The sequence below is a fragment of the Eurosta solidaginis genome, chromosome 1 (genome assembly GCF_040869045.1).
Source record: "Eurosta solidaginis isolate ZX-2024a chromosome 1, ASM4086904v1, whole genome shotgun sequence".
Lineage (NCBI taxonomy): Eukaryota > Metazoa > Arthropoda > Insecta > Diptera > Tephritidae > Eurosta > Eurosta solidaginis.
Window position 1 is genome coordinate 203,776,607 of NC_090319.1, and position 288,358 is coordinate 204,064,964.

General features: G+C 38.8%; 1 protein-coding gene, 2 long non-coding RNA genes and 1 pseudogene across 4 annotated transcripts; 2 read left to right on the plus strand and 2 right to left on the minus strand.

Annotated features, from left to right (window-relative positions):
* Window positions 1-4,973: 4,973 nt before the first annotated feature.
* Tim17b (Translocase of the inner mitochondrial membrane 17b) lies at window positions 4,974-211,792 on the minus strand. 2 transcript variants are annotated; one of them, XM_067760105.1, is made up of 3 exons: window positions 211,485-211,792; window positions 36,831-36,897; window positions 4,974-5,232 (listed from the first exon to the last, which is right to left on the minus strand). In XM_067760105.1, the coding sequence occupies exons 1-3, from the start codon at window positions 211,626-211,628 to the stop codon at window positions 5,030-5,032; spliced, it is 414 nt and encodes a 137-aa protein (XP_067616206.1). In that variant the 5' UTR covers window positions 211,629-211,792; the 3' UTR covers window positions 4,974-5,029. The 2 variants fall into 2 exon arrangements, with proteins under 2 accessions (XP_067616206.1, XP_067616205.1); XM_067760104.1 differs by having other exon boundaries at window positions 36,720-36,897; window positions 211,485-211,786.
* On the plus strand, window positions 5,287-12,010 carry LOC137238769 (congested-like trachea protein; annotated as a pseudogene).
* A 7,906-nt stretch (window positions 211,793-219,698) lies between the features above and the next one.
* On the plus strand, window positions 219,699-220,201 carry LOC137240670 (uncharacterized). Its single transcript, XR_010949800.1, has 3 exons — window positions 219,699-219,822; window positions 219,888-219,989; window positions 220,059-220,201. It is a non-coding gene; the product is annotated as an uncharacterized lncRNA (long non-coding RNA).
* A 3,303-nt stretch (window positions 220,202-223,504) lies between these two features.
* Window positions 223,505-229,334, minus strand: LOC137240674 (uncharacterized). The gene is made up of 2 exons (XR_010949801.1): window positions 228,272-229,334; window positions 223,505-224,919 (listed from the first exon to the last, which is right to left on the minus strand). It is a non-coding gene; the product is annotated as an uncharacterized lncRNA (long non-coding RNA).
* Between the last annotated feature and the right edge of the window lie 59,024 nt (window positions 229,335-288,358).

Here is a 288,358-nt window from a genome sequence, read left to right on the forward strand (position 1 = left end):
TAAAGTTTATGAAAGTACGTTTTTCTGTGACGATGAAGTCGGCGGTACGCTCGAGCGAAATAAGTATAGGCAGGTTGTTGTTATTGTTGTGCTTCGCCCCACCTAACAGCCGCGGCCGATCACAAATTGTCATCAATATCCTCTAACGGGAGTCCAAGGAAACTTGCTGTTTCAACAGGGGTGGACCATAAGGAAAGTGGTGTTAGAGGCGTTGGTTCCACATTGCAATTAAAGAGATGGTTGGTGTCATGAGGGGACACATTGCAAGCGGGGCATACATTTTGTATGTCGGGGTTGATTCTGGATAGGTAAGAGTTTAACCTGTTACAGTATCCAGAACGAAGTTGAGCAAGAGTGACACGCATTTCCCTGGGGAGCATGCGTTCCTCTTCCGCGAGTTTTGGATACTTTTCTTTGGGTACTGGATTCACCGGGCAATTCCCGGCATAACGGTCCGACGTCTGTTTGTGGAATTCACCAAGGACCTTCTTGTGTTTTTTCGCTTCATACGGCTGGGTTCTCAGGTGCCGTATTTCCTCCAAATGCTTACGGAGATGGCTCCTTAAGCCCCTAGGCGGTGCTGGCTCATCAATCAGATGTCTGTTGGGATGCTCAGGTTTCTGGGTATTCAACAGGAACTGTTTGGTCAGCATCTCATTTCTCTCCCTGATGGGGAGTATTCTCGCCTCATTATGCAGATGGTGTTCTGGGGACATAAGACAGCCCGTGGCGATTCTGAGAGCAGTATTTTGGCAGGCCTGTAGCTTCTTCCAGTGGGTAATTTTTAGGCTTGGCGACCATATGGATGACGCGTAGCACGTAATCGGCTGGATAATTGCTTTGTATGTAGTTATGAGCGTTTCTTTATCTTTTCCCCAAGTACTGTCAGCGAGGGATTTGAGGATTTTGTTACGGCTCTGAATTCTCGGAACAATTGCGGCTGCGTGCTCACCAAAATGTAGATCCTGATCAAACGTTACACCCAAGATTTTGGGGTGTAGGACAGTCGGTAGCGTAGTGCCATCGACGTGGATGTTCAAAACTGTCGACATTTGGGACGTCCATGTTGTAAATAAGGTCGCGGAAGATTTAGTCGGTGATAATGCCAGGTTTTGCTAGGCGGAAAAAGTGGAGAGATCAGGGAGGTAGCCGTTTATTCTGTTGCAGAGGTCATCGATCTGTGGGCCTGGGCCTGTGGCCATTATTGTGCAGTCATCGGCGTGTGAAACGATAGTGACTCCTTCTGGTGGTGAAGGTAGCTTAGATATGTAGAAATTAAACAAAAGTGGGGATATGACACCACCCTGTGGCACCGCTTGTTTAATTCTTCTTGGTTTTGATGTTTCGTTTCTAAATTGCACCGATGCCTGCCGACCACCGAGATAATTTGCGGTTCACCTTTTAAGACATGGGGAAGGGTAGACCCTTCCAGGTCTTGCAGTAACGAGCCATGGTTGACCGTACCAAAAGCTTTTGATAGGTCTATCGCTACGAGTACTGTTCTATGGTGGGGGTTTTGATTTAAACCGCAATTTATCTGGGTGCTAATGGCATTTAGCGCGGTGGTGGTGCTATGGAGTTTTCTGAAGCCATGCTGATGACAGGCTAGCTGCAAATTTGCTTGGAAATAGGGGAGCAAAATTGCTTCAAGCGTCTTTGCTACTGGCGACAGGAGAGATATCGGACGATACGACTCTCCTATGTTAGCTGGTTTCCCAGGCTTTAGTAGCGGTACCACCTTGGCCATTTTCCATTTTTCGGGTATGACAAAGGTGGAAAGAGATAGGTTGAAGACATGCGCTAAATATTTGAAACCCTCTTTCCCCAGGCCTTTAAGCATCGGCATGGCTATGCCGTCTGGGCCCACTGCTTTGGATGGTTTAGCGTGACCAATGGCGTCCTCAACCTCTTTAGCGGTGATTGGTGACGCGCTGAATTTGTGTTTATGTGCGTGTCTGTTGGCCCTCCGTCTAACTTTGTCGACCGTAGAATGCATTATATATTGTCGGCAGAAAGCGCTCGCGCATTTTTTCGCATCCGACAGCACTTTATCGCCAAAGGCGATGGAAACTTTGTCTTTGTGCTTAGACGGATTCGATAGGGACTTTACGGTGGAACAAAGTTTACCCACACCGGTAGAGAGGTTACAACCTCTTAGGTGCTCCTCCCATTTCGCCCGCTTGTGTTCATCCACAAGCAATCTAATGCGTTGGTTTATATCCCTTATTTGGGGTCGCCTGGATCAAGCTGTCTTATAAGGTCACGTTCTCTCGCTAAATTTGCGGCCTCCGCCGGGAAGTGGGCCGGATTTCGGGAATTCTCCCGGCGGGAATGAAACGTGCGGAGGCGGATTCAATGACCTTACGGAAGGCACGCTCCTCTTGGCGGACATCAGTCGGGATATGGAGGGCAGCAAAGCGGTTGTCTGTAAAAGATTTATATTCTTCCCACTTTCCTTTTTTGAAGTTTATGAAAGTGCGTTTTTCTGTGAATGAATGAAGTCGGCGGTACGCTCGAGCGAAATAAGTATAGGCAGGTGGTCGGATGCCAATGTTACCATCGGCTGCCAGTTGAGTTCTGCGCTCACGATTCAGATATCTGGCGAACTGTGACAGCTTCATACCATACGTGCGGGGCGTCTCCGTTTATTGTGCAGAACGTCGTTTCTTCTATTTGATACGCTAACATCTCACCCCTACTGTCCGCCCGCAAATTTGGAATGCCATAGATCGTGATAGCCTTGACGTTCTAAGACACTGTCCCTGCGGCCGATGTCGGGTTCAAATATATGATATTGCACAGAGTGGTGTTTGATAAACGCGAGGCCACCTCCATTTATATATATATATATTCTGTGCTGGCAAACGGTGCAAAAGGAGGTAGGGCTAAGAGTCTGTTTCCCTGACCTACACGATTGCTGCCGGAAAAGAGGTCGGAAGAAGACGGGGGCAGGGGCTGATTCTCGCCATTGCTCCCGACTCTACTACGGAGGTTGTAGGTATGAGTGGGAGCGGCCATATGAGTTGGTGGTGCCGTGGGGCGCGAGCAGCAGTTTGCTGAGCAGCGGGGCTGCTGGAAGGTAGTGGGGGCGCTAAAGCGTAGACTACGGGACGCCCTTGGGCGTGAACAGCAAGGAGCCACAAAAAATGTATACAAATTACGTGGACGTCGGGTTTTGGGATCTAGCTCAGAACAACCCCTCCGAAGCAACCATCCCTTGCACGAGACACACTGATAAGAATATCGCCGTCCTAAAAAGATTCTTTTCCGGCAGACGCAGCAAAACCATTTCTCAGGACCAGGGTCAGGAGACGGACCCGAATTGGGTTCGATACCTTCCCGGAGCAAGAGAATATGGAGCAGTCCCGCTGAAAGGAGCTGCTGGGGATGACAATTTGTGGGAGGGACGCATCAAATTAAGTGGCGTTACACTGAAATGACAGTCCTTGGTCGGGAAAAATCCCCGTCGCTCCGGTACATAGAACCGACTGCCTTGGGAAGCGACGTCGTATTGCCTATTTGCTCTGCTAACTGCCTGCCTCTTCTGTCGACTGGCAAGCTGGAACGCCAAGTCGTAGTGAGCGTTGGATCGCCAAGGATAAGGCGATTTTCGCCACAGAGTAGGGTACTTATATCAGGGTGATAGCAACTTAGAGAGCAATTTGTAGGTCAACATCGCCTGACTGGATGGTTATGCCTTGACTTTCTAAGGTTTTATCCCTGCGACTGATGTTGGGTTGAAATAGACTATATTGCACAGTGTGATGGGTAATAAAGGCAAGGCGACCACCATTGCCCCATGCCCCATGTGCGATCTTTCCTATGGATGTTGTGGCCATCGCAATTTGGGCGGTCCGATCTGGTAGTTAGCTTTGTTTCTTGAATTGCGGCTATACGGCAGGGAAGATTTTGTAGACATTTCGGGGGCGACGAACTGGGTTCTAACCCAGAACAGCCCGAACGATGCAACCATCTTTTACACGTGACATACTGGGAAGAGTATGAGCGTCTCCCCCCAGCGGGTTAGGGGATCAGAATATACCCGCGGTAGGTATGCCTGTCGTAAGAGGCGACTAAAATACCAGATTGAAGGGGCTGTGTAGCGCAACCCTTCAGGTTGCCAGCGCAATATATAGCTTCTCCAAACCCAATTGTCAACCTCACCTATCCGCGGCGAATCCTGTTTCACTAACAGACGAGGCTCTGGCGACCCCAAGCTCCTCATGGAACTTGGGGGTGAGGAGGGAGGGAATGGCATGAAGGTTTAATGTGGCCACATAAATCGTTCCCGAGATGGTCGGGCTAGCACCTTAATGGTGCTATGGTACCGGAGCGTACCGGATCTGTATCCGGAAAAGGACCATCACATCGATAACACTCCCCAAAGCCTTCGGGGAGCAACCTTATCGCTACAACAACAACAAAAACAGTATGAGCGTCTGGGGTAAATACTTTCCCGACATATGCAGCAGAACCACAGCCTGGGACCGGTATTAGGTTCAATACCTTCCCGGAGCAGGTGGTATGGACCAGCCCAGCTGCAAGGAGCTGCTCCGAGTATGACAACTTTTGGGAAGGACAAAAAAAATTAAATGGAGTTACACTAAAATGACAGTCCTTGGTCGAGAAAAAAGTTCCGATTTCCTCCAGTACATAAAACCGTCTGCGGTGGGAAGCGTCAATACATCTAGATAAGGTTATTGCAATGATTTTCCTAAAAGTTTGACTACCTCTTAAAATCTGCAAAAAATAAAAAATAAATATACACCATCAGTATTTTTGAGTAAAGAATGATTTTACGGGGTGCCCCCTTAATTTTTTAAAAGTTGAAAAATAAGGACCACCGTAGTACACACTAATAAATTTATTGCCGGGGAAGCAGGATTAAGGAAATCTAGAAAAGCTCTTGGTTTCTCACTGAACCGTCGAAATGTAGAATACTTTTTTAACTTGGAAAAAGATACTCAAAGATAGCTGATTTGGCATTTTATTTGTCAAAGCATTGATTTTGCTCTACGTATGCACATTTTTACTGGTAATATGTTTGGTGATGGCTTGTATGGTCAACCCCGAAAGACTTGCTGGTACCTTCTAGTGCCATTGGATCCTCAGTTGGTGGCGTAGGGTTCCGGAATTGCTCTGCTGAAAGACGAGTAAATAGGATTCCAACACCTTCAATTAACGTCAACAAAACTCCTCCTATTATAGCACTACCCGCCATTGCTGGTATTCCTAAAATTAAATGTAAGAGGAAATATATTTGAAGTCATAAACTGAGCTAGAACAATGTTTATAAAACTATGTAGTGGTGTGTACTACATATTGTCGGCTTATATTCAATATCCTCCGTCACTTTTAATGAAAATAGGAAATATGGTTAAATTATCTATGTGACATTAGTGACAGCTTTACAACTCAGCTTAAATCGTGTTCACCTTCATTTTAAAAATTTCTCTATCAGTAGTTTATTAAGTGAAGAAAAGAAAAGAAGAGAAAAGAGAAGATAAGAATAGAAAAGAAGAGATGAAGAGAAAAGAAAGTAAAGGAAAGAAAAGAATATAAAAGAAAAGAAAAGAAAAGAAAAGAAAAGAAAAGAAAGGAAAAGAAAATAAAAGAAAAGAAAATAAAAGAAAAGAAGGAAAACGAAAGGATTAAGACAGGAAGGAAAAGGAGAAAGAGAAAACAAAAGAAAGTAAAGAAAAAACAGATTGAGAAAAAAAGAAGAAAAAGAAGACAAGGGAATAAAAAAAGCAAGTGAGCGGAATTAAAAGACTGGCAAGTTCAGAAACTTAAACCTCAATGAAAATTGAAACTGAATCTTTTTACAGTTTCGGCTGGAAACTTAATTCAAAATTGTATTAGTAAGTATGCTTCTTATTCTAGATTATATTTAAAAAACGTATACTTTTTACTTATTATTAAGAATTCATGAGCTTAACACCGGCTTATAATAATTGAATATTCAATTATTATGTTTTTCTAAGAGAAACTGAATAGAAAGAAACATTTACTGGCATATTGCGAGGGTACCATTTCGAAAACCACCACGAATTCATCGTCAGGCAATTTCGTAATGTTATCAAAGGTTTCACCGAGATTCGAACCACGAATCACACGGTGAAACTGCAGTTGCCTTAACCACTAGGCTATCCTGCTTGTATTTCTCTCTTTGCTTAATTCAGTTTATCATATTTCTACACTAACAACACAACTGAAATGGTACCATTGCAATATGCCAGTAAATGTTTCTTTCTTTCTTTTCAGTTTCTCTTAGAAAAACATAATAATTCAATATTCAATTATTATAAGCAGGTGTTAAGCTCATGAATTCTTAATAATAAGTATAAATTGAACACACCATTAAAACAAACAAACATAAATATGTAAAACTGAGCTCGAATTTACAAAGCTTCTCATTCGCAACGAAAAAGAAACTTTACAAAAACAAATCTACATACACACAAATTAATAGAGGCAGAATGTCTCATGTGACTGGCAAAGTGTAAGTCCCTTTTACATTAAACAATCATCGAATTCAAATCTGTCTCGACATAGACTAAGGAGGTGATAAAAAGGGGAGCAGTACAACAGCGTCCGTACCAAGATTTTTTTATGTTGCTATTTCTTGTTGTATGCCGTTTTTTTAAGTCACGCCTTCTTTCAAGAAATATTGGCAAAAGTAAAGCGGAATAGACACAAAAGAAAAGCCAGCAAAATTGAATCCAGGAATTCTAAAATTTAATTCAATCAAAAGTCGGAAATAGGAAATAGTCAGCTGATTCTATTTACCGGAGCGACTCGGGATTTTTCCCGACCGGCTGTCATTTCAGTGTAACCCATTTTAATTTGTTGCGTCCCTCCCACAAATTGTCAACCTCCCAGGAGGTTCTTGCAGCGGGACTGCGCCATATTCTCCTGCTCCGGAAAGGTATCGAATCCAATCCGAGGCCTTTACCTGATCCCGGTCCAGAGGAATGGTTTGCTGCATTTTCCAGAAAATAATATTTTGAGGACGGTCACACTCCTGTCAGTGTGGCACGTGTAAGGAATGGTTGCACCGGACGAGATGTTCTGGGCTAGGCCCCAAAACCCGACGTCCCCGTAACTGTTACAAATCTTCTGTGGCTCCTTGCTATTCACGCCCAAGGGCGTCCTGTAGTCTGCGCCTTAGCGCCCACCTACTACCCTCCAGCAGTACCGCTGCTCCGCAAGCCACAAGTACACGCTGCTGCTCGCGCCCCACGGCGCCACCAGTCATGCGACCGCTCCTACGCATAACTAGAATCTCAGTCGGTAGCAATGCCAGGCATCAGCTCCTGCCCCCGTATTCTTCTCCCCCTCTTTCCGGCACTACCATTGGAGTAGGTCAGAGAAACAGATTCTTAGTCCCTACCACCTTTTCCAGCACAGAATATATATGTTTGCGACATCCGCCCAATGCAGCTGCGTATGATAGGAGGCTGTCACAGTTCGACAGATTTATCAATCTTGAGCGCAGGACTAGTAACTGTATCAACTGGCAACCGATGGTAACATTGGCATCCGACCACCTACCCATACTCCTTTCGCCCGAGCGATCTGCCGACTTCATCACCACTGAAATAAATTTTAAGAAAGAAAAGTGGGATGATTAGAAAGCTTATACTACAAACGTTTTGCTGCCGTCCCTGATTCCCGTCAAGGGGAGCGTGCTTTCCACAAGGTCAATAAATCCGCTTCGGCTCGTTTTATTCCCGCGGGAAGAATCTCGGAAATCCGGCTACATTTTCCAACGGAAGCCACAACTCTAGCGAGAGAACGTGACCTTATAGGACAGCACGATCCCGGCGACCCCCAAATAAGGGATATAAACCAAAGGATCAGGTTGCTAGTGGATGAACGCAAGCAGGCGAAATGGGAGGAGCACTTAAAGAACTGTAACCTCTCTGCCGGCGTGGGTAAGCTTTGGTTCACCATAAAGTTCCTATTGAATCCATCTAAGCACAGAGACAAAATCTCCATTGCCTTTGATTCTTTGTTCTGAAAGCTGTTCCACAGATGAAATAACAAACCAAGAGTTACAGATGTCAACATATAAACCTTTACGGTGTAATTCACATAGCAGGCATACAGGGGGTGTTTTAGTATATATACATGACTCAATTGAGTATAAAATAGTTTACAATAACACTATTAAAAAAAATATTTGGTGTATAATAATAAAAATCAAAAACACCTTTCCTCAGTACCAAATAGGATTGGTTTATCATTCGCCTAGTGCGAGTTATGCTGACTTTATTGCATACCTGAGCGAAATTCTAAACAACAACAGTCTTACATACGAAAGGTCATCTTCATTGGGGATTACAACATAAATCTTAATAGAAGCATGACATATAGCAAGCAGTTAGTTGACCTATTTAGGTCGTTTGCTATGGTACAAAAAATAGATTTTTATACCCGAAGACCGATAATACCGAAACAATGATAGATCCGCTCTTTACGAACAGTGAATCCATCTCATGTGAAAAATTGGAAGAGCATCAGATTTCTGATCACGAAACTATACAGTTCTAAATCAAGTTAGATAGAGAATTTCAAATGAGAGCTAAAAAACCATAATTTCTTGTCAACCAATTACGACAGGTTAACTACGCTGGATTTGAGAATCTCAGTGTCGAAAACAAGGTCTCATTCCTGAACAATACATTATCGAATAATGACTACATTAAGGCCCGTATTATGTATGTCACCGTGAATGTATGCGTCGCATTCACTCACATTCACATTCACCCAGAATTCGTATTTTATAACTTCTTACGTATTCGCGTTTGTCCTTTTACGTAGACACTACGTATTCACTGAGACTGTCAAACACAATACGTAGCCACTATAGCCACTTATTACTTTTTTTATTTCGGAAAGCTTTGCAGTGCAATTTTTTCGTAATAACATCGTTTTAACGAGATGGCAATATTGCAGGGAAACACCTGATAATTATAAATAAATGAAAAGAGCGTAAACCAATATTATTCATTGTACCAGCGCAAGAACGTAAGACAAATCCTTTTAAGGCTTTTTTGAGTGGCAGATTTGGTGGCATATACAATGTACTCTCGAGACATCCATTGGACACCATTAAGGTTCGCCTCCAAACAATGCCCAACCCCGCTCCTGGTCGACCGCCCTTGTACAGTACAAGGGCACTTTTGATTGTGCTGCCAAAACTATACAGAATGAGGGCGTCACAGGCCTATAGAAAGGTATGACTGCACCACTCACAGGTTTAGCGCCCATATTTGCGTTATGATTTGCTGGTTATGCACTGGGTAAACGCGTGCAAGAAACAGGTGAAAATGCAAAGCTAACATACCCCAAATTGGAATTGCTTGCTCTTTTTCCGGGTTGATGCCAACCGTTATTACATCGCCTGGTGAACGTATTAAATGCTTATTACAAGTGCAGCAAGTGTCAGGTGGCGAACGTAAATACAAACGTATGTAAGATACAGCCTCGAAATTGTACAAGGAAGGCGGTATACGTCTTATACAAATGGAGCTGTGCGACGCTGTTCCGTGATTTACCCGCAAATGTTTTCTGTTTTCTCGCTAACGAGTATATTCAAGATAAGGTCAAAGAGCAAACTGGCAGCGAAAAGATAAGCATTGGCTCAACAATTTTTGCTGGTGGTGCAGCGGGTATAACATATTGGATGGTGAGTATGCCAGCTGATATACTCAAGAGCGACAACAACGTTTGACAACCTTTAAAAAGTTTTAATAACTGTCTCAAAAATGTTCGCTCTGAAGCAAACAACTGCTGAGTGATCTACTCAAATTTGTTGAACAAAACGACTTACGTAATTTAAGCATGCTAACCTTTAGACCGGTAATAAATTTAAAAAACGCAATATGTAAGCTAACGAGGACAGAGCCGTCGAGTAACCAAAACAAATGGGTTAAAAAATTGGTATGCGGTATTTATCAAATTTAACTCTTGAATTAAAGGATATAGAATGAGAAAAAACGTTTGACAACCTTTAAAAAGTTTTAATAACTATCTCAAAAATTGTCGCTCTGAAGCAAACAACTGCTGAGTGATCTACTCATATTTGTTGAACAAAACGAGTTACGTATTTTAAGCATGTTAACGTTTAGCCCGGTAAGCAAATTAAAAAAAAAAACGCAATATGTAAGCTAACGAGGACGGAGCCGTCGAGTAACCAAAACAAATGGGTTGGAAAAATTTGTACGCGGTTTTTATCATATTTAACTCAAGAATTAAAGGATATAAAACGAGAAACAACGTTTGACAATCTTTAAAAAGTTTTAATAACTATCTCAAAAATTGTCGCTCTGAAGCAAACAACTGCTGAGTTATCTACTCAAATTTGTTGAACAAAACGACTTACGTATGCCGGTAAGCTTATTTAGAAAAACGCAATATGTAGGCGGCTATACGAGGACGGAGCCGTCGAGTAACCAAACGAATGTGTTACAATAATTCGCCCACGGTTTTTATCATATTTAACTCTAGAATTAAAGAATATAAAACGAGAAACAACGTTTGACAAACTTTAAAAAGTTTTAATAACTATCTCAAAAGTTGTCGCTCTGAAGCAAACAACTGCTGAGGGATCTACTCAAATTTGTTGAACAAAACGAATTACGTATTTTAACCATGCTTAACCTTTAGGGCGGTAAGCTTATTTGGAAAAACGCAATGTCGGCTATACGAGGACGGAGCCGTCGAGTAACCAAAACGAATGGCTTACAATAATTCGTAAGCGGTATTTATCATATTTAACTCTAGAATTAAATGATATAAAACGAGAAACAACGTTTGACAGCCTTTAAAAACTTTTAATAACTATATCAAAAATTGTCGCTCTGAAGCAAACAACTGCTGAGTGATCTACTCAAATTTGTTGAACAAAACGACTTACGTATTTTAACCATGCTTAACCTATAGGCCGGTAAGCTTATTTAGAAAAACGCAATATGTAGGCTTTACGAGGACGGAGCGGTCGAGTAACCGAAACGAATGGGTTAAAAAAATTCGTACGCGGATTTTATCATATTTAACTCTAGAATTAAATGATATAAAACGAGAAACAACGTTTGACAGCCTTTAAAAACTTTTAATAACTATATCAAAAATTGTCGCTCTGAAGCAAACAACTGCTGAGTGATCTACTCAAATTTGTTGAACAAAACGACTTACGTATTTTAACCATGCTTAACCTATAGGCCGGTAAGCTTATTTAGAAAAACGCAATATGTAGGCTTTACGAGGACGGAGCGGTCGAGTAACCGAAACGAATGGGTTAAAAAAATTCGTACGCGGATTCTATCATATTTAACTCTAGAATTAAATGATATAAAACGAGAAACAACGTTTGACAGCCTTTAAAAACTTTTAATAACTATATCAAAAATTGTCGCTCTGAAGCAAACAACTGGTACGCGGTATTTATCAAATTTAACTCTAGAATTAAAGGATATAGAATGAGAAAAAACGTTTGACAACCTTTAAAAAGTTTTAATAACTATCTCAAAAATTGTCGCTCTGAAGCAAACAACTGCTGAGTGATCTACTCAAATTTTTTGAACAAAACGAGTTACGTATTTTAAGCATGCTAACGTTTAGCCCGGTAAGCAAATTAAAAAAAAAACGCAATATGTAAGCTAACGAGGACGGAGCCGTCGAGTAACCAAAACAAATGGGTTGGAAAAATTTGTACGCGGTTTTTATCATATTTAAGTCTAGAATTAAAGGATTAAAACGAGAAACAACGTTTGACAACATTTAAAAAGTTTTAATACCTATTTCAAAAATAGCTCCCGCAGGCAAGTATCCGCGTGGTGTGCGCAGCGTCTTCGTGGATCTAATGCGAGCCGATGATCCTTTGGCTTTATATCATGGTCTCACACCAGTTATGTTACGTGCCTTTTCAATTAATCCTGCTTGCTTCTTTGGCATCCAGATAGCAAATGATGCTTTTGACGCTATTGTCGCTTTAATAAACTAAAGAATTTATACTAAAAGACTAAAAATAATATTTTTTAAACAACATAGTCTATATAGTGGACTTATAATCTATGCAATTTTCACTATTTTAATTTGAATAAAAAAAAAAAATTATTTTACGTATGTGAATTGTTGTAAAAATATTAGTGTATACAACCTATAAAGTATTAAAATGGTGAGATAGCTGAGCAGCTATTTGGAGAATTACAACCAAAAACGGCCAAATCATATGCAGCGCTTATAAGAGGCATGGCTAAGTTCTTACAGGAAAAAGCAAATTTTGATATTTATTATATTGTTTTGTTGTAGTTGTTCTTGTTAAAATAATAGTGCTTCGCTTCATCCAAAAGGCGGTATTACTCAAGAGTTGTTATTGTAATTGCAGAAACAGTCTCCAGGTCCAAGCGGATTTTATGGTTATGGGCAAAACCAGTTTCCACCGAAAGTAGCATTTTGGATATATTATGAACTCCGTTGAAGTTTTTTACTCCAAACCTACAAGTCTGCGGTGTCTTTGTTGTTGTACTAACGATAAAGACACTGTTGTTGTTGTTGTTGTTGTAGCAGTGCTTCGCCCTATCCAATAGGTGCGACCGATCATCAATATCCTCTAACGGGAGACCAAGCAAACCTAGTGTTTGAACAGGGCTTGACCAAGTGAGAGGGGTGTTAGAGGCGTTGGTTCCAAATTATAATTGAACAGATGGTTGGTGTCATGTGGGGACACATTCCAAATACGACATACATTTTGTAGGTCCTGTTGATTCTGGATAGGTAAGAGTTTAATCTGTTACAGTACCTAGATGAAGCTAGAGTGACGCCCGTTTCCGTAGGGAGAGTGCGTTCCTCTTCTGCTCGCTCTGAGTATTTTTCTTTAAGTACCGGATTCGCCAGGCAATTCCCGGCATAAAGGACCAACGCCTGTTTGTTTATATCACTGAGGACCTGATTGTGCTTGTTTGCTTCATACGGCTGTGTTCTGAGGTGCCGTATTTCCTCATATTGCTTACGGGCATGACCCCTTAAACCCCTGGGGGGTGTAGACTCATCAATCAGATGTCTACTGGGATGCCCAGCTTCCTGGGTATTCAACAGAAACTGTTTATATCCAAAATTTACACAAGAACAAAAGATCCAATAGACAAGCTACAACAAAACAATGTGATATACAAAATAGAATGCAAAGGAAACGAGAACGAAAACTGTGATAAGATTTATATCGGAACTACGAAACGGGAGCTTGGTATACGAATAGCCGAACACAAAGCAGACGTGAAAAAACAAAAGCCAAGCACTGCGCTCTCCCAACACATAATAAGCAGTGGCCATACAGCTGATTTTAACAACACCAAAATTATTGATAAGGAAAAACGAGAATTGACCAGATACAGATTGAAAAGCTTGCACATATTGAGAAATAGTGAAAAGACGATCATTAAGAAAGAAGACTACGACTGCATAGGCGCTGCATACATGTTATGTTTAAGTAATAATTTTAGTAATGACAAAACTACCACGCAAGGTGGTACGGATGATTAATCTTTAAGTGTTCGTACTGTTTATTGTTATTGTAAGTGAAATTGGTTGTTCTACATGTTAAATGTCATGAATGTTTATACATATACAATAATGTTTTTTTATGAAAAATAAATAGTGTAGCCCCTAATGATGGTGGAATATTCAGCGAAACGTTGGGCAAGAAGGTGAAATAAAGCGTTTATTTGCACCAAACATAATTAGGTCTAACTAGCCTACGATCCTTACTAATATTCAATTAAAACTGACCGCAAAACACAACAAAATGTTTGTTCAGCATTTCATTTTTCTCCCTAATGTGGAATACTCGCGCCTTATTGTGTAGGTGGTGTTCTGGGGACATAAGAGGACAGCCATAGCGGTTCTGAGGGCAGTATTTTGGCAAGCCTGCATTTTCTTCCAGTGAGTAACCTTTAGGCTTGGCGACCATATCGGGGACGCGTAGCCTGTAATCGGCTGTCCAATTACTTTGCAAGTGGTAACGAGTGTTCCTCTATCTTTACCCCAAGTGATCCTGGCAAGTGATTTGAGGATTTTATTGCGGATATGGATTTTAGGAATAATTGCCGTTGCATGCTCTCCAAAATTTAGATGCTGATCGAACGCCACACCCAGGATTTTTGGGTGTAAGACACAAGGTAGCGTGACGCCATCGAGGTGGATGTTTAATATGGTCGACATTTGGCGCATCCATGTTGTAAATAAGGTCGCCGATGATTTGGTCGGTGACAATATCAGGTTTCGCGACGCGAAAAAGCAGGAGAGATCATGAGATAGTTGTTTATTTTATTATCTAGCTCATGGATGGGTTTCCCGGGACCTGTAGCGCTATTTTCGTGCACTCAGCGGCTTCTATATCTACAAGTTAAACAGAAGCGAGGATAGGACACCACCCTGTGGTACCCCTTGCCTAATTCTTCTGGGCTTAGATGTTGCGTTCCTGAATTGTACCGATGCTTGTCGCTGAGACATATTATGTGCGATACACCTTTGGGGCTCGAAAAACTTCACTACGTTCTTCGAGAATCAGCCGAATTAACGATTTATAAGAAAATTTTAAAAAAGTAGCACGGAGGTATAATTATTATAGTTATTAAAAATCCACAATAAAATTATTATTTTTATTTTCCTATTAGTCAGAATTAGTTTTTGACATAAAACTAAAAATAAGGATCGTGACGAAAGATAGGGACAAAACTATAGTATAACTTTAGTTATAATCAGTGACTAATTTTAATAGGTATTTTTTTTTTCTTGACTCGAAAAAGTCCGGTTAAGAACTATTCCTTGGTGAAGTGTATGGGATTCCGGGGATACCCATAGCATTTTCACGACGATCCATGCATCCTTTTTCAAAATAATCCACACAAAAAAAAAAAAAATTTAAATCCGGATATTTATTTTAAAAGTCCGAAAAAAAATCTAAATCCAGACTTATATTTTTTAATAACAGAATAAAAGTACGACCCCATAACTAAGATACGGTTCATCCAAATGAAACGAATTTTTTACCAATCCATTCTCGTAAATATCTGGATTTGAAACCTGTAGGGACACTTTATAATGTGTGCTTCTAACACTAGAAACTTGTTATCGAAAAACCATAACCAACTGTTGTTGTTGTTGTTGTAGCGATAAAGAAACTGTCCCCGAAGGTTTCAGGGAGTGTTATCGATGTTAATTATCCTTTACCGGATATATATCCGGTATGTTCCGGTAACAAGCACCATTAAAATACAAGATGTATCATCTCGGGAACGATTTAATATGACCACATTGAACGTTCTAGGCCATACCAACAATAATTTTTTCTGAAGGACTTTTATTACAAAAGGTGATGAAAAACGATTTGTTTAAACGCAGTGAATGAATTTTTATTGACTGAAAAAATCTTATTAATTTTGTACAAAAGTCATTCAGGAAAAACATTGCTTACTAAGATGTAATTATAGTATTGTAACTCAAGTACGAAAGTGCAAAGTATATAGGTACATTTTTTAACACCCTTCCTCAATACAATAATTATTTTAAATTCAATGATTGTACAAATTGTAAATGTTTTCCTTTTGACATATTTTTTGTGAAAATATCTGCTAACATAGAATCAGTCGAAAGATAGTTCAAACAAACATCGCCTTTCTTTATGATTTCTCTAATGAAATGATATCTGATATCTATGTGCTTGCTACGTGCGTGATGTACTGGATTCTTTGCTAGTTGCTGAGCGCTAAGATTATCATTCAAAATTGTTGTTGGTGTACTTTCTTCGCCACATCCCATTTCTATGATTAATCTCCTCAAATGAATCGCTTCTTTGACTGCTGATGATAGCGCCATATACTCCGCTTCCGTGCTACTAAGAGCTACGCTGTGCTGCTTTTCTGACTTCCATGAAATTGGGCCATTTGCTAAACAAAAAACATAACCCGTATATGACTTGCGATCAGACTGATCACCACCCCAGTCAGCATCCACATAACCTATCAAAGCCTTTCCAGTAGCTTCATAGGTTAACTTTTTGTCGATTGTTGTGGCCAAATATCTCAAAACATGTTTCACTCCTGCCATATGCTCAATATGTGGATTTGTACAACGCTGTGCAAGTTTCGCAACTGAATGCAAAATATCAGGTCTTGTTGTAAGTCCTAGCCACATCAACGCACCCACCGAAGATTGATAAGTCTTTAAATCTACCTTCTTACATGTATCGTTATTACACACAACTTGATATCCAGCGTCAAGCGGTGTCGCTGCAGGTCTACAGCTCTCAATACCATGCTCTTTTAACAGTTCTTTTATATAATACGTCTGGCTTACCATTATATTACCACGCTCACCTTCACGTTGAATGTCCATTCCCAAAAACGAATTTAGAGGACCACCGTCTACGCTTTTGAATCTCTCGGTAATATTTTTTTTAATATGTAATAAGTCTTTTTTCGTTTGACTTGCGATGATAATGTCATCTACATAAACCAAAATTAGATTCAAATTTTGATTTCCGTGTTGTCGATATAAACACGGCTCATTGTTGCAAGGAATAAAGCCGATCTCACGCAGAGTGGTGTCCAGTTTCGCATTCCACTCCCTTCCTGACTGTTTCAAACCGTATATGGCCTTATTCAGTTTCAACACATTACGAGGATTATCGCCGCAAACAAAACCTTCCGGTTGTTTGATAAAAACAGTATCTCGTAAGTCGCTATTAAGATACGCCGTGGTCACGTCAATTTGATGCATATTTAATTTTAGCTCTACAGCGAGAGCAAAAATCAATCGAATTGTTTCAAATCTACATACAGGCGCAAATGTTTCATTATAATTTACACCCCATTTTTGAGAACATCCTTTGGCTACCAATCGCGCCTTATATCTTACAATATTCCCGTCCTTATCTCGCTTAATGGTGTAAACCCATTTAGAACCAATTACTGACTCACCTGGTGGCAATTCAACTTGTGTCCATGTTCCATTTTTTTCAAGTGCCGTTAATTCAACTTGCATTGCTTGCTTCCATTCTTCACATTTTGTGCTCGAAATAGCCTCTGCATAGGTCTGTGGAATATCTTCATTTACTGCACTACTCAGAATATTATACTGTTTCTTAGGACGACCTCTATTACCACGAATAAGTCTTGGTCTACCTGGACCAATTTTTGGAGTACCACTACCTTCGTCACTTTCTTCGTCTTCTTCCGCTGTGTCAAAATTTTCTTCTTGGAGATTTTCACAATCACTTTCAACACCATCAGAAATACCTTCACCTTGGCTCTCTTCTTTTTGATTCGGACTTTGAAATTCGGCGGTCTCAATATAAAATTGGAAACTGTCATTAGCTGCCTCTTTTTGCATATTCTCATTAAATAGAACATCTCGACTCTCAATTACCTTCTGCGTTTTAGCATTATACAGTCGATACGCTTTAGATACCATGGAATAACCCACCATTAACAAATTCTCACCTTTAGCATCAAATTTTCCCTTACGGACTTTGTTCAAAGCAACAGCCTTTGAGCCAAATATGCGCAAATGACCAACATAAGGTTTTCTTCCGTTCCAAATTTCATACGGGGTTTTGTTACCAATAGCTTTTGATGGACACCTGTTTCTAATATATGCTGCAGTCGCAACTGCTTCCGCCCACAACTTCGAGCTGAGGCCAGCATGAACCAGCATTGAACGCGCCATTTCAACCAATGTGCGATTTGCACGTTCGGCGACACCATTTTGTTGCGGTGTATATGGAACCGACAACTCCCGACAAATACCGTGTTGCTGCAAATAATCTGTAAACTCTCCATTCACATATTCGCGGCCATTATCACTGCGTAACACCTTAATGTTACGTCCAGTTTGTCGTTCCACCTGTTTCTTGAAAACCTTGAACTTGTCAAAAACTTCTGACTTAGCCTTCAAAAAATATACAAATATCTGCCTTGAATTATCATCGATAAAAGTAAGGAAATATCTGGAGCCACCTAGTGAGCTTACATTGATAGGGCCGCATACGTCGCTATGAATCAGCTCCAACAACTCTGTAGCACGACTCTCAGAACTTGAGAATGGCAAAGTATGTATTTTGCTTACCATGCATGTGTCGCAATGAACTTTTTCGCTGCTTTTAATTGATGGCATTCCACGAACCATATCATGCTGAACTAACTGACTTAAACTTTGATAGTTTAAATGACCATATCTGTTATGCCATATTTCTCGCTCACCCGTAATGGTGAACAAACGCTCTGTTTCACTTGAGATCACAAACAAATTTTCTTGTCTCATAGCTTTGAGTATAACCGCATTTGCTGCATTCTTCAGAACTGCATGATCGGACGAAAAAATTGCTATCAAACCATGCTGAACCGCCTTACTCACCGATATGAAATTCGCCTTGAGCTTTGGTGAATAAAGAACATTTTTCAAAACTATCTCTCTTTGCTTGTAAAACAATTTCACTTCGCCTTTGCCCTGAGACTCTATATACGTATCCCCTGCTAGCATTATTTTCTCCTTATGATCTGTTAACTTAGAAAATAAGGTTTTGTTATTGCACATATGAGATGTAGCACCACTATCAAGATACCAGGATGTCTTATCAAGAGCTTTTGTTTCTGCAACACCAACCATAGAAAATGAGGATTGTTCCCCTTTCTTACCTTTCTCACATTTACTCGCATAGTGGCCTTTTTTGCCACACTTAAAGCATTTACCAGTAAATTGGGACTTTTCTTTCGCCGATTTCTGATGTTTCTTTGCTGCATTGCTAGCACCAAACGCCTGCTGACTATTTTCAGCTTGAATATCAGTATGTTGACCTCTTCTTTCCGCTTCTTCCAAAAGTTTAACCTTAAGCACGTTATACTTAGGAAGTTCATCGCGCGTTTCGATGGCAATTACAAAATTTTCGAACTCTCTTGGTAGACTAGCTAGCAAAATGATCGTTTGAAGCTCTTCTTGTAAGTCAATACCAGTTCCGGACAATTTCCCTGTAACCTCCGCAAAAGAATTCAAATAACTTGACATACCTTCGGCTTCCCGCATACGTAGGTTCAGCAACTTCTTATATAATGCCACCTTTTGTACTGGCCCTCTAGGTTTATACACATTCTGAAGCTGTTCCCACGCCTGTGCCGATGTCTTCGCTTCCTTTAAATGTAGCAACTGATTAGATTTCACGCTTAAAACAATTGTTGCCAATGCTTTCTCGTCCAGCAACTCCCACGCCGTTTTCTCATCAGCCGTCATTGAATCTTCTAATTTGGTCTGTCCATTGACCACTCTCCAAAAACCGCCATGTACCAAAACGCTGCGCATTTGAACGCACCAGGAGTCATAATTCGAGTCATCCAATTTGTCGATCGAATAAAGTGACGAAGCCATTATAAAAATTCGCGATTTTATTTGCAACCGTACATATAGAAAAACTAGCACAATTCAGTTTGCGGGTCTGGGCCCATAACCTGATGAAAAACGATTTGTTTAAACGCAGTGAATGAATTTTTATTGACTGAAAAAATCTTATTAATTTTGTACAAAAGTCATTCAGGAAAAACATTGCTTACTAAGATGTAATTATAGTATTGTAACTCAAGTACGAAAGTGCAAAGTATATAGGTACATTTTTTAACAAAAGGAATAACAGTTTTGGTCCCTGGCTATAATTTTTATAGGTTTTGTTTATGTTTTTTTTATTCCTGTAAAATTTGGTGAAATATACATCCACATTGGACGAAGCTGTAAATAGAACATTTATGTCTATGGAAATTTTCAATATTTTCTCACGAAATGTTAAGATTCTTCAATTTTTATTCAAAATTGATAAAAAAAAGACAGTGAAAAAACGAAGTGAAAGAAGCAAACGCGACCCAGAAGCAAGTGAATATTTTGACAGGAAAAATGAGTGTCCGTGGCGCTTTGCGTCGCTATATAATACGAAAAAACGTAAGGCAATCACCTACAGTCACCGATAGTCACTGAGAGGCACCGAGGTGATGATACGAATTTGGTTTCACTTGGGTGAAAGTGACTCTTTGCATCGCGTTGCGTTATACATAATAACGCCGTAACATACTCTAAAGAAATCATTGTGAAACTTATGAACAAGTAGTACGACTCTGAACTAGCGAATATGCACAAATATAAATTCAATCTATACAAAATATCTCGAAGAACAGGTGAATGGAATGAATACAACCTTACAAAGCTCAGGTATAAACGTCTTATAAAGATTAATGTTGGGGATAGTAAGGCAATATGGAAGCATTTGAAGAAAAGTATATGTATGCCCAAAGAAAATAATGGAATAAATGAGAATGAATGAAATAGCCGGTTCGCTCAATAACTATTTCATTGACAGTATAGTAAGTACGAAGTTAGAATAGCAATAACCAGATTGAAAAACAACAAGGCCGTGGGCGCTGATGGATTGCCTGCGGAGCTATTCAAGTTCGGCGGCGAGGAGTTGGTAAGGCGCATGCAGCAGCTTCTTAGCAAAATATGGGCGGACGAAAGCATGCCCGACGGTTGGAATCTAAGTGTTCTTTGCCCAGTCCACAAGAAGGGGGATACTGCAAAATGCACCAACTATCGTGGAATCAGCCTTCTTAATATCGCATATAAGGTCCTTTCAAGTGTATTGTGCGAAAGATTGAAGCCCACCGTGAACCGGCTGATTGGACCTTATCAGTGCGGCTTCAGACCTGGTAAATCTACCATCGACCAGATTTTCACAATGCGCCAAATCTTGGAAAAAACCCGTGAAAAGAGAATCGACACACATCACCTCTTCGTCGATTTTAAAGCCGCCTTCGACAGCACGAAAAGGAGCTGCCTATATGCCGCTATGTCTGAATTTGGTTTCCCCGCAAAACTTATACGGCTGTGCAAAATGACGTTGAGCAACACCATCAGCTCAGTCAGAATTGGGAAGGACCTCTCCGAGCCGTTCGAAACTAAACGAGGTTTCAGACAGGGTGACCCCCTATCGTGCGATTTCTTTAATTTGATGCTGGAGAAAATTATACTAGCTGCAGAACTTAACCGCACTGGAACAATATACTATAAAAGCGTGCAATTACTGGCATATGCTGATGACATTGATATCATCGGCCTAAACACCCGCGCTGTTAGTTCTGCTTACTCCAAGCTGGAAAAAGAAGCGGTAAAGATGGGTTTGATGGTGAATGAGGACAAAACGAAGTACCTGCTGTCATCGAGCAAAGAGTCAGCGCATATGCGCCTTGGCAACCACGCTACTGTTGGCAGCCATAATTTCGAAATAGTAAAAGACTTCGTTTATTTGGGAACCAGCATCAACATTAGCAACAACATCAGCACTGAAATCCAGCGAAGAATCAATCTTGCCAATAAATGCTACTTTGGACTAGGTAGGCAATTGAAAAGTAAAGTCCTCTCTCGGCGAACGAAAATCATACTCTACAAGTCACTTATCGTACCCGTCCTGCTATATGGGGCAGAAGCATGGACCATGACAACAGCAGATGAAGCGGCTTTGGGAGTGTTCGAGAGAAAAGTTCTTCGAAAGATTTATGGACCTCTACGCGTTGGCGATGGCGAGTACCGAAGAAGATTTAATGATGAGCTGTACGAGCTATACGCAGACATCAACATAGTCCAGCGAATTAAAACGCAGCGGCTGCGCTGGCTAGGCCATGTTATGCGAATGAAAGATGATGCTCCGGCCAGGAAAGTGTTTCTATCGGAACCCGCCTATGGAAGCAGAGGTAGAGGGCGGCCCCCACTCCGTTGGAAGGACCAGGTGGAAAACGATTTAAACTCCCTTGGTGTGACCAATTGGCGCCGGTTGGCGGAGCGAAGGAGCGACTGGCGCGCCTTGTTGGACGGCCATAACCGTTTAGACGGTTAAGCGCCAATTAAGTAAGTAAGTAAGACAGTATAGTCAAAATCAGCTCAAATATTCCAGTTAATAACAATAACGTAGCATTTTCGGCAGTTCAAAGTGGCACTCTTACTTTCGAATTTCAGAAGGTATCTGCAAGCGATATGTAGAAATAGTTAGTAAATTCAAAAATAAAATTGAAGGGAAAAAACTTATAACTGAAGGAGTCATAAGGGTATAGAGTCGGGATACTTTTATACTCAAATTGTAAATGAAAGTCTAAACAAAGGGGTAGTCCCCAACCTATGGAAAACTTCAATGGTGATACCAATAGTCAAGAATACTATAAGAGCTGATGACGTTAGCGTGTGATGAAAAGATACTGGTAGTTAAAAAGCAGCTAGTGAAGTACCTAGATGAGAACAAAGTTATTATACAATCAGGTTTTCGGAAAAAACATTCTTGTGAAAGTGCCCTGAACCTTGTTTTAGCTAACTGGAAAGAAGATCTAAGTAGAAATAAACATATACATAATAGCTGTTTTCCTAGACTTAAAACGTGCTTTTGAGACTATCGATCAAAATTTATTGTTAAAAAAACTTTATAGCATAGGAGTTACTGAAACGGAGCTAAAATGGTTCCAATACTTTATCGTGAAGAGAAGTCAAAGAACTGTAATTGGATCTTCCCTGTCAGAAAAAAAGAGAGGTGCCTGTTGGACTTCCGCAAGGGTCTGCCCTGGCACCTATACTGTTTAATATATATGTTAATAATATAACCAATTCTCTAAAGTACTGTGATATTAAACTCTTTGCTGACGATACATTGTTGATGCTTAGTGGAGATAATATCACTGAAATATATATAAAATTACAAGAAGACTTAAACAGAGTATATGCTCGAATAGATTGAAACTGAATATAAGCAAAACAAAATATATGGTTATATCAAGAAGGAATTTTCAAAACAATGAATTACCACTTCTAAATATAAACAGCGAAGCAATTGACAAAGTCAGTACTTTCAAGTATTTAGGAATCAAAATCGATGATAAATTCAACTTTAGTGAGCACATCGATGACACCGTTGGGAAAATAGCAAAAAAAATATATTGCATGCAAAGAACCTGCAAGTATTTAAGTAGACGGTACAAGGTAATGGTTTACAGATCGATAATCGAACCTCACTTCATATATTATCCAACATTATTCTTCATTTTGAGAGATATCCAAATTTACAAACTGCAAAAGCAACAGAGCCGAGCTATGCGACTTATTCTTAGGAAACGCTATGACACACCTATCAGAGATATGCTTGCCGCTCTAATTGGCTAAGCAGTAAACAAATGTATACTGTTTTATCATACGATGAAGTTTATTAGAAACATAATAGAAGGCAACTTTCCTGATTATTTGAAAATTAACATAAGAAATATTCATTCCATAAACACAAGAAGAAGGAATGATTTTAATTTACCAGCTTATAGAACAGAAGCAGACAAATGTAATTTGTACTATAAAGGACTAAAATTCTACAATGAATTACCAAATGAAGTAAAATCTAGTAAAACAATGGAATTTAAATACAAATTGTACAATTACTGTAAAACACTGCCATTCTAGTGCAAGGTGGGCAAACTTTCGAATCACCAATAGCATTGCATACATCCCGAGTACCCTACGTTGGCACTAGGAAGCTTTCCCACGTATGCAAAAAAGAAGCCGAAGCTCATACTGTAACGCATCACTCAACCTAATAAGTGTATCGCCGTTCAGATGTTGCCTTCGCACTCTAAATACGTTAACGGCGTCAGATACAACTGGTACAATCCTCGCGTTGGTGTGATTCGTCTGCTACCTATCTCTCACTCCATTTGGGCAGTCAATAGACTCATACAAATAACCTAATTTAGATTATTTATTATTTACTATATATAGATATAAGCTAGGCTTAGTACAAGCTGTAAGAAGAAATAAATAAATAAATAAATAAAGTGCTGTTGGATGCGAAAAAATGCGCGAGGGATGTTTGCGGACATTATATGATGCATTCTACGGTTGACAAAGTCAGACGGCGGGCCAACAGAGGCGAACACAAGCACAAGCGCGCCTCTAATTACCATCACCGCCAAAGAGGTTGAAGATGCCGTCGTTCATGCTAAACTATCTAAAGCAGTAGGCACAGACGGCATAACCATGCCGATGCTTAAAAAACTAGGCAAAGAGGGATGCCCACCTTCGTCATCCCGAAAAATAGAAAATGGCCCGGGTGGTTCCGCTATTAAAGCCTGGGAAACTAGAAGACTCATATCGTCCGATATCTCTCCTATCGCTAGTAGCCAAGACACTTGAAGCCATTCTGCTTCCCTATATCACTTCAAATTTGCGTCTGGCCAATCATCAGCATGGGTTTCGAAAACTACATAGCGCTGAGCGCCATTAACACATAAATAAATTACGGATTAAATCAACACCCGCCACCATAGGACAGTACTCGTTGCCAAAAGCAACAACAAGGAGTACCACAGGGTGGTGTCCTATCCTCACTTTTGTTTAACTTCAACATATCGAATCTACCTTCGCCACCAGAAGGAGTCACCATTGTATCTTACGCCGAAGACTGAATAATAATGATGGCCACAGGTCCAGGCCCACACATGGATGAGCTATGTAATAAAATGAAGAGTTCTAGGTGTGACGTTTGATCAGGACTTAAAATCCACAGCCGTAATAAAATCCTCAAATCTCGTGCCAGCAGCACTTGGGGAAAGACAGAGAAAGGCTCATTACTACTTACAAAGCAATTGTCCGTCCGATTGCATGCTAAGCGTCCCCGATATGGTCGCCAAACCTAAAGGTTACTCACTGGAAGAAAATACAGGCCGTCAGGGCTATCTTCTTATGTCAGGGCTGTCTTCTTATGTCCCCAGAACGCCACTTACACAATGAGGTGAGAGTTCTCCCCATTAGGGAGAGAAATAAAATGCCAACAGACATCTGATTTATTAGGCTACACCTCCCAGGGGCATAAGGGTAATCTCCGTAAGCATTATAAGGAAATACGGCACCTGAGAACACAGACGTATGAAGCAAAAAGGCACAAGCAGGTCTTCAGTGATATACAAAAACAGTCGTCGGACCTCTATGCCAGGAATTGCCCGGCGAATCCAGTACTTAAAGAAAAATACTCAGAACTAGCAGAAGAGCAACGCACTCTCCCTAAGGAAACGCGCGTCCCTCTAGCTCAACTTCGATCTGGGTACTGTAACAGGTTAAACTCTTACCTATTCAGAATCAACCCTGACATGCAAAATGCTTGCAATGTGTCCCCATCTCTTCAATTGGAATGTGGAACCAACGCCTCTACCAACCCCTCTCACGATGGTCCACCTCTGTTGAAAAAGCAAGTTTTCTTGGACTCCCATTAGAGGACATTGATGAAAACTTGTCATCGGTCGCACCTATTGGATGGGGCGAAGCACTGCTACAACAACAACAAAAACCCCACAAATTACCCCCAAGCCGCTGCGAAACTGGGAGTGGGATCCGTAGTATTTTTGCGCAGAACACCTTTCTGAATTAGCGGTCTTCGCCCGTGCTAATACAAAATGGAGATAAAAATTGTATTAACGCAAAACGCATTCATAGTTAAATCTTTTCTGTGTTAAGGTTCTTGGAAAATTCTCTTGAAAGAGAAAAATATATCTTTGTCGCCCTCGGATTATTGCTTCCGAAGTAAAAATGCGTATTTTGAAACATTCCGACATTTTTAGATATGTATTAGCAATCGACCCCTTGGGTGAATTATTACTTTCATTGAATATTTGTTTCTATATTTAATGCTTAAAAGAATATAGGATGATACTTTTTCCTCAAAAGATACTAAAATATTAAAACATACACAAATATTAAAACATACACATCTTACAAATAACATACAAAACAATGAAATAGAACTCAGTGACTATAAATTAGTGAGATGTGATAGTATATCGAATCATACAGGAGGCGTACTTTTTTATGTAAGCACGCAGTGGCAATTTGAAATGATAGAAGAAATTGCAATCGGAAAAAGTATATGGTGTCTAACTATAAAAGTAACACGTAAAAATACAAATTTGACTTTGGTTGGACTGTATAGATCGCCAGACAGGCAAAACTGTCCAGAAAGGGTATTTTGTGACTTTTTCAACGAAAAAATAGATCAATTGAGTGATGTTGCTAGTGAAACGCTAATAATGGGTGATTTTAATATAGATTGGCTAGTAAACAGCGCATACAAGCAGCAAATTTTTCAAGCAGTCTCAGACAATGCGTTTACGCAAGTTGTTTCAGAACCAACTAGAGTTACGAATACTAGCGCTACATTGATTGATTATGTAGTGACTAATATGCTTGATGTTGAGGCTAGGTTGAACATGAACTATAAAATAAGTGATCACGAACCAATTGAGATAAATCTAAGAAACCGGCAAATTAACCGTGATAAAATAAAAATTACTGTTCAAAAATTCAAATTTGATAAGGATCTTTTGATAAGACAACTGCAAGATACAAATTTTGAAAATATTATGAGGAGCAATAGCGGTCTAAGTGACATGGCTAGTATTTTAAGTAATAAACTAAAAGAGTCCATTGTTAAAATGATCACTACTAAAATGGTTACAAAAAAGAAAAAGTTTGATGGGTGGTTTGGGAAAAATCTACGCAAAATTAAGCATACTAAAATACAATTATACAAGTCAGCCAGGTGGAACAATTCGTTTGCGGATTGGCAAAATTATAAAGATTATAGAAACTACTATACTAAGGAGCTCCAAAGTGCGCGAAACAAATATATATCTAATAAAATTGATACTTCAAAAAACCAAAAAGCAATGTGGAGAACAATAAAGCAACTCGTATTAAACGAAGAAAGAACTGAAATAGGCAAAATAATTGTGAAGGCCATGAACTAAAAAATAAAGTGGAAATAGCTAATGAGCTTAATACATTTTTTATTGAAAGTGTTGAAGAGCTCAACAGAGATATTCCCCAAGTGTCATATACTAACTATGTTAAGCCATGTGGAACGTAATTTAAATTTAAAACATTGGACTTAAACGATCTCTTTAGCGTTATTAAAGTCATGAACAATAAAAAATTATACTGTGCGCCTTCGAAATAATGGGACCAACCCTCCTGAAAATTATTAATAATTCTCTAAAGAGTGGTGAATTTCCCAGCAACTGGAAAATGTCCATGGTGGTACCAGTGGAAAAAGTAAAAAACGCGGTGAGTCCAGAAGAGTTTCGAACAATTAATATGTTAATGGCCGAGAGTAAAATACTTGAGAAAGTAGTACACAAGCAATTGGAAGCCTATATGGAGAAGAATCAACTGATATCCGAAAACCAATCAGGATTCCGGCAGCGACATAGCTGTGAGACAGCGTTAAATTTAGTAATTTCTCACTGGAAATCAGAAATGATTGAGGGTAAATGCATAGCTGCTGTATTTCTCGACTTCAAGCGAGCATTCGAAACAATTGACAGGTGTATTTTGGTAGAGAAAATGAGAAGGTATGGAATTGATGGAGTCGAAAATCAGTGGTTCGAAAGCTACTTGAGTAACAGATGGCAACGCACGAAAGTCGCAGAAGGCATCTCAGAGCCTGCACAAATAACACTAGGCGTACCACAAGGTGCAGTGCTTGGTACTCTTCTGTTCCTAATATATATTAATGATATGGAAAATATACTACAAGGAGCTGAAATCTGTCAATTTGCAGATGATACACTACTATATACTACCGGAAATTCATGTCAGGAGTGTATTGCTAGGTTGAACTATAACTTATCTATAACTATATTAGTATGAACAAGCTAAAACTCAACGTTAAAAAACGAAAGCAATTGTAATTAACGGCGAATCGGAAGATAATATTATAGTTAATGATGAAATAATAGATAAAGTTGACGAAATTAAATATCTAGACATTGTCATCGACAAAAAATTTTATTTCGATAAGCATATAGATTATATCTGCAGTAAAATCTCGAAAAAAATTGGATTTTTCCGAAGAATTCGCAAAAATATACCTATCAACAGCGCAGTAAAGATATTTAATGTTATGATCAAGCCACATTTTGAATACTGTTCGACCATTTTATTCCTGGGATCCACACAGATGAAAAACAGGCTGCAAAAACTACAAAACAAAGGTATGCGGTGCATAATATTATGTAATAGGCTGACACCAATCACACATATGTTAGAAACTCTGAAATGGTTAAATATCAATCAAAGAACAATTATGAACGTACTTCTTTTTGTGTTTAAAATGAAATATCACCTACTACCAAAGTAAGGAACAATAATAATTTTAGAATTAAATTTTATAAATCCAATAAGGCACAAAATGTTTTAATGTATAAAGGCCTAAAACTTTTTAATGAATTGCCAAGCAATATAAAAAACGAAAGAAATGTTAATGTATTTAAAAGACTGATATATCAAATTAGAGAACATTATAGCTCGCAATGAGCCAATTAGCTATTGCTAAGATTACCGATTTTGTATTACTAAACTGTACCTGAAAGTTTTAAATAGCTACGGCTAAATAAAGAAGCTAATAATAATAAAATCTATCAAGATCTTAATTAAAGATTTGATACAGATTTTGCATATGCGGAGCCAAGTATCCATCGCACATTTTAAAATTGTGTATTTTTCGTTAGAAAAATACTTATATGCATTCTTAGGATAGTACATTAGTTTCCGACATATATTTGCTTGTCGGAGAAGCTTTTTTACACCTCTATTCAAGTTTTTTGCGTTTAAATAGCAAATTCTTCAATTTCAGCAGGCCGCCAACTTTAAACCTATTTTAAAGAATTAAAATCTGGATCACGTTATTTTGAATTTTAAATACTTTTTAGAGATAAAATAGTTTTAAAGTTGACTATAACAGCCTTAAAATAATACTTAATTTAAAACCATGTTTAAGCCAATAAAATTCTGTTTTAATTCGACTATGACTACGGGCCAAAGACTTCGCAATTTCCACAAAATTTTGTCGAAGTTCAGATAGAAATATTTTTTTATTTCTTTAGCAATGACAATTGTCATTTTTCTAATGAAAAATGTTCAAAATAATTGTGAATGGAGTTTGTAATTGAAAGAAAAGGCAGTGACAATATATCCTATGCATTGTGAATGCATACAAGTGGCGAATGTTTGATAAAAACGTTCACAATAGCAAACAGCCTCGATCACCTGTTCCATCCCCCAGCGGGTTAGGGGGTCAGAATATACCCGCGGTAGGTATGCCTGTCATAAGAGGCGACTAGAATACCAGATTCAAGGGGCTGTGTAGCGCAACCCTTCAGGTTGCCAGCGCAATATATAGCTTCTCCAAACCCAATTGTCAACCTCAACTATCCGCGGCGAATCCTGTTTCACTAACAGAGGAGGCTAAACAAGCAGTGTCTGTTGAATACCCAGAAACATGGGCATCCCAACAGACATCTGATTGATGAGGCTACACCTCCCAGGGGCTTAAGGGGTCATCTGCATTATGAGGAAACACCGGCACCTGAGAACACAGCCGTATGAAGCAAAAAAGCACAAACAGGTCCTCAGTGATATACACAAACAGGCGTCGGACCTCTACGCCAGGAATTGCCCGGCGAATCCAGTATTTAAAGAAAAATACCCAGAGCTAGCAGAAGAGGAACGCACTCTCCCTAGGGAAACGCGCGTCCCTTTCGCTCAACTTCGATCGGGATACTGTAACAGGTTAAACTCTTACCTATCCAGAATCAACCCCGATATGCAAAATGTATGTCCTGCTTGCAATGTGTCCCCACATGGCACCAACAATCTCTTTAATTGCAATGTGGAACCAACGCCTATAACACCCCTTTCATTATGGTCCACCCCTGTTGAAACAGCAAGTTTCCTTGGACTCCCGTTAGAGGACATTGATGCCAATTTGCGATTGGTCGCACCTATTGGATAGGGCGAAGCACTGCTAAAACAACAACAACAACAAACAGACGCTCATTACCACTTACAAAGCAATTGGCCGGTCGATTGCATGCTACGCGTCCCCGATATGGTGGTGAGTCACTAGAAGAAAATACAGGCCTGCCAAAATACTGCCCTCAGAGCCGAGCTGTCTTCTTATGTCCCCAGAACACTACCAACACAATGAAGAGAGTTCTCCCCATTAGGGAGAGAACACCCAGAAACCTGGACATCCCAACATACATCTGATTGATGAGGCTACACTTCCTAGGGGCTTAAGGGCACTTCCCAAGGCAGTCGGTTCTATGTACCGGAGCGACTCGGGATTTTTCCCGACCAAGGACTGTCATTTCAGTGTGACCCCATTTAATTTGTTGCGTCCCTCCCACAAATTGTCATCCTGCCAGCAGCTCCTTGCAGCAGGACTGCTCCATATTCTCTTACTCCGGGAAGGCATCGAATCCAATCCGGGTCCGTCTCCTGACCCCGGTCCTGAGAAATGGTTTTGCTGCATCTGCCGGAAAAGAATCTTTTTAGGACGGTCATACTCTGTTCAGTGTGTCTCGTGCAAGGGATGGTTGCATCGGACAGGTTGTTCTGGGCTTGATCCCAAAACCCGACGTCCACGTAATTTTTATAAATCTTTTGTGGCTCCTTGCTGTTCACGCCAAAGGCGTCCCGTAGTCTACGCCTAAGCGCCCCCACTACCTTCCAGCAGCCCCGCTGCTCAGCAAGCCACAACAAGTACCCGCTGCTGCTCGCGCCCCACGGCGCCAACAACTCAAATAGCTGCTACCACTCATAACTACTACCTTCGTAGTAGAGTCGGTAGCAATGCTGAGCATCAGCCCCTGCCCCCCCTCTTCTCCCCCCTCTTTTCCGGCAGCAAACGTGCAGGTCAGGGAAACAGACTCTTAGTCCCTACCTCCGTTTGCACCGTTTGCCAGCACAGAATATATAGGTTTGCGACATCCGTCCAATGCAGCTCCTGCCTTGGGTGGTGCCACTTTCCTAGATGTTCTGGTCTCCGCGACGGTAATCCCCCGACGGGTTTCATCGCGCCATGTTGCCAGGTCGCAAACCCAAATCATCCGGGTACCCCAATGCTGGCCCAAGGACGCCCAGTCCCAAGGCCACAACAGCAATTGCGTCCTGGCCTTCCACAACCTAGGCGTAGTCACCCGTCACTTACCCCTAGAGTGGCGGCGTCACCCCTCATGCACTTCAGAATTCTGCAGTTAAACTGTAATGGACTAACTGGGAAGATTACGGAGATAGTCGATTTCATGAAGCGGCACAACATCCGCATTGCTGCGATTCAAGAGACTAAACTCACAGCAAGATCTGCATTGCTGACCTGCTCTGGGTATAATGTCCACAGGAATGACCGCGAGAACGGAAATGGAGGCGGCCTCGCGTTTATTATACACTACTCTGTGCAATATCATATATTTGATCCTGGCATCGACCGCAGGGACAATGTCTTAGAACGTCAAGGCCTATCTGTCCGGTCAGGCGATGCAAATCTAGAAATCATCAACATCTACATCCCTCCTGTCACCTGTTGCCCCAGTGGATACCACCCTAAAATCGAGGCCTTACTCACTGGCAACAATCGCATTATCTTAGGCGATTTCAATGCCCATCACGACCTATGGCATTCAAACTTGCGGGCGGACAGTAGGGGTGAGATGTTGGAAGATCAAATAGAAGAAACGACGTTCTGCACAATAAACGGAGACGCCCCCACACGTATGGTAGGAAGCTGTCATAGCTCGCCAGATATCTCAATCGTGAGCGCAGAACTCGTAAACTGCGTCAACTGGCAGCCGATGGTAACACTGGCATCCGACCACCTGCCCATACTTATTTCGTTCGAGCGTACCGCCGACTTCATCGTCACCGAAAAACGCACTTTCATAAACTTCAAAAAAGGAAAGTGGGAAGAATATAAATCTGCAACAGACAGCAGCTTTGCTGCCCTCCCTATCCCGACTGATGCCCGCCAAGGGGAGCGTGCCTTCCGTAAGGTCATTGAATCCGCCTCGGCACATTTCATTCCCGCCGGGAGAATTCCCGAAATCCGGCCCCACTTCCCGGCGGAGGCCGCGAGCTTAGCGAGGGAACGCGACCTTATAAGACAGCTTGATCCAGGCGACCCCCAAATAAGGGATATAAACCAATGCATCAGATTGCTTGTGGACGAACACAAGCGGGCGAAATGGGAAGAGCACCTAAGAGGTTGTAACCTCTCTACCGGTGTAGGTAAACTTTGGTCCACCGTAAAGTCCCTATCGAATCCGACTAAGCACAAAGACAAAGTTTCCATCGCCTTTGGCGATAAGGTGCTGTCGGATGCGGAAAAATGCGCGAGCGCTTTCTGCCGACAATATATAATGCATCCTACGGTCGACAAAGATAGACGGAGAGCCAATAGACACGCACATAAACACAAATTCAGCGCGTCACCAATCACCATCACCGCTAGAGAGGTTGAGGACGCCATTGGTCGTGCTAAAAAACCTAGGGAAAGAGGGTTTCAAATATTTAGCGCATGTCTTCCACCTGTCTCTCTCCACCTTTGCCATACCCGAGAAATGGAAAATGGCCAAGGTGGTCCCGCTACTAAAGCCTGGGAAACCAGCTAACGTAGGTGAGTCATATCGTCCGATATCTCTCCTATCGCCAGTGGGAAAGACGCTTGAAGCCATTTTGCTCACTTATTTCCAAGCACATTTGCAGCTAGCCCCTCATTAGCATGGCTTCAGAAAACTCTATAGCACTACCTCCGCGCTAAATGTCATTAGCACCCAGATAAATTGCGGTTTGAATCAATACCCCCACCATAGAACAGTACTCGCAGCGCTAGACCTATCAAAAGCCTTTGATACGGTCAACCATGGCTCATTACTGCAAGACCTGGAAGGGTCTACCCTTCCCCCATGTCTTAAAAGGTGGACCGCAAATTATCTGGGTGGTCGGCAGGCATCGGTGCAATTCAGAAATGAAACATCAAAACCAAGGAGAATTAAACAAGGGGTGCCACAGGGTGCTGTCCTATCACCACTTTTATTTAATTTCTACATATCTAAGCTACCTTCACCACCGGAAGGAGTCACAATCGTTTCCTACGCCGATGACTGCACAATAATGGCCACAGGCCCAGAGATCGATGAGCTATGCAATAAAATAAACGGCTATCCCCCTGATCTCTCCAGTTTTTTCGCCTCGCGAAACCTGGCATTGTCACCGACTAAATCTTCCGCGACCTTATTTACAACATGGACGCCCCAAATGTCGACCATATTGAACATCCACGTCGATGGCACTACGCTACCGACTGTCCTACACCCCAAAATCTTGGGTGTGACGTTTGATCAGGATCTGCATTTTGGTGCGCACGCAACCGCAATTGTTCCGAGAATTCAGAGCCGTAATAAAATCCTCAAATCTCTTGCTGGCAGTACCTGGGGAAAAGATAAAGAAACGCTCATGACCACATACAAAGCAATTAGCCAGCCGATTACGTGCTACGCGTCACCCATATGGTCGCCAAGCCTAAAAACTACCCACTGGAAGAAACTACAGGCCTGCCAAAATACTGCTCTCAGAATCGCCACGGGTGTCTTCTTATGTCCCCAGAACACTATCTGCATAATGAGGCGAGAATACTCCCCATCAGGGAGAGAAATTAGATTCTGACCAAACAGTTCCTGTTGAATAACCAGAAACCTGAGCATCCCAACAGACATCTGATTGATGAACCAGCACCGCCCAGAGGCTTAAGGAGTCATCTCCGTAAGCATCTTGAGGAAATACGGCACCTGAGAACCCAGCCGTATGAAGCGAAAAAACACAAGCAGGTCCTTGGGGAACTCCATAAACAGGCGTCGGACCTTTATGCCGGGAATTGCCCGGTGAATCCAGTACTTACAGAAAAGTATCCAAAACTCGCGGAAGAGGAACGCATACTCCCCAGGGAAACGCGTGTCACTCTTGCTCAACTTCGTTCTGGATACTGTAACAGGTTAAACTCTTACCTATCCAGAATCAACCCCGACATACAAAATGTATGCCCCGCTTGCAATGTGTCCCCACATGACACCAATCATCTCTTTAATTGTAATGTGGAACCAACGCCTCTAACACCCCGTTCCTTATGGTCCACCCCTGTTGAAACGGCAAGTTTCCTTGGACTCCCGTTAGAGGATATTGATGACAATTTGTGATCGGTCGCGGCTATTAGGTGGGGCGAAGCATTTCTATAACAACAACAACAACAACAACAGGGGATTAAGGGGTAATCTCCGTAAGCATTATGAGGAAATACGGCACCTGAGAAGACAGCCGTATGAAGCAAAAAAGCACAAGCAGGTCCTCAGTGATATCCACAAAAAGGTGTCGGACCTCTGTCGGGAATTTCCCAGCGAATCCAGTTCTTAAAGAAAAGTACCCAGAACTCCCTAGGCAAACGCGCGTCACTCCGATCTGGGGACTTTAACAGATTAGACTCTTACCTATCCAGAATCAACCCAAACATTCAAAATATATGTCCTGCTTGCAATGTATCCTCAAATGTCACCATCTCTTCAATTGTAATGTGAAACAAAAGCCTCTAGCACCTCTCTCACTATGGTCCACCCCTGTTGAGAGAGCAAGTTTCCTTGGACTCCCGTTAGAGGACAATGATGACAATTTGTGATCGGTTGCACCTATTGGATGGGGCGAAGCACTGCTACAACAACAACAAAAACCCCGAAAAATTACCCCCAAGCCGCTGCGAAACTGGGAGTGGGATCCGTAGTATTTTTGCGCAGAACACCTGAATTAGCGGCCTTCACCCGCGCTAAGACAAAATGGAGATAAAAATTGTATTAGCACAAAACGAATTTATAGATGATTCTTTCCTGTATTTTTTAAGTTTTTTGGAAAAATCTCTTGAAAGGGAAAAATATATCTTTCCCGCCTTCGGATTATTGCTTCCGAAGTAAAAACGCGTATTTTGAAACCTTCCGGCATTTTTGGATATGTATTAGTAATCGACCCCTTTGGGTGAATTATTACTTTCATTGAATATTTGTTTCTATATTTAATGCTTAAACGAATATAGGATGAAACTTTTTGCTCAAAAGATACTAAAATATTAAAACATACACAAATATCTATGAGATCTTAATTAAAGATTTGATACTGATTTTGCATATGCGGGGCCAAGTATACATCGCACATTTTAACATTGTATATTTTTCGTTACATACTAATATGCATTCTTAGGAAACTACATTAGTTTCCGACGTATATTTGCTTGTCGGAGAAGCCTTTTTTGCACTTCAATTCACATTTTTTGCGGTTAAAAAGCTAATTTTTAAATTTCTCGCAACTTTTAATAGCATTTTAATTTTTTCAACGACAAATTTTCAAAATAATTGTCAATGGAGTTTGTAATTGAAAGAAAAGGCAGTGACACTATATCCTATGAAACAGAACATCTTAAAAATTAAATGTTTTATTTTTAAGTGCTAAGGGATTGAGGTTGTATAACAACAACAATTAAGTCACTTACATTTTTTTATTTAATTATTTGTAAAACCAAATACAAAACAATTGTTTCGACACATGCGTGGTGTCTTCTACCACAACATAACTAAGTAAGCCTAACATTGTCACAAACAAAAGCAAAATAAGAACAGAGTAATAATGCTAATGCAATAACAAAGCAGTTACCAATAACACATGAGATTTTCCGTAAGCATTGCACATCCCAACTCCGCCAATTCGCCAGAAAGGTTCATTTTAGATTTCGGCTCAAACAAGTCAAGTCCGAAATTATTTGGTTCAGCCGAGGCTAGCACCGCACGACCACTCAGCCGAAAAGACAAGAACGGAAAACCTCTTTACTTTCAGTTACATCCGTTGATTGCAGCGATATTAATAAGTTTTTCTTTTTCTCTTTTAAATGCATCGCAACTAAGAGAAAAGTTTACTAAACGACGAGCCATCGATTTGAAAGCTGCTAATTTGGGCTTTTGATTCAATAGGAATATATCGATAGAGGGAAGTTTACCAAACGATGAACCATCCAGTTGAAAACTGCTAATTTGGTGGTTTGATTCAATAGGAATGAAACGATCAATTGAAGTTGGTTTACTGTATCTATCGAAATCGATACGTCGGCATTATGTATTAATCTAAGTTGAGGAAAGGTAGCTCGTTATTTTCTTCACATTCATATGTGAACTGGAATGCGTTATTTATTAAATTAAAAGAACCAGCGTTTCATAATTTTGTCCTTATCAATAACCAGAGCACAATCATCCGCCTAGCGAAAGCAAAACCTTGGGAGCGGTGAACTCCGAATTAGCTTTTCTTCTATTGTATTTGCCAATAAATTACATAAAAACGGACTAATACTTAACCCTATTGGTAAGCCATCAGTTTGTTCGAAGAACTCGGCTCTGAATTGAAAAAAACGATTTATTTGCGCATAAAATAGTTAAATCAAATAGGGGCGGATTTATACTTCACCTAACCAGCCAGTTACGCAAGGCGGGAAAGGCGGCCTTCTTCGGTACGTATGAAAAATAATATTTGATATCGAAACATGCAAAGCATTCATCGAGTTTAACCGAACATATTTTATTTTAAAAACAGGTTTCATAGAACTCTTTAGGAAAAAATTGTCATTGTCAATTCTGTGAAACTAGCCCCTGGTATCGATACTTTTTATAATAGTTTTATCACCAAGATATTGACTTGTTACATTTGAGAATTATTTAAAAAGTGTATAACGTATAAAAATATATTACCATTTCTTGCAGCTAATATTCCGCCAGTTGCAAACCCACTTATTATTGAATTCCATGGATCTTCTTTTTCTCTTAAATGCACCAAAGCACAATCTATAGTACTAAACATACCTCCCCAGACAGCAAAATTTCCGGCAATTACAGGGGATCGTATTTTGACAGCGGTCAAACTTCCAACCTAGTGAAATAATAAATAATTATGTTTTTATAAAAAAAAATATTGTTTTAGCTGCATTTATTTTAATAGAGATTAAAATGTATAGGTGCCGATTAAATTTTGTTTGAATTTCAAGAACAAAAAAATTAAAACCAAAAATCTTAGATTAAAACGCTGAGTTTTTGTATGCCGAATATCTTCCCACGTCTCTGGGAATTTTTTGTTCAGCATTTTCTTCTTGATGGGGAGTACCTTCGTCGCATTTGGTAAACGAATTTCGGACGTCATAAGGAGACAACCTGTGGCAGGCCGCCCACAGTGTTTTGCCAAGACTGTAGCTTCCTCCACTTTGTCTTTTAGGTTCGACGACTAAACGGGAAGCGTGTATCGCATGAGCGCCCTGTCGATATTTTTATAAGAAGCTAGCAGCGTCCTTACCCCAAATGCTGCTGTCGAGATACTTAATAGCTTTATTGCGGCTCTGCACATTAGGTGGAATTTCATTTGCAAGTGCATGGATACCTAGGTGTCATAAGCATAATGCCATCAACTTGGATGCTCTTTTAGACCAAAACCTTATAAAATTACGGTTAGTAATTATATTTACAAAATAATATTAATACTAATCTTAATGCTGTCGGGCACATTATATTGAGAAATTGCCAGTTCCAAAGGATGCGTCTTGGAGTCAACTTGTTGGGAGTTTGAAAAGCACGTGTTTCCCAAGTCCTACTCCAAAACTTGTTATAACATAGTTTTAATATACATGCTGTCGAAATGAAATAAATTCCAATCAGCACAGTAACTGGCGTCTCAAAAGAGATCATCCAATTTTTGGAGGTTGGAGGGCAAAAAACCCCCACCCCAGTTCCTATACGAGGCCAAATTAGTTTTTGTATATAAATTGTTCTATTATTGTTGTCAGAAAGGACTTAATTGCGATTAATATTGCGACTGTCAGTACGAGGAGACACTTTTATAGGCTTATGCGACAGTTGGCCCCGGCCTTAGAAAGTTTGCCTGTCGCTGTTTTGGTAAAATTTACGGGCGATATCTAAGAAGTTTGGATGTTTAACCGATTATAGATTTTATTCCATTTTGCGTCATAAATATAATATAGTGAATAGTGTATGGTTCTTATTATTTTTATTTAACTTTGTGTTTAAGTTACTTTGAACTTTGTTATTTTAATATGTTCTATCAATATTTTAATTTTCAATATTGATTTTTTAATTTTCAAAAATTTTCATGATTACTAAATTTTTTACATCGAGAAGATATAATCTACATATGTGAATATTCATATTAAAAAAAAATAAATACATGTAAGGCGCGATAACCTCCGAAGAGATCTAAGGCCGAGCTTCTCTTCCAATTTGCGTCGTGCTCCTCTTGATTTTCCCTACAAATTGGCCGGACGGGACCTACATGTTTTATGCCGACTCCGAACGGCATCTGCAAGGCAGATGAGTTTTCAATGAGAGCTTTTCATGGCAGAAATACACCCGGAGTGCTTGCCAAACACTGCCGAGGGGCGACCCCGCTTAGAAAAATTTTCTTCTAATTGAAAAATCTTATTTCTAAAATTTTGATGTTGCTTTGCCCGGGGTGCGAACCCAGGGCATACGGTGTGGTAGGCGGAGCACGCTACCATCACACCATTAATATTAATAGTAATAAAAATAATAAAAAGCATACTACAACTGGCGATCCTGCCAGGAGGACAATAAGAAAAGAGAAACTAATTAGAAAATATCATAATATTTTTAAATAAGTGTAGATGGTGTGCATTTTTTTTTTTTTAAACAAGCCCAATATAAACAAAATGTAACGTTTGCTAAGCTAAATTATTGCTAAAAGAAGAGTAGCTTATACATCAAAGGAAGACTGAAAACAGCTATATTTGGGCAAGTGACGACAATATCAAAAATTATATAAAAAATCTAAATCTGGGACACTTGAAAATAGCACCAAAAAAAAATTCAACTTTTTGAAGTGCATTAATGAACAAACAAAAAACAAAAAAAAGCAAATGTGCCAATGAACCGGTTAATGTTAATGTATGTATGCATATTTTGTTTAAATATAAGATATGTTGTTTGAGTCTGTCGGAGTAAAAAATTGCTACGCAAAAAGAAAAATAAAAAAACAAGAAGAAACTAAAAAAAAAATAATAATAAGAACCTTACAAATAGAATATGTTATAGGAATTACATTACTGAGACAAAACATCAACTGTCTTCTAACCCAAAATCGTTCGACATTTTCAATATCGTTTATATTGTAACGGATATAGTGCAATTCCTCTTATTTGCAAGTTTCTTCTAACGTTCGAATCACTAAACTGTTGAATAAATAACTCCACTATTCAATAATGAAAAATGGCCTTTATTAAAGTACTTCACAATAACACTTCTATTGCTCGCCAGATAGCGTCTTAAATCAAACTGATTGTCGTACCTCTACTGTTGCTGCCTTTTATACTGTCTGGTTTCCTCGTTGCATATTTCTAGGCTTTTCTATTCTAGAATTTACTAGCTAGTCATCAGCTATCAAATTACCAGCTATAACTACGTTTATAGCTTCTCATATGTGAGTGTATATGTGAGTAATACTTGCACAAATGATTGCCTTCTTTTGTGAGCATCTCAGATAAGATATATGCATTTCTTTGTGCGTCTCTTCTCCGCTGCTCGTATAGACATATGGGTAGACATAATGATTGATTTGTTGATGTGCATATGAGTCACTGCTTAGCATCGGCTTAGAGATGATAGTACCCCTTAGTGTTGCTAGTATTCGTCACAATATCCTCTAATGACATGTCGTTCTAAAAGTTGGCTGAATATATACACATATCAACACTTAAAAGGAAGTAAATCTTGCGTTAAATAAAAAGTAGAGCGGACTTGCGAAACTCAGTGCCAATGCAAAACTTCAATTATTACTAAACATTAAGCATTATTCTGCTGCCGTGGTCTCAACTCCCGGTCAAAGCAAGATTGAAATTTTAGAAAAGAAAAAAGTTTTTCAATTACAAAAAAGTTTTTCTAAGCGGGGTCGCCCCTCGGCAGTAATTTGGCAAACACTCCGAGTGTATTTCTGTCATGAAATCCTTTTGAGTGAATATTCATCTGCCTTGCAGATGCTGTTCGGAGTCGGCATAAAATATGTAGGTCTCGTTCCGTCAATTTGTAGGAAAAATTAAAAGGGGGGAGATCGAATTGGAAGAGAAGCTCGGCCTAAAATCTCGTCGGAGGTTATCGCGCCTTGCATTTATTTATTAATTTATTTCGTTATTCATTTCATCGTATACTCATCCGTTCCAACATAGGCTTTCCGGCTGCAAAAGTTAATCTTTAAGAATAAGTTACCTACTGGTGTGCCCCATGGAAGCCACCTTAGACCCATATTATCGCTTTTTGTTATGACCCAGCATCGTAAGGCATTGTAAGTGTTAACGTACGCCGATGGCGTTAAGTTGTTTATGCCCATTTATACGCCAGAGGATAGATTCAGGCTGACCTTGTCTGGTCCACTGGTGCTCTAAGAATACCATTTTAACATTGTATATTTTTCGTTACATACTAATATGCATTCTTAGGAAACTACATTAGTTTCCGACGTATATTTGCTTGTCGGAGAAGCCTTTTTTGCACTTCAATTCACATTTTTTGCGGTTAAAAAGCTAATTTTTAAATTTCTCGCAACTTTTAATAGCATTTTAATTTTTTCAACGACAAATTTTCAAAATAATTGTCAATGGAGTTTGTAATTGAAAGAAAAGGCAGTGACACTATATCCTATGAAACAGAACATCTTAAATATTAAATGTTTTATTTTTAAGTGCTAAGGGATTGAGGTTGTATAACAACAACAATTAAGTCACTTACATTTTTTTATTTAATTATTTGTAAAACCAAATACAAAACAATTGTTTCGACACATGCGTGGTGTCTTCTACCACAACATAACTAAGTAAGCCTAACATTGTCACAAACAAAAGCAAAATAAGAACAGAGTAATAATGCTAATGCAATAACAAAGCAGTTACCAATAACACATGAGATTTGCCGTAAGCATTGCACATCCCAACTCCGCCAATTCGCCAGAAAGGTTCATTTTAGATTTCGGCTCAACCAAGTCAAGTCCGAAATTATTTGGTTCAGCCGAGGCTAGCACCGCACGACCACTCAGCCGAAAAGACAAGAACGGAAAACCTCTTTACTTTCAGTTACATCCGTTGATTGCAGCGATATTAATAAGTTTTTCTTTTTCTCTTTTAAATGCATCGCAACTAAGAGAAAAGTTTACTAAACGACGAGCCATCGATTTGAAAGCTGCTAATTTGGTCTTTTGATTCAATAGGAATATATCGATAGAGGGAAGTTTACCAAACGATGAACCATCCAGTTGAAAACTGCTAATTTGGTGGTTTGATTCAATAGGAATGAAACGATCAATTGAAGTTGGTTTACTGTATCTATCGAAATCGATAAATCCGTCGGCATTATGTATTAATCTAAGTTGAGGAAAGGTAGCTCGTTATTTTCTTCACATTCATATGTGAACTGGAATGCTATATTTATTAAATTAAAAGAACCAGCGTTTCATAATTTTGTCCTTATCAATAACCAGAGCGCAATCATCCACCTAGCGAAAGCAAAACCTTGGGAGCGGTGAACTCCGAATTAGCTTTTCTTCTATTGGATTTGCCAATAAATTACATAAAAACGGACTAATACTTAACCCTATTGGTAAGCCATCAGTTTGTTCGAAGAACTCGGCTCTGAATTGAAAAAAACGATTTATTTGCGCATAAAATGGTTAAATCAAATAGGGGCGGATTTATACTTCACCTAACCAGCCAGTTACGCAAGGCGGGAAATGCGGCCTTCTTCGGTACGTTTTATACTTTCTGGTTTCCTCGTTGCATATTTCTAGGCTTTTCTATTCTAGAATTTACTAGCTAGTCATCAGCTATCAAATTACCAGCTATAACTACGTTTATAGCTTCTCATATGTGAGTGTATATGTGAGTAATACTTGCACAAATGATTGCCTTCTTTTGTGAGCATCTCAGATAAGATATATGCATTTCTTTGTGCGTCTCTTCTCCGCTGCTCATATAGACATATGGGTAGACATAATGATTGATTTGTTGATGTGCATATGAGTCACTGCTTAGCATCGGCTTAGAGATGATAGTACCCCTTAGTGTTGCTAGTATTCGTCACAATATCCTCTAATGACGTGTCGTTCTAAAAGTTGGCTGAATATATACACATATCAACACTTAAAAGGAAGTAAATCTTGCGTTAAATAAAAAGTAGAGAGGAATTGCGAAACTCAGTGACAATGCAAAACTTCAATTATTACTAAACATTAAGCATTATTCTGCTGCCGTGGTGTCAACTCCCGGTCAAAGCAAGATTGAAATTTTAGAAAAGAAAAAAGTTTTTCAATTACAAAAAAGTTTTTCTAAGCGGGGTCGCCCCTCGGCAGTAATTTGGCAAACACTCCGAGTTATTTATTAATTTATTTCGTTATTCATTTCATCGTATACTCATCCGTTCCAACATAGGCTTTCCTCCTGCAAAAGTTAATCTTTAAGAATAAGTTGCCTACTGGTGTGCCCCATGGAAGCCACCTTAGACCCATATTATCGCTTTTTGTTATGACCCAGCATCGTGAGGCATTGTAAGTGTTAACGTACGCCGATGGCGTTGTTGTTTATGCCCATTTATACGCCAGAGGATAGATTCAGGCTGACCTTGTCTGGTCCACTGGTGCTCTAAGAATACCATGTCACTGAACCTGAAGAAATGCAAATCCTTAAGCTTTACTAGGATATCATGATAGGGCTAAAGAGACTTTTGCATTCGTAAAACGTTGGGCTAAGGAATTCAAGGAAACGCTTTTAACCTTGTTAGTAAGACCTATTTTGGAGTATGCCGCAGTAGTCTGGAACCCACGATATCAGATTAACTGCAGATGTAGATCTAGTTTTGAGTGCATGAAACGTTCCGTTGTTGTCAGGATTTTAATTACTTACTTACTTAATTGGCGCTTAACCGTCTAAACGGTTATGGCCGTCCAACAGGGCACGCCAGTCGCTCCTTCGCTCCGCCAACCGGCGCCAATTGGTCACACCAAGGGAGTTTAAATCGTTTTCCACCTGGTCCTTCCAACGGAGTGGGGGCCGCCCTCTACCTCTGCTTCCATAGGCGGGTTCCGATAGAAACACTTTCTTGGCCGGAGCATAATCTTTCATTCGCATAACATGGCCTAGCCAGCGCAGCCGCTGCGTTTTAATTCGCTGGACTATGTTGATGTCTGCGTATAGCTCGTACAGCTCATCATTAAATCTTTTTCGGTACTCGCCATCGCCAACGCGTAGAGGTCCATAAATCTTTCGAAGAACCTTTCTCTCGAACACTCCCAAAGCCACTTCGTCTGCTGTTGTCATGGTCCATGCTTCTGCCCCATATAGCAGGACGGGTACGATAAGTGACTTGTAGAGTATGATTTTCGTTCGCCGAGAGAGGACTTTACTTTTCAATTGCCTACCTAGTCCAAAGTAGCATTTATTGGCAAGATTGATTCTTCGCTGGATTTCAGTGCTGATGTGTTTGCTAGTGTTGATGCTGGTTCCCAAATAAACGAAGTATTTTACTATTTCGAAATTATGGCTGCCAACAGTAGCGTGGTTGCCAAGGCGCATATGCGCTGACTCTTTGCTCGATGACAGCAGGTACTTCGTTTTGTCCTCATTCACCATCAAACCCATCTTTACCGCTTCTTTTTCCAGTTTGGAGTAAGCGCGGGTGTTTAGGCCGATGATATCAATGTCATCAGCATATGCCAGTAATTTCACGCTTTTATAGTATATTGTTCCAGTGCGGTTAAGTTCTGCAGCTAGTATAATTTTCTCCAGCATCAAATTAAAGAAATCGCACGATAGGGGGTCACCCTGTCTGAAACCTCGTTTAGTTTCGAACGGCTCGGAGAGGTCCTTCCCAATTCTGACTGAGCTGATGGTGTTGCTCAATGTCATTTTGCACAGCCGTATAAGTTTTGCGGGGAAACCAAATTCAGACATAGCGGCATATAGGCAGCTCCTTTTTGTGCTGTCGAAGGCGGCTTTAAAGCCGACGAAGAGGTGATGTGTGTCGATTCTCTTTAATTTAATTAGCTTTGCATTAATTTTAATACCTCTGATTGGATCTTCTTAATTAAAGAGCATGTACATATTGTCTTAAATATTTAAAAACAATAGGGGTCGCTTTGAGTCACGTCCGTTCCAACCTCACAAACAACATAGCCCTATTTATTCTGTTAAAAAAAAATTAAATACAGGTGCTCGAAATTACGTCCAATCTGACAGCACTGGTAATCAATTAAAAACAATTCAGCGATTCCGATAACATATTTGTATACTTTAGAATTTTTAGCCATGAGAAAGGGATGATGGATAACAACGGATCATGTTATAGCTATCAACATCATAATTCCGAATTTATATGAACTACATAAATAAAGGAATTAAAGTATGGTCTAGTGTGGTTCGGAATCATGTCCATACTGACAATATACTCAAAAATTAACTTCTATAAATTATGTTTGCTGTAGCTTATGTCTCACTATCAAACCTACACTATGTTCCGATGTCATTCAACAGCGTCTGCAATGAAATGAACTAATTAGTATGTCAAAACTTGTTTTGCTAATATTGTAAACTCTTTTTCTTTAACATAAATTGCACATGAATACCCGCATTACGAATATTTTTAAGTGTAATTGTATACACATATAGTATGTAGGGTTTTACCAATCTGTAGATTAATAAATATATAAATAAACATAATTAAGGATTAGCAGCTCAAGCTCTTCGAACTCTCCCCTTTCTTCCTCCAATTTTTTCATGCCTTTTCAACTCGCGGTAGCATTCGCACACTCTTCTTGTTGCAGCGCTCCATTTTTCTTCGTACCATTTTTCGTACTCCTCATTCGGGAGAGAAGTGAAATGCTGAACAGTTTCTTTTTAATAAACCATAAAATCCCTATCAAACCCGACTAAGCAAAGCGACAAAATATCCATCGCCTTTGTCGATAAAGTGCTATCGGATGCGAAGCAGTGCGGGGGAGCATTATGTAATGCATTCCACTGTTGCACACACAGATAATATCCCCAAAATGGCAGGTCGCAGTGTTTTGCGTTTGGGATTTACTGCCAGATCCTCCGCATTTTTTATAATCACTTCTTTATTTTTGTAAATATTTGATAAAGTGCTGGAAGGAACTCCGAATTGATTTCAATATCTTTTTTTTTTTGTGTTCCCTTCATTAACTTTGTTAATGATTAACAACTTTTTTTCAAGCGAAATGCTGCATCGATGCGTCATTTAACTTCAATCACTGAATAAATCTGCAATAGCTGAGTTTTTGTTGTTTTAATTTTGGTATTCCCCTTATTACAGTTTATCCATACTATATGTAATTTTTCATTTAATCAAAATTGACCATATGGAGACAAAAACTTACGACGCTTAAATTTCCAACTGTAAAATTTGTTCATTATATAGAAAACTGCACTGTATAGAAATTCATTATAGGGAGACAAAAATACACCGAATGTAGAACCATAAAGCAGTGTATTCGAAACCACTTCATTATATGGAAGTTCGACTGTATTGCCATTTGTATGTATCCATGAAAAAGACAATTTTGTCTCCTAAGCTCTCAGCTGAGTATGTAATGTTCCGTTACAGCCGAACTTAGCCTTCCTTACTTGTTTATATTTGGGTTTACCAACACTCCTGAAGATGGCAAATTAACAAATTAAAAAACCCAATGCAACTTTTAAACATGGTGTTTTATTTTACCCACGGCCTTTAAGCTTATAAAATGAATACAACATAAACGTACAAGGTTATTAAATATTACTAAAGTAGTATGAAAAAGCCGGTTCTAACTCAAGTGGAGAAAGGAAAAATGAGAAAGGAGAAGTATATACACACCGACACCCATATATATACAGCAAAACAATTTCGTTGTCTACTTTTAGGCGCGCAAGTTCTTAAGCTTACAGCTTTTTGTTTCTGTTCTGGCCGATGTATAAGAAAAAGCTTAGAGCTTTTAGCAGAGCTTTGCCGTTCAGAAGAGGATGGTTAAAGGGGGGGGCCTACATTTTTAAAGGGCCGCAATTTTTTAAATGTCCCCTCATATTTCTAATGCGTCCTAGACTTCACCCGAGCCGTTTTAAAGAGTCCCATAGATTTCTAATCGAGCGACTGTTCCCCAATCCCCCCAGCCCCCCTCTTTTTTCTCGTCCACAAAAAGTAGCAGTTGGACACCTGTAGTACCGCCCAACCAACCAACCCCACCCCCCAACCGCCATTTTTCTCGTCTACAAAAAGGAGTCGATGGGCACTTGTAGTACCGCCCCCTTTTTTTCTCGTCTGCAAAACGGGCCTGTCGGGCACCCGATCAGGGGCAGATTAAACATTTTGTTTAGCATTTTATTTGATTGTAAGTTTGTGTGCGTGTGTGTGTATACATGCTGATGCTGGTCCATATATATATGCATGTGCGAATTTCATAATTAACTAAAGGTTATCTTAATATTGAACTCATGATTTTCCATTATTGAACATTTTATTTGTCGTTTTCTTAGGGCATAAGTTAGTATGTACATACTTACACATATGTTTGTACATGGGAATATCAACAAACTACAAAATACATGCCGATGGCCACATCCATCCATGGGAAACTTATTCCAATGTAAATACTTACTTTTTTTTTGTCAAATAAACCTTTTTCAAATAAATAAAAACAATTTTTTTATTTATTTAATGATTTGGGAAACATTTATACAACGTGACGTCATATTAAATAAAGTATAAAATTAAAAATTGCTTGAAATAAATGTTTTCACACATTTAAAGCAATACGGGCAATCCCCGATTAATACATATAAACAGACAACATTTGGTGAATTCGTTGTAGTTCTATAATTAGAACAAAAACAGCAATAATACCACGTTTCTCTGAAACCGCCTTACAAACATGCATAACTTCAACACATTACTACATACGAAGTATGTGATGTGTAGAAGATAATATATGCGAAAGAAGGCAATTGGGAAAAACTTTACAAGAACTAAGGCATGACGTAGCTGAATGCGTTTGTAATGATTTCAACTATCGTAGGAGTGCGGGTTCGACTCCCGCTCCCGGGAGAAAAGGCTTTGAAGAGATTTACAAGGTATAATCGAAACAGCTGTCGCCCTGTCCGTCCTGATGTCACGTTGTTTAAATTTTTCCCAAATTATTAAATAAATTATAAAATTAAAAATTGCTTGAAATAAATGTTTTAACACATTTAAAGCAATACGGGCAATCCCCGATTAATTCATATAAAAAAACAATTTTTATTTAAAATTTTTTATTTATATTTTTCTCCATACTTTGGCGTGATTAGCAATGCGTAATATACTTGTGTGTGTGTGTGTAGTTTCATAAAATTACTACTATTTTTCTAAATAATCTTTTTGACAAGATTTGTAAATGGAATATATTCATACATTTTATCATGGATGAGTATACAATAAGCAGCGGTGTTGGCAGATAGGGCCTTGTGAAATTTTAGCTCAATCCGAATATAGATGGGACCACTTTTTATAGATTCATTCTGATGTGTAACATCTAAAACAATTATTGGAGCATGTTGAACAAATTGATCAGGTGATAAAAGTGGTTGGGGAGTGCGTCCATAGTAACTTTGTTGAAATTTCAAATACATGTCATATAATAGAGCATACCGATTTCGATCAAATTTAATATTAAGATCATCACATGGATATGTAGTGGAGTTGAGGCGAACTTTATCACACAGTCTTGTAGTCTTTGCTTTGTATTTTAATAAAACGTGCTCTCACACTGATTACAACCATCTGGGCTCCTTAAATATGACAGCATAGAAATTATAATTTTTGTTTAATGTTTTATATCGGGAATAATACGAAATACAATTACATATATCTTCTGTTTCCTTATATGAATTATCAGCAAAATTACAATATTTCTTATGTAAACCATTGAATGAATATATAAATGGTTCTGATAGACATGATCTCAATTCATTTAACATAGAATAAAAAAATATTCGATAATCATCATCAATTAAGTCACCATATTTTGATAAAAACTTTTCTAAATATTGCGGGAAAGACATTTCCTTCTTTTTTATTGTGCCACCTGTTTGATACTGAATCACAAATTATCTCGCTCTACTAGTAATGTGAAAATGTACGATATATATCTGCAAACCACAAAATACATACAGATGGATACATCTATCCATAGGAAACTTGTTCCAAGGTATATATATACATATATATATATATATACCGACACAGACACATCCATCCATATACATACATTTAGTAAGATACGAGCTACTTGTCTCAATGTATATAAGTTGGGCATCTTTTCGGTAAAAAATGTAGTAAATTGTTTAAAGCTGCTCAGTACTCATCTATATTTCAAGGATAATCATTTTATAAGGATTTTCAACTGTGTTAAACCAGACTCACTTCTAATAAACAGTAATAAACTATACTACTTATACATCGACACATCTCTAACGCCGCTGCTGATTATAGACATAGTCCACATTATGAATCAAGCTCGTAAGGATTTAAAATCAATTTCAAAGCAAAAATTCCAAAACCCAATACTGAAGGCGATTGATGTACCAATTAATAAAAAATTAAAAATAGTAAAAGCCATAAGAGTGAGGACAAAGTTTGGGGAGAAGCTAATGATAGAACTGGATGATAATGTTCTATTTTTTCCGGATTCCTACAACTCCTTAAAAGATTCAACTATTGAAACAATAAATAAGAATACATTTTATATAGAACTGATTAAACCTGGTGAAAAATTTAATTCACCATTATTTGAATTTCATACAGAATAAAAAAATTTTGAATTATTATATTTAAGAATAAAATAAACAATTTATATTTTATATTCCATATAATTTATTTTTATTTAATAAAAATTTTAAACATAATTGCTCACATATTACTGTTTTGTATTTTTGTTCCTGATCATAATTGTAATGTATTGGTGGCTTCAGATAATTAATCAGTTCAATCGGTGGCTGCAAATTTCAAAAACTATCAAAATATTCTTTATAATTTTTGTTTTTATAGTATGCTACCCAATGATTGCCAGGACCATCAGCATCGTCTAAATTAAGAATTCCACATTCTTGAGCATTCGGTTTATTCGGTAGCGAATTTCGCATAAAAATTCATCTGAAATGTTTAAGATGTTTGCAATATTTCATTAAATATATGCCTGTTAACGGTCTTTTGGGTAGGCTTTTTATTCGTTTTTTGGATAGGGTCGTAAAAATAAACCATATCCCCTTCTATACGGTTTGAGGAATAGTCCCTTCCCCATAGCGATTGATTCCATATATCTATTATGATGGCTAGCCTCAGCCAATTGCTCCTTTCCATTCCTGATATCATTCAAAACTTTTGCTATAGCTGATCCACCAGATGCTATACCACCAAGTGCACCCAACGATGTTAAAATTGGAAGTAGTGGTAAAATTCCACCAATTTTTGGGACTGGAATTATTCTCGGTATATTAGTTTCTTTATTTTTAAAGGTATACTCTATAGCATTCTTAGAAATGTTATAGGCCTCATTAAATGACTGCGGCTTCTTTTTGTTAAGTATGTTGATACCTTTTTTAACTGCCATCAAAAAATTTTTATTAGATGATACTTTACGAGTTTTCATCTTTTTGCGTTTTTTACATTTAGATGTATTTCTTTTCTTATTTTTTAAACCCATTCCCAATTTGAGTTTTGCTTTCATTACATTTGTAACGAACCAAGCGTTTGCTCGTTCTTTGAAATCACTATCCTTAGATGTTACACGTTGCCAGGCTTTCTCAGATAAAACTTTATCAGCTTGGTGTCTGTTATTTATATCTTTCCATTGGGAATATGCAATATCATGTTCTCTACAGGCTTCATCTAAAGGATTTATACTCTTATCTCCTCTTTCTTTCCGTTGTCGGAGTTTCCTTCCAGGACCACAAAATTGATATCCAAGTAAATGAATCTCAATAGGTAAAGAATTAGTCAAACTATTTACAAAACCCTGGCCAGCCTTTTTACGTATTCGTCCCATTAAGTGTTTGTTTTCTTCTTCTTCTTCTTAATAATAATGAGAGTGAGTGTGGGTGAGTTATAATTAAATGGTGATCTTATTATAAAGCGATTGTTTATATTGCTATAAATCTAGTAAACAAAATGAAAGTTGTTAAACAACGTCTCCAACTTAAGGTTAATAATGCCGATAATTGTATAAATGTTAAAAATGTTACCATATTCCATACGAGCGCTGATTATGGGACCGTCAAATTGTGGAAAAACTAATGTTATGCTCAGTTTAATTGAAAGCCCAAACGGGCTTAATTTTCGAAATATATACCTATCTAAAAAGGCTTATTGAGCCGATAAGAGGAATAAATCTTTATACATTTAGTGAAAATGTTGATGTCATCAAACCCGCTGAAGCTAAACCATACTCAATTTTTATATTCGATGATGTAATATGTGGAAAACAAAGTAAAATACGAGATTGTATGGGTCGTCATAAGAACATTGATTCTTTCTATTTATGTCAAAATTATACAAAAATTCCTAAACACTTTATTCGTGATAATGCAAACATGATTATTGTGTTCAAACAAAATGAAATGAATCTTAAGCATATCTATAGTGATCATGTTATCGGAGATATGTCACACACAACATTTTTAAAAATTTGTATAGTCTTGGAGAAATGAATACGGTTTTTTATTTAAGCCATGAGCAGTTCCATAACAGCAACATCCACAAAATAATACAAACACTCAAAAGCAACAACTACCCTGATAGCACAATATCAAGTTTATTACAACAACAAAATATGAAAATAAACCAAAACCAATATCAAACACAAACTGAAAATAAAACAAAGCGATATCACAGCGTAACATACATACCGAAATTCACCGAACACATTCGCAAAAATATTTAAAAAAACAAAGAAAACATTGCTCCCTCATATAAATCGAACCACACTCTATCCAATGTCTTCACACAAACAAAATCCCCATCGAACCCCTACAAAAAACCAACGTCATATATCAAATAACCTGCAAAGGAGAAGAGAAAGAGGAATGTAATAAGATATACATCGGCACGACCCGAAGGTCACTGAAAGTACGACTAGCAGAGCACTAAGCCGACATACAGAAAAACAAAAGCAACACCGCATTATCACAACACACAACAACCAGTGGACACACAGCTAATCTGACAAACACAAAAATATTGGACAAAAACAAACGAGGGAGAGCGAGATACACTTTGGAAAGCTTACGAATATTACAACAAAGGGAATACACAGTCAATAAAAAGGAGGACACAGCTGACATTGCCTCTGCGTACCTACTATGCCTATAAGCACTTTAGTATGACAATGATACCCAATGCGCGCGGTATTAAAAATTAGTTAATTTTTTAGTTAATAATATAAACAAATAATGTAAGTTTTTAGTTTTTGTAATATGTAACTCAATATTTAATTGAGAAAATTCAAAATATAATGCAAAATATGTATAATGTTTTTGTTGTTGAATATAGATCTCGCTCCTGAAGATTCTAGGGTGACTAGCGAAAGGTCGAGCTGCAATAGTGAAGTAAAATTGTTTTATTTGCACTGAAAACCAAATAGGTCAAATAGCCTACTTAACTCCAATAAATTTAAGAAAATTGACCGGAATCACCAATAATGAATACGGTTTTGTTGTTATAAGTAAAGATGATCCTATAAATAAAGGTCGATATCGAAAGGGTTTCGATAATTTTATACAACTATAAAAGATCTATAAAAGACAAATACCACATCAGATTCTTATCAGATACACAGCTGATAGGTAACAGGTTTACCAGATTCTTATCAGATACACAGCTGATAGGTAACAGATTTACCAAAATCATGTCAAATAATCATATGACTGTATTAGCAAATCTTGTTAAGATCAGTAAAGTATTAAAAGAAAAACTTTAAAGAATGAGATTGGGGGAATTGGATAGAATCAACTTGTTGGAGGATACATTTAAACCCATTTCGAAACCATTAAATGAATTAGTTGATAATTTTAAAAACTCTAATAATAAAATTAATGTTACCAATTATAATGGTGATGATGATGATGATGATGATGATGATGAAATTTGGCTGGCGGACAGTGCAAAAGAAAGTAAAGACGTGGAAGTTGATACATTGCCAACCGTTGAAAATTATGTGAATGATAATGATCTTGATAGTAAAACATTTATTCGAACGATGCAGATTTAGAATATTCTACAGATAGTTCTCGGAAAGAAAATGTTGAGAGACAAGCGATGAAGAAACCTACAAAAAAGAAGGGAAAGCCTATTGATATTATTAATGAGCAATGTTTTAATAAAAAACAAAAACCAGATAATTTTGTTAGCGTTAGACGAAAAATAAATTTTATGAATGACTGTGAAGGACCAGCTTGTTATATTCCAAGTAAACCTCATGATGACGAATTAATAAAAAGAGCTGTACAAAGCAATGTAATGAAAACTGAATCAGATATCGATAAAAAACCTGAAAAGTGAAAATCTGGGGATATCATTAATGAGCAATGTTTTGATAAAACCCAAAAATTAGATAGCGTTATTGGCGTCAAAGAAAAAATAAATTATATGAATAATTGTGAACGACCAGCCGCGCATATTCCCAGCAAACTAAATGATGAACAATTACTAAACAATTCTGTAGAACGTCAAAATCAAGCTGATACTTCAAATGATAATACTTCTCTAACTGAACATGATATTTTGAGAAGAATCGAAGAAGATCCTAATAAGCGGGAAAGACATAACCCTGTAAAACGTCAGAGTAAAACTCAACTAAATGAAGATTATAAACGGGTTAAGCTTAAACAAGAAAAGAATAATTAACCTAGCTGCTCTTATAGAAGACGAGGCCATTTCGAAGAGGTAAATAAGATACAAACTAAATTAGAACATCAAATCAGAGAAATAAATACAATCCTGAATAATAGTATTGAAAATGATGTATCGATTCTTGAGGAATTAATAGAACGGTGAATAAAAAGTGAATGCGGGGAGGAATTAAGTAATATAAACAACTATTTATCTATTATTTAGGATTATTTGATGCGTTTCGTTGTGTTGAAACAACATCCTACGGAAAAAGATGTAGAAGTGCTAAAAATAAAGTTCCCTACTATAAAAGCATTAACAAATAAATAAAAAAAAAATAAATGTAAGGCGCGATAACCTCCGAAGAGATCTAAGGCCGAGCTTCTCTTCCAATTTGCGTCGTGCTCCTCTTGATTTTTCCCTACAAATTGGCCGGACGGGACCTACATGTTTTATGCCGACTCCGAACGGCATCTGCAAGGCAGATGAGTTTTCACTGAGAGCTTTTCATGGCAGAAATACAATCGGAGCGCTTGCCAGACACTGCCGAGGGGCGACCCCGCTTAGAAAATTTTTCTTCTAATTGAAAAATCTTATTTCCAAAATTTTGATGTTGCTTTGTCCGGGAGTTGCACCCAGGGCATACGGTGTGATAGGCGGAGCACGCTACCATCACACCACGGTGGCCGCCTTAACAAAATGAACAACAAAAGAGCTATTATTGTAGAAGAATTACATAAACAAGCTAGAAAAAATTTTAAACGAAGACGTGTTATTATTAAAGGAATCGATGATTTATGGCAAGCTGACTTGGTGGTAATGACTCAGTATTCAAATAGTAATAATCATAATCAGTATCTATTAACTGTAATCGATACATTTTCCAAAAAAGCATGGGCTGAAGCAGTTAAAGATACAACTAAAGAAAATGTCACAAATGTCAAGTAACCGAATGCCGAAAAACCTGCAAACAGATGATGGAAAGGAATTTTATAATACTAACTTAAAGAGATTATTACAAACAAAAAATATAAATCATTATTCAACATTTTCATAATTAAAAACATCTATAATAGAGCGATTCAATAGAACATTAAAAGGAATGATGTGGAAAGAATTTAGTTTTCGGGGGAACTTATAAATGGATTGATATCTATAAAAATTTAGTCAATGATTATAATAATACTATTCACAGGACCATCAAAATGACTCCAAATGAGGTAAATTCCTCGAATGAACAACATTTATTGGACACTGCATACAACAATATAAAAGTTTTTCGCAGACCAAAATTTAAAATTAATGATGAGGTTAGAATAAGTAAATATAAACATGTATTTGAAAAAGGGGTATACACCAAAATGGACAACAGAGATTTTTGAAATAAAGTCAATTAAAAACACAAACCCTACAACATATATACTTGAAGACTATCAAGGTGATGCTATTAAGGGAGGATTTTACGAATATGAACTTTTGGAAACTAAACTCCCTCATGTATATTTAATAGAAAATTTGGAGACGTAGAAACAATAGAGTTTATGTTAAATGGTTAGGATTCTCCTCTGAACACAATTCCTGGATGGATGTTAAGATTTAAATTAATAAAATAAATAAATAAACAAATAAATAGAAAAGTGTTTTAATAATTATTTCAGTTAAGTATTTAATGATAGCCTATCAGCATGTCGATTACATTAACAATAAGTGGTAATTCATCTATACTGATTGGAAATTATTTCCCTCCCATAGAACTCAAACAAGATTATGTCTGTGGGTTTTGACTCATATCATAAAATTCCAAATGTGGACAAAGAAAACAATTTGTTTCACATTGGATCGAATGCTATTGAGATACCTATTGGAACACATGAAATGGATGATATAGTTGAGACAATTACTTAAATATATGACCCTTCAAATCAAGGGTATATTGATATAAGCGCTAACCCTAATACATTTCGAACTGAAATTATGAGCTTTAAGGAAGAAGTAAATTTTGATAAAGAATGCTTAATTGGTCCATTACTAGGTTTCAGTAGAAGAGTACTGAAGCCGGGGATTGTTCATTACTCCGACAATCCAGTGGATATAACAAAAATAAACACGATATCTATTGAATGTAATATCATCAACGGATCATATATAAATGAACTATCTGTGCATACAATTCATCAGTTTTCGCTTAGAGTTAGTCCAGGATATAAAGTCTCAGAAACACCTGATAATGTTATATATTTACCGGTTAATACACGTCAAATAAGCACTCTAGTTCTTAGAGTTGTTGACCAAACTGGTAGCTTGGTTAATTTTCGTGGAGAGAGCATATCAATAAGACTGCATTTAAAACCTATCTAAAAAAATTATAATTTTTAATAAAAAGCCACCACATACAGATTTTTTTAATAGTTTTCAATCAGCCTCAAAAGTATTGGCTACAAAAACAAAAAATCTACACTCTAAAGAAGTAAAATCTCCTGTTCAACATAAAATTGATTTAACCCCCGCGAATAAGGAGTTCCTAATAAGTCTAGGATTTAGTTTTGTCCAAACCCATATTTGATAATAGTATAATAAAAAAGGATTACCATATCTGCAATCGTTTCAAAACAATGATGAAATTCGGATCCCTATACAAAATCAAGACCTATATTAGCAGTATATTAGCAATATTATTTTAGGATTTCAAAATGAAAATAAATTTACACATTGTGACTTATTGGATGTTAAAGTTCACCTCAACTCCACTACATATCCATATGATGATCTTAATATTAAATTTGATCGAAATCGGTATGCTCTATTATATGACATGTATTTGAAATTTCATTTTTGGCGGCCACCGTGGTGTGATGGTAGCGTGCTTCGCCTATCACACCGTATGCCCTGGGCGCAACTCCCGGGCAAAGCACCATCAAAATTTTAGAAATAATGTTTTTCAATTAGAAGCAAATTTTTCTAAGCGGGGTCGCCCCTCGGCAGTGACTGGCAAGCGCTCCGAGTGTATTTCTGCCATGAAAACCTCTCAGTGAAAACTCATCTGCCTTGCAGATGCCGTTCGGGGTCGGCATAAAACATGTAGGTCCCGTCCGGCCAATTTGTAGGGAAAATCACGAGGAGCACGACGCAAATTGGAAGAGAAGCTCGGCCTTAAATCTCTTCGGAGGTTATCGCGCCTTACATTTATTTTTATTTTTTATTTACTATGGAGGCACTCCCGAAACACTTTTATCACCTGATCAATTTGTTCAACATGCTCCAATAATTGTTTTAGATGTTACACATCAGAATGAATCTATAAAAAGCGGTCCCATCGATATTCGGATTGAGCTAAAATTTCACAAGGCCGTATCTACCAACACCGCTGCTTATTGTATACTCATTCATGATAAAATGTATGAATATTTTTCATTTACAAATATTGTCAAAAAGATTATTTAGAAACAATTATTTATTTTGCCGGTTTTAGGTAGATGTTAAATAAAACACATATGGTTTTGTTTATCTCCAATATATTTCGGCTACACACTGGTAACCGTCTTCAGGGCAGACATTTTTTTCTAGATCAACTGAAATTTGTTGATTGTTGCCTTACAGTTGTCATAGTTGTTTCTTATTGCTGCATATCCCATTGTTGTTGTTATATGCCTACGGCGTGCCTTCCGTGTTTATAAATTAGTGTATTTAGCGACCTTTTTGATTTAAACAATTATTTATTTTGCCGGCTTAGCTCAATGTTAAATAAAACACATATGGTTTTGTTTATCTCCAATATATTTCGGCTACACACCGGTAACCGTCTTCAGGGCAGACAATTTTTTCGAGATCTATTGAAATTTGTTGATTGTTGCCTTACAGTTGTCATAGTTGTTTTTTATTGTTGCATATCCTATTGTTGTTGTTATATGCCTACGGCGTGCCTTCCGTGTTTATAAATTAGTGTATTTAGCGACCTTTTTGATTTAAACAATTATTTATTTTGCTGGCTTTAGGTCAATGTTAAATAAAACACATATGGTTTTGTTTATCTCCCATATATTTCGGCTACACACCGGTAACCGTCTTCAGGGCAGACAATTTTTTCGAGATCTATTGAAATTTCTTGATTGTTGCCTTACAGTTGTCATAGTTGTTTTTTATTGTTGCATATCCCATTGTTGTTGTTATATGCCTACGGCGTGCCTTCCGTGTTTATAAATTAGTGTATTTAGCGACCTTTTTGATTTAAACAATTATTTATTTTGCTGGCTTTAGGTCAATGTTAAATAAAACACATATGGTTTTGTTTATCTCCCATATATTTCGGCTACACACCGGTAACCGTCTTCAGGGCAGACAATTTTTTCGAGATCTATTGAAATTTCTTGATTGTTGCCTTACAGTTGTCATAGTTGTTTTTTATTGTTGCATATCCCATTGTTGTTGTTATATGCCTACGGCGTGCCTTCCGTGTTTATAAATTAGTGTATTTAGCGACCTTTTTGATTTAAACAATTATTTATTTTGCTGGCTTTAGGTCAATGTTAAATAAAACACATATGGTTTTGTTTATCTCCCATATATTTCGGCTACACACCGGTAACCGTCTTCAGGGCAGACAATTTTTTCGAGATCTATTGAAATTTGGTGATTGTTGCCTTACAGTTGTCATAGTTGTTTCTTTATTGTTGCATATCCCATTGTTGTTGTTATATGCCTACGGCGTGCCTTCCGTGTTTATAAATTAGTGTATTTAGCGACCTTTTTGATTTCAACAATTATTAATTTTGCCGGCTTTAGGTCAATGTTAAATAAAACACATATGGTTTTGTTTATCTCCAATATATTTCGGCTACACACCGGTAACCGTCCTCAGGGCAGACAATTTTTTCGAGATCAATTAAAATTTGTTGATTGTTGCCTTACAGTTGTCACAGTTGTTTTTTTATTGTTGCATATCCCATTGTTGTTGTTATATGCCTACGGCGTGCCTTCCGTGTTTATAAATTAGTGTATTTAGCGACCTTTTTGATTTAAACAATTATTTATTTTGCCGGCTTTAGGTCAATGTTAAAACACATATGGTTTTGTTTATCTCCAATATATTTCGGCTACACACCGGTAACCGTCTTCAGGGCAGACAATTTTTTCGATATCAATTGAAATTTGTTGATTGTTGCCTTAAAGTTGTCATAGTTGTTTTTTATTGTTGCATATCCCATTGTTGTAGTTATATGCCTACGGCGTGCCTTCCGTATTTATAAATTAGTGTATTTAGCGACCTTTTTGATTTAAACAATTATTTATTTTGCCGGCTTTAGGTCAATGTTAAATAAAACGCATATGGTTTTGCTTATCTCCAATATATTTTCTGCCCTGAAGACGGTTACCGGTGTGTAGCCGAAATATATTGGAGATAAACAAAACCATATGTGTTTTATTTAACATTGACCTAAAGCCGGCAAAATAAATAATTGTTTAAATCAAAAAGGTCGCTAAATACACTAATGTATAAACACGGAAGGCACGCCGTAGGCATATAACAACAACAATGGGATATGCAACAATAAAAAACAACTATGACAACTGTAAGGCAACAATCAACAAATTTCAATTGATATCGAAAAAATTGTCTGCCCTGAAGACGGTTACCGGTGTGTAGCCGAAATATATTGGAGATAAACAAAACCATATGTGTTTTAACATTGACCTAAAGCCGGCAAAATAAATAATTGTTTAAATCAAAAAGGTCGCTAAATACACTAATTTATAAACATGGAAAGCACGCCGTAGGCATATAACAACAACAATGGGATATGCAACAATAAAAAAAACTATGACAACTGTAATGCAACAATCAACAAACTTCAATTGATCTCGAAAAAATTGTCTGCCCTGAAGACGGTTACCGGTGTGTAGCCGAAATATATTGGAGATAAACAAAACCATATGTGTTTTATTTAACATTGACCTAAAGCCGGCAAAATAAATAATTGCTTAAATCAAAAAGGTCGCTAAATACACTAGATTATTTAGAAAAATAGTAGTAATTTTATGAAACTACACACACACACACACAAGTATATTACGCATTGCTAACCATGCCAAAGTATGGAGAAAAATATAAATAAAAAATTTAAAAAGTTTAAATAAAAATTGTTTTTATTTATTTGAAAAAGGTTTATTTGAAAAAAAATCAGTATTTACATTGGAACAAGTTTCCCACGGATGGATGTGGCCATGCGCATGTATTTTGTAGTTTGTTGATATTCCCATGTACAAGCATATGTGTAGGTATGTACATACAAATTTATACCCTAAGAAAAAGACAAATAAAATGTTCAATAATGGAAAATCATGAGTTCAATATTAAGATAACCTTTAGATAATTATGAAATTCTCACATGCATATATATATGGACCAGCATCAGCATGTACACACACACACACACACACACAAACTTACAATCAAATAAAATGCTTAACAAAATGTTTAATCTGCCCCTGATCGGGTGCCCGACAGGCCCGTTATGCAGACGAGAAAAAAAGGGGGCGGTACTAAAAGTGCCCATCGACTCCTTTTTGTAGACGAGAAAAATTTTAGGAAATTTTCCTATTTTGTAGGAAAAACTTATGGTTTTAACGAAATTCGTTCTTAAAATGTAAGAATAATCGCACTTAAAACAAGTAAGTAATTTCCGTGACCTGATATTTAATGAAATTTTACTAATTTTTAGTAAATTTCGACGATATCAAGTAACAATTTGCTTAAAACCAGAAATAAGTACATATTTTACTTAAGTTTAAGAGACGTTCCTCAAAATAAGGAAATAAAAACAAAATCTCAGAATAGGGCTAGCAATAAGAATACATGTAAATATGTACATATGTTAATCCACATAAATGTGGATATATATGTATGTACATGCATACCATCGGCTTGCAATAGGCTGGAGTTTTTCGCAAAGTCACGTTAGATTTCATTATTTTTGTCAAAATAAAAGAATTTTGTCAGTTTAAAGTTGGAAGTTGTGAGTGTAATTTTTTAGACTTGTTATTTTCTATGAAAGGTGAAATGTTTTTTGACTTATTTAAAGGTGAGTTAAGAGTGTAAAAGTGTAATAAATGTGATAAATATAGGGGAATATTTTAATTATTTTTGAATTATTTTTGCTGTATTCTAATAAACTTTTATCAAAGAAGCTGCATACATGGTGATAAGTTATATGTGCCGATAACTTTTTGCGTGAATGCACCTAAATTGATAAGAGTGTATAAGTTATTTATCCACATCTTGTGCACAGTTCATCTTAAATCGGACATCCAAAACTTTTTGTTAATATTTACAAATGTTATTATTTGTTATTACTATTTTCTCTAGAGAACAACATAACGTTAGAGGCTTTGAACTATATGAAAGGAAGCCATTTAAGTGAGATAGTGCCAAAATCTCTGTTAGGCAACAGGATCATTTTTGAACATAATTTGCGTCTTTGGCAAATATCACAAGGCTACGACAGCGAGTGCCACAGTGGATCAACATAATCTATCAGCAATAGTTTTTGTGATGCCGTTGATGACGTAAATGAGGTAATTGTTGGAAAAACAGCCAGGAAGCTATCATTAATTTTAATAGATTCCAATTTTAGACGTCTTAAAATCCAGTTCTGGTGGAGCAGCACTATTGAAGTCGTACGAAATATACAAAAAACTTTCAGAACCACAGAGAAAAATTATAACTTCTTCCACTTGCGCATACATTCTCGATAATAAGATAGCAGCTCGGCCGAAATTATTCGAAGATATTTCTAAAAGACTTGTTGTGATTTTTCCTATAGAAACATAGGTAGAGTTTTAATTACAGAACAATAATTGGGCTGCCGTATTCGTTGTAAAGTCTTTAGTTTCTGTCCGTTGCTATGGTTTCCAATATAAAATTTGATAACATAGCACATATGACGAATAGGATACCTTGTGAATACCATAAATAGTACAAAAAACAAAAAATTATTATAAAATATAATAGCCAATTAATTAATCAAAACAAAACTCTTAATAAAAAAAAACCGTTTGTGTCAGGATACTTATTTTTTACATAGAATGGGGAGAAAGCCAGGAAGCTCCCTATATGCGAAATATCAGAACGCATTATATCGGTTGCGCAACGACAGTTTTAAGGAGAATGAAGAACCCCAAATGAATTCACAAACAGTCATCCAAACTACTGTTGAATGTGAGGAAAATAAACTCTGGTTTCCATACAATATTGCCCCTACGACGAGGTTGTACAAAGATGGCAACACTGTTTTATCAGCAGAACCCAATTTTTCAAATCTGCTGCATCCATATCTGATATTTTGGCTGAGTGGCCGATCTTGAAACAAAGCTTTGGCTACTGCTTGGTAAATGTTCTCAATTTATTTTATTTATATTAAATTATACTAAAAAATTTTTTTTATTATAATTTTTTATAGATTGATAGCGATTTTGCGAATATTTATGAGCAGAAGCAAAATCTTTTATTAGAAAATTGGGACTCATTTGTTGAGAAAGAGACTCCCATATTAAAACGTACAATCAAAGATTCTTTCACCTTGGCTTTTCTTCATAAAATAGACTCAGAAAATTTAGAAAAAGGTTAAAGATTAATTTAAAACTTGTTGAATATGTGTAGTTATAAATGTTTATATTCTTTGTTTTTAGATATCCGTGATATTATTATTTGCCTTAGTCTACCAGCTCTTCTAAAGCCGAAAAACAGAATCTGTAAAAAGAAAACAACAATATCTAACTCGAGGGACTCATTTTTATGTTACGCAACAAGCCGACTGGAGTTACAGCAAAAAATCATCACTCACTGATGAAGTTTATGGACAGAATATAAAACTGCAGCCGTTTTTGTGTGCGATCGGTGATGACATCATCGATTTAAAGGAGTTTTTTGTTTATTTCGCAGGTATATATTATAAATTAAGTAACATTTTCAAAAGCATTGATACATGTTTCAAAATATTTCATGTGTTGGATTTGAAATATCCACAAAATTGTGAACAAATATGGAATTTTATAGACCAATTCTTTTTTAAAATTTCTAATACTAAAGACAGTTTTATATCTACAATAATTAATGATTTACAATGATTTGCTTTGTATGTAAAAAACAAATTTTAACTTGCCAACATTTGTTTATTCATTTGAAATAATACCATCAGAAAAAACCAATTGATATTTTTGAATGTGGATTCATTACTTGCCATCAAATTTTTACGGACTTTATGTCGTTTCGCCGACATATGCGCAACACTAATCACAAATTTGAGCATAACGAAACATTAAAAAAAAATTGTTCTTTAAATACACAATTATCGAAAGTTAATACCTGCCTTTCCACCGTGGCGGCCACCGTGGTGTGATGGTAGCGTGCTCCGCCTATCACACCGTATGCCCTGGGTTCAACTCCCGGGCAAAGCAACATCAAAATTTTAGAAATAAGATTTTTCAATTAGAAGAAAATTTTTCTAAGCGGGGTCGCCCCTCGGCAGTGTTTGGCAAGCACTCCGGGTGTATTTCTGCCATGAAAAGCTCTCAGTGAAAACTCATCTGCCTTGCAGATGCCGTTCGGAGCCGGCATAAAACATGTGGGTCCCGTCCGGCCGATTTGTAGGGAAAATCAAGAGGAGCACGACGCAAATTGGAAGAGAAGCTCGGCCTTAGATCTCTTCGGAGGTTATCGCGCCTTACATTTATTTTTATTTTTTTTAATACCTGCCTTTCTTCATGTAAAACTCATGAAACAAAAGAGAAAAAAAATTCTCAGGATTTTGATTTGCAACCATTATACGAAAATTCTCTTAAATTTACAATGAAAAAATATGCTACCAACTTTTATCCCCGAAACGAAGTATGTAATCTACAGCAGGATATCCGTACAATGATAACTCAACCAATTTATGAACACTTAGAAATTATTTGCTCACAACTAGATACCGCGGAAAGTTCACTAAAGCAAAATTTTGAGAAAATCAAACAGTTTTGCGAAAACCCTTTTGACCAAATAGCTTCCGAATATGTTTGTAAAAAAAATTACTTCTCTCGAACTATTTGAAACACCGAAAGTTTTTGAAATTGACCAATCTATTACATATAATTTGTCTAAAAGTTATAAATGCTTAAATGAGTCAGCATCGAAAGGTGTCTTATTTCCTATACAATTTCAAATTAAGAAATGTTTTGAGTTGCCAAACGTTTTAGAAAAATTTGATGAAGAAATGTTCAAATTATCTCGATCAAGCTCGTTGAAAAACTTTGTTAATGGAAAACTTTGGAAAAACAGGCAATGACATTGTGAAAAGTATTACATACCTTTTTTTTTTGTACTTTGATGATATTGAGCTAAACAATGCTCTAGGTACTCGCACATCACCAATATTGGCAGTTTATTATTCATTTCCAACAGCTCCTGCTTCTTTAAAGCATAAATTAAATTCAATTTTTCCGCTGACTTTTCAAATCTGAAGACGTAAAAACATACATACAAAAACCCATTTTGAAGAAAATACTTTTGTAATGCACACGAAGAATAATTATGATGAGGACACTCTCTTTTTAGATGTTAAACAACAGGAATAAATGACAAATCTGTTTTCAATAATATCAATGGCTTTCATGTAATTAATAATTATTCAGTAGATATCCTTCATGATATATTTGAAGGAATACTGAACTACGACGTTAGTCACATACTTTTGTACTTTTTGAAAGCAAAATACTTCTCTTTACATTTTTTTAACATGAGATAACATAATTTTGAATACGACAAATCTGAAATGGGGAATTCGTCGCCACCTATTTCCTTACAAAATTTGAAAAATCTTAATATAAAAATGACAGGCATGGAAATGTTAACATTTGCACACTTTTTCCGCTTCTAATTGGAAATAAAGTACCTGAAAATGACAAAGTGTGGCTTTTTATGCTTAATTTGTTAGAGTTATTGAACTTAATTCTACTACCTGAATGTAGTAGTAGCCTCGACTTTTTATCGATAAAAGAAATGATTAGTATTCACAACATTCGTACTAAAAGGATAGTGATCTCCTCGAACGAGAACTTCTGGGCCCGAATCGTGTTATACGATCCATGATCGAAATCAATTTTTCAAATCAAAATAATTCGTGACTGGTAAATCGAGTTAATGGTATACGTGATATAGTGACCTCGTGATCTAATGAGGATCCACAATCAGCCAAATTCTAAATATTCCCTCGGAATTTTGTTCTCGCGGATTTTTTATTCCCGCGGAAAAAATCCTCCAATTCTTTTCTCCTAGGGAGAACAATGATCGGGGAATAGGAATTTTGAATTTTTGAAGTCAGCTAATTTGCCAATTGAAATTTTATTGCTCATTTCTATTATTGTTTAACAAATTGAAAAGTTAGTTATTGGTGCTAATTTGTTTAAAATTGAGAAATAAAATATAAACAAAGCACAGCATCTATTTCATTTAATATGGCATTGACTGAAAGGTGTAACGAATTGGTGTCATAGCAACAGCAATAGTGTAGCATAAGAAGAAGACTGCGTGATAGCAAATCCGCTGGAGTTGTCTGTTTCCATTCCGCAAAATCATTTTCTGGCGGCCAAGCAGAGTTGAATTCCTCTTTTGTCATACGCCAAAATCGATTGAAGCCTTCTTAAAAAATCCTTGCGTAATTTCTGGATGGCAGCATCAATTATACTAAGAAGGCTTCCGTTGCTTATTTATATACATTTGGACTTAAAACAAAGTTTTGTGGTAGAATGTTAATGTATTTTAGAACAAATTTATACCAATTACTGTTTTTTCCCCAAAGAAACGGCAAACTTAAACTGTTTTGATTCATTCCCTTTAATTCAACATGTGAAAAAACTCCTAAAATATGGCAATCACATTCATAATACCTACTTTTCTCTTTTAGCCGGTTTTACCTTTTTCGAACATTGTTGGAATAAGAAGAAAGGGAGAAGTGAAAAAACTCACAAGGATTTTTTATTTAGAACACGAGGAATATGAGAAAGGAAAAAACTTGCAAGGAATCTTTGTTTAGTGTCAGTTTCATATTTATCGTTTGTAAGAAATTGGATTTCGATTCGTGATCGTGTACTACGGTACGGACCTAGGTTTCCTGCTACTTTCGTAAAGTGAATTTTGAAACTTTTCACGGCCGTTTCTCGTAGACCACCCATGTGTGGAACGTATGGTGGGATTAATCTTCTTAAGAATCCGTGAGGAACAAACTTCTCTGCGACATCCGTGGTAAGATCAGAGCACACTTCTAAATGAACAGCCTTTGTGGAAAAACAAACGAACATACATTCCTTTTTCACGTCATCTTCTGGGGATTTCCTTAATGATAAATATGCAGAAATAATATATGTACATATTAACATTTTGATACTTTTTCCTAACACTTTCTAACAATAAACATGAAACTGACACATCATACAAATTTTTTATTTACTTACATTAATTGTATTATAATTAAAAGAACTATTACACTTTATTTTAACAAATATACATAAACAGTTCGCACTTGCATTTTTGTTTACTTTGAATAAAGTCATTAAAGAAATCTCCAGAAGATGACGTGAAAAAGGAACGTCGAAACGCGTCGGGAAAAAAACAACAACTGTGTTTTAATTTTTGACCATATGTGCTCAACCCAGCAAACACAAATATTATAAATTGGTCCATCTATAAACAACAAACGAACATACATGTTTTGCAGTGGAAAATGAGCATTTTTACCTTTTGCTTCAAACGTGGAATGTAGTACTGTGTTGTACCATTCGGATCATAAACTGTTTTCGGGCTCGCAGCAGGTTCGAATGGAGGGGGTCCAACAGGAGACGAAAACGAGAGTTTTCGGATATGATAATTGGGTGCCGCTCATTGAAGCTGTATGTGGCATAGGCTAACCTTCCGTAAACTCACATGATTCCTGAGTCATTTAACATGGGATTTAATGTCAGAATGGTGCTATTTTTATGTAAGGGTCCTGGCGTTTGAAGCAGCTCCATCGTGTCTCCATAATAATTCCGTTGAGTTTTTAATGATGGTTTTAATTTTGGCATGACTCACTTCGACGTGGGTGAGGTTGGCCGTGACTGGAAATTTTAGTTTCCTTGCTTTTCGGACAAACTGCATATACAGGCAACGACTCTAAACGCTAGAGAAAACGACGAAAAACGGTAGAGTATATCTCTATTTTCTTTTTTTAGGGTATGAAATACCTTCACATTTCATTGTTCGGGGGTAGTTGGATGGTGAAACATAACCTTTGGCCACGTAGATGATGGCCCGCTAAGCCAATTAAATCATTGGACCATGATCGTAGACATCAATAACCTGTTTTTCACAAATTCTCCTAACGTTCGTACAAATTTTGTTTTGTATTATTTTTATTTCACTCCTTTTAATATTACTGCACTGCAAACAGAAACTATAGCCACACCCGCATGTTATCATATCGTCTACTTGGAGAAGTTTTACTGTACATTCTTCACATTCTGCTGGCATTGCAGACGTTTTCGCACTATTATAAAATATGGCACATGCTATTTTAACCATATAAACAAAATAAACATAAAAACTACGATAATCTAATACTATAATCGGTACTTTTCCAAAGTTTAAACATGGTGGCAGCACTGCTTTTTAACTTTTTTTTTCACCTTCTCTATGTAATTCGCTTCACTTTTCTGTCACTGACGCAAATAAAAACAATGATGTTTACCACTGAAATACTGCGCGCTCAGTTACCGACAGAAAAACAAACGAAAACAGGCATGAAAAGAGAGGGCGATAGAAACACTTTCTTAGCCGGACCGTCGTCTTTCATTCGCATAACATAGCCTAGCCAGGGGAGCCGCTGCGTTTTAGTTCGCTGGACTATGTTGATGTCCGTGTAAAGGTCGTACAGCCCATTATTAAATCTTTTTCGGTACTACGGTTTCGTAAGAATCATTCATGCGAAAGTGCAATAACCTTCGTTATAGGTGAGTGGAATAATATCAGCGCTATTTCTTGATTTTAAAAGCGTTTGAAACAATAGACAGAAATATTCTTATAAAAAAGCTGAATATGTATGGAATAAGGGGAAAAGAGCTGTTTTGGTTTAAGGACTACCTTACAAATCGTAGACAATATACAAAAATAAAATCCACAAAATCAAGCTTTTCATATGTGAATGCAGGGATGCCCCCAAGGATCCATTCTGGGAGTAATTATGTTTATAATTTAAATGGATATAGGAAAAGTGATATCAAAATCCAAAGTGGTTGTTGATGTTGTAGCAGTGCTTCGCCTCATCCAATAGGTGTGGCCGATCACAAATTGCCATCAATATCCTCTAACGGGAGTCCAAGGAAACTTGCTGTTTCAACAGGGATGGACCATAATGAGAGGGCTGTTAGAGGCGTTGGTTCCACATTACAATTAAAGAGATGGTTGGTGTCATGTGGGGATATATTGCAAGCGGGGCATACATTTTGTATGTCGGGGTTGATTCTGGATAGGTAAGAGTTACAGTATCCAGATCGAAGTTGAGCTAGAGTGACTCGTGTTTCCCTGGGGAGTGTGCGTTCCTCTTTCACAAGTTTTGGGTACTGTTCTTTGAGTACTGGATTCGCCGGGCAATTCCTGGCAAAAGGTTCGACGTCTGTTTGTGGAGTTCACTGAGGACCTGCTTGTGTTTTTTGGCTTCATACGGTTGAGTTCTCAGGTGCCGTATTTCCTCATAATGCTTACGGAGATGACTCCTTAAGCCCCTAGGCGGTGTTGGCTCATCAATCAGATACCTGTTGGGATGCACAGATTTCTGGGTATTCAACAGGAACTGTTTGGTTAGCATCTAATTTCTCTCCCTTATGGGGAGTATTCGCGCTTCATTATGTAGATGATGCTCTGGGGACATAAGAAGACAGCCCGTTGCGATTCCGAGAGCAGTATTTTGGCAGGCCTGTAGCTTTTTCCGGCTGGCCAATTGCTTTGCAAGTAGTAATGACCGTTTCTTTATCTTTTCCCCAAGTACTGCCAGCAAGAGATTTGAGGATTTTATTACGGCTCTGGATTTTCGGTACAATTGCGGCTGCATGCCCACCAAAATGCAGATCCTGATCAAACGTCACACCCAAGATTTTGGGGTGTAGGACAGTCGGTAGCTTAGTGCCATCGACGTGGATGTTCAAAATGGTCGACATTTGGGACGTTGTAAATAAGGTCGCGGATGATTTAGTCGGTGATAATGCCAGGTTTCGCGGGGCGAAAAAACTGGAGAGATCAGGCAGGTAGCCGTTTATTCTGTTGCAAAGCTCATCGATCTGTGGGCCCGGGCCTGTGGCCATTATTGTGCAGTCATCGGCGTAAGAAACGATAGTAACTCCTTCCGGTGGCGAAGGTAGTTTTTATATGTAGAAATTAAACAAAAGTGGGGATAGGACACCACTCTGTGGCACCCCTTGTTTAAATCTTCTTGGCTATGATGTTTCGTTTCTGAATTGCACCGATGCCTGCCGACCACCCAGATAATTTGCGGTCCAACTTTTAAGACATGCGGTAATGTATGCCAACGATACATTTGTATATACAGAAGCAGAAAAAGTGAAAGAAGGTAAACAAAAGTTAAAAAGTTATATAGATGACATTTTCAAATGGCTTAAAATGAATAGGCTCGAATTGAATGAACAAAAAACAAAGGTAATGGTGATGAATACAAATAGGGAAATAAATAATACTATTATTGAACAAGTAACCAGAATGAAATACTGAGGTGTAGTAATAGAAAATGAGTCAAAATTTCACAATCACATGGACTATTTGTGTAAAAAAATTTTTAAAAAGTTAACTTCTTCAGATTAAAAGCAATAATATAATCATAAAGCCACATTTTGAGTACTGTTCCAAAATTCTGTACACATCTTGTAAACAATTACAAATGGAAAGAATCCAGAAATTACAAAACAAAATGTATGATTCTTAATAAAATGCAACAAATATACCCCAATAAGTCTGATGCTCAATATTTAATGGCTATGCATAGATTTAATTCGAGGCTAAAATCATTTTTCTTTTTTACTATTTAAAATATATATGATATACGTCTGTGAAATGAAAATGAAATTGTGAAATTTTAAATTTATTGTGAAATCAAAATATATGTAAACATATTAACAATAAGTATCAATCTAATCTAATCTAACTCCGAAGCTCCGTTTTACTCGTAAATCGTTATTCGTATTAAGTAAAGTATGTACATATATATAATAAATTTATTTCCTTTCTGTCTCTTTATCTCCTTCACCTCATATGCAGCGATGGGCAGAACTACATATACACGATTACCAAATTGAGAACACGTGGCAAGCACGAATGCAAAATCTAATATTTATTTAGTTTGATTTTCAGCGCTTGCGAAGCTGCGGTCGTATGATGTACGAAATCACAACAGCACGACAAACTATTAAGAGACACCAAAATCATATTACACTCCACATCGCTAAAAGTCCGACCAGAGCTGAGCTGAACCGGCAAACCCCTAGGTTGAACAAACCGAAACATCAAAACAAACTCAACAACTGGCGACACCACCTAAGGTACCAAGCTCCGAAAACTTAACGGCGACCACCAGTGCACCAATGACATCATCCAGGGCAACCATCTGTTGCTACCGAAGCGGTACTTGGAGGTAATGACCAATCCGAGACGCGTACCGCAACACCTACCATTAGGAAATCGGAAAGCCGTGCATGAAGTATAAAGACGGATATGTTTAAGCTTCTTACAGGCATATGCACATTCCAAGGGAGGGAAGGTGTTAAGTACCTAAGCACTTATTTATTAATATTCATAGTTGGGAGATCTGGCATCCCCTACACCTAAACATTTGAGTTGGCAATCCTTAACCTCCTAAGAAACAGCTTACAAACTTCTTCCCTTCTGAAAATGTGTGCTCGTGCTTGGCGTCCTTACAATTACAATTTACATTAATTATATTACACTAGTCAACAAGAGAAATTACTTTGAAGTCTAACTATTTAATTTCGATGTATTATGGCCTCCTATGTACAAAAACACTCAAAATTTAAAATTCTATGGATACGATTTTTTTTTTCTAAAATCACAAATTTTCACAGAGGTCTTTCCATTTATTTTATCATATCTTGAAAATTATTTATCGTTGAGAGTAACAGCAGTGGATTCACCACAAAATTTTCTTTAAGTCTTGATAAGAAACATTTTTTTATATGATCGACGGTTGTGGAGTTATTCACATAAAAATGTAAAAAAAAATTTTTTTTTGCAAAATCGACCATTTTTTTATTTTTCAAAAATTCATAAAAAATCGAAGGTTTTAAAAACTTACCATTTTTATTTCACGGTCTTAAAACTGTAAACATTATTAATAATTGAAACCTGATTTCGTGAAAATACATCAATAAATGTTGGTTTTATTGACAATAAAGTGAAAATACCCAATTTAGCGAAAATTTTGCATATTATTGTTTTTGACAAACAAATTATTTAGGTATGATATTTTGCGCAACCTTGTCTTTTTAAAGCTTACTTTTTCTTAAGGCAAAACGCAGATCATAAGAAAATATGCCTCATACTGTATGGAAAATTTAAGTTGTCAACGCGGGTTTTCGTAAGAAAGAAGTATGGTCAAATATATTTGTTATCAATAAATGTATTTGGCAACCTTTATGTAACTAAACTTTGTTGTTAGGCTGGCTGGCTTTAGGGCAATTTTCGTAAAAATAAAATTTTTCTTCTAACCAATATATTTCGGTTACTCCACGGTAACCGTCTTCAGGGTAAAACTGTTGATAAAAACATAAATAAAACACAAATTAACAAACTTCAAACGTAAGAAAATAATAAAAAATTAATTAATTAAAAAATAATAATAAAAATACATTATTTTTCCACATACATTAATTTTCACGTCTGCCCTGTGTGACGCGAAGTTTGGTACTATTTACTAGTTAATAAGTGCTTATATATATGCGCGCAGTCGGAGCTATCACTCTTAAAGTTCAGTCGTATTTCCGACGGTGTGTTTACTATATGTAACATCTCCAATGTAAATCTCTTATTGTAATTTTGTTCTTGTTCGAGAATTTGCGAGTCGTCGAAATTAGGCGAATGCCCACTAGATGAACAGTGGGCCATTAGAGCTGTTTTTGGGTTATCAGTTGCATGACAATATTTAAAATCCGATTTATGTTGCGAAAGTCTGGATTTTAATTTTTTTGTACCTACATAGACACTCTTGCATGGCTCTCTCACTTCCTTTACACGGAATTTGGTACACAACATTGCTTTTTTCGTTTTGTCATATTTTTGATTTTGTATTATTAAATAAATATTTTAAAGTATTAGTCGGTCTATGGGCAATTTTTATTTTTTCCTTATTGTAACAATCCGATTTTGCAAGACGCTCGGAGAGTTGAGGTACGTACGTGAGAGATTTGAAAATGACTAACTTTTGTGGTTTTTGTTGACTAATAGCATGGTTTACTCTACTTAATAATTTTTTAATTGTGTGTGTTGGAAAATCGTTGTTCTTTAAAGTTGAAAATATTTCTTTCTTGATTTCATTGTGGTAAATTTGGTCCGAAGTCTGTAACATCTGCTTTATTCAGCCCATTGCTGTATTTAATATCATTGATTTTGGATGCTTTGAATTATAATTAATAATTCTCCCTACTTTAGCTTTAATTTATTATTTAATCTATTTACTATTGCATCTAAATAAGCCAATTTTCCGTCCTTTTCGAGTTCCACTGTAAATTTTATATTTTTGTCGAAAGAGTTCAATGTGATAAGTACATTTTCAACCTCATTTTCTTCTACGATAGCAAATAAATCATCAACATACTTCGTAAGTAATCTTGGTTTATGCTCCAATTTATCCATCGTTTTTTCCAATAATTTTTCCATTTTTTCGCTATCACTGGGGAGGTAGGTGATCCCATTGGCAGTCCTTTTAACTGCGTATATACATTGTCATTAAACTTAAAATATCTGTTTTATTTAATACAAAATTGAACAATTTCCATAAATAATTGTTTGGGTATCTTCGTAAATTCTTTTATCGTTGTCCATTTTTCTAGTATTACGTCAAATGCTAGTTGTATCGGTATACTGGGAAATAATGAAACCACGTCAAAGGAAATTAACTTTTCATTGTCATGTTTGTGTCGTTTACTCATTCTTTAAATGTGTTTTTACGTTATATACTGAAGCCGCCGTTGTGTTTTTCCATATTTCTGCAATATATTTGCATAATCCATACGCAGGTGATCCTACAGCAGAACAAATTGGTCTCAGTGGTGTTCATTCCTTATGTATCTTAGGGAGACCATAGATTCTAGGGGGAAATGCCGTGTTTGTGCTAAGTTTCTTTTTCTCCGCTTTCGTGATAATTTCCATTTTAAAGAGTTTTTCGACTAAAGTATTGTTTTTGGTTTGTAATCGCGATGTCGGATCTTGTCTTTGGATTCTCTATGTTGTCAAGTCATTTAAAATACGGCGACGAATATTAGCAAAACTAAGGGGTGCTGGTATCTCTAAGCCGATGCTAAACAGTGATATCATGCACATTAGGCCGGGTCGATTTGTGGGGAGGCAAACAAATCGCCCATTGCTCTGTGAAAATCATATTCTAGGGATCAAAATAAGAAACTTTGCCGAAGGAACCATACCTCTAAAACGAATTCTGATGTGCCCCAATTTGGGTCGAACTTTTGGGTAGGGGCAAATTTTGAAAAATCCCACTTTGACCCATTTAGAGTGCTCCAATCGAGTCCAAATGTATGACCGACCCCCACTAACTTTGGAGGCCCGACGAACCGATGCCAGTGGCACACCCCCTGGAACCCCCCTGGGGGTTCACCATACAAACATTTCAAAAAATCACCGGTTTTGCACCTTACATGAAAAAATCAGGGAAATGCCTATGTTTTTTCTTTTTGGAGTTTATTTTTCTCTTTAGAAATTTATTTAGTCAGAACATATGTAAATGAAAAAATGAATTTAACTTAGTAATAGAAAAGAAATTTAAAAAAATTATTAGAAATTAGCGTTTTTACAACCGTTTTAAAACCTATGCATCACTGTGATGCATTTGCATGTCGTAAACATAGTTGTGTGGGTTTTTTATTCAACCGTTTTAAAAAATGAAGGTATCACTGTGACACAATTGCAGATCGTAAAATTGCTTGTGCTGTTTTTTTAAGCCACCACAAGACACGGCAGGTAGAATTGGAATTACCATTTCATTCTTATTACCTCGTCTCGTAGACCATATATAACGCAACAGTTTTTGTGAATGCATTAAGTCGTTGTGAAGAACTCAAAGTGTTAAGTGCTAATTTCAAATAAAAAAATATTTCAAAAAAAATAATAAGTGAAGTGACCATTCCAAATCAAAAAGTTTACAATGAATCCACCATCCTCTACACCGCAAGATGAAGCAACTACATCAACAACTATCGAAAACCCAATGAGTCATATACCCAAGCATGATGTTACTGTTTTTGGTGTGTCTACTGATTTAACTGATCTTAATTTACCAACCCATCTGGATATCTTGAGATATTATTTTTACTTAAGCGAACGTGCTAAAACAGACCAAAAAAGGTTTCCCATAAATCATTCACTATTCAAGTACAAGATAAGTTGATTGGAATTTGGGAAAAACTTGGTATGGAAATAATGCTGAAAAAAAGTGTATTTAATAAATTGAATAAATTGCTTTACAAGATCAAGAGCAAATCAAGAGAAGAAACAACACCCAACAATTTACAGAGTATGTAAAATGTATGGAAACAATTTTTTACTTGTGAAACTCTTCCGGTAAGTTATTGCTATCACTCATTTATTATAATTGTCAACTATTTTTAATTATTTTATTATTATATATTTTCAGGTGGTGGACGGCTTCCAGTAAATTGAGTTGCAAAATATGCCCCCTGCTCCAGAAAAAATTGAATTTTCCACCGGTTCGAAGTACTTATACGACATGGCCCATGCAATTTCTAGCGGCGGGGTTCCGGTGGATCTCGCTAACATCAAACCAGGGAAAATTGTACATTCTCGGTGGCTCACCTAGGCCGCTAGATTATTGCGATTATATGTAACAACGGAAAATCCAGATGCAAATTTAAGAATTCTGGTTGAATTTATAATTAAATGTTATGTGCCAATGTACTTCAATATCAAGTATTACAGCTCTGTCGTGTACGGCAGTGCATTATTTTTCAAGTTCATTGGTTGGTCACTATTTCTAGAACCTCGTTTGCGCAAAATTGTCAATCAAGTAATTAAAGATAATTCATATTATGCGCATTCGGAAAATATCTTGTCATCAATGTTGTTTGATGATAGCAAAAGAAAAGCGCGACTGTGCCATCACGAAAATTCTACGCTATCAAACCGATGTTGACGAGCCAATGGAACTTAGAATTTATAAAAAACCAGATATAAACTTTAATTGCACAAGTTATACGGAAATGATCAATTTTAATGATATAAATATCGTATTTGAACCACCATTCACGAGAAGCATTCCGTACGATACATTGAAAGGATATTTAAATCAAGATGATCCACAGTTTAATGATCCAAAAATTCCATCACACATACAAGGAACGGAACGACATGTTCAATTGCTAGCTAGCCTTTCCAAACGGGTTATACCGGAAAATGTGGAGGCGACATTAGAGAGCCGTGCGAAATTGCCCAAACTTGAAAGTAAAAAAGACTTCAAACAATAATTTTTTTTAGTTTCTTTTCTATAACTCACTTAAATTAATTTTTTCTTTTACATATGTTCTGACTAAATAAATTTCTTAAGAGAAAAAATAGATATTATTATAAATAAATAATAAATATTATTATAAATAAATAAACAAAAATAAAGAAAGAACATAGCCATTTAGCTGATTTTTTTATGTTAAGTGCAAAATCGGCGATTTTTTTGAAATGTTTGTATGGTGAACCCCCATGGGGGTTCCAGGGGGTGTGCCACTGGCATCGGTGGGTCGGGCCTCCAAAGTCAGTGGGGGTCGGTCATACATTTGGACTCGATTGGAGCACTCTAAATGGGTCAAAGTGGGATTTCTTTATTAGAAAAACAGGTTACGATAACTACCTATCGTGAGCGGCATAATCCATATACTTGTTTTTAAATAAATAAAGACAATATATGTTTTTGCTATGTTATTACTGGACTTTTTGGAAAGCTGGGCCAAAAATATAACGCAAGTGAATGGAGATTATTTATTGATAGTAACAAAGAAAGCCTTAAAGCAGTTTTATTACACAATGGCAATCAGAAGCCATCAATACCCATCGCACACGCCGTAAATATGAAGGAGCCTTATGAAACCATGTCCAAACTTTTAAAATATATTCATTATGAAAAACACGATTGGAAAATATGTTGCGACTTGAAAGTGGTAGCTTTACTAACTCGACTACAAGGTGATTACACAAAGCATTGTTGTTTTCTTTGCCTTTGGGATAGCCGAGATCAAAGCGCACATTATTTAAGGACTGGCCTGCAAGAACCAATCACGAAGTAGGCACACACAATATAAAATATGCTCCTCTAATAAAAAAGGAGAATGTGATTTTTCCGCCAATTACACATGAAGCTTGGATTAGTCAAGAATTTTGTTAAGGCGCTAAACAAAAATGAAAAAGCATTCGATTATATTCAAACAATATTTCCAAAATTATCCGCTTCAAAACTTTCTGAAGGTGTTTTTGATGGTCCACAAATCCGAAAACTACTACAGAGCTCAACATTCGAGACGTTACTATAACCCGATGAAAAGGCTGCTTGGAACTCATTTAGGATGATTAATTCAAACTTTTTAGGAAATAATCGGGGTCCAAATTATAAGGAAATAATTTCTGATTTACTAACCAACTATTCGAAAATCGGTAAGTAGGAATATGATATGATTTTTGTATATTCATCATAATTGTAACCTCTAAATTACATTTACATTAGGGCGGGTCGATTTAAAAATCGCTCATTGCTCTGTGAAAATCGTATTCTAGGGATCAAAATAAGAAACTTTGCCGAAGGAAACATACCTCTAAAACGAATTCTGATGTCCCCCAATTTGGGTCGAACTTTTGGGTAGGGGCAAATTTTGAAAAATCCCACTTTGACCCATTTAGAGTGCTCCAATCGAGTCCAAATGTATGACCGACCCCCACTAACTTTGGAGGCCCGACCCACCGATGCCAGTGGCACACCCCCTGGAACCCCCCTGGGGGTTCACCATACAAACATTTCAAAAAATCGCCGGTTTTGCATTTTACATGAAAAAATCAGCTAAATGCTATGTTTTTTCTTTATTTTTATTTACTTATTTATAATAATATTATTTAATATATTATTTACAAATTAAATTCTGCCTATGATAGTTCACTGCTATTTAAAGCAATCAGCAGAGTATTTAAAACTGGGAGGTAAGAGCTTGTTCTCCGCGATGTTGGTGTTATAGGTGGGAAGCTATTCGTGCATGAATGCTTGACGAAAAAGAACAGGAATGTTATGTATCACGCATCACAGCTGAAAAAACAAAAGCGCTTGGTGAGCGCATTTTCAATACATGGGCATGTTTATGTGAGAAAGCATCCAAATGCTGAAGCCGTGAGAGTGTATGATACAACAACCATTGATTGCATTGCAGCAGCTACATGAGCAAAGATCTAGTGTTATTATTTAAACTATATTTATGTATATTTTCGAGAGGAAAAATGTATTTACGGTACTTTCTTTTACTATTCTTCTCACCTCTTTCCTTAGTCTACAGTTTCCCTTAAAAACTGCCAACTTACAAGCATCTCTTATTTGCTCTCGGTTTGGACAATGACAGTAGCGTACACACTAACAAGGAAAGTCTTAGGGTGGCACTTAAGTTAGTATGCGATTATCACCGAGGTTTAAATATCTGCCATTTTAATGCTCGCAGTTTGATGGTGGCCAACTGAGACCTGGTTTAAAGCAGATATCCCGAATTCAGGGTATGCTCTTTGCGACTTTTCCCTCTTGAGAAATGACAGGTCTACTGGGTGCAGAGGTGGCCGTATAGCTATTTATTTTAAGTCCAAGCTAAAGTGTAAAGTTTTACATGTGTCCACTTGTACTGATGTTGTTGAATGTATGTTCGTTGAATTCAGCGATAATACTTATAAGTGCACAGTTGCATGTATTTAAAACCCGCATAAGTCTAATGACTTAACATCAATATTTGCAAAAATTAATGAGCTATGTGTTAACTATGTTCATTTCATTGTATGCGGAGATTTTAACGTTGGTATTTTAAATGAGGATAATAAATCCAAAAGTCTACAAAATAGCTTAAATAGTGTAGGCATTTCGATCGTGAATAAATATGCTACCCGTTTTGCATATCAAAACAAACCATCCATGTTAGATATTTTTGGTGTCAGTGATGTTGATAAAGTAAACCACATGGATCAATTTCCTTTGGCAGGTGTTTCAGATCATGAATTGATATTTTTGTGTTACGATATTATGTTTAATAAGGCGCGTCAAATGACCAACTTGACTTTTCGTGATTTTAAGAATATAAGTATGCCTGCCTTAGTAAGTGTAGCTAGTACAATGGATTGGACTTTCTGCTGGTTCCTCCCAAGTGTTGATGAAAAAATAAGTTATTTCACAACAATGGTTACAAGCTTATTCGAAAAATATGTACCTACTCGGTGTATAAGAATCACAGATAGCAGAAAGCCGTGGGGCACTAAACCCATTTTAAACCTCAATAAGGATCGAGAAAAAGCGTACAAGTACTGGAAGAGTAATCCTACTCGGGAACGGTGGAGCGCATATAGTAGTTTGCGAAACAAGACAACGACGAAAATTCGCCAAGCTAAATCGTTATATTTTAAGAACAAATTTGCTGATGGTATTTCCACTGAAAACTTATGGAAAAACCTTAAGTCACTAGGAGTTGGCGTAAAAGACAGAGTAACATGTACGATTGACGCAGACGATATGAACTGTTACTTTATCGGGATGAATAGGACGCATGGACACGAGTCATTGTATGAAATAAATGAAGATCTCGTATGCGATCGTTCTGTAGAGTTTACTTTTAATTCAGTAACCGAAGAGGATGCAGTTAGCCTTTACTACCTTTCCTTCACAGTGGAAAGTATCAAATGGCACTCCGACCGCAAAAGGAAATGCGTATGACTCCCCAGGAAATTACAGACCTATCAGTATCTTGTCATCACTGTCGAAAGTCTTTGAAAAGTTAATCTCATGCCAAGTAGTGTTGCACCTAAAGAAGTATAACCTTTTATCTGAGTACCAATCTGGCTATAGGTCTGGGCACAGCTGCTCCACTGCACTACTTAAAGTAACAGATGATATCCGTCCTGCTTTTGGTAACGATCTTAGCCCTCTTAGTTTTTTCGAAAGCGTTCGACACTGTCAACCATAAGATTTTATTACTTAAATTACAACATTATTTTGGATTCGACACAACGTCTATAAAATTAATTAGGAGTTATCTTTCAAATAGGTTACAACAGACTGTGTGTGGCAATAACATCTCGCAACGGAGCGTAGTATCTTCTGGTGTGCCTCAAGGTTCTATCCTATGCCCCATTTTATTTACTATTTTTATAAATGACATTGTCAGCTGTTGCCAAAATACATCTATACACCTGTATGCGGATGACACTCAGATCTACCTTTCGCGCCCTATTGGTCTATGCGAAGATTTAGTATGTAGCTATATCAAATTGGGCCAAGGTGAATGGACTTAGCCTAAATCCGGCAAAAACACAAGTCCTGCCAATATCCTTCAACTCCCATGACTTAAATGAATTGCCGTCTATAGTACTGAATGAAACCAAAATACCTTTTCTTCCGGCTGTGACTAATCTTGGGTTTAGGATGAACTCCCGGCTTACTTGCATAAACCACATTAATTTTGCTCTCTCGAAAATATATTATGTTCTTAGGAGGTTGTGGCTTGGCTGTTCTTATCTTCCAGTTAACACAAAAATGTAACTAGTAAAGGCTCTCGTTGTCCCACAAATCACCTATTTCGAACTAGTATATGGAGATCTTGACTCAGAATCCAATAGGAAATTAAACCTAGCTCTGAATAATGCTGCGAGGTTTATATACGGTAAGAGAAAGTTTGATCACATCTCCATCTACACAAAAAATATTCTTGGAAGGAGCTTGGAAAATTACCTTCAGACTAGGAACGTAATTTTTTTATTTAAAATTATTAGGTACCAGAAACCCGGCTATCTTTATGAAAAACTCAGCTTTGTAACATCTTCCCGTACTAATAATATTGTAGTACCACGATTTGTATCTCTACCGGGGTCTAGATTGTTCTTTGTTAGTGCTGTGCGACTATGGAGCTCATTGCCAATGTCAATTAAATGTATTAAATCAGATAGATGCTTTAAGGCGGCAGTTGCAAATCATTTTTCATAGGGATGTCTCTTACATCACGCTCTGCCTCGTTCGTGAGGTTTCTTCTAAATTAAGTTACTTTCTATTCTAAAATCAGTAAACTCTGTAATTTATATGTAAAACGTACAAAAAAAGACTCAGCGTCTTAATGTCCTAAGGGAGTAAACAAACAAATAAATATGAAATATGAAATGAAATAATATTTATTATTTATTTATAATAATATCTATTTTTTCTCTTAAGAAATTTATTTAGTCAGAACATATGTAAATAAAAAAATTAATTTAAGTGAGTTATAGAAAAGAAACTAAAAAAAATTATTGTTTGAAGTCTTTTTTACTTTCAAGTCTGGGCAATTTCGCACGGCTCTCTAATGTGGTCGCCATAACAGCCTCTACATTTTCCGGTATAACCCGTTTGGAAACGCTAGCTAGCAGTTGAACATGTCATTCCGTTCTTTGTATGTGTGATGGAATTTTTGGATCATTAAACGGTGGATCATCTTGATTTAAATATTCTTTCAATGTATCGTACGGAATGCTTCGCGTGAATGGTGGTTCAAATACGATATTTATATCATTCAAATTGATCATTTCCGTATAACTTATGCAATTAAAGTTTATATCTGGGTTTTTTATAAACTCTAAGTTCCATTGGCTCATCAACATCGGTTCGATAGCGTAGAATTTTCTTGATGGCACAGTCGCGCTTTTCTTAACTATTTTCCGAATACGCATAATATGAATTATCTTTAATTACTTGATTGACAATTTTGCGTAAACGAGGTTCTAGAAATCGTGACCAACCAATGAACTTGAAAAATAATGCACTGCCGACAGAGCTGTAATACTTGATATTGAAGTACATTGGCACATAACATTTAATTATAAATTCAACTAGAATTCTTAAATTTGCATCTGGATTTTCCGTTGTCACATATAATCGCAATAATCTAGCGGCCTTGGTGAGCCACCGAGAATGTACAATTTTCCCTGGTTTGATGTTAGCCAGATCCACCGGAACCACGCCGCTAGAAATTGCATGGGCCATGTCGTATAAGTACTTCGAACCGGTGGAAAATTCAATTTTGTCTGGAGCAGGGGGCATATTTTGCAACTCAATTTTCTGGAAGCCGTCCACCACCTGAAAATATATAATAATAAAATAATTAAAAATGGTTGACAATTATAATAAATGAGTGATAGCAATAACTTACCGGAAGAGTTTCACAAGTTTCGATTTGACGGCTCAGTTTTCCGGTTGCCGATCTTGGTCCAGTGCTGGTTGACTTATCCGAAGCTTCAAACAAATGCCTAATGGAAGTTCGTTGAACAGTAGAAGCCAACGAACCAATGCAATGTTCTTTTTAACAGCAATTCGAATTGTCGTATAATTCCACCGTGTGGGCCAGTGTTTGTTGGCTCACCGTCAGCGCATATTCCAATTAATGCATCCAGTGATATATTTTTATCGTTGAAAAAGCCATTTAATTTGGTTGTTTTGTATTCAGGGGTTTAATGTTTCAGTTTTACGTAACCAATCAATTCAGAATTGGGTTCTCTCAAAATAACAAGTTGTGGTTCTTTTACCATCCTAGTATGATACTTCTCATCAATTTTATCTATCGTTAAAGTATCATCTTTTCTGCCATCGAATGGAAACGCTAACAAATTGATATCATCTAACCGTTTGCGAAGCACTTCTTGTCTGCTTTTCTCTTTTTCTCTGCGAACTTTCGATTTATCCATGATGAGAGGTTTCCCATGCTTATCTTTAATTTTAAAATCTTGCAAAAGAGCGGTTCCCAATGCTGATGCTACTCTGTCAAAGCGCATTTACATGCTCCAATGTAAAAAATTGTTTCCAGAGATTTTACATACTCTGTAAATGGTTGGGTGTTGTTTCTTCTCTTGATTTGCTCTTGATACTTGTCAAGCAATTTATTCAATTTATTAAATACACTTTTTTTCAGCATTATTTCCATAGCAAGTTTTTCCCAAATTCCAATCAACTTATCTTGTACTTGAATAGTGAATGATTTATGGGAAAACTTTTTTGTTCTGTTTTAGCACGTTCGCTTAAGTAAAAATAATATCTCAAGATATCCAGATGGGTTGGTAAATTAAGATCAGTTAAATCAGTAGACACACTAAAAACAGTAACATCATGCTTGGGTATATGACTCATTGGGTTTTCGATAGTTGTTGATGTAGTTGCTTCATCTTGCGGTGTAGAGGATGGTGGATTCATTGTAAACTTTTTGATTTGGAATGGTCACTTCGCTTATTATTTTTTTTTAAATATTTTTTTATTTGAAATTAGCACTTAACACTTTGAGTTCTTCACAACGACTTAATGCATTCACAAAAACTGTTGCGTTATATATGGTCTACGAGAAGAGGTAATAAGAATGAAATGGCAATTTCAATTCTACCTGCCGTGTCTTGTGGTGGCTTAAAAAAAACAACACAAGCAATTTTACGATCTGCAATTGTGTCACAGTGATACCTTCATTTTTTAAAACGGTTGAATAAAAAACCCACACAACTATGTTTACGACATCCAAATGCACCACAGTGATGCCTTGGTTTTAAAAGGGTTGTAAAAACGCTAATTTCTCATAATTTTTTTTAATTTCTCTTCTATTACTAAGTTAAATTCATTTTTTCATTTACATATGTTCTGACTAAATAAATTTCTAAAGAGAAAAATAAACTCCAAAAAGAAAAACATTGGCATTTCGCTGATTTTTTCATGTAAAGTGCAAACATTTTTGAAATGTTTGTATGGTGAATGGCGTTATCAAGGATTCTGGAACGAAAATATGATGGGGGATTATATTGGTTTCTTATACGAGAATCAAATTCAGAAAATTTCAGTAGACAAGCAAAAAGTAGAAACTATTTTTAAATATTTCAAGCACTAAATTTTGTAGAATTTCTTTAATAAAGGTATCTTAAATAGCTAAAAAAACAAAAATATTAAAAATCCGTATTTTCCCTTCATTCACTTAATTGTTAATAATGTTACCGTTTATACATGGATTTTCATGAAATAAAGCTTGCCTTATTTGGAATGTTCACAGTTTTACGATCATCTAATAAAAGTTATAAGTTTTTGTCTCTTTTGATTTTTTACGAATTAAAGAATGCGGTACGTTCCGGTACCAAGCCCGACCATCTCGGGAGCGATTTGTTATGACCATGCGACCTTCTAGGCCATACCGCCCTCCCACCCCCTAGATCCATGAGGAGTTCGGGGTCGCCAGAGAGAAGCTATATATTGAGCTGGCAACCTGAAAAGGTTGCGCTACACAACCAATAATCTCAGGCCTCTCAATGACGATTCCATCACATATAATATAATTCTAATGAAGGATCTGTTTTCGTTCTGTCGTTTACGAACTCTTCTTTATCGATTAAATGGAGGGTAGACACTTGTAGGTTAGTTTGAAATCCTTTAACTGGTAAATTTACACCTAAAAGTAGATGATGAAATTCACTCAGCTACTCATTTTATCAGTCACAAGTCGTGGTGGAATGATGATCTATCCAAAACTCTAGATTTCATAGAATTGCTTACCACAAATGTAAGATCACTCCATCACCCGATAATTTTGAAGAATTTATCAACAATAAGAATGGAAAAGAAAGTGAAAAATGCCAAAAGGAAAAACTTTGAAGATAAAATTGTATTACTTTTTTTTTGTGTATATGTTCACGGTCTTTAAGACCTAGTTTAAATTAAAAAATAAATAATATTAATATTTTCAGAGCCTTTTATCCCATTTGGTAATTCATTATACATTTTATAACCTATATATTCTAAAGTCTTTTTAGCGTACTCAGTTCTTACCCTAGGCAGTCTTATATTTCTACTACTTCTAAATTCATAGTTGTGAATCTCATGATTAAAATGTATTTTGTTGCCCAGATACTTCGGAAGTATTCCTAATTTCACATGATGAATAAGTTTCAATGTAAAGTAACTTAAGAACTGTTTTATACTAAACCAATTTAACATATCGTTAGCTTAATGTGAAAATGTGCTAAGTCACTTTTTTTAAAAAAATGTATTTTAATGCAGTTTTAAAACTGAATTCAAAATACATCGATCACAAGAAAAAAATATTTTAATTTTTAATTTTTACGTGCTGTTTGCAATGATGTGTAAATGTGCTAAGTCGTCAACTGTTCAAAAAAAATGTTCTAAGTCAACCAGTCAATTATATCAATCTGAATTACTAGTAATTTCTTTGTGCGCGTATTTTATTTAATTATTTAATTCATTCAGTCTAGCGGCCACCGTGGTGTGATGGTAGCGTGCTCCGCCTATCACACCGTATGCCCTGGGTTCAACTCCCGGGCAAAGCAACATCAAAATTTTAGAAATAAGATTTTTCAATTAGAAGAAAATTTTTCTAAGCGGGGTCGCCCCTCGGCAGTGTCTGGCAAGCGCTCCGATTGTATTTCTGCCATGAAAAGCTCTCAGTGAAAACTCATCTGCCTTGCAGATGCCGTTCGGAGTCGGCATAAAACATGTAGGTCCCGTCCGGCCAATTTGTAGGGAAAAATCAAGAGGAGCACGACGCAAATTGGAAGAGAAGCTCGGCCTTAGATCTCTTCGGAGGTTATCGCGCCTTACATTTATTTATTTATTTTTTAATTCATTCAGTCTAAAAGTACATGCTTTGTTGTTGTTGTATTAATGATAAAGACACTCCCCGAAGGCTTTGGGCCGATGTTGCTGGTCCTTTGCCGCATATAGATCCGGTACGTTCCAGCAACAAAGCACTATTAAGGTACTAGTCCGACCATCTTGGGAACGATTTATATGACCACATTAAACCTTCTAGGCCATCCCGTCCTCCCCACCCCCTAGTTCCATGAGGAACTTGGGTTCGCCAAAGCCTCGGCTGTCAATGAAACAGAATTCGCCACGGGCAGTTGAGGTTGGCAATTGGGTTGGAGAAGCTATATATTGCGCTAGGAACCCCTTGAAAAGGTTGCCTACACAACCCCTTGAAATTGGATTCACCCAATTGAGACATGCCTTTGGTGTTTGATAAATGCTTTGCGCTGACCATTTTTTATTTTTTTATGACCATAATCTACTTCAATTCTTACATGTCGATAACCACATGCTTTTTTACAGACTGCTTAAAAACAGAAAACAATTCAAGCTTAATTATTTTATATTGCGCCAGGTCGTAAAGTGTAATTATTAAATTATTATTTTATCTTCTACACGTTTCGACGCATATTCGCGTCGTCCTCAGGAAGGCTTTAATAAATATACGAAAAACAAGACATTTATAGTAATCTAGTTACATCATACATTGAAACAAATAACATTTTTTTCCATATTACACTTACTAAGTTAACAATTATTTAAATATCAAGCTTAAACTTATATAACCTGTTATTAAAATTAGAACCTACTGAATCGATTTGCTAGATGTATAGTCCTACTTATAGGATCATTCGTAACATAATTCGTTTTATTAGTTAATTAGATAAATAATATATTATACCGAAAGTCACGCTTTGGAATATATGGAATGAACAAATTAGATAAATCAGAGCAATTCGTGCTAACGTTTATTACATTATAGGCAAGCATGAGTGAGATTCAGGTTTTTCTGTCAGACAAAGCCTGAAGACCAAGCAATTTGCACCTGCTGGTACATGATGGGAGGCCGTCTGGCCGGTGAAGCATACGTAAAGCAATTTTTGTAAAAAAATTTTGAACTCTCTCAATTTTATAGGAGATAGAAAGGTTTCCATATTATTGAGCAATATTCAAGACGACTTCTGACCAAGGATATATAAAGTGCCTTCAACGTCATAGGCTCCTTAAAGTCACTGGTGTTACGTCTACTGAACCCAACCATTGCAAGAAATTTTGAAACAACGAAGTCAATGGTACTAGAAAAGGAGAGTTTGGATTTAAAAATTATACTCAAGTCTTTACTCTCTTGACAACGATTAAGAGATTTAGTATTTAGTTTGTAGATAAAGTATGTGGCAGTTGTCTTTTTGGAATAAGGCACAACAAAGCATTTGTTTGAATTTAAATATAAATTATTGTCTGCGCACCAGCCGGAAAGAGTCCAGATCAGAACCGTTAGTTTTAGTGTTATATTTCAATCATTAAAGGTGAGGAGTGATGGGAAAACATATTGAGTAAAAAGTGCTAAGTCAGGAGAAAAAATTAGTTTTGAGTGCGGAAACTGTGCTAAGTCATAAAATAGCTGCAGGGTTGGCATACATGATTTTTATTTATTTTTTTCAAAGCGTCTACACTCAAAAGCATTGCAATTAAGGTATCCTCATTCACAGTTTTGAAAAAAGAAGGTAAAAGTTGACTTAGCACATTTTCACATTAAGCTAACAATATTTAACATTGTACTTCTAGATGTTCTATTCGAACATTTTAAAATTATTCGCATTGCCTTGTTTTGCTATATTTTAAGTTTTTTATCTGTGTATCATTTGCTAATAGCAGAATTGTAGGACAGTAGATAAAATGTGGTTCAATGATGGATCTGTATACTAATATTTTATGACGTTGGTTAATATATTTACATGTTCGGTACATGAAGCCTATTTTATTTGCAATTTTAACTTCTAAATTACTTATATGTTCTCCAAAGTTCAAGTTCGTATCAATCAAGACTACTAAATGCTTCATTTTTTCATACGTTCATTGGCGACTCTTTGAATTTCACTGTTCATTACTTTCAAGACAACATTGCTTGGATAATTGACAACAGTGGTACTTTTTTCGAAAATACCATGAACTTGGTTTTATCCACATTTACTTTCAACTCAACTTTCTTAGGCACAGCCATTTGTATAGGGTTTACTAATCCTCTTGCATCTTTGAAATTGCACAATCCGCATTTCTTTCACTGATGGTAATCAATACATCATCCGCAAATAGACGAATTTTGTAATCCCCCCTCCTATTCTGCATTTCGATTACGTTCCCGTTCTACGCTCCGCTTTAATCGAAGTTTGGTATTCTGCATTACGACGGAATCGTAAAGAGAAGAGGAAGAGCAAATGATTTTTCGAAATCAGCTGTTGGTACGGAATGTGTGAACATTGGAACAAAATAAATTAAAGAAAATTTGTAAAAAACACTGAAAAACGTTTATATTTTATTATCCACGCCATTTTGTACAAAAAAAAGCAATATAATATATTGCCGCAGTGTTATATTCTTTTGAGTGAAGTGCTTTCATAATTGTGTGTTTTTGTCGTTCTTTTGGCCAATTCCCTGCCGCCAAGTTTTGTTAAAACGGATTCCTGCACGAATATAGTTGACATTTTCTGAATTTTAAGTATGCTAATTTCATTGCAATGGGCTAAAATACTTTATAAAGGTTTATTTATTCTTTCCGCAAGGATTGTTTACGTTTTCGCTTCACCTTCCTCTACGCCGGCAGCTTGCTTTGGCATATAACTGGACCCAACGAACAGACACAAATTATAGCTGTCTATTATAATGGAAGCAATAGCCGCCGCATTATTTATGGAGTTGGAAAGCAACGCATACGAAAATTGCCAGGCGAGAATGGAAATACAAATATTGCGAGATTTGTGTAATCCATTTGAGATAAGTGACGAATTGTAAGAAATTGAACTTAAAAATGGTAAAGTTTAATGACTTATTTTCTTATTTAGGTTCAAAAAAACTTTCGACTTAACAACGATGCTTTTAGATACTTTTACGGGCCAAATACGTCCAAGGACTTCGACATCGACATGTTGTTTTTGACCTGGAAACATATAAAAAACAATCATCATCAAGCCTTTTACGTTTCTTAACAAGTTTTACTAACATTTTTGTTAAAATTTTGTTATAAACTAATAAAAAAAATAAAAAGAAAATATTTTTCCGCCAACTAATTTGCAACTTAGAAAAACGGAACTACGATCGAAATGCAGAATACAAAAAATCGAACGATTCGAATTTTGATCGAAAGATATTGGAACACAGAATACCAAAATTGCCAAATCAAAAAAATTCCAATCCAAGTCGAAATGCAGAATAGGGCTGAATGTTTTAAACGTGATTTAACATCGTTAATGTATATTGTAAACAATATTGGTGCCAGTACTGTGCCTTGCGGTAGGCCAATGTTTACATCAACAACCGATGAAATTGAATTTCCAATTATCGTTCGTTGCTTCCTGTTCCTCAAGTATCTTCGGAACCATTCCAACTCTTTTCCCCTTATACGAATTTTAAACATGACGTCCAACAGAATATTTGAAAAGTGTTTAATTTTAAAAATGAAAGAAGCTAAGACGTTCGTAGTCAAAACATGAATCTTCTTTATTAAATAATTGCTTTCTCTTTTATAGTAATTTAATTAACCTATACATTCATAATAATCTTAATACTAATAAACTAAAAATATGTACATTGGTAATAGGGTATGCATATATGTAAGTTTGCATACAGTCTTTGTATACATGTAGAATTGTATGCATGACTCCATACATGTAGGTTTGTATACATTATTAGCAACGTCAGCAGATCAATGCAAGTACTTTGGTTAATGTTAGGCATACATGTAAGTTTGTATGCCTGTCTCACAACGTCTGGTGAATGTTATGCATATATGTAAGTTTGTATGCCTGTCTCGCAACCTAAGCAGATCAATGCGGGAATTTGGTTAGTTCCCATAATTGGTTGTATGTAAATAATAAGCAAAATTTATTAGCTGTGAACGGACACGGGTTTCATATTCGGCATTCCATTGATGTTAGTTAACCGTCTGGGTTAGTTCAATAATTTATGTTGTATAATATTGTAATATGATTGCTATTAAAATATATTTGGCATGGAGGTTCATGATGCGTAATGCCGCAAGTGTATTACATAGATGGGTATGACGCATAATGCTACACCATCCGCCTTAGAAAAAGAGTGTTATATAATTGTTTTGTGAACAATTGCATAAGACTCTTTGTCGTATTTTTAATGATTTTGGTATTTTACTGTTACTTGATATTGTAGTGATAGAGTTTGTTTGATTTGCTTCTGATTTGCTGACCTTGATATTTTCACATTTTATGCATATCCCCTTTTTTTTCAAAAATGTTTACATTTTACATATACTTTCTTTGGTTTTTTTTTTGTATAATTTCTTTTTCAAAAAAAAATTTTAAATTTTTACATATAGAGAATTTTTTTTTCGTTTTTTAATTTGTTTTTGCATAGCCGGTTTTTAAGAGCGTCGACTCACTTAAAAAGCGGCATGTTTTTACAAATTGAGTAAATTGGAATGATTCTTTGCTTTAAGTTATGAATGTATCGACTAATATTTCCTTATCTTTATTGTTCCTATCATTATTTTCTAAATTATACCGCACTATTTTCCTGTAGAGATTTTTCTATGTATATGAGTTACCGTAAACATTTTTTTTGTTTATCTATCTACTGGGGGTTAGAGTAAAAATATTTTCCTATTAATATTTTTAATCTATTGGGGTTAAAGTAAAGTATTTTCCTAAAATCTTAAAATATGATCTAATGAGACCTAGGTAATTAATGATCGTATTTATTTTTTATTCAAGGAGAAAAAAAAGAGAATTTTTTTCACTTGACCTTATTTTTTTTTCATTCATAATAAGATGAATTTGTAATAGATTGTGTAAACAATAGATGGGTTGCTGATGGAAGAGCGAGAAGTTATGTGTTGCTAGTGGTACTATTAATGGATAAGTGGAAGGTACAGTGGGTGCAAAAATATATTTTCGTATCTTTAAATGTTCTTTCTATATTTTCGACAATTTCATATTTTCCAGCAGTCTTTTTGGTCTTATTTGTCATGCGATTTCTGCGGCGGCCACCAGGACAGAATCGTCATGACTTTTATGAAGAATTAATTGTTATTTTTATACCGGGATTTGTCACATGCACAACCTCTTTGGTTAATGCATCTATTTGATTTTAGAGAACTTTCAATTATTATTTTACATTTGCCTACTCGAGTAAATAATCAATCATTTTCCACCAATTTGTCCCTCAGGACAACTGTGTTTTTCTTATAAATACCAAGTCCTGTATTGGCGGCATTTGTACAACGTGTGTACAACCTGATAAGTGATTGTCCTAAGTCAATTTTATCATCTACAATCAGGTTTCTTGTATTTTTTTCGCTACCATTTTAGGAGCGCGACATGTCTTATTGCTGCAAATTTATATAGCGCTTCACTTATATTTTTATAGGTTCTCTTTGTGACTTTTCTTCATTTTTTCTTTTGTTATTATGGGCTGGTTGAAAAAATATTTGTATTTTTTTTTTTTTTTTTTGTTAGGTTTTGCTTACTTCCACTGTCCTAGGATTTCCTATTGCTTCCTGACCATCTTTGTCAGGAGCATTCAGAGGTGTTATGCAAATTTTTGATTTGCTGTTTGCTTTAGGCAGGGCTGCCTTTACTGTCGATTCTGACATTTTGAGACTTACTATTTGAGATTTTACTTGAATTGTTTATTGCTCTTCCTCAGCTTTGAGTTTGGAAATTTGGGTAGAAGAAAAAAATATTAGACGCGCTGTTGCACGTTATTCATTTGCCTATATTTAAATTTCATATAGGTTTTAAGTATAGCAGCAATCGCTATGATTAATAGCACTATCGTGCATATTAAAGCACCTAGCCAAATGTCTGTAGGTTTTGTGTCCACTTGGGCTTGTGGCTCATATTTTATCAATTTGTTGTCAACTATTTTCTCTTTAGAGGTTTCTTTACCAAATTCATAGCCAGCTATCGCTATAATTATGCCTTGGGCTATTTTTGTCCACCAAGCCATGCTGAAAATTTTCTATAAATATCTTTCTGAGAAATGAACTAACTTTAATTTTTAATAAAATTTGGTTTTATTATTTATCCTGTTTTTTATTAGGTTTATTAGCGTAATATAGTTTATATAAAAAAATCTTAAAATTAATTTAAATTTTCAGAGGAAAAAAAAAATTATTAGGCGCTACTATAGCTTAACATTTAGAATTTTCAGGGAACACTCTCCTCATCATTCTAGTTATTTCCTCCTCCCTGGTAGTGGGGTTTATAATGTCCTCAATTGTGGTTCCCTTTCCATACCTATTATCCTCCACAATTTCTTTAAACCTTCTAACTCTTTGGGTAGGTCCCTAGTGTGTCGGGTATTTTCGTCCCACCAATAGAGAGGAAGATCTGAGGAGTTTCTTTGCATTTTAGTAGTTATGGTGATTTTGATTTTTAACCCTTATTAAATTGTTCTATGGCCTTTCTTAGAGGATAGCTTAACTGTCCGAAGTTGATTTACTATTTTACAGAAGTCTTCTAAACATTCCAATTTACTTGAAATTTTTTTTTTTTTCGTATAAAAGTTTAATTTAAGATTTTTAGCATTTTAGTTTTTTTTTTGAATAAGAAATTTTTACTTTTTCGTTCTTCTTTTTCTACAAGAATTTTACTTCAACTTTTAACAAATTAGTTTAATATATTATATATTTTATAAAAAAAAATTTCAACTAATTTTCATTAATTATTTTAATTCCAATTTTGGAGAAGAGAGAAAAAAAATCCTAAGCAAAAACTTTCGTTTTCGCTAATGGTTTAGCGTCCATAAAGGCCGCTCAATTGATTCTAGAATTTGTACACTTATATTAATTGCTTCTGGAGTAACGCCTCCGATCTTGTTTTTTTTTTTTATCTTTTGGATGATCCTTCAGAATATTGCTGTTTGTAACATGTCATTTGAGTCCGCATATTCCACTTCGCCTTATGCTCGTAGTAATTTTGTACGACTTCACAATTTTGTTTTGATATCTAAATTTTTAGTAGCATGTGCTCGTCTAATCTTCTCTAGGCTTTAATTCGTTTGCCAAGATCATTGATGTGTTTGTTGAATCCCTTTTCATCCTTTGATCCATTTATAAAATGTACCACCTTTTTCTCAGGACTGTTTTATGTTGGTTATTTATACTTTTTACTATTTCAGGATCTGCCAGATCTTTAGCAGGATCTGGCGAGATCTAGTTAATTTTAATTTCGGCAAAAATTAAAACTTGGCAGGATATCTGTCCAGCAAGATCTTAGCGAATTTTGCTTAATGAGCAAATTTTCAGCTAATTTGAGATCAGGCTGGCAGGATCGCCATGAAAAGTGTTTAAGTTACAGCTGAATCCTGCTTTGTTTATTATTTCAAAATTATTTCAAATTTATTAAACAGGCTCTTCTGACCAGCTAGATCTTTTAGCAGTTGTGCTAATTTTCGACCTAGACTGGCAGGGTCCCCATGAAAAGTGTTTAATTTTAAAAATGAAAGAAGCTAAGACGTTCGTAGTCAAAACATGAATCTTCTTTATTAAATAATTGCTTTCTCTTTTATAGTAATTTACTTAACCTATACATTCATAATAATCATAATACTAATAAACTAAAAATATGTACATTGGTAATAGGGTATGCATATATGTAAGTTTACATACAGTCTTTGTATACATGTAGAATTGTATGCATGACTCCATACATGTAGGTTTGTATACATTGTTAGCAACGTCAGCAGATCAATGCAAGTACTTTGGTTAATGTTAGGCATACATGTAAGTTTGTATGCCTATCTCACAACGCCTGGTGAATGTTATGCATATATGTAAGTTTGTATGCCTGTCTCGCAACCTAAGCAGATCAATGCGGGAATTCGGTTAGTTCCCATAATTGGTTGTATGTAAATAATTAGCAAAATTTATTAGCTGTGAACGGACACGGGTTTCATATTCGGCATTCCATTGATGTTAGTTAACCGTCTGGGTTAGTTCAATAATTTATGTTGTATAATATTGTAATATGATTGCTATTAAAATATATTTGGCATGGAGGTTCATGATGCGTAATGTCGCAAGTGTATTACATAGATGGGTATGACGCATAATGCTACATATTCATATCAATTGTTTCGAAAGCCCGTTTTAAATCTAGGAAGACCGATAACACAACTTTTTCCATTCTGTAATTACCATATTCAGTGCTGTTTCACAAGAATGACTTTTCCTAAACCCAGATTGTTCCGGTATAATTACATCGTGTTTTTCTAAGTACGCTACTAATTGATTTTCAACCACTGTTTCCGTAATTTTTTTATCTGCAGGTAACGTATTGATTGGACGTAGCTCCTCCCGGCTTCACTGAATTTTTATCTTTTTCCACAGGTACTATTTTAGATATTTTCCAGAAATTAGGAACAATACTGTTATTTAATGAATCGTTTATGACTTCTTTGTAAAAGGGAGCAGTTTATATTATGGCATCTTTAAATACACCTTCCGACAAAAGCTTTTTCCCGCCATATTTGTTTTTAAGTTTCTAAGTGATATTTGTTATATCATCTAATACTCTGCCCGTGAATTCAAACGCTTCTATCTGGTTATTTGCGCTTATTTTGGGCAGCATAAGGAATTATTTCAATACTTTCATTAATTTCGACTATGCTCTTAACAAAGAAATTGTTCAGAGCTTTTTAGGTCAGGACCTAAATATTTTTATACTGCAAACACGGCCACTGTAATACATAATTTATTTAGTGCAAGTACATTCATGTAGTGCACACCCAAATACATACACATTCATGTATGTTCACATAAATGCAACACTAACACGGGTAACTGAGTTTTCCATCGTATAACAAATAGCCCGTGGAAAACCCCCGCACGAACTCCGGTTCGACAACACGGAGATCACTTTCCATTTTGCTGTTCAATTTTAACCACGAAGGAAGACGGTCACCTGCTGCGGTCCCGCCACATCACAAGAAGGTAAATTAATTGTGCCAACTTAACACAAAATATAACTAATTATTGTCATCATACTAATAAAACCATTTGCCTTTTTATTTTTTTCTTTAAATATATATATTTTCCGTGCTTCCACGCACCGTGCGAGATTATACATTTGGTCCTTTCTCACAGTGAGATTTTTTACAAGCGACCAGAACTTGATCTACATATACAGTCCACATCACAGAAAAAACAAAACAAGACCTTCGAGATTTTAAACAAATTTCAACAGGAACCACCACCACGCACAGATAGCCGCAACAACAATCAAGGTACGTGGTTATAATTTACAGCGCACAATTTTTTTAGTGAACTTTTTTTAAAGTGGGCAATCCCCTCTCCCCAACCATTGCGGACATTGTTATGGACGAACTACTTGACAACACCATCTCGGAGCTGAAACAACACTACAATATTGACATCAAATTTATCAACAAATATGTAGACGACATTTTTGCAATAACAAAACGAAGCGACACGAACAAGATTCTAGAGACACTTAACAAATATCATCCAAAACTCAAGTTTACAATAGAAATGGAGGAAAACGAAAGCATCCCCTTTATTGATGTCCGTATACATAGAGACAAAAACAATATAATTCTGAACTGGTACTCTAAACCCACCTCCTCTGGACGTCTGATCAACTATTTCTCTTCCCAACCTAGGAAATATAAAATCAACACAGCGAAAAATTTAATTAGTAAAATATTGACAATAAGCCACAGAAAATTCCACGAAACTAACATAGAAAAAATATACAACATATTAAAAAGCAACAACTACCCAGTGCAATTGATACGCGAACTGATCACACAAGAGAAAATAATAACAGGAGAACAGAAAACGAAGCAACAAAACCCAGAAACATCTAATGTGTCAAAAAAATATTATAGCGTCACATACATACCAAAACTCAGCGAGAACTTTGATCACAAAATATTAAAGCAACAAAATATTACGCTTGCATACAAATCGAATGCAACAATATCCAGCATTTATACGAAAATGAAAAGCCCAATAGAAAAACAACAACAAAGCAACGTTGTTTATGAAATAAAATGCAAAGGCAACGACGACGAACGCTGTGATAAAGTGTATATCGGAACAACAAAAAGAGCATTAGGCGTCCGCTTAGCCGAACATGAATCGGATATAAAGAAGCAAAAACAAAGCACAGCCTTAGCTCAACACATTTTAAGTAGTGGCCACGCAGCTGACTTTACCAACACCAGAATCATCGACAAAGAAAAGAGAGAAATAACGCGATACACATTAGAGAGTCTAAGAATATTACAAAGAAGGAAGGAGACGATAAACAAAAAAGAGGACACCGATAATATAGCTTCAGCTTATTTGTTATGCATAAGAAAATGAACAGCAATTTAGTTTGGACAAGACTACCACAAGAAGTGGTACTGATGGTACTAGTTTTAAGCTCTAATATAATTGTTTAATATTGTAGTGAGTATTGCGAAAATGCAAGTGCATTTATTTCTGTTTGTGCGAATGTATAATTGATATATGTCTTTTGTTTTTTAAAAATAAACAGAGTTGCCCCTGATGATGCTGAAATTTGTCAGCGAAACGTTGGGCAGAATGGTGAATTGAATTCTTTCATTTGCACCAAAATAAATGGATCAGCCGAGCCTGAAATAATTCATATAAATTTTAATTCGAACTGATCGAAAAAATTACAAGAATTTACTCTCGGAAGGCCTGCCGACACTACACACGGTTTATTTTTAAAATTCAAAATTAAAAGGAAAAACAAAAACACAAGGGAAAACAAGATGAAGCAATACTACAAACACATGAAATACAAATATGGACAAAATACATGCATTACACTGAAACACTATAGCAAACAAAAACACAAACTAGCAAAACAGATCGAACAGTTAAAGTTTTTACTGCAATGCAAGCAATACGGGTTAATCCCAAATTACTTATCAAATTCCATAAAGAATGTAAAGGCAGCAACAACATCTGGAAAAATCAAACAGCAACTGGAAAATTCAAAACGGGGTTTTCTCACAAAAATTCTAAACATCGAAATAAGTCAGACAAACATTAACATCAAAACAACCAAACACTACTTGCACCACGCACTACAACAACTGAAAGCATCTTTAACAAACTCCGAGGTAGATGCGTTCACCAATCAACAGAACCTCCAAAGTCAAAACAAAGCCAACGAAAAACGATCAACACTTATGACAAAAATAGAGAGACTTAAATACGAACAGATGCAGAAGTTAGGGATACACAAGAACAACAATTGGTTTGTTAACAAAACAACCGTCGACTTTCCCGATGAAGTCAGGTGGGTACTCTCTCTTGGTAGAAAATTCACACTACCAACAACAAAAACAAGTTTCTCACCAATACATACTATAGCTGAAATGGAGCAAGTTATCACAGGTATAAAAGACGAAAAAGAGAAAGAATCGGCAAGAAATATGCTAAGTAACAGAATAACACTCTTTAAAAGAAACATAAAACACAACGCTGCGGAAAAATTCATTTTAGCATCATTCGCCCACACAAAGGAGTTTTTGAAATCCCACAAAAACATTGTCATAACAGATGCTGATAAAGACAACAAAACGGTAGCAATGTACGAATCGGAATACACAAACAAGATGAACGAATTACTAGAAGACAAAAACACATACAAAACCATACGGGTAGACCCAACGAACACTCTACAGAGAAAAAACAATAAAATAGTAGATGAGCTTTACAAAGCACAACACATAACGAGAAGAGAAAAACAACTTCTCACATGCACAGCAGCCATCGCGCCAAGGCTTTATGGACTACCAAAAGTTCATAAACCTCAAGTTCCTTTACGTCCCATTGCCTCGTCTGTCCTGGTCCCCTGTTACAATTTGTCAAAATATGTTGGAGAAATTCTCAAGCCACTTATTTCAGAAAGATTTAATGTGAAAAATGCATATGAATTGAAAGATAGACTAACTAATATATGTTTGTCCGATGATGAAGTGTTTGTCTCATTCGATGTCATTTCCCTGTTCACAAATATACCGACAATGCTTGCAACCAAGATTATAATGAACAAAGACAGAATACAAGAAACAACAAAAATTCCAAAGAAAAGATTTCAAGAAATCCTGGACTTTTGTCTCAAAGACAACAATTATTTTAAGTGCAATAATAAATTATACTTCCAAACATTTGGAATGCCAATGGGCAATCCCCTCTCCCCAACCATTGCGGACATTGTTATGGACGAACTACTTGACAACACCATCTCGGAGCTGAAACAACACTACAATATTGACATCAAATTTATCAACAAATATGTAGACGACATTTTTGCAATAACAAAACGAAGCGACACGAACAAGATTCTAGAGACACTTAACAAATATCATCCAAAACTCAAGTTTACAATAGAAATGGAGGAAAACGAAAGCATCCCCTTTATTGATGTCCGTATACATAGAGACAAAAACAATATAATTCTGAACTGGTACCCTAAACCCACCTCCTCTGGACGTCTGATCAACTATTTCTCTTCCCAACCTAGGAAATATAAAATCAACACAGCGAAAAATTTAATTAGTAAAATATTGACAATAAGCCATAGAAAATTCCACGAAACTAACATAGAAAAAATATACAACATATTAAAAAGCAACAACTACCCAGTGCAATTGATACGCGAACTGATCACACAAGAGAAAATAATAACAGGAGAACAGAAAACGAAGCAACAAAACCCAGAAACATCTAATGTGTCAAAAAAATATTATAGCGTCACATACATACCAAAACTCAGCGAGAACTTTGATCACAAAATATTAAAGCAACAAAATATTACGCTTGCATACAAATCGAATGCAACAATATCCAGCATTTATACGAAAATGAAAAGCCCAATAGAAAAACAACAACAAAGCAACGTTGTTTATGAAATAAAATGCAAAGGCAACGACGACGAACGCTGTGATAAAGTGTATATCGGAACAACAAAAAGAGCATTAGGCGTCCGCTTAGCCGAACATGAATCGGATATAAAGAAGCAAAAACAAAGCACAGCCTTAGCTCAACACATTTTAAGTAGTGGCCACGCAGCTGACTTTACCAACACCAGAATCATCGACAAAGAAAAGAGAGAAATAACGCGATACACATTAGAGAGTCTAAGAATATTACAAAGAAGGAAGGAGACGATAAACAAAAAAGAGGACACCGATAATATAGCTTCAGCTTATTTGTTATGCATAAGAAAATGAACAGCAATTTAGTTTAGACAAGACTACCACAAGAAGTGGTACTGATGGTACTAGTTTTAAGCTCTAATATAATTGTTTAATATTGTAGTGAGTATTGCGAAAATGCAAGTGCATTTATTTCTTCTGTTTGTGCGAATGTATAATTGATATATGTCTTTTGTTTTTTAAAAATAAACAGAGTTGCCCCTGATGATGCTGAAATTTGTCAGCGAAACGTTGGGCAGAATGGTGAATTGAATTCTTTCATTTGCACCAAAATAAATGGATCAGCCGAGCCTGAAATAATTCATATAAATTTTAAAGTGAATTAAGTGTAAAAAGGCCTTTTGTATCAGCATTATCCCCCACCCGCGGTAAGGTTCTGCTGACACAGCTTAAGGTAACATAGTGCAGAATTTTTAGTAGAAACAATTTTAATTTTAACTTAAACTGCACTATTTTCGGTTTCACATAACCATACATTCTTTTTAGTTTCGTTGTTTGTTAATTTTCAACAACAACAACACCATTTCACTTTGGTTCACATACCCAACAAAAAATTCACTAGTAATTTTAATTGCTTTTTATTTTTTACACTTTGCCTTATTTTTTGCGGCTTAACATATACTGGATTAACACAACGAAGTCCAGGCTTTTTGTTGTAAAAAATAACGATTACATCTGTGTGGGTGGCAAATCGGCGTTTTTTATATACATCCGTGCATACAAAATTACACTAAAAGAAATAGATAGTGAAAATTTAAAAAGTACATTGCATTTTAGTCTGCTTTTGCTTTTGTTGCCCTCCTTTCTCTAGCTCTTTTCAGTAGCTTAGCTAGTTATACGAGTCGGTGGATTTTTAACACATATTATTACCCAATTGATGGTTTTCACCTTAATTGCGTTAACACTTTGCTAGGTATATGAGTCGGTGGGTTTCTACCACCGATCAAAACGCAACTGAGGGTTTCTGCCTTACTTGCGGTAGCACTTAGCTAGGTATACGAGTCGGTGGATTTCTGCCATCGATCAAAACGCAACTGAGGGTTTCTACCTTACTTGCGGTAGCACTTAGCTAGGTATACGAGTCGGTGGGTTTCTACCACCGATCAAAACGCAACTGAGGGTTTCTACCTTACTTGCGGTACTTATTACATAACACTAGCTGAGCAAAGAGGGCAACAAAATGTTTTTACCTCAAAAGTATACATTAAATCTCCCGGATTCCTATGTATCTGTGTACATATCCTAAGTCAAAATGGATGCATACATACTTTTTGCTGAGACAACTGTAGAATTCGAATCAGATATCGGTAACGTGACTGATCTCGATAAACACACTCTTTCCTTTCAACAAGAAGAGTTAAAAAATATGTGGGTAAAAACCAAAAACGCTTATGACGAGGGTTTGTCCAAAGACGAAATTAAAGCCATAAAAAAGAAGCATAAGCTTTCTATGGCTAGTTATTTTAAATGTATGTCTGCTATATCGGCTCACACAGAGACCCTTAATAAAGCAGAAACAGAGAAAATTGACCAGCTTGCCCAAAAACAGACTGATCGCAAACACCATCTTCGCCTCCCTCCATGTGATACCGAAGTCTTCAAGGGTGACTATTTGTCGTGGCCAACATTCCGAGATATGTTTACGGCCATTGACATTTCGAACGACGATATTTACCCGATTGAGAAACTATATTACATCAGTCAGAAAACAAAGGGGCAGGCCAACGAAATTGTTAGCAACGCACCTGTCACGAATGAAGGGTTTGAAATAGCGTGGAAGAACCTCGCTGAAAGGTATGAAAACAAGCGTAGTTTAGTTAAGACTCAGCTCGACACTGTCTTCGGAATAAAACCTATTGAAACGGATTGCGGTAAATCTATTAAAGATTTACAATTAAAATTAAATAATTGCATAAATGCATTAAAAGGGCATATGATAGATTTATGGGATGCACTTCTTGTATACCTGTGCGCCGAAAAATTGCCCGAAACCAGCCTTTCAATTTGGGAACAGTCTTTAGGGAACAAAACGGATATAGCAAAATGGGAGGACATGAATGAATTCCTATCCGATAGATTTCTTGCGTTAGAAAACGTGTCTGGTCAAAGAGGTAATAAAACTTCGAAAAGTTGTAAGCCCCAAAATACAAAAACCCCTGAACCTCATAATAAAAAGGTTGGCAGCTTCCAAACCAGCATAAAGAATTTTTATTGCAAAATGTGTCACACGAATGATCACAAACTACGAACCAGTGCTAAATTCCTCAAACTTACACCTGCTCGTAGAATTGAATTTATTAAAAACAATAATAGCTGCCTGAATTGTTCGTCTTCTGGACATACTGTGTCGAAATGTACTAGTTCTTATAACTGTAGTACATGCCATTCTCGGCACAACACGCTTCTACATATACAAAAAATTCAGCAAAAAGCAGCAGTTCATACAAGTAAGGAAGATGATACCCCCTCAATATCACGACAAGCACGAGAGAGGCAAAATTCAAAGTCCAATGACAAGCAAACCTCCAATGTGCAATCTTGCCATGCGCATAATACCACTGGTGTGCTGTTAGGCACCGCTAGTGTCAACATACAATATAACAATACCAATTTTTCAGCCAGAGCCCCAATTGATTCTTGTTCTGAATGTTCGTTTATTACCAAACGTCTCAAACGTCGAATTAACCTACCATCCAAGAAAATTCGCGCTCAAGTTTCCGGTATAACTAACTCATTCTCTGCACAGGTCAAGGAGTCTTGTTCAATAGAGTTGCGGTCACTAATTGACCCATTATTTTCTTTGAACACAAAAGTTCTTGTCCTGCCAAAGCTTACAGGGGATCTTCCAACATGCCAGATCAGTGCGATGACCAGACAATCATTCCCTGATCTCGAGTTGGCAGATAAAAGATTCTTTGTCAACGAACCGGTGGATCTAGTTCTTGAAGGGGACATTTACCCTCAAATCATCTTGAACGGATTGCAGAAGAATGTACTTGGTACGCTCTTAGCACAAGAAACTGTTTTCGGCTGGATACTTACAGGCCAAACAGAAAGAACAGAAAGAAATCGTTTCCTATTACAGTGACGTATCATTGGATAAGCAATTATTCGCCTTTTGGGAACTCGAGGAAACCCCTAAAAAGAAACGCTTTAATGCGGACGAACAATACTGCGAGGAATTATACAGAAGTACCACCACTAGGGATAATACCGGAAAATACACAGTCGCATTACCTTTTAAACGAGAATTTCCTTCCAATATATCCCTAGGACCTTCTTTTAAAATAGCAGGCTCTCAGTTCTTCCGGAACGAGACACGCCTCGCGAAAAATCCTCTTCACAAACGGAGTACAATCGAGTTGTGACCGGACCGAATACGAGGAATTAGGACATATGTCAAGGATCAACAGCTGTGTGCCACCAGACTCCTCTGACCATTATTTTCTACCTCATCACGCCGTCATCAAGGAAGAAAGTATCTCCACGAAAGTTCGCGTTGTTTTTAACGCATCTAATCCGACCGAAAACGGAGTAAGTCTGAACGACCTTTTGTATACCGGTCCAATGCTACAAGCTGACCTAATTACCCTTATACTTCGCTGGAGACTTTACAAATATGTCTTCAACAGCGATATCGAGATAATGTACTGACAAATTATGGTACAACCTAACCAAACCGAATATCAGCGCATAGTATTCCATACTAGCTCTGAAAGCTCTGTCAGCCTTTACGAACTAAAAACTGTGACATTCGGGGTTAACTGTGCTTCTTATCTAGCAATAAGGACATTCTTACAATTGGCAAAGGACGTCGAAGACACCTTTCCAATTGCATCCACAATACTAAGAGAATACATGTATGTGGATAATATTCTTGCTGGTGGACACTGCATCAAATCAGCAATTACTGCCAGAGATCAAATATCTCAAGCATTGCAATCAGCCGGCTTTCCACTAAGAAAATGGACAGCCAATTCCGACCAAATACTAAGGGATATCCTTAAACAACATCTCCATAACAAAGATTTCCTGGAATTCGAAGACGCAAGTCTTCACTGAACTTGTAGGAATCAGGTGGAATGCACATAAGGATGAATTTTACTACATCGTAAAGCCCATGGAAATTTATGAGATTTTGACAAAAGAACGATTTTATCAGCAATTGCAAAACTTTTCGACCCATTAGGATGGCTTGCTCCAATAGTCATCGTAGCCAAAATCATTATGCAAAACATTTGGCTTGAAGGCACAAAGTGGGAAGAAGAAGTATCATCAACTACTACCGAACGTTGGAAAATGTTTATGGAAAATTATCCCGAAATTGATAACATTCGGATACTGCGCGGGACACAATTTTCTCCAACCAACAATGGGGAAATACACGGTTTCTGCGACGCATCGGAGAAAGTGTATGCTGCGCAATATACCTCCGCGTCGGATCAAACGACCAAGTTCAAATCAATTTGCTATTGGCAAAAACTAAAGTAGCTCCTGTAAAAACTATCTCATTTCCCCGATTGGAATTATGTGGAGCAGTGCTATTCGCCGAAATGATGGAAACATTGGCAGCAAATCTCAATTTAGTGAACCCAAAAACCTATTTATGGACCGATTCCACGATTGTACTGGCTTGGATACGAAAGCCCCCTTGTTCGTGGTCAACTTTCGTAGCACAACGTATCACGAAAATCGTCGAAAAGGCCGGAAAGGATAATTGGCGTCATGTGGATTCGGGATCAAATCCAGCTGATATGGCTAGCAGAGGACTCCCAGCACATGAACTGGTCGACAATTCGTTGTGGTGGCAGGGCCCTTCTTGGTTACAGGAAGACATCTCAAAATGGCCTACACAAGATATAACTTACAACACAACCATCGAGGAGAAACGAGTGCAAGCACAAGCAAAACGGATTTTGATATTCTGGATAGATTTTCGAACCTACCTAGAGCCTTAAGGGTCATATCTTATGTCTTGAGATTTCTCGAAAGAACTCATCCAAAGACAAAATATTATTTTAATAAAACATCCTATGCCACAGAAATGAAAAAAAAATAATAATAATTAAAAACTTGTGGTTAGCCAAACTACACAACAATCTACAAACAGTTTACCACGTTTACGTCCATAAGCTGCAGGAAAATACATTCAATTCGCTATTTTTATTTCAAAAATCGACCATCTTTATTTTCTTCATTAAAATGTACCTAAATATAAAATGGTTTAATAAAGTTTCAATTACAAGGTACAATTACAACAACTTGAAAAAAAATTTGGCATTTTTTTCTTATTAAATTCCATTATTTTTGATTAAAACCAAATTCGCAAGTAGTTACAAACCTCACATGCAATCGGGTATAAACCCACCACTCGTTCAGAGTATTAATACCGCGTAGCATTGAATTTGCAAACAAATTTACATATTTATTTTAAACCGGAATTGAAAATAATATTTCTAGAGTTTAATTGCTGTTTCTTATTTTTTATAATAACTTACAACATTTTTTGTAGAGTATTGTGAGACACATCAAATGAACCAAAATTAATAAAAATAACGTGCTTATTTTTCACTCAAAATAACACAATTGTGCACAAAGCATTTAATTCCGGATTTACTAATCAATTAAAATATGCAAACCTGATGGACGCACTCCATTAGTTAGTCCTTAAGGTTTTCTTGCCTACGCTGCCTGTGCAGCAACCGGTAATACTGCAACATAAATCCCTTCTTGGGTGTTAATTGCAGCATAGTGTATATACATACATATGTACACACAGGGACATCATTTAATTGGCATAATCTGAAAAGAAAAGTAAATACAAGTTAGTCAAATCATACAATTAATAAATTACAAAATTCCTCTATGTTTACTTACCGGCATGTTTACTATGTAACGCGGTATAGTATTGCCATAGCGAACATTTTTTTTTTTTTAACCAATATGGGTGTTTTAGTGGAACATGATCCGTTCCAATATTTTTTTTCAATGTTTGTAATTACTGATTTCACGAATACTTTATTGAAAAATATTGCAAAATTAGTACGAATTCCAAGAAAATGGTTCAAAACTCGAAAGGTTTGAATTTTTTTTGCAACAAAAATTTTTTTCAAATACAATTTGTTTACCGAAATCTACAAATTTAATTGGAAAATGCGAAACTTTCTTGGGTGGCAGGAAACTTTGTGACAAATTAAATTACAAAAATAAAAAAAATTATAAATTTTCGATCAGATTCGAATAAACAAATTTTTATTTATTGTATTCAGTAGAAATTATGAGTTCATCACTCGCAAGTGTAATTTATTCATTTTCTACACATGATTCCAATGCAGAAACACGAAATTTAATATAAAGAAGAGATAGGATTACTGAGGGAGCATTTAGGAAGTGATCAATAACCCGTTGATAAACAGTTGTGCGCTCACGCGGTCATTCTTTTTCGCTGTTGCAATGCGTCACTGCACGAACTTTGGACAACCCCCCTGCAAAAATCGTTGGACCATGTGGTCCACTGGAGTACTTACCATTCTACTCCACTGTAATGGAGAGATGGACCAACTCATATTTCTACACGAACATGTTGTAAGCCGATCATTGCTCGTTTTTAATGATTGTAATCACTACACGATGTTTATTGGACTGTGGGTACTCCATGGATTACTCTGATGTAATGCGGAGCTGGAGTATATGGTCCGGTCCTAGGACATCGCAATGTTAATTGGACCATATTTTTTGTATGAATTGTGGTTAATTTTGGAGTACTCGGTTGGTCCATAGCGAGTACTCCATACATGCATGCATGAAGTACTCGCGATTTTTGCAGGGCCATATGCAGTTCCCTGCACATGGTGAATCTGCTATAAGTGCCTCTCAGAGGGTCAATACGAATTTAAAAAAATTCATATACATATGCCATTCAGCGTTCGCCACCCAACTAAAATTAATTTTTTTAAATAAAACCAAAAATTTAAATTCAAATATAACTAAATAAATTTTAATATTAAGCGATTGCAGCAAGCTATTTTTTATGTTTATAATATTTTTATGTTTAGTATGACTATGATACCCATTGCAAGTGGTAACAAAAATTTTTTAGAGTTAAGGAAAAATATCATGTGAGTGATGTTAATTTTTGTTTACGTGTATACATGTATGTGCGTCCTTTTTGTACCTTAATTAGTATTAGCTTAGCTAAAATTGTTGTTTTGTGACACTTTATTGTCGTTGAATTTCAAAAATTGTGACAAAAAAAAACTAATGTAATTATTTCTTATGTTTTATTGTTGAAAATAAATAGACTTCGCCCCTGAAGAAGCTAGGACGGCTAGCGAAACGTAGGGCCGCAACAGTGGAATAATTACCAAATTTTTATTTCTTACTGGAACCCACAATAGGTCAAATAGCCTAAAAACAAAATATTAAAATTTATTAAAATTGACCGGAATAACGCTAATACTTATAACTAAATAAATCCAATCTGGAACGGAGACACGTCCTCTTCGTCTGGATACAACATTCAACCTCATAGAGTCAAAATCTGGAACATAGACTTGGCTTCTTTGTCCAGATGGAAAATTAATTGTCACATAATGTAACAAAATAAATCCAATCTGGCACGGAGACACGTCCTCTTCGTCTGGATATAACATTTAACCTCATAAAGTTAAAATCTGGAACAGAGACTTGGCCTCTTTGTCCAGATGGAAAATTAATTTACATTCGTCGAAATCTGGAACGGAGACGTCCAGACTACGAAAAATCTCGGAACACAAAGGAGATAAATACAAATAAATACAGTCCAAATATGTATACTGTATAATGTGCGTTGAATTATAACCCGTTCTTGTTTTCAGCTTTAATATGTTGCTTCTTTTTCCTACAGCGGCTTCTATATGCAAACAAGTCCGGACGTGATCAGAAACAAATTTTCATTCAATAATACAAACATATTGTATCTAGTTTTAAGTCATACGTGCGCGTGACCGCTTCAGCATGACTTTCGTTCATTTTAGGATGTTGCTTACCGCAAGAGGGCCGGCATGTTTAAGTCAGGACCTAAATATTTTTATACTGCAAACACGGCCACTCTAATACATAATTTATTTAGCGCAAATACATTCATACATACTTTCATGTACTGCACACACACATTCATGTATGTTCACATATATGCAACACTAACACGGGTAACTGAGTTTTCCATCGGATAACAAATATGCATGAGATTCCGCTCAGCACGGGAACTGGTGGTCCCAACGGGCGAGTCTTGGAGTCATCTCATTGGGAGGTTGGAAGGAACGTGTTCTCAATCCTGCCCTACTGCATCTCAGCAGAATGAGCCACTCTTATCGGACGGTTGGAAAGGACGTGTTTCCAATCCTCCCTGTACCAGCTTTTATACAAACATAATTAATTATAATATATTGTTTTTTATTGTTTTATTGTAGGAATAGACGTGAATCACATGAACACTCCAACTGTTTGTTCGGGACGATATTTTCAGGAACTCTTTCCCAATTTGATTGCGAGAGATATATGTATTTTACCTGATGCATAAGGTTCCTCTGTGTTTGTTTGAATTGCCATGTACGCTGATCAGTAACGTGAAATACATATACAAAATATGAGATGGAACAGGTTATACAACAAATAGAAGATGAGAGAGAAATAGAAACTGAGAGAACCAAACTCAGCAGCAAAAGAATACAATGCAAACGACATACCAAGCGTAACCCTACGGACAAATTCATCTTAGAAGCAAACAGAAAAAAAACAAAGACATAATTGTGACGGACTCCGACAAAGGCAATAAGACAGTGGCAGTGTATAGAGCTGACTACAACCAAAAAATTAACAGGCACTTTTATTTTTTTTTTTTTTTTTTTTTTTGTTTTTTTTGAATATATATATTTGCAATCTATTCATAGAACAATAAGCAAATTATTTAACAATGGGAGTTTGACTTGTATTATTGATCTCCAGTGAGGTCAATAATAATACAGTGACAAATGTACAACGTACATATACATATGATAACATATACATATTTAGATGTAGAGAAAGAAAGAATCAATTAATTAGTAGTTTGATTATTATTATGTTTTACTTTTTTTTTTTTTTTTTTGTTTTTTTTTTGTTTTTTTTTTTTTTTTAGTTAGTTTCTAAACGGTAGGTCTAGAATATGATGTCTTTTAAGCCTTATGATTTCGTTGGTTTCATCTAATAACGTAATAGCCAGCAGGTTGTCATGATAGCTGATTCTGCGTAGGTATGCTGCACTGAATCTATTAATTTCATTTTTTATAAACGGAATATTTAGATCTGAATGGATGGCTTTATTTGTGATGAACCAGGGGGCATTTGTGATCAATCTTAAGGTTTTAGACTGATATCTTTGTAATATTTCTATATTTGAATTTGATGTTGTACCCCAAAGCTGTATGCCATAAGTCCATACTGGTTTTAATATAGCTTTATATAATAAGAGTTTAGTCTCGAGATATAGAGGTGAATTAGGTCCAAGTAACCAATATAGTTTTTTAGTTTTTAACTGCGTTCTTTTGGCTTGAATATGACATTTCCATGTTAGCCGCTTGTCTAAATGCAAGCCTAAATATTTGACGCTGTCACGTTTTGGAATGGGATTACCATAAATACGACAAGGGGGCAGTCATTTCGCCTTAATGTGAATAACACATGCACAGATTTATTTGAGTTGACCTTCATTTTCCAACGGTCTAACCAGGACTGGATCTCATTTAGTTCCTTCTGGACTAGGTTGGAAGCTTCGATTGGAGATACATTGGACGCTAGTACAGCCGTGTCATCGGCATATGTAGCAATAAATACATTTTCAGTTTCTGGCATGTCGGATGTAAAAATTGTGTAAAGGACTGGTCCGAGAACGCTTCCCTGAGGTAAAAAACCAATTAATGGCATCTTTGCAGTCATCCAACAACAAAGCTCTTATTTATCTCCCCTATTTCTTTGACATCCAACAACAATACTAATAACACTTTGTCAAACAATCTTATGGAATTTCCCACTACCCCTCAAGGCACGGAATTCTCTCAATCTCCTTTTGAATGTATGCCGACTAACCCGCATACCGTTGGCACTCAAACAAATTCATCGTCTCTCTCTGCCAACATTGGCATTACTTCAACTTTATCTTCTTCGTCTTCCACTTCTACTTCTACTGTTAATGCACTTCCAACATCTATATCTACAACAACATTAACACCTGCAGCAAATAAACAAATGCAATCGTCAAATACGCTGTATAACAATACTACAACAAAAAAGTGTTTCTCAACCGCCTCTACATCTAAATCATCTACACATACAACGTCGCCTGCTATATCCTCACATAAATCTAACACAACGTCTACATCTACACCGCCAACCGAAAATAATAATAAATACCCAAAGGCGTTTACTTCTACATCTACACCTCCTGCAAAAAACAATAATATTGCAAAATCAGCAAATAAATCAGAATCAATTGCAGCCGCGCAATCTACAGTCAAAGTTAGTCGTGGTAATGTTATCAACTGTAATTCCACAGTTGTTGCTAACAGTACGACAACTAATACTGCGACATCGTGCTCTGATACTTCCCATTCTTTTGCTCATGTCGCTGCTAGCGCCGCTAACAACTCAGTTGAGCCTTCGAATAATACTTCGGTACATAAACCAGTAACGAATGCAGGAAAAGAGTTAAATCGTAATTCACGTGCTTTTGTTAGTGGCATTAATGACAATGCTGATTTGGATGTGTTTGTGAAATATAAGTGGATCCATGTCTCATATTTAAGCCGTCAGTTACTGGAGAGTACTGCTAAATACATTTCTTTTCACTTTGGCATTTCTTCCTCCAAATTTGCTTGCTTCAAGTTGATTAAGAGAGATGTAAACTCTCTGGAGCGAGTCTCATTTAAAATTCGTGTGTTTGCATATGACTACAGCAAACTTTTTAACGCTGCGCTGTGGCCTACCAGCGTAATTATTAAACCCTTCCATTTTTTTCCGAAGCCCGGAGAAAATCCTGTAGTGTCGTAAACAATTGTCTTAACGAGCAATTGCCTCTAAATTTGTCAGAGAATACCACACCCTGTATTTATTAGCCGTGTTTTTGTTTTACACGTAAACGTCTATAACTCTCCAAGTCGTTCGAAACTAAACGAGGTTTCAGACAGGGTGACCCCCTATCGTGCGATTTCTTTAATTTGATGCTGGAGAAAATTATACTAGCGGCAGAACTTAACCGCATTGGAACAATATACTATAAAAGCCTGCAATTACTGGCATATGCTGATGACATTGATATCATCGGCCTGAACACGCGCGCTGTTAGTTCTGCTTACTCCAAACTGGAAAAAGAAACGGTAAAGGTGGGTTTGATGATGAATGAGGACAAAACGAAGTACCTGCTGTCATCGAGCAAAGAGTCAGCGCATACGTGCCTTGGCAACCACGCTACCGTTGGCAGCCATAATTTCGAAATAGTAAAAGACTTCGTTTATTTGGGAACCAGCATCAACACTACCAACAACATTAGCACTGAAATCCAGCGAAGAATCAATCTTGCCAATAAATGCTACTTTGGACTAGGTAGGCAATTGAAAAGTAAAGTCCTCTCTCGGCGAACGAAAATCATACTCTACAAGTCACTTATCGTACCCGTCCTGCTATATGGGGCAGAAGTATGAACCATGACAACAGCAGATGAAGCGGCTTTGGGAGTGTTCGAGAGAAAAGTTCTCCGAAAGATTTATGGACCTCTACGCGTTGGCGATGGCGAGTACCGAAGAAGAATGATGAGCTGTACGAGCTGTACGCAGACATCAACATAGTCCAGCGAATTAAAACACAGCGGCTGCGCTGGCTAGGCCATGTTATGCGAATGAAAGATGATGCTCCGCCAAGAAAGTGTTTCTATCGGAACCCGCCTATGGAAGCAGAGGTAGAGGGCGGCCCCCACTCCGTTGGAAGGACCAGGTGGAAAACGATTTAAACTCCCTTGGTGTGACCAATTGGCGCCGGTTGGCGGAGCGAAGGAGCGACTGGCGCGCCTTGTTGGACGGCCATAACCGTTTAAGACGGTTAAGCGCCAATTAAGTAAGTAAGTAAACGTCTATACGCTTAAACTTTATATGGACTGCTAAGCGTCAAACTTTAAATACACCTCTGAAATTGCTGCGCATAAAATTTGTCCTACTAAATTTTAATACGCATTATACTCATATGTAACTGAAATATTTGTATATGTTTCATCCTCTACACTAATTCTGTGTATTCTATGTGTATCCACAGTTCATCGCTACTGATTCAGCTATATGTTATACCCTATCCCCATCAGAGAATTGTGTCTCCCCTTTTTGGTACACTCTGTGCCTGTAGCTAGTTATTTAACCACTGCCGCTAGATGGGTCTCCTAAGCATTATCTAAGCGAGGATAGGCGTTTTTTTACGCGCAAACGTAAACGCATACGCGTGTATAAAAAAAACACGGCTATTATCAGAATGTTAGGGGTTTTAATACTAAATTAGTGAATATTTTCGTACAAAGTTATGACTTCAGTTACGAAGTTCTGATTCTTACTGAGACATGGCTGAAACCATCGGTGTTTAATTCAGAAATTTTATCGGATTCTTATGAAATATTTAGGAAAGACCGTCTAAACAGAGTTGGTGGTGGCGTGTTGATTGCCGTGCATACCAGGTTCTCTGCGGAGGAAATGTATTTCGCAGACTCTAATGATGTTAAGTTCCTTTCGTGAGAGTAAAACTCTCTTCTATTTACAAATATTTTGTAGCATTATATATTCTGCCCCATTCAGATATTTCTATATATATACAACCTGCTTCCCAGGTGAGGTTGGTTTTTTCTTTGACTAAGTCTGTTGACTGTCATCGTGGCTGGTGATTTTAATTTGCCTTGTGTCTTGGAATCTTATTGATGGTTTGTCAGTTCCCACATCATCTCGCGATATATTCTACGAATTTCTAAATACCTTTTCAGATATTGGCCTCTATCAACTGAATAGGATTCACAATGAATTTGGTAAATGCTAAGACTTAATTTTTTCAGATGACTCGTCGAATTGTTCAGTGAGTCGATGTGATCCAATAGTTCTGCCCGAAGATGTATACCATCCGGCTTCGGCTTTATACTTGGATTATCTCCATGCACCGGAGCGTAGAACTATTACGAATGTGTCTTCTGGCCGGTTTCTTTTCAGGAATGCTAATCTGTCTGTGCTTATTGAGGAGGTTTCCAAACGTTCTTGGCCCGCCTACGATGGAGATGTCGAATGGAGTTGTACACACTTTAACAATGCTTTGTATGCGATATTTCACAAATGCGTACCTATATCTAACACCTCTTCAGCAACTCCAACTTCTCCTTGGAGCTCTAAAGAACTCAAATATCTTAAAAATCGAAAAACGCGTTCTTTTAAGAGATTCAAATTATCCGGATCAAGAAGTGACTATGCGGCATACTCTATTCTACGCCAAAGGTACAATAGGCTAAAGAGAAGATATTATGCGTCGTTTTATTCGTTCGTCAACTCGAAAAGAAAAATCAAGAGGTTTCCAACCGTAATGAAGTTTAACGATCTAAGTTCTAATGATGAAAATGAAATTGCCAATATGTTTGCCACCTTCTTTAAACCTAATTACGCCACTGCCTATGACTCCCCGCCATTGAACTATCCATTCAAACTGTCCTCGCTTAATTCAGCATTTGTTCCGTATATTCATACGGACGACGTACTAAGACATCTGGAAGGCCTAAAAATTTCCTGTTCTAGCGGACCTGATGAAATTCCATCTCTTGTGCTAAAAACGTGTGCTGAATTCCTGTATAAACCTCTTACATGTCTTTTTAACGCATCCCTAAAGCAAGGGATGTTTCCCAGAAAGTGGAAAGAGCTTTCATAATACCACTTTACAAAAATGGGAACAGGTCATGTGTTTCAAATTACCGAGGAATAGCAAAGCTTAGTGCTATACCCAAACTCTTTGAATCGATCGTCACAAAGCAACTAGATCATAGGGTATCCTCAATCATTGACTTGTCCCAACATGGATTTTGCTCGGGCAAATCTACCATGACTAACTTGCTTGAATTCACAACTCATGTGCAGAACGGATTTAAGGTTAATAGCGAAATTTAATAATTTATACGGAGATAGAATCTCATCGAATGCTTGTCGAAGCTTACGGAGAGCACGCTCTTGGTCGCATGCAGTATAATGAGTCGTCCAACAAGTTTAAAAGTGGTAATTTTGATGTGAAGACTATAGTCAGACGCAAAGACAGCTTACAGAACAACTAAATGTGTCCCAGACAACCATTTCCACACGTTTGAAATCCATGGGAAAGATCATGAAAGCGGAAGATGGGTGCCACATGAGCTGAACGACAGACAGCAGGAAAATCGGAAAACAACATGTGAAATGCTGCTCGACACACAAAAAAGAAAGTCGTTTTTGCATCGGATCGTTACTGGCGATGAAAAGTGGATTTATTTCGTGAATCCCAAACGCAAGAGATCGTATATGGACCCTGGAAAACCAGCACAATCGTCCCCAAGACCAAATCGCTTCGGAAAAAAGACAATGCTCTGTGTTTTCTGGGATCAGGGTGGTGTAATCTGGTATGAGCTTCTAAAATCAGACGAAACTGTTCATGGTCAACGCTACCAACAACAATTGGCAATTTGAACCGTGGTATGCGCCAAAAACGTCCAGAATATGATATTAGGCATGACAAAGTGATTTTTCTCGATGATAATGCACCATCACACCGAACAAAACAGACTCGGGAATTGGTTGAGTCGTACAGCTGGCAACCGCTACCCCACCCCGCTTACTCCCAAAACTTTGCTCCATCCGAATTTCACTTATTTGCATCGATGGGGCACGCACTTAGCGAACAGCGCTTCACTTCTTACGAAAATATTGGAAGATGGCTCGATTACTGGTTTGCTTCAAAAAACGAAGACTTTTTTCGGTGAGGTATCCATAAATTGCCGGAGGGGTGGTCAAAATGTGTAGCCAGCGAGGGCGCTTATTTTGAATAAAATATTCGCTACCATTCTCTTGAAAGAAATGTGTTTTTTTTTTAAATAAAAAATACCGGTTTCATATGCATACACCTGATACTTGATGGATAGAAAACTAACAGTTATATTTAATAACTGTAGGTCAGAATCAATAAATGTTACTTCTGGTGTTTCCTCAAGGCAGTCACCTTGGTCCAGTGCTGCTTCTGCTGTTCATTAACGACCTTCCAAATGTTTTGAAGTACTGCAAGCCGCTAATGTACGCTGATGATGTCATACTTCTTATGCCTATCCGCTCACCTGTGGATAGATCAAATCCACAATCGGATCTGAATAGCCTAGTCGTATGGTGTAGTGTAAATGTAATGTCACTGAACCTGCCGAAGTGCAAGTTCAAGTGCTTTACAAGGAAATCATACCAATCCTACGAGTATATGATTGATGATTACACAATTAACCAAGTCATCAGCTAGACCTTGGGGTTACGATGGACCCTAAACTCGACTTTAAATTGCACATAGAAGGTTGGGTGACCAGAGCCAAAGGGACTTTGGCGTTCGTAAAACGATGGTCTAAATAATTCGATGATCCCTATATTACTAAAACTCTCTTTATATCTTTGGTGCGGCCAATATTAGAATACGCTTCTATAATCTGGAACCCTCGTTACCAGACGCACTGCGACAAATTAGAGTCGATTCAAAAGCAATTCCTGATTTTTGCGCTAAGGGACTTACGATGGGACCCCTCAAGGAATCTTTCTCCCTACTCCTGCCGTTTACAACTTATTCAGCTCCCTACGTTACGGAGTCGTAGGGAGATGGTAGGTGTGTTATTTGTAGTAAAACTTATTAGAGAGATGGTAAATAGCCTTTTTCTGCGCGGTGAAATTTTTTTTAATGTTCCCTTTCGACCATCTAGGCATTTTTAACCGCGTCATATAAGCACATGCAGATCGAATTTTGAAATGCACGAACCTCTTCGTTGTCTGTGTACTGTCTTCAATAAGCACTGAAAAAAACATTGATACGTGTGACTCACCCTACGTAATAAAAAAATATCTGCTGACTACCTTAAATACGCAATGATTTGGGTGGGTGACTTGGAATCACGTCCTTTCCAACCTCCCACTCTTATCACCAGCTTCAGTAAATTTGGGCGGGTGGCTTGGAATCACGTCCTTTCCAACCTCCCACACATCGCAGCCCTACTTGTTATGGGTCAAATATACATCAACTGCTCGAAATCACGTCCATTCCGACAGCACTAAAAATCAATTACCGTTGCTCGGCATCATAGTCCATCCCGACCACTGATTTAATAGCGTATATACATATTTTATAATATAATTTTGTTCACTTTGTATGCTTCTGTGAGTAAGTGACGGGTGACTACGCCTTGTCGTGTAGGGTAGGACGCAACTGATGTTGTGGCCCTGGTACTGGACGTCCTTGGGTCAGCATTGGGGTACCCGGTGTATTTGGGTATGCGGCCTGGCAACATGGCGCAATGAAACCCGTCGGGGGTTGCCGTCGCGGAGACCAGAACATCTAGGAAAGTGGCACCGTCAATGGCAGGAGCTGCATTGGGCGGATGTCGCAAACATATATATTCTGTGCTGGCAAACCGTGCAAAGGGAGATAGGGACTAAGAGTCTGTTTCCCTGACCTACACAATTGCTGCCGGAAAAGAGGGGGAGAAGACGCGGGCAGGGGCTGATGCTCGGCATTGCTCCCGACTCTAATACGGAGATTGTAGGTATGAGTGGGAGGAGCCGTCTGAGTTGATGGCGTGCGGCGCGAGCAGCATCGGGTACTCGTTGTGGCAGGCTGAGCAGCGGGGCTGCTGGAAAGTAGTGCCACCCTGTGGTACCCCTTGTTTAATTCTCCTTGGCTTTGATGTTTCGTTTCTAAATAGCACCGATGCCTGCCGACCACCCAGATAATTTGCGGTCCACCTTTTAAGACATGGGGGAAGGGTAGACCCTTCCAGGTCTTGCAGTAACGAGCCATGGTTGACCGTATCAAAAGCTTTTGATAGGTCTAGCGCTACGAGTACTGTTCTATGGTGGGGGTTTTGATTTAAACCGCAATTTATCTGGGTGCTAATGGCATTTATCGCGGAGGTAGTGCTATGGAGTTTTCTGAAGCCATGCTGATGGGAGGCTAGTTGCAAATTTGCTTGGAAATAAGGGAGCAAAATGGCTTCGAGCGTCTTTGCTACTGGCGATAGGAGAGATATCGGACGATACGACTCTCCTATGTTAGCTGGTTTACCAGGCTTTAGTAGCGGGACCACCTTGGCCATTCTCCATTTCTCGGGTATGACAAAGGTGGAAAGAGACAGGTTGAAGACCTGCGCTAAATATTTGAAACCCTCTTTCCCTTGGCTTTTAAGCATCGGCATGGCTATGCCGTCTGGGCCCACTGCTTTGGATGGTTTAGCGCGACCAATGGCGTCCTGAACCTCTTTAGCAGTGATGGTGATTGGTGACGCGCTGAATTTGTGTTTATGTGCGTGTCTGTTGGCCCTCCGTCTAACTTTGTCGACCGTAGAATGCATTATATATTGTCGGCAGAAAGCGCTCGCGCATTTTTTCGCATCCGACAGCACTTTGTCGCCAAAGGCGATGGAAACTTTGTCTTTGTGTTTACCCACACCGGTAGAGAGGTTACAACCTCTTAGGTGCTCCTCCCATTTCGCCCGCTTGTGTTCATCCACAAGCAATCTGATGCGTTGGTTTATATCCCTTATTTGGGGGTCGCCTGGATCAAGCTGCCTTATAAGGTCACGTTCTCTCGCTAAGTTTGCGGCCTCCGCCGGGAAGTGGGGCCGGATTTCGGGAATTCTCCCGGCGGGAATGAAACGTGCCGAGGCGGATTCAATGACCTTGCGGAAGGCACGCTCCCCTTGGCGGGCATCAGTCGGGATAGGGAGGGCAGCAAAGAGGTTGTCTGTAAAGGATTTATATTCTTCCCACTTTCCTTTTTTAAAGTTTATGAAAGTGCGTTTTTCGGTGACGATGAAGTCGGCGGTACGCTCGAGCGAAACAAGTATAGGCAGGTGGTCGGATGCCAATGATACCATCGGCTGCCAGTTGAAGCAGTTTACGAGTTCTGCGCTCACGATTGAGATATCTGGCGAACTGTGACAGCTTCCTACCATACGTGTGGGGGCGTCTCCGTTTATTGTGCAGAACGTCGTTTCTTCTATTTGATCCGCCAACATCTCACCCCTACTGTCCGCCCGCAAATTTGAATGCCATAGATCATGATGGGCATTGAAGTCGCCTAAAATAATGCGATTGTTTCCAGTGAGTAAGGCTCTGATATTAGGGCGGTATCCACCGGGGCAACAGGTGGCAGGGGGGATGTAGATGTTGATGATTTCTATTGCCCGAAACCAGCCTTTCAATTTGGGAACAGTCTTTAGGGAACAAAACGGATATAGCAAAATGGGAGGACATGAATGAATTCCTATCCGATAGATTTCTTGCGTTAGAAAACGTGTCTGGTCAAAGAGGTAATAAAACTTCGAAAAGTTGTAAGCCCCAAAATACAAAAACCCCTGAACCTCATAATAAAAAGGTTGGCAGCTTCCAAACCAGCATAAAGAATTTTTATTGCAAAATGTGTCACACGAATGATCACAAACTACGAACCAGTGCTAAATTCCTCAAACTTACACCTGCTCGTAGAATTGAATTTATTAAAAACAATAATAGCTGCCTGAATTGTTCGTCTTCTGGACATACTGTGTCGAAATGTACTAGTTCTTATAACTGTAGTACATGCCATTCTCGGCACAACACGCTTCTACATATACAAAAAATTCAGCAAAAAGCAGCAGTTCATACAAGTAAGGAAGATGATACCCCCTCAATATCACGACAAGCACGAGAGAGGCAAAATTCAAAGTCCAATGACAAGCAAACCTCCAATGTGCAATCTTGCCAAGCGCATAATACCACTGGTGTGCTGTTAGGCACCGCTAGTGTCAACATACAATATAACAATACCAATTTTTCAGCCAGAGCCCCAATTGATTCTTGTTCTGAATGTTCGTTTATTACCAAACGTCTCAAACGTCGAATTAACCTACCATCCAAGAAAATTCGCGCTCAAGTTTCCGGTATAACTAACTCATTCTCTGCACAGGTCAAGGAGTCTTGTTCAATAGAGTTGCGGTCACTAATTGACCCATTATTTTCTTTGAACACAAAAGTTCTTGTCCTGCCAAAGCTTACAGGGGATCTTCCAACATGCCAGATCAGTGCGATAACCAGACAATCATTCCCTGATCTCGAGTTGGCAGATAAAAGATTCTTTGTCAACGAACCGGTGGATCTAGTTCTTGAAGGGGACATTTACCCTCAAATCATCTTGAACGGATTGCAGAAGAATGTACTTGGTACGCTCTTAGCACAAGAAACTGTTTTCGGCTGGATACTTACAGGCCAAACAGAAAGAACAGAAAGAAATCGTTTCCTATTACAGTGACGTATCATTGGATAAGCAATTATTCGCCTTTTGGGAACTCGAGGAAACCCCTAAAAAGAAACGCTTTAATGCGGACGAACAATACTGCGAGGAATTATACAGAAGTACCACCACTAGGGATAATACCGGAAAATACACAGTCGCATTACCTTTTAAACGAGAATTTCCTTCCAATATATCCCTAGGACCTTCTTTTAAAATAGCAGGCTCTCAGTTCTTCCGGAACGAGACACGCCTCGCGAAAAATCCTCTTCACAAACGGAGTACAATCGAGTTGTGACCGGACCGAATACGAGGAATTAGGACATATGTCAAGGATCAACAGCTGTGTGCCACCAGACTCCTCTGACCATTATTTTCTACCTCATCACGCCGTCATCAAGGAAGAAAGTATCTCCACGAAAGTTCGCGTTGTTTTTAACGCATCCAGTCCGACCGAAAACGGAGTAAGTCTGAACGACGTTTTGTATACCGGTCCAATGCTACAAGCTGACCTAATTACCCTTATACTTCGCTGGAGACTTTACAAATATGTCTTCAACAGCGATATCGAGATAATGTACTGACAAATTATGGTACAACCTAACCAAACCGAATATCAGCGCATAGTATTCCATACTAGCTCTGAAAGCTCTGTCAGCCTTTACGAACTAAAAACTGTGACATTCGGGGTTAACTGTGCTTCTTATCTAGCAATAAGGACATTCTTACAATTGGCAAAGGACGTCGAAGACACCTTTCCAATTGCATCCACAATACTAAGAGAATACATGTATGTGGATAATATTCTTGCTGGTGGACACTGCATCAAATCAGCAATTACTGCCAGAGATCAAATATCTCAAGCATTGCAATCAGCCGGCTTTCCACTAAGAAAATGGACAGCCAATTCCGACCAAATACTAAGGGATATCCTTAAACAACATCTCCATAACAAAGATTTCCTGGAATTCGAAGACGCAAGTCTTCACTGAACTTGTAGGAATCAGGTGGAATGCACATAAGGATGAATTTTACTACATCGTAAAGCCCATGGAAATTTATGAGATTTTGACAAAAGAACGATTTTATCAGCAATTGCAAAACTTTTCGACCCATTAGGATGGCTTGCTCCAATAGTCATCGTAGCCAAAATCATTATGCAAAACATTTGGCTTGAAGGCACAAAGTGGGAAGAAGAAGTATCATCAACTACTACCGAACGTTGGAAAATGTTTATGGAAAATTATCCCGAAATTGATAGCATTCGGATACTGCGCGGGACACAATTTTCTCCAACCAACAATGGGGAAATACACGGTTTCTGCGACGCATCGGAGAAAGTGTATGCTGCGCAATATACCTCCGCGTCGGATCAAACGACCAAGTTCAAATCAATTTGCTATTGGCAAAAACTAAAGTAGCTCCTGTAAAAACTATCTCATTTCCCCGATTGGAATTATGTGGAGCAGTGCTATTCGCCGAAATGATGGAAACATTGGCAGCAAATCTCAATTTAGTGAACCCAAAAACCTATTTATGGACCGATTCCACGATTGTACTGGCTTGGATACGAAAGCCCCCTTGTTCGTGGTCAACTTTCGTAGCACAACGTATCACGAAAATCGTCGAAAAGGCCGGAAAGGATAATTGGCGTCATGTGGATTCGGGATCAAATCCAGCTGATATGGCTAGCAGAGGACTCCCAGCACATGAACTGGTCGACAATTCGTTGTGGTGGCAGGGCCCTTCTTGGTTACAGGAAGACATCTCAAAATGGCCTACACAAGATATAACTTACAACACAACCATCGAGGAGAAACGAGTGCAAGCACAAGCAAAACGGATTTTGATATTCTGGATAGATTTTCGAACCTACCTAGAGCCTTAAGGGTCATATCTTATGTCTTGAGATTTCTCGAAAGAACTCATCCAAAGACAAAATATTATTTTAATAAAACATCCTATGCCACAGAAATGAAAAAAAAATAATAATAATTAAAAACTTGTGGTTAGCCAAACTACACAACAATCTACAAACAGTTTACCACGTTTACGTCCATAAGCTGCAGGAAAATACATTCAATTCGCTATTTTTATTTCAAAAATCGACCATCTTTATTTTCTTCATTAAAATGTACCTAAATATAAAATGGTTTAATAAAGTTTCAATTACAAGGTACAATTACAACAACTTGAAAAAAAATTTGGCATTTTTTTCTTATTAAATTCCATTATTTTTGATTAAAACCAAATTCGCAAGTAGTTACAAACCTCACATGCAATCGGGTATAAACCCACCACTCGTTCAGAGTATTAATACCGCGTAGCATTGAATTTGCAAACAAATTTACATATTTATTTTAAACCGGAATTGAAAATAATATTTCTAGAGTTTAATTGCTGTTTCTTATTTTTTATAATAACTTACAACATTTTTTGTAGAGTATTGTGAGACACATCAAATGAACCAAAATTAATAAAAATAACGTGCTTATTTTTCACTCAAAATAACACAATTGTGCACAAAGCATTTAATTCCGGATTTACTAATCAATTAAAATATGCAAACCTGATGGACGCACTCCATTAGTTAGTCCTTAAGGTTTTCTTGCCTACGCTGCCTGTGCAGCAACCGGTAATACTGCAACATAAATCCCTTCTTGGGTGTTAATTGCAGCATAGTGTATATACATACATACGTACACACAGGGACATCATTTAATTGGCATAATCTGAAAAGAAAAGTAAATACAAGTTAGTCAAATCATACAATTAATAAATTACAAAATTCCTCTATGTTTACTTACCGGCATGTTTACTATGTAACGCGGTATAGTATTGCCATAGCGAACATTTTTTTTTTTTTAACCAATATGGGTGTTTTAGTGGAACATGATCCGTTCCAATATTTTTTTTCAATGTTTGTAATTACTGATTTCACGAATACTTTATTGAAAAATATTGCAAAATTAGTACGAATTCCAAGAAAATGGTTCAAAACTCGAAAGGTTTGAATTTTTTTTGCAACAAAAATTTTTTTCAAATACAATTTGTTTACCCAAATCTACAAATTTAATTGGAAAATGCGAAACTTTCTTGGGTGGCAGGAAACTTTGTGACAAATTAAATTACAAAAATAAAAAACAAATTATAAATTTTCGATCAGATTCGAATAAACAAATTTTTATTTATTGTATTCAGTAGAAATTATGAGTTCATCACTCGCAAGTGTAATTTATTCATTTTCTACACATGATTCCAATGCAGAAACACGAAATTTAATATAAAGAAGAGATAGGATTACTGAGGGAGCATTTAGGAAGTGATCAATAACCCGTTGATAAACAGTTGTGCGCTCACGCGGTCATTCTTTTTCGCTGTTGCAATGCGTCACTGCACGAACTTTGGACAACCCCCCTGCAAAAATCGTTGGACCATGTGGTCCACTGGAGTACTTACCATTCTACTCCACTGTAATGGAGAGATGGACCAACTCATATTTCTACACGAACATGTTGTAAGCCGATCATTGCTCGTTTTTAATGATTGTAATCACTACACGATGTTTATTGGACTGTGGGTACTCCATGGATTACTCTGATGTAATGCGGAGCTGGAGTATATGGTCCGGTCCTAGGACATCGCAATGTTAATTGGACCATATTTTTTGTATGAATTGTGGTTAATTTTGGAGTACTCGGTTGGTCCATAGCGAGTACTCCATACATGCATGCATGAAGTACTCGCGATTTTTGCAGGGCCATATGCAGTTCCCTGCACATGGTGAATCTGCTATAAGTGCCTCTCAGAGGGTCAATACGAATTTAAAAAAATTCATATACATATGCCATTCAGCGTTCGCCACCCAACTAAAATTAATTTTTTTAAATAAAACCAAAAATTTAAATTCAAATATAACTAAATAAATTTTAATATTAAGCGATTGCAGCAAGCTATTTTTTATGTTTATAATATTTTTATGTTTAGTATGACTATGATACCCATTGCAAGTGGTAACAAAAATTTTTTAGAGTTAAGGAAAAATATCATGTGAGTGATGTTAATTTTTGTTTACGTGTATACATGTATGTGCGTCCTTTTTGTACCTTAATTAGTATTAGCTTAGCTAAAATTGTTGTTTTGTGACACTTTATTGTCGTTGAATTTCAAAAATTGTGACAAAAAAAAACTAATGTAATTATTTCTTATGTTTTATTGTTGAAAATAAATAGACTTCGCCCCTGAAGAAGCTAGGACGGCTAGCGAAACGTAGGGCCGCAACAGTGGAATAATTACCAAATTTTTATTTCTTACTGGAACCCACAATAGGTCAAATAGCCTAAAAACAAAATATTAAAATTTATTAAAATTGACCGGAATAACGCTAATACTTATAACTAAATAAATCCAATCTGGAACGGAGACACGTCCTCTTCGTCTGGATACAACATTCAACCTCATAGAGTCAAAATCTGGAACATAGACTTGGCTTCTTTGTCCAGATGGAAAATTAATTGTCACATAATGTAACAAAATAAATCCAATCTGGCACGGAGACACGTCCTCTTCGTCTGGATATAACATTTAACCTCATAAAGTTAAAATCTGGAACAGAGACTTGGCCTCTTTGTCCAGATGGAAAATTAATTTACATTCGTCGAAATCTGGAACGGAGACGTCCAGACTACGAAAAATCTCGGAACACAAAGGAGATAAATACAAATAAATACAGTCCAAATATGTATACTGTATAATGTGCGTTGAATTATAACCCGTTCTTGTTTTCAGCTTTAATATGTTGCTTCTTTTTCCTACAGCGGCTTCTATATGCAAACAAGTCCGGACGTGATCAGAAACAAATTTTCATTCAATAATACAAACATATTGTATCTAGTTTTAAGTCATACGTGCGCGTGACCGCTTCAGCATGACTTTCGTTCATTTTAGGATGTTGCTTACCGCAAGAGGGCCGGCATGTTTAAGTCAGGACCTAAATATTTTTATACTGCAAACACGGCCACTCTAATACATAATTTATTTAGCGCAAATACATTCATACATACTTTCATGTACTGCACACACACATTCATGTATGTTCACATATATGCAACACTAACACGGGTAACTGAGTTTTCCATCGGATAACAAATATGCATGAGATTCCGCTCAGCACGGGAACTGGTGGTCCCAACGGGCGAGTCTTGGAGTCATCTCATTGGGAGGTTGGAAGGAACGTGTTCTCAATCCTGCCCTACTGCATCTCAGCAGAATGAGCCACTCTTATCGGACGGTTGGAAAGGACGTGTTTCCAATCCTCCCTGTACCAGCTTTTATACAAACATAATTAATTATAATATATTGTTTTTTATTGTTTTATTGTAGGAATAGACGTGAATCACATGAACACTCCAACTGTTTGTTCGGGACGATATTTTCAGGAACTCTTTCCCAATTTGATTGCGAGAGATATATGTATTTTACCTGATGCATAAGGTTCCTCTGTGTTTGTTTGAATTGCCATGTACGCTGATCAGTAACGTGAAATACATATACAAAATATGAGATGGAACAGGTTATACAACAAATAGAAGATGAGAGAGAAATAGAAACTGAGAGAACCAAACTCAGCAGCAAAAGAATACAATGCAAACGACATACCAAGCGTAACCCTACGGACAAATTCATCTTAGAAGCAAACAGAAAAAAAACAAAGACATAATTGTGACGGACTCCGACAAAGGCAATAAGACAGTGGCAGTGTATAGAGCTGACTACAACCAAAAAATTAACAGGCACTTTTATTTTTTTTTTTTTTTTTTTTTTTGTTTTTTTTGAATATATATATTTGCAATCTATTCATAGAACAATAAGCAAATTATTTAACAATGGGAGTTTGACTTGTATTATTGATCTCCAGTGAGGTCAATAATAATACAGTGACAAATGTACAACGTACATATACATATGATAACATATACATATTTAGATGTAGAGAAAGAAAGAATCAATTAATTAGTAGTTTGATTATTATTATGTTTTACTTTTTTTTTTTTTTTTTTGTTTTTTTTTTGTTTTTTTTTTTTTTTAGTTAGTTTCTAAACGGTAGGTCTAGAATATGATGTCTTTTAAGCCTTATGATTTCGTTGGTTTCATCTAATAACGTAATAGCCAGCAGGTTGTCATGATAGCTGATTCTGCGTAGGTATGCTGCACTGAATCTATTAATTTCATTTTTTATAAACGGAATATTTAGATCTGAATGGATGGCTTTATTTGTGATGAACCAGGGGGCATTTGTGATCAATCTTAAGGTTTTAGACTGATATCTTTGTAATATTTCTATATTTGAATTTGATGTTGTACCCCAAAGCTGTATGCCATAAGTCCATACTGGTTTTAATATAGCTTTATATAATAAGAGTTTAGTCTCGAGATATAGAGGTGAATTAGGTCCAAGTAACCAATATAGTTTTTTAGTTTTTAACTGCGTTCTTTTGGCTTGAATATGACATTTCCATGTTAGCCGCTTGTCTAAATGCAAGCCTAAATATTTGACGCTGTCACGTTTTGGAATGGGATTACCATAAATACGACAAGGGGGCAGTCATTTCGCCTTAATGTGAATAACACATGCACAGATTTATTTGAGTTGACCTTCATTTTCCAACGGTCTAACCAGGACTGGATCTCATTTAGTTCCTTCTGGACTAGGTTGGAAGCTTCGATTGGAGATACATTGGACGCTAGTACAGCCGTGTCATCGGCATATGTAGCAATAAATACATTTTCAGTTTCTGGCATGTCGGATGTAAAAATTGTGTAAAGGACTGGTCCGAGAACGCTTCCCTGAGGTAAAAAACCAATTAATGGCATCTTTGCAGTCATCCAACAACAAAGCTCTTATTTATCTCCCCTATTTCTTTGACATCCAACAACAATACTAATAACACTTTGTCAAACAATCTTATGGAATTTCCCACTACCCCTCAAGGCACGGAATTCTCTCAATCTCCTTTTGAATGTATGCCGACTAACCCGCATACCGTTGGCACTCAAACAAATTCATCGTCTCTCTCTGCCAACATTGGCATTACTTCAACTTTATCTTCTTCGTCTTCCACTTCTACTTCTACTGTTAATGCACTTCCAACATCTATATCTACAACAACATTAACACCTGCAGCAAATAAACAAATGCAATCGTCAAATACGCTGTATAACAATACTACAACAAAAAAGTGTTTCTCAACCGCCTCTACATCTAAATCATCTACACATACAACGTCGCCTGCTATATCCTCACATAAATCTAACACAACGTCTACATCTACACCGCCAACCGAAAATAATAATAAATACCCAAAGGCGTTTACTTCTACATCTACACCTCCTGCAAAAAACAATAATATTGCAAAATCAGCAAATAAATCAGAATCAATTGCAGCCGCGCAATCTACAGTCAAAGTTAGTCGTGGTAATGTTATCAACTGTAATTCCACAGTTGTTGCTAACAGTACGACAACTAATACTGCGACATCGTGCTCTGATACTTCCCATTCTTTTGCTCATGTCGCTGCTAGCGCCGCTAACAACTCAGTTGAGCCTTCGAATAATACTTCGGTACATAAACCAGTAACGAATGCAGGAAAAGAGTTAAATCGTAATTCACGTGCTTTTGTTAGTGGCATTAATGACAATGCTGATTTGGATGTGTTTGTGAAATATAAGTGGATCCATGTCTCATATTTTAGGCCGTCAGTTACTGGAGAGTACTGCTAAATACATTTCTTTTCACTTTGGCATTTCTTCCTCCAAATTTGCTTGCTTCAAGTTGATTAAGAGAGATGTAAACTCTCTGGAGCGAGTCTCATTTAAAATTCGTGTGTTTGCATATGACTACAGCAAACTTTTTAACGCTGCGCTGTGGCCTACCAGCGTAATTATTAAACCCTTCCATTTTTTTCCGAAGCCCGGAGAAAATCCTGTAGTGTCGTAAACAATTGTCTTAACGAGCAATTGCCTCTAAATTTGTCAGAGAATACCACACCCTGTATTTATTAGCCGTGTTTTTGTTTTACACGTAAACGTCTATAACTCTCCAAGTCGTTCGAAACTAAACGAGGTTTCAGACAGGGTGACCCCCTATCGTGCGATTTCTTTAATTTGATGCTGGAGAAAATTATACTAGCGGCAGAACTTAACCGCATTGGAACAATATACTATAAAAGCCTGCAATTACTGGCATATGCTGATGACATTGATATCATCGGCCTGAACACGCGCGCTGTTAGTTCTGCTTACTCCAAACTGGAAAAAGAAACGGTAAAGGTGGGTTTGATGATGAATGAGGACAAAACGAAGTACCTGCTGTCATCGAGCAAAGAGTCAGCGCATACGTGCCTTGGCAACCACGCTACCGTTGGCAGCCATAATTTCGAAATAGTAAAAGACTTCGTTTATTTGGGAACCAGCATCAACACTACCAACAACATTAGCACTGAAATCCAGCGAAGAATCAATCTTGCCAATAAATGCTACTTTGGACTAGGTAGGCAATTGAAAAGTAAAGTCCTCTCTCGGCGAACGAAAATCATACTCTACAAGTCACTTATCGTACCCGTCCTGCTATATGGGGCAGAAGTATGAACCATGACAACAGCAGATGAAGCGGCTTTGGGAGTGTTCGAGAGAAAAGTTCTCCGAAAGATTTATGGACCTCTACGCGTTGGCGATGGCGAGTACCGAAGAAGAATGATGAGCTGTACGAGCTGTACGCAGACATCAACATAGTCCAGCGAATTAAAACACAGCGGCTGCGCTGGCTAGGCCATGTTATGCGAATGAAAGATGATGCTCCGCCAAGAAAGTGTTTCTATCGGAACCCGCCTATGGAAGCAGAGGTAGAGGGCGGCCCCCACTCCGTTGGAAGGACCAGGTGGAAAACGATTTAAACTCCCTTGGTGTGACCAATTGGCGCCGGTTGGCGGAGCGAAGGAGCGACTGGCGCGCCTTGTTGGACGGCCATAACCGTTTAAGACGGTTAAGCGCCAATTAAGTAAGTAAGTAAACGTCTATACGCTTAAACTTTATATGGACTGCTAAGCGTCAAACTTTAAATACACCTCTGAAATTGCTGCGCATAAAATTTGTCCTACTAAATTTTAATACGCATTATACTCATATGTAACTGAAATATTTGTATATGTTTCATCCTCTACACTAATTCTGTGTATTCTATGTGTATCCACAGTTCATCGCTACTGATTCAGCTATATGTTATACCCTATCCCCATCAGAGAATTGTGTCTCCCCTTTTTGGTACACTCTGTGCCTGTAGCTAGTTATTTAACCACTGCCGCTAGATGGGTCTCCTAAGCATTATCTAAGCGAGGACAGGCGTTTTTTTACGCGCAAACGTAAACGCATACGCGTGTATAAAAAAAACACGGCTATTATCAGAATGTTAGGGGTTTTAATACTAAATTAGTGAATATTTTCGTACAAAGTTATGACTTCAGTTACGAAGTTCTGATTCTTACTGAGACATGGCTGAAACCATCGGTGTTTAATTCAGAAATTTTATCGGATTCTTATGAAATATTTAGGAAAGACCGTCTAAACAGAGTTGGTGGTGGCGTGTTGATTGCCGTGCATACCAGGTTCTCTGCGGAGGAAATGTATTTCGCAGACTCTAATGATGTTAAGTTCCTTTCGTGAGAGTAAAACTCTCTTCTATTTACAAATATTTTGTAGCATTATATATTCTGCCCCATTCAGATATTTCTATATATATACAACATGCTTCCCAGGTGAGGTTGGTTTTTTCTTTGACTAAGTCTGTTGACTGTCATCGTGGCTGGTGATTTTAATTTGCCTTGTGTCTTGGAATCTTATTGATGGTTTGTCAGTTCCCACATCATCTCGCGATATATTCTACGAATTTCTAAATACCTTTTCAGATATTGGCCTCTATCAACTGAATAGGATTCACAATGAATTTGGTAAATGCTAAGACTTAATTTTTTCAGATGACTCGTCGAATTGTTCAGTGAGTCGATGTGATCCAATAGTTCTGCCCGAAGATGTATACCATCCGGCTTCGGCTTTATACTTGGATTATCTCCATGCACCGGAGCGTAGAACTATTACGAATGTGTCTTCTGGCCGGTTTCTTTTCAGGAATGCTAATCTGTCTGTGCTTATTGAGGAGGTTTCCAAACGTTCTTGGCCCGCCTACGATGGAGATGTCGAATGGAGTTGTACACACTTTAACAATGCTTTGTATGCGATATTTCACAAATGCGTACCTATATCTAACACCTCTTCAGCAACTCCAACTTCTCCTTGGAGCTCTAAAGAACTCAAATATCTTAAAAATCGAAAAACGCGTTCTTTTAAGAGATTCAAATTATCCGGATCAAGAAGTGACTATGCGGCATACTCTATTCTACGCCAAAGGTACAATAGGCTAAAGAGAAGATATTATGCGTCGTTTTATTCGTTCGTCAACTCGAAAAGAAAAATCAAGAGGTTTCCAACCGTAATGAAGTTTAACGATCTAAGTTCTAATGATGAAAATGAAATTGCCAATATGTTTGCCACCTTCTTTAAATCTAATTACGCCACTGCCTATGACTCCCCGCCATTGAACTATCCATTCAAACTGTCCTCGCTTAATTCAGCATTTGTTCCGTATATTCATACGGACGACGTACTAAGACATCTGGAAGGCCTAAAAATTTCCTGTTCTAGCGGACCTGATGAAATTCCATCTCTTGTGCTAAAAACGTGTGCTGAATTCCTGTATAAACCTCTTACATGTCTTTTTAACGCATCCCTAAAGCAAGGGATGTTTCCCAGAAAGTGGAAAGAGCTTTCATAATACCACTTTACAAAAATGGGAACAGGTCATGTGTTTCAAATTACCGAGGAATAGCAAAGCTTAGTGCTATACCCAAACTCTTTGAATCGATCGTCACAAAGCAACTAGATCATAGGGTATCCTCAATCATTGACTTGTCCCAACATGGATTTTGCTCGGGCAAATCTACCATGACTAACTTGCTTGAATTCACAACTCATGTGCAGAACGGATTTAAGGTTAATAGCGAAATTTAATAATTTATACGGAGATAGAATCTCATCGAATGCTTGTCGAAGCTTACGGAGAGCACGCTCTTGGTCGCATGCAGTATAATGAGTCGTCCAACAAGTTTAAAAGTGGTAATTTTGATGTGAAGACTATAGTCAGACGCAAAGACAGCTTACAGAACAACTAAATGTGTCCCAGACAACCATTTCCACACGTTTGAAATCCATGGGAAAGATCATGAAAGCGGAAGATGGGTGCCACATGAGCTGAACGACAGACAGCAGGAAAATCGGAAAACAACATGTGAAATGCTGCTCGACACACAAAAAAGAAAGTCGTTTTTGCATCGGATCGTTACTGGCGATGAAAAGTGGATTTATTTCGTGAATCCCAAACGCAAGAGATCGTATATGGACCCTGGAAAACCAGCACAATCGTCCCCAAGACCAAATCGCTTCGGAAAAAAGACAATGCTCTGTGTTTTCTGGGATCAGGGTGGTGTAATCTGGTATGAGCTTCTAAAATCAGACGAAACTGTTCATGGTCAACGCTACCAACAACAATTGGCAATTTGAACCGTGGTATACGCCAAAAACGTCCAGAATATGATATTAGGCATGACAAAGTGATTTTTCTCGATGATAATGCACCATCACACCGAACAAAACAGACTCGGGAATTGGTTGAGTCGTACAGCTGGCAACCGCTACCCCACCCCGCTTACTCCCAAAACTTTGCTCCATCCGAATTTCACTTATTTGCATCGATGGGGCACGCACTTAGCGAACAGCGCTTCACTTCTTACGAAAATATTGGAAGATGGCTCGATTACTGGTTTGCTTCAAAAAACGAAGACTTTTTTCGGTGAGGTATCCATAAATTGCCGGAGGGGTGGTCAAAATGTGTAGCCAGCGAGGGCGCTTATTTTGAATAAAATATTCGCTACCATTCTCTTGAAAGAAATGTGTTTTTTTTTTAAATAAAAAATACCGGTTTCATATGCATACACCTGATACTTGATGGATAGAAAACTAACAGTTATATTTAATAACTGTAGGTCAGAATCAATAAATGTTACTTCTGGTGTTTCCTCAAGGCAATCACCTTGGTCCAGTGCTGCTTCTGCTGTTCATTAACGACCTTCCAAATGTTTTGAAGTACTGCAAGCCGCTAATGTACGCTGATGATGTCATACTTCTTATGCCTATCCGCTCACCTGTGGATAGATCAAATCCACAATCGGATCTGAATAGCCTAGTCGTATGGTGTAGTGTAAATGTAATGTCACTGAACCTGCCGAAGTGCAAGTTCAAGTGCTTTACAAGGAAATCATACCAATCCTACGAGTATATGATTGATGATTACACAATTAACCAAGTCATCAGCTAGACCTTGGGGTTACGATGGACCCTAAACTCGACTTTAAATTGCACATAGAAGGTTGGGTGACCAGAGCCAAAGGGACTTTGGCGTTCGTAAAACGATGGTCTAAATAATTCGATGATCCCTATATTACTAAAACTCTCTTTATATCTTTGGTGCGGCCAATATTAGAATACGCTTCTATAATCTGGAACCCTCGTTACCAGACGCACTGCGACAAATTAGAGTCGATTCAAAAGCAATTCCTGATTTTTGCGCTAAGGGACTTACGATGGGACCCCTCAAGGAATCTTTCTCCCTACTCCTGCCGTTTACAACTTATTCAGCTCCCTACGTTACGGAGTCGTAGGGAGATGGTAGGTGTGTTATTTGTAGTAAAACTTATTAGAGAGATGGTAAATAGCCTTTTTCTGCGCGGTGAAATTTTTTTTAATGTTCCCTTTCGACCATCTAGGCATTTTTAACCGCGTCATATAAGCACATGCAGATCGAATTTTGAAATGCACTAACCTCTTCGTTGTCTGTGTACTGTCTTCAATAAGCACTGAAAAAAACATTGATACGTGTGACTCACCCTACGTAATAAAAAAATATCTGCTGACTACCTTAAATACGCAATGATTTGGGTGGGTGACTTGGAATCACGTCCTTTCCAACCTCCCACTCTTATCACCAGCTTCAGTAAATTTGGGCGGGTGGCTTGGAATCACGTCCTTTCCAACCTCCCACACATCGCAGCCCTACTTGTTATGGGTCAAATATACATCAACTGCTCGAAATCACGTCCATTCCGACAGCACTAAAAATCAATTACCGTTGCTCGGCATCATAGTCCATCCCGACCACTGATTTAATAGCGTATATACATATTTTATAATATAATTTTGTTCACTTTGTATGCTTCTGTGAGTAAGTGACGGGTGACTACGCCTTGTCGTGTAGGGTAGGACGCAACTGATGTTGTGGCCCTGGTACTGGACGTCCTTGGGTCAGCATTGGGGTACCCGGTGTATTTGGGTATGCGGCCTGGCAACATGGCGCAATGAAACCCGTCGGGGGTTGCCGTCGCGGAGACCAGAACATCTAGGAAAGTGGCACCGTCAATGGCAGGAGCTGCATTGGGCGGATGTCGCAAACATATATATTCTGTGCTGGCAAACCGTGCAAAGGGAGATAGGGACTAAGAGTCTGTTTCCCTGACCTACACAATTGCTGCCGGAAAAGAGGGGGAGAAGACGCGGGCAGGGGCTGATGCTCGGCATTGCTCCCGACTCTAATACGGAGATTGTAGGTATGAGTGGGAGGAGCCGTCTGAGTTGATGGCGTGCGGCGCGAGCAGCATCGGGTACTCGTTGTGGCAGGCTGAGCAGCGGGGCTGCTGGAAAGTAGTGCCACCCTGTGGTACCCCTTGTTTAATTCTCCTTGGCTTTGATGTTTCGTTTCTAAATAGCACCGATGCCTGCCGACCACCCAGATAATTTGCGGTCCACCTTTTAAGACATGGGGGAAGGGTAGACCCTTCCAGGTCTTGCAGTAACGAGCCATGGTTGACCGTATCAAAAGCTTTTGATAGGTCTAGCGCTATGAGTACTGTTCTATGGTGGGGGTTTTGATTTAAACCGCAATTTATCTGGGTGCTAATGGCATTTATCGCGGAGGTAGTGCTATGGAGTTTTCTGAAGCCATGCTGATGGGAGGCTAGTTGCAAATTTGCTTGGAAATAAGGGAGCAAAATGGCTTCGATCGTCTTTGCTACTGGCGATAGGAGAGATATCGGACGATACGACTCTCCTATGTTAGCTGGTTTACCAGGCTTTAGTAGCGGGACCACCTTGGCCATTCTCCATTTCTCGGGTATGACAAAGGTGGAAAGAGACAGGTTGAAGACCTGCGCTAAATATTTGAAACCCTCTTTCCCTTGGCTTTTAAGCATCGGCATGGCTATGCCGTCTGGGCCCACTGCTTTGGATGGTTTAGCGCGACCAATGGCGTCCTGAACCTCTTTAGCAGTGATGGTGATTGGTGACGCGCTGAATTTGTGTTTATGTGCGTGTCTGTTGGCCCTCCGTCTAACTTTGTCGACCGTAGAATGCATTATATATTGTCGGCAGAAAGCGCTCGCGCATTTTTTCGCATCCGACAGCACTTTGTCGCCAAAGGCGATGGAAACTTTGTCTTTGTGTTTACCCACACCGGTAGAGAGGTTACAACCTCTTAGGTGCTCCTCCCATTTCGCCCGCTTGTGTTCATCCACAAGCAATCTGATGCGTTGGTTTATATCCCTTATTTGGGGGTCGCCTGGATCAAGCTGCCTTATAAGGTCACGTTCTCTCGCTAAGTTTGCGGCCTCCGCCGGGAAGTGGGGCCGGATTTCGGGAATTCTCCCGGCGGGAATGAAACGTGCCGAGGCGGATTCAATGACCTTGCGGAAGGCACGCTCCCCTTGGCGGGCATCAGTCGGGATAGGGAGGGCAGCAAAGAGGTTGTCTGTAAAGGATTTATATTCTTCCCACTTTCCTTTTTTAAAGTTTATGAAAGTGCGTTTTTCGGTGACGATGAAGTCGGCGGTACGCTCGAGCGAAACAAGTATAGGCAGGTGGTCGGATGCCAATGATACCATCGGCTGCCAGTTGAAGCAGTTTACGAGTTCTGCGCTCACGATTGAGATATCTGGCGAACTGTGACAGCTTCCTACCATACGTGTGGGGGCGTCTCCGTTTATTGTGCAGAACGTCGTTTCTTCTATTTGATCCGCCAACATCTCACCCCTACTGTCCGCCCGCAAATTTGAATGCCATAGATCATGATGGGCATTGAAGTCGCCTAAAATAATGCGATTGTTTCCAGTGAGTAAGGCTCTGATATTAGGGCGGTATCCACCGGGGCAACAGGTGGCAGGGGGGATGTAGATGTTGATGATTTCTAGGTTTGCATCGCCTGACCGGACAGATAGGCCTTGACGTTCTAAGACGTTGTCCCTGCGGTCGATGCCAGGATCAAATATGTGATATTGCACAGAGTGGTGTATTATAAACGCGAGGCCGCCTCCATTTCCGCTCTCGCGATCTTTTCTGCTGTGGACATTATACCCAGAGCAGGTCTGCAATGCAGATCGTGCTGTGAGTTTAGTCTCTTGAATCGCAGCAATGCGGATGTTGTGCCGCTTCATGAAATTGACTATCTCCGTAATCTTCCCAGTTAGTCCATTACAGTTTAACTGCAGAATTCTGAAGTGCATGAGGGGAGACGTCGTCACTCTGGGGGTAAGTGACGGGTGACTACGCCTGGGTTGAGGAAGGCCAGGACGCAATTGCTGTTGTGGCCCTGGGACTGGGCGTCCTTGGGCAAGCATTGGGGTACCCGGATGATTTGGGTTTGCGACCTGGCAACATGGCGCGATGAAACCCGTCGAGGGGTTGCCGTCGCGGAGACCAGAACATCTAGGAAAGTGGCACCACCCAAGGCAGGAGCTGCATTGGGCGGATGTCGCAAACATATATATTCTGTGCTGGCAAACGGTGCAAACGGAGGTAGGGACTAACAGTCTGTTTCCCTGACCTACACGATTGCTGCCGGAAAAGAGGGGGGAAGACGGGCGCAGGGGCTGTTGCTCAGCAATGCTTCCGACTCTACTACGAAGATTGTAGTTATGAGTGGTAGCAGCTGTTTGAGTTGTTGGCGCCGTAAGGCGCGAGCAGCAGCGGGTACTTGTTGTGGCTTGCTGAGCAGCGGGCCTGCTGGAAGGTAATGGGGGGGGGGGGGGGGGGGGGGCGCTTAGACGTAGACTACGGGGCGCCCTTGGGCGTGAACAGCAAGGAGCCACAAAAGATTTATAAAAGTTACGTGGACGTCGGGTTTTGGGCTCAAGCCCAGAACAACCTGTCCGGTGCAACCATCCCTTACACGAGACACACTGAACAGAGTATGACCGTCCTAAAAAGATTCTTTTCCGGCAGATGCAGCAAAACCATTTCTCAGGACCGGGGTCAGGAGACGGACCCGGATTGGATTCGATACCTTCCCGGAGCAAGAGAATATGGAGCAGTCCTGCTGCAAGGAGCTGCTGGGAGGATGACAATTTGTGGGAGGGACGAAACAAATTAAATGGGGTTACACTGAAATGACAGTCCTTGGTCGGGAAAAATCCCGAGTCGCTCCGGTACATAGAACCGACTGCCTTGGGAAGCGAATGTCATAGATCGTGATGGGCATTGATTTCGCCTAAGATAATGCGATTGTTGCCAGTGAGTAAGGCGCTAATATTAGGGCGGTATCCACTGGGGCAACAGGTGGCAGGAGGGATGTAGATGTTGATGATTTCTAGGTTTGCATCGCCTGACCGGACAGATAGGCCTTGACATTCTAAAACATTTTCCCTGCAGTCGATGCCAGGATCAAATATATGATATTGCACAGAGTGCTGTAGTAGTATTAGTAGAGTTTATTTATTTAGCAATTTAGCTACTTTTTAAATTATAAATTAAATGTAGTAATTCATTATTACATTTCAAATCTTAATCATAATTAACTTTAACAAAATCAATCACTTTTCTCTTAAATATGTACATATTAGATTCAGACTTTATTTCCATCGGCAATGAATTAAATAAGCTAGTTCCTTTATAAAACAAACCATTTTGTACCGCACTTGACATTAGAGGTGGTCTTCTAAAATCAATATTGTTCCTAGGGGGATATGGTTGTATATCAGCTACATAGCATATCTCGGACGTTAAATATCTTGATAAATATTATATTTAATTTTAAACATAAAGCATAACGCGTTAAACAGAATACGCTGGTTTACAGACATCCATTTCAACGTTTCAAGAAGCGTTGAAATCGATGTCATTACACTACATTTAAGAATAGATCTCATAGCTTTATTTTGGAGTTTTTGCATTCTATCTATACTTGACATTGTGCTTAAGAAAAGGATAGTGGAACAATATTCAAAATGTGGTTTAACGATCGTGTTGTAAATATTTATTGCACACATAGTTGAAACTTGTTTCCATATTCTTTTAACGAAATTAATCTTTTTAGCTATTTTTTCGCAAACATAATCTATATGCAGATTAATCTTAAGTTTGAATGTATGTATGTATGTATTTATTGACAAGATATTAGTACAATAAGATCTAGGATCTTTTATAGTACAACCAAGATGAATAACTCTTATAATAATAAAAATAATAAAATAAGTCGAACTATGTCAAACTTAATAACAAACTCAAATTTATAAATAAAAAATTTAATAGGAAAATTGTATTTAAAACTAGCATCTATAGTTAATATATAAATAAATAAATAAATTATTACACTTTGAGAATAACATAGTGGGAAAGCTCATTCACATTGACTAGTAATTGTAGATAGCGAAAACTCAGATATGCATATTTACGTTAACTGAAATAAGTATAAATAATATTTATAAAGTTGATTTTATTAAGACTACTTCGAATAGGTGCTGGAATAGAGTTCCATGTACGAATAGCATTGACAAAGAATAGCCGGGCCGAAGTTAAATAGTTATAAGTTGGCACTATTAAATCGTTGATTCGGGCAGATCTGGGGAAAATTAACTTATCATATAAGTAGCTTGGCTCTTTATAACTAATAAGTCGATAGACTTAGATACTTAATTTGGTCTACTCTCTCTATATATTCACAATTTATAGAAATATTTTTGTTGGATCTACCCTTGATCAACATCCATTTTGTCTTCTTTACATTAAGTTTTAGTTTATTCATTTTTAAATAACTTTCAACTCTGATAATGTCTGCATCAAGTTTATCTATACACTCATCACCTGAATAGCTGATATATATAATAATATATCATCAGCGAACAAACATACATTTGAATTCTGCAAGACTTTTTCGATATCGTTAACGTAAATTATAAATAATAATGCACCCAATGCAGAGCCTTGTGGCACACCAAGGTTCACCGAAATAGTGTCGGATACACATTCTCCCACCTTAGTCCGTTGATATCTGCCAGTCAAATAGCTTTCAAACCATTGAAGCTCCGGCCCGGATATTGGGAGGCTAGTTGCAAATTTGCTTGGAAATAAGGGAGCAAAATGGCTTCGAGCGTCTTTGCTACTGGCGATAGGAGAGATATCGGACGATACGACTCTCCTATGTTAGCTGGTTTACCAGGCTTTAGTAGCGGGACCACCTTGGCCATTCTCCATTTCTCGGGTATGACAAAGGTGGAAAGAGACAGGTTGAAGACCTGCGCTAAATATTTGAAACCCTCTTTCCCTTGGCTTTTAAGCATCGGCATGGCTATGCCGTCTGGGCCCACTGCTTTGGATGGTTTAGCGCGACCAATGGCGTCCTGAACCTCTTTAGCAGTGATGGTGATTGGTGACGCGCTGAATTTGTGTTTATGTGCGTGTCTGTTGGCCCTCCGTCTAACTTTGTCGACCGTAGAATGCATTATATATTGTCGGCAGAAAGCGCTCGCGAATTTTTTCGCATCCGACAGCACTTTGTCGCCAAAGGCGATGGAAACTTTGTCTTTGTGCTTAGTCGGATTCGATAGGGACTTTACGGTGGACCAAAGTTTACCCAAGTTGGACCAAGTTTTTCATCCACAAGCAATCTGATGCGTTGGTTTATATCCCTTATTTGGGGGTCGCCTGGATCAAGCTGCCTTATAAGGTCACGTTCTCTCGCTAAGTTTGCGGCCTCCGCCGGGAAGTGGGGCCGGATTTCGGGAATTCTCCCGGCGGGAATGAAACGTGCCGAGGCGGATTCAATGACCTTGCGGAAGGCACGCTCCCCTTGGTGGGCATCAGTCGGGATAGGGAGGGCAGCAAAGAGGTTGTCTGTAAAGGATTTATATTCTTCCCACTTTCCTTTTTTAAAGTTTATGAAAGTGCGTTTTTCGGTGACGATGAAGTCGGCGGTACGGTCGAGCGAAACAAGTATAGGCAGGTGGTCGGATGCCAATGATACCATCGGCTGCCAGTTGAAGCAGTTTACGAGTTCTGCGCTCACGATTGAGATATCTGGCGAACTGTGACAGCTTCCTACCATACGTGTGGGGGCGTCTCCGTTTATTGTGCAGAACGTCGTTTCTTCTATTTGATCCGCCAACATCTCACCCCTACTGTCCGCCCGCAAATTTGAATGCCATAGATCATGATGGGCATTGAAGTCGCCTAAAATAATGCGATTGTTTCCAGTGAGTAAGGCTCTGATATTAGGGCGGTATCCCAATGCAGAGCCTTGTGGCACACCAAGGTTCACCGAAATAGTGTCGGATACACATTCTCCCACCTTAGTCCGTTGATATCTGCCAGTCAAATAGCTTTCAAACCATTGAAGCTCCGGCCCGGATATTGGGAGGCTAGTTGCAAATTTGCTTGGAAATAAGGGAGCAAAATGGCTTCGAGCGTCTTTGCTACTGGCGATAGGAGAGATATCGGACGATACGACTCTCCTATGTTAGCTGGTTTACCAGGCTTTAGTAGCGGGACCACCTTGGCCATTCTCCATTTCTCGGGTATGACAAAGGTGGAAAGAGACAGGTTGAAGACCTGCGCTAAATATTTGAAACCCTCTTTCCCTTGGCTTTTAAGCATCGGCATGGCTATGCCGTCTGGGCCCACTGCTTTGGATGGTTTAGCGCGACCAATGGCGTCCTGAACCTCTTTAGCAGTGATGGTGATTGGTGACGCGCTGAATTTGTGTTTATGTGCGTGTCTGTTGGCCCTCCGTCTAACTTTGTCGACCGTAGAATGCATTATATATTGTCGGCAGAAAGCGCTCGCGAATTTTTTCGCATCCGACAGCACTTTGTCGCCAAAGGCGATGGAAACTTTGTCTTTGTGCTTAGTCGGATTCGATAGGGACTTTACGGTGGACCAAAGTTTACCCAAGTTGGACCAAGTTTTTCATCCACAAGCAATCTGATGCGTTGGTTTATATCCCTTATTTGGGGGTCGCCTGGATCAAGCTGCCTTATAAGGTCACGTTCTCTCGCTAAGTTTGCGGCCTCCGCCGGGAAGTGGGGCCGGATTTCGGGAATTCTCCCGGCGGGAATGAAACGTGCCGAGGCGGATTCAATGACCTTGCGGAAGGCACGCTCCCCTTGGTGGGCATCAGTCGGGATAGGGAGGGCAGCAAAGAGGTTGTCTGTAAAGGATTTATATTCTTCCCACTTTCCTTTTTTAAAGTTTATGAAAGTGCGTTTTTCGGTGACGATGAAGTCGGCGGTACGCTCGAGCGAAACAAGTATAGGCAGGTGGTCGGATGCCAATGATACCATCGGCTGCCAGTTGAAGCAGTTTACGAGTTCTGCGCTCACGATTGAGATATCTGGCGAACTGTGACAGCTTCCTACCATACGTGTGGGGGCGTCTCCGTTTATTGTGCAGAACGTCGTTTCTTCTATTTGATCCGCCAACATCTCACCCCTACTGTCCGCCCGCAAATTTGAATGCCATAGATCATGATGGGCATTGAAGTCGCCTAAAATAATGCGATTGTTTCCAGTGAGTAAGGCTCTGATATTAGGGCGGTATCCACCGGGGCAACAGGTGGCAGGGGGGATGTAGATGTTGATGATTTCTAGGTTTGCATCGCCTGACCGGACAGATAGGCCTTGACGTTCTAAGACGTTGTCCCTGCGGTCGATGCCAGGATCAAATATGTGATATTGCACAGAGTGGTGTATTATAAACGCGAGGCCGCCTCCATTTCCGCTCTCGCGATCTTTTCTGCTGTGGACATTATACCCAGAGCAGGTCTGCAATGCAGATCGTGCTGTGAGTTTAGTCTCTTGAATCGCAGCAATGCGGATGTTGTGCCGCTTCATGAAATTGACTATCTCCGTAATCTTCCCAGTTAGTCCATTACAGTTTAACTGCAGAATTCTGAAGTGCATGAGGGGAGACGTCGTCACTCTGGGGGTAAGTGACGGGTGACTACGCCTGGGTTGAGGAAGGCCAGGACGCAATTGCTGTTGTGGCTCTGGGACTGGGCGTCCTTGGGCAAGCATTGGGGTACCCGGATGATTTGGGTTTGCGACCTGGCAACATGGCGCGATGAAACCCGTCGAGGGGTTGCCGTCGCGGAGACCAGAACATCTAGGAAAGTGGCACCACCCAAGGCAGGAGCTGCATTGGGCGGATGTCGCAAACATATATATTCTGTGCTGGCAAACGGTGCAAACGGAGGTAGGGACTAACAGTCTGTTTCCCTGACCTACACGATTGCTGCCGGAAAAGAGGGGGGAAGACGGGGGCAGGGGCTGTTGCTCAGCATTGCTTCCGACTCTACTACGAAGATTGTAGTTATGAGTGGTAGCAGCTGTTTGAGTTGTTGGCGCCGTAAGGCGCGAGCAGCAGCGGGTACTTGTTGTGGCTTGCTGAGCAGCGGGGCTGCTGGAAGGTAATGGGGGGGGGGGGGGGGGGGGGGGCGCTTAGACGTAGACTACGGGGCGCCCTTGGGCGTGAACAGCAAGGAGCCACAAAAGATTTATAAAAGTTACGTGGACGTCGGGTTTTGGGATCAAGCCCAGAACAACCTGTCCGGTGCAACCATCCCTTACACGAGACACACTGAACAGAGTATGACCGTCCTAAAAAGATTCTTTTCCGGCAGATGCAGCAAAACCATTTCTCAGGACCGGGGTCAGGAGACGGACCCGGATTGGATTCGATACCTTCCCGGAGCAAGAGAATATGGAGCAGTCCTGCTGCAAGGAGCTGCTGGGAGGATGACAATTTGTGGGAGGGACGAAACAAATTAAATGGGGTTACACTGAAATGACAGTCCTTGGTCGGGAAAAATCCCGAGTCGCTCCGGTACATAGAACCGACTGCCTTGGGAAGCGAATGTCATAGATCGTGATGGGCATTGATTTCGCCTAAGATAATGCGATTGTTGCCAGTGAGTAAGGCGCTAATATTAGGGCGGTATCCACTGGGGCAACAGGTGGCAGGAGGGATGTAGATGTTGATGATTTCTAGGTTTGCATCGCCTGACCGGACAGATAGGCCTTGACATTCTAAAACATTTTCCCTGCAGTCGATGCCAGGATCAAATATATGATATTGCACAGAGTGCTGTAGTAGTATTAGTAGAGTTTATTTATTTAGCAATTTAGCTACTTTTTAAATTATAAATTAAATGTAGTAATTCATTATTACATTTCAAATCTTAATCATAATTAACTTTAACAAAATCAATCACTTTTCTCTTAAATATGTACATATTAGATTCAGACTTTATTTCCATCGGCAATGAATTAAATAAGCTAGTTCCTTTATAAAACAAACCATTTTGTACCGCACTTGACATTAGAGGTGGTCTTCTAAAATCAATATTGTTCCTAGGGGGATATGGTTGTATATCAGCTACATAGCATATCTCGGACGTTAAATATCTTGATAAATATTATATTTAATTTTAAACATAAAGCATAACGCGTTAAACATAATACGCTGGTTTACAGACATCCATTTCAACGTTTCAAGAAGCGTTGAAATCGATGTCATTACACTACATTTAAGAATAGATCTCATAGCTTTATTTTGGAGTTTTTGCATTCTATCTATACTTGACATTGTGCTTAAGAAAAGGATAGTGGAACAATATTCAAAATGTGGTTTAACGATCGTGTTGTAAATATTTATTGCACACATAGTTGAAACTTGTTTCCGTATTCTTTTAACGAAATTAATCTTTTTAGCTATTTTTTTGCAAACATAATCTATATGCAGATTAATCTTAAGTTTGAATGTATGTATGTATGTATTTATTGACAAGATATTAGTACAATAAGATCTAGGATCTTTTATAGTACAACCAAGATGAATAACTCTTATAATAATAAAAATAATAAAATAAGTCGAACTATGTCAAACTTAATAACAAACTCAAATTTATAAATAAAAAATTTAATAGGAAAATTGTATTTAAAACTAGCATCTATAGTTAATATATAAATAAATAAATAAATTATTACACTTTGAGAATAACATAGTGGGAAAGCTCATTCACATTGACTAGTAATTGTAGATAGCGAAAACTCAGATATGCATATTTACGTTAACTGAAATAAGTATAAATAATATTTATAAAGTTGATTTTTTTAAGACTACTTCGAATAGGTGCTGGAATAGAGTTCCATGTACGAATAGCATTGACAAAGAATAGCCGGGCCGAAGTTAAATAGTTATAAGTTGGCACTATTAAATCGTTGATTCGGGCAGATCTGGGGAAAATTAACTTATCATATAAGTAGCTTGGCTCTTTATAACTAATAAGTCGATAGACTTAGATACTTAATTTGGTCTACTCTCTCTATATATTCACAATTTATAGAAATATTTTTGTTGGATCTACCCTTGATCAACATCCATTTTGTCTTCTTTACATTAAGTTTTAGTTTATTCATTTTTAAATAACTTTCAACTCTGATAATGTCTGCATCAAGTTTATCTATACACTCATCACCTGAATAGCTGATATATATAATAATATATCATCAGCGAACAAACATACATTTGAATTCTGCAAGACTTTTTCGATATCGTTAACGTAAATTATAAATAATAATGCACCCAATGCAGAGCCTTGTGGCACACCAAGGTTCACCGAAATAGTGTCGGATACACATTCTCCCACCTTAGTCCGTTGATATCTGCCAGTCAAATAGCTTTCAAACCATTGAAGCTCCGGCCCGGATATTGGGAGGCTAGTTGCAAATTTGCTTGGAAATAAGGGAGCAAAATGGCTTCGAGCGTCTTTGCTACTGGCGATAGGAGAGATATCGGACGATACGACTCTCCTATGTTAGCTGGTTTACCAGGCTTTAGTAGCGGGACCACCTTGGCCATTCTCCATTTCTCGGGTATGACAAAGGTGGAAAGAGACAGGTTGAAGACCTGCGCTAAATATTTGAAACCCTCTTTCCCTTGGCTTTTAAGCATCGGCATGGCTATGCCGTCTGGGCCCACTGCTTTGGATGGTTTAGCGCGACCAATGGCGTCCTGAACCTCTGCAGTGATGGTGATTGGTGACGCGCTGAATTTGTGTTTATGTGCGTGTCTGTTGGCCCTCCGTCTAACTTTGTCGACCGTAGAATGCATTATATATTGTCGGCAGAAAGCGCTCGCGCATTTTTTCGCATCCGACAGCACTTTGTCGCCAAAGGCGATGGAAACTTTGTCTTTGTGCTTAGTCGGATTCGATAGGGACTTTACGGTGGACCAAAGTTTACCCACACCGGTAGAGAGGTTACAACCTCTTAGGTGCTCCTCCCATTTCGCCCGCTTGTGTTCATCCACAAGCAATCTGATGCGTTGGTTTATATCCCTTATTTGGGGGTCGCCTGGATCAAGCTGCCTTATAAGGTCACGTTCTCTCGCTAAGTTTGCGGCCTCCGCCGGGAAGTGGGGCCGGATTTCGGGAATTCTCCCGGCGGGAATGAAACGTGCCGAGGCGGATTCAATGACCTTGCGGAAGGCACGCTCCCCTTGGCGGGCATCAGTCGGGATAGGGAGGGCAGCAAAGAGGTTGTCTGTAAAGGATTTATATTCTTCCCACTTTCCTTTTTTAAAGTTTATGAAAGTGCGTTTTTCGGTGACGATGAAGTCGGCGGTACGCTCGAGCGAAACAAGTATAGGCAGGTGGTCGGATGCCAATGATACCATCGGCTGCCAGTTGAAGCAGTTTACGAGTTCTGCGCTCACGATTGAGATATCTGGCGAACTGTGACAGCTTCCTACCATACGTGTGGGGGCGTCTCCGTTTATTGTGCAGAACGTCGTTTCTTCTATTTGATCCGCCAACATCTCACCCCTACTGTCCGCCCGCAAATTTGAATGCCATAGATCATGATGGGCATTGAAGTCGCCTAAAATAATGCGATTGTTTCCAGTGAGTAAGGCTCTGATATTAGGGCGGTATCCACCGGGGCAACAGGTGGCAGGGGGGATGTAGATGTTGATGATTTCTAGGTTTGCATCGCCTGACCGGACAGATAGGCCTTGACGTTCTAAGACGTTGTCCCTGCGGTCGATGCCAGGATCAAATATGTGATATTGCACAGAGTGGTGTATTATAAACGCGAGGCCGCCTCCATTTCCGCTCTCGCGATCTTTTCTGCTGTGGACATTATACCCAGAGCAGGTCTGCAATGCAGATCGTGCTGTGAGTTTAGTCTCTTGAATCGCAGCAATGCGGATGTTGTGCCGCTTCATGAAATTGACTATCTCCGTAATCTTCCCAGTTAGTCCATTACAGTTTAACTGCAGAATTCTGAAGTGCATGAGGGGAGACGTCGTCACTCTGGGGGTAAGTGACGGGTGACTACGCCTGGGTTGAGGAAGGCCAGGACGCATTTGCTGTTGTGGCCCTGGGACTGGGCGTCCTTGGGCAAGCATTGGGGTACCCGGATGATTTGGGTTTGCGACCTGGCCACATGGTGCGATGAAACCCGTCGAGGGGTTGCCGTCGCGGAGACCAGAACATCTAGGAAAGTGGCACCACCCAAGGCAGGAGCTGCATTGGGCGGATGTCGCAAACATATATATTCTGTGCTGGCAAACGGTGCAAACGGAGGTAGGGACTAACAGTCTGTTTCCCTGACCTACACGATTGCTGCCGGAAAAGAGGGGGGAAGACGGGGGCAGGGGCTGTTGCTCAGCATTGCTTCCGACTCTACTACGAAGATTGTAGTTATGAGTGGTAGCAGCTGTTTGAGTTGTTGGCGCCGTAAGGCGCGAGCAGCAGCGGGTACTTGTTGTGGCTTGCTGAGCAGCGGGGCTGCTGGAAGGTAATGGGGGGGGGGGGGGGGGGGGGGGGCGCTTAGACGTAGACTACGGGGCGCCCTTGGGCGTGAACAGCAAGGAGCCACAAAAGATTTATAAAAGTTACGTGGACGTCGGGTTTTGGGATCAAGCCCAGAACAACCTGTCCGGTGCAACCATCCCTTACACGAGACACACTGAACAGAGTATGACCGTCCTAAAAAGATTCTTTTCCGGCAGATGCAGCAAAACCATTTCTCAGGACCGGGGTCAGGAGACGGACCCGGATTGGATTCGATACCTTCCCGGAGCAAGAGAATATGGAGCAGTCCTGCTGCTGGGAGGATGACAATTTGTGGGAGGGACGAAACAAATTAAATGGGGTTACACTGAAATGACAGTCCTTGGTCGGGAAAAATCCCGAGTCGCTCCGGTACATAGAACCGACTGCCTTGGGAAGCGAATGCCATAGATCGTGATGGGCATTGATTTCGCCTAAGATAATGCGATTGTTGCCAGTGAGTAAGGCGCTAATATTAGGGCGGTATCCACTGGGGCAACAGGTGGCAGGAGGGATGTAGATGTTGATGATTTCTAGGTTTGCATCGCCTGACCGGACAGATAGGCCTTGACATTCTAAAACATTTTCCCTGCAGTCGATGCCAGGATCAAATATATGATATTGCACAGAGTGCTGTAGTAGTATTAGTAGAGTTTATTTATTTAGCAATTTAGCTACTTTTTAAATTATAAATTAAATGTAGTAATTCATTATTACATTTCAAATCTTAATCATAATTAACTTTAACAAAATCAATCACTTTTCTCTTAAATATGTACATATTAGATTCAGACTTTATTTCCATCGGCAATGAATTAAATAAGCTAGTTCCTTTATAAAACAAACCATTTTGTACCGCACTTGACATTAGAGGTGGTCTTCTAAAATCAATATTGTTCCTAGGGGGATATGGTTGTATATCAGCTACATAGCATATCTCGGACGTTAAATATCTTGATAAATATTATATTTAATTTTAAACATAAAGCATAACGCGTTAAACATAATACGCTGGTTTACAGACATCCATTTCAACGTTTCAAGAAGCGTTGAAATCGATGTCATTACACTACATTTAAGAATAGATCTCATAGCTTTATTTTGGAGTTTTTGCATTCTATCTATACTTGACATTGTGCTTAAGAAAAGGATAGTGGAACAATATTCAAAATGTGGTTTAACGATCGTGTTGTAAATATTTATTGCACACATAGTTGAAACTTGTTTCCGTATTCTTTTAACGAAATTAATCTTTTTAGCTATTTTTTTGCAAACATAATCTATATGCAGATTAATCTTAAGTTTGAATGTATGTATGTATGTATTTATTGACAAGATATTAGTACAATAAGATCTAGGATCTTTTATAGTACAACCAAGATGAATAACTCTTATAATAATAAAAATAATAAAATAAGTCGAACTATGTCAAACTTAATAACAAACTCAAATTTATAAATAAAAAATTTAATAGGAAAATTGTATTTAAAACTAGCATCTATAGTTAATATATAAATAAATTATTACACTTTGAGAATAACATAGTGGGAAAGCTCATTCACATTGACTAGTAATTGTAGATAGCGAAAACTCAGATATGCATATTTACGTTAACTGAAATAAGTATAAATAATATTTATAAAGTTGATTTTATTAAGACTACTTCGAATAGGTGCTGGAATAGAGTTCCATGTACGAATAGCATTGACAAAGAATAGCCGGGCCGAAGTTAAATAGTTATAAGTTGGCACTATTAAATCGTTGATTCGGGCAGATCTGGGGAAAATTAACTTATCATATAAGTAGCTTGGCTCTTTATAACTAATAAGTCGATAGACTTAGATACCTAATTTGGTCTACTCTCTCTATATATTCACAATTTATAGAAATATTTTTGTTGGATCTACCCTTGATCAACATCCATTTTGTCTTCTTTACATTAAGTTTTAGTTTATTCATTTTTAAATAACTTTCAACTCTGATAATGTCTGCATCAAGTTTATCTATACACTCATCACCTGAATAGCTGATATATATAATAATATATCATCAGCGAACAAACATACATTTGAATTCTGCAAGACTTTTTCGATATCGTTAACGTAAATTATAAATAATAATGCACCCAATGCAGAGCCTTGTGGCACACCAAGGTTCACCGAAATAGTGTCGGATACACATTCTCCCACCTTAGTCCGTTGATATCTGCCAGTCAAATAGCTTTCAAACCATTGAAGCTCCGGCCCGGATATTCCGTATTGTTGCAGTTTTTTTTATTAATCTTCCTCTATCCAAGGTTTCAAACGCTCTTTGAAAATCGAGAAATACTGTTGCTATTGTTTTTTTTTCTATCAACATGTGTTTTCCATCTGCTAATCACTAAATTTATGAGTGATTCACAACTATGTTTTTTTCTGAACCCAGATTGATATTCGGAGAATAACTCGTTTCTTTCAAAATATTGCACCAGTTGCTCATGAACAATTGTTTCAATGATTCTACTTTCCACTATCAATGTGTTAATTGGTCGAATATCTTCTGGCTTGATCGCGTTCTTTACTTTCTCTATTGGAACAACTCTGGATTCTTTCCAATTTTCTGGGAAAATGCCTTTCGTGAACGATTCATTAATCAGCGCAACCATTATTGGTCCTACATATTCAAACGCCTGCAATAGTATAGGCGCTGAGAGACCATTAAAATCTTTCTTTTTATTCATACTTTGAATATAACTTTTGAGCTCACTTAACGTTATTTTTCTGAATTGGAAACTGAAACTTTCATTTGGTGTTTGTGCCAAATTAACAAAAGGCATTGCTGGAATAGATTCATTAATAGCTTTAATGCTGTCCACAAAAAAATTGTTAAGTTGATTCGCTATCTCGTACTTTTCAGTTACTACTGTTCCACTAAAGTTTACTTTTTGTATTTCTTTATAATCTTTTTTTAATACCAATTTTTTATTTTTTGCCACATTGACTTTTGATCTTTGCACTGCTCAATTTTTTTCTCAATATATTTATTTTTCTCAATTTTAATGAGTATTCGTTCCTTACTTTTTTATATTCAGCCCAACCAGACGGATTCTTTGTCCATACAGCGCGTTTATAGCAATTAATTTTCTTGTATTTCACTTCACGTAATGATGTGTTAAACCATTCACATCTGATTTCATTACTCTTTAAGATTTTATTTTTTGACATTTTATGCAACGCATCTTTAATGTGTTCACTAAACATTTTTCCCTTTTGCTCGAAGTTATCCTACGAATGAATGTCGTTTACGTTACCCTGGCTGAAGACGTTAGCAATTATTCTCCTACTGTAATCTTATTTAAATTGATATTTTATTTTTGAGAATCCGAATTTTTCAGTTCACGAAATTATTAATAATGAAAAAATTATAACAGAAAACGACTAGACTGTCACTCGAGTAAGAATTATTTCAAGGAGACCCAGATAACCAGCCACAAGGTTGCGTGACACCCAGTGTCATATTAAATTTATTACAATTCGGCCTTAACCTGACAAACAATCGACCGCGATTGATTCTGGTCATCCAACCTGGTGCTCCTTCAAATGCTCAAGGTCAATACACTCATCACCATTACATTGCAAATCAATAAATTCTTCTTCTTGATCAATAGAGTTGTCGCCTTCCTGTCCCAAAATTCCACCACTCGGGATGGACTGCACCCAACGTCGAAGCCTACTGGAGTCAATGACACTACTATAAGGAATCTGAGTTAACTGACAATTCTCTAAATCGGTCTACACATAACGGTCGTGCTCTAATTATTTGTGAATGACATAAGGACCTTTATACTTGGGAGCAAGCTTCTTATTTTTGCCTACAGAAGTGTCTTCATTCTTTATTACAACAAACTCACCAACCTCAAACTGCCGGGCAGATTTATGTGTTCGTTGGAAATATCGTTCGTTCCTTCTTTGCGACTCCTGAATAGCCTTGTCCGCTTGCCCTCTGATACTAGTCAGATCCACATTTCCACTAATATAGTTTTCTTGTATATATTCGGTTAATGCGTCAATCTTAGCGCCTCTTTGTTCTACACCGAACAACAACTTACTAGGGGTCTCTTTAGTGCTACTGTGAACTGTATTGTTTATTGCAAATTCAACACCAACAAGTCTTTTCTTCCAATCTGTATGGTCAATAGAATCAGTAAGTTTAGCCAACATGCCTTTAAAACTCGGTTCACTCGTTCTACTTGTCCATTTGATTGTGGAGATGCTACAGCATTCAATATGTGTTCAATATGATTCTGTTCACAAAACTCTCTAAACTCAGCTGAGGTGAAGCAAGACTGTCACTTATTATTCGTCGGGGGCGACTGTAGTCTGCAAAATACTTGAGTAATGCACATATGGCCTCTTTTGCAACTACCAAAACATGTCTGGGCTTCGATTTGACTGTCTCTAAAGGACCAATATGATCGATATGGAGAGTAATCCCACGGTTCGGGTTTCTTCTGAATACTATAAAGACATCTCTCATTGTTTCTACATCGGCCAGAATAGTATATACATTTTAAACAATTTGCAATAAATGACTTTCATCTTCTTTCTCATTCCAGGGAACCAATAATGTTTCTTAATTTCATCGAAACATTTATCTACCGCTAAATGTCCGTAAGTTTCATGTATCACATTATTCTCCACCTCCCTAGGTACATAGAGCTGTCGTTTACCGTTCTCCACATGGAACACCAGTCCATTCCCCATATTAAATCCCTGCACCTCAGTCTCTTCTAATTTATTTTTTAACTCATTAATTCCTGGATCTCTCATTTGAGTTAGTTGTAAGTTCACGTCAACCTCACTTTCTTCAAATGCATTTACACATATTGATCTGCTTAGAGCATCTACATGCGCCATTTGTTCTCCTGGTCGATGCCTAATCTTAAAGTCGAGTTATACCAAAGCTAGGGACCATCGAGCAATACGTGGATTGATTTGCTTTTTACTGAGTGCTAATACTAATGAGTTGCAGTCTGTCACAATAGTAAAAGGAGTTCCATGGAGAAACACTCTAAATCTTTCCAAAGCCTTAACTATTGCCAACGTCTCCAACTCAAAACTATGGTAGCGTGATTCAGCATCCGTGGTGCTTCTTGAGAAATAAGCTTTTGGGGGAAACTTTTCATCGGTCTGCTTCTGAAGTAAGACAGCCCCATATCCATACGCACTGGCATCTGTATGCAGCTCTGTATCACGATTCGGATCGAACAAACCTAAAACAGGTAACTCTAAAAGTTTGCTCTTTAAGGTCTGAAAAGCCTCCTTGCACTCAGTTGTCCATTCAAACCGAATATTTTTACCCAACAATCTACTGTGCGGTTTAGCTATTCGTGAAAAATTTGGAATAAATCGCCTAAAATAAGAAAAAAATCCAAGACACCGTTGTACTTCTTTCGCAGTCTGTGGCTCTTTATAGCTTCTGATAGCTTCTACTTGTCTCTGACTAGGTCGTATACCCTTATTACTTATCCTGTATCCTAGATATTCCAGCTCCTGATAGGCAAATTTACATTTTTCAAAATTTAATTTCAAAGCAGCTTCGGCTAGTAGCCTTAACACTCCTCCTAACACTTCTCCATGCTTCTCAATGGTTTCTGTGGCAACTAAAATGTCATCTAAATAAACAATAACTTCCCCGCGATTAATCAACGGCTTTAGTACTTGATTTACAAGTCTTTGGAAAATAGCTGGGGCATTAGTAAGTCCAAACGGCACAAAGTTGTATTCATATTGTCCCATTGGTGTCACGAAGGCTGTCAAAAGTATTGAGTCTACATGCATCGGAATCTGATGATATCCATTCCGTGAGTCTAATGTACTAAAGAACCTTTTGCCTGACATATATGCTAAGCAATCCTCGATTAAAGGTAAGGGAAACCTGTCCTTTATGGTAATCTTGTTCAATTCTCGATAATCAACACACATACGCAACTTTCCGTTTTTTTTCTAATTAGAACTATTGGTGAGGCATAGGGAGAATCGCTAGGTTTTATAAAACCCTGTGATAATAAACTGTCAATTACTTCTTGTACTTCACTTTTCTCTTTAAATGACAATCTGCGTGGAACACTATACACTGGAGAGTCATTTTTTAACGAAATCTTCATACAATATCCATCGAGCATTTTACCTTCTGCCACTTCTACATAGTCCTTAATAATAATATTTTGTATTAGGTTAGCATCTGTCTCGGTCAATTGCATATCTAAGTCATATAATCCCATGTCTATCTTTCTCTCTGTCATATCAGCAATCTCAATCAACGCCGATTCCTTTTCAATTTTTCCCATAAAATGTGTATCGCTGGGTGCAGTCTTTGCCAAAGTAGAATTTAAGTTTCTGAAGATGTTAAACAATTTAAGTGCACTGATAACGGTAACATTAAGTTTATTAAATTCGGTTTTATTTCGCAAAGAAAAAAAATCATTTTTACTATATTTTAAATTAATAGTTTTATATAAATAAATACCCATACGGGTTAAGAGGTCTCGCCCAAATAACCATGGTACCATTGCTTAGTCATAAGGTAAAATCAAAAAAATTGTGGTCAAATATGCCACCATTACAAAAAAACTCTACATTTAATAAATCCATATGCGTTTAACCGTTTGTTTCCAATACCCCGATATTCTGTAACTTGCTGTTTATCCTCAAGAGCAAAAGGCAAGATCGACTTCTGCACAAAGCTAACCGGACTGCCGGTGTCAAAAAGAACATAGCGTTTTATTGATTCAGTGTACTTATCTTGTAAACAAAAGGCAACACTCACCCAATTTTTAACTGTTAACTGCTCCATCACTTTATGCACCGAAAGATCTTCTGACCTTTCCTCTGGTTCACCAACTGATTCTACTGCCGCTGCTACATCGCTGGTCCTTTTTTTTTTAGGCATTGAAATCTGGTGTGACCCACCTCATTACAAATGAAACAAGAATTTGGGTTGCGTTTCGGATCAGTACAAGCGCTTTGATAATGCCCATATGCAAAACAGTTGAAACAGCGAACTTTATCCTGCTTAACTACGCTGTTTTGAGTGCCGCCAGCCACTACTTCTTTCTGCCTACTGACCATGACCACTGTATTCGGTGGTTGTAAATTGATTCGTTTTCTCTTCTCATATCGCTCCATCAACATTTTAAGTCCTGCTATGTTGGTTGCACTATATAGCATCGATACTTGAGTTGATTTATCTTGAAGTCCATCGATTATTATATCGATCAATTCCAACTCCGGAATATTAACTCGACTGGCGATAAGCTGCATCTCGATGACGTACTGACGTGGCGTTTCGTTGGGTTTCATTGTGCGCATTCTTAACTGGGCAAATACATCTTGCATTGAGAATGCCCTCTCATACTCTTCCAGCAATGCAAATTTGAGCTCACAATATGACCGTACGGTCAAAATGGATACAAATCGTTTCACCTGTCCTGACATTAAGTGGCGCGCTGCCACCAACTTATCCCGTTCGATGTAATTATATGCCTCAAAAACGTTTTCTAAATCGCTGACCCACTTCCGTATATCTTGCAACTCTGAACCATCGAATTTCGCCACCATAGCATCCAGTACGGCTAGATCTATGCGTTCCTCATTGATTGAACTGAACTCCTTCTGCAACATTTCCAGCTCCTGCCGTTTGCGTTCTATGGATAGCTGCCGATTTAAAAGTTCCTCCTCCTCCGCTGCCTCTTGTAAGCGTTGACGGACAACGGATGCTAATGATGTTTCGCCCTCCAAAACATCATCATTCGAGAGCGGACGTGATGCAGCTATCTGCTGTGGATTATCTACGGACGGCAGTTCCCCGGAAACTATTGTAGGTCTGCTGTGGGGCTTCTGTCTGCTAACTGTTGCAGGTCTTCTGACTGCTGTACCACTTCTGGTTGTTGAAAAGATGTTGCCTTGTGAGGTGCTGCTGGCTGATGTATGTTTTCTCTCTGCTCTAAGGCATCTGGCTGCTGTAGCGGCAATCCTCGGTGTACCTTTTCATGTAGTGCACGTAGTTGCACTAAGGTTGCTTCATTGTCGAATGGCACACCTTTTTCTGATAGTGCCAAAATTATTTGGATGCGCGTCATGCGATTCATGCTTTTGCTAATAATTAAATTCGGTCAGGTTGTGTGGGTTGCGTATATTTTTCACCCCACACCTGAAAATGTAATCTTATTTAAATTGATATTTTATTTTTGACAATCCGAATATTTTAGTTCACGAAATTATTATTAATGAGAAAATTATAACAGAAAACGACTAGACTGTCACTCGGGTAAGAATTATTTTAAGGAGACCCAGATAACCAGCCACAACGTTGCGTGACACCCAGTGTCATATTAAATTTATTACACCTACTAAATCTTATTATTTTTAGTGATACAATTTTATCCTCCTTTTTATGCTTGTTATTGTTGCTACCAATTTCTATACAAATCGTTTCGTGATCACTTATTTTATTTTTATTTTGATTATTTAATTTTATACAGTCTTGTAGACCTAACTTATTTGTATATCTATGAGATCATTATCTAAAAGGTAGTTCTTTGCAATAATTATACAATAATTTCTTAAATTCATTGATGTTTTGGCATTGTTTTATTTCAACTGGAAGATCGTTGTATTCTCTCAGTCCTTCGTAGTATATATTTTTCTTGTCGAACTCCGATCGTACTGCCGGCAGGCGAAAGTTTTTTCTGTTTCTTGTTTGGTAATCGTGAACCTCGTTGTTGTATATCAGTCGGTCGTTTAGATATTTCGGCTGATTTCCTATTTTAATGTTATGTATAAATTTTAAAGTATAGTATACGATGATTTGTTTAACACTTAGTCAATTTAGGCCCTCAAGCAATTCATGTATTGGTGTATCGTAACGTTTCTTAAGGATAAACCGCATTGCTTTATTTTGCTTCACCTGGAGTTTTGAGATATTCGAATCCGCTAATGTGAATAAAATTGTAGGGCAATATATGAAGTGAGGTTCTATAATGGATCTATATACCATTACTTTATAATATTTGCTCACATGTTTACAGGTTCGAAACATGAATCCGATTTTTTTTTTGATATTTTAGCTTCTGTATATTTGAGGTGCTCATTAAACTTTAGTTTCTCATCAATTATTATTCCAAGGTATTTCATTTCATTTACTTTATGAATCGTACAATTTGCTATTTTCAGCAACGTATTTTCTTCTACGGAAGATTTCCTCTTTAATATCATAAATTTTGTTTTGTCAATATTTATTTTAAGCCTGTTTTGACACAACCACTTATGTACTGCGTCTAAGTCCTCTTGCATCTTGGACGTAGCTTCTCTCTCCGATGCACAGCTAACAGTCAATAGTGCATCATCTGCAATAAGCCTAATCTTGCAATGGCTCAGACAGTTTTTAATATCATTTATGTATATGATGAAAAGTATTGCTGCAAGTACAGATCCTTGTGGTAGGCCTATCTCAGTATCAATTTCAGGGGAAATTTCATTTCTAATTATGGTTTTTTGCTTCCTTCCAGTAAGGTAGCTTTTAAACCACTCCAGGGTTTTATTACGTACCCCTATGTTATGTAGCTTCCTCAGCAGTATTACCCTGTCAATAGTCTCAAATGCCCTTTTTAGGTCTAGGAACACTGCGACTGTCACTAACCTGTTTGACATTCCTTCCTTCCATTCTGCTACAACCAGGTTTAGAGCGGCTTCACAGTAGTGTTTGGATCTGAAACCTGATTGTTCACTTATGATAATTTCATATTTGTTTAAATAATCGATAAGCTGGTCTTTGACGACTTTCTCTATTATTTTTTCATCGCTGGGCATCGTATTAATAGGTCGTATTTCTTCTGGTTTTTTTGTGCCTTTCACTTTTTCAACTGGTACAACAAACGCAGATTTTCCAACATGACGGAAAGATCCCGTCTCTAAAGCTTTCATTATTTATGGATGTATACATGAAACCCAGTTACTCCATACTTTCTTTACATACACCTTCAGTTATCAGTTTTTTCCCTCCATATTTATTTTTCATAGTAGCTGTTATGCGCATAATCTGTTCAATGTTTATAGGTTTAAGATTCATTAATTCTCTATTTATATCTTCCGGTGCATTTTCTGGTATAATTGCTTCTATAGTATTACATATTTTTTTTATGCTTCCAACGAAGTACTGGTTTAAACGACTTGCGATTTCTTGATCTTCTTCAATTGGTATGCTATTTATAATAATCCGTCTTATTTGAGTTGTTTCGTTGTTTAAATTTACCGCGTCTTTAAGACATTTCCACATTTTCTTTTGATTATTACAATTTGCCATAATTTTATTTTCCATATATTGCTTCTTTTTTATTTTGATCAGTTTTTTATATTCCCGTTTAGTATAATTATAATTATCCCATTCGTTGGTTCTCTTGGCTATCTTGGAAAGCTCATACTTTAATTTGTTAAGCTCTGTAAGCTTATGATCATACCATTTATTTATTATTTTTATTTGCACTCTTTTCCCGTACGTTAGCGTTTCCATTACATCACATAAAATATTATTAATGGTTTGTACTCCAAGTCCACTATCACAGCTGGTATGTTCCACGAAATTGTAATTTCTTAGGAGAGTTATTAGATTATCTTTTGTATATCTATCCCAACACCGGCGATTTTCATATATTCTCATTTTGTGTTTTTCTTTCACAGGCAGTTTGAAACAGATGGTTTCATGGTCGGATATACGTTGTTCTTCTAGATCTTTTATTTCTATTTTATCATTGTTACTAAAAAGCAGGTCTATTTTTGTTCTGGAAGCTTCGGTTATTCTTGTATCGAATTCAACTAACTGATTCATTGATGCTGTCGCGAATGTATGATTTAGTTGGTTGGAATACGTTGACTGTGTATTTATGTTTATGTTAAAGTCACCAATTATGATGTTATTTTCACTTTCACTGTAATATTCGTCAAATATCTCACCGATTCATACAATATGAATTCAGCATCACTTGTATTAGGAGAGTGATATACTAAACCAATTTGTAATTTCATCGCTCCACCTAGTATTTTTATCACAATACACCATAGGTTATTGTTTATACTGTTATTATATACAATTTTGAATTTAATCGATTTATGTAGATATATTAATACACTATCTGTATGTCGGCTATGTGAATCACATCTAATATGATTAAAACTAATAATATTTAATTCAGACTCGTTTATATTATCTGTTGTATGGGTCCCCGCACATAACACAATACTAGGTTTTTCTTCCTCAACCATTCTTTCTACTTCGTTCTTGTTGGCTGTTATACTATTTGTATTTAGGTATATGCATTTTAATTCATTTTTCCAGGTATTACGTTTTTTCTTTTCTTCACGTTTTTTAATTGCTAATACCCGAGCTTATTCTTTCTATTTTGCAGCTTATTTCCATAGCATGGACACTCTTTGTCAAACGTATCATGGTCTATATCTAATGGTAGGTTAAATTTTTCCTTTGCTCTTATACAATTCAAGCATTTTTTTATTGGATTTTGATTACACGTTCTCGAATTATGGTTCCCATGGCACTTGTGACAGGCTTCTTCATTCTTGCATTCCGCAGATTTGTGGTTAAAGCCTTTACACTCATTCGTTCCACGGCAAGTATCTTTGAAAAGACATCTTTTTCAGTTTGTATAATTATATCCATAACCACTGTATTACCCCGTTTTCTTTCAATTTTCTTTACAACTTTTAACGAACTTTCGCTAACTTGAGTATTTTGTTTTCTTATTGTATCAATCAGCGCATTATTGTCATCTTGAAAGTTTACTCCTCTCACTATAAAACTCGGTCGAATTATGTCTGGCACCTTGATTTCGTATTCTTTCCCAATATTGCTTTCAATTGCTGTTTTAATTTTATCACGCTCGTCAGTATTTTCACTGTGAATTACCATTACACCATTGCTTTTTGATGCTGTATTCGATATTTTAAATTTGTTGGGTCTACTTTGCTATTTAAGTCTTTTTTGGTTTTTTCCACATTTTGTTTCAATTTTGGTTTCACTATTATCGCTACATCACTTTTTAATTGCGGAACTTCAGCTTTCTTGTTACCATAGCTTCTGCATATGACATTTCTTTTTGTATATTTCTACAGCCTATTTTCTTTATTTCACTGTGCACCTTTTCGTTGTCTTTTCCGATTGTCTCTGTTTTATTTTTTACTTCTTCAATCATATCATACAAGCTTTTTATTTCACCAACTTTCTTTTCAAACAGCTTTTGTGATCTTTCCATTGCTGCCACTCTCTGTGTGTACCGACTCTCTACAGCTTCTAATAGAGCTTTTATTTCATTTTGGCTTTTTAACAAAACATCTTCAAATTCATGTTTATAATCATTTAATATTGAGTTATTTTTTTTTACACTCATTTGCATTTCTTGCAGCACCAAGTCTACATTCTGTATATATGTTACGGACTCATCGCACATGAAGCGTACCATTTTTTTCCATCAAAAATCTTTACACTGTATTCGTCTACACCCGCACATGCACGGCTCAAATGGTAAACCTTATTGTACACTCCTTCACATCGCATACCACTCCCTCCTCTAATGGAACGATTGCACTTCGCACACTCACTCATTTTTGTGTTTCGATTTTAGCGACTTGTCCGTTTGTTTGTACTTGTATGCGTTAAAATTTGTTTAATTTGAGTCTTTTTTCTCACAGTTATTTTTTTTTGCAATTCAATGGTTTTGCAATTAAAATGATAAAATTTTGTTATTTTTCCACTAAAATTTTTTAAATTCCCCTTTGCTATTTGAGTCTCTATCTCGCTCTTGGTTAATTTTACGCCGATCAATGGCTTTTTGCCACTTTAAAACGCGAATTTACCGGAGCCACACAATACACGTCCATCCCGTTCGACTCTCTCTCATTATGTTCAGTTACAATTTCTGCGTTTGCTATGAGCGCATTTGTAACAACATAATCAACTAGTGTTGCTGATGTAGCAGAAATTCTCGTCGGGTCCGTAACTATTTGCTTAAACGCGTTATCTTCGAATACTTGCTTTAGTTGCCTCTTATATGAAGGATTCTCCAGCAAATTAATATTAAAGTCACCAATCACTAGCACATCAGTCATGTTCGATAACTTTTCTATTTAAGTCTTAATGAAATCGCAAAACGCAGCTTCCGGTGAAAACCGTCTGTTAGGTGATTTATAGACCGTAGCAATACACAACTTTCTATTGATTTGACTAATATGTACCTTGATCCACCAAAACATTTTCTCACGAGCGACTAGCTCAATAGACTCCACACTCCATCTATTCTTAGATCAAAACTCCACCTGTATGCCTTGATTCGCTATCACATCTAATAATAGAATAATCGATCAGACTTATTTCACTGTCTTCAATAACACTGGTTAAGTGTGTTTCTGTAAGACATATCACATCATAACGTTGATGCGCGGAGAATATCTCTAGTTGAGCATAATTCGAACATAATCCGCAGATATTAAAATAAGCACACCTAATGTTATGCTCTGGTTGCTAATATAACGTTCTTTCAGCTTCAACTTTCAGTTTTCTTTGCAATATATTTTAACACACGTCTCTAGTATCGTGATCAATATTTATATTTGTTAAGTTAAGGCTTGCTTTCGCTTTTATGCAGTTTATACACTTTACGACAGTATTTTGGCACTCCTTGTAATTATGGCCTGCTGCGCTACATTTTGCACATATTTGCTGGGTTTCTCTGCACATGGATGCTTTGTGGTTAAAACCCCAACACTTGTAACATCTCAAGACATCTAAGCTTTCATAAACAATACACCGGTCCCATTCAATATTCAATCTTTTTATTTTCATAACGCTCTCGAAAGCATCTCCATCAATATCAACATACGAATTAAACGAACGAGGATTATTGAAAGAGGCATAAACTTTAGTGCACTTTATATATTTAAATTCAATATCGTTTTGCTTTTGAATTGCTTCCTGTACCTTATCACATTCTATCTTTGACGATAGCCCGCATACTAGAATTTTAGGATAACGAATACCTGGAAGAACAACGTCATAATTTTCACTAAGCTTGCCCTTGATTTCGTCTGCTAAAATGCCTCTGTCATCACTATTTACACAATTAATTGCGATAGCCCCATTATTTTTTTTTTCTTAATTCCATTTATTTCACTTTTAGGTCTGCTGGGTTAACAGCTGCCTTACCATCAATTTTCGTTTTTTCACTCTCTTGGTTTGTTTTTGGTTTCAGAATCACTTGTGCACAACTCATATTTTTCTTTAGTTTCGCTGCATATGATTCTTTCTCAACACCATCTTTTTTATTTACGATTGCCTTAACTTCTTCGCATATTTTCACACTCTATTTTTTATTACTTTCAAGCTCTCGACACATAGCTTCTGATTGAACTTTAAACTTAAGAAAGAATTCTGCAGTGCTCTTATTAACAGCTGCAATCTTATTTTCACTAGCTATTTGCGTTGCTCTAAGCGATTCTATTCTCTCTGCATAGCGCGCTTCAACAGCTTTCAATAACTCTTTTATTTCACGCCCATTATATTTCTTGTTTCTTTATTATCTTCTTTAAACTCTCTTAAGTAGCTTGCATTCTTTTTCACTTGACTTCTAATTTCTTGAAGCACATCGTCAATATTATGTATGTACTGTATATACTCATCACACATATATCTAAGAAATACATTTGACACTAAATTGTTTAAGCTCGATTGATCTATGCCCGCGCATTTAGGTGTTTGATGAAACTCTTTTCCGCACACCCCCGCATAGCAGGCTTGTTTCCCCACGTGTTGCGTCTATGCATTTATAACAGCAGCCCACAACTTCGCTGCTTTCTCTTTTGGCACAATTGTTTCCCTTTATTTTTATTTTATTAAATTGACAAATTTATGTTATTTAAATTTGAAATGCTCATGCCTTCCACAGACTGCAAATAATTTGTGTTTTATAGCTGGTTTTTTTTTTTTTTTAATTTTGCTTTATATTTATTTTGTTTGAGTAATTAAACTCCCGCTGCTTTGAAAATGTACGACCGTATTCAATGACCGCCAAACATCTGTATGATAAACGCGAGGCCGCCTCCATTTCCGCTCATGCGATCTTTTCTGTGGACATTATACCCAGAACAGGTTTGCAGTGCAGATCTTGCTGTGAGTTTAGTCTCTTGAATCGCAGCAATGCGGATGTTGTGCCGCTTCAAGAAATCAACTATCTCCGTGATCTTCCCAGTTAGTCCATTACAGTTTAACTGCAGAATTCTGAAGTGCATAGGGGAGACGTCGCCACTCTGGGGGTAAGTGACGGGTGACTACGCCTGGGTTGAGGAAGGCCAGGACGCAACTGCTGTTGTGGCCCTGGGGCTGGGCGTCCTTGGGCAAGCAATGGGGTACCCGGTAGATTGGGGTTTGCGACCTGGCAACATGGCGCAATGAAACCCGTCGGGGGGTTGCCGTCGCGGAGACCAGAACATCTAGGAAAGTGGCACCGCAAAAAGCAGGAGCTGCATTGGGCGGATGTCGCAAACATATATATTCTGTGCTGACAAACAGTGCAAACGGAGGTAGGGACTAAGAGTCTGTTTCCCTGACCTACACGATTGCTGCCGGAAAAGAGGGGAGAGAAGACGGGGCAGGGGCTGATGCACAGCATTGATACCAACTCTGCTACGGAGATAGTAGTTATGAGCGGAGCAGCTGTTTGAGTTGTTGGCACCGTGGGGCGCGAGCAGCAGCGGGTACTAGTTGTGGCTTGCTGAGCAGCTGGGCTGCTGGGAGGTAGTGGGGAGGGGGGCGCTAAGGCGTAGACTACGGGACGACCTTGGACGTGAAGAGCAAGGAGCCACAAAAGATTTATAACAGTTACGTCGACGTCGGGTTTTGGGATCAAGAAGGGATTGGTGTGTATTTGTGTGGCACGTTTGATTTAATCAAAACGCAAGCTCCTTGTTTTGCGTACGTAGTTGAATTTTTGACGAAGTATGCAGTATAGTTTCTGGGAGGGATAGGATTAAAGCCGCTAGGGCAATTTGTTTGTTGTAGGGCTTGGACGTCCCAACGCTAGAGGTGTAACGTTTGAAAACGCCATCGCACAACGTAACCTGTGCATTTTAAATGACCAACAACCAACTCACCTATCTACCCACAGCACACTCACGCACGTAGACGTCGCTTGTTGCTCCGCATCCCTACTCCCAACCACATCCTGTTACACATTACCCGACTTACACAATAGTGATCACTTTCCGATCAAAACATCAATAACGCTCTCCAACACACAGCGTCCACAGCCATCCGCAAAAAACACCTCTGTGGCTCTTCAGCCCAAAATCATGTTTAATGGACCTCGCCAAACTCCCGAAACACAGTACATCCGCCGAAGCCTACCGCCAAGCATTCAACGAGTTAATATCCACATATCGATACCAAAACTATCAAATACTGTACACGGATGCATCAAAAAACGTACACAACTCGGCCTATGCTGTAGTCGATTCCCAAGGACGAACACTCAAGAACAACATCTCCAACGATATAACTTCAATATTCTCCGCAGAAGCAGCTGCTATACTCGAGGCTATACGTATAAGCAAAGAAAATCAGAAAAAAACTTGTTATATGCACCGACAGCCTAGCAGTACTAAAAGCTATACAAAACCAGTTCAATTCGGATTGGGGATTAGTAAACACAATTCGTGACCACATATACAAAAACAAAAATATAGTACTTATATGGTGCCCAGGACATGTTGGCATAAGAGGAAACGAATGTGCTGACAAAGCAGCAAAGCTGGCTTGCATCTCACCAAGAATACTTAATTCTTTAACTGAGAAAATTGATTTAAAGCGTTACACCCACCACCAGATAAAGACCGATCACTCACGAATAGCTTCCCTCAATCAACAAGCACACTACAAAGACATAAACCCCAACCTTATGCCACCAAGATATCCAGCTAACATTGAAAAGCACAAAATCATAATTTTTTCCCGCCTACGGCTCGGGCACACTAACTACACCCACTCACACCTATTAGACAAAAATAGAAACAAATTCTGTCAATTTTGTCAGGCTGCTACCACTCCTGTCATACATATTCTCGCGGAATACACAGCCGTACTTAGCACCCGACTTAGAATATTTGGGACCGAAAACCCTATGACATTATTGCAAAACCCAACAATGGAAAACATCAATAAAATCTACAAATACATAAAAGCAATTAATATCAAAATATAACTATACCATAACACCACGTCACATATGTACTCGCAATTGATACGTACATACATATACTTTTTACATTTGACTACCTGCTGAGGCTAGCAGCTAGTGCTAAATAAGCTTTAAATTTATAATTATATTATAAGTTTAATTGATCAAATAAATAAATAAATAAAATGTAAAATTCGAGGAGCAGAAATAAACACAACCGTACCGTTTTGCAACGCAATTCGGATGCTAACCAAACAGTTCCTTTGTCGCCAAAGGAGATGGAAACTTTGGCATTGTGCATAGACGGGTTCGATAGGGACTTTACAGTGGCCCAAAGTTTACCTACACCGGCAGAGAGGTTACAACCGCTTATGTGCTCCTCCCATTTCGCCCGCTTGTGTTCATCCAAAAGCAATCTGATGCGTTGGTTTATGTCCCTTATTTGGGGGTCGCCGGGATCGAGCTGTCTTATAAGGTCACGTTCTCTCGCTAAACTTGCGGCCTCTGCCGGGAAGTGGGGCCGAATTTCGGGAATTCTACCGGCGGGAATGAAACGAGCCGAGGCGGACTCAATGACCTTGCGGAAAGCACGCTCTCCTTGGCGGGCATCAGTTGGGATAGGGAGGGCATCAAAGCGGTTGTCTGTATAGGATTGTATTCGTCCCACTTTCCTTTTTTCAGGCATGCTTAACGAACGAAACGATCTTAACGTTAATAAACGAAACGAAGTGACTTCGTTTCGTTTATTAACGTTGATTATCGTAACGAAATGATATCGTTTCGTTCGTTAAGCATGCCTGCCTTTTTTAAAGTTAATTAAGGTGCGTTTTTCTGCGACGATGAAGTCGGCGGGACGCTCGAACGAAAGAAGGATAGGCAGGTGGTCGGACGCCAATGTTACCATCGGCTTCCAGTTGACGCAGTTTACGAGTTCTGCGCTCACGAACGAAATATCCGGCGAACTGTGACAGCTTCCTACCATACGTGTGGAGGCGTCTCCGTTTATAGTGCAGAACGTCGTTTCTTCTATTTGATCCGCCAACATCTCACCCCTACTGTCCGCCCGCAAGTTTGAATGCCATATATCGTGATGTTGCAATTGGTGTTAAATTGAGTGCCATAGATCGTGATGGGCATTGAAATCGCCTAAGATAATGCGATTGTTTCCAGAGAGTACGCCGCTGATATCAGGGCGGTATTCACTGGGGCAACAGGTGACAGGGGGGATGCAGATGTTGATGATTTCTTGATTTGCATCGACCGACCGGACAGATAATCCTTGACGTTCTAAGACACTGTCTCTGCGGTCGATGTCGGGATCAAATATATGATATTGCACAGTATGGTGTATGATAAACGCGAGGCCGCCTCCATTTCCGCTCTGGCGATCTTTTCTGTGGACATTACACCCAGAACAGGTCTGCAATGCTGAGTTTAGTCTCTTGAATCGCAGCAATGCGGATGTTGTGCCGCTTCATGAAGTCGATTGCGGTTGAGGGCCTGGGACACTAAGGCGCAGACTACGGGACGTCCTAGGACGTGAACAGCAAGGAGCCACAAACGATTTATAGAAGTGCAATAAAGCCTTTGCGAGAAATGACTCCCTTGTTGTGCCATGTATTTGTATTTGTATTTATTAGGCAGTTCATCCCAGCACAACAATTTGGCAAAAATTATTTTATAGTGCTAGTCGGTAAAAGGCATAAAATAGGAACACTTTAAACTTGAAACTTAAAGCTTATGACTATGGCTATATGACTTAAAGCTAATAAATAAATAAACGAATGATTATGAGTATGAATGAGTACATTTGCTTAGAAGAAATCAGTATTTTAATTGTCTAGGTTATTATAGAAACTTGTTAATTCTTTATTGACATTTATGCAGAGCATTGCTTATAAGCCTAAGTGTAGAAAGGAGCGAGTTCCAAAGTAATGAAGAACTGGCGATCAGATATTAGCATACGATGTCTGAAGTGGGTAAGGAGAACAGATCTAGACGACTGGAGAAAATTTAACCTCCGATACAGATAGTCAGGTTCCTTCATATATATTAATTTATGTAGCGTAGTGAGCGTTTTAAGTTTAATAAGGTTATCTAAAGAAATGTTTAGCAACCTGTAAGCATGATGAGAGACGTGGTCAAGTCTTTTCAACCCATAGACGTATCTAGCAATGTTGTTATAAACAACATTAAGTTTCCTATTACATACATAGTCACAATTAGAGTAAACCTCACAACCATAAAGGAGCGTAGGTATTAAGTACGCTTTTGCTATTAGTAGACGAATATGTAACGGAGTAAAAAATTGTGTAAGCCAGAGTGTACGAAGCATCCCATACACTTTTCCCACTGTGCGGAAGATGTGATTTTTCCATGTCAAGGTTTTGTTAAAAACTACACCTAGATTGTTTGCCGTGTCAACGTATTCTATAATAGTGTTGTCTAAAATTAAATTTTCCATTCCACTTTTATCTAGTGACCTTCTATGAATGACTATACATTTCGACTTCTTAGGGTTAAGATATAAGCCGTTCATAGAAGCCCACGTACCAATTTGACACAAATCGTAATTTAAGTTATTAATACATGAACTGGTACGATCACTAGGACAGCACATATACAATTGTACGTCGTCAGCATAAATGTGAATATTACAATACTTGAGAACACCAGGCAAATCGTTTATATACAAAACAAATAACAGGGGACCAAGGATTGAGCCTTGTGGGAGGCCTCTTAAAACACTGGCGAAGTCAGACTTTCTGCTACCAACACTTACTGCCTGAGTTCGGTCGGCCAAATACGATCTGATTAGGGCTGTTGCACAGTTGGAGAAATTAAATAGGTTGTCCAGCTTCTTGAAGAGAACGGTGTGGTCGACCGAGTCAAACGCTTTTGAATGGTCGAGAAGAGTCAGGAAAGCAGTAAAATGTTTGTCAACTTTTTCTCGAATATCCTCTATCACCGATAGGAGCGCCGTTTTACAGCTTCGTTTTGACCTGAATCCAGACTGGGAATCTGTGAGAAGGTTATTATCCTGCACATAAGTATTTATCTGGCAGTGCAAAATTCGTTCGACGACCTTGGAAAGGAAAGGCAGAATAGCTATAGGTCTATACTCCTTGTTTTGGTTGGGGATTGGGATTACCTTAGCAACTTTCCAACATTTGGGAAATACACAGGACGTCAGCACAGAGTTAACCAAGTAGGTTAAGTGAGGAAGGATTTTAGGAAGAATTACTTTTAAAAATTTCGGACATATACCATCGAACCCCATAGCATTAGACTTTACTGAAAAAATGGCTTGAACGACATCACAATCATCGACACTAGCAAACTCAAGAGGACCAAAATCAACATTAGCGCGAATACAATAATTGTCAGCACATATATTGTCAGTTGAGATTGGCAGATTTACAAAATTTATATTTATCTCGTTAATGTCTACATCAGGGAGGACAGAAATATCGCATTTGGATTTTCCGATACCAATATTTTTAATCGACTTCCAGGTTTCCTTCGAACTCAAAGCAGCACTAAACTTGTTATTATAAAATTTCTGCTTAGCTGACCTAATGGCTTTGTTTGCAGCGATCCTAGCTGCTTTGAAGGAGTTGTGAGCCTCCAGGGTTTTGTATCTTTTCCATCGTGAGTAAGCAAGGTTACGCTGGTGAATTAAGTGGTTTAGATTGGCACTAAACCAAGGGGTATTATTGTGTGTAGTAGCTTTGAGTTTCACTGGCACATGGTTGGCGAAAAGCCTAATAATATGGTTCTGTAGGGAATGATGCCTGATCATCGACCGATGTCAGCGTACGAATCAAGCTCCATTCGACCGACTCCACCGCTGCATTAAGGGAACTGTAATCTATGCTTCTAAAATCACGATACGTAAAGGAACATTGGATGTGTGACGTTTGAAAGTTGTAACTAAGAAATATCAGATCGTGTTTTGAAAAGCAAGATGCCGACAATTGATCGTAGTGGACCAATTTCAGGGGATCATTCACAAAAAATAAATCCAGCAAAGAAGAATTTGAGTCAGTAGGTGTGTGTAGGTGAAGTGAAATTGTATATGTATATGTTTATTAAGTCTATGATCGAAAAGAATCTTACAGACTATATACAAATGAATAGAAAGATATAAAAACTATATAGTCAAACTTATATATGTAATTATCGTGTAAATAATAAAAAAGAAAAAATATAACAATGAGTTGAATAAATAATAAAAATAAATTACAGCCACAAATCCAGAGAAGACTTGAACGTACTTCTCGACAAAGAGAAATCAAGAAGGAAACTCCCTGAGAGTCTATGAAATTCGGTAAGTGCGCGGAAAATCGGGTCAAACATGCAATAGTTAGCTCTACCGACACGCAAGTAAAAGGGCAAGAAAGTACGAAGACACCTATTAGGTACATTAAAATTAACTTTAGCTAGAAGAGCTGAACAATCCAAAGAGACAGTGATGAGATCATAAACAAACATTAGTAGATGCGCAACTCTCCGGATTTCAAGAGACTGGAGATTGATAAGTATGCATCGCGAGTAATAGGATGGGGTTGGATCGTCAAAGTTAATAGAAATTAAGCAAAATCTAATGAATTTTCTTTGAACCCTCTCTATTCTGGCAGAGTGGCCACTATAGATAGGATTCCAGACAACTGAGGCGTATTCTAATTTTGAGCGAACTAAAGAGATAAAAAGTGCCTTCATGGTATAGGGATCCTTAAAGTCTTTTGCATATCTGCGAAGGAAGCCTTCGGAAGGACATAACAGATATGACTAACGAAGGAGAAAGAGGTGTCGAAGACAACACCTAGATCAATAACTTCTTTGACAGAAGCCAGTGGAACACCTGAAATACCATAGGGCGTGGTATGCAGGGTAGACGACTTAGAAAAGGACATTTGAAAGCATTTTTTGACATTTAAGTAGAGACTATTGGCATTACACCAAGAAACAAGATTATTTAGATCATTTTGTAGGAGCACTGCATCTGACGGGCCATTAATTCTACGAAAAATCTTAACATCGTCTGCATATAAAAGGAAATCAGACGAATTGAAGCAGGAACCAATGTCATTAATAAAGAGCACAAATAAAAGAGGACCAAGAATGCTACCCTGAGGTACCCCGGATGTTGCCAAGAAAGGTTGGGACTTACAGTCTTCAATTTCGACGCACAAGGACCTATTCGACAAATAAGATTTTAACCATGATAGGAAAACAGAGTGAAATCCAATGCATTCCAGTTTAAATAATAAGATTTTATGAGATACTGTATCGAAAGCCTTCGTGAAATCGGTGTATACAGTATCTACCTGGCAACCGTCCTGAAATGCAGAGATGCAGAAATCAGAGAACGACACTAGGTTCGTAACAGTCGAGCGGCCAGCCACAAAACCATGTTGGCACGGCTCAATGACGCTTTTGATGACAAAAGTTAGCTTCTCTTTTACAATTTTTTCAAAAAGCTTCGAGCAAACTGTTAATTTGGCGATAGGCCTATAATTAGAGACGTCATTTTTATTGCCAGCTTTAAAGATTGGACAAATGGAACTTTTTTTCCACCTATCGATAAAAGTTCCGGAAGACAGGGATAAGTTGAATATATGCCGAAGACATATGCACAAAGATAAACTACAGAACTTCAGGACAAAGGCACAGAGGCCGTCACTGTCACATTTTAACGAGGGTTTAAGGGAGGACATAGCATTGCTGACGTCATCGCCGGAGATCACGAGGGAGCCAAAATCTAGACGATCATAGAGCCCGGATAGCGAATAAGAGTCATTCAGATCTACAGTAGCATCATCAAAGTTTGATTTAAAGAAATCAGCAAACAGCTCAACTGTTTCTGGTAGGGACTGGCAGCGTACACCATTAAAGCTCATGCAGATCGGTATATTCGTCGAACCACGTTTGGAGCGGATAAAGTTCCAAAAGGCTTTAGGATTTTCTTTAAGCTCATTTTCGAGCCTACCCATATAGCGATTGTAAAGGAATTTGTCAAGGACATTAAATTGACGCACACTAGTAGTGGACTGTTCTCTGAGAAGGATATTATCTGAATCTGCCTTGAGTAAGTTATTGAGTTTGTTACGCTTATTTTTTAACCTCTTAAGAGTTTTATTATACCATGGTAATTTATGAAGCCTGGGCCCAAACTAGGCACTGTACTTTGAAATGTTTCAGTCAAATTCGATAAGAAAATATCATAACAAACACTGACGCCATTAGAGCGAAATATGTTTTCCCAGTTAATTTCAAATAATACATTGTTCAGCTCGCCGAAATCAGTAGATCGAAAGTTGAAAGAGGAATTATCTAAAGCAGGTGACGTAGGGATAGCATCAAAGTTATGTAGATGAATAGCTATTGGAATATGATGTCTATCAGATAGACATACAGGAAAAGTACTCTCAGAGAGTTGATATATTAAATTCTCGTCGACGAATATAAGATCAAGTAACCTCGAGAGAGTATTAAATAAATTATTGATTTGAATCAGATTACAGCTTAAGGTATTATCTATAAGGCTAATTTCATTAGAACGCGTGACATTGGTAGGTGTCAAAATTCCATTATATTGAAAATCTGACCAGACAATATCTGGTAGATTGAAGTCTCCAAGTATACAGAAGCTGGCATCAGTATGATTTTCGCATAAATTAACGATGTTCTCCACATGACCATTATATAAGCCATCACCACTATTGGGCGGTATATACGAGCAACAAATGAAAGTAGAGCCAGACGAACTGGAAACACAGACACACATCTGATCGAGCAGCGTATCCTGATTATGTAGTTGAAACTTTAATGAATGCAGGCTTCTGATTACTGCAATTAGGAAACCACCACCTTTCTTTTGACCGGTGTTCGCGAAGTCTCTGTCTTTACGGAAAGTTAGGAATAACTTAGGGTCAAAGTACTCTTCATCAAAGAAGTCTTCGTTGAGCCAAGTTTCAACGATGACGTATACGTCGTAGTCCAAACGAGACGTAGCTAAAAGAAAGTCTTTGGATTTGGTGCGCATGCCGCCAACATTTTGAAAGTAGACTCTCAGAGATGCACCCGAGACGAAGTTTGGGATGTCATAGGTGTTGCAATACATAGCACTAGGTAACCCTACGACACTATTTGGTTTCCTCCGTTTTTTGGAAAAAAACGAAAAGGCTTTACAGTGACGTTAGAGGGCCACAAAGCAGCGTCGAATAGCTTGTTATAATCAGCTGACAGCACGAGCACTTTAAAATAAACCCTGACCAAGGAGTTGATGTCAGCATCCCGCCTCACCAACTTAAAACAAGCCAAAGCAGAAGCATCGATTTTAATGTGTTCAGAGATGTATTTGACAGTTTTCTACTCTGTAACTGAAGGCTTGAATGAAGATAAATGAATCCACTTGTATGGTACAAAGACATCTAACTCAGCATTATTGTTATTGCAACTAACTACTGATGAATACACGACTTTTTCTTTTGGTGCATTTATGCTAGGCTTCACTGTAATGTGGGTGTAGCATCGTTTACCACAATAAAAGACGAGTTTAATATCACTAAACTATATATTTAATAAAAACTTTATCGTGACCGCGTGGTTTTCTCAAGAGGTCGGGTTGGAAGAATAATTACAAAAATTAGCGCTGACAATATATGTATATCTTAAAATCGATACATTGTTCGTGTTACATTCGGTGCGTAATACTAACTATTATTATGCCCTGTTCAGATCGCCAATACTACATACGTGAAAGTGTACGATGTTCGCCACATGGGCATTTGATGGCAGAGGTGATTTATTAAGAGAACTGGCAGCAGCATTGGCGTATGATGTAGCGGAAGAAGAGGGTAGAGTGCTAGTATTTGATACCTGACTGTTAGTGGCAGTATTCGGATTGCTTGAATTTTTCATATTTCTTCTCTGCTTGGAGTTGGCAATAGACTTTACCTTAGTTGCTGCTGATGTATTTGTAGGAGTATTATCGTTATTAATAGTGAGAGTATTTGACACGAGTGGTTGCGTATTAAATGCAAGTGTAGAAGTAGAAATTGTAGATGCCAATGTACAGGTAGAAGTAGAAATGTTATTAGTGAGAGACTTTGATGATTGTGTTTGTTCATTTGTATGTGTAGGAGTAGATGGATGTTGAGAGATTAAAATGGTAGATTGATTATTTGAGAAAGCGTTTAGCATATCTGATTCGTTAGAATAAGTAGATGTAGACGAAGAAGAAAATGTAGGCAGAGCACGACCATTGTTGGAAGAAAGACCGTTTGATATTTGCAGAGGATTTGATTGCAAACTGGCGACACATGAGTTGTTGTTGTGTATGATAGGACTAAGCGGGGAAGTTGGCGCATTGTTTTTGTTGTTGACATTCGGAGAACTTTCAGCAACGTTCAGATTGTTGTTGGATGATTGCAACGAGTTCATTAACAATTCTTTGAGATAATAAAATTGTTTTCAAAAGTTAAAAAATTTGTTATCAATTGCACTTGAGATGAGTTCAAAACCAAGTTTTTGAGCAGATAGCACAGAGTCAAGTGATTTGCAGAGCTTATCCGGCATATCAACGCACTCCTCACACAAGTAGAGCAAGTGGCGATTAGATTTGATTAGTCTCACATCATATTCCGAGATATTTTTGCAACATGCACGATGAAATAATCTTTTGCAAAAACCATCACACGGCACGATATTCGAGTCAGATTTCGAAAAGCATTTATTGCATTTGGCACAACAATCGTCCATTATGACAAAATAAAATAGAAAGTAAACAAAATAAAACGAGAGAGCGGTAAGAAACACGTCCGCACACAACGACGACTCGTTTCTTACAGTGGTGGGAAAAAGTCCAAGAGAATCCATACTTAGCTTTAGATTTGAGTCGACGAGAAGGTTGGAGTTGAAATCCCCAGCGATGATTATATTATCATAGCGTATAAGTAGAGGCTCCAGAAATTCAATAAAGCCAGAGAAGTGAACTCCACGATTAGGTCTGTATGCACAGCCGATAAGAAGCCTTTCATTATTTACAGAGAACACGTCTGCGAACACATATTCGACAGAATCACTTGGACTAGCACTGCAGCAAAGTTTAAAGGATAAACTACTTTTAACATATATAGCAACACCACTTCCACGACCACGTCTATCAGCCCTCAAAAGTTGATATCCATTTAGTTGCACCAAATCATTTTTGTGACATGAAGAAAACCAGGTATCGGAAATACATATAACATCTATATCAGAACCCTCAGATATGAATCTCAATTCATCCAGCTTTTTATATAGGCTTTGCGCATTGAGATGGATAACTTTGAGCCCTTTAGTACGTTTGCTGAATACGCGCAACAGTGTATGTAAGCAGTCTTTGGACTACACAACCTATAGTCTAGGACCATCACTATCTAGGGGATATAAAGAATGCTCTGCGATGCGTAACAATAACGACAACATAAAGGAATGTTTACAAGTATGATAGGGAGAGATAAAGACGGAAACGAAGAGACGCAAGAACTTAAGTAATATACCATACATAGAAATTAATTTATTGATAATTATTCGTTGGCGCATCATCAACTCGAAAGGAACTAGCGCTTTCTTCGCCGGTATTCTCAAGACGCTCTAGAAAATCCAAGCTATGTATTGCTTCAGGGCTGGCGTTGGCTGTTCGTCTGATATGTACCAGACCCTTCTTAGAAAAAACCGCCACTACCTTCCTTTTCTTCTTTAGACGGATCGCTGCCTTGAAGATCGCATAGTTTTGCCTGGACAGCGAAGCATTTACATAAATCGGAGCATTTGAATTTATGCCCAAATGAACTAATTGGAGACCCCTGATGTTTGGATTGTTTTGGCGCCTAAAGGTGCCTATACTTTTTAGCAATTTGTTTCTGTCTGTCGGCGACTGAAGTTTGAATATTACGGCCGGATCTGTCACGTTTCCGTAGCCTAAAACGGCTCAGTATAGGAATTGGTTGCAATCTAAAATGTGGAACAGAGGTGATGAAAGTTTTCTCCTTCCTTAAAGGGAATTCCGTGTACACGGACTTCACTTGAGGCAATATGGCTCTCTTGCTTTGACGCATTGTTTTTGAGTGTTTTTACTTCCTCTTCGAGATAACCAACGCGCTCGAACACGCTCTCCAGCTGTGTAACTCTTGCATTAAGCTCACTGACCTCTTTCTTCAGCACCACAAATTTGTCTTCTAGTTTTTTGCATACGAATTCAATGAGCCTTTTTTCCGAGTCCAAAATTTGCTTGGCAATCAGATTGTTGAACTTAGCAAATCGCTGATCCATGCTTTGCATTAAACTATGAGAGAAGCCGCTGATCCGTTGCACCTTTTTGACGCTATCAACCTCGTTATTAAGGTCGTCACCACGACGCTTACCATTGACTGGATCCACGGTGTTCGAAAAAACGGGCCAAAAATAATACTCGCAGAAACTAGATGGCAGCTCTAACGCAGCTTAGATTATTATGACGCAGGCTTCAAGTTTAGCATAGACGCAAACCACAAAATAAAGCTTGAAGCACAAACAAACTTCAGTGACTATAAAACTTTTGGCGGGAAGATACACAGTTGATGAAGGTGTCAAAAAAAAAAATCAAGTTGACTGACAGCAACAAAGCAGGAGCGTAACATCGTATACTTATGTCAAGGGTGTGTTAACTGGCCTGAGCGCTTTATATCTTCTTTAGACTCTATTGCTCCTTCGTAAAAGCTTGGCATAGATTTTTTAAAAAGATCTGTTCAGCTCTAAACTCGAGGATATGATGAAGGAAGTTGAGGGGCTGATATCGCTTATCAAATCAGATAAGCAACCTCAAAACTTTAACAGTGATAACATCAACAATGCCAATGGCCTACAATTCTTACATAGTGCCGTCAGTCCATTTTGTGTTAGTGTGCGGGAAAATACAAACAACAATAACCACGGGTCTGCTACAGCTGCGCTTTCGTCTTTGCCGTTGTCTTTTACATCTTCTGTTTACCCTATACCTACAATGTTATCACCTGTTTTTTGCAATGTCAACGGCACTTCGCCATTCGTACAGTCAAATGGTGTGAGTGGGCAAAATACATGTTCTTTAACAGATGTTATTAAGGGTCATGCAATGTCTGCTAATAATGCTATCGTGAGCAACGTACCTTCTGCCGATGGGACTGTTATTGCTTCGACTGGTGCTCAAACGTTTGCTTCTGTTGTTGCTAACAGTGTGAATGCATTGACTTCTTCAGCTGACGATGTTTATAATCGTAACAATGCTACTTATACTTCTACGAATCCTGTTAAATCAGATGCTGCTGATACTGCTAATGCTAAAGCGCCAAAATCTACAAAGAAGCGCACACTTAAGGAAAAACCTGCTGCGATTGCTGTTAACCCTGATGAGTTAAATATTACTGCTAGTGGTGGGAATCCTAATATGCAATCAAGTACATCGTCGGGATTGGACATTCAACCTAGCTCCCCTAATGACTAATAATAATAACAATAACAAGAATGCCAACAACAACATCAATGTCGGTAACAACAACAATAATTTTAATAACAATCATAGGCGTTCACGGAGGCGCGTGATTGGCTCTTGTGTGTCTACTGAACTTGGGGTAGCTGCTGTTGTTGTTGTTGTTGTAGCAGTGCTTCGCCCCACCTAACAGACGCAACCGATCACAAACTGTCATCAATATCCTCTGACGGGAGTCCAAGGAAACTTGCCGTTTCAACAGGGGTGGACCATAGGGAAAGGGGTGTTAGAGCCGTTGGTTCCACATTACAATCAAAGATATGGTTGGTGTCATGTGGGGACACATTGCAAGCGGGGCATACATTTTGTATGTCGGGGTTGATTCTGGATAGGTAAGAGTTTAACCTGTTACAGTATCCAGAACGAAGTTGAGCAAGAGTGACACGCGTTTCCCTGGGGAGTATGCGTTCCTCTTCCGCGAGTTTTGGATACTTTTCTTTGGGTACTGGATTCACCGGGCAATTCCCGGCATAAAGGTCCGACACCTGTTTGTGGAGTTCACCAAGGACCTGCTTGTGTTTTTTCGCTTCATACGGCTGGGTTCTCAGGTGCCGTATTTCCTCAAAATGCTTACGGAGATGACTACTTAAGCCCCTAGGCGGTGCTGGCTCGTCAATCAGATGTCTGTTGGGATGCCCAGGTTTGTGGGTATTCAACAGGAACTGTTTGGTCAGCATCTCGTTTCTTTCCCTGATGGGGAGTCTTCTCGCCTCATTATGCAGATGGTGTTCTGGGGACATAAGAAGACAGCCCGTGGCAATTCTGAGAGCAGTATTTTGGCAGGCCTGTAGCTTCTTCCAGTGGGTAATTTTTAGGCTTGACGACCATATGGGTGACGCGTAGCACGTAATCGGCTGGCTAATTGCTTTGTATGTAGTCATGAGCGTTTCTTTATCTTTTCCCCAGGTACTGCCAGCAAGGGATTTGAGGATTTTGTTACGGCTCTGAATTCTCGGAACAATTGCGGCTGCGTGCTCACCAAAATGTAGATCCTGATCAAACGTCACACCCAAGATTTTGGGGTGTAGGACAGTCGGTAGCGTAGAGCCATCGATGTGGATGTTCAAAATGGTCGACATTTAGGACGTCCATGTTGTAAATAAGGTCGCGGAAGATTTAGTCGGTGATAATGCCAGGTTTCGCGAGGCGAAAAAACTGGAGAGATCAGGGAGGTAGCCGTTTATTTTATTGCATAGCTCATCGATCTGTGGGCCTGGGCCTGTGGCCATTACTGTGCAGTCATCGGCGTAGGAAACGATTGTGACTCCTTCCGGTGGTGAAGGTAGCTCAGATATGTAGAAATTAAACAAAAGTGGGGATAGGACACCACCCTGTGGCACCACTTGTTTAATTCTCCTTGGCTTTGATGTTTCGTTTCTAAATTGCACCGATGCCTGCCGACCACCCAGATAATTTGCGGTCCACCCTTTAAGACATGGGGGAAGGGTAGACCCTTCCAGGTCTTGCAGGCCATGGTTGACCTTATCAAAAGCTTTTGATAGGTCTAGCGCTATGAGTACTGTTCTATGGTGGGGGTTTTGATTTAAACCGCAATTTATCCGGGTGCTAATGTCATTTAGCGCGGAGGTAGTGCTATGGAGTTTTCTGAAGCCATGCTGATGGGAGGCTAGCTGCAAATTTGCTTGGAAATAAGGGAGCAAAATGGCTTCGAGCGTCTTTGCTATTGGCGATAGGAGAGATATCGGACGATACGACTCTCCTATGTTAGCTGGTTTACCAGGCTTTAGTAGCGGGACCACCTTGGCCATTTTCCATTTCTCGGATATGGCAAAGGTGGACAGAGACAGGTTGAAGACCTGCGCTAAATATTTGAAACCCTCTTTCCCTAGGCTTTTAAGCATCGGTATGGCTATGCCGTCTGGGCCCACTGCTTTGGATGGTTTAGCGCGACCAATGGCGCCCTCAACCTCTTTAGCGGTGATGGTGATTGGTTACGCGCTGGATTTGTGTTTATGTGCATGTCTGTTGGCCCTCCGTATATCCCTGTCGACCGTAGAATGCATTATATATTGTCAGCAGAAAGCGCTTGCGCATTTTTTCGCATCCGACAGCACTTTGTCGCCAAAGGCGATGGAAACTTTGTCTTTGTGCTTAGTCGGATTCGAAAGGGACTTTACGGTGGACCAACGTTTACCCACACCGGTAGAGAGGTTACAACCTCTTAGGTGCTCCTCCCATTTCGCCCGCTTGTGTTCATCAACAAGCAATCTGATGCGTTGGTTTATATCACTTATTTGGGGGTCGCCTGGATCAAGCTGCCTTATAAGGTCACGTTCTCTCGCTAAGTTTGCGGCCTCCGCCGGGAAGTGGGACCGGATTTCGGGAATTCTCCCGGCGGGGATGAAACGTGCCGAGGCGGATTCAATGACCTTGCGGAAGGCACGCTCCCCTTGGCGGGCATCAGTCGGGATAGGGAGGGCAGCAAAGAGGTTGTCTGTAAAAGATTTATATTCTTCCCACTTTCCTTTTTTAAAGTTTATGAAAGTGCGTTTTTCGGTGACGATGAAGTCGGCGGTACGCTCGAGCGAAATAAGTATAGGCAGGTGGTCGGATGCCAATGATACCATCGGCTGGCAGTTGACGCAGTTTACGAGTTCTGCGCTCACGATTGAGATATCTGGCGAACTGTGACATCTTCCTACCATACGTGAGAGGGCGTCTCCGTTTATTGTGCAGAACGCCGTTTCTTCTATTTGATCCGCCAACATCTCACCCCTACTGTCCGCCCGCAAATTTGAATGCCATAGATCATGATGGGCATTGAAATCGCCTAAGATAATGCGATTGTTGCCAGTGAGTAAGGCTCTGATATTAGGGCGGTATCCATTGGGGCAATAGGTGGCAGGGGGGATGTAGATGTTGACGATTTCTAGGTTTGCATCGCCTGACCGGACAGATAGGCCTTGACGTTCTAAGACATTGTCCCTGCGGTCGATGCCAGGATCAAATATGTGATAATTGCACAGAGTGGTGTATTATAAACGCGAGGCCGCCTCCATTTCCGCTCTCGCGATCTTTTCTGTGGACATTATACCCAGAGCAGGTCAACCTGCCACCTGTTGCCCCAGTGGATACCGCCCTAATATCAGGGCCTTACTCACTGGCAACAATCGCATTATCTTAGGCGATTTCAATGCTCATCATGATCTATGGCATTCAAACTTGCGGGCGGACAGTAGGGGTGAGATGTTGGCGGATCAAATAGAAGAAACGACGTTCTGCACAATAAACGGAGACGCCCCCACACGTACGGTAGGAAGCTGTCACAGCTCGCCAGATATCTCAATCGTGAGCGCAGAACTGCGTCAACTGGCAGCCGATGGTAACATTGGCATCCGACCACCTGCCCATACTTATTTCGCTTGAGCGTACCGCCGACTTCATCGTCACCGAAAAACGCACTTTCATAAACTTTAAAAAAGGAAAGTGGGAAGAATATAAATCTTTTACAGACAACCTCTTTGCTGCCCTCCCTATCCCGACTGATGCCCGCCAAGGGGAGCGTGCCTTCCGCAAGGTCATTGAATCCGCCTCGGCACGTTTCATCCCCGCCGGGAGAATTCCCGAAATCCGGTCCCACTTCCCGGCGGAGGCCGCAAACTTAGCGAGAGAACGTGACCTTATAAGGCAGCTTGATCCAGGCGACCCCCAAATAAGTGATATAAACCAACGCATCAGATTGCTTGTTGATGAACACAAGCGGGCGAAATGGGAGGAGCACCTAAGAGGTTGTAACCTCTCTACCGGTGTGGGTAAACGTTGGTCCACCGTAAAGTCCCTTTCGAATCCGACTAAGCACAAAGACAAAGTTTCCATCGCCTTTGGCGACAAAGTGCTGTCGGACGCGAAAAAATGCGCGAGCGCTTTCTGCCGACAATATATAATGCATCCTACGGTCGACAAAGATAGACGGAGAGCCCATAGATGCGCACATAAACACAAATTCAGCGCGTCACCAATCACCATCACCGCTAAAGAGGTTGAGGACGCCATTGGTCGTGCTAAACCATCCAAAGCAGTGAGCCCAGACGGCATAGCCATGCCGATGCTTAAAAACCTAGGGAAAGAGGGTTTCAAATATTTAGCGCATGTCTTCAATCTGTCTCTTTCCACCTTTGTCATACCTGAGAAATGGAAAATGGCCAAGGTGGTCCCGCTACTAAAGCATGGGAAACCAGCTAACATAGGTGAGTCGTATCGTCCGATATCTCTCCTATCGCCAGTGGCAAACACGCTTGAAGCCATTTTGCTCCCTTATTTCCAAGCAAATTTGCAGCTAGCCCCTCATCAGCATGGCTTCAGAAAACTCCATAGCACTACCACCGCGCTAAATGCCATTAGCACCCAGATAAATTGCGGTTTAAATCAATACCCCCACCATAGAACAGTACTCGTAGCGCTAGACCTATCAAAAGCTTTTGATACGGTCAACCATGGCTCGTTACTGCAGGACCTGGAAGGGTCTACCTTTCCCCCATGTCTTAAAAGGTGGACCGCAAATTATCTGGGTGGTCGGCTACCTCCCTGATCTCTCCAGTTTTTTCGCCTCGCGAAACCTGGCATTATCACCGACTAAATCTTCCGCGACCTTATTTACAACATGGACGCCCCAAATGTCGACCATTTTGAACATCCACGTCGATGGCACTACGCTACCGACTGTCCTACACCCCAAAATTTTGGGTGTGACGTTTGATCAGGATCTACATTTTGGTGAGCACGCAGCCGCAATTGTTCCGAGAATTCAGAGTCCAAAATCCTCAAATCCTTCGCTGGCAGTACTTGGGGAAAAGATAAAGAAACGCTCATGACTACATACAAAGCAATTAGCCAGCCGATTACGTGCTACGCGTCACCCATATGGTCGCCAAGCCTAAAAATCACCCACTGGAAGAAATTACAGCCCTGCCAAAATACTGCTCTCAGAATCGCCACGGGATGTCTTCTTATGTCCCCAGAACACCATCTGCATAATGAGGCGAGAATACTCCCCATCAGGGAGAGAAATGATATGCTGACCAAACAGTTCCTGTTGAATACCCAGAATCCTGGGCATCCCAACAGACATCTGATTGATGAACCAGCACCACCTAGGGGCTTAAGGAGTCATCTCCGTAAGCATTTTGAGGAAATACGGCACCTGAGAACCCAGCCGTATGAAGTGAAAAAACACAAGCAGGTCCTTGGTGAACTCCATAAACAGGCGTCGGACCTTTATGCCGGGAATTGCCCGGTGAATACAGTACTTAACGAAAATTATCCAAAACTTGCGGAAGAGGAACGCACACTCCCCAAACGCGTGTCACTCTTGCTCAACTTCGTTCTGGATACTGTAACAGGTTAAACTCTTACCTATCCAGAATCAACCCCGACATACAAAATGTATGCCCCGCTTGCAATGTGTCCCCACATGACACCCACCAGCTCTTCAATTGTAATGTGGAACCAACGCCTCTAACACCCCTTTCCTTATGGTCCACCCCTGTTGAAACGGCAAGTTTCCTTGGACTCCCGTTAGAGGATATTGATAACAATTTGTGATCGGTCGCGGCTATTAGGTGGGGCGAGCATTGCTACAACAACAACAACAACAACAACAACAACAGGGGGGAGAAGACGGGGCAGGGGCTGTTGCTCAGCATTGCTTCCGACTCTACTACGAAGATTGTAGTTATGAGTGGTAGCAGCTGTTTGAGTTGTTGGCGCCGTGGGGCCAAGCAGCAGCGGGTACTTGTTGTGGCTTGCTGAGCAGCGGGGCTGCTGGAAGGTAGTGGGGGGCGCTTAGACGTAGACTACGGGACGCCCTTGGGCGTGAACAGCAAGGAGCCACAAAAGATTTATAAAAGTTACGTGGACGTCGGGTTTTGGGATCAAGCCCAGAACAACCTGTCCGATGCAACCATCCCTTACACGAGACACGCTGAACAGAGTATGACCGTCCTAAAAAGATTCTTTTCCGGCAGATGCAGCAAAACCATTTCTCAGGACCGTCAGGAGACGGACCCGGATTGGATTCGATACCTTCCCGGAGCAAGAGAATATGGAGCAGTCCTGCTGCAAGGAGCTGCTGGGAGGATGACAATTTGTGGGAGGGACGCAACAAATTAAATGGGGTTACACTGAAATCACAGTCCTTGGTCGGGAAAAATCCCGAGTCGCTCCGGTACATAGAGCCGACTGCCTTGGGAATCGTGGGGGGTAGCTGCTCGTTTCAGATGGTTTCATCTTTCTGCTTTTTTACCCTCGGTCAAACGTGAGGATATTATTGAGTATGTGATTAAACATACTAATCTAAATAAGCATCAACTGCAGTGTATCAAGCTTGCTAAGGAGTCGGAGTCGATTAACCGTAAATATGTAAATTTTAAACTTGGTGTAGCTGAATTGCACTTTGACATTGTTAGTTCATTTAGTGCACAAGTGGACTATGACATATTTGTCATGGTGGAGACCTGGTTGCATTCTGGCTTTCATGACAGTGAGTTCTTTGACCCTAATCTTTTCGATGTCTTCCGTAACTACAGGGATCCTTCTAAAACAGGCGCTTGTAGAGGAGGAGGAGTTCTTATTGCTGTACGCCGTAAATTTCGCGCATACGTCGTCACCCCTATGAATGATAATTCTTTATTGGATCAATTGTGTGTATGTATAAGTACGTCCTCAAAAAGTGACTCATTGTATATTGTGGCATCCTACATTCCACCCAATAGTGAGTTTGAATTGTATAAAATGCATGCGGATAATATTGTATCTCTTGAGGTTAATAATAATCCGGACGGTAATCTTTGTATTTTTGGTGATTTTAACTTAAGTAGTGTCCGTTGGACTTCCAGTTTTTGTAATTTAGATCTTACTCCATCTAATGTCACGACTTCTTACGAGTCCTACTTTATTGATTCTATTCTCAGTCTAGACTTGAAACAAATAAACAAATTTGTTAATTCTTTGAACAAAATCTTAGATCTCGTATTTGTAAGCGATAATTTTAATTACAGTATATCTAATTGTTTATCTCCTATAACTCCGTGTGACAAACATCATGTTCCCTTAGTTGTAAGCATTGATTACTACAATTATTTGCCTATTTGTGAAGCCAATAATGATAAAATCGTATTTAATTTCTCAAAATGTGACTTTCAAAGTTTAAATAGCTCGTTGCTTGAGATTAATTGGGATTCCCTCTTATCTGACATGTCAACATCTAACTCTTTTCTGAAATTCAAGAAGGCTGCAAATGAGCTTTGTTTGAAGTATGTACCTTTAAAAAAAAAAATGCCATACAGAGTGCCTTGGTACACGAAAGGTTTAAAAAAGCTAAAAAATCTTAGAAATAATTAGAAAGAATTTTTTTGTTATGTATCAGCGGTACTCAAAAGAATTCACAAGGGTAGATAAACATCTTCGAAAAAATTACACTCGTTCTGCTGAGTCCAGCATTAAATATAATCCTAAATTCTTTTGGACTTATATCAAATCCAAGAGATCGTGTTCAAACATCCCTAAATCGGTTTTCTTAGATGATAATTTCGCGGAGGTTCCTAAAGATGTGGTTGACCTCTTCGCTGATTTTTTTATGTCCAACTTCGTATCGGATGATTCCGATGCTTTACCAAGCTTTTCTTCTGACGAAAACACGTGCCTCAACTTCGGTTCCCTCACACTTTCTTCTGAAGATATCTCCAGCGGGCTATCGTTGCTAAAGCCTTCTTCGGAAACTGATGTCGATGGTCTGTCTGCGGTCCTCTTTAAATGTTGTCCAGCTTTTGTTGAGCCTTTGAAAATCTTGTTTAACAAGTCGCTGGCGTCTGGTAGCTTCATTGATGACTGGAAAGTCACTTACATAACTCCCATTCTAAAAAGTGGTAAGAAAAATAATGTTAGAAATTATCGGCCCATATCAAAACTTTCAACCATATCTAAACTTTTTGAGTGCGTAGTGAAAGAGAAGATTTATTTTGCTACAAAGTCCATTATATCTCATAACCAACATGGCTTTGTTCCCGGAAGGTCTACAGTTTCGAACTTAGCGGCTTTTAGTGACTACTGCATAACAGCGTTTTCTGATGGTCATCAAGTAGATTGTATATACACAGACTTTTCAAAAGCTTTCGATAAAGTCTCGCATAAAATTCTAGTTAAAAAACTGGCTTGTTTAGGTTTTCATTCCTACTTCTTGGAATGGATCAAATCCTATTTATCGAATAGACGCTGTGTTGTTACTATTGACGGCATGTGTTCCGAATCTTTCGTGGCCACTTCAGGCGTACCCCAAGGAAGCGTTCTTGGACCTCTACTGTTTGTCTTATTTATTAATGACATTGGAAGTTGTTTTTCATTCGCCAAGTGTTTGCTTTATGCAGACGATCTTAAGTTATTTGCTGTAGTCAAAGACTCTCTCGATGAAGCAAGGCTACAGCAGGATGTTAATGCTCTTTATCTATGGTGTAGTAAATCACATTTATCTTTAAATATAAAGAAGTGTTTCAAAATGACTTTTGCGAAAATTTTTAATGTACGTAGTACGTCTTACAGCATTTCAAATGTTACTCTGCTAAATGTAAATGAAGTTAAAGACTTAGGAGTTATATTTGACACAAAACTCTCTTTCAATAGCCACATTAATTTCATTATCGCGAAAGCTTACTCAGTTCTGGGGTTTGTACGTCGTAACAGCACTAATTTCTCAGACCCATATACCTTGAAACTTTTATTTACAAGCTTTGTGCGCTCGCATCTTGAGTATGCTGTCTTCGTGTGGAGGCCCTATAATCAACTTCCGATTCAAAGGATTGAGCGTGTACAAAAGGTTTTCCTTAAATTTGCTCTACGGTTTCTGAATTTTGAAAACCCGGTTCCGGCCTACACAGCTCGTCTTCAACTGATAAACTTGCAATCTCTGGAAAGCCGTAGATCTATCTTGTCTTTAACGTTTACGTTTAACATGATTCAAGGCATCGTTGATTGCCCATATCTCTTGCATAAAATATGTTTCAATGTCCCTAGACGTAATCTTCGTGTATCTTATCCATTTTATCTACCCAAAGTAAAAACGACATTTGCTGGAAATGTACCTTTGGTGCGCTCTTTGAGAGAATTTAATACTTTGTCAGAAACTACTGTCATTGATTTTACAATGACAAAACAGGCTTTCTTAAATCTTCTGTACACTACTCTGTAATGTAAATTTATCTAATTTGTAAATTTATCTAATTCATTATGTAGTCTGTAAGAAACATTACTATATTAAATAAATAATAATAATAATAATAAAGTTCTGAAGCCTGAGTTGTGGCCAGTCAATGTGACGACGAGCCACTTCCGTTTTTTTCAAAAGGACGAAAAACTACAACAGCGGACTTAGTTCATAGTGTCAATCACATGCCATGCAAACATATCAATATCTTTTTTCAAAATGTTTCTGGCCTTAGAAGCAAGACCGAAAATGTGCGCCTATTTAGTTCTTTATTGGAGTATGATGTATTTGTCATCATTGAGACTTGGCTGAATAGTAATTTCTTAGGTGCTGAATTTTTTGATCCTAAGCTTTATGATGTTTTCCGTAAGGATGGAGATGCAACAAAGACTGGCCTAAATAGGGGAGGTGGTGAGCTGATTGCCGCTCGGGTCGGTCTCCAGGCCTCGCTTATTTCTTTAACTGTTAGTGACACGCTTCTTGATCAACTTTGTGTGCGGATTCATGGCTCTCTGGGTCAACTGCTCATTTGTGCTTCATACATTCCTCCGTCCAGCCCAGAAAGTATTTATAAGGCTCATGTAAATAATATCTTAAATCTTAAGCGAAGTTCAGGAGAAACGCAGCTATGTGTACTGGGGGATTTTAATATAAGTCTCTCTCTCTCTTGAAAACAATCTCTATTTTACTCCTACTAATATTAACAGCTCTTATGAATCGTATGTTATTGATAATTTTGGAGGGGTTGGTTTATCTCAAATTAATAGTTTCCATAATTCTTTACATCGCACTCTTGATTTAATTTTTGTAACTAATAATATTAGTTTAGTTATCTCGGAACCTGCGTCTTCAATTTCGCCACCAAACTAGCATCACCTGCCCTTAAGGCTTGAAATTCAGTTCATTGAGTATTTCTGTATTCCCACATCAAATATGAAAACATCGTTAAATTTTCGAAGATGTGATTTTAATCGTTTAAATTCTGCTTTACGTGGAGTTGATTTGGATGCTATGCTTGGCGAAAGTGAAGTTGGAAAGTCTTTCAATGTATTTAAAAATGAAATTCATTAGATTTGCGAAAAAATCGTGCCGGTATATAAAAATAAAATTTATAAATCTCCCTGGCACAATAGTGAGCTCAAACATCTAAAAAAGAAAGAGAAACAAATTCTTTAAAAAATATAAGTTTACTAATCAGCGTCGATTTTATGATTTGTTTATTGTTTATAAGAAAAAATTTAACAATCTTAATAAGTCTTTATATGCTAAATACGTCAGAAATTTTGAGGTAAACATCAAGAGCAATCCGAAGAACTTTTGGAATTACATTAACTCCATGAAGAGCGTATCCAGCATACCGAAATCAGTAAACTACAATAATATTACTGCCAACTCTGTTAATGAGGCTGCTAATCTCTTTGCTGACTTCTTCTCGGAGAACTTTATCACAGATAATGATTTAACAGAAGATACAGATAACATACACAAGTTAATTAAGTCTCCCTCCGCTAATAATTTTGGGTCACTTACTCTCACTGAGGCAGACATAGTTGAGGGGATTATAAAACTTAAAAATTCCTCCAGAACTGATGTTGACAATCTTTCAGTTATTCTATTGAAAAATTGTCCTTCGCCGTTAATGATTATATTCAATAAATCATTGACATCGGGTATTTTTATACTCAGTTGAGCAGAGCTCACAGAGTATATTAACTTTGATTGGATAACGGTTGGTTGTACAGGTATAAAGGAATCGCTTCCCAAGGCAGTCGGTTCTATGTACCGGAGCGACTCGGGATTTTTCCCGAACAAGGACTGTCATTTCAGTGTAACCCCATTTAATTTGTTTCGTCCCTCCCACAAATTGTCATCCTCCCAGCAGCTCCGTGCAGCAGGACTGCTCCATATTCTCTTGCTCCGGGAAGGTATCGAATCCAATCCGGGTCCGTCTCCTGACCCCGGTCCTAAGAAATGGTTTTGCTGCATCTGCCGGAAAAGAATCTTTTTAGGACGGTCATACTCTGTTCAGTGTGTCTCGTGTAAGGGATGGTTGCATCGGACAGGTTGTTCTGGGCTTGATCCCAAAACCCGACGTCCACGTAACTTTTATAAATCTTTTGTGGCTCCTTGCTGTTCACGCCCAAGGGCGCCCCGTAGTCTACGTCTAAGCGCCCCCCCCCCCCCCATTACCTTCCAGCAGCCCCGCTGCTCAGCAAGCCACAACAAGTACCCGCTGCTGCTCGCGCCTTACGGCGCCAACAACTCAAACAGCTGCTACCACTCATAACTACAATCTTCGTAGTAGAGTCGGAAGCAATGCTGAGCAACAGCCCCTGCCCCCGTCTTCTCCCCCCCCCCCTCTTTTCCGGCAGCAATCGTGTAGGTCAGGGAAACAGACTCTTAGTCCCTACCTCCGTTTGCACCGTTTGCCAGCACAGAATATATATGTTTGCGACATCCGCCCAATGCAGCTCCTGCCTTGGGTGGTGCCACTTTCCTAGATGTTCTGGTCTCCGCGCCATGTTGCCAGGTCGCAAACCCAAATCATCCGGGTACCCCAATGCTTGCCCAAGGACGCCGAGCCCCAGGGCCACAACAGCAATTGCGTCCTGGCCTTCCTCAACCCAGGCGTAGTCACCCGTCACTTACCCCCAGATTGGCGACGCCTCCCCTCATGCACTTCAGAATTCTGCAGTTAAACTGTAATGGACTAACTGGGAAGATTACGGAGATAGTCAATTTCATAAAGCGGCACAACATACGCATTGCTGCGATTCAAGAGACTTAACTCACAGCACGATCTGCATTGCAGACCTGCTCTGGGTATAATGTCCACAGAAAAGATCGCGAGAGCGGAAATGGAGGCGGCCTCGCGTTTATAATACACCACTCTGTGCAATATCACATATTTGATCCTGGCATCGACCGCAGGGACAACGTCTTAGAACGTCAAGGCCTATCTGTCCGGTCAGGCGATGCAAACCTAGAAATCATCAACATCTACATCCCCCCTGCCACCTGTTGCCCCGGTGGATACCGCCCTAATATCAGAGCCTTACTCACTGGAAACAATCGCATTATTTTAGGCGACTTCAATGCCCATCATGATCTATGGCATTCAAATTTGCGGGCGGACAGTAGGGGCGAGATGTTGGCGGATCAAATAGAAGAAACGACTTTTTGCACAATAAACGGAGACGCCCCCACACGTATGGTAGGAAGCTGTCACAGTTCGCCAGATATCTCAATCGTGAGCGCAGAACTCGTAAACTGCGTCAACTGGCAGCCGATGGTATCATTGGCATCCGACCACCTGCCTATACTTGTTTCGCTCGAGCGTACCGCCGACTTCATCGTCACCGAAAAACGCACTTTCATAAACTTTAAAAAAGGAAAGTGGGAAGAATATAAATCCTTTACAGACAACCTCTTTGCTGCCCTCCCTATCCCGACTGATGCCCGCCAAGGGGAGCGTGCCTTCCGCAAGGTCATTGAATCCGCCTCGGCACGTTTCATTCCCGCCGGGAGAATTCCCGAAATCCGGCCCCACTTCCCGGCGGAGGCCGCAAACTTAGCGAGAGAACGTGACCTTATAAGGCAGCTTGATCCAGGCGACCCCCAAATAAGGGATATAAACCAACGCATCAGATTGCTTGTGGATGAACACAAGCGGGCGAAATGGGAGGAGCACCTAAGAGGTTGTAACCTCTCTACCGGTGTGGGTAAACTTTGGTCCACCGTAAAGTCCCTATCGAATCCGACTAAGCACAAAGACAAAGTTTCCATCGCCTTTGGCGACAAAGTGCTGTCGGATGCGAAAAAATGCGCGAACGCTTTCTGCCGACAATATATAATGCATTCTACGGTCAACAAAGTTAGACGGAGGGCCAACAGACACGCACATAAACACAAATTCAGCGCGTCACCAATCACCATCCCGCTAAAGAGGTTGAGGACGCCATTGGTCGCGCTAAACCATCCAAAGCAGTGGGCCCAGACGGCATAGCCATGCCGATGCTTAAAAGCCTAGGGAAAGAGGGTTTCAAATATTTAGCGCAGGTCTTCAACCTGTCTCTTTCCACCTTTGTCATACCCGAGAAATGGAGAATGGCCAAGGTGGTCCCGCTACTAAAGCCTGGTAAACCAGCTAACATAGGAGAGTCGTATCGTCCGATATCTCTCCTATCGCCAGTAGCAAAGACGCTCGAAGCCATTTTGCTCCCTTATTTCCAAGCAAATTTGCAACTAGCCTCCCATCAGCATGGCTTCAGAAAACTCCATAGCACTACCTCCGCGCTAAATGCCATTAGCACCCAGATAAATTGCGGTTTAAATCAAAACCCCCACCATAGAACAGTACTCGTAGCGCTAGACCTATCAAAAGCTTTTGATACGGTCAACCATGGCTCGTTACTGCAAGACCTGGAAGGGTCTACCCTTCCCCCATGTCTTAAAAGGTGGACCGCAAATTATCTGGGTGGTCGGCAGGCATCGGTGCTATTTAGAAACGAAACATCAAAGCCAAGGAGAATTAAACAAGGGGTGCCACAGGGTGGTGTCCTATCCCCACTTTTGTTTAATTTCTACATATCTAAGCTACCTTCACCACCGGAAGGAGTCACAATCGTTTCCTACGCCGATGACTGCACAGTAATGGCCACAGGCCCAGACCCACAGATCGATGAGCTATGCAATAAAATAAACGGCTACCTCCCTGATCTCTCCAGTTTTTTCGCCTCGCGAAACCTGGCATTATCACCGACTAAATCTTCCGCGACCTTATTTACAACATGGACGTCCCAAATGTCGACCATTTTGAACATCCACGTCGATGGCTCTACGCTACCGACTGTCCTACACCCCAAAATCTTGGGTGTGACGTTTGATCAGGATCTACATTTTGGTGAGCACGCAGCCGCAATTGTTCCGAGAATTCAGAGCCGTAACAAAATCCTCAAATCCCTTGCTGGCAGTACCTGGGGAAAAGATAAAGAAACGCTCATGACTACATACAAAGCAATTAGCCAGCCGATTACGTGCTACGCGTCACCCATATGGTCGCCAAGCCTAAAAATTACCCACTGGAAGAAGCTACAGGCCTGCCAAAATACTGCTCTCAGAATTGCCACGGGCTGTCTTCTTATGTCCCCAGAACACCATCTACATAATGAGGCGAGAATACTCCCCATCAGGGAAAGAAACGAGATGCTGACCAAACAGTTCCTGCTGAATACCCAGAAACCTGGGCATCCCAACAGACATCTGATTGACGAGCCAGCACCGCCTAGGGGCTTAAGGAGTCATCTCCGTAAGCATTTTGAGGAAATACGGCATCTGAGAACACAGCCGTATGAAGCGAAAAAACACAAGCAGGTCCTTGGTGAACTCCACAAACAGGCGTCGGACCTTTATGCCGGGAATTGCCCGGTGAACCCAGTACTCAAAGTAAAGTATCCAAAACTTGCGGAAGAGGAACGCATACTCCCCAGGGAAACGCGTGTCACTCTGGCTCAACTTCGTTCTGGATACTGTAACAGGTTAAACTCTTACCTATCCAGAATCAACCCCGACATACAAAATGTATGCCCCGCTTGCAATGTGTCCCCACATGACACCAACCATCTCTTTAATTGTAATGTGGAACCAACGCCTCTAACACCCCTTTCCCTATGGTCCACCCCTGTTGAAACAGCAAGTTTCCTTGGACTCCCGTTAGAGGATATTGATGACAGTTTATGATCGGTCGCGTCTGTTAGGTGGGGCGAAGCACTGCTACAACAACAACAACAATCGAGATAGATATAGACTTCCATATATCAAAATCATCAGTATCGAAAAAAAAATTCGATTGAGCCATGTCCTTCCGTCCGTCCGTCTGTCCGTTAACACGATAACTTGAGTAAATTTTGAGGTATCTTGATGAAATTTGGTATGTAGGTTCCTGGGCACTCATCTCAGATCGCTATTTAAAATGAACGATATCGGACAATAACCACGCCCACTTTTTCGATATCGAAAATTTGTAAAATCGAAAAAATGCGATAATTCATTACCAAATACGGATTAAGCGATGAAACTTGGTAAGTTAGTTGAACTTATGACGCAGAATAGAAAAATGGTAAAATTTTGGACAATGGGCGTGGCACCGCCCACTTTTAAAAGAAGGTAATTTAGAAGTTTTGCAAGCTGTTATTTGGCAGTCGTTGAAGATATCATGATGAAATTTGGCAGGAACGTTACTCTTATTACTATATGTCTGCTTACTAAAAATTAGCAAAATCGGAGAACGACCACGCCCACTTTTTAAAAAAAAAAATTTTTAATTCAAATTTTAAAAGAAAAGTTAATATCTTTACAGTATATAAGTAAATTATGCCAACATTCAACTCTAGTATTGATATGGTGCAACAAAATACAAAAATAAAAGAAAATTTCAAAATGGGCGTGGCTCCGCCCTTTTTCATTTAATTTGTCTAGGATACTTTTAATGCCATAAGTCGAACAAAAATTTACCAATCCTTGTGAAATTTGGTATAGGCTTAGATTCTAGGACGATAACTGTTTTCTGTGAAAAGGGGCGAAATCGGTTGAAGCCACGCCCAGTTTTTATACACAGTCGACCGTCTGTCCTTCCGCTCGGCCGTTAACACGATAACTTGAGCAAAACTCGATATATCTTTACTAAACTCAGTTCACGTACTTATCTGAACTCACTTTGTATTTGTGTAAAAAATGGCCGAAATCCGACTATGACCACGCCCACTTTTTCGATATCGAAAATTACAAAAAATGAAAAAAATGCCATAATTATATACCAAATACGAAAAAAGGGATGAAACATGGCAATTGTATTGGTCTGTTGACGCAAAATATAACTTTAGAAAAAAACTTGGTAAAATGGGTGTGACACTTAAGTAGAAGAAAATGAAAAGGTTTTGCAGGGCGAAATCAAAAGCCCGTGGAATCTTGGAAGGAATACTGTTCGTGGTATTACATATATAAATAAATTAGCGGTACCCGACAGATGAAGTTCTGGATCACCCTGGTCCACATTTTGGTCGATATCTCGAAAACGCCTTCACATATACAACTAAGGGCCAATCCCTTTTAAAACCCTCATTAATACCTTTAGTTTGATACCCATATCGTACAAACACATTCTAGAGTAACCCCTGGTCCACGTTTATGGCGATATCTCGAAAAGACGTCCACATATAGAACTAAGGCCCACTCTCTTTTAAAATACTCATTAACACCTTTCATTTGATATCCATATCCACATTTGGTCGATATCTCGAAAACGCCTTCACATATACAACTAAGGGCCACTCCCTTTTAAAACCCTCATTAATACCTTTAGTTTGATACCCATATCGTACAAACACATTCTAGAGTAACCCCTGGTCCACGTTTATGGCGATATCTCGAAAAGACGTCCACATATAGAACTAAGGCCCACTCTCTTTTAAAATACTCATTAACACCTTTCATTTGATACCCATATCGTACAAAAAAATTCTAGAGTCACCCCTGGCCCACCTTTATGGCGATATCTCGAAAAGGCATCCACCTATGGAACTAAGGCCCACTCCCTTTTAAAATACTCATTAACACCTTTCATTTGATACCCATATCGTACAAACAAATTCTAGAGTCACCCCTGGTCCACCTTTATGGCGATATTTCGAAAAGGCGTCCACCTATAGAACTAAGGCCCACGCTCTTTTAAAATACTCATTAACACCTTTCATTTGAAACCCGTATCGTACAAACGAATTCTAGAGTCACCCCTGGTCCACCTTTATGGCGATATCTCGAAAAGGCGTCCACCTATAGAACTAAGGCCCACGCCCTTTAAAAATACTCATTAATACCTTTCGTTTGATACCCATATTGTACAAACGCATTCTAGAGTCAACCCTGGTCCACTTTTATAACGATATTCCGAAAAGGCGTCCACCTATAGAACTAAGGCCCACTCCCTTTTAAAATACTTATTAACACCTTTCTTTTGATACCCCTATTGTACAAACGCATTCTAGTCAACCCTGGTCCACTTTTATAACGATATTCCGAAAAGGCGTCAACATATAGAACTAAGGCCCACTCCATTTTAAAATACTCATTAACACCTTTCGTTTGATACCCATATAGTACAAACAAATTCTAGAGTCACCCCTGGTCCACCTTTATGGCGATATCTCGAAAAGGCGTCCATATATAGAACTAAGGCCCTCGCCTTCTTAAAATACTCATTAATACCTTTCGTTTGACACCCATAGTGTACAAACGCATTCTAGAGTCACCCCTGGTCCCCTTTATGGCGATATCACGAAACGGCGTCCACCTATGGAAATAAGGATCACTCCCTTTTAAAATACTCATTAACACCTTTCATTTGATACCCATATCGTACAAACAAATTCTAGAGTCAACTCTGATCCACCTTTATGGCAATATCCTTAAATGGCGTCCACCTATAGAACTATGGCCCACTCCCTCTTAAATACTCTTTAATACCTTTCATTTGATACCCATGTCATACAAACACATTCCAGGGTTACCCTCGGTTCATTTTCCTACATGGTTATTTTCCCTTATGTTGCCACCATAGCTCTCAACTGAGTATGTAATGTTCGGTTACACCCGAACTTAACCTTCCTTACTTGTTATTGATGACTGGAAACAAGCATCCGTCACTCCCATTTTAATTTAATTGGCAACAAAAGTAACTGTTCTAATTACAGGCCTATTTCCAAATTGTCTACAACTTCGAAGCTTTTTGAATGTGTTGTCAATGACAAGCTTTACTTTAGTATTAAGCACCTGATTTGCCCCAATCAACATGGTTTTGTCCCAGCCAGATCCACATTAACTAACCTCGCTGTCTTTTCTGAGGATTGCTACGCGGCATTTAGGCGGGGTTTTCAGATTGATACAATATACCTAGACTTCTCCAAGGCATTCGATAAATTTATCATAAAATTTGAATTGCGAAATTAGCTTGTTATGGGTTCCACTCTACGTTCCTACAGTGGATTAAATCTTACCTGCACAACAGAAGTAATGTTGTAAATATTGACGGTGTTTATTCGAAACCATTTTGGGCCACCTCTGGAGTGCCCCGGGGCAGTATTCTGGGCCCTTTGCTATTTATCTTGTTCATTAATGGCATTAGCTATTGCTTCTCATCTACCAAATTTCTGCTTTATGCTGATGATCTCAAGATCTATTCTGAGATCAGTTGTTATAATGATGTCGTTGTTCTTCGATCTGAGATTAATAAGCTTTATATCTGGTGTGTTAAGAACCGTATTTTCCTTAATATAAGTAAGTGTCACACTGTGACGTATGGTAAACTGCTGAGGCCACTTCATACCTCCTATCATATTGCAGAAACCTTTCTTCGAACGACTCTTGAAGTGAAAGACTTCGACTCAAAGATTAATTTTAACACTCATGTCAGCTTCACAATTTCTAAGGCGCTTTCAATGCTTGCATTTTTCAGACGCCATTCCGCAAACTTCTCTGACCCCTACACACTCAAAGTTTTATATACGTCCTTTGTGCGGTCCAAACTTGAGTATGCGGCTTTCATTTGGCGGCCCTACCACGCAGTTCACATCAACCGCCTGGAGCGGGTTCAAAAAATCTTCATGCGCTTCGCGCTTATTTCATTACGTTTCTCTGATCCGATCCCGTCTTATGAGTCTCGATGCCAACTAATATCATTACTATCCCTAAACAATCGCAGAATTCTTTTGGCCTCGTTGTTCATTTTCGATCTTTTCACGGGCAAAATTGACTGCGCGTTGCTTTTTGAAAGACTATGCTTAAATACTCCCTGTAGAAACCTCCGCCACTTTGAAATCTTTTTCATAGGGCTGAGTAGAACTGTTTATAACTCAAAAGCGCCTACTAACAGAGCCCTATTAGAAATTAATTGCTTCTCAATTGTTTTGGATATTGATTTCTCCGACTCAAAATACGCTTTTCAACTTAAACTAAAAAATTACTTAATCTGTAATAATATTCTTTTTGCTAGTGTTCCCCATAGCTTAATATAAGCTGGTCTCTGTAATTTAGTTGTTGTTGTTGTTGTTGTAGCGATAAGGTTGCTACCCGAAGGCTTTGGGGAGTGTTATCGATGTGATGGTCCTTTGCCGGATACAAATCCGGTACCATAGCACCATTAAGGTGCTAGCCCGACCATCTCGGGAACGATTTATGTGGCGACATTAAACCTTCAGGCCATTCCCTCCCTCCCTACCACCAAGTTCCATGGGGAGCTTGGGGTCGCCAGAGCCTCGTCTGTTAGTGAAACAGGATTCGCCGCGGATAGGTGAGGTTGACAATTGGGTTTGGAGAAGCTATATATTGCGCTGGCAACCTGAAGGGTTGCGCTACACAGCCCTAGAATCTGGTATTTTAGTCGCCTCTTACGACAGGCATACCTACCGCGGGTATATTCTGATCCCCTAACCCGCTGGGGTTCTGTAATTTAGTCATAAGTGTCTGTACTAAACATTTGCTACTAGACTAAATAAATAAATAAAGTTACGTGGACGTCTGGTTTTGGGGTCTAGCCCAGAACAACCTGTCCGATGCAACCATCCCTTACACGAGACACACTGACAAGAGTATGACCGTCCTAAAAAGATTCTTTTCCGGCAGATGCAGAAAAACCATTTCTCAGGACCGGGGTCAGGAGACGGACCCGGATTGGGTTCGATATTTATTATTTTTATTTTATTTATTTATTATTACGGTCTTTAAGACCTAGTTTAGGTTAAAATAAGAGATTAACATAGATACTCATGTCCAAGGGTGGGCATGAGCTTAGCACCTGCTAAGCGGCCATATACGTATACAACGAGCGAACGAAAAATTACTACTTCGTCAAAATCAACGACCAAACACATTTAGTTTGCTTTCGACGTCCGTACAATAAGGAGGTGTCGCACGCAATATTACCACAGCGAACGGTCGAAAAATACGTACATATGAATGAAAAATTTTCAATGTTGTCCCCGAAAAAGTGTTTGTAATTTTTTTGCATTTTTCAGGAGTAAAATATGGTAGTTTTAGTATTTTTAAACTGTTTTATTTAGCTTGACTTGACAGGCCGTTGTGAACGAATTTTGTAATTAAAATTTAAGTAACTTTCCGATAAGGTACAAACTTGGAATATAATATATTTCAAAAAATCGTATTTGTGGTCCGATTAGGCTCATATTTCATATCGCCGCTAGGTGGCGCAAGGATCGAAATATTATTTTATCTTCACATTAACCAGTAGGTGAATATCGATGGAATCTTACTGCTCATAACAGTTTAAGTTTGTTATTCATATGGTGATTCCACCATGTAAGTTGTTTTTGTTAAAAATAGCAAACATAGGGAGACAATGCTTTATAAAAAAAAATGAATAACAAAAACATAAGAAAGTAAATTAAAGCTCAACTCCATTAAACCATAAAATAGAAAAACTACGAAAAAATATATTTAATTAAATCATCGTAATTTAAAACGAAATTTGAAACTTTAACTCTTAGCAGATCTTCGAAGTGTTCATCAGTGAGCTTGCTTCTGTACGAGTTTTTAATAAAAGCCATAGATGAAAACATTGATTCGCACATATAAGTTGTTCCAAACATCGAGCACAACTTAAAAATTTCAGCTTTCAATAAAGGGTATTTCTGCTCATCTATGACCTTCCAAAATTGAATTGCCCCTCCTAAAGGCAAGGCGAAATCATTGTGAAATAATTTTATCTCTTCTTGCAGCCGCAGTTCCATATCTTCTACTGCACACAGCGGAGGGTTTTCGTATAAATGTATCAAAAGTTTAATTTTATTAAAATCATGAAATCTTTGTTGGTAACAATTTTTGAGATCTTCAAATGACGGTAAATATTGAGAGATCTTGTAAAATGCCTTCTCGAAGCTGGGATACTAGAATATCAAGTCGCTTTTCGAATATTTCTAGAGCTGCAATATAGTCAAAAATAAATTTGTTATTTCCTTGAGTACTTATATTTAATTGCGAAAATAAAATTGACACATCACACAAAATGGCAAGGCTTGGCAAAAAATTTGGATCTTTTAATTTGCCTATCAATTCTTGAGTTTCAGTAGACGGATCCTCAGCGAAGAAACATATAACTTCTTCCCTCAAATTTAAAAGGCGCTCTAAACATTTAGCTCGGCTTAGCCATCTTACTTCAGTGTGAAGTAAGACATCACCGTATTCTGCCTCAATTTCTTCCAGAAATGCGCGGAATTTTCGGTGCATAAGTGCATTATGTCCACCACGTATTTTTTTTATAATTTTGACGGTGATTTCTATAGCCTGTCCCACCTTGAAACTTTTAGCAATTAATTGCTGTTGATGCAAAATGCAATGAAATGTGGGCACGTTTAGGCCATTGCGAATGAGCTGACCTACTAGTCCGTTTTTTGCACCAATCATTACGGGAGCACCATCAGTGCAAACTGACGATAGTTTGCTTTTATCTGCAAATCCAAACAATTCGCGTTCAATACACGCATAAATTGTGCTTCCCGTCACATTCAATTCGAGTCCTCGCAAACAAAACATATTCTCCGAAATGTTAAAGTTACCGTCAACAGTCCTCACACATACCAAAAGTTGACAGGTGTCACTAATGTCGGTACTTTCATCAAATGGAATGGAATAAGACCTGGCGGTTAATATATTTTGTTTCAATTGTAAATATAAAAATCTTGAAATATCAGTTATCCGTCACGTAATTGTACGTCGTGATAAGTGAATATCACCAACATGTTTGGCTAACTCCAGCCCTTTTTCTTTAAAGCACTCCAGGACGGCTACAGCCAAATCTTTAAAAAAAGTACCGTCTTCTAATGGCTTACCTTTTTTGCTAAAGCAAAACTAACCACGAAAGAAGCGTTCAATTTTGCTTGAGACAAATTTTCTTCCATTTCATTTATTTTTAAACGTTCCAAAAAAGCAAGCTTACATTCGAAGAACTTTATCATTTTTTCCTCAGGGGTAAGAGTATTTACGCTCCTGTGGAGTAAAACGAAATGTCGACTTAAGCTTTGCTTGCAAATGAAGTTTATAATTTTCCCGCAAACTAAGCATTGCTTATTGGCGCTATTTAAAACAAACAAAAAAAACTCTACTTCCCATTCAATCTGAAACATTTTGCATTCATAAGTACGTACAATACTTTCGTATTGTACGACCAAACACTGTACCAAGACTGCGTGTGATACGTGCTTATAGTACAAGCGCTGGAATCAAACTAAGTAAATATTTGATTTTGCATTCGTGCTAGCCACGCGTTCGTGTAAAATAACACATTCTCAAGTTGGTAATCGTGTATATGTAGTGGTGCCCACCTATGCTCATGTCACATTTAGTGACGTACAATATAAAAACAGTTTTTCTTTGAACTTACTAATATTTTCACACAGTCTTTCAAATCAGAAGGTAACTCATTGTACATTTAATACCCTAAATATTCAAAAGACCTTTTGGCGAACTCAGTTCTTATTCTAGGCAGTCTTATATTATTGCAATTTCTAGTTCCATGATTATAATGTATTTTACTATCAGGTAATTCGGTAACATTCCTAACCTAAGTTGGTGTATAAATTTCAATGTGAAATAACTGACTGTTTAATACTAAGCCAGTTTAATCTATTGAGCATTACAATTTTTGGCGTTCTTGGAGGACATTTTAAAATAAATCGCATTGCCTTGTTTTGCTGTATTTGAAGTTTCTTAATATATATATCATTACTTAATAGCAGAATAGTAGGACAATAAATAAAGTGTGGTTCAATAATTGAACGATATACCAATATTTTATGACTTTGACTGATATGTTTACATGTTCTATACATGAAGCCTATTTTCTGTGCAATGTTCCTTTCCAGATAAGTTACATGCTCTCCAAAATTTAGATTATCATCAATCAAAACTCCTAAATACTTAATTTTGTCTACTCTTTGGATTTCCATGTTTTTTACTTTCAGCGCAATATTATTTAAGCTATTGTTACTTATGATATTAGTGTTTTTACAAAATATCATGAACTTAGTTTTTTCGACATATAATTTCAGTTTTCTAAGGCATAACCATTTGTATAGCGAGTCCAGGTCTTCTTGTACTTTCAGCATGGCACATTCTGCACATTTTTCACTTATGATAAGCAATGCATCATCCGCAAATAGACGTATTTTACAATATTTTAAGCATCTTTTGATATCATTGATATACAATGTAAACAATATTGGCGCCAAGACCGAGCCTTGTGGTAAACCAATGTTAACATCCGCCACTGATGAAACCTCCTTTCCAATTATCGTTCTCTGTTTTCTGTCACCCAAATAACTCCGGAACCATTCCAACGCCTTTCCTCTTATACCAAATTTAAACATAACAGATCTATCGACAGTTTCAAAAGTCCGTTTTAAATCCAAGAAGACAGACACAGTCAATTTTTTGTCCGCCATGTCTTCTTTCCAATCTGAAATTACCATATTCAACGCTGTTTCACAAGAATATCTCTTCCTGAATCCCGATTGTTCTGGGATAATCACATTGTGCTTCTCTAAGTATGCCACAAGTTGATCCTTCACCACTGTCTCCATAATTTTTTCATCTGTAGGTAACGTGTTAATTGGACGTAGTTCCTCAGGTTTCATTGTATTTTTTACTTTTTCCACAGGTATTATTGTTGAAATTTTCCAGTAACTAGGTACAATACCGCTGTTTAAGGATTCGTTAATTATATCTTTGTAGAAATTAGCAGTATATGTCATGGCATCTTTAACGACACCCTCCGATAAAAGCTTGTCGCCGCCATATTTGATTTTAAGTGATTTTGTGATAATAATAATATCGTCCACTACAATGTCAGTAAATTTAAATGTTTCAAATGAATTACTATGATTTGCGCTTATTTACAATTTCTTCCATGCTATCATTAATTTCAACAATGCTTTGTATAAAAAAGTTATTTAGGGCATTAGCTATATTATTTAATTTTCCAGGCATTCACCGTTAATTACAATTTTAGTGATATGTTTTTTAACATCATTAAGCTCGACGAGGTCTTTTAGACACTTCCACATACGTTTCATATCGCCATTGTTATTATTTACTCTATCTTCCATGTATTTCTTTTTTTTATAAATTATGGTTCTTTTATATATTTTCCTAATGACGTTATATTCGTCCCAAAATCCAGTATTTCAAGCAGTTTTATAAGATTCTATTTTTCTTTTATGCAGGTTTGTTAATTCTCGGTCGTACCACTTATTTCTTATCTGTATTTGGGTCCTCTTTACATAAGTCAGTGCTTGCATAGCCTAAGTTAAAACTTCGTTCAGGGCTTTAGTTTTAGTTTCTACTCCCGAAATTGACATAAAGCTGAAATCGCATGTTCGTAGCAAATTTAAAAGATTTTCAGCACTATAGTATTCCCAACATGTAACAGTAGCATACCTTCTCATTTTACAAAGCTTTGTTGTTGGCACTTCGAAGTGGATTGTCTCATGGTCAGAAATGCGATGTTTACCTATATTCACTGCTTTAACTTTATCATTGTTACTGAATAGCAAATCAATTCTTGTAGACTAGTACTCTGTTATCCTCGTGTCGAAGTTGGTTTGAGTATATTGACGATACATTTACATTGATATTAAAATCACCAATTATTAAATTATTATCCGCCTCCTTGAGATGTTCAGTGATGATTTCATTTAGATAAGTAATAAAGGTGGGGTCACTGCTACTTGGTGAGTGATATAGTACACCGATTTTCCATTTTAACGCGCATTTGTTTATTTTTACAATAATGCACCACACATTCATGTTGATAGCTTTATTACAAACTATGCTAAATTGTATATTTTCATACACATACATGACAACACCGCCAGTATGCCTACTTTGAGAGTCGCAACGAATGCATTTGTAGGTCGGAATACTAAGTTCAGAATCCAAGATATGTTCTGTTGTACACGTTTCCGTACATAACCAATACTTGGTCTTCTTATTTCAATAAGACGTTCCAGCTCGATTTTATTTGCTATAATACTACTAATATTAAGATAAATGCATTCCAAATTGTATATATTGCTATCTCGATTTAAATAATATTTTGACTTTTGCGCTGCAGTAAGGATTTTCTTTGGTTGCTAATAAACAACTTTCCTGTTCCTTGCATATAGCTTTTGTTGGTATGCGGGACAAGTTCTATCCAGAGTATCATGGTTTTCGTCAAGTCCTAGATTCATCCCCTTGTTTGCTCGTATGCAGTTAATGCACTTGTTTACTGCATCCTTTATGCATTGTGTATGTTTATGCTCACCCAAGCATTTTGTGCATACTTCCTTTTCTTTGCAGTCAGCCGCTTTGTGATTGAAGCCTTTGCATTTAAAACAACACAATACCTGCACTGCATATATACTCGGCAACGTTCCCAACCAACATTAAGCCTCTCTCCAGCTAGTACATTTGCGAAGGTTTCAACATTCATTTCTATCACAGCATTATAATAGTTTTCCTCGTTCTTTTTCACTTCATATTGCTTAACAATTTTGATGTCCGTTTCACTTAAACAAATGTTTTGTCGTTTAATTCTTTGTATAACCGCACTGCGTTGCCCGCCTTTACGCAACAAAACACACCCCTGTGTGCAAGTGGCATCGCCGTCAGCTGTTGCTGAACAGCAATGCCAATTGTACTCAGCAGTGGCAATGGCAACGCAGTGCGGTTATACAAAGAATTAAACGACAAAACAAGCGCCAATCCTGTTCAACATTTACATAAACGATACATCATCAGCACTGAAATATATTAAAATTAGGTTGTTTGCAGATGATGCGCTACTTGAAGTAAATGAAACGGACATTTCTATAGCAAGGGCAGAATGGAAGAACATTTCGGCTCATTGTATAGATGGCTTTGCATTAATAAACTCAAGCTTAACGTTAACAAAACTAAGTCCATGGTTTTAGCTAGGACGACCACTCACTTAATTTATATCTAAAAACAATGAATACGAGCATTGAGGATGTCAAAATATTTAAGTACTTACGGATCCTGATTGACAATAAACCTGGGTTTACGGATCATATTGATTATATTGTTACCAAAATCGGCAAAGAAAATTGGATTTTGGAAAAGATCATGTAAACTTATTAGTAAGAAATGTATGTTGAAAGTTTATAGATCCATCATAGAACCGCACTTCTTATATTGCCCTACAATATTCTTTATTGCCAATGAAACACAAGTAGACAGGTTACAAATAATGCAAAACAAAGCTATGAGATTTATCATGAAAGTGAGGTTCGACACTTTCATAAAGAGTATGATCGATGCACTAAACTGGTTGAGTGTGAAACAGTTGCTATTTTACCATAGTATGAAATTTGTATTTAATATCAAGCATGGTAAATTACCAGCCTAAGTGAAAATCTTGTTTATGTGAATGAATGTAAAACCCACTCTTACATAATCAGGGAAAATAATAATTTAGATTACCTCTTTTCAAAACAGAAATGGACAAGCAAAATATATTTTACTAAGGCCTGAAATGTAATCATGTTAAAAATTGTGAAAACTTAACACCTTCAAAAAAGTTTATTAGAATATTGCAACACCCTTCCAATAAGATTTATTTATTTATTATCTACCGGACATAGTCCTCACAGATATGTAACAACTTAAACAAAAATTATCGAGATAGAAAAATATATGGTAACAATTTATAAATACAATGACATTATAACAAAAATTTTGTAAAAAATTCACTACGGCTTAAATAAAACTACATGTAAAAACATTTTTATATTAATAGGAATACTGAAACATATTAAGATGTATCTCTATTTCATGATACTGATCCTTGAGCGTACATAGCAATCCAAACAGACACAGAGGAAACCTTATGCATCAGGACAAATACATATGTCGCTCGTAATCAAATTGGGGAAAGATTTCCTGAAAATATAGTCCCAGACAAACATCAATAAAATTCAAAGTGAAAAAATGTCTGTTTTTGTTGGTAATAATGATAGCTTCCCAATAGGTCTTAGCAGCTCTCCTTCGGATGTTCGTAGGTTGACAATTCGTACGCGATCATCTGAGCCGGGATAGCTGTCGAGAACTCGACCAAGTTTCCATTTAGTGGGCGGAGCGTTGTTGTCGTGTATAACAACGACATCATCTCGTTGTAGGTTTTGCGTTGGACGAACCCACTTCGATCGTCGCTGAAGATTCGCGAGATATTCGTCTCGCCATCGCTTCCAGAAGTGCTGCCTTATTGCTGTGATTGCTTGCCACCGCTGATGAAGGTTGCCCTTGAAAGGTTCTGTGTCAAGCTCCGGTAACCCCTTTATTGGTTCGCCGATCATAAAGTGCCCAGGTGTTAGCACTTCGAAGTCTTGTATGTCAGAAGGTATCCAGCAGAGTGGTCGAGAATTGACGCATGCTTCCACCTCGGTTAGGACTGTTGAAAACTCTTCGTAAGATAGCAACGCGGAGTCTAATACGCGTTTTAAATGATGCTTTGTGCGCTTAATTCCAGCCTCCCAATAGCCGCCCATGTGTGGAGCGCTTGGAGGGTTAAAATGACAGGTGACTTGGGTGTTGGCGAAGTAAGATGCCAACTTGTCGTCGTTAACGCACCAAACCTCCCTGTACCAGCTTTTATGTAAACACAATTAATTATAATATATTATTGTTTTATTATTTTTGTAGGAATAGACGTGATTGACATGAACAAATGAGAAGTTTAATCTAGGACTAGATGTCAATCACTCGTGCAATAGCAGACAGTGCCCAGTCTACCTAAAGAACTTGAATGCAAAAAAACAAAGGCTAGGATACTAGCAGCGAACACCCGACGCACTGATAAGCCCGCCACAATCCAATGAGATACCGCTGAAGAAAATTCGATACAAAGAAAGACTGCAGACTAGACACAATGAACTTAAGTGCATATACTTGAATATTAACAGCATAGTATCAAACAAATGTGAACTGGAAGTGTTGGCTGAAGTACATACACCAAGTATCTTATTATGTTCGGAAACGTGTACAACGAAAGATGTTGAAGACAGCGAATTAGAAATAGCATCGTATAATATGGTTAGATGCGTCTCGCACATCAGGGATACAGGAGGAGTACTAGTGTATGTTCATAGGACAGTGGAGATAAATGTAATTTATAATGCTAGTGTCAATATGAACTTATGGTGCATTATAATAAAATTGAAAAAGGTCGATAAAAAGTGGCAAATAGGGGTTTTGTATCATTCGCCAAGCACAAGTGATGCAGCGTTTATCGAGTACCTAAATGAAATATTAATCGATAAATTTGAAAGAAGTAAATGTAATATACTAATCGGGGATTTTAATATAAACATGAACTACATATCAACATATAGTACAAAATTGAATGAGATATTTTCTGTGATGGGTATGACGCAAAAAGTAGAATTTAATACTCGAATTACAGATGCAAGTGCATCTAAAATTGATTTATTATATTCAAATTCAGATGAAATACAGTGCAATAATTTGCCTGCATACAACATTTCAGATCACGAAACAATAATGTTCAATATTAAAACGTCTAAATCATACCAGATGAGAATGACCAAGAAAATCACAGCTTGGGATAAATATAATAGTGAAATCTTAATAAGCATCCTGAGATCATGTAACTTCAACATAAATGAAAACCTACTAATTGATGAGAAAGTCGAATTAGTGAACAACATAATAATGCAACCTATGGAAAGTTTAACGTATGAAAAAGAAGTTCATATCAAGCTTATGAATAAATGGTACGACAGAGAACTGGCGCAAATGAATAAATGCAAATATAATAATTATAAGCTTGCGATACAAACAGGTGATTGGAACGAATATAAAAATATAAATCGTATCTACAAAAAGCTAGTAAAAATAAAGGAAGTTAAATATATGGAAAATAAAGTCGAAATGAATGAAAATAACGCCAGAGAAATGTGGAAACATCTTAAGCAAGCGGTTTGCTTAACGAGAGATAACGAAGGGATTAAAAAGGCGATAATAGATGGTATGATGGTAGAAAATGAAACTGAGCTGGCAAATGGTCTAAATAGGTTCTTTATAAATAGCGTAATAGAAATTAATAACATCATAGAACCTTGCCGTGTAGCACTAAGTGATGTACAAGTCAATTCTAGATTAAAGTTTGCCAAATAACAACAGATGAAGTTATTAATATCCTGAAAGAGTTCAAATATAAAATAGGCGGCAGAAAACTTTTATCTGATGGAGTACTTAAAGACTGTATATCGTATACAGGATATTTCTAGGCACAAATAATCAATAACAGCCTAGAAGAGGGTCTTGTACCAGAAAAGTGGAAAACGTCAACGGTGATACCAGTGGAAAAAGTTAAAAAGACAGTAAAACCTGAAGCACTTAGACCCATAAACACCCTGCCTAGTGATTGTAAAATACTTGAAGCTTATGTTAAAAACCAGTTAAAGAAATACCTTGAAGATAATAATATACTAGCCCACCAACAGAAAGAAACATTCATGTGAGACAGCTCTTAATTTGATGATACATGACTGGAAAGAAGAGTTAAATAAAAAAAAAGTGGTTGTTTCAGTCTTCCTAGACCTCAAACGAGCTTTTGAAACAGTGGATAGGGAGATCTTAATCAAAAAAATGCAACGTATTGGTATAACTGGTATAGAACTTGACTGGTTTCGCAGCTATTTGAAGCAGAGGAGACAGAAAACGGTTATAAATACCGTGATGTCTGATGAATTGGAAGTACCCATAGGGTTACCACAAGGCTCAGTTTTGGCAATACTGTTCTTAATTTATATTAATGATATAGTAAACGCTATTGAATGTTGTGAAATTAAACTATTCGCTGATGATGCATTAATAATGATTAGTGAGAATAATATTAATTCTGCACTTTCTAAAATACAACATGAACTGAATAACCTGTATAAATGGTTGTGCGGAAATATACTGAAACTTAATAAAAATAAAACGAAATTTATGATAATAACAAGGAGGAACGTTAATGAGGATATAATTGGTTTAAAAATAAATGATGAAAGCATACAAAAAGTTGACAGTATAAAATATTTGGGAATTATAATTGATAACAAACTCAAGTTTGAAGAACATATAAACTACACAGTCCAGAAAGTTGCGAAAAAAATTGGGGTTATGCAGAGAACATCCAAATATATTCAAAAAAAAGTACAAAATAATTATATATAAGTCCATTATAGAACCGCACTTTGTAAACTGCCCATCTATTCTATTCATTGTGTCAGACAAAGAAATAGATAAACTTCAAAAGATGCAAAACAGATGTATGAGATTTATTCTTAAAAAACCTAGAGATACTCGTACGGCTGATATGCTGAGAAGTTTGAACTGGTTAAGTGTCAAGCAAAAGATTTTTTTTCACGCTATGAAATTTATATTTAATATTAAAAGTGAAAATGTACCTGAATATCTAAGTAAATACGTAGTATTAGTTAAGCAAACACATAACATTAATACAAGGAATAAACACAATTTCAAACTGCCTTTATTCAGAACTGAAATAGATCAGCAAAATATTTTTTATAAAGGTCTAAAAAGTTTCAATGAACTGCCTATAGATATAAAAAGTTGTAATGAAATCGGAGCTTTTAAAGCAAAACTTTATGAATATTGTAAAACCTTAGTAATAAGATAGTAAATTGTAATATAATTTAATTTATGAATTAGGCTTTTTTGCTGTAATAAATAAATGAAATGAAATGAAATGAAACACTCCAACTGTTTGTCTGGGACTATATGCCTGAAAATATAGTCCCAGACAAACAGTTGGAGTGTTCATGTCAATCACGTCTATTCCTACAAAAATAATAAAACAATAATATATTATAATTAATTGTGTTTACATAAAAGCTGGTACAGGGAGGTTTGGAAACACGTTCTTTCCAATCGTCCGATAAGAGTGGCTCATTCTCGCTTCCCAAGGCAGTCGGTTCTATGTACCGGAGCAACTCGGGATTTTTCCCGACCAAAGGCTGTCATTTCAGTGTGACCCCATCTAATTTGTTTCGTCCCTCCCACAAATTGTCATCCTCCCAGCAGCTCCTTGCAGCAGGACTGCTCCATATTCTCTTACTCCGGGAAGGCATCGAATCCAATCCGGGTCCGTCTCCTGACCCCGGTCCTGAGAAATGGTTTTGCTGCATCTGCCGGAAAAGAATCTTTTTAGGACGGTCATACTCTGTTCAGTGTGTCTCGTGCAAGGGATGGTTGCATCGGACAGGTTGTTCTGGGCTTGATCCCAAAACCCGACGTCCACGTAACTTTTATAAATCTTTTATTGCTCCTTGCTGTTCACGCCCAAGGGCGTCCCGTAGTCTACGCCTTAGCGCACCCCCACTACCCTCCAGCAGCCCCGCTGCTCTGCAAGCCACAACAAGTACCCGCTGCTGCTCGCGCCCCACGGCGCCAACAACTCAAACAGCTGATACCACTCATAACTGCTACCTTCGTAGTAGAGTTGGTAGCAATGCTGAGCATCAGCCCCTGCCCCCGTGTTCCCCCCCCCCCCCCCCCCCACACCCTTTTCCGGCAAGAATCGTGCAGGTCAGGGAAACAGACTCTTAGTCCCTACCTCCGTTTGCACCGTCTGCCAGCACAGAATATATAGGTTTGCGACATCCGCCCAATGCTGCTCCTGCCTTGCGTGGTGCCACTTTCCCAGATGTTCTGGTCTCCGCGACGGCAACCCCCCGACGGGTTTCATCGCGCCATGTTGCCAGGTCGCAAACCCAAATCATCCGGGTACCCCAATGCTTGCCCAAGGACGCCTAGTCCCAGGGCCACAACAGCAATTGCGTCCTGGCCTTCCACAACCCAGGCGTAGTCACCCGTCAATTACCCCCCGAGTGGCGACGTCTCCCCTTATGCACTTCAGAATCCTGCAGTTAAACTGTAATGGACTAACTGGGAAGATTACGAAGATAGTCGATTTCATGAAGCGGCACAACATCCGCATTGCTGCGATTCAAGAGACTAAACTCACAGCAAGATCTGCATTGCAGACCTGCTCTGGGTATAACGTCCACTGGAAAGACCGCGAGAGCGGAAATGGAGGCGGTCTCGCGTTTATCATACACCACTCTGTGCAATATTATATATTTGATCCTGGCATCGACCGCAGGGACAATGTCTTAGAACGACAAGGCCTATCTGTCCGGTCAGGCGATGCAAACCTAGAAATCATCAACATCTACATCCCTCCTGCCACCTGTTGCCCCAGTGGATACCGCCCAAATATCAGGCCCTTACTCACTGGCAACAATCGCATTATCTTAGGTGATTTCAATGCCCATCATGATCTATGGCATTCAGACTTGCGGGCGGACAGTAGGGGTGAGATGTTGGCGGATCAAATAGAAGAAACGACGTTCTGCACAATAAACGGAGACGCCCCCACACGTATGGTAGGAAGCTGTCACAGCTCGCCAGATATCTCAATCGTGAGCGCAGAACTCGTAAACTGCGTCAACTGGCAGCCGATGGTAACATTGGCATCCGACCACCTGCCCATACTTATTTCGCTTGAGCGTACCGCCGACTTCATCTCCACTGAAAAACGCACTTTCATAAACTTCAAAAAAGGAAAGTGGGAAGAATATAAATCCTTTACAGACAGCCGCTTTGCTGCCCTCCCTATCCCGACTGATGCCCTCCAAGGGGAGCGTGCCTTCCGTAAGGTTATTAAATCCGCCTCGGCACATTTCATTCCCGCCGGGAGAATTCCCGAAATCCGGCCCCACTTCCCGGCGGAGGCCGCAAACTTAGCGAGAGAACGTGACCTTATAAGACAGTTTGATCCAGGCGACCCCCAAATAAGGGATATAAACCAACGCATCAGATTGCTTGTGGATGAACACAAGCGGGCGAAATGGGAGGAGCACCTAAGAGGTTGTAACCTCTCTACCGGTGTGGGTAAACTTTGGTCCACCGTAAAGTCCCTATCGAATCCGAGTAAGCACAAAGACAAAGTTTCCAGGCCCAAAGATCGATGAGCTATGCAATAAAATAAACGGCTATCTCCCTGATCTCTCCAGTTTTTTCGCCTCGCGAAACCTGGCATTGTCACCGACTAAATCTTCCGCGACCTTATTTACAACATGGACGCCCCAAATGTCGACCATATTGAACATCCACGTCGATGGCACTACGCTACCGACTGTCCTACACCCCAAAATCTTGGGTGTGACGTTTGATCAGGATCTACATTTTGGTGCGCACGCAACCGCAATTGTTCCAAGAATTCAGAGCCGTAATAAAATCCTCAAATCCCTTGCTGGCAGTACCTGGGGAAAAGATAAAGCAACGCTCTTGACCACATACAAAGCAATCAGCCAGCCGATTACGTGCTACGCGTCACCCATATGGTCGCCAAGCCTAAAAACCACCCACTGGAAGAAACTACAGGCCTGCCAAAATACTGCTCTCAGAATCGCCACGGGCTGTCTTCTTATGTCCCCAGAACACCATCTGCATAATGAGGCGAGAATACTCCCCATCAGGGAGAGAAATGAGATGCTGACCAAACAGTTTCTGTTGAATACCCAGAAACCTGGGCATCCCAACAGACATCTGATTGACGAACCAGCACCGCCTAGGGGCCTAAGGAGTCATCTCCGTAAGCATTTTGAGGAAATACGGCACCTGAGAACCCAGCCGTATGAAGCGGAAAAACACAAGCAGGTCCTTGGTGAACTCCATAGACAGGCGTCGGACCTTTATGTCGGGAATTGCCCGGTGAATCCAGTACTTGAAGAAAAATATCCAGAACTCGCAGAAGAGGAACGCATACTCCCCAGGGAAACGCGTGTCACTCTTGCTCAACTTCGTTCTGGATACTGTAACAGGTTAAACTCTTACCTATCCAGAATCAACCCCGACATACAAAATGTATGCCCTGCTTGCAATGTGTCCCCTCATGACACCAACCATCTCTTTAATTGTAATGTGGAACCAACGCCTCTAACACCCCTTTCCTTATGGTCCACCCCTGTTGAAACGGCAAGTTTCCTTGGACTCCCGTTAGAGGATATTGATGACAATTTGTGATCGGTCGCGGCTATTAGGTGGGGCGAGCATTGCTACAACAACAACAACAACAAAGTTTCCATCGCCTTTGGCGACAAAGTGCTGTCGGACGCGAAAAAATACGCGAGCGCTTTCTGCCGACAATATATAATGCATCCTATTATCGACAAAGATAGACGGAGAGCCAATAGACACGCACATAAACACAAATTCAGCGCGTCACCAATCATCATCACCGCTAAAGAGGTTGAGGACGCCATTGGTCGTGCTAAACCATCCAAAGCAGTGGGCCCAGATGGCATAGCCATGCCGATGCTTAAAAGCCTAGGGAAAGAGGGTTTCAAATATTTGGCGCATGTCTTCAATCTGTCTCTTTCCACCTTTGTCATACCTGAGAAATGGAAAATGGCCAAGGTGGTCCCGCTACTAAAGCCTGGGAAACCAGCTAACATAGGTGAGTCGTATCGTCCGATATCTCTTTTATCGCCAGTGGCAAAGACGCTTGAAGCCATTTTTGCAGCTAGCCCCTCATCAGCATGGCTTCAGAAAACTCCATAGCACTACCACCGCGCTAAATGCCATTAGCACCCAGATAAATTGCGGTTTAAATCAATACCCCCACCATAGAACAGTACTCGTAGCGCTAGACCTATCAAAGGCTTTCGATACGGTCAACCATGGCTCGTTACTGCAGGACCTGGAAGGGTCTACCCTTCCCCCATGTCTTAAAAGGTGGACCGCAAATTATCTGGGTGGTCGGCAGGCATCGGTGCAATTTAGAAACGAAGCATCAAAACCAAGGAGAATTAAACAAGGGGTGCCAGAGGGTGGTGTCCTATCCCCACTTTTGTTTAATTTCTACATATCTAAGCTACCTTCACCACCGGAAGGAGTCACAATCGTTTCCTACGCCGATGACTGCACAATAATGGCCACAGGCCCAGGCCCCCAAAGATCGATGCGCTATGCAATAAAATAAACGGCTACCTCCCTGATCTCTCCAGTTTTTTCGCCTCGCGAAACCTGGCATCATCACCGACTAAATCTTCCGCGACCTTATTTACAACATGGACGCCCCAAATATCGACCATTTTGAACATCCACGTCGATGGCACTACGCTACCGACTGTCCTACACCCCAAAATCTTCGGTGTGACGTTTGATCAGGGTCTAAATTTTGGTGAACACGCAGCCGCAATTGTTCCGAGAATTCAGAACCGTAACAAAATCCTCAAATCCCTCGCTGACAGTACTTGGGGAAAAGATAAAGAAACGCTCATGACTACATACAAAGCAATTAGCCAGCCGATTACGTGCTACGCGTCACCCATATGGTCGTCAAGCCTAAAAATCACCCACTGGAAGAAACTACAGGCCTGCCAAAATACTGCTCTCAGAATCGCCACGGGCTGTCTTCTTATGTCCCCAGAACACCATCTGCATAATGAGGCGAGAATACTCCCCATCAGGGAGAGAAATGAGATGCTGACCAAACAGTTCCTGTTGAATACCCAGAAACCTGGGCATCCCAACAGACATCTGATTGATGAACCAGCACCGCCTAGGGGCTTAAGGGGTCATCTCCGTAAGCATTTTGAGGAAATACGGCACCTGAGAACCTAGCCGTATGAAGTGAAAAAACACAAGCAGGTCCTTGGTGAACTCCATAAACAGGCGTCGGACCTTTATGCCGGGAATTGCCCGGTGAATCCAGTGCTTAACGAAAATTATCCAAAACTTGCGGAAGAGGAACGCATACTCCCCAGGGAAACGCGTGTCACTCTTGCTCAACTTCGTTCTGGATACTGTAACAGGTTAAACTCTTACCTATCCAGAATCAACCCCGACATACAAAATGTATGCCCCGCTTGCAAATTGTCATCAATATCCTCTAACGGGAGTCCAAGGAAACTTGCCGTTTCAACGGGGGTGGACCATAAGGAAAGGGGTGTTAGAGGCGTTGGTTCCACATTACAATTGAAGAGATGGTTGGTGTCATGTGGGGACACATTGCAAGCGGGGCACACATCAACAACAACATGACTCCAATACCCGCCCGTTGGAACCACCAGTTCCCGTGCTGATCGGAATCTCGTGCATTCCGCCAAATTCTGGAAATCCTACTATTATTAAAACGTACTTCTAGTTTGTAATAATCTAAGTTTTAGGCTTAAAACGCCGTAATAATAAATAAATAATAATAATAATATTCAATTATTATAAGCCGGTGTTAAGCTCATGAATTCTTAAATAATAGGTATAAATTGAACACACCATTAAAGAAACAAACATAAGCAAAACATATAATTGAGTTACCGTACAAACTGTAGGAGGGACTCCCGGGTCTTTTTTCGGTGTTTCGTTAATATCTTTTGAACGAGTTACAATTTTTATTTTCCGGTTTCGGATTATTAATGCTGATGTCAAGGCGCGTCGTTTGACACCTCTCTCGATATTAGTAGTGGCATGCTGTCGTATAGAATTACCAAAATTTTATTTCGTTTCGGAAATACATATTTGCAAACAAAATTGAAAATTTTCATGTGGTTGTTGTTTTGATGATTTTGTAGTACCCACACCCACCCAGGGCAATTTTTTATAAGCGCGGCCGAAGGCCGCCAATGCAGAAAGGTGTTCTGCGCAAAAATACTATGGAGACCACCCCCGGTTTCGGAGCGCCCCGGGGCCATTTTTCGGTTTTTTGGAATAAATTTTGACCGAAATAAAATTTTAAATTTTCGCTCTCGTATTCGTGGTCCTGGGATCAAAACGCGTCTTTTGACACCTCTCCCGATATTTTTAGTCGGGTTTTAGCAGCTGTGAGCTAAAGTAAACAATTACCCAAATTACTAATATTGTTAATAACAAATGAATTTCCCTGAGAACCTACATATAAGCAAAAGTACAAAGTTCAAACCGCCTTGTGTTCCAAATAAAACGAAATTGCCCCATTATGAATATACAACCCAAATCCAACAATACAAAAACATGGGGTTCAAATCCCCCAGCGGGTTACGTGGTCAGAATATACCCGCGGTAGGTATGCCTGGAGTAGGCGATCACCGTGGTGTGATGGTAGCGTGCTCCGCCTACCACACCGTATGTCCTGGGTTCACACCCCGGGCAAAGCAACATCAAAATTTTAGAAATAATGTTTTTCAATTAGAAGAAAATTTTTCTAAGCTGGGTCGCCCCTCGGCAGTGTTGGTAAGCCCTACGAGTGTATTTCTGTCATTAAACCGACAAAGGACCATCAACATCGATAACACTCCCCAAGGTCCTCGGGGATTGTCCCTATCGCTACAACAACACCAACAACAACAACAACCACAACATGTGGTTTCAAATTCCATACTCATACCAAATTATATCGGCGTATAACTCCTACATTATTGTGTGTGTTACCATGAGTATATATGTTAATCTCTTATTATAACCTAAACTAGGCCTTAAAGACCGAAATAATAAATAAATAAATAGGGTAATAGTGCAGTTTAGTTTACCCAACGAAATTTGGGCCAAAATTTTCGAGTGAGATATCAAAAGACGTGTATTCACGTCTAGATCAAGAATCCGAAAGCGGAACTTAACTTTTTTTACCCGTTCAAAAGATTTTAACGAAAAACCGAAAAAAGACCGCGGGTTCCTCCGAAACCGGGGGTGGGATCCACAGTATTTTTGCGCAGACCACCTTTCTGCGTTGGCGGCCTTCGGCCGCCTTTATAAAAAATAACCCTGGGCTACGCCATGCCAAGTCCGGTTGTGTGGTATAACCGTGGCTACCGCCACGGTGATGCACAATTTTTTTTGTGGGTACCCACACACAACAACAACCACATGGAAATCGGCAACTTCAACTGCAAATATCTCCGGACAGAGATAAAATTTTTCTTTTCCGCCATCGGATTATTGTTCTCGAGATTAATACGCGTCTTTTGACACCTCTCTCGATATTTTTGGGGTAATAGTCTAGTTGAGGGGTCGACTGCTAATACGCTACCAAAAATATCGAGAGATGTGTCAAACGACGCGTTTTAATCTCGAGAACAATAATCCGATGGCGGAAAAGAAAAATTTTATCTCTGTCCGGAGATATTTGCATTTGAAGTTGGCGATTTCCATGTGGTTGTTGTTGTGTTTGTACCCCCAAAAAAAATTGTGCATCACCGTGGCGGTAGCCACGGTTATACCACACACCGGGACTTGGCATGGCGTAGCCCAGGGTTATTTTTTATAATCGCGGCCGAAGGCCGCCAACACAGAAAGGTGTTCTGCGCAAAAATACTATGGATCCGACCCCCGGTTTCGCAGGTACCCGCGGGTCTTTTTTCGGTTTTTCGTTAATATCTTTTGAACGCGTTAAAATTTTTATTTTCCGCCTTCGGATTATTAATACTGATGTCAAGACGCGTCGTTTGGCACCTCTCTCGATATTTTTGGTAGCGTATTAGCAGTCGACCCCTCAACTAGACTATTACCATTTTTGGTAGCGTATTAGCAGTCGACCCCTCAACTAGACTACAATATCTTTTTAGACTAATATCTTTTAGACTAATAGTCTAGTTGAGGGGTCGACTGCTAATACGCTACCAAAACTATCGAGGGGGGTGTCAAAAGACGCGTATTAATCTCGGGAACAATAATCCGAAGGCGGAAAAGAAAGATTTTATCTCTGTCCGGAGATATTTGCAGTTGAAGTTGGCGATTTTCATGTGTTTGTTGTTGTGTTTTTACCCACCAAAAAAAGGTAGTAGTGCAGTTTACGGTACCCACGGTACGGTTTGACACCTCTCTCGATGTTTTTTGACGCGTATTAGCAGTCGACCCCTCAACTAGACTATTACCTTACCTCCAATTACAGCATATATATCAACTTACTATGCGTTTATTGAAACCGGAAGGAGCATTACGAAATCCCTTTACAGCTTGGAAAACTCCACCACCTATACAACCCATTGCAAAAGCACCACCACAGTCATCAATTATCCTGAATGGACATGGCTCGCGCGCGTATTCTTCCATTTGGAATATATACTTTTATTCTATAACACTAATACTTTAATTTCAAACTGCTGACATTTAATCGCTATACTGCAAACTAGAAAATTATTTTCTAAGACCAATCTAAATGTTTCTTGTAAAAAGAACTAGGTATCGACTCATTTCCTTCGATACCAAAAAAAATCTCCATAATGTGGGGCGATTTTGAGCAATTTCCACACATCCCTATTTAGCTTACAAACGCTTAAGCCCCCATTACTGATACTTAGCATAGACTTGACTTGACTTGGCGTAAACTTGGCAACTTAGCCACGATTATACTCCACTTGTCGCATAAAATCTGGCATCATAATCAGTGTTGAAATTTATTTTTAAATAAATGTCAATTTGAATGACAAAATGAAATGGAATCAAACAAATGGCATCTCAAAATGTAAACGTCACTTAGAACTTACATAGAAAATCAAAATTCAACAGACTTCTAAGTCAAGTTAAGTTTTGAGTAATCAGTAACATGCAATGTTCATTTAACAGAACTGTAAGTGACAGTTCGCAAGCCAAGTCAAGTCTATGCTAAGTATCAGTAATGGAGCCTTTACCCTTCAAGACTGTGATGACGTTCCTACAAAAATTGTTGGATTACGGGTTCCATTTTCTTCATGTTGGAGTACTCTAACAATACTCCTTTGAAATGCGTTTACGGACCAACATCAACCGATCATTGCTCGTTTTTTAACGGCCGTGATCACGACACGATGACAATCGAACAGAGCTGCCAAAAGCAAAATATTGCATACAAATAACTGATAATAAAATTTTACTATGGCAACTCTGATAAAATGCAACCGCAAACCGCGCACTGGTTTTATGTATAAATACTATAGTATAGAGAAATATTAGTTTCTTTACTCACGCAAATGCTAAATAACATAAGAATATTCGTATTATAAAATATAAACGAAAAAAAGTTGGCAACCCTGGTGTGTGAAAGCTAAAGTAATTTGTGCTCCTCTTTAAATTTTCAAATTCATTGTTTATTGTGAGTCTTAATTCTTACAACCTGTGTCTAAACATTAATAAACGTGACATTTGTCTGTGGAAAGTAAGATCCTCTGTCCAGGTGATCTCCAATTCAACTTTACTAACTTGGCAGTATATTGCGATTGGTGCTCCTGCTTTGTTGTTGTCAGTCAACTTGTTTTTCTTTGACACCTTCATCAACTGTGTATCTTCCTGCCAAAAGTTGTATAGTCACTGAAGGTTGTTTGTGTTTCAAGCTTTATTTTGTGTTGTGCGTCTATGCTAAACTTGAAGCCTGCGTCATAATAATCTAAGCTGCGTTAGAGCTGCCACCCAGTTTCTTGGAGCAATATTTTTTGGCCCGTTTTTTTCGAACACCATGGATCAAGTCAATGGTAAACGTCGTGGTGACGACCTTAATAACGAGGTTGATAGCGCCAAAAAGGTGCAACGGATCAGCGGCTTCTCTCCTAGTTTAATGCAAAGCATGGATCAGCGATTTGCCAAGTTCAACGATCTGATTGCTAAGCAAATTTTGGACTCGGAAAAAAGGCTCATCGAATTCGTATGCAAAAAACTAGAAGACAAATTTGTGGTGCTGAAGAAAGAGGTCAGTGAGCTTAATGCAAGAGTTACTCAGCTGGAGAGTGTGTTCGAGCGCGTTGGTTATCTCGAAGAGGAAGTAAAAAAACTCAAAAACAATGCGTCAAAGCAAGAGAGCCATATTGCCGCAAGTGAAGTCCGTGTACACGGAATTCCCTTTAAGGAAGGAGAAAACTTAGCAAGTGTCTTTCATCACCTCTGTTCCACTCTTAGATTGCAACCAATACCTATAATGAGCATTTTTCGGCTACGGAAAATAGACAACAGCGTGACAGATCCGGCCGTAATAATCAAATTTCAGTCGCCGACAGACAGAAACAAATTGCTAAAAAGTATAGGCACCTTTAGGCGCCAAAACAATCCAAACATCAAGGGTCTGCAATTAGTTCATGTGGGCATAAATTCAAATGCTCCGATTTATGTAAATGCTTCGCTGTCTTGGCAAAACTATGCGATCTTCAAGGCAGCGATCCGTCTAAAGAAGAAAAGGAAGGTAGTGGCGGTTTTTTCTAAGAAGGGTCTGGTACATATCAAACGAACAGCCAACGCCAGCCCTGAAGCAATACATAGCTTGGATTTTCTAGAGCGTCTTGAGAATACCGGCGAAGAAAGCGCGAGTTCCTTTCGAGTTGATGATGCGCCAACGAATAATGATCAATAAATTAATTTCTATGTATGGTATATTACTTAAGTTCTTGAGTCTCTTCGTTTCTGTCTTTATCTCTCCCTATCATACTTGTAAACAATCACTTATGTTGTCTTTATCGTTACGCATCGCAGAGCATTCTTTATATCCCATATATAGTGATGGTCCTAGACTATAGGTTGTCTAGTTCCAAAGACTGCTTACATAAACTGTTGCGCGTATTCAACAAACGTACTAAAGGGCTCAAAGTCATCCATCTTAATGCGCAAAGCCTATATAAAAAGCTGGATGAATTGAGATTTATATCTGAGGGTTCTCATATAGATGTTATATGTATTTCCGAAACCTGGTTTTCTTCATGTCACAAAAATGATTTGGTGCAACTAAATGGATATCAACTTTTCAGGGCTGATAGACGTGGTCATGGTGGTGGTGTTGCTATATATGTTAAAAGTAGTTTATCCTGTAAACTTTGCTGCAGTGCTAGTCCAAGTGATTTTGTCGAATATGTGTTCGTAGACGTGTTCTCTGTAAATAATGAAAGGCTTCTTATCGGCTGTGCATACAGACCTAATCGTGGAGTTGACTTCTCTGGCTTTATTGAATTTCTCGAGCCTCTACTTATAAGCTATGATAATATAATCATCGCTGGGGATTTCAACTCCAACCTTCTCGTCGACTCAACTCTAAAGCTAAGTATGGAGTCTCTTGGACTTTTTCCCACCAATTTAACTTCACCTACACACTTTACTGACTCAAATTCTTCTTTGCTGGATTTATTTTTTGTGAATGATCCCCTGAAATTGCTCCACTACGATCAATTGTCGGCATCATGCTTTTCAAAACACGATCTGATATTTCTTAGTTACAACTTTCAAACGTCACACATACAATGTTCCTTTACATATCGTGATTTTAGAAGCATAGATTACAGTTCCCTTAATGCAGCGGTGGAGTCGGTTGAGTGGAGCTTGATTCGTACACTGACATCGGTCGATGATCAGGCATCATTCCTACAGAACCATATTATTAGGCTTTTCGACAACTATGTGCCAGTGAAACTCAAAGCTGCTACACACAATAATACCCCTTGGTTTAGTGCCAATCTAAAACACTTAATTCACCAGCGTAACCTTGATTACTCACGATGGAAAAGATACAAAACCCTGGAGGCTCACAACTGCTTCAAAACAGCTAGGATCGCTGCAAACAAAGCCATTAGGTCAGCTAAGCAGAAATTTTATAATAACAAGTTTAGTGCTGCTTTGAGTTCGAAGGAAACCTGGAAGTCGATTAAACATATTGGTATCGGAAAATCCAAATGTGATATTTCTGTCCTCCCTGATGTAGACATTAATGAGATAAATATACATTTTGTAAATCTGCCAATCTCAACTGACAATATATGTGCTGATAATTATTGTATTCGCGCTAATGTTGATTTTGGTCCTCTTGAGTTTGCTAGTGTCGATGATTGTGATGTCGTTCAAGCCATTCTTTCAGTAAAGTCTAATGCTATGGGGTTCGATGGTATATGTCCGAAATTTTTAAAAATAATTCTTCCTAAAATCCTTCCTCACTTAACCTACTTGGTTAACTCTGTGCTGACGTCCTGTGTATTTCCCAGATGTTGGAAAGTTGCTAAGGTAATCCCAATCCCCAAGCAAAACGAGGAGTATAGGCCTATAGCTATTCTGCCTTTCCTTTCCAAGGTCGTCGAACGAATTTTGCACTGCCAGATAAATACTTATGTGCAGAATAATAACCTTCTCACAGATTCCCAGTCTGGATTCAGGTCAAATCGTAGCTGTAAAACGGCGCTCCTATCGGTGATAGAGGATATTCGAGAACAAGTTGACAAAAATTTTACTGCTTTCCTGACTCTTCTCGACCATTCAAAAGCGTTTGACTCGGTCGACCACACCGTTCTCTGCAAGAAGCTGGACAACCTATTTAATTTCTCCAACTGTGCAACAGCCCTAATCAGATCGTATTTGGCCGACCGAACTCAGGCAGTAAGTGTTGGTAGCAGAAAGTCTGACTTCGTCAGTGTTTTAAGAGGAGTCCCACAAGGCTCAATCCTTGGTCCCCTGTTATTTGTTTTGTATATAAACGATTTGCCTGGTGTTCTCAAGTATTGTAATATTCACATTTATGCTGACGACGTACAATTGTATATGTGCTGTCCTAGTGATCGTACCAGTTCATGTATTAATAACTTAAATTACGATTTGTGTCAAATTGGTACGTGGGCTTCTATGAACGGCTTATGTCTTAACCCTAAGAAGTCGAAATGTATAGTCATTCATAGAAGGTCACTAGATAAAAGTGGAATGGAAAATTTAATTTTAGACAACACTATTATAGAATACGTTGACCAGGCAAAAAATCTAGGTATAGTTTTTAACAAAACCCTGACATGGAAAGATCACATCTTCCGCACAGTGGGAAAAGTGTATGGGATGCTTCGTACACTCTGGCTTACACAATATTTTACTCCGTTACATATTCGTCTACTAATAGCAAAAGCGTACTTAATACCTACGCTCCTTTATGGATGTGAGGTTTACTCCAATTGTGACTATGTATGTAATAGGAAACTTAATGTTGTGTATAACAACATTGCTAGATACGTCTATGGGTTGAAAAGACTTGACCACGTCTCTCAACATGCTTACAGGTTGCTAAACTCTATCATTCCTTTATTTATCTATTTACTATTTATTAAATATATTATTTGTTGTAACCTTTTCTTAGCCATAGTCATTAGCTTTAAGTTTCAAGATTAGATTGTTCCTATTTTATGCCTTTTACCGACTAGCACTGTAAAATAATTTTTGTCAAATTGTTGTGCTGGGATGAATTGCCTAATAAATACAAATACAAATACGTTGTATTGCCCCTCTTCATTTACTTTCATTTTAAATTATATACACTCCGATAATTCTTTCCGATACAATTTCTTTATTACTTTGGCATATGATCCTGTGTATGTGCTCCATGGAGTACAACAGTGATAGTACTTTGGAAAGTACTCTCACGTATGTACTCTATGGAATAATCACAAACAAAGCGAGAGTGGGATCACCTACTCCTCGCCTAGGACATCGCAATGTTCATTGGAGCACATTTTTTGTATGAATAGAGATTAGTTTTGGATTACTCATATTCTCCCAAAGGAGTATTCCTTACATTATTTATGGGTACTCGCGTTATTTGAAGGGGTGTTTTCCATCCCCTTCAAAGGTTTTTAACGCCCTCTACCATGGTAAAATTACCAGGTAAAAGCATCAGAGTTGTATTTCACATGTTTTTTCGGGGAAAATTTTGACTAAGATGCCACGATTTTCCACCTTTTTTTCGAGGGGTGGCGGGGGTCCCAAAAATCACAAAATTATCATCCGCAGATCTAGGAAACTCTTAGTTTATGAAATATAAGCTTTTTAATTTCCAAATTTAGTAAAATTTCAACCTAAGTCCTGCGGGTCGCACATGTCGAAAGCAGTATCAAAAGACGCGTATTTACGCCAAGATTCAGAATCCGAAAGCAGAAGCTATATTTTTCAACTCGTTTAAAAGTTATTCACGGAAAACCCGTCGGTACTATTGTCGCTTTTTTCGTTGTTGCAGTTAAACAAATGAAAACATATTAAGGTGGTGAATAGTGTTGCCAGCTCCGCAACAATGTCTTTTTATCATTGTAGAATATTATAAGGTGGTGGCATCGAATTTTAAGTGCAGGACTTAAGCTGGAGACATTGGTGCTTTATCGGTATCCGTATCGGTAACCTTTTAACAGCTGATTCGACCAACCTTATGAGAATCAATGCAATCGATTATTGGTGCCGCTAAGGTCGTAACCGTATCGTAGCCAACCAATTGGGTTTTGGTTTACCGTCGTAACGATAAACAGCTGATTACGTTAGGGATACGGATACAGCGATACGACATACGGCACCAATGACTCCGGCTTTAAGTTGAAATCTTACTAAATTTGGAAATTAAAAAGCTTATAGTTCATAAACTAAGAGTTTCCTAGAGTTGCGGATGATAATTTTGTGATTATTAGGACCCCCTCTAACCCTAAAAATCAACAAAAGTTTGAAAATCGTAACACCTTATATAAAATCCAACCCGTTTTTTCATTCGTGGCTGGTGATAGATTGTCAAACTTTGTTTATGTTTACGGTTTTTGGTTTTTTACATTTGTTCCACTAACAGACGAGGCTCTGGCGACCCCAAGCTCCTCATGGAACTTGGGAGTGGGGAAGGAGGGATGGCCTGAAGGTTTAATGTGGCCATATAAATCGTTCCCGAGATGGTCGGGCTAGCACCTTAATGGTGCTGTGTTACCGGAGCGTACCGGATCTGTATCCGGCAAAGGACCATCTCATCGATAACACTCCCCAAAGCCTTCCGGGAGCAACCTTATTGCTACAACAACAACAACATTTACTTTTTACACGAAAATAAGGAAACTTTCCCGCACTAGGCGGCAATGATGGAGGTAAGCAATTATTGAATCAAAATCTTGTAAAGTAAATTATTTTCCTTTTCATTCAGAAGTTGATAGTAATCGCGCACAAAACGAATGGAGTTGGCAACCCTGGTGTGTGAAAGCTAAAGTAATTTATGCTCCTCTTTAAATTTTCAAATTCATTGTTTATTGTGAGTCTTAATTCTTACAACCTGCTCCTAAAGTTTAACAAACGTGACATTTATCTGTGGAAAATAAGATCCTCTGTCCAGGTGATATCCAGCTCAATTTTACTAACTTGGCAGTATACTGCAATTGGTGCTCCTGCTTTGTTGTTGTCAGTCGACTGATTTTTTTTACCACCTTCATCAGCTGTGTATCTTCCCGCCAAAAGTTTTATAGCCACTGAATCTTGTTTGTGCTTCAAGCTTTATTTTATGGTTTGCGTCTATACCATTGTACAATTACCAGGTAAACGCATCAGAGTTGCATTTTACATGTTTTTTCATTCGAAGGTGTTCATAAAATGTCAAACTTTGTTTATGTTTACATTTTTTGTTTATATACGTTTGATCAAAGAGTATATATTTGTTAAGAGGCGTCACTCGATACTTTTGTTGTTGCCAAAGCAACCCTGTCATGTCGAATGTGATTCTCAAGGAAGTTTTGTTTAGTTTTCTTTAACTGCATCCTATATATTTATGCGGTGAAGTGACTTTGCATAATTACAATTTTTGGAAAGAGAATTAATTAATTAATTTAATACAATCAATAAAATAAACACAAATACCCCACGAAAATGTATAGAAGGCGTTTTTATAAATACATCTGACAAAAAAAACCAAAGACTACCTTGAGAAAACATCGAGTAATTTGCTTTTGTAACAACAAAAGTATCGAGTGACGCCTCTTAACAAATATATACTCTTTGGTTTGATGTGAAAATTGCTTACTACGCAGCGGTTTTTCAATGTTTTGCAAATTTTTGTAAGAAAAGAAAAAGAATTTACTTGTGTTTTGTGTATATTTAAATATGGGAAAGTGTTGTTTGTGCAATATTAGAAAGGAGGAAGCGGGTGTAAAGCTTTTCACAGTCCCGAAAGATCCAAGGAAGAGGAAAAATTGGGAAAAAGCTTGTGGCGTTAAGTTTCCGCAAAATGGCTTCATTTGCTCGCTCCATTTTCAAACCTCTTACCTTATTGTGGGAGCGAAGAGAGTAAATTTGATGCCCAACTCCACTTCGTCGCTATATTTACCGGCTTTTATGTAAGTATTCACTTTCCCGATTGGTGCAAGATATAAAATGAAATATAATTTTATTTATGACTTAGGAGTACTAATCAAGAGTTGGTTAAAAACGAAAGTTGTCTTGTCGTCGCCAACCGTAATTCCTACGGTGATCTACCAAAATTTCGGACAATACTTTCGCCGCTACAAAGTGAACCTTTCATCTCTAACATGAAAGAAAAGTAAGTCAATATATGCAAGTTATTTGATAAAGTCCCTTCTACATGTTTGGTTTTTTTTGTTTAAGTGACACCTTTGGAGCGAAAAGCCAATACTTGGCACGGAAAAACTGCAGCACACAAACGGATATACTTAATGTTCAACAAATAAGCTGTGAAACCCAGACGCAGTAAGTTCCCGTAGTTTATTCTCTTTACTTTAGTCTTTCTAATACCTCATCTAAATTTAAATTATTTAGTGAAATATTACTCCAGTGCGCAATGGAGTCAGAAATTACCCGCTTGAGGGTGGAAAATCTTAAGCTACGTGAGGAGAATGAAGAATTGAAAAGAAAAATTGCCAAAACCGCCATCGTAATGTCTGCCGTGGAGTCTGTTTTTACAGAAGGGCAGATGCAGAAGATGTTGCTACGTGGTAAGTGTTTTCCGTTACCTTGTATTGTATATATACTAATTCGCATGCGTAGAACCTGGGAGTAAAGTACCATAACTTTTATTTGTGCATAGAACTTGGGATTGGGCTTAAAACCATTTATGTATTCAACAGTACAAAATAAAACAAAATAGTTCCCAGCCAGTATTTTTTGAAAGTTTTGATCAAAAAATATTTAAATATCATACCCCAAGATGATTAAAAACGTTCAAATTTAAAAGCATTTTCTGTTCGAAAATTAACGTATCGTCGAGAGAAAAATGTACCATAAATGTGATTATTCTTGAATAATCATTTATGATTCCTATTTCGAAACGCTTTTTATTCATATTTGATATCATTGTAAAATTGAGCTTTAATAGTTTTAGTGCTTTTCACAGTCATTTTCTGATCATATTCGTGAATATATTTCAATCGTTTTGGTTGAGATTTTTGAATCATTTTTGAATGCCATTATAATGCATTTATTCTTCATATCTCATTCAAAATAGGATACTACATAATAATCTTATTTCATCAGGGAAGAAAGCATGCGAAAGTGAGCTATTCGAACCACAGCTAACTCGCAAACACACTTGACCGATATACACCTGCGACTACAACATCCAACATCAGCATTATCGTCTGCATCTTTAAATACGGATACGATACGGGATGTTGACGCCGTATCCAGGTATGTCAAGATAGTTTCATTTACCTGGGGTTCAAATAGCTCACAACCTATGTATTGTCCAATCATTAAGTATTTTCTGGGAAGCTGAAGGAGAGAAATGGTTGGGGAAATCTTCGTTCACGAGCAGCTTTACATTATTCTTGTCTTGAAGAATTTAAGTATTTTCTGGGAAGCTGAAGGAGAGAAATGGTTGGGGAAATCTTCGTTCACGAGCAGCTTTACATTATTCTTGTCTTGAAGAATATCTTTTTTTATATATTTTTTCTTAGCTTCATGAAAAAATATGTGTATGCGAAAAAATAAGATTTTTAATGAAAAGTAAAATTTCAATAAGTATAAAATTCATTATTCAGTCAACAAATATATTCATAAAAGATTCAGAAAGCTGAATGAAAAATGATTATAAATTTTTGATCACCTAAAGTTAACACATTTGATTCAAATATGATTCCAAAATGTGATTGAAAAACTATATTCAGTTTTTGATCGTCTAAGGTAAGCATATTTGATTATTCTTTTTGTTGGGTTGATGGTGAATGAGGACAAAACGAAGTACCTGCTGTCATCCAGCAAAGAGTCAGCACATACGCGCCTTGGCAACCACGCTATTGTTGGCAGCCATAATTTCGAAATAGTAAAAGACTTCGTTTATTTGGGAACCAGCATCAACACTAGCAACAACATCAGCACTGAAATCCAGCGAAGAATCAATCTTGCCAATAAATGCTACTTTGGGCAGAAGTATGGACCATGACAACAGCAGATGAATCGGCTTTGGGAGTGTTCGAGAGAAAAGTTCTTCGAAAGATTTATGGACCTCTACGCGTTGGCGATGGCGAGTACCGAAGAAGATTTAATGAAGAGCTGTACGAGCTATACGCAGACATCAACATAGTCCAGTGAATTAAAACGAAACGACTGCGCTGGCTAGGCTATGCTATACGAATGAAAGATGATGCTCCGGTCAAGAAAGTGTTTCTATTGGAACCCGCCTATGGAAGCAGAGGTAGAGGGCGGCCCCCACTCCGTTGGAAGGACCAGGTGGAAAACGATATAAACTCCCTTGGTGTGACCAATTAGCGCCGGTTGGCGGAGCGAAGGAGCGACTGGCGCCTTATTGGACGGCCATAACCGTTTAGATGGTTAAGCGCCAATTAAGTAAGTAAGTTTTGTTGGTTTTTATGAAATATTAAAATTTAGTCATTAAAGGACTTCAAAAATGATTCCAAAAATTGATCGAAAAATGCTTTTTAGTTTTTCATCATCAAAGGTATTCATATTTGATTATTTCTTTTGTTCAATTGTATGATAACTCATTGTTTAGTCAGAAAGAGTAATCAAATTGTATTGATATGTAGGGAAATTCAAAATTAAATCACCTAAATGCTGAGTGGGTTACCGATGCCCAAACAACATATAGTTTTCGGTGCATACGCTCAAGGCAAACACCTCTTCTTTAACTTGAATAGTGTAATTATTTAGTTGTAGTAGCTCCACGAGTCCTAAGACAGTAATCTGTTAGCTCGCCCACATAGCCATGTTTTACTTTGTGTATGTATATCTCTATAAAAAGAAAAAAATAGGTTTGTGTACTCGAGGGATAAGCTTACATAAATTAATCGTTTGAGCTACTCACGAATTCTATTTGCGATCTAATTCCTGACCGATTGCAGAGCTTCCAAAAATTCTTGCTTATTGTATATGAAGTATTGTTATTCATTTGCATATAAATAAAAAAGTGTATGTTCGGTTGCAACCGAACATGATATACTCAGCTGTAGGTTTTCGAAAAGTCCCCTCCCTCGGTTCAAAGGTTAGAATAAGTTACCACAGGTTAAGTTTCCAAAGGAGCAGAAAATGTGGGGAAAATAGATTGGGAATATTTTTTATTAATACCTTTGTTCAACTCTTTTATCTCAATATGCGCTTTTTTATTTGTTAGACAAAACCGTAAGATGGAAGTGGAATGACATATCGAAGGCAATATGCCTTCACGCCTCTGGACCCAGAGCTTATAGGCATTTATACCAAAATGGGTTTCCACTTCCACATGTTAGCACTCTGAAAAGATGGTGTCAAAAAGTGCCTGTATGTGAAGGTATATTGCATATCTCATTAGACCTTATGCGCAACATAAGTGAACTTTCGGCACCAGAAAAAGTGTGTGTATTGGCATTCGATGAGATGAAAGTAGCTGAAGTGTATGAGTACGAATCCAATGGAGACTTCGTGAGGCAACCGGCGAAGTGGTAAGTGCCATCGATCTGGTACATCCAACGATTCCTGAAGATGACTTCTAATTGAAGTCGAAATATCGATAAATAAAAAACGACAATATATAACATATACAAATAAACAGTTTTATTTGTTTGTTATTTAATATTGTATGGCCTCGAGCTCGACAATTTACAAACATTTTTACAAACTAAAGGCCAAAAAACCAACAAAAGAATTAAACATATTAATAATAAATATCAATCTAATGTTTACACGGAAATGAGTTTTAGTCTCAGAAAAACATTTTGTGAGGAAGCTCCAAATTGATTACACAAACAAAAAATAATTGAAAGAAAAACATGCCCTCCTACATAGTAAGCTTGCATTTTCATTAATCTTCATACTACATGCATATTATACATATGTATGTACATATTTTTGTTGCATTAAAATACATCGAACAATTTGTTAAAGATCTTTGATTTAACATTCATATATATACTAAAATAATTAAATGATAAATTTTTTAAGAAGTAATCCCTAAAATATCAAGAAACTAAAAATAATAAGCGTGTATATAATCTTCCAAATGCTTCACGTTGCCCCATTGCCGCATATAGACCCGGTAACAAGAACCATTTACCATAATTCAACACATTTATATTAATGAATAGTAAAATTAGATACAGGCATACATATACATACAAACATATTGTATAGACAATAATATATACATAAATAGTAGCATTAAAAATTCGAGTTTTTAAAAAGTAAATTCAGCGTTTACATTTGAGACATTTAAAATAAACATTTTGTACTATTTATTTTTTTATATAAGTGGGTCGATAAATAGTCCATTTATGCTTGGCGAAATAAAGTTTAACGTTCCAATTAGGCCCTCTAGACATATTCTTTAAATTTTTGTAGCTACATGCAGATCGAATTATGAAATGCATAAACCACTTCGCTGTTTATGTCATGATTTTAACAAACACTGCAAAAATTTTGGAGCCTGTGACTCGTTTCTCAGTATTAAAAAATGCCATTCAACTACATTAAATTTGTAATTTGAAATGAAGCAAAGAACGCTAAACCGTGGTAATACTGTTTAACCCTCTATTTTAAATATGAAAGTACTAGTTATTGGAAACTTGTTTGCAAAGTTGTGGTTTGATCATTATCTTTATATGTACATATTTACTCAAATTTATTCTGTATAAATTTTATTATGTATAAATTTTGTCTACTATTAATTTCCTCTATTGTTGTCAATTTCATAAATTCGCGTGCGCCCCCTACTGGGCAAGCAGCTCCCTCATGAGTACTTTGAGCGAGGTCGTTTTGAGATACTTACAAGAATTCATTTACAATATTTTAAACTTCTGCTTACTTCTAAGTTTTGAATTCGAAATTATCAAGCGTTTAATTAAATACTGTTTAATATTATTTTGAAATTGATGACTGCATATGTTATTTATATCGTCCATTATATCTTTAAATTTTCTGTATAATTGTTTAATTTGTAGACTGATAAATAAAATTAAATAAATAAGATGTGCGACTTAAAAATTTAAACTTTTTTCTACTTAGACTATTTTGCATAGACATATATTATGTGGGTATTAACAACAAAAAGGATTAAAATAATACAATAAGGCGGCTCATTGCTGATCTTCTACATCCATATCTGCATCCATTGTATTTGTTCTTCTAAACACGTAACAGCTTCGTTATACGAAAAATTGTACTTATCCTAGAATCCAAATAGCGTAGAGTACTGTAAATATAAAAAAAGGTTAAACGTTTTATGTACGAAGTAAAGATGGCTCAAGCTTATTGAAACTGGCAATTGGAAGAACGAATCCCTGGAAAAGGATCCACGGCAGTTATATTGAAAAGTTATGAGAAGATTGATGGGGAATTGAATCGGATCCTGTAACTATATGGATCTAAGTATATGACGCCTTTCTGCTTTATCTCCATTTTATGTGGTACTATTAACTCATAAAAATATTGTTTGGGAACAGTTAAGCTAGTTCAGAGTAGTTTGTTCCTGAAGTTGTTTTTATTGTAACTTAAAAAGCACTCCCAAGAATTAGAGGTGTAGGTAACCTATTATCTAGCCGATGCTTAAAAGCTTAGGGAAAGAGGGTTTCAAATATTTAGCACATGACTTCAACCTGTCTCTTTCCACCTTTGTCATTCCCGAAAAATGGAAAATGGCCAAGGTGGTCCCGTTACTAAAGCCTGGGAAACCAGCTAACATAGGAGAGTCATATCGCCCGATATCACTCCTGTCGCCAGTAGCCAAGACGCTTGAAGCCATTTTGCTCCCCTACTTCAAAGCCAATTTGCAGCTAGCCTGTCATCAGCATGGCTTTAGTAAACTCCATAGCACCACCACCGCGCTAAATGCCATTAGCACCCAGATAAATTGCGGTTTAAATCAAAACCACCACCATAGGACAGTGCTCGTTGCGCTAGACCTACCAAAAGCTTTTGATACGGTCAACCATGGCACGTTATTGCAAGACCTGGAAGGGCCTACCCTTCCCCCATGTCTTAAAAGGTGGACCGCAAATTATCTGGGTGGTCGGAAGGAACCGGGGCAATTTAGAAACGAAACATCTAAACCAAGAAGAATTAAACAAGGGGTGCCACAGACTGGTATCCTATCCCCACTTTTGTTTAATATCTACATATCTAAGCTACCTTCGCCACCAGAAGGAGTTACCATCGTTTCCTAGGCCGATGACTGCACAATAATGGCCACAGGCCCTGGCCCACAAATCGATGAGCTTTGCAACAGAATAAACGGATACCTTCCTGATCTCTCCAGTTTTTTCGCCTCGCGAAATCTGACATTATCACCGCCGCGACCTTATTTACAACATGGATGTCCAAAATGTCGACCATTTTGAACATCCACGTCGATGGCACTACGCTACCGACTGTCCTACACCCCAAAATCTTGGGTGTGACGTTTGATCATGATCTACATTTTGGTGAGCATGCAGCCGCAATTTTACCGAAAATCCAGAGCCGTAATAAAATCCTGAAATCCCTTGCTGGCAGTACTTGGGGAAAAGATAAAGAAACCCTCATTACCACATACAAAGCAATTGGCCATTGCATGCTACGCGTCCCCTATATGGTCGCCAAGCCTAAAAACTACTCACTGGAAGAAGCTACAGGTCTGCCATAATACTGCTCTCAGAACCGCTGTCTTCTTATGTCCCCAGAACACCATCTACATAATGAGGCGAGAATACTCCCCATCAGGGAGAGAAATGAGATGCTAACCAAACAGTACCTGTTGAATACCCAGAAACCTGAGCATCCCAACAGACATCTGATTGATGGGCCAACACAGCCTAGGAGCTTAAGGAGTCATCTCCGTAAGCATTATGAGGAAATACGGCGCATGAGAATTCAGCCGTTTGAAGCAAAAAAACACAAGCAGGTCCTCAGTGAACTCCACAAACAGGCGTCGGACCTCTATGCCAGGAATTGCCCGGTGAATACAGTACCCAAAACTTGCGGAAGAGGATTGCACACTCCCTAGGGAAACGCGAGTCACTCTAGCTCGACTTCGTTCTGGATACTGTAACAGACTAAACTCCTACCTATCCAGAATCAACCCCGACATACAAAATGTATGCCCTGCTTGCAATGTGTCCCCACATGACACCAACCATCTCTTTAATTGTAATGTGGAACCAACGCCTCTAACACCCCTTTCATTATAGTCCATTCATGTTGAAACAGCAAGTTTCCTTGGACTCCCGTTAGAGGATATTGATGACAATTTGTGATCGGTCGCTCCTGTTAGGTGGGGCGAAGCACTGCTACAACAACAACAACAAGCCATCGAATATTCTAAATCATCTAAAGCAGTAGGCCCGTCCCTGAGTGCCTCACAAATTGAAACTGGCGAGGGTGGTATCGCTATTACAGCTTGGGAAACCAGCTAACGTAGGAGTTTCATATCGTCCGAACTCTCTCCTATCGCCAGTAGTAATTTCCCCATGAGCCTGCGACTTGCCAGTCATCAGCATGGTTTTCGAAAATTGCTTACCACCACTGCTCTAAATGACATCAACACACAAATAAATTGCGAAATGAACCAAGACCCCATTATAAAACAGTACTCGTAGCGCTAGACTTATCAAGACCTTTGACACGTCAACCACAGAACGTTGGCTCTAGGCTTTGAAGTGTCTATTCAATCTAAAAGGTGGACTGCAAATTATCTGTGTGGTCGGCGGGAATCGGTGCAGTTCAGGAACGTAACATCAAAACCTCGAAGTATTAAACCAAATCCTCGACGGTCTTGTTTACAACGTGTATGCGGAAAATTTCGGCAATATTGGACACCCATGTCGATGGCATTACGTTACCAACTGACCTACACACAATAATACTGGGTGTGACGTTGGATCATGACCTACAACCTTAAGAAATTCTCAAGTACCTAGCCGGCAGCAAAAGTGTTTATCGCTACAACAACTAAAATCTTTTCAATTACAATGTGGAACCAACGCCTTTAACACCCTTATCTCTTAGCAAATTTCCTCTAACTCCAAGTTTTCCGTAAAAGGATATTGATGTGTGAGTGATCGCAACTTTTGGATTGGGTGAAGCACTGCTACAACCACAATAAATTTAGTGGTGTTATGGATACAGGAGTCCTTTCCGGATATGAATTCGCTAAGCTCAATACGAGACCGAGTGAACCCATTTTGCACCCCTCGAATATTAGGGCATGTGTGTTTTAGTTGCCTTTTACGACTGGAATGTTCTACCATGGGAATGTAGTTAAGCCCTTAGCCCGGTGGTGACCAGAAGGTTCGATCAGGGCAATTCAGAACGTTCGCTTGAAATTCGGTGATTCGAAGTCATATCTGACAAAAGACCTAAAATATTAAAACAGTGAAATCTGGGTGGGGTCTCCCTTTCTTATTTTAATATGATTGGTTTTATAAGGGATCAAAGGACAGATAATTTTTTAAAAAACATTAAACAGGATATACATATTTGGAAGAGCCAAGGGTTCGAACTTCAAAAAATCCATTGCCCAGAAAAAGGTTAGTTTGTCGTACAATGAAATATAGATATATTTTACATACCAATAAAGTGCCGTTTGTGTTTTTTCATACACTTCACCAAGTTTGAGCATCATTTTATATTGCTTTATATAGTACATAAGTTCAATAACAAAATAATGATTAATGCCATTATAACCGGTAACTTTTGGCTTTGAGCGCAACTTATGGAAAACTTCATCCAGCTTATATTTATATTTAGAAAAAGTATTTAAAATTTCATCAGCGGACATATCATTCATTGATCTGTTATAAAGCGAAATTCTAAATTTAATATTCATTGGCATAATATGATAAATAATCAAATATATGTACTACTCAATATTTCAACATGATTTCAACCTTTTTTGGCACTTCTATTAAATCTTTGAATATATTCTCCATATTTTCATTAAATCTCATATGTGCCCTTTCCCTGCGTTCATTATCTGCAATTTCTTCGGTTGTTGGATAAACAATACGTCTACGCCGCCTCTGATGCTTTAGTTCCTTTCACCTCCGAATATTAACTCGTTTTAGATGCATTTTTCGATGATTTAACTAATTCTTCAGGTTTCTTCTTACTCAGCCATTTACTCATGGATTGCTTCCCTTGCTGACATGTGCGTTCACTTTTCCTTTCTTCACGCTTCCGTTTTTATACTGAAGAGCTCCACGATGTTTGCGCCGAACCGGTTATTTTGGGTGCCACAAGTTTAGCTGGCGTCATCTCAACAAAATCATCACTTTCAGAACCAAAAGTTTCCGTACGAGATCTTTTGATCGCTTTTGGTTCTTGAAATTTTCACGCTCAGCGGCGGATACTTCATAACGTATTGGTTTTACAGGCGAACGGTACGAACGGCGTAGTTCTGGATTTCACCTCGGATTTGGTTTCTGCTTCCTGTTTGTTCTTCTCTCCGCTGCATTTATTATATTTGTAAATTTTTGGCTTACTAAATCTATATTATCACTTTTTGTTGACAACAAAATACATGTCAGTTTTCTTCTTCCGTCACTTTTGACAGAAAAAATTGAAAGAACGATTGACAGTTTATGGTCAAGCGGCAACAACAAAATACACGGGAGGGTTGTATTTTCACTTATGCTTCTACCTGGTAATTGTACCATGGTCTATACTAAACTTGAAGCTTGCGTCATAATAATCTAAGCTGCGTTAGATCTGCCACCCAGTTTCCTCGAGCATTATTTTTGGCCCGTTTTTTTCGAACACCATGGATCCAGTCAATGGTAAGCGTCGTGGTGACGACCTTAATAACGAGGTTGATAGCGCCAAAAAGTCCCACGGATCAGCGACTTCTCTCCTAGTTTAATGCAAAGCATGAATCAGAGATTTGCTAAGTTCAAAGATCTGATTGCTAAGCAAATTTTGGACTCGGAAAACAGGCTCATTGAATTCGTATGCAAAAAACTAGAAGACAAATTTGTGGTGCTGAAGAGAGAGGTCAGTGAGCTTAATGCAAGAGTTACTCAGCTGGATAGCGTGTTCGAGCGCGTTGGTTATCTCGAAGAGAAAGTAAAAACACTCAAAAGCAATGCGTCAAAGCAAGAGAGCCATATTGCCGCAAGTGAAGTCCGTGTACACGGAATTCCCTTTAAGGAAGGAGAAAACTTAACAAGTGTCTTTCATCACCTCTGCTCCACTCTTAGATTGCAACCAATTCCTATAATGAGCATTTTTCGGCTACGGAAACTAGACAACAGCGTGACAGATCCTGCCGTAATAATCAAATTTCAGTCGCCGACAGACAGAAACAAATTGGCAAAAAGTATAGGCACCTTTGGGCGCCAAAACAATCCAAACATCAAGGGTCTGCAATTAGTTCATGTGGGCATAAATTCAAATGCTCCGATTTATGTAAATGCTTCGCTGTCCAGGCAAAACTATGCGATTTTCAAGGCAGCGATCCGTCTAAAGAAGAAAAGAAAGGTAACAGCGGTTTTTTCTAAGAAGGACCTGGTACATATCAGACGAACAGCAACGCCAGCCCTGAAGCAATACATAGCTTGGATTTTCTAGAGCGTCTTGAGAATACCGGCGAAGAAAGTGCCATTTCCTTTCGAGATGATGATGCGCCAACGAATAATGATCAATAAATTAATTTCTATGTATGTGTTATGTTCTATAAGTCTTTATTGTAAGAATTTTATAATGTGACTACAAGATATTATATAGATTTATCGATAATAAAGTTGGGTAATAGAGTTACCGAGATGTTATAATTACTTAAAGCCGAAGTCATTAGTGCCGTATGTCGTATCGCTGTATCCGTATCCCTAACGTAATCAGCTGTTTACCGTTACGACGGTAAACCAAAACCCAATTGGTTGGCTACGATACGATTACCGTCTTAGCGGCACCAATAACCTATTGCATTGATTCTCATAAGGTTGGTCGAATCAGCTTTTATAAGGTTACAGATACGGTTACCGATAAAGCACCAATGTCTCCAGCTTAACCCTACATGTATACATAACATTTTCCCCCTTCTAAGTTGTTGGTGAAAATATAACCTTCGGCTTACGTAATCTCGTTGATCGCCGTGGTGGGTCATCAGGTTGTGAAGGTGCCCCTAACGGTAGTTGCCCTTGCCGATCGTTTGGCTCATTTCTATTAGGTGAAGCTCTACTTGCTTCGCGGATATCATTTTCTGTGTTCGTACTCTCTATGCTCGCAATAGCTATATGTGGTTTACTATCTTCGCTCCCCGGAGTGTGGCTTGGCTCCGTTCTTTCACTCATTTCCTCTCTCGTGTAGCCGTTGTTGCCTTGCATGTAGTTTCCTTTGCTATTGGTGCTTTGCATGTAGTTCCCTTCGTCCTCTCTGTAACCTGGTTGTTGGGTGCTTGGTGCACCGGCAGCCCGTATTTGGTTTACATGCCTCTTGTAGTACTTGTTGTTGAATAAGATCTCGTAGTGCAGATCACCCATACGCCTTATTACCTTACCGCGCAACCATTTATTCTGCTGTGGATTTCCCGAAAGGAAATACACCGAATCGCCAGTTGCGAATTCGCGACGCCCGTCTTCTTGTTGGATGAACTGTTTTGCCGACACTCGCTCGTTTACGTTTTCGGGTCGAATCAAATCTAGGCGCGTGCGTAGTCGTCGCCCTAAGAACAGTTTTGCTGGGGATTCGCCTGTTGTACTATGTGGAGCATTTTTGTATTGTCGTAAGAACTCATTTATATTTTGTTTTAACGTTCTCGTTGTGGTCCCCATCGCTTTTAAGGCATTTTTCACCGTTTGCACATTGCATTTCGCTTGGCCGTTTGTGTGGCTGGGTGATAAGGGGCCGTAGTTTTATGGTATTTGACGCCTACTTGGCTTAAGAATTCTTTGAACTCCGCAGATTTGAAATTCGTTCCGTTGTCAGAAACTAGTACTTCCGGGACCCCATACGCAGCAAATACGTCATCCAGCAGGGCAATTGTAGCGGTTGAGGTCATTATTTTGGTAGTCTTGACTTCGAGCCACTTGGAGTAAGCGTCGGTGATAATGAGCAGCATCATACCTTCGACAGGTCCTGCGTAGTCGATGTGAATTCGTTCCCATGGGCCTTTTGGGTACTCCCAATGATGGTTGGTGATCTTCGGTGGTTTATTCGCATTTCTTGCGCAACATTCGCATGATTTAGCGGAATACTGGATGTCTTTATCGATACCTGGCCAGTATATAAAAGAACGTGCGATGCTTTTCATTTTAACAACACCCAGGTGTGCCTTGTGTAATTCTTGAAGTAATAAGTTTCGAAGTTTCATAGGAATAACGAACCGATTGTCGAATGTAAGACAGCCAAATGATACTCGGTACTGGCATTCTGGGGCTTTGCACCCCGCTCTGGTCAGACACTGACCTTTTTCTAGTATTTGAAGTATTTTTCCCAAACTTTGATCCCTACGGGTTTCTTGGGCGATAAGTGGAGCTGTAACTGGTAGTTGGCTAATCTGCCGTATCATAAAATTATCGAATTCATAACCACATACCGTGCTGTGTTGCTTTAGCTTATTTGTTGGACCCGGTAAGCGGGAGAGGTAATCTGCGTTACCATTTTCCTTAGATTTTTTTATAGAGGCATCGAAGTTAAAGTTGCTCAGGAAATCAGCGTAGATATACATAATACCGGCAGAGATTTCGTTGGATGTAATATTTGAGCCAGCGGTTTATTGTCTGTTATTAATGTAAAATGTCTCACATATCAGTATTTAAAAAACTTTTGCACGGCCCACACAATTGCAAGTGCCTCTTTGTCAATTTGGGAGTAGCGTTGTTCTGTTTGACTCATGGTACGACTTGCGTATGCAATTGGTCGTTCCGTGTTGTTGTCTACGCGATGCGACAACACAGCACCTAAGCCTGTTACTCGCATCCGTTGCTAATACTAGTGGGAGTGCTGGGTCATACGGCATTAGCAGTTGTGGTGAAACCAAAATTTGCTTTATGCTCTTATACGCCGATTAGGCGGCCCGTGGCCAATAAAACTTCCCTTTTTTGATAATATCTCGTAATGGTCTTTCTAGTGTTGCTAGATTCGGTATAAAATTAGAATAGTATGTTGCTTTACCTAGGAACAGTTGTAGTTGCTCGATTGTTGTGGGTCTCGGTGCATGTAGTATAGCGTCGATATGCTTGGTTGATTTGTGTATGCCTTGGGCATCGATCCTGTGGCCTTAGAACTCGATTTCAGATGCAGCAAATACAAATTTGGATTTATTTAATTTGAACCCGAGTTTTGTGAGTTTCTCCAACGTCCGATCCAACGTTGTTAGTAGTTCATTGATATTTTTGGCGTATAGGATGATATCGTCGAAAAAATTTCTAACGTTTGGTATATTTTGTAATGTCGTGTCCATCGTGCGCTGCCAAATTGCAGGTATGTTAGCAGCACCATAAACTGCACGTGTTGGACGAATGAGCCCGTGCGTTGTAGTGTTCAGTGTTAGTACATGGGCAAACTCTTGATCAATTCGTAGGTGTGAGTATGCGTCGGTCACATCCAAATGAGCAAATACTGTTGCGCCTTTCATTTAGTTAAAAATTTCTTCTGCTTTGGGAATTGGGTACTCATCAATTATCATATGCGGATTGACACTTGGCTTGTGATTCCCAGTTATACATATTCCACCATATTTCTTTGTAACTACATATGTAGTAGATGCCCACTCAGAATACTCGACCCGTTCGTAGAAACCTGCAGCGATTTTTGTGTCAATTTCCGTAGCATATGCATCTCGTAATGCGAATGGAACTACTCTCGCTCGCGCTAATACGGGTTAAGTATCTGGTTCAAGGTGTAGCTTTGCTGCAGGGCCCTTAAAAGTTCCTGCTACCGAACCAAAGGCGGCCTCCCAATGTCTCAAAATCTGTTGCAAGCGTAGTTTCTCATTTCCATCAAGGTTAATTGTTTGCACTGAAACTGTTTCTATTGAACTATTTTTTTGAAATGGTGTGTCTGTAGGGTTTGTTGTTGTATCTGATGCGAACATTTCAGTGAAATTGATTTCATGTATGAAATGTGAAATCCACTCTCGTCCACACAACGTCTCGAAATTACCCTCAACAACATATATGTTTAGCTTTCGTGTGGTTTTCCCTTATGTTACGTTGACAACTGCCCGTCCAATGCAATTAACTTTATGTCCCGTGTAACTTGAAAACTGGCTTCGACCTTGCTGTCAGCTTCAACTTACGGAATTATTTCGTGTTTACTATGCTGCATGGAGCACCCGTATCTAACTCCAACTGTATTTGCTTTCCGTCAATTAGCATTGTAATCATTTTTCTACCGGAAGTATTCATAGCACTGATGCTACCTTCTTGACGTAAAATTTGTACTGGTTCACATTCATTTGTATCTTCGAGTTCAGATATCTGTTTCCCACTCGACCGGCATACTTTGCTTATGTGGCCCGTTTTTCCGCATGTAAAACATTTGGCATTTTTGAATTTGCATTCTTTGCGTATGTGTTGATCTCCACATCCAAAGCAAGTCCCGGTTAGTGAAGAGTTTGTATTCTTGTTAGGCTTCTTTTTAATAGACGTCAGTCCCACTTTGTATGTCGGTTCTGTTTCCAGTCCTTCAGTCGAGTTTACCATACCCGTGGCTCGTTGGGTCAGTTCTTTTCAATATGCAATGTCATACGCTTCTGAGAAATTTTTCGGTTGTTTTGTAATAATTTCGTCACAGATACTACGTGACTCTATACCGAAAAGCATTTGCTCTGTAAGCATCCTATCTAGGAACGCGCCATAATCGCAAAAGGTTTCTGCTTGCTTCAATCGTAGTGTGTACGTGGATATCGATTCTCCTGCTTCCTGCTTTAATTTGCGGAATTTGAAGCTTTCAGCGTATGTATTTCTTTTGCCGTCGAAATGTTTAATTAGCACCTCTTTAATTTCGTTGTATTGTAATTATTCAGGTTGCTTTGGACTTATTAAAATGCGAAGTACTGTATTCAGTTCCGTGCCCATGTGTACTCGGGCATAGTTTGGGTACTCCGTCGTTGGAATTTTATTTAATTGCAGTGCCCACTCAAAACGAGTGAAATACTCGTGTACTGTTGCCCCTTCGCCGGTTTTGAAGGCAGTCATTGCAAATGACGGTACTCGTGGGGATGAAGAATTTGTTGCAGGAGCTGCTCCAGCCTGTTGGAAAGCTTGTTCCACCGCTCCACGAATGGCTGCCGTCAGCGCATTCATAATTGTGGTCAGTTGCTGGTTGTCGACGCTCATAATTCCCACTTCTGACACCATTGTTATGTTCTATAAGTCTTTATTGTAAGAATTATATATTGTGACTACAAGATATGATATAGAACTGTTATGTTCTATAAGTCTTTATTGTAAGAATTATATAATGTGACTACAAGATATGATATAGATTTATCGATAATAAAGTTGGGTAACAGAGTTACCGAGATGCTGGCACAAATCCTTGGGCTGAACCCTCCCAGAGGGTGCCGGCTGGTAATATGCACAACAGTTTCCCCTTCCAGGGGAGTGCTAGCTAAGTTTCGGAATCATTTCAATTTGTGCCCCAGCTCCTTAATAGCTCAGGCATATGGAAATGGTTTTTAAACGTGGCCTCAAGGTGGGAACTGGACCACGCCCAGTTGAAAAGGTGGTCCACCCCTAATCCAGGGTGTTATGCGATTCCGTGCCCATTGGATGGTTTGCAGTCAGGGGCAGCCGACTGTATTCTTACGGAGCCTCCCGGATACCGGTCCACCTCCGGGAGTAACGGCGACTTGCTGCGGTATGGGGCTCTACCGCACTCGACCGCATTGTTTCCCCTATCCCTTAACTTTCGGGCTGCCGAACGGTCTCACCTTAGTAGGCAGCTGACGAACCAGATATAAATGAATAACAAAAACCTGGCCTCGGATCCCTGCACGGGTAAAGGAGCCGCCCTTGGACTAGGCATTACAAAAGTCCACAATTCGTTGGGAACCGCACTGACAGCGCCGACCAGGCCTTCACGGCAACAATCAAATCTTCGGCCACCTGTGCAAGCTAGCGGAAGAACTAAACCCCTTGAGGGCAAATCCAATTCCGAAGCAGCCGGCAAAGCTAGCCCCAAAGAGGGAAAGCAACGTCCGACTGAGCAAGTACAGGAGGCCCGTCCCACGCCCGTACCGGGCACCTCTTGTCAGCAGGTGGCTGGTAACAGTACTAAATCCTCCACGGACAAAAGTACTGCCTCCACCGCTACAAAGCTACCTCGCAAGCCGGCTGAACCCCTTGAGGATTCCAAGGCAAATAAGCGAACCCCGACTTTGGTCCGCAACCAGCGGAACATTCGCAATGCCGTCAAAATCGTTGAGAAACTTGGCAACTCTCCCAGCGAAAAGTTGACGGCAGAGCAAAAAAGTTCTCTGGCCTGGGCCAGGAAGATTATTGCTGCCAAGAAGAGCAGCAACAACAACCCCATCCCCTCTTCCTCTTCTGCCACCAAACTACCTTCTGACCCGAAGATGCCGGCCCTTAAGAGACAAAAATGTCTATGGGAAATGCCTCGAGCGATCCCAAAAGGCACCGGCCTTCGTCCTCTACTCCCCCTGCCCTGACCAAGACCTTCAGCGAGGTGGTTAAGGTCAACTTTACGCTGGCGGTTTTGAATCTCGGTCACCCGGATGGGAAAATGACCCCGAATAACTGAAAGGATGTCCTTAACGGCCTTCTCAATATCTTTAAGGACATCATGACCAAGTATCCGGGGCCGGATCCACTATCCGTGATGCCGGCTGGTACCAGGGTAGGGTCAAGCTTGTTTCCTGCGCCGATGAACGCTCGTGCAAGCTCTACAAACTCGCCATAGCTTCGCTAGGACTGCTGTGGCCTGGGGCCAGGTTGGATGCGGTTGGTGTGGAAGAAATTCCGAACAGACCGAGAGCCTGGGCCTGGGTCCCAGACGGCACAGCGGATCCTGACGAGATCCTGGATACCACCGCGGAGTCGAATCAGGGGCTACCTTCGAGCGATTGGAGGATAGTCCGGGTCGGCGAGACAAGGGCGAAGCAGCGTTATGTTGGCTTCATCATAAACGAGGCTTCTCTCTCTTGGCTTGACGAATGTGGTGGAGTATTAAGCTACGGCTTCTACTCCATCACGTTGAAAATTCGACGGGATGGTGCGAAGGAGGAAACACCGGACGAGGGTGAGCCTGTACCTCAGAGCGAGGGGTCAGACAGAAACACCCGGAGTAGATCTGCTGCCCTTGGCACTGGGGAAGGGACCGCCACCGCGCCGGGGGATCTGGTGATTGGGGATACCGCCTCGAGCGAACCCGCAACCACCACAACGAATCTCACGGACCCATGCAACACCTTGAGTGGACATGGGGCCGAAATCGAACTGGCACGCAGCACTCCGGATGCCGAGAGCGATACACTCTCGGTATCTGAGTTTGCGGACCAGTTATTTACGGGCATGGACGAGCATTTTCTGCTGGAATCCGACCCATCGGATGCCGAATTCGACGATACTATCGTAGAGGAGGCATCCGACGATGCGGATCAGCAGAGGATGGACGTCGATGCCGCAAACGAACCGTAACGAGCGCGCAGGTACTGCAGATAAACCTGCACTACTCTAAGGCAGCCTCGGCTGCCCTAATCTTACGCCTCAGCACAACGTATGAGGACATCGTTCTAGTCCAGGAGCCTGGAGTCGTTAGCACCAAGGTCTGTGGACTCTTTTCTAAGACTACCGGCTGGTGACTCCGCCCGTGACAGGTAGAATCAGATCTTGTATTCTAGTAAAGAAAAATCTATTATTTATTTTACTATATCTTTTTAGCGACGAGGACTTTACCTGTATTAGCCTCGAGCTACAGGGTCAAACAATCTGGCTGATGTCCGCATATCTCTAGCACGATCGCCCAACTTCTGTGCAGGACCGGCTCTGCAAAGCGATACGGGAGGCCAACAGTAAAGGGTTCCCGATAATAATTGGGGCCGATGCCAATGCACATCACACTGCTTGTGGCTCTAGCGATATTAACAGTAGGGGTGAGTCTCTTTTTGATTCTATTATAAGTAACAATCTAAGTATTCCTTTCCAAGGTCGTCGAACGAATTTTGCACCGGCAGATAAATACTTATGTGTAGGATAATAAACTTCTCACAGATTCCCAGTCTGGATTCAGGTCAATCCGTAGCTGTCAAACGGCGCTCCTATCGGTGATAGAGGATATTTGAGAACAAGTTGACAAAAATTTTACTGCTTTCCTAACTCTTCTCGACCATTCAAAGGCGTTTGACTCGGTCGACCACACCGTTCTCTGCATGAAGCTGAACAACCTATTTAATTTCTCCAACTGTGCAACAGCCCTCATCAGATCTTATTTGGCCGACCGAACTCAGGCAGTAAGTGTTGGTAGCAGAAAGTCTGACTTCGTCTGTGTTTAAGAGGCGTCCCACAAGGCTCAATCCTTGGTCCCCTGCTATTTGTTTTGTATATAAACGATTTGCCTGGTGTTCTAAAGTATTGTGATATTCACATTTATGCTGACGACTTACAATTGTATATGTGCTGTCCTAGTGATCGTACCAGTTCGTGTATTAATAACTTAAATTACGATTTGTGTCAAATTGGTACGTGGGCTTCTATGAACGGCTTATGTCTTAACCCCAAGAAGTCGAAATGTATAGTCATTCATAGAAGGTCCCTAGATAAAAGTGGAATGGAAAATTTAATTTTAGACAACACTATTATATAATACGTTGACACTGCAAAAAATCTAGGTGTAGTTTTTAAAAAAACCTTGACATGGAAAGATGTAATGAATGCTTTGGAGAATTGAGGTAGTTTGAAGTTAAATGTTCGTTTACGCTTCGTGGTTTGTGGTGAACCTACCTTATACAGAAAGCATAAATGGAATCTACTACAATTTTCCAATTGGTACACACCAAATGTCATTACCATATGGCGGATATGTGGTTTAGATAGGAAGTAGAGTGAGCTGTCAATCAGAATGTGCAGCCTCTTTCTTTTCCAATTGGACCAGCAAGGAGATCGGATGTGTGGTAAAACCGTGTTAATTAACATAAAGTCAATGCAAAGTTTTTAGTTTCAAACCGCGCTTCAGTATTGAAAAACCATCAATTATTTTAACCACTAAAAAGTTGTAGTGAAAAATAATCAGAAGAAAGCATCACCGTGTTTTGCAACTTTAAAAATTCTGTCGAAAATTTTTGGAAGCAACTTTCAATTCTATGATGAGATGGAACCACAACCGGCCTAAACCCAAGGATTTTGCATCCTCATCTTCAACACCCGCTATGAAAAGTTTGAAAACCGACCAGGATAAGTTTTAGAAGGGCTCATATCTATTTTTTCATTAAAAGAAAACATCGGGTAATTGGAAAAACGTCATCCGATAATCAAATTCTCCTGGCAATGATGTTCGCCGTTGAATACCATAAATTACTATTTCTGCTTAAATAGCATATATAAGGTTGTGCTCGAGAAACTTATAATAAACTTAAATTCTATTTGGATAATCTTTCGATTAATACTTACCGTAACAATCAATACTTACCTTAAATAATTTAATCTGTACCTAAAAACATTAAGAAATATTTGCTTCATATGCAGTTGATTCCAAATTAATCTGAATTATCAAACCAAATTTTACAACAAAAAGTATGCATACCCATTAATCTATTGCTCAGTCAAAATCGAATGTTAGTTATATGCCTTTATACATACACCTTCATATTTACATGGTAAAATTTTAGACTGTGTTACAAACATATATGTATGGAAATCTTCACCCACTTGTTCCCCACTAATCTTCTCAACATTGTTGTTTTAATTTTTTTTGCGATCTCTTCTGTAAATTCAGTTCATAAAAACTTTCATGGTCAAGGTCATATTTAGTCATTTGCAAAGAGATGTAATCTCATTAGTTGTATTTAAGTAATTCTTCTCGAGCTCTGTGAGCATATACCTCCTTATATATATAAATTTAATGTGCGCATATTAGACTGTTTCAAAACAAGCGTTATAGCTACTTTGCGAATTTGAGATCTTTTGGTATCGTATAAAGCTTATTTTTTTATCATAATTAACCACATAAAACTCGTAAGTTCAGTTATGGAAAAATCATGCGTTACCCTAATAATTGATTGATCGTAAAATTTTACCATAAACTAGCAATAACGACGATCATGGAAGGCCTTCTACGCATCATCGATAACAATGTAAGTACTTTTTATTAATCTTATGTATCGCATTTAAGTTTTCCATAATTTTGCAATTTAATTTATATATGTGTGATATGAAAGCGATTTGTGGTGGAATCCCGTAAAACGTAACCTTTAAATTGTTTATATATACGTGATTCCAAAAACCCAAATTTGAGGTTCAGAACCACAATTTGTATGGTTTAATACGGTGAATAGATAGTCTCAGGATTTCCTTCACCTTATTAACCCTAGAACACACACCCAAAAAATACCACGTAAACACACACCCGGAATACGTTTGTACCCGGGACCTTATTTTGCGGTTTTTAATGCTTATCCAACCGATTTCTCTGATTTTTTTTTTGAAATGTATATTTTAATATATAACAAGTATTTTGTCTTTTGTTTCATTCGAATATTCCTACTGGTTCCAGAGATATGGGCAAATGCAGTCAGGACATGCAACAGTGGATTTTTGTTTTTGTTGTTGTCCTGATAAATTCAAAACAAAATAATATAATTTATAATAATATACTTGTAGAGTAACAACGAATACACATTTTGGTTTTTATTTCATTGAAATATTCTACCTGGTTCAAAAGATATGTGCAAAAAGTTCGCGCAAGGTATTTCGCTTCCCAAGGCAGTCGGTTCTATGTACCGGAGCGACTCGGGATTTTTCCCGACCAAGGACTGTCATTTCAGTGTAACCCCATTTAATTTGTTTCGTCCCTCCCACAAATTGTCATCCTCCCAGCAGCTCCTTGCAGCAGGACTGCTCCATATTCTCTTGCTCCGGGAAGGTATCGAATCCAATCCGGGTCCGTCTCCTGACCCCGGTCCTGAGAAATGGTTTTGCTGCATCTGCCGGAAAAGAATCTTTTTAGGACGGTCATACTCTGTTCAGTGTGTCTCGTGTAAGGGATGGTTGCATCGGACAGGTTGTTCTGGGCTTGATCCCAAAACCCGACGTCCACGTAACTTTTATAAATCTTTTGTGGCTCCTTGCTGTTCACGCCCAAGGGCGTCTCGTAGTCTACGTCTAAGCGCCCCCCCATTACCTTCCAGCAGCCCCGCTGCTCAGCAAGCCACAACAAGTACCCGCTGCTGCTCGCGCCTTACGGCGCCAACAACTCAAACAGCTGCTACCACTCATAACTACAATCTTCGTAGTAGAGTCGGAAGCAATGCTGAGCAACAGCCCCTGCCCCCGTCTTCTCCCCCCCTCTTTTCCGGCAGCAATCGTGTAGGTCAGGGAACCAGACTCTTAGTCCCTACCTCCGTTTGCACCGTTTGCCAGCACAGAATATATATGTTTGCGACATCCGCCCAATGTAGCTCCTGCCTTGGGTGGTGCCACTTTCCTAGATGTTCTGGTCTCCGCGACGGCAACCCCTCGACGGGTTTCATCGCGCCATGCTGCCAGGTCGCAAACCCAAATCATCCGGGTACCCCAATGCTTGCCCAAGGACGCCCAGTCCCAGGGCCACAACAGCAATTGCGTCCTGGCCTTCCTCAACCCAGGCGTAGTCACCCGTCACTTACCCCCAGAGTGGCGACGTCTCCCCTCATGCACTTCAGAATTCTGCAGTTAAACTGTAATGGACTAACTGGGAAGATTACGGAGATAGTCAATTTCATGAAGCGGCACAACATCCGCATTGCTGCGATTCAAGAGACTAAACTCACAGCACGATCTGCATTGCAGACCTGCTCTGGGTATAATGTCCACAGAAAAGATCGCGAGAGCGGAAATGGAGGCGGCCTCGCGTTTATAATACACCACTCTGTGCAGTATCACATATTTGATCCTGGCATCGACCGCAGGGACAACGTCTTAGAACGCCAAGGCCTATCTGTCCGGTCAGGCGATGCAAACCTAGAAATCATCAACATCTACATCCCCCCTGCCACCTGTTGCCCCGGTGGATACCGCCCTAATATCAGAGCCTTACTTACTGGAAACAATCGCATTATTTTAGGCGACTTCAATGCCCATCATGATCTGTGGCATTCAAATTTGCGGGCGGACAGTAGGGGCGAGATGTTGGCGGATCAAATAGAAGAAACGACGTTCTGCACAATAAACGGAGACGCCCCCACACGTATGGTAGGAAGCTGTCACAGTTCGCCAGATATCTCAATCGTGAGCGCAGAACTCGTAAACTGCGTCAACTGGCAGCCGATGGTATCATTGGCATCCGACCACCTGCCTATACTTGTTTCGCTTGAGCGTACCGCCGACTTCATCGTCACCGAAAAACGCACTTTCATAAACTTTAAAAAAGGAAAGTGGGAAGAATATAAATCCTTTACAGACAACCTCTTTGCTGCCCTCCCTATCCCGACTGATGCCCGCCAAGGGGAGCGTGCCTTCCGCAAGGTCATTGAATCCGCCTCGGCACGTTTCATTCCCGCCGGGAGAATTCCCGAAATCCGGCCCCACTTCCCGGCGGAGGCCGCAAACTTAGCGAGAGAACGTGACCTTATAAGGCAGCTTGATCCAGGCGACCCCCAAATAAGGGATATAAACCAACGCATCAGATTGCTTGTGGATGAACACAAGCGGGCGAAATGGGAGGAGCACTTAAGAGGTTGTAACCTCTCTACCGGTGTGGGTAAACTTTGGTCCACCGTAAAGTCCCTATCGAATCCGACTAAGCACAAAGACAAAGTTTCCATCGCCTTTGGCGACAAAGTGCTGTCGGATGCGAAAAAATGCGCGAGCGCTTTCTGCCGACAATATATAATGCATTCTACGGTCGACAAAGTTAGACGGAGGGCCAACAGACACGCACATAAACACAAATTCAGCGCGTCACCAATCACCATCACCGCTAAAGAGGTTGAGGACGCCATTGGTCGCGCTAAACCATCCAAAGCAGTGGGCCCAGACGGCATAGCCATGCCGATGCTTAAAAGCCTAGGGAAAGAGGGTTTCAAATATTTAGCGCAGGTCTTCAACCTGTCTCTTTCCACCTTTGTCATACCCGAGAAATGGAGAATGGCCAAGGTGGTCCCGCTACTAAAGCCTGGTAAACCAGCTAACATAGGAGAGTCGTATCGTCCGATATCTCTCCTATCGCCAGTAGCAAAGACGCTCGAAGCCATTTTGCTCCCTTATTTCCAAGCAAATTTGCAACTAGCCTCCCATCAGCATGGCTTCAGAAAACTCCATAGCACTACCTCCGCGCTAAATGCCATCAGCACCCAGATAAATTGCGGTTTAAATCAAAACCCCCACCATAGAACAGTACTCGTAGCGCTAGACCTATCAAAAGCTTTTGATACGGTCAACCATGGCTCGTTACTGCAAGACCTGGAAGGGTCTACCCTTCCCCCATGTCTTAAAAGGTGGACCGCAAATTATCTGGGTGGTCGGCAGGCATCGGTGCTATTTAGAAACGAAACATCAAAGCCAAGGAGAATTAAACAAGGGGTGCCACAGGGTGGTGTCCTATCCCCACTTTTGTTTAATTTCTACATATCTAAGCTACCTTCACCACCGGAAGGAGTCACAATCGTTTCCTACGCCGATGACTGCACAGTAATGGCCACAGGCCCAGGCCCACAGATCGATGAGCTATGCAATAAAATAAACGGCTACCTCCCTGATCTCTCCAGTTTTTTCGCCTCGCGAAACCTGGCATTATCACCGACTAAATCTTCCGCGACCTTATTTACAACATGGACGTCCCAAATGTCGACCATTTTGAACATCCACGTCGATGGCTCTACGCTACCGACTGTCCTACACCCCAAAATCTTGGGTGTGACGTTTGATCAGGATCTACATTTTGGTGAGCACGCAGCCGCAATTGTTCCGAGAATTCAGAGCCGTAACAAAATCCTCAAATCCCTTGCTGGCAGTACCTGGGGAAAAGATAAAGAAACGCTCATGACTACATACAAAGCAATTAGCCAGCCGATTACGTGCTACGCGTCACCCATATGGTCGCCAAGCCTAAAAATTACCCACTGGAAGAAGCTACAGGCCTGCCAAAATACTGCTCTCAGAATTGCCACGGGCTGTCTTCTTATGTCCCCAGAACACCATCTACATAATGAGGCGAGAATACTCCCCATCAGGGAAAGAAACGAGATGCTGACCAAACAGTTCCTGTTGAATACCCAGAAACCTGGGCATCCCAACAGACATCTGATTGACGAGCCAGCACCGCCTAGGGGCTTAAGGAGTCATCTCCGTAAGCATTTTGAGGAAATACGGCATCTGAGAACACAGCCGTATGAAGCGAAAAAACATAAGCAGGTCCTTGGTGAACTCCACAAACAGGCGTCGGACCTTTATGCCGGGAATTGCCCGGTGAACCCAGTACTCAAAGTAAAGTATCCAAAACTTGCGGAAGAGGAACGCATACTCCCCAGGGAAACGCGTGTCACTCTGGCTCAACTTCGTTCTGGATACTGTAACAGGTTAAACTCTTACCTATCCAGAATCAACCCCGACATACAAAATGTATGCCCCGCTTGCAATGTGTCCCCACATGACACCAACCATCTCTTTAATTGTAATGTGGAACCAACGCCTCTAACACCCCTTTCCCTATGGTCCACCCCTGTTGAAACAGCAAGTTTCCTTGGACTCCCGTTAGAGGATATTGATGACAGTTTGTGATCGGTCGCGTCTGTTAGGTGGGGCGAAGCACTGCTACAACAACAACAACAACAGCAAGGTATGGGTACGTAGGTAGCAAATACACTGGTATAACTGGTTTTTGTATTTTATATGCAGCTGCAAGGGTTGTTTTCACACGAGGTGTTGTTATAAATGCTGCCTGTTGATATATTCATTATTGTTTTGGTGCTCAAAAGTGTAAAAAGTGAAAATAAATATAACTGAAACTATAAATAACTGGATACGAAATGACTTCAAGAAGAAACGAATATTTATCAAAAGCAGAATATAGAAGGTAAAAAATGTAAAATAAGCAACAATGTAAAAATATACTAATTTTTTTTATTATGCAGACTAACTGAGGAACAGCGAGAATCATATATACAATCTTTATTTGATGAAATTTGTGACGATGACGATCCCTATGACTTTGACTCAGTAGATGAAGAAGAAATTCAATTCAATGACATTGAAATTGCTGATGACGATGCTGAAGTTTCGCAAAGTGCCGCAGAAGTATTACCTGATTATGCGGACTATGAGGATGATTAAGAAGACGATGAAGAAGAAGATGAAGAAGTAGAAGAAAATAATGAATTATCTGCTAGTGGCGAAAAATTTGTTGCACGTGATGGTACTGAGTGGATGAAAGAACCAAATGTAAGTCGTCAGGTGCTCGGACAAAATATTATAAGAGAACGTCCTGGATCAGCTAGATGCACTGAAATGTTGTCAATAGAGCAAACATTCAAATGTTTCATGAACGTTGAAATGGCTGATATAATTATGCGCCACACAAATAAGTTAGCAAAAGAAACTTATAATGCTTACAACAATGCGAATCCAAACACAACTCCTAAGTCATGGACGCCTGTGTCAATAAAAGAGCTGTATGCATTTTTTGACATACTTATTATGACTGGTGCGAACCATAGCAATGGAGAACATGTTCGAGATTTATGGAGCGTCAAAAACTATCCTTTATATCGCGCCACAATGGGAGTCAACCGTTTCTGTTCGATATTGCGGTTCCTAAGATTTGACGATAAAAACACTCGTGCAAGACGCTTACTAACTGATAAAGCAGCACCGATCAGTGAGTTGTGGACGATGATGAACAATAATCTTGCTGCACATTACAAGCCCAGCTCATGCTTGACGATTGATGAACAATTATTTCCTTACCGTGGACGCACACGGTTTACGCAGTACATACCGTCAAAACCTGCTAAATATGGTGTCAAGGTTTGGTGGATTTGCGATGCCACAAATGCATATCCACTGCATGGACAAATATATACTGGCCAAGCAGAAACTGGTAGGGAAACGAACCAAGGCGAACGAGTGGTGAAGGATTTGTCTACCAAATACCAAGGAAGTGGCCGAAACATTACAATGGACAATTTTTTTACGACCTTGCCAGTTGCAGAACTGCTTCTCACCTGGAAGCTCACGATCGTTGGAACTTTGCGCAAAAACAAATCATATATTCCTCAAGAAATGAAGCAGAACAAAAACAGGACAATTGGTTCAACGACATTTGGCTTCAAAAATAATGTAACAATGTGCTCTTATGTTCCCAAAAAAAATAAAGCAGTAATTTTGCTTTCGATCATGCATAATGATGCTGAAATAGCTGACAGTGGGAAACCTGAAATAATTGAATATTATAATCGTACCAAAGGTGGTGTTGATCGAATGGACCAAATGTTTGCGGAATATCCAACACAAAGACAAACAAAACGATGGCCACTAGCGATGTTCTTCAACATGTTGGACATTACAGCTCTTGCAGCCTACATTGTCTACGATTTGAATAATCCTATGTTGCCTTGGAGAACAAACAACAAGCGTAAGCAGATCCTGCGTAGCTTGGCTGAAGCATTGTGTATGCCCATTATTAAAGCCAGAGCCATAAATCGTCAAGTGACGCGAAATTTTTCGACCAAAATTGCTATTGAAGCATATTTCAACCGACCGCTGGAATCAATGGTGTCAACAGCAGCATCAACATCTGACGCAGCGCGCACGCCAAAACCTGTGTCCGGATCTTGCTATTTATGTTACGCACAAGAGGAAAAACGCCGTAGAAAAACCAGAAAGCTGTGCACCAAATGTAAGAAACCAATGTGCCTTGTACATTCGGTCACATCAACAAATTGCTCAATTTGCCATGATTTTCCTTAGATATAAGATGCATTTTTATAATTTTTATAATAAAAGTCAATAATATAATGTGTGAAATGAATATTTTTAATTCTTCAAATAAAAAAATAATATAAAATATGTTTTTTTTGATTATTATGAGGATTTTTACTATTGGGGTACAAACGTATCCCGGGTGTGTGTTTACGTATATAATGTGTTTGGAAGGCTGTGGCTCCCGAACCAATGGTCCGATCTGGTTCAAATTTTGAATTTGAACTCAAAACTAAATAATCTTCCTAGATACCTAGATACTCTAGGTATAGCGGTTCAAAAGTTACAACACTTCAAAGTTGATACTGGATACATTTGTACCCGGGTGTGTGTTATAGGGTTAACGAGGTAATGTAAATCTTTTTTTTTTAACTTTGTTTATCTTTGAACACTATCCACAGTACGTTCCTTATATATGACTAGTCGTCTTCCTATTTAAGATCGGTAATAAAGTCTTTAAAATTTTTGCTATATATTACATTATATTGATAACTTTTTATTGGACGCTACTGTATCGGAATTTTTCATCAAGTACATACTTCCCTACATAGATCGAAACAGCTGAGCTTCTCTTTAAATTTTTTTGATCTTCGTTTGTATACATATATAGGTGCATAATGTTGCTGCATTTATACATATGGCAACCAAAAGTAGGTCATGGAGCACATATGTGCAATAAGTAATGTTGAGGTAGATCAGGGATTGGGCTACCACCAAAAAAACAAACATGTTAGTAATTATGTAATCATATCTAATTAAATTCTAGAAAAACATTGTAAATTGAATAAATAAACTTATTGTTAGGTCAAAGTTGGTTTCTTATTTTTGAAAGATCCATTTGTATACAGAAAATCACTATATTAGACACGGTTATTATAAATTTACTCAAACGTTAGCTTTGGAATTTTTGTAACGTTTCGTTTGTATTCATTTATCAGGACCTTCTTGTAAATTCTTTACCAAATTAGGTTTAGATTAGTACGATTATAGTAAGAACGCTTTATGTAGCAATATTGTAAAGTTAAGAAAAAAGAAAGAAATATATATAAAGATGAAATGTTATTGAATTTAAACATTAAAATCTAAAAATGAAAATCATGGAGTGCTAATTTAGGAACAAATGTTTTCCGGGTAATAATGTGAAAGGGTAAGTCGCCTTATAAACATACATTTTAGGCGCTTAAAGGCCAAGGCTGGGAGGGCATGGAAGCGCGAGCGCAATTACACCAGTGCAGCTTTCCGTGTATAAACATATTTAGTTTCCGTATTTTCAGCTGATCTGATTCCAATCCATCACACCATCCACCCTTTTCATTAGATCTTTTCCACTACATTATCCACTGGCATCAAATAATTTTTGTAATAATCAAAAAAAATAGGGGCTCTGTAATAACAATGTAATGACTGAGGTCTTAAGGAAGAGGTCGCGAACCCCCCAACCACTGATTGTTAGCCGCAAAGACGGGCCCCGAAAGACCTCGCTCCCAAGGATCAAAACCTTAAATAATCTTATGTAGACAGACGACACACCCCTTTAATGTCAGCTTTCATCTCGTAACTTTATACCCACAAAAAGCGTTGACATGGCAAAAATGGATACGCACTAGTGTGGAGAAAAACGAGAATTTAATCACTATGAAAAAAAATTTGTGAAATTATGAAATAACATTACAAAATTGCGCCCAACGTGGGGCCACGATGTGTGGCAAGAAAAATCCATTATCAACCTTCGGGTTACAAAACGACTTCTGTTAAAATGCCAACATTGTTGCTTCAGCCCGTGGCTATGTATTTTTCTAACCTTGTAATAAAATCAAATGAAGATTTCATAGTATACCAATCTTTAAATTACTTTGTTAGAGACCTGAGGTATTAAAATAAATCACAGATCCTCGCTGGAACTTCGACTGCCTGGCGTATTAAAGACCAGAAAGATTTCGACCGCTTGGCTCTCTGTAGTTTCTTTTTAACTCCTTTAGGGAATTAGCTAAGTTAATCTAAATTTTGGCAGGTATCAGTGAGTTTGCCAATTTAAAAAAAAAAGAAATATTTTAAAGACATTTGTTGTTTCGGATTTACTAGATTTTAGCTCCAGGTAGCAAGGTTTAGTCCAACAATATCTTAAGTCAAAACAAGAGGAATTATAACAATTGTAAACTCACAAGTCATAGCCCAGTTAACTATCCTTTTATATCCCTTGTTTGTACACTGGTATATTCTTACTTACCCTTCACAAATTACCAATTACGGAAAACATTGTAACAGGTTATTAATATTTGAAGTTAGTAAAATAATTTTTCTTGAGTTCTTTATAAGTTTTCGTTGATGAAATAGCAGTTGTACATAGCAACGAGAATTTGTCAGCTATTGTTGACAACGATATGTGTGCGTGCACAATTTGTCTTCAGGACATGAAACCCGGACAAGACTGTTTGATAACGCTGTGCAATCACGTTTATCATAACCAATGCATTACAAATGGGCTAAGCGATTCTCAGGAATGCCCTTGTTGCAGGCGAACCTGTAAGCAGCGGGATCTAAAAAAGCTTAATTTAAAGCCAAGCTCACAATAACAATCTCAAGTGGCTGATTCCCACAATTCGGCTCGTGGTAGAGGGAAAGCTCAAGGAGCTGTGCCACGATATAACATGAGACGACCTAATCGTATACTTTATGCAGAAAATGCAGAAGAAGTATCAAACTTAAGTGAAAATGACCGAAATCTTTTCCTTCCCGTAACCAATGTCCATAATTCACCAACCATTAAGGAGAATAACAACGTACCTCAATCGCGCTGACACCGGCAAAATCAGTATAACCAAAACGTTATGCCGATTCAAAACCAAATTGCAATTGACTATCGACATATTGGACAAATGGTCGAGACGACAGTCCAACGGTTGCTCGCGAATCTGAATTTGCAACCGAACCAATCAGGTACCACACACGACACTATCGGCGAAAGTCTAGTATCTAATCAGTTACCAATGGGATCCAATACCAATGTAGGATCGTTAAGGCCAGATAGAGTAACTACCACTATTCAAAACTGGCGCATTAGTTTTGACGGTTCATCAACAGGCCTGAGTGTAGAAGAATTTATATACCGAATTCGCTCGCTTACGGCTCTAACGTTAAATAATGATTTCTCAGCGGTCTGCAAAAACCTGCATATTACACTTTCTGGTAAAGCTAAATCATGGTTTTGGCGATATCATAAACAAGTATCTAGAATAGAATGGCCAGTATTTTGTGCAGCGCTAAAGTACGAGTTTAAAGATTATCGTACGAATTATGATATTCGTGAAGAGATTAGGAACCGAAAGCAACGCCCTGGAGAGAACTTTGAGCAGTTCTCCGACTCCATCGCTTCAATTGTGGATCGGTTACCCATTCCTTAAGACGAATCAGAGTTGATCGAAATGATCACAAGAAATTTAAGGTCAGACATACGGCACGAACTTTTATATATTCCCATTCAATCAATAGCACACCTCCGCAAACTTGTGCAAATGCGCGAAAATCTTTTAAGCCAGGAGTCGTATAGACGATTGCCACAAACTCATACAGCACCTTCCAGACGTAATGTAGCAGCATTGCTTGAAGAAGATGTTGAGGAAGAAACTGGTGACTTGGATGCAAACCCCACATCTTCGGTTGCGGCAATAACGAAACCGCCAAATGTACTCTTTTGTTGGAATTGCGATATTCAAGGACACGCGTGGGATATGTGCGTTCAAGAGCGCAAAGTTTTTTGCTACGGCTGTGGAGCTAAAAACGTTTATAAGCCTCAGTGCGAAATATGTCTCGCAAGATCAAAAAACTCGTCGAAGGTGACATTCGAGAAGAAGCGAATGTTACACCAATAATATTACAAAAAACCTCACACACTTTACCGGCTAGCTCAGGCCTACCACAACCATTTGACGCTTCTTTACCCTGTAAAACATTTGAAAGAAGAAAGTTGAAGCACCAGATAAAATCCTCTACCCAATTAAACCATTTCATGAGCGCATGCGGAATTACATTCAGGCAAAAGCGCGGATCTTCAAAGACTTTCCTAAGAGTTTGGATTCTCATTGCAAACCCAGGAGGTCAACCTTACGATTAAGACAGTTTTGGAAAGCATTACGCGAAACGAAAAAATATCTGGCTTCGGCAGTTTTAAACGAGAAAGACTCGCTTTATTATGCAGAAGTTAAAGTCCTTAATCGCACAGTGTTCGGCTTGCTGGACACTGGAGCAAACATTAGCTGCGTGGGTTCGTCACTCGCAAAAGAAAACTTAGCTGATTGGCCACAATTTAAGAAAATGCACTCGAATGTCAAGACAGCAGATGGTAAACCACATCCCGTGGAAGGTAGTCTACTCGTTGATATCGAGTATAAAAATCAGATAAAAAAACTTAATCTTTTTGTCATACCGTCGCTAGATCAAAATTTGATTTTAGGCGTCGATTTCTGGAAAACCTTTGGCTTAGCGCCAAACATCATTTCTCAAGTATCTTTAGATAATTCGGAGAAGGACACTGATACTGGGAGTTTCGACTGCAATTCATGTCTGTTGACCGAGGGTCAAAGTCGACAGCTTGAAGCGGCTAAAGCTCTCTTTCCCAACTTTGAAAATGAAGGTTTAGGTAAAACTAGCTTAATTACTCATGATATTGACGTTGGCGATGCGAAGCCAGTTAAGCAACGCTTCTATCCCGTTTCGCCAGCCGTGGAGAAGCTCATATACAAGAAGGTAGACAGAATGCTTGATTTAGGCGTAATTGAAAAATCCAATAGCGCCTGGAGCTCGCCAATGCGCACGGTTATTAAGCCAAATAAAGTTCGCTTATGCTTAGATGCTAGAAAACTCAACGAAGTTACCTGCAAGGACGCTTATCCACTCCCATCAATAGAAGGTATATTTTCTCGGTTGCCCAAAGCACACATCATAACTAAAATTGATTTAAAAGATGCCTACTGGCAGATTCCACTTACAGAACGGGCTGAGGCTCCGACTGCATTTACTGTACCTGGTCGGCCTCTGTACCAGTTCATTGTAATGCCATTCGGTTTGTGTAATGCTGCACAGACCATGTGTAGATTAATGGATGAAATTATCCCATCCGACCTAAAACATTGTGTCTTCGGATATCTAGATGACCTCTGTGTTATTTCGGATACTTTTGAATCCCACCTTTCGGTTTTATTACGAGTCGCAGAACAATTTCGCAAAGCAAATTTAACAATAAATATTAATAAAAGTCAATTTTGTGTGAAAAAAATTAAATATCTTGGTTATATTATCGGTAATGGTGGCATTGCAACAGACCCAGAAAAATTAGAATCTATTCTTAACTGGCCAACGCCTAAATCATTCAAGCAAGTACGCGGATTTCTTGGTTTGGCAGGGTGGTACAGGCGATTTATTGAAAATTTCGCGGAAGTCACTTTTCCGATCACTGAGGTCCTTTCGACCAAAAAGAGCTTCCTGTGGACGAATGAAGCACAATCTGCATTCGAAAAAGTTAAGCGTCTGCTTACTACTGCTCCTGTTTTGCAAAATCCGAACTTTGAAAAAAAATTCTTCGCCCACTGCGACGCGAGTGATTTTGGTATTGGCGCTGTCCTAGTCCAGCTCAATGAAAGCGGTGATGAATGTCCAGTTGCCTTTATGTCAAAAAAATTAAGCTCTGCACAATGCAACTATATCGAACCTGAGCGCGAATGTCTTGCTGCTGTACTGGCAATAGAACGTTTTCGCTGTTATTTAGAATTGCAGGAATTCAAGGTAATTACCGATCACTCGAGTCTCCTATGGCTAATGCGTCAACCAAAATTAAGTGGTCGATTAGCTAGATGGGTTTTAAAGTTGCATAGCTTTAAATTTACTATCAGCCACAGGAAAGGCAAAGATAATATAGTACCAGATGCCCTTTCTAGAATGCACGAAGAAGTGAACGCGTTAGAAATGGGCCCACAAATTGATCTTGATTCTTCACAATTCAATGACAAAGATTATGCAGAGTTAAAAGCAAACGTTTTTGAAAACTCGGAAAAGTATCCAGATATAAAGATTGTTGACAAATATGTTTATATTCGGACTCAGCATTATGACGGTAACGAGGAAACGGAACAAGATGCGTGGAAGCTTTGGATTCCTCTAGAACTGCGCCGAGATTTACTATCTCAGGCACATGATGACATGATTGCAGCTCATGGTGGAATCGCTAATACTTTAGATTTACTTCGTAGGAATTTTTATTGGCCAGGAATGGTAAAAGATGTCAAAGAATATGTAAAAAAATGTGATACTTGCAAAATGACGAAAGCGCCAAACGCGACTTTACGACCGCCAATGGGTAATCAAGCGATTTCCGATAGGCCTTTTCAAAGGCTATATGTAGATATTTTAGGGCCTTACCCTAGGAGTAAGTCCCGTCATATAGGATTGCCTATCGTAATGGATCATATGTCAAAGTTTCATTGGCTTTGTCCACTAAAAAAGTTTTCCACGGCATTAATAGTTCAATTTCTGAAAAACCAAATTTTTCTAGTATACGGCGTGCTTGAAGTTATCGTGAGTGATAATGGCTCCCAATTTAAAGCTAATGATTTTGAAGCTTTTCTAACAGAATACGGGATAAAACATGTTTTTACTGCTTTGTATTCACCGCAATCAAACGCTTCGGGGCGTGTGAATCGTTCTTTGATAGCCGCCATAAGAGCATATATGAAAAGTGATATCTTGAATGGGATGTAAATATAAATTTCATCAGTTGTGCACTTAGGAACTCTCTTCACCAAGCATTGAGCTGTTCTCCATATCATGCTGTATTTGGTTTCGATATGATAACCCACGGGTCATCATATGAACTTCTAAGAAACCTTCAGCTTAGATGATCCAACTGTTAGATTGTCACGCGATGACGAGCTTGCCTTAACCAGGAAGAAATTAAGACAAAATTTGACCAAAGCTTACGAGCAAAACAGCAGACAATATAATCTGCGCTCAGAGCAATTTCGAGAAAAATATCAGCGCTAAACTCAGTCCATCTTTTCTAAAAGCGAGAATCAAAGAAAAAATCGGCAATGCTTACTATTTGTTAGAAGATCTTCAAGGTAGGCAAATAGGTACATTTCATGCTAAGGATATACGCAGTTAGCATTCTATTTTCAGTCTAATGCTCCTATTAAAAATCTCTCATTATCCAGTTTGTAATGAATGCTTTGGAGAATTGAGGTAGTTTGAAGTTAAATGTTCGTTTACGCTTCGTGGTTTGTGTTGAACCTACCTTATACAGAAAGCATAAATGGAATCTACTACAATTTTCCAATTGGTACACACCAAATGTCATTACCATATGGCGGATATGTGGTTTAGATATGAAGTAGAGTGAGCTGTCAATCAGAATGTGCAGCCTCTTTCTTTTCCAATTGGACCAGCAAGGAGATCGGATGTGTGGTGAAAACGTGTTAATTAACATAAAGTCAATGTAAAGTTTTTAGTTTCAAACCGCGCTTCAGTATTGAAAAAACATCAATTATTTTAACCACTAAAAAGTTGTAGTGAAAAATAATCGGAAGAAAGCATCACCGTGTTTTGCAACTTTAATAATTCTGTCGAAAATTTTTGGAAGCAACTTTCAATTCTATGATGATATGGAACCACAACCGGCATAAACCCAAGGATTTTGCATCCTCATCTTCAACACCCGCTATGAAAAGTTTGAAAACCGATCAGGATAAGTTTTAGAAGGGCTCATATCTATTTTTTCATTAAAAGAAAACATCGGGTAATTGGAAAAACGTGATCCGATAATCAAATTCTCCTGGCCATGATGTTCGCCGTTGAATACCATAAATTACTATTTCTGCTTAAATAGCATATATAAGGTTGCGCTCGAGAAACTTATAATAAACTTAAATTCTATTTGGATAATCTTTCGATTAATACTTACCGTAACAATCAATACTTACCTTAAATAATTTAATCTGTACCTAAAAACAGTAAAATTTTAGACTGTGTTACAAACATATATGTATGGAAATCTTCACCCACTTGTTCCCCACTAATCTTCTCAACATTGTTGTTTTCATTTTTGTTGCGATCTCTTCTGTAAATTCAGTTCATATTGAATTTAAACATTAAACTCTAAAAATGAAAATCATGGAGTGCTAATTTAGGAACAAATGTTTTCCCGGTAATAATGTGAAAGGGTAAGTCGATCCAAGGGGCCTTATAAACATACATTTTAGGCGCTTAAAGGCCAAGGCTGGGAGGGCATGGAAGCGCGAGCGCAATTACACCAGTGCAGCTTTCCGTGTATGAACATATTTAGTTTCCGTATTTTCAGTTGATCTGATTCCAATCCATCACACCATCCACCCTTTTCATTAGATCTTTTCCACTACATTATCCACGGGCATCAAATAATTTTTGTAATAATCAAAAAAAAAAAAAAAATAGGGGCTCTGTAATAGCAATGTAATGACTGAGGTCTTAAGGAAGAGGTCGCGAACCCACCAACCACTGATTGTTAGCCGCAAAGACGGGCTCCGAAAGACCTCGCTCCCAAGGATCAAAATCTTAAATAATCTTATGTAGACAGACGACATACCCCTTTAATGTCAGCTTTCATCTCGTAACTTTATACCCACAAAAAGCGTTGACATGGCAACAATGGATACGCACTAGTGTGGAGAAAAACGAGAATATAATCACCATGAAAAAAAAATTTGTGAAATTATGCAATAACATTACAAAGATCACATCTTCCGCACAGTGGGAAAAGTGTATGGGATGCTTCCTACACTCTGGTTTACACAATATTTTACTCCGTTACATATTCGTCTACTAATAGCAAAAGCGTACTTAATACCTACGCTCCCTTATGGTTGTGAGATTTACTCTAATTGTGACTATGTATGTAATAGGAAACTTAATGTTGTTTATAACAACATTGCGTCTATGGGTTGAAAAGACTTGACCACGTCTCTCATCATGCTGACAGGTTGCTAAACATTTCTTTCGATAATCTTATTAAACTTAAAACGCTCACTACGCTACACAAATTAATATATATGAAGGAACCTGACTATCTGTATCGGAGGCTAACTTTTCTCCAGTCGTCTAGATCTGTTCTCCTTACCCACTTCAGACATCGAATGCAAATATCTGATCGCCAGTTCTTCGTTACTTACATACGTCTTTGGAACTCGCTCCCTTCTAGACTTAGGCTTATAAGCAATGCTCTGCTCTTCAATAAAGAATAAACAAGTTTCTATAATAACCTAGACAATTAAAATACTGATTTCTTCTAAGCAAATGTACTCTATCATTCGTTTGTTTTTTTATTTTTTTTTTTAAATAAACAATTTATTGTAACCTTTTCTCAGCCATAGCCATTAGCTTTAAGTTTCAAGTTTAAAGTTTAAATTGTTCCTATTTTATGCCTTTTACCGACTAGCCCTATAAAATATTTTTTGCCAAACTGTTGTGCTGGGATGAATTGCCTATTAAATACAAATACAAATACAAAAACGAACAGCCAGCACCGCCTATATCACTGCGATGTTATGAAAAGCGCCAGCTGTTTCAACAGGCGCTATCATTCGCACAACCGCAATGCTGGGAATAGCACAGGACCAAACGCTGCCTCATCCGGTATGGTACTTCATGTATCTAACCGACCAACATCAAGTAATACACATCAAAATAGTGAAGCGGTAGCAAAGAAATCCAAAGCTATGGATTTCTCAGCTTCACCAACAACGGGAAAATCAAGAAAGGTTGCAACACCACGTACACCAGTAGATGAAGATATGCTGCCATCTGGTACACATATTCCCTTGACAAATATAGCTGTTAAACACGCAAGCTCCTCAATGGCTATGTGTCGGTAGCGAATCAAAGCAATTTCCAAAAGCTGCAAATCGTACAAAAAGAAGAACTTGAAGCTAAAAATAGAAAAGCTGCAGATCAAGCTAATGCGCCAAAATTAACAGCGCAAGTGTTTAGGCAGGATGCCTAACTTTTCCGCATATGATTGCGACCCCCCAATGCAACTCTGCAAATCGATACTCGATACTCGAATTAATTTATAACCACCCACACCATCACCCTCATGCATGTGCATGCATGTACATGCACGTGTATGTGTGCTTTTTGTCAGCACACATGCATATGCATGTCGGGGTTGATGTGTGGGTGCCTTTCCCTTCCAAAACGGAGGATTTTGCGGGTCAACGGTTGTAGCTTGCGGTTGTATAGCCTCTTGATTTTCAACAGCCGTACAGCTCACATCTGCCGCCAGCGATCTCTGCCCTTTTTCAACACTACAGTCAGGTAATATTATAATCAATTTATTTTAATACCTACCAATAAAATCACAGCTATTATAACGAGAAATCTCGTCTATTTTGCTTATTTTTCTATTCCATACGCATATTCCCACTGAGATCGACCCCGGTGCGCCCACCTACCTCCAGGATTAGACGCACCCCGGCCCAACATTTGGTCCTTCGAGCAGGAACCGACATCGAGATCCATGGATTTTGTGACGCATCCGAGAAGGCTTATGCAGCAGCCGTTTACATGCGCGTGAAAACGGATAATGACATCTAAACAAACCTGCTTCTAGCCAAAACCTGAGTAGCTCCAGTGAAAACTCTTTCTCTTCCACGATTGGAACTTTGCGGAGCCGTGCTCTTAGCGGAAATCACCGAATCCATTTTCAGAAACCTTAAATTGTGACCAGCGAGAGTTCACCTTTGGACGGATTCAACGATCGTTCTCGCATGGATAAGGAAACCGCTTTGTTCCTGGTCCACTTTCGTCGCACATCGGATCACCAAGATCATCGACATGTCGGAAATAAGGACTGGTTGCACGTAAGTTCAGAATCAAACCCAGCATATTTAGGTAGCAGAAGTTTACCTGCGTCTGAATTGGTCAACAATTCGTTGTGGTGGCAGGGACCTTCGTGGCTGCAAGAAGACACTTCCCAATGGCCAGCACAAGAAAGTGACTACATCACCTCCGTAGAGGAAAAGAGGGCGAAGACCTGCGCAACAACAACAGTAAATACTACCGAAGTTCTCCAACGTTTTTCAGACCTACCTAGGGCTTTACGGGTACTCTCATACGTTATGAGGTTCTACCGAAGAACTCACCCCGAAACAAAAAATTCATTCCGTGTCATGTCGCACTTAATACCCCTGATGAAGTTAAGGCCACTACACGACTTTTAATTAAAATCTATCAGAAACAACATTATAGTTCCGAATATAATGATCTAAAGGCCGGAAAACCAATTGCAGGGAAAAGTGCAATACTCTCACTTAATCCCTACTTAGACCAAGATGGCATCGTTCGGGTAGGAGGGCGACTCGGGGCGTCAAAGGACTTAGCTTTCAATGAACGCCACCCAATCCTCCTCCCATACAACTGCCGGTTATCCCGTCTGACAGTCCTAATGTTTCATCAACAAAGTCTGCATGGGGAAAACCAACTCATGTTACGTCTGATACGCACCCAATATTGGATACCTAACACCAAAACCATGATTAGGGCAACAATTCACAATTGCAAAGTTTTCACTATACACCGAAAGCGTGCTCAGACCCAACTTATGGGTATTCTCCCTCGCGAACGCACGACATTCAGCCGTGCATTCACGAAAACTGGAGTCGACTTCGCCGGACCCTTCGACATTAAAAGTTACCGCGGCAGAGGGTGTCGACTATCCAAAGGCTATGTTTGCCTGTTCGTGTGTTTTTCCACACGAGCAATTCATCTGGAGGCCACCACTGACCTCAGAACACCATCATTTCTAGCGGCATTTGCCCGTTTCATATCTAGGCGCGGATGCCCGAAAAATATGTACTCCGACAATGGTACGAACTTTGTTGGAGCGTCACGATCCCTACGATCAGAATTCAAGACCTTCATCTCACAAGCGCGAGAGAACGCTGTCTCAAAGTACAGCCACCAGTCACTCACGTGGCATTTCATCCCTGCGGGCGCTCCCCATATGGGAGGTCTGTGGGAGGCTGGAGTGAAAAGCTTCAAAAGCCATTTCAAAAAGATAGCCTCACCACACAAATTCACCTTCGAGGAATTCCATTCTTGTGCCGCATCGAGGCATGCCTGAACTCGCGACCGCTCAGCCCGGCATCCAATGACCCAACGGACCTAGAGCCACTTACCCCAGGCCATTTCCTCACTGGCTCCGCCAGAGCCGGATGCTAGTGAGAGCCCTGCCTCGATGATCAATCGGTGGCAGAAGCTCAAAGCCCTCCATCACACTTTCTGCAAGCGATGGAAAACCGAATATCTCACCGAGATCCAGAATAGATACAAGTGGAAACATCCACAATCTAATCTAAGACCCGGAGACCTAGTTGTTATTAAAAAGGACAACCCCCAACCCAACGAGTGGAGAATGGGGAGAATCGTCAACACACACCCAGGCTCTGATAACCGTGTGCGTGTTGTTGACGTTCATACGACCAAGGGACAAATAACTAGACCAATTACGAAAATGGTACTCCTTCCGTCCCACGACAAGGAAGATTAAATTTAAGGGGCCAAATTCCGCCTTACAAAACCCCAAAACCCAAAATTTTATTTCCCCCGACTACCTAAAATCAGAGGCCCACGGTTGGTGATAGCATAGAAAGCATATTAAGGAACCCGCGTCCTCGTGTCTCTCTATCCCTAAGCCTGCATTTCTCCCGAGCCATATATTATAATCAACCCCCCGGTCTCGTGATGGTGCGAGTCTACCGGAGGGGAATCCTGAAATGTACTACGCGATGGCAAAGGGGAAAGCGAGCGCGGGACATAAAGACGCGTTCAACCACGCGCCGTGATGCCCCGCTATCCCTAAGCTTGTATCTCTCCAGAGGCCCTAATTATAATCAACCCCCCGGTCTCGTGATGGTGCGAGTCTACCGGAGGGCGATCCTACACCTTCTTTATTTTATTCTCTACCCCCGGTCTCGTGCCGAGTCTACCTGGGGGAATCCTAAACCTGACTACTGGTGGGCAATGGGGAAAGGGAGCGAGACGCACGAAGACGCAGGAGAGCTTACCAAAAGTTCGCAAACAAAAAAAAAAACATTTTTTTCTATATTCTTTAACAATACTAGCCGGGGGCTCCCTGAACAGAAAACCCCACAAGTCACTCGCTCACCCAGAGCGAGGACGCCAGAAAATCCCCAAATTCACTCGCTCGCCCCGAGTGAGGACACCAGAAACCCTCCCATTCACTCGTTATCCCATAACGAGGACATCATAAAAGCCTACCGCAGAAGGGCGAACCGATCTGCCACAGAACCTAAATGCTTTCAGCCCATTATCTTTCTTAATTCCCAGCAAATCAACCCAAGTTCACTCGCTCACCCAGAGCGAGGATCACAGAACACCTACGCACTCGGCCAAATGCCCGAGGCCAACAAACCCCATAACCCAGCTTTCGTTCATCCCGAACGAGGCCATGACAATCCTAACACAGATCCACTATCTGCCACAGAGTACAAATACACCCCCAAAAAAAATTTTAACGAGTATAAAATTCTTCTTCCGTCAACGAGTATAGAAAAGCGAATTAAAAACGATTATCCATTTGGATCACCAAAGGTAGACACATTTGATTCGTCTATGAATCCAACGGTGATGGAATAACCAGATTCAGTTTTTGATCAGCATAGGGAAACTCAAATACCTAAATGCTGAGTGCAAACTCACTAAAACGAAGCCGCAGTGCCGTGCGACACTATCTTGCACGGTCATATGGCGTCAATCCCCCCATAGGCGGTCGCTTTCGCGTGAAGAATGTCGTCAACCTCAAAGATTTTTGAGCTAGCGAAAGGCTTTGCGAATTCAGCACATTGATACACGTCTTCGTCCTTCAATGAGATTAGTCGATACACTAGGCTCAAAGTCGATAATAGCTACACCACTCTGTGATCATGGTTGGGTCATGTACCTTTCATATTAATGGTTTATTCATATAATTGTGCCTTATTCACACTATTAGTTATTTGGTTTTGTACTATCAACTACCTACCAACCTACATATAATGTTTGCTCTTAGCATCGAAGCATCTACTTTCCTATCTGTACCTACCAGGGGACTCTCTCAAATCGAAATTCAGAACTTAACAACAAAAAGTTACTCTATCGCACCCGGCGTTTTCTTTTAGGAACGGCAAGCCATTATATTCACGAAAATATATATCGATACAAACATAATACGCTAAATCTATTAGAAACATAAGTGAGACATTTAAAGTGACTTACAGGCAATATATGGTATATATCCTAATTCCAGCCGGTTAACCTCTCATCAGGCTGAAATCGTGCAACCCTGAAGCTCGTTTTGCTATGCTCCTCCATCTCAGAAGCCGGCGAGGCGCCGGTAATTATGCTGCTGCACCGCCTCGTCAACCTACATGAAAACAAATTCTCAATTTTCATTTAGCACTGTATGGAAATAGGAAACTACTTACGTGTCTTAACCTTTGCATTAACGCCCCTGTTTGCGTTAAAAGGTTGGCTAGTAAAATTTGATGATGAGTACCACCACCGATGGGGTTATGTGTTTGGGCTGGTGCAATAAAATCGCATGGTATTAATCTTGTACCCGGAGGAATTAGTTGGTAAAAAGCGTGTTGGCTATTTGTGCCTGGTTCAGCCCAAATAATTGTGCGCAACAATACCGACCACGCCTCATTATGGAAGGCTATAATTCCCGTGTTGTGGACATTTCCGTGATGACATATTTCTTGTCACGACGTTCTCCTATTCTGTAATCTTTCAACGCGCGATTCAAAAGTATGCGGTCCCCGGCCAATATACCAAAGCCGTTAGGCTAAAAAATCGTTGCGGCAGCTTCCGCGAGCTGATACCACCACTGGACGTCCCTCAGCACCTTCGCCGTCAATGGGCTGGAACAGATTTATGCTGTAATCATCTGCAGTCATATTTCCAAATATATCGCCTTTACCAAAATAAGGCGCCACTATATTCCTCGGATGCAAGAGTGCGCGGCGGTGGGGTTGCGGTTTCGGATGGACTGCTTCCGCATCATATCCTTGTATATATATAAATTTATGCTTAGAACAAACCTGAAAAAAATGCAAAACCAATAGAAACAGGTAAAGTCGCCATAGCTTCTTCAATTGCTGAAATCTCAAACCCACCGCTATGTGTGTGCTTCTATTAAGCGCGCTTCTTACTGATAGCGAAACTCTTCCGTACTCTAATCGGATCGTTGTTGTTATTGAATACCAGGCGATGTCTGACCGACCGGCACAGTAGTGTTGATGACATTGCTGACTCCGGCTTGTTGAATCTTTTCTGATAGATACTGTGATTGCTGCAGTAGCGGCGTCGTTCAAATCGTTTGTATTCTCTGCCGTGTCACAAAGTCGGTTTATTTTCAATCGCTCGGCAGTACGTAACAAACCCTGCAATTCAGAGTCAGTGACATCAATATTCGCCACGATAAACAAAATCAATTATGGTTTTTAGATCTGTAAATATTATGTCGCCAGGTTGTATGATGATTGGATGCTTGCAGGTATTTTCGAAAAGAAGTTTTTGTAAATATGACGAGCACGCAGACAATACAACCTTATGGGCTTTTAGGCAGCCATGCTCACAGGAAAGGGTCACATCACATGTGGTGTGTGTTCTTGTTTAATTTTTCACAGTAAATTTAGGAATACAGTGTGTTTTACATTCGAGATTTATAAGTCGTCACTTTTAACATCATGGAAGACCCCAACCGTATTATGGCACATGCAGGTGGTATGATGGCCCCGCAGGCGTACGGTATGCCAGGTCAGGATAATGTCCAAAACGCTGGGAATGAAAATGAGGTGCGTAAGCAAAAGGATATTGGTGAAATTCTGCAGCAGATTATGGGCATTTCGGAGCAGTCATTAGTTTGTCCCAACGAAGACTAAAATATTGTCGACACACTTGTATAGGTACACTATGATAGTGACCGCTAATAACACAAAAGCGGTTTGTTCTTTTTCCTAGTCAGTCGTCGCTTGGTCGAACCGAGTAGTCGCTCCGGTCTTCAAAAATAGACCGTTCCATTACAAGGCCAGTTAAGATTTACACGCCGCTGCTGACGCATTTTTTAATTGAACGTGAACAATGTCGATGTATCGTATCTCAACGCGTAAGCAGCCCGAGGCGCAGAAATTAAGTGGCCTTTTGACGCGTTTCATTTCTGCCGATGCCAGCCTACGTGATGTGTTAGCTTCCAAAATTCCAGCTGAACAGGAGCGTGTAAAAAATTTCCGCAAGCAATATGGCGCGACCAAAACTGGTGAAACTACCATCGATATTATGTATGGTGGTATGCGTGGTATTAAGGGTCTCGTCTGCGAAACATCTGTATTGGACGCCGATGAAGGTATTCGTTTCCGTGGTCTCTCCATTCCCGCATGTCAAGAGGTATTGCCCAAAGCTGATGGCCGTAATGAGCCATTACCTGAAGGTCTCTTCTGGTTGTTGCTTACTGGTGAAGTGTCAACCAGTGCGCAAGTAAAACGCACTGCACTGCCACAACATGTAGTGACGATGTTGAATAACATGCCCACCACATTACATCCAATGCCACAATTTGCATGCGCCATCACCGCACTGAATCATGACAGTAAATTTGCCCAGGCTTACTCAGAGGGTGTACACAAATCCCAATACTGGGCATATGTGTACGAGGTGGCGTCTGGATGCCATCTTGGTGACAATGTTTCTCTGAGTTTCTTCATCAGCCTGTTTTAATCTAATATTTTTACTATCGCTGAATGAAAGCAATTGTGTGCGATAGCAAAAGTTCTTTCCCATACTCTTGGTATATTCTGCTTTACGACCGGCTACTACCTGTTCCAAAGATCATATCCTTTAAATCTGTGGGCTGAAATGAAACAAAAGAGTAAGAAATTAGCCAATTTATAAAATTATCAAAAAGGAACGATACTGGCATACTTACCCAGCACACGTTTTCTTCTTTGTAATGAAAATTCATTCAAAAATATCTCTACACTCATTTCCATGAATGAATTACATTTTGAATGAACAAATCAAGGTTGCCACTCGATGACATTTGCTTTTGTCTTTCCTTACGCCGTAAACACATTGCGCGCGACCCCATGAGATCACAAATCGGATCCGCGGGATCCAACAAACTCGAGTGTTAGGACCCGAACAACTTTACTTTTTTTGCGACAAATGAAAATTTTGTTTTATTTGACAATGTGTTGCATAAAAACTATGGTTCGGGACACAAAAAAAAAAAAAAAAAAAAAACAAACAACCAAAGGCGTAAAGATGGGAGGAAGGACAAAAATAAAAGACAAAAAAAAGAGAAAAAAAACTTTGTCCATTCACCGTCCAAAAATTACAATTTATTTGTTATGAAATATATTTACACACAGTGACAAGGCAGAGACCGACGTAATCCCGCTTAATGCGAGCTATGCTTTCGCTGGCGATGCAATCCCATCGAGGAAGCCGAGGGGTATCGCTTCCCGCAGCTGCACTTATAAGGTGCGAAACCCACGTGGAGATTAAGGGGGGCCTTCAATGTGGTAAAACAGCTGAGCGTGTGCCCACACACCCGGCACACAAATTCCTGGCCGCCCGCGGAGTCTGCGTGCACCCAAAAGACCCCCTCATAACCCCTATAAAAACGGGTCCCTAGTCATAATACCGCACCTTCAATATTATGCGGTTGTAGTTCCGCGGCACATTCAAGAATGTAATGCGAAGATTGGGACGAACTTCTAACGATGCCCTGAAACGAAAACGAAAGAAAGTGGTATCATTATATTATGGCAGATGATCCCATAACCAAAAAAAGGACTACAACCCATATACTCACATGTTTTTTCTCCTTGGGTGAAACTTGCCACTTCGCTTGTCACGCTACAAATGCCGGTTATGTGCACAGAATCAGCGAGTATAACAACACCAAAATACAATGCTGCTAGACAAACAACAGCAAATGAGTAAAACCAAAAGCGCTGATCACATGAACAGCGGTCGACGACAAGCTGCATTTCACAAAACAAAATATGAGAAAAGAAAACGTAACTCACTTTCCATAGTGAAGCCCTCTTCTTAACTCCAACTTAGCTTAAGACTTTCTCCTAAACTACGAAGAAATAACTTTCGAAGGAGACCTGTCAAGTTATTAGCCTAAACTTCACAGCGAAAAAGCTAGTTGGAGATTATGATACAATTTTCAAGATTAACAAAAATAACTAAAGGAAAGTTCACAAACTTTTATGAAATAATAATTCAACCAAATGAACTTTATGAGAAAAACCCAAAAAAAAAACGAAACATTTCAGAAGTCAGGTCGCGTCAGAACTCAAACGGGAATGTCCGCAAACACTTTCGCGACATGACCATTAGGTATCGTTACGCTGCCAAATTGGCAGCACCGCACAGCTGTCTCGCTACAATAAGTTGAAGAGTTATCAGCTGATAGCTCTACAATTTGCCAATCTCGATAGTATAGGCTATTCCCGCCAGGGTTGTGTTGAAATCAACAAACACCCCACAATTTGGGTTGCTCACCCAACATGGCCCAAATCAACACAAAGAATGTTCCACGGCAGCGAGTAAAGGCCTCTTTACATTCATCGCACAAAATTAAATGCATAATTTCGTCGGCCTCTACGCTCCGCTTAAACTTGCTTTATCATCTCTTTTAACATACGTTTTGTAATAAAATACCTCCGTTTCACCCAACCAACCTCACGGTCACTCGCCCTGGTACCTAAAAAGATGCCACATCTCCTACAACAAAACAGGCAGTCGCCCCGAGAGCGACACGATACATTAGACGCTGGAACGGAGACTTCGGACTCTTCGTCCAACCAAAAAAACTGCAAATCTGGAACGGAGACCTCGGCCTCTCCATCCGGAACAAAAAAGAAACAAAGAATAACAAAAAAATGGTGCCATTCTGGAACGGAGACCTCGGCCTCTTCGTCCAGCCTTACTGGCCATCGATTATACATATATCACTTTCTGAACTTCTATAGATTAGAGTTACGTATAAACCAATGGCAAGAAATATTCACTTCTAACTGTTCATAACCGCTAATTTTTTCATCTGAGCTCAGGTGGCATGCTAAGCAAGTCGGAAAGGATTCCCGGCCATTTTGCGTCGCAGAAGAAACCCTCATTTAGATTAAGTTTAGTGTGTAAGTATTATATTAATTTTTCTCGTTTAAGCCGAGGTCATTGGCGGAAAACGATGTTGCGTATCGCAAGGGTAGCCGGCATGTTTAAGCAGGATGCCTAACTTTTCCGCATATGATTGCGACCCCCCCAATGCAACTCTGCAAATCGATACTCGATACTCGAATTAATTTATAACCACCCACACCATCACCCTCATGCATGTGCATGCATGTACATGCACGTGTATGTGTGCTTTTTGTCAGCACTCATGCATATGCATGTCGGGGTTGATGTGTGGGTGCCTTTCCCCTTCAAAACGGAGGATTTTGCTGGTCAACGGTTGTAGCTTGCTATACAACCGGCCTCTTGATTTTCAACAGCCGTACAGCTCACATCTGCCGCCAGCGATCTCTGCCGTTTTTCGACACTACAGTCAGGTAATATTATAATCAATTTATTGTAATATCTACCAATAAAATAACAGCTATTATAACGAGAAATCTCGTCTATTTTGCTTATTTGTCTATTCCATACGTATATTCCTACTGAGATCGACCCCGGTGCGCCCACCTACCTCACTTAGACGCACCCCGGCCGAACAGCAAGATTTTCCTCCATTGAGTGGTGGGGGGCGGCAAACGCAAACCACCACGATGAATTTTCCCAAAATTGGGCAAAGGGACAAAATCAGTCAGAGAAAGAACTGCGTGAATTGGAGAATCGCAAAGCAAAGGTGGCACAACCACCAATATTGGCAACAGAAAAAAACAAAACACGAATGCAACGAATAAAAACAACTGGCAACAGCAAAGGGCAAAACAAATGCAAATATTGCAGATCAAAATCACACCAAACAAAAAGAGAGGAAAAACCAAAAGATAAAAAGGAAAATCAAATATAGATAAAATCATTTAACAGCAGCAATTGGTAAATGATAGGAATAAAGAAACCAAAAGCAACAATAATTACGGTAATAATAATTCAACAAAATGTGAAAGTATAGTTAGAAAAAAAGCTATCTCTGTCATCTTCCGTCAACCAACGTTATGGCAAGTTCTATAGCAAAGTATCCCAATTATCTAACGTTTACAAATCCATTTGGGGAGCGGTATAGTATTACCCGCACTCATTCATACATACATCCAACATGTAACTTCAAGAAATCAGGTAATATTAAAACACATTCTACATTATACGCTTTAGGTATATAAAAATGTGCATATATTATCTATCATTGCAGTAACTCGTTTCGCTTTTTCAATATGCCTTAAACACGCCTGAAGCAATGGTAGAATTTCGTTACATATCACAAAAGTTTCGTGAAGGTGTCTTGAAGACCCAACCCTATTATGAGCATTGCCAAGCAGCGCTTAAAGATCGTTTTGACTTTATTTTTCCTGAGTTATTAGCGCTTTTGCCAGACATATATAAACAGCAAGCTTATTTTTTTAAGTACTCACGTTTTTCTTTTGATTCACCATCACATTTATCAGGATATGGGCCCAGCGATATTGAAAATCAATTAAATTGGATTATATTAATTGATTAAAATAAATTGCGCTATAATGAATGACGTCCTGCAGCAGAAAACGGGGATTACGTTATTGGATGGAACCAGTTTTAATAATTGGCGATTCAGGATTGAAATTGCCTTAGAGGAAAAGAATTGGGGTCGTACATCAATACAAGTTTGGAGGGTCACTTGGATGGTGTAGCCGAGGCAGAGGATCAACTAAGAATTAGAAGAGAAGAAAAGTAATGCAAGAATTTTATTGTTCGTAGCATACACGATTGTCAATTAGAGAACATAAAAGACAAGGCGTATGCGAAAGACATGTTTGATGCATTAGCACAAAAATTTGAGCGTAAGAGCATTGCTTGTCAATTGTTAGTAAGTTGTCAATTACTAACAATGAAATGCAATGATATGGATGATATGGACGATAGTACTACCGGTGAGCTCCATGGACTAGCTGATGGTTCGATGACGCCGCTGTCGCTCATTTCTTGTATGATTTCGCTCACAACTTCCCACTTCGCCAGTGGAACAGTGATGTTTCACAACGTTGATGCGGCCTGATTTGGAACCATCCTGGTCAAATATGTTCGCGTACTTTAGGAGCAGTTGTTTTGCCTTACTCTGATAGGCTTGCTCTAGCCCCTGCGTCCATGCCGTGATGTCATTTGAAAGATCAGTATTACACACAGTTAATAACTACTTCAGCCTCTTGGCGTCTTCCCAAAATAGCTCCTTTGGTCAGTTTGAATGGTGACTTGAACTCATTGAGTACTCTTACCGGAATACGTCCATCTTGTTTTGTCATAGCCAAGGTTTTTCCTACAAGTATGTTCAGTGCTGATTTGTTTGCTGCTTCGACAACCCACAATTTGTTTGTCCCACAATCTCCATCAAACTTTGTGCAGATGACTGCTTCGGATTTTGGTGGTATTTGCTGACTCTCTTCCACCAGCACTCGTTTACTGCTGTAGCTTCTCTCGTAGCCGAAACTATGTGGTACATCCATGTTCTTATATTGCATCGTCTTGCTTTGCATGTCGATGTTGATGCCCTGGTCGATTAAGAAGTCCACTCCAATTATGATTTCATCAACAATCTCTGCCACTATAAAATTGTGTACTACCGTGACGTTCCCAATTGCGACTTCACATCATATTTCTCCTAGAGCCGTGCTGTCTTCTCCAGTGGCTGTACGCAATCTTGATCCATGCAATGGTCTTATCTTCTTGTTGACTAAATCCGCTCAAATGATGGAATCAGATGCACCCGTATCTACAGGTAGTAAACGTTCCTTTCCATCCACATGTCCTCCGACAGTAAGATTGCTTGACCTTCTTCCAATTTGTGAGATAGAGATTATGGGGCATTCAATTGAGGGAGGCAGCTGTCGCCCCTTGCGCCTGACTCGCTTTAGTTTAACGATTCATTGGTCTTGGAAATCTGCTCATCTCCTTCAGCTCTGCATTTATGACCACCCACATTGTTGGAACTGTTAGGGTTGGTGTTGCAATAACGCGCAATATGCCCTGGCTTTCCACAATTAAAGCATTTTACTGCATCATTTTTCTTCTGCTGCATACCCTTCAATGCTTCCAAAATTGTGTCTACCCAGTCTGGCCTTTCCACTTCCACGCGATGAGCTTTGTATGCGGGCTTACTCAAAAGCGACGCTATTTCTTGAGTCAGTGCATGGGATACCGTTTCTGCGAATGTGGGTTTTGGGTTTGCATATGTCGCTCGCTTCGTTTCTACGTCCCGTATGCCATTTATAAAACTCTGGATTTTTACCCTCTCGGTGTACTCCACGGGTGCGTCGGCATTTGCCAAATGTGCCAACCTTTCAACATCCGAGGCAGACTTCTGCAAAGCGTCATTCGCTCTTTGTTGACGGTTTTGCAACTCAATTTGGAATATCTGTTTTCTATGCTCGCTTCCATAACGTCTCTCGACAGCGGCCATCAATGCTTCATAGCTGTTCCGTTCGTACTCTGGAATAGTCTGTAAGATTTTGGCAGCTGGACCTTTCAGTGCTACGAAGAGTGCAGCAACTTTATCTTCAGCATTCCAGTTGTTCACTGTTGCGGTCTTCTCAAATTGTAGCTTAAAGACCTGGAAAGGAAAAGAACCGTCAAAGGATGGTGTTTTTACCTTTGGATTACTCGTTGAAACTGCTGGGCGATTTAGTTGCAACTGCTCGATACGTCCTCTCAAAGCATCCATCTCGGCCTCGGTTTTTTCCTCAAACTGTAAAGTTTTTGTATCCTAGGCCTCCAGCTTCGATGTACCCTTATCCCCTGTGCTTCCAGCTGCGAGGATATGCGGGCCTCTTGTGCTTTCAACTGCTCAGCCAACTGAGATGTCATATATGTCTTTTGCTCTTCCATTGGGATGCCATATATGTTTTCTGTTCTTCCAGTTGAGTTTCCATCTTGGATGTAATCTGTGTCGACATTTCTGACATACGCGTTTCTTGTACTTCAATCTTCGATGTAATTAATCTGTGTCGACATTTCTGACATTCACGTCTCCTATGCTTATATCTTGGATGTTATACGGTTATCCTGGGATTCTAGTTGGGATGCCACTGTCGATGTTTGAGCAGTTAATATCATGTTCAAGTCTGTACTCGTAACTGTCTGCGATGTTTCGTTTTTCTCTTAAATTTTTGTTGTTGTCTCGTCGACATCAAGATGAAAGATTCCTTCTGCTTCCATTGCCTCTCGTAGTCGTGCCTGAAGTTCGAGTTTAATGCCGGTTGTATTCAATCCACGGCTCTCCAACTCCTTCTTCAGTTGCTGGATCTTCAATTCACTGAACTTTGCCATGTCCTTGTTGTCCTCTGGAATTTATTCAACAATTCCTCTTCTGACACCAATTGTAATAAATTTACTGCAATTCCGCTTATTTCAAATCTTCTACTACGGTTCGAATCACTAAACTGTTGAATAAATAACACCACTATTCAATAATGTAAAATGGTCTTTATTAAAGTACTTCAAAATTACTCTACTATTGCTCGACAGATGGCGTGCTTAATCAAAACTGATTATTGCGCCTCTACCGGCGTCGCCTTTTATACTGTTCGGTTTACTCGTTGACATTTCCAGGCGGTTCTGTTCTAGAATCTACTAGTTGGTTATCTGCTATAAGTTTCTCAGCTATAACTACAGATGCACAATTTTTATAGCTTCTCTCACAGCTCGTGCGCGTGTTTTTGGGAGCGACACTTCCACAATTATATTGCATATCTCAGATAAGATACAGACGCTGCTCCTCCGCTGCGTGTACGTACATATGTGTAGACACAATGATTGATGATCCCATTTCCATATCTTCCCTAAAGCTCCGCTTTCCCAATGCCATACATTTTATTTTATGAACAATAACGCATAATTGATTCATGCATAGCCAGTCGCACACGGTAGCTAAATCCGCGTTAATCTTTCCACTCAACTCTTGTACATAGTTTCCACTTAAATAAATCAATGTATCATCTGCAAACATATGTACTTCACAATGATGTAATACATTTGGCAAATCGTTTATATATAAATAAAAAAAAAAATGTAAGGCGCGATAACCTCCGAAGAGATCTAAGGCCGAGCTTCTCTTCCAATTTGCGTCGTGCTCCTCTTGATTTTCCCTACAAATTGGCCGAAGGGGACCTACATGTTTTATGCCGACTCCGAACGGCATCTGCAGGGCAGATGAGTTTTCACTGAGAGCTTTTCATGGCAGAAATACACCCGGAGCGCTTGCCAAACACTGCCGTTTATATATAGTATAAACAAAAATGGTCCTAATTTACATCCTTGGGGGACACCATGTCTTACTTCTAACTCATTGGAAACTCTATTGTTAAATCTCACAGTTTGCAATCTTTCACTTAAGTAGTCTTCTAACCACTCATAAACAAACCCAATGATGTTGTACATATCCCTTAATTTTTTCAGCACCAAATTTCTATTTATTGTTTCAAAAGCCCTTTTGTAGTCCAGAAAAACTGCTAAAACGCCTTCACCTCTATCAATAGCTCTAACCCAATTTTCTATAACAAGCTGTAAAGCGAGTACGTACTGTGTTTCTCTCTAACAACTGACTGGTGCTTTGTAAGTAATCTATTTTCTGATATGTACTTTAGTAATGTCTCATGCACCACAGTTTCAATCACCTTTTCTATCACAGGAAGAGTATTAATTGGCCTAAGATCATTACAATTCACACTCCCCTTGATTTTAGCGATTGGCACAATTACTGATGTTTTTAAGGTTTTAGGCATATTATTTTGTGCAAGTGACTGTTGGACAATACTAGTCACTTCATCACCCACCACTTCCCACAAGTTTTTAACCGTCTTTTAACCCACATATCTGGTCTCCTTCCTTGCTGTATACTTTCAGTAATTATTTGCTTTAACACTTCATATTTAGATCCACAATCGTTACTTGGGTACTCTACATTTCTCAACTTATTCGGGACTACAAAAGACACTACCTGGTAATCTATTTTCCCTTTCATGAGAAACTTCGTTTGTTTTTCTATAGAACAGTTTAGCAGCCCTGCAATATCAATGTCCAGTATAAAATGATCCGAAATCCTTGGCGCTTGCAATACTTTGCATCCAATATACCTATTATCAGTTATGACCCAATCAATAAGAGTTTCACTGTCTCTGGGCACCCTAGTAGCATTTGATACAATTTGTTTCATACCTATTTCCACAACACAGGACTTCAACCTTCTGGTGTAACAATCATCTTCCTTCATCCAATCAATATTAAAATCTCCTCCTATAATACAATCTTTTCGACTACCATCTAACAGCTCTTCCATGCTTAAAGAGAACTCATCAATAAATTCACCTTTACTATAACTTGGGGATTTATAAACACCAGCAAATGTACCTATCTCGGCTGCCTTAAAAAATAACTTAATGGCCAAAATCCACCATCTTTTCGGATTGCTTTGGGTTTTTAAGGCCTCATACGAAAAATCTTCATTTACATATATTACTATTCCTCCGGTGTGTACAGAATCTCAATCGCAACTAATACTAGAATATCCCTTAATATCTACCAGTGTATCCGCATCAACATCTGTTACGTGTGATCCAACAATTATTGCAATGATTGGCCGGTTTTCAAAAAGCAATACCGACATCAATTCTTTTTTCGCAATCAGACCATTAACATTTAAAACTATTAAACGCTTATCAAATTCAGTGTCTCTTTTGCTTGGGTTGCTATATGCTTCTATACCTAACTGCTCTTCTCTTAATATTTATTTTTCTTTTGTATACAGGGCACTCACTGCTGAAAACACTATGGTTATAATCCAATTTTAAATGTAACCTACCGTTTGCATTTACGCAATTCATACATTTCAAAACTTCTGATTTACAGTCCTTTGCCAAGTGGTTTCCGCCACATTTAACGCATATTTTTTCACCCTTACATGCCTCACTCCCATGGTCCTACGAATAACATTTCATGCACCGTGACAATGCCAAATAATCCTGCACCTTGCACCTCCGCCACTTGATTTTCAGTCTTCTCTGGTCCATCATTCTTTTGAACGTTAGTGGATCACATTCCAAAACTACCATATATGTATCCTTCAATTTCATATTTCTCCTTACTTCTGAATCTGCCTTGAATATTTCTGGATTTTGATTTTTTATTGCCTCTAATAATTTGCCATCTTCCATTTCATCTTCAACACCATATATTCTTATCTTAGGCCTCTTCCATTCTGGCATCCTAGCTTCATATTTTTTTCCCATCTTTTCACGAACTTCACTACTAATTTCTTGAATTTCCTCCTTAGTTTTGCACGTAATGCAATGCCACCGTTTCTAATTTTTCTGACGTTTTCAATTCCGATCTTCATTTCTGCTGGGTTAAATTTTTCTTTGCATTCCTTCTTGGTAATATCACTTGTTTGCCTTTGCTTTTTTGGATGTACAATAATAACTTCTTCATTATTCCCTCTAACCTTATTTGCATAAGTTACAACTCATCTTTGTTGTTGGTTTTGTTTAATAATTCCGATAATTTGCTTGTCACCGTTTTTTCCACAGCTATCTTCATGGTTTCCATCATCTCACACATGATTTTTCACGGAAGTTTCTACCAGATTAACATACTGGTCATTGCACTCATCGCACATCCACTTGAGGTTCTTATTTCTTGATATTATCTTTAACTCAGCTGTAGTAACGCAAACACAAGCAGAATGAAACCACTTTTGGCATACCCCTTCTTAACCAATACATTCATTGTTTGTAAACTTTTTTTTTTACATTTCCCGCAGGTCTCCCCACCTCCGCTATCCATCTTGTGTTAAAGCTGGTGCCACAAAGTAATTATTCTTGTTAATTTAATCGGTTTTCAATTATGATGACATATAGTCTGAATAAACTTTTATACAAGTATTTTATTTTTACCGCAGTATATTTATTTATTTTGGCTGTTTAACATACAAGTGTAAAATTTCAAACTTTCTGTTGTCGCGTTGCCAATATTTACTTGCTCAATACTAGTATTATTTAACACTAAATTTATTTCGCTATTTGTATTCATTACCATTACTTTTGTTTCCTGTTCATTCTATTTGAGCCTATTCATTTTAAGACATTTCAAAATTTCATCTACATCACATTCTAACTTTCGTTTACATTCTTCCACTGTTTCTGCTTCTGTATATACCAATGTATCGTCGGCATACATTACCACTTTGGATTTTGATATCACTTTTTCTATATCATTTGGGCACCCCTGTATTCACATATGAAAAACTTGATTTGGGGATTTTATTTTTTTTTCTGTCTACGATTTGTAAGGTAGGCCTTAAACCAAAGTAGCTCTTTTCTTCTTATTCTATACATATACAGCTTTTTTATAAGAATACATCTGCCTATTGTTCCAAATGCTCTTTTAAAATGAAGAAAGAGCGCTGCAATTATTGTTTTTCGTGAACGCTTCTGCCACTCACAACGAAGTTTATTGTACTTTCGCATGAATGATTCTTACGAATCCGGACTGGTTTAGGTACAGTATATTATTAGTTTCTAGGTACGTTTGTAGTTAATTTTTCACAACGCTTTCCATTATTTGTTCAAATATCTTAAGAGTATTTATTGGACGAAATTCTTCAAATTTTTTTGTTTCAGCGATTTTTTCAACCGGCACTACCAATAAGTCCTTCCATTCATTTGGGAATACTCCGCTCATTAATCAGCTATTTATTAACTTTGTTAAAAAATGCCCAAACACATTCCAGTTCTCAAAAATCATTTTTGGGCTCACATTATTCCAATCTTTTTTGTTTTTAAGTTGTTTACAAATTGCAATTAGTTCGCAAATTTGTATTTCTTTAAAATGAAAGGTTTTTAGGACGATGATCAATATTGTTAATATATATTTCTTTATCAATTGAATGATCTATTAATTCTATGCTCTCAATGAAGTATTTATTGAGCTTATCAGCTATTTCATTTGTATCACTTATTTCTTCGTTTTAATAAATTATAGAGCCTATTTCGTTTACATCTTTGCTAAGTTTTAAATTTTTGAGTATTCTCTACTTTTCTTTTTGATTTGTTGCGCTATTAATTTTTAGCTTAAAGTATTAATTTTTCGCCTTTATTATCTCTTTTTTGTATGTTTTACATGCACTTTTATAAATAAACCATGAATTGGTATCGTCCATTACTCTTTCAGCTTGGTATGCTCTAATTTTATCTATTTTTAGCTTCTTTAACGTTGAGTTAAACCATTTGTTGCGACGTGGGCTATTTCTAATCGTTCTAATTCTCGTATTAGCTACCACCAAATTTTGTATGCACTTTTCTAGAATAACAGTGTTTTCATTTACATCATATGCGTTACTATATTTTAGGTTTTTGTTTAAAAGCATTCTATTAAATTCACGCTGGTTGTAGTCGAATTGTTCAATTACTTTGTGCTTTGGTTTTATTACACTTTCGCGAGTAGGTTTTTCCATAACTATCGACTCATGATATAATATTTTTAAAGATTTTTGCACTGTTACTCTCAGATTGTGTGTATTCATTAAAACATAATAAATCAAGGTTTTAGAGTTTCTAGTGCTCTCGTCAATTTTCTACATTATACCGTTATCATTTGTTATTTTTTCTAATTCTCGCTTGTATAAACTATTTTTCGACCAGTCAGTGTTAAAGTCGCTTGATATTATAAAATCTTTACTTATTTCCGTTATTGTTTCCAGTTTATCTTGAAATGTATTGCAAAATTCACGTTCCGAGCTATTTGGTGATCTATAAAGCCCCATAATGTACAGCTCGTTTTTATCAACGATGTATTTTATTGTTAATGTCCATATTTTCATATCACTGACTAGACAGTCTACAATATTCGCTTTAATTTCTTTACGCGTGTATATAATCACACCACCTGTTCTTCGAGAGCTTGATACACACTGAAAACTATTGAAATATTCTAATTTTATTTCACTAAGTTCTATGTCTTCAGTTACATGAGTTTCCGATAGAATTATTATATCGTGTTGATGCTCTTCTATAATGTGCTCTAACTCCGCTTTATTATTTATAAGTGCTTGTATATTTGCATAAAAAAGTATTATTGACTTTGATTGTTAGTAACTTTTCTTTCTCCTTTTAGCTTCCATTTATTCAAATATAGTGGACAACTTTTACTAAATGTCACGTGTTTAATGTCCACATCGATATTTAGTCTTTCTTTCGCACGTATGCAGTTAATACATTTATTTGTTAATTCTCGGTTGCATTCCCTTGAACTATGTTTTTCTAAACATTTCACACAGATTTGTTCTATTTTACATTGTGCGGCTTTTTGGTATAGCACTGTTGTACCTCAAGGGCATCAAAAACTCTACATTTTTCCCAACCTATATTTACTTTTTCGGCGGCGATAGTCTTTTGGAACGTTTCCGGATCTGCTTCGCTTAATGCATTGTAGTATAATACATTGAGCTTTTTTGTTTCATACCGTTTTAAAACTTTAGGATTTCCATCCACAAAGTAAGTATTTTTTTTTTAACATTTCAAATTACTTTTTCATCTGAATGTTTAAAATTCATCCTCGATATCACCAATCTATCAGACATAATTTTGGGTACTTTTACTTCATATTTTTCACCAATACGGTCCCCGATTGCACTTTTTATTTTATTTCTTTCCGTGTCGTTTTCACTTTCGATTAATATCACACCATTTGCTCTAGACTGTACATTGCTTATTTTCAGTTCTTTTGGATCAACTTTTTCATTCAAACCGGGGTTTGTTTGATTGCTGTCTTGTTTTGATTTAGGCTTTATTATTAAAGCACTTCTTATCTAATATCTGGCATCACTCTCTTATATATTTTTTTAGTACTTCAGTAAATGACATTTGTTTGTTGGCGCCCTTCGTTTTACCGACTGACTCTTTTATTTCTTTTTGTGCTTTCTTATTTTCTTCGCTACTATTTTTAATTTCACTGAAATTTTTCTCGCTGTATTTTTTAAATATCTCCGCTACATCTCTTATTATCTTTACTTCACTTATATTTACTACACATTTTTCTTGCACCTTTTGCATTTCTTTTATTCTCTCGCTAAATTTAATTTCAATCGCGTCTAATAATTTTTTTATCTCATACTCGTTGTGTTTAAGTGCCAATTCAAATTCATCTTTGTACTCTTCTAATAGGGCACCAGTTTTGTTTATCACTTCTTGCATGTTTCGCATTGCAGAATCTATATTATATATATATGTAACGCAGTCGTCACACATAAATCTTAACAACTTATTTTGATTTAGCACAGTTGATGCATATTCATCTAGGCCACAACACTTCGTTTTTAGGTGAAAAATCTTCCCACAAACACCATCACACCGTATTCCAGTTTCTCTGTTAATTGCTAATTTGCACTTATCACACGAAATTTTTATTTTTGAGCTTTCGTGTATATTTGAATTAAAAAACAATTCATTGCTCGCTCGCACGTATTATAGTGTCCAAGTAAAATCAAAATATTGGTTTACTACTGCACATAAACCATTAAATTCAATTTATTTGGTCGACAAAGATGGACGGAGGGCCAACAAACACGCACATAAACATAAATTCAGCGCGTCACCAATTACCATCACCGCCAAAGAGGTTGAGGATGCCATCGGTTATGATAAACCATTCAATTCAGTGGGACCAGACGGCATAGCCAAATATTGACTGCATGTCTTCAACCTGTCTGTTTCCACCTTTGTCATTCCCGAAAAATTGAAAATGGCCAAGGTACTAAAGCCTGGGAAAGCAGCTAACATAGGAGAGTCATATCGTCCGATATCTCTCATATCGCCAATAGCCAAGACGCTTGAAGCCATTTTGCTCCCCTACTTCAAAGCAAATTTGCAGCTAGCCTGTCATCAGCATGGCTTCAGAAAACCCTATAGCACCACCACCGCGCTAAATGCCATCAGCACCCAGATAAATTGCGGTTTAAATCAAAACCCCCACCATGGAACAGTACTCGTTGCGCTAGACCTATCAAAAACTTTTGATACGGTCAACTATGGCACGTTACTGCAAGACCTGGAAGGGTCTACCCTTCTCCCACGTCTTAAAAGGTGCGCAAATTATCTGGGTGGTCAGCAGGAATCGGTGCAATTTAGAAACGAAACCAAGAAGAATTAAACAAGGGGTGCCACAGGGTGGTGTCCTATCCCCACTTTTGTTTAATTTCTATATATCTAAGGTACCTTCGCCACCAGAAGGAGTTACTATCGTTTCCTACCCCGATGACTGCACAATAATGGCCACAGGCCCAGGCCCACAGATCGATGAGCTTTTCAATAGAATCATTACCACATACAAAGCAATTGGCCAGCCGATTGCATGCTACGCGTCCCCTATATGGTCGTCAAGCCTAAAAACTACCCACTGGAAGAAGCTACAGGCCTGCCAAAATACTGCTCTCAGAACCGCCGCGGGCTGTCTTCTTATGTCCCCAGAACACCATCTACATATGAGGCGAGAATACTCCCCATCAGAGAGAGAAATGAGATGTTAACCAAACAGTTCCTGTTGAATACCCAGAAACCTGGGCATCCCAACAGACATCTGATTGATGAGCCAACACCGCCTAGGGACTTAAGGAGTCATCTCCGGAAGCATTATGAGGCAATACGGCACCTCAGAACTCAGCCGTATGAAGCAATAAAACACAAGTAGGTCCTTAATAAACTCCACAAAAAGGCGTCGGACCTTTATGACAGGAATTGCCCGGTAAATCCAGTACTCAAAGAACAGTACCCAAAACTTGCGGAGGAGGAACGCATACTCCCCAAGGAAGTGCGAGTTACTCTAGCTCAACTGCGTTCTGGATACTGTAACAGGTTAAACTCTTACCTATCCAGAATCAACCCCTACATACAAAACGTATGCCCCGCTTGCAATGTGTCCCCACATGACAACAACCATCTCTTTAATTGTAATGTGGAACCGACACCTCTAACATCCCTATCATTATGGTCCACCCCTGTTGAAACAGCAAGTTTCCTTGGACTCCCGTTAGAGGGTATTGTTGAAAATTTGTGATCGGTCGCAACTATTAGGTGGGGCGAAGCACTGTTACAACAACAACAACATGAGTGCTCAACTTTAAGGAGTACCTTTTTATATATCCGCCCATCTTTAACCGTGCATCGCATCTTTAATTTACTGTTAATGTGGTGTAATGCATTAAGATTTTATTTTATTTATTTATTTATTTATTTGTTAGTCTACAAATTTTACAATCAATCAGACTAAATATATAAAAATGATTACAGTGTAAAATTAACAAGCATACATAGTGAGCAAAATTATATTATAAAATATGTATATACATATATTATTGAATCAGTTGTCGGGATGGACTGTGATGCCGGGCAACGGAATTGATTATCAGTGCTGTCGGAATGGACGTGATTTCGAGCAGCTGATGCATATTTAACACACAATAGTAGTGCTGCGATGTGTGGGAGGTTGGAAAGGACGTGATTCTAAGCCACCCGCCCAAAGTAACTATTGATTATTAGTGCTGTCGGAATGGACGTGATTTCCAGCAGCTGATGTATATTTAACACACAATGATTAGGGCTGTGATGTGTGGGAGGTTGGAAAGGACGTGATTCCAAGCCACCCGCCCAAGGTAACTATTGATTATTAGTGCTGTCGGAATGGACGTGATTTCGAGCAGCTGATGTATATTTAACACACAATGAGTAGGGCTGCGATGTGTGGGAGGTTGGAAAGGACGTGATTCCAAGCCACCCGTCCAAAGTAACTGGAGCAGGTAACAGATTTAGTTTAACATGTGATTTTGAAACAGTTATGAGTTCAAAGCAGTGAGTATATATTTTTTTATCCTGTAAAGTGTGTCGCAAGTATCAATATTATTGCAGTGATTATTGAAATCTTGACACAGACAACGAAGAGGTTCATGCATTTGAAAATTCGATCTACATGTATTTAAATATAGCGGTTGGAAATACCGAGAGGGCCTAAAAGGGACATTAAATATCACCTCGCCAAGCAGAAATGGACTGTTTATCATCCTCCTTAATAGTTTTACCATAAATAAAACGCCAAGCATCTCCCTACGGCTCTGTGGTGAAGGCAGCTGTAACAGTTTTAACCGGCTGCAATAGGGCGGTAGGTTTCTTGATGGATCCCAGGGCAAATGATTTAAAGCAAAGAGCAAAAATTGCTTCTGGACCGATTCCAATTTTTCGCTATGAACCTGATAACGCGGGTTCCAGATAATGGAAGCATATTTCAATATAGGTCTTACTAACGATAAAAAAAGAGTTTTAGTGACATAGGGGTCATTGAATTCCTTTGACCACCTTTTTACGAAAGCCAAAGTGCCTCTAGCCCTATTCACACACGATTCGATATGTAATTTGAAGTCCATTTTAGGGTCCATTATAACGCCAAGATCAGTAAAGTTTGTGACTTGCTTAATGATATAATCGCCTATCATGTACTGATACGTTTTAAAAAATTTCCTCGTAAAACACATAAACTTGCACTTCATAATAACATAATTTAGAAAACTAAAAAAAAATTGCGATATAATAGCAAATTTTTTTTATTCTCTCTAAACAAGATTAAAGTATTTAATTAGTCCAAATGAAATTTCTAAAATGTAACTTTAAATAAACATGTGTACTGGAATACATACCATATACATAATATAATCACAATCGTCGTAATAGCTTAACATTTTAAATCTGCACAATTTCGTTTTTATTTTAAAGCACCTGTTAGAGTATACACAATAATTGAAATATATATGAGTGAATATTATTTAAAACAAAATAACGGATGCATAAGGAACAGGTACAGAATCAATTTGATTTATTGAAAAAGCGTTGGTTGTGGCACACGAAACCGTCGATCCTGAATTGGGATTAGGTCTTTCGCACAATCTCTGATGTTAAATAGTGCATTCTCAAGCTGCAATTGTGATATATGGACCCGTACATCCATATTTTGCATAAAAGCTTACCAACTTTTCTCCTTACAGTTCTAATCGTAAAGCTCCTATTTATTTCGAAAACAATCTGGGGACTGCGCCATATTCTCCTGCTCCGGGAAGGTATCGAACCCAATCCTGGACCTGTACTTGATCCCGGTCTAGAGAAATAGTTTTGCGGAAAAACATCTTTCTAGGACGGTCACACTCTTGCCAGTGTCACGTATAATATTATTATCTCATTGATATCTGCAAAATGATAAAAAGTAATTAAAACAAGAACAAGAATAAAGAAATAGCTCATTACCTCTCTCTTGCGTTAGATAAGCCTGTTTATCAGAAAACAAACATTTATTTGTTCAATTTTTTTCCGAGCATGTATGTTTTTTTTTTGTTATATTGGATCCCGATCGATTTGTGGATTTTTTGTGTATTCTTAAGCTAGTTCGATCTAAATGGGTTGAGTGCAAATAAAACGAGTTATTTCACCTTACGGCCAAACGTTTCGCCAACTTTCCTTGGCATCTTCAGGGGTGGATCTATATTTTTAACAATAAACCATACCAAACAACAACAGTTAACGATTTAAAATAATCACGAGAAAAACATAATTTCATACACCAATAAATCATTCAAGGTTCGAATCGAGCTCAATGTCAGAACAATAATTTTTTTCTAATGATAATTATTGTTATTTTTTAATTTTTCTAAATTTGGAAAATTGTATTTTGTTTTTGGAATAGTAAGTAGAAAAGTTTTCAGACAACCTGCCATAGCTGCGCAGATAGATCCATTTCGAAGGGTGCTAAGCCTTCATCATCAGTACGCTTTAGGCATGCTGCGCTAACCATTTAACTATATAGCGGTGGTTTGTTTGACTGGCAAATTTGCTACTTCTATTCCTTTTTACCAACTATATTTATTCAGTGTTGCGCCATCTGGTGCAAATCACTGATAATGCTGGATTTTTTGTTTATTGTCAATTACTTTGTTTGACATTCCCAAGTGCTCATGGTTTATTAACAATTGTTTTTGTTTTTATCGGCCTATTGATAAATGATTCAGGTTCGATTCGAGCTCAAGGCCAGAATAATAATTTTTTTTTTTAATGATAATTATTGTTATTTTTTAATTTTTCTAAATTTGAAAAATTGTATTTTGTTTTTGGAATAGTAAGTAGAAAATTTTTCAGACAACCTGCCATAGCTGCGTAGATTTTCTACTTACTATTCCAAAAACAAAATACAATTTTTCAAATTTAGAAAAATTAAAAAATAACAATAATTATCATTAGAAAAAATTATTGTTCTGGCCTTGAGCTCGATTCGAACCTTGAATGATTTATCAATAGGCCGATAAAAACAAAAAAACAATTGTTAATAAACCATGAGCACTTGGGAATGTCAAACAAAGTAATTGACAATAAACAAAAATCCAGCATTATCAGTGATTTGCACCAGATGGCGCAACACTGAATCAATATAGTTGGTAAAAAGGAATAGAAGTAGCAAATTTGCCAGTCAAACAAACCACCGCTGTATAGCTAAATGGTTAGCGCAGCATGCCTAAAGCGTACTGATGATGAAGGCTTAGCACCCTTCGAAATGGATCTATCTGCGCAGCTATGGCAGGTTGTCTGAAAAATTTTCTACTTACTATTCCAAAAACAAAATACAATTTTTCAAATTTTGAAAATTAAAAAATAACAATAATTATCATTAGAAAAAAATTATTGTTCTGGCCTTGAGCTCGATTCGAACCTTGAATTATTTATCAATAGGCCGATAAAACAAAAAAACAATTGTTAATAAACCATGAGCACTTGGGAATGTCAAACAAAGTAATTGACAATAAACAAAAATCCAGCATTATCAGTGATTTGCACCAGATGGCGCAACACTGAATAAATAAAGTTGGTAAAAAGGAATAGAAGTAGCAAATTTGCCAGTCAAACAAACCACCGCTGTATAGCTAAATGGTTAGCACAGCATGCCTAAAGCGTACTGATGATGAAGGCTTAGCATCCTTCGAAATGGATCTATCTGCGCAGCTATGGCAGGTTGTCTGAAAAATTTTCTACTTACTATTCCAAAAACAAAATACAATTTTTCAAATTTAGAAGAATTAAAAAATAACAATATTTATCATTAAAAAAAAATTATTGTTCTGGCCTTGAGCTCGATTCGAACCTTGAATGATTTATCAATAGGCCGATAAAAACAAAAAAAACAATTGTTAATAAACCATGAGCACTTGGGAATGTCAAACAAAGTAAATGACAATAAACAAAAATCCAGCATTATCAGTGATTTGAATAAATATAGCTGGTAAAAAGGAATAGAAGTAGCAAATTTGCCAGTCAAACAAACTACCGCTGTATAGCTAAATGGTTAGCGCAGCATGCCTAAAGCATACTGATGATGAAGGCTTAGCACCCTTCGAAATGGATCTATCTGCGCAGCTATGGCAGGTTGTCTGAAAAATTTTCTACTTACTATTCCAAAAACAAAATACAATTTTTCAAATTTAGAAAAATTAAAAAATAACAATAATTATCATTAGAAAAAAATTATTGTTCTGGCCTTGAGCTCGATTCGAACCTTGAATGATTTATCAATAGGCCGATAAAAACAAAAAACAATTGTTAATAAACCATGAGCACTTAGGAATGTCAAACAAAGTAATTGACAATAAACAAAAATCCAGCATTGTCAGTGATTTGCACCAGATGGCGCAACACTGAATAAATATAGTTGGTAAAAAGGAATAGAAGTAGCAAATTTGCCAGTCAAACAAACCACCGCTGTATAGCTAAATGGTTAGCGCAGCATGCCTAAAGCGTACTGATGATGAAGGCTTAGCACCCTTCGAAATGGATCTATCTGCGCAGCTATGGCAGGTTGTCTGAAAAATTTTCTACTTACTATTCCAAAAACAAAATACAATTTTTCAAATTTAGAAAAATTAAAAAATAACAATAATTATCATTAGAAAACAATTATTGTTCTGGCCTTGAGCTCGATTCGAACCTTGAATGATTTATCAATAGGCCGATAAAAACAAAAAAACAATTGTTAATAAACCATGAGCACTTGGGAATGTCAAACAAAGTAATTGACAATAAACAAAACCCCAGCATCATCAGTGATTTGCACCAGATGGCGCAACACTGAATAAATATAGTTGGTAAAAAGGAACAGAAGTAGCAAATTTGCCAGTCAAACAAACCACCGCTGTATAGCTAAATGGTTAGCGCAGCATGCCTAAAGCGTACTGATGATGAAGGCTTAGCACCCTTCGAAATGGATCTATCTGCGCAGCTATGGCAGGTTGTCTGAAAAATTTTCTACTTACTATTCCAAAAACAAAATACAATTTTTCAAATTTAGAAAAATTAGAAAATAACAATAATTATCATTAGAAAAAAATTATTGTTCTAGCCTTGAGCTCGATTCGAAACTTGAATGATTTATCAATAGGCCGATTAAAACAAAAAAACAATTGTGAATAAACCATGAGCACTTGGGAATGTCAAACAAAGTAATTGACAATAAACAAAAATCCAGCATTATCAGTGATTTGCACCAGATGGCGCAACACTGAATAAATATAGTTGGTAAAAAGGAATAGAAGTAGCAAATTTGCCAGTCAAACAAACCACCGCTGTATAGCTAAATGGTTAGCGCAGCATGCCTAAAGCGTACTGATGATGAAGGCTTATTAGCACCCTTCGAAATGGATCTATCTGCGCAGCTATGGCAGGTTGTCTGAAAAATTTTCTACTTACTATTCCAAAAACAAAATACAATTTTTCAAATTTTGAAAAATTAAAAAATAACAATAATTATCATTAGAAAAAAATTATTGTTCTGGCCTTGAGCTCGATTCGAACCTTGAATTGTTTATCAATAGGCCGATAAAAACAAAAAAACAATTGTTAATAAACCATGAGCACTTGGGAATGTCAAACAAAGTAATTGACAATAAACAAAAATCTAGCATTATCAGTGATTTGCACCAGATGGCGCAACACTGAATAAATATAGTTGGTAAAAAGGAATAGAAGTAGCAAATTTGCCAGTCAAACAAACCACCGCTGTATAGCTAAATGGTTAGCACAGCATGTCTAAAGCGTACTGATGATGAAGGCTTAGCACCCTTCGAAATGGATCTATCTGCGCAGCTATGGCAGGTTGTCTGAAAAATTTTCTACTTACTATTCCAAAAACAAAATACAATTTTTCAAATTTAGAAGAATTAAAAAATAACAATAATTATCATTAGAAAAAAATTATTGTTCTGGCCTTGAGCTCGATTCGAACCTTGAATGATTTATCAATAGGCCAATAAAAACAAAAAAAACAATTGTTAATAAACCATGAGCACTTGGGGATGTCAAACAAAGTAATTGACAATAAACAAAAATTCAGCATTATCAGTGATTTGAATAAATATAGCTGGTAAAAAGGAATAGAAGTAGCAAATTTGCCAGTCAAACAAACCACCGCTGTATAGCTAAATGGTTAGCGCAGCATGCCTAAAGCATACTGATGATGAAGGCTTAGCACCCTTCGAAATGGATCTATCTGCGCAGCTATGGCAGGTTGTCTGAAAAATTTTCTACCTACCATTCCAAAAACAAAATACAATTTTTGAAATTTAGAAAAATTAAAAAATAACAATAATTATCATTAGAAAAAAATTATTGTTCTGGCCTTGAACTCGATTCGAACCTTGAATGATTTATCAATAGGCCGATAAAAACAAAAAAACAATTGTTAATAAACCATGAGCACTTGGGAATGTCAAACAAAGTAATTGACAATAAACAAAAATCTAGCATTATCAGTGATTTGCACCAGATGGCGCAACACTGAATAAATATAGTTGGTAAAAAGGAATAGAAGTAGCAAATTTGCCAGTCAAACAAACCACCGCTGTATAGCTAAATGGTAAGCGCAGCATGCCTAAAGCGTACTGATGATGAAGGCTTAGCACCCTTCGAAATGGATCTATCTGCGCAGCTATGGTAGGTTGTCTGAAAAATTTTCTACTTACTATTCCAAAAAAAAATACAATTTTTCAAATTTAGAAAAATTAAAAAATAACAATAATTATCATTAGAAAAAAATTATTGTTCTGGCCTTGAGCTCGATTCAAACCTTGAATGATTTATCAATAGGCCGATAAAAACAAAAAAACAATTGTTAATAAACCATGAGCACTTGGGAATGTCAAACAAAGTAATTGACAATAAACAAAAATCCAGCATCATCAGTGATTTGCACCAGATGGCGCAACACTGAATAAATATAGTTGGTAAAAAGGAACAGAAGTAGCAAATTTGCCAGTCAAACAAACCACCGCTTTATAGCTAAATGGTTAGCGCAGCATGCCTAAAGCGTACTGATGATGAAGGCTTAGCACCCTTCGAAATGGATCTATCTGCGCAGCTATGGTAGGTTGTCTGAAAAATTTTCTACTTACTATTCCAAAAACAAAATACAATTTTTCAAACTTAGAAAAATTAAAAAATAGCAATAATTATCATTAGAAAAAAATTATTGTTCTGCCCTTGAGCTCGATTCGAACCTTGAATGATTTATCAATAAGCCGATAAAAACAAAAAAACAATTGTTAATAAACCATGAGCACTTGGGAATGTCAAACAAAGTAATTGACAATAAACAAAAATCCAGCATCATCAGTGATTTGCACCAGATGGCGCAACACTGAATAAATATAGTTGGTAAAAAGGAACAGAAGTAGCAAATTTGCCAGTCAAACAAACCACCGCTGTATAGCTAAATGGTTAGCGCAGCATGCCTAAAGCGTACTGATGATGAAGGCTTAGCACCCTTCGAAATGGATCTATCTGCGCAGGTATGGTAGGTTGTCTGAAAATTTTTCTACTTACTATTCCAAAAACAAAATACAATTTTTCAAATTTAGAAAAATTAAAAAATAACAATAATTATCATTAGAAAAAAATTATTGTTCTGGCCTTGAACTCGATTCGAACCTTGAATGATTTATCAATAGGCCGATAAAAACAAAAAAAAACAATTGTTAATAAACCATGAGCACTTGGGAATGTCAAACAAAGTAATTGACAATAAACAAAAATCCAGCATTATCAGTGATTTGCACCAGATGGCGCAACACTGAATAACTATAGTTGGTAAAAAGGAATAGAAGTAGCAAATTTGCCAGTCAAACAAACCACCGCTGTATAGCTAAATGGTTAGCGCAGCATGCCTAAAGCGTACTGATGATGAAGGCTTAGCAACCTTCGAAATGGATCTATCTGCGCAGCTATGGCAGGTTGTCTGAAAAATTTTCTACTTACTATTCCAAAAACAAAATACAATTTTTCAAATTTAGAAAAATTAAAAAATAACAATAATTATCATTAGAAAAAAATTATTGTTCTGGCCTTGAGCTCGATTCGAACCTTGAATGATTTATCAATAGGCCGATAGAAACAAAAAAAACAATTGTTAATAAACCATGAGCACTTGGGAATGTCAAACAAAGTAATTGACAATAAACAAAAATCCAGCATTATCAGTGATATGCACCAGATGGCGCAACACTGAATAAATATAGTTGGTAAAAAGGAATAGAAGTAGCAAATTTTCCAGTCAAACAAACCACCGCTTTATAGCTAAATGGTTAGCGCAGCATGCTTAAAGCGTACTGATGATGAAGGCTTAGCACCCTTCGAAATGGATCTATCTGCGCAGCTGTGGCAGGTTGTCTGAAAAATTTTCTACTTACTATTCCAAAAACAAAATACAATTTTTCAAATTTAGAAAAATTAAAAAATAACAATAATTATCATTAGAAAAAAATTATTGTTCTGGCCTTGAGCTCGATTCGAACCTTGAATGATTTATCAATAGGCCGATAAAAACAAAAAAACAATTATTAATACACCAATAAATTTAAAACCATTCACTTACATTGATATTTAAACATTGAAGCTAAAGTAGGAATTTAGACATTGATTTTTGTCATTAAACTAAAAAACTGTTCATCGTTTTATCTCTGTTTTGCAAAATCCGTAAGCTCTCAAATGTGTTTCGTGTTTTTTCTTTGGCTTCCTTGTCTATAATTTTCGTGTTTGCAAAATCAATCATATGCTTGTGTGTTGTTGCGTGCTGTGAGAGGGATTGTTTTTGCTTCCTAATATCAGACTCATGTTCGGCTATTCGCGTGCCCAATGCGCGCTTAGTTGTGCCTATGTAAATTTTATTGCAATTTTCATCGTTGTTTTCTTTGCATTCTATTTTATAAACCACGTTGTTTTGTTGTTCTGTGTTGAGCAGGGT

Bases quoted from the DNA above. Each gene is read 5' to 3' on its own strand.
- Tim17b (XM_067760104.1), bottom strand. From the start codon at position 211,628: ATGGAAGAATACGCGCGCGAGCCATGTCCATTCAGGATAATTGATGAC. The intron at 36,898-211,484 runs GTAAGTTGATAT...TTATTTCACTAG, and splicing joins CCGGTTTCAATAAACGCATA to GTTGGAAGTTTGACCGCTGT. The intron at 5,233-36,719 runs GTAATATATTTT...ATTTAATTTTAG, and splicing joins AATATTAGCTGCAAGAAATG to GAATACCAGCAATGGCGGGT.